General features: G+C 39.6%; 6 protein-coding genes across 7 annotated transcripts; 3 read left to right on the top strand and 3 right to left on the bottom strand.

Moving 5' to 3' along the window:
- The first annotated feature begins 8,383 nt into the window (after window positions 1–8,383).
- On the top strand, window positions 8,384–21,914 carry CEP57L1 (centrosomal protein 57 like 1). Its single transcript, XM_030945813.1, has 11 exons — window positions 8,384–8,462; window positions 10,839–10,983; window positions 12,934–13,113; window positions 13,695–13,804; window positions 14,228–14,344; window positions 14,616–14,693; window positions 16,421–16,519; window positions 17,403–17,480; window positions 17,583–17,812; window positions 19,391–19,535; window positions 21,699–21,914. The coding sequence occupies exons 2-11, from the start codon at window positions 10,842–10,844 to the stop codon at window positions 21,912–21,914; spliced, it is 1,395 nt and encodes a 464-aa protein (XP_030801673.1). The 5' UTR covers window positions 8,384–8,462; window positions 10,839–10,841.
- An 83,352-nt stretch (window positions 21,915–105,266) lies between these two features.
- Window positions 105,267–113,520, bottom strand: CD164 (CD164 molecule). Its single transcript, XM_030946071.1, has 4 exons — window positions 113,304–113,520; window positions 110,537–110,728; window positions 109,348–109,431; window positions 105,267–108,370 (listed from the first exon to the last, which is right to left on the bottom strand). The coding sequence occupies exons 1-4, from the start codon at window positions 113,398–113,400 to the stop codon at window positions 108,201–108,203; spliced, it is 543 nt and encodes a 180-aa protein (XP_030801931.1). The 5' UTR covers window positions 113,401–113,520; the 3' UTR covers window positions 105,267–108,200.
- An 18,577-nt stretch (window positions 113,521–132,097) lies between these two features.
- ZBTB24 (zinc finger and BTB domain containing 24) lies at window positions 132,098–143,821 on the bottom strand. Its single transcript, XM_030945345.1, has 7 exons — window positions 143,794–143,821; window positions 140,011–141,004; window positions 139,438–139,605; window positions 138,123–138,206; window positions 137,328–137,411; window positions 134,988–135,069; window positions 132,098–134,101 (listed from the first exon to the last, which is right to left on the bottom strand). Exons 2-7 carry the CDS (start codon window positions 140,975–140,977, stop codon window positions 133,288–133,290), a joined length of 2,199 nt encoding a protein of 732 aa, XP_030801205.1. The 5' UTR covers window positions 140,978–141,004; window positions 143,794–143,821; the 3' UTR covers window positions 132,098–133,287.
- Window positions 143,822–144,441: 620 nt separating this feature from the next.
- Window positions 144,442–206,747, bottom strand: AK9 (adenylate kinase 9). The gene is made up of 36 exons (XM_030945346.1): window positions 206,659–206,747; window positions 205,587–205,716; window positions 203,143–203,206; window positions 200,746–200,798; window positions 200,565–200,661; window positions 197,408–197,520; window positions 194,261–194,461; window positions 193,450–193,575; window positions 191,273–191,347; window positions 189,200–189,298; window positions 187,383–187,522; window positions 187,122–187,302; window positions 186,556–186,697; window positions 184,484–184,617; window positions 183,610–183,766; window positions 180,951–181,059; window positions 180,478–180,542; window positions 170,492–170,698; window positions 169,386–169,537; window positions 168,224–168,436; window positions 167,406–167,660; window positions 163,769–163,887; window positions 162,305–162,524; window positions 161,052–161,105; window positions 160,053–160,256; window positions 158,940–159,161; window positions 156,083–156,296; window positions 155,078–155,279; window positions 153,762–153,908; window positions 152,281–152,501; window positions 150,906–151,102; window positions 150,228–150,397; window positions 149,103–149,201; window positions 148,919–149,021; window positions 148,264–148,378; window positions 144,442–144,709 (listed from the first exon to the last, which is right to left on the bottom strand). Exons 2-36 carry the CDS (start codon window positions 205,701–205,703, stop codon window positions 144,507–144,509), a joined length of 5,190 nt encoding a protein of 1,729 aa, XP_030801206.1. The 5' UTR covers window positions 205,704–205,716; window positions 206,659–206,747; the 3' UTR covers window positions 144,442–144,506.
- A 463-nt stretch (window positions 206,748–207,210) lies between these two features.
- Window positions 207,211–260,167, top strand: FIG4 (FIG4 phosphoinositide 5-phosphatase). 2 transcript variants are annotated; one of them, XM_030945344.1, is made up of 24 exons: window positions 207,261–207,384; window positions 213,651–213,764; window positions 218,110–218,208; window positions 218,410–218,533; window positions 221,565–221,721; window positions 222,610–222,660; window positions 225,254–225,402; window positions 227,971–228,099; window positions 229,581–229,681; window positions 230,130–230,292; window positions 230,846–230,943; window positions 231,898–232,031; window positions 232,507–232,623; window positions 233,012–233,057; window positions 233,905–234,053; window positions 236,561–236,727; window positions 239,331–239,469; window positions 242,165–242,223; window positions 242,807–242,954; window positions 243,771–243,854; window positions 246,615–246,810; window positions 249,262–249,344; window positions 252,366–252,455; window positions 258,333–260,167. In XM_030945344.1, the coding sequence occupies exons 4-24, from the start codon at window positions 218,476–218,478 to the stop codon at window positions 258,508–258,510; spliced, it is 2,496 nt and encodes an 831-aa protein (XP_030801204.1). In that variant the 5' UTR covers window positions 207,261–207,384; window positions 213,651–213,764; window positions 218,110–218,208; window positions 218,410–218,475; the 3' UTR covers window positions 258,511–260,167. The 2 variants fall into 2 exon arrangements, with proteins under 2 accessions (XP_030801203.1, XP_030801204.1); XM_030945343.1 differs by lacking the exon at window positions 213,651–213,764 and having other exon boundaries at window positions 207,211–207,384.
- Window positions 260,168–283,281: 23,114 nt separating this feature from the next.
- Window positions 283,282–284,417, top strand: GPR6 (G protein-coupled receptor 6). The gene has a single exon (XM_030946000.1). The coding sequence runs from the start codon at window positions 283,282–283,284 to the stop codon at window positions 284,266–284,268; it is 987 nt and encodes a 328-aa protein (XP_030801860.1). The 3' UTR covers window positions 284,269–284,417.
- The last annotated feature ends 3,941 nt before the right edge of the window (window positions 284,418–288,358 follow it).

Raw genomic sequence — 288,358 nt, 5'->3', positions numbered from 1 at the left:
ATGAGGATGGCTTTATTTTTTTTCCAAACCAAATCTCTGCAGTTTTCTGATACCAGGTCAGGCTTCTTTATGCACTGTAAGACATTGTGGAAATCAAGGTCAAAGGCTACCAGTGGAATTAATCAGAGCCCAAAGTTAGGGGAATGTGTTTGTTTGATTTGCGTGTTCACGGACTGCAGTTAATATGCTTTTTTTTGATCCCTACAGAATGGATAAGAGAGAGGCAGAATTATGAAGGAAACAATCTGGCAACTCATCCAGAATTACAGCAGTTGAGTTTTCAAAATGATAAGCTGAAGAAAAACAAAATTGTGGCTGTTTTAAACCTCAGTATTTCCTTCCTTCATGATTTATCAACTTCCTTTTTTTTTTAACTAGATAAGGACTTCTATAGGCATGTACAGATGACATCCAACAGCAGAATTATTTTTGAATATACAATATCTAGTAATTGTATTTGTGTTCTTTCTAAGATATAAGATCTAAAATATATTATATTTACTTTTAAAAGTTTATTCCAGTTTCTGTATGAGAGAAAGAGTGCTTCACTCAAGAATCCATTTAGTCAAAAACTGGAAAACTAATAATAACACAGTAAAACTTGTGCAGTCTAGAAGGAACTGCTTTTTAAATTAAATTCCTTCAACTGTTTTCCTTTACACCTGGTTTTCTTAAGGCTTGCTTCATTCCAACTGCTAAATACCTAGGATGAGATGACTCTTCAAAAAGTTCACCCTCCCTTTTTAGACCTGTGTTTTGGCATGTTGCCACAATAAATGGCACTCCAGATTAAAATGTATTTTTCTTCCTCTGAGAAAACAAAATTGTGTGACTCCTGTTTTGCAAAGAGACACCAAAAAGCCAGAGGCTACTCCTCTACTGCCTTTGAACCCAGGCTCAAGTTTGGTGTCAAGTCCAAACCATTCTGTTTGGGAGCAGATGTGGCCTTTTTTTGCTTCTGAGCATGTGTTTGTACATCTAATGTATTCTGCTGTATTATGTGTTGCAGGTGTACATTTACACCACACTCTGCCACCCTGCCTCCTTAGAGGTCACAAATACAGCAGAGATGGGTAAATTAGACACCAGCTTCTTCTTAGGAGACCAAATCTTCCATGCAGAAAATCTGTGGAATAGTTTATGCTGAGGAGTGGGTTGCTTTGAGCAGAGCTGGGCTATGAACTAGAACTAGGTCAGAACTACTTAAACTCCACAGCCACTTAAGGTCCTGCTAGATGTTGCTGTCTCTCTGACTATATTAACTGTATAAATGTCACCTGAAACACTGAGGACCTGGAAAACAGTAAGGGTAAACTAAGAGTGCAGTTCTGAAAAACTCCTCTGAGCAGCCACCTGAACTCTTGTTAATCTGTTTCTGGATAGAAGTGTTTGGAACTGGCCCAAACTGAGCACCTTGCAAGCTGTCTCCTCTTTGTTCCCATTTGTGGTCTAGGAAGTAGGTGGAGCAGCTCTGAGAGGTCCTGCTGAGTGGAACCTCTCCAAGCCCAACAAGTCAGGGTCTTCTGGTGTAGGCACAGATGGCTTCAGAGCCTGGCAGAATTTGGTAGAGTGCTCACCTTCAGTACTGTAACCCAGGGATTGAAGAATTGCCTTGTAGCTCAAAGGCATTTACATCAACACCTCCTAACTACCAGGAGAGTGTCCCACGTGCTCAGAAGGATTGCAAAATGGAAGGGAAGCATTCATCACCTCACTTGGTGAATTTGTGCCCTACTGGAAAGGATGGCAAATAAGTGGCACTAGTGTGAAGCAGAAGGAAGGAGACACAGCGATCTGTAGGCACTTATTCCTGGTTTCTGATAACTTTTCCCAGGCCAGTGCTGCTTTTTTATCCAGGAACTATTTACTGCAGAAATGCATAAATTAACCCCAGGACCCTGTTTTGATGATTGAACTAGATGAGAAAGACACCTCCTGGTTTTACTCTTTGGCCTGAGCTGCCTTGTCCTTGTTCAAGCTTCACATGCTTTTTGGAGCAGGGTCATAACTTCAAACGAAAAGGTGGTGACTCCCTGTTTCCTTCCTGCTCTTCCTCCTCCCAGTCTAGCATGGTGGTCAGGGATGAGGCATGAATGCTCCCCAGGAACTCCCACTTCCTGGCCAATGCTCTCACCACTGGGTAGCAGCACAGAGAAGGTGGACACTGTTTCCTCCAGCTGCACTTTAAAAGAAAAGGAACATTGCTCATTGGGAATTTTATCTGCTGACAGCCCAGAAGGCCCTTTAAGCGCCTTTGGCAGGCTGTTAACACCGACCTTGGTGTTTTCCAGTAGTAACACAAAGAAAAATGCTGTGACCAGCAGCCACATGAACTGAAGTCACAGACCAGAAAAGCTACAGGGACTCTTTATTCATTGTTTTAAAGAACAGGTTTTGGCACTCACTGCCAGAAGAGGACTCCAAATTCTGAGTCCAAAGAAGATAAAGGTGCCAAGCACTAGGGTGGGACTTCACCCACATCTGTGTTCGTAGAGTTTCCTCACCCTGAAACAAAGCTCTTGTTAGCTCCTTACTGAGTGTGCTGCTTGCTTTGGATCTATACCTGCATTTCTTTTTCATGCAGGGAATGTAAGCCTGTCATTACCACATTCAGCCCTGAGGCTGAAAGGCTCATGTATCCTGAAACATCAGTCCCTTATTAGTCCCAACCCTCTGATTTATTAAGGTTACACAGAATGACAAGAATTGAAGTCAAGAACCTAGAGATCCACTAAATTTCCTTGCATTCAGAAACTGCATATAGTTAATCGGGAAGAAATGCCTATTAAAAACTTTATAATCAATTGAAGTTAGTTTTCTGCCTGAGACATTGCACAGGATTTTGTAGCATCTTACTCAGATTTGGTTTTTCTGTATCTCCAAAGCCATGCAAATTTAAATATACAGATTATTTGAAACAAGTAATGCCTTTGACAGTTTTAAGTTTCCCCAGGCAACTCAGGGCAGAAGCAGTGATAAAACCATTCCTACATTTTTGAATACTCATTATACCATATGATATACAAACAACTTGGCTTTATTACCTAGAATATTGTGCCTGTTCAGGATGTGCAACATGAATGTTAGAATTGCTATGATTATTCTGGGTCATGTAAACAGGTGATATTTTTAAAAACCATTCTTCAACAAAATAGGTCTTCAAAAAAAGATCGAAGAGTTACTCGAGGAGTTGCTTTCTTTTTCTGGATATTAAAAGGCAACTATTTCAGACAAAACATGATTTTGGGAATCATTTCCTGCCTGGAGTGAAATTTATCTTTTCCTTTTCCTTGCTAACTTTTTTTTTTCCTCATTCTGTTTCTTAGGCTGCCTGATGTACAAATGCAGAATGGAGTTTTTGTTCCTTGCCAGGTGCCTAGCTATCGACAGCACAGGAATATATGAAAGAAATGTAGGCGGGGTAGTTGGTAAAAAGAGACAAATCCTACGAATAATTACCCTCTTTGTGTTTCTCTGCTCATCCATGTCAAGCTTTTGTGGTTATCTGTCTAAAATCTATTTCCTACTCCATCTTCAGGCTAGGTTAAAGGATAGTGGATGAAGAGACTAACACTTTCCCTGAGAAAGTATTGGTAAAAACAGAAGTTTACTTTAAAAAGAAATTCCAAGGCAGCAGTGGGGACACAATCTGTGTGTTTCGTCTGCCTAGAGGGCAAGTTGCAACGTTCAAAACCATATTTCAGTGGTACCATTAAATATTTGAGACATAAAAGGTTAAAATTATCATGCAGTAAGAGTGTTTACTGTGAATGAGTCAACACCTGCAATAATCATCCCCTACCTTCTTACATTTCTTCACTATGATTGTCATTTCAACCCACCCTTTTATTTGCCCTGCCCTACCCTAATGTGCCTTTTCCTTTTTGCATTTGCCTTTCTAATATCTAATTATTCTGCCTGTGTGCAGATACAGTCTTTTATACTGGAGTCAGTTACCCTTGAAAACCTTCCCTTTACACAACAGCAAACCTTCCTTTTTTTTTCCAAGGGTATATAGCCAAAGCCAGTAATTTCTTCCTGCCTTCCAATCTATCAGGACACACCAAACTAAAGAAACTACATGTGGAAGACTGTGTGATGGAATCAGTGGGAAATAACAGAGGACAGAAAAATTAGCTTTTTGCATTCTTCATGTAGAGTATGAGGAGAACACCTAAAATTTCCACATCAGTCAGTATAAGGGCAAGCAGCATCTCTGGATTTTAAGTATAAAAGGAATAAACTTGATTGTTAATCTTGGGGTGGGAATGGATATTTTTACTTTGAAAAAATCCTAGCTTTTTTGTGCTAAAAGAGGGAGTAAGATAAAAGGAATACCAAATGGCAAAGGGCAAGGAACAAAGCTATAGGATCATATAAATACAATAAAGAGAGAGGAGATGAGGGACAAACCCCAAATGTAACAGAAGGTAAATGAAAGAAGAGGAACAGAACTGTGGGTGAAGTGAGGAAGTGCATTAGTGATCATTTATGGTATTTGGGTTTTATTTGATGCTCATTACAAAAAGATTATGTTTAATTACTTTGGACTGATTAAAGATATATAAATGTAATTATTTTGATGGCACTTTATTACAGGGTAAATGTTTTCATGCTAAGATAACAATTATTTCTAGGTAGGAATTTGCAGTCTTCCTCCTCTAAAGTTCAGTTATCATCTGCACATAGATGTTAAAGCAATTTACACCAACTTGATTTCCCCACCAAGGGTTGATTATGAGTGTATCATGTGCTTTTGGATGAAGGCCCAGTTGGATGAGGAATTTGGTCTGCTGTACTCATTGAAGAAAACAGCAAAACTCTAATAATATTTTGACCCAAGTTTGCATGCTTGATACACTGCCAGGTTAGAATCTATTCCCCAAAAAATTGTTAAAAAATCACAGGTTTTTTTCTCCACTAGGTTGTTTCTTTGCTTTGCTCACAAAGTACTCATGTAACTCATTCCACTTTCTTTCTTCCTCCTTTTTTTTTTTGGGTTATTTTTTTTTTTTTGTTGTTGTTTTTTTTTGTTTTTTTTTGGTTTTTTTTGTTTTGTTCTCTCTTTTCTCTGTAGCAAACAGGAACTAGAGAAATATTAGTGTGAATGCTTAGAAGTGAAATGCTGACACAGTGGAAAGTCTTAGGAGTTTTGGGCATTTGTTGGATTGTTTGTGGTTTGGGGTTTTTTTGTTAAAATGCCAGGTTTTATCCTACTTGACAATACATAGGGTGTCATGAGAAAAGAGAGACTGCCATTTCTTTTCCTTTTCTTCCAAGAATGCAAAACAGTGATTGTATGAAAGTTCTGCCTAGCATTTGGTATTCAGGAATGGATGGGCTTTGCTACAGTAGTATCAAAAGAAGAGACTGGAAATTTAACCTTTATGTATCCAGTTCTAAGACTGCCGGTGTGTATCTTGCAGTTTGTACAGCAAACTGCCTCCCTTGGATTTATTTGGCTGTGTCAGTTTTTCAAAACACTCCCAGGTTCCTTAATTTCTCTAATAAATTTTTACCCTTTGTTCTGAACTTACTTAAAGTGGAACTTGACAAAACTTAAAAAAAAAAGTTGAGATGCTTTATTGATTTGGTGAGGTTTCACTTCTTATTAGTTTTGCAGCTGCCACCATTTCATGTCTAACTCACTTATATTAGAAGAGACATGGGAGTATCAGCTGCTTAGATATGTCCTGAGCATTGCCATGTGTTTCAGGCTGATTAAAGTGGTTGTGTCAGGATGCTAGAGACTGGGTGTTCCCAAAACAACAATGCAGTTTGCCCACAACATTATTTATTTCTTTTTTTCCCTCTGTGGAAGGGCTGTTCTTTGTCTGCTGGGACTAAGGCTGAGTGTTACAGCATAGCTAGTACAGCTGACCAAGCTTTTCTCCCAGTTCTCAAAGGAAAGTGAAAGGGGAAAAAATGCACCAGTTTGGATTGTGTCACAAAAATGGCTTCTCACATAATCATTAGCCAGCAAGACTTGGCTCAAGTAGACAGTGCAGCAGCCAGAATTTTGGGAACTTCTCGGTATTGCCTGTGTTGGGGCAGTTCTTTAGAATTTCTCTTATGTCAGATAAACAATCAGTCTTTGGTTCATCTAAGATTTTGCTTTCACTTATCAAAAAAGCCACTATAAATCGTGCATGCCTGTTAGGTCAGGGCAGAAGATAGATTTGTATTTCTTTCTGAAAAATGGTTTGATCTGCTTTTTGTTTTTCCACTTTGAAGGTGTTCTGACAGCATCTTTTTCTTTGGTTCTAAAAGGTTGCCCTCACAGCAATTTGAATGAACCAGTGTCCCTGTGAGATAGCAAACATCAGAGAACTTAGTGGAAGTATCCCTTACATTATCACATTATTCATTTAGTGTGTCTTTTGGGAGACTGTTAAGCCAGCATTATTCCCTGAGTCTGCTGTTGTCTACATGTGGAAAAAGCTTTTCCGTATGCTGCTTTACAACATGAGACATAATTGTGTGTGTGGCAAAAAGTTTCTGGACTTTTCACTTGAGGAGATATTTTTTTGAAACTTTGTAATGCAGTGTTGCATTGGAGGGGAAACACACAGAGGAGGGGAGGAGGGTGATGAAGAAGCCATAAGTGGTCTTTCTATAACACTTGGGATTTCAGTTGTGTTCAGTAATTCCTTACTGTCAGTATACTTGCTTGGGCCAAACAGCAGTCAATTGATTTTTACAGCAACCCAGTCTGTACTCTGGCATTTACTGCAGGCCATATTCAGCAAAAGCAAATAGAAATGGTATAAAGGTAAATGGTATTAGTACTTGGATTACTCTGATGAAATGGGAAGTTCTCTGTTTGTCTTAAGGTACCAAACTCCAGTTTGCTTGCTCTTTTCTGAGGCATGAATGTCACATGTACAGGGATGGACCTGATGGTGGGATTGCTCCCCAGTGTACTTTGTGCAAGCTCACTCAGCCTGCGTGTGATGCTGAGCCAAGAGGCAAAAGTGGTCCTACTGGAGGGACCAGCCCTTCTCATGCTCACAACCCCAGGCCCGAGCACTCCAGCTGCAGCAAGGGAAGAGGTGGGCAGAGTATTTGCATTAAAGCAGTGCTGTCACAGAGCTAATGTGCTGTGCCTGGCATCATGCACCATGCACAGGGTTGCAACTGTGTGGCACAGAGCTCCGTGAGCCTCCTAGCACAGACCTGGAGAAAAACATAGCTGGCTTGCCCAGGCTGATAGTTAATCACAGAATATTCCAAGTTGGAAGGGACCCATGGTAAGCTCATGGGGCAACACAATTACCCCATGCTTGATGCAGCCGGTGTTGGAACCAGTTACTTTGTATTTTTCTGGGTAAAATAACATTGGGTGTCTGAGCATCCACCAACACAGGCTGTGCCATTTCCCGTTAAAAAGCCCAAAAGGCCAGGGTTGACTCCAGATACGACCTGCACAACACAAGTGCTTCGCCCTGCTCACCACAGCAGTGTAGGCTGCTGGGGTGGGAGTGAGGCATTTCTTCCTTCTTCCCCTCCCCTCTGCATGTAACTGGGGTATTTTGTCAGCCTCTGTTTAATATGCATACTTCTGTCTTGGCTCTTGCCCAAACTCAAAGGAGTGCACTGCTTTCTTCAACCAAGGGCTTGTCTAAACAACGATATTCTGGCTGCTTTAATGAGTGTTGTTCAAGTGCTAAATCCCCCTAAGCCTTGTGGAGTTACATTAGTACAAACACTGCTGTTTGGGAAGCCATATCTGCTTTAAGGCACCTCTCTAGGGCTGTGTACCAGGTGTCCATGGCAGCAGCACCGTGGAATAAGAGAGTTGTTTAAGCTTGCTGTATAAGACTTTTTAAAAAGCGAACCTGGTTGTGATGGTTTTATAGAAGCTTAAATACTTGGGGGAGAAAAAGTTGTGGTGGGACAGTTGACGTTGAAGCATACGTGAAACTACTTAATTATTTCCTGATATGTTTCTTGTTGCAGTGGGCTGGAAGTGTCCAGGATGTTTAGTGATGCCTTGCTGGTGTAGAGTGACCTGGTCCTTTTCCTGGCATGCATCTCCTTGCCTGAGGTCTGGCAGTGTTGTAGACGTTCCTCCTGTGCAGTTTGGTTGCTATAAACTCTATTTACCTGCTGAGATATTAGCACTTGTCTACACCAGAGCACTCTAGCACAGTAATTATGCTGACACAGCCTCAGAGCACTATAGCAACCATGCCCTCAGCTGCTGCACACAGCCTCAGTATCTGAGGAAGCTGTGGTAAAGCAAGGCGTCCCTAACTGTGTCTGCAGCAGAGTTTCTGCAAACACAGGTGTCTCGGTCCTCTGGTGTTTTCTTTCACACCCTTTGCTGAGCCTGTGCTCTTAGGAGCAGCTTGGGGAGCTCCCCCCTCCAGCTGGAGGGTGTTTGTTTTCACATTAAACTTGTGGACTTTTTATGCTGAAGCCCACACCGGATTAGCTGAATCACCACCACCACCAGGCAGGTGAGCTGGCCTCTTCTGTTTCACTTCCCTTTAGTTTCACTTGCAGAACTAAAGGAGTTTTATTTCCCTTTCTGCCAAATAGGTTTCCCCCATGCCCCCCCACTTTTGTATTAGCTTATCCAAAACCTCTCAAATATTCTGCTTCTTTATTCCCTCCTTTTTTCATTATTTGCTTCGGATCACTGCCCTCCTTACAAGTGTTCACAGACCCATCTCCTTGGAAACAGCAGAACTTGTTTATGAGAAAGTATTAAGGAAAGTAATGGATGTGTAGCTGTGCAGGCATGCAGGGGAGCCATGTTCCACTGGAGGATGTTGGAAAAGCGAGTCTCCACTTATGCTGACTGCCAGAAGGTTGGATGGTGTAAGCTAAAACCACCTTCTTCCTCTGCTGTTTCCAAAGTTGCCTTTTATTTACAGTGGTGGTAGGAAACTTCTTGCTTGTGCGTATGCTCATTTTTATGGACTTTTTTTTGCTAGTCTTTTTCATCACCAATGTGAAGGGGTTGAATAGCAGCAGGAAACTTTTTAAGTCTTGCTGATCTCTTATTTTCTGAAACTCCATGCTGATGCACTGTGCCATGCCAGGGCCATCTCCTCTCTTGCCCTGGCCCTGACCACCTTTGTGGCCACAGGACTTTCTCATCCATGTTTTGAGGTTTCTGCTGCTCCCTGCTTTGTGCCTTTCACTGCCATTGCCCCTTGTGCTGCTGGACATGGTTGATAGAACTGGCCAGGTATCCCATGATGGTCTTTCCCAGTCCTTAAGGACAGAGGTGAGGAGGCCCCTAACAGCTTTTGTAGCCAAAAATGTGGTGGGGTCACTAGATGGAACCTCTTCCAAGTGATGGTGGGGTACCTGGCTGTCTGCTGCTGCCCACCCAGTGCCAAGAGCTTGTGGATGTAGGATGGCAGCTTGTGAGTAGGATGGCAGCAAGGCCCCATGGAGAAGTCTTTGGAAAAGAACTGGGGGGACTAGGGGGCTGCTCTGAATAGTGTGATCTCAGGGGTGTTAGCACACAAAAGTGGTGATGGCTGGGAGGCCCTAAGTCAAGCAAGCCCTGGTGAAGAGGTGCTCATGTTGACATCTCTGTGATGACAATTTGGAGGAAGAAAGAAAAATTTCTGCTCACCCTTCAGTTTAGTGCATACCTTGAAGAGGCAATGTGGCTGGGAGATTATTTTTAATCTTAGCTGTAAGAGCTGCAAGTGCTCCTAGAAACTTTTTTTGTTATTGGAAACTTTTTCCCTTGTTTGCCACCCAGTATGAATGGCTTCTCCTGGGGTGTGCTTCATCAGCAGGCCCTAGTCTTGGTCTCTTTCTTCCTCATGTTACTAGATACCTCCTTTGGGTGATTTTCTTGGCGACTAACATCTGTAAATAGCCTTACCTAAGCAGGAAGACTGTTCCAGTTGCATGCCTTGTATTTTAAACATAAGTGATCCAACAATCATAATTGTTATATCACTGAACCTTCAAATAAGCTGCTTTTCTATTAGCTGAAGCTGTGTAGACTCTTTGCTTCTTACACTGTATCAAGTGAAATGCTTGGCACTACTTTGATAGGTCACTGTAGGATAATTTCAAACTTGCTTTAACTTCCTAGAGGTTGTATTAGCCTGAGGCACTTTCTGCACATTTCACTGTCCCATGTCTTGAGTATCAAGAAAAATTTCTATTTGACAGGGTGTGAACTGTATTCAAATGTGCTTCTCATAAAACAAAGAATGTGAAAGGGTGGAACAAAAAGGAAGTGAAGAAACAGGACTTAATACATGCACCTGATAATGGAGATAATACTGGGGATATTGCATATTAAATATCCTCCTGTTATCTCAACACTAAATGTGGAGAACTGTGTCTTTGTTATGGAATAATGGTACAATATTTACCATATGTAATTTGATTTTACATCCAAAAAGAGGGGAAGAGGAGCACTAAGGAGGCTGCAAATGGAAATAGGCTGTAAAACCTGGAATGTTTGCTCTGCAGGGAGCACTTAGAGTCAAAACATAGAAGTATGTAAAATAATTAGTAGAAAATGCTCTTGATACTTGGGTTTTTAAAGGACAAAAATCAGCATAAGTTATTAGAAAGCACCTAGAAAAATCTTGGAAAATTTTGGTCGGTCAAAGAAAGCTGTTTTTTAGTGTTATGAAAGACATTGTTTTGGAATTGCATTAAAAGACAGGATTCTTCTGGTGGGGTGTGGGTATAATTATTGTTGATGTTGTTGTTGTTATTACTACTATTATTATTATTTTGGTGTACATGATCTGGTTTGATATAGACAGAGCCAGGAACAGCCCAGTGACATACTTCTGAAAAAGAGTCTTTTAAAGAAATAATGTCATTAAATGTGTCTCTTTCTACAGGCTATGGATTCTGAATCAAAGAACAGTTTCATAGGAAGCTTTCTTCAGCCACCAGATTGGAGGCTTCCTGCAGCTTTTGTTTATATGGAATCAAAGAAGTTGGCAGCTGCTACTGCTAACAGGCCTTCTCTCCCAAATAACCAAGGTATAGCCAAAATATGTCCTTAAAACAGTCTTTTTAATTGTTCCATGTGAAATCTCTTGAGCAAACTCACCATCCTATTTGACTGAGTTCAATGACTTGCTGCAGTTATCAGTCTGACATTAAGACAGGATGTATATGTGTCCTGAGGGAGTAGTCTCCCTGAAGTCATACATCTAGAATGGAAACCTCTGCAAATCTTCTAACATCCTTGTAAACTTTGGCTTTGAAATTTGTTTAACTTAAAATTGTCAGACTTCCTCTGAAAGCAAAGGAGAATGCTTCCAACTCAGTAGAAGTAGTTCATGGCTTCAAATACAGTAAAAAAAAGATCATTAGTATGGTACAGTGACCTGAAATTGGCTTTGCATGGTGCTATTTGACTCCTTACAGCTTAAAATCACTTCTAAGGGTGGGTTTTTTTGATTGGTTTTTTTTTTTTTTTTTTTTTTTTTGTTTTTGGTTTTGGGGGTTTTTTGTTTATTTTTGTGGGTTTTTTTGTTTGTTTGGGGTTTTTTTTGGGTTTTTTTGTTTGTTTGGTTGGTTGGTTTTTTGTGTTTTTCTTTATTTTTGTTTTTTGTTTTGCATGGTATATTTCCTTGGGAGAACTTTTGAACAATTCAGACTCCCAGGAGAGTTAGCAGCATAAAAGTTAGTCCCTATGACATACAGTTGTCATGTGCCTTAATGGGTGACTGCTGGGTTTTCACCTGCAATTGAGCTCCTGCTTCTCTGGGGCTCACAAGGCAAATGGCTCAGTGGCTTAACATATCTGGAGAGCCAGGGGAATATTAAGGATACCCATACTTGGACTTACTATCATGGACAACTTTGCTACCTTGCACAGACATAACCCATGAGTGTGCATGTGATCATTGTTCTTCACCTGAAAAATCTCTGATTTCTGTAGTAATCTTACTTCATACAGAGTTTGGGCTTTTTTTGGATTACAATGATCAGTTTAGTGCTATGTAGCTAAGTGGTTAAGGAAATGTTTGGTATGACAATAGAAAGATAGAAAAGATGGTCCTACTTCATCCTTCTGCTTTCTGGTATTTGCTTTTTGGTTTGAGTTTTTGTTTGATCTTTGCTTGGTTTTTGCTGTTTTGTGTTTTTGTTTGGTTTTTGTTTGTTTGTTTGTTTTTAATAGATTTGTGATAATATGATGAAAGTTGTTACGGAGGTAGCAATATTTGATGGTATTCTTTTGATGAGAGAGTTTGGAATAGAGAAACTGTCAATTATAAAATGTCAGAAAATAAGCTTGACTTGTTGCAGGACATGTCTTAAGCTTCCACAGGTGTGTATGCTTTATGGAGAGCTAGCAGACTTTTTCTTATAGCTGAAATTGCAGCTTTTATTTTTGGTATAATTTGACACATACTGATTTGAGGCTGAAAGTAAAATCTTCCAGACTTGTTTCCATGGTTTAAAGAATCTTCAAAAACAAGATACTAGATGTTGAAACATTACCTTTTGAAACAATGAAGTATTTAGCAATGTATCCTTTGCTAAATTGTCCTTTTTATCTAATTTCTCCCCCTGTTGTGAGCATGTTTTCTCTTTTTAATCTGTCCAGACCAGTTGCCTTACACCAATACTTATGACCTCACTTGGATACCTCTGTTCTCTGCTTCTATTTAAAGAGAAGGCCTAGGGTTTATTATATTCTATTTGCCATTATTTCTTTGTGCTTGCTGTCATTTGGAGTGAAAATAGTTTTGCTTATAGGGCCAGAGCTTCATACCTCAGTTATGCAGGAAACGCATCCATTTTCTCCCATATGTGTTCTGCATATGTTAGTGTACAGCTGGGGAATATCATTAATTTTGGGAGTGATACTAGGAAGAAAATTTAGGTAGTATATTGTAATGTGAAGTGTTTTCTAATAATGATAATCATCATCAAAATAGGAACTGTTACTTAAGGTGTAGCTGTTGTGTTGTTTGCTAGCTGTAGTGGCAGCCCTGAGAGCCCTGCAAGAAAAGATCCGCTGCCGAGAGCTGGAGAAGTCACAGGCTGAAGATAAACTGTGCAGCCTCTCCAGAGCAGCTGCTCAGTACAAGAAGGTCTTAGAGCACAAATCCTATGAGAAGGATGCAGCACATCGAGAGCTGATGCAACAGAGGAAAGGTATTTCTTTGGAGTGATAAGGTGTAGCCACAGCAACACTAAGACTGTATAATCCAGGGAGTGTTTTGTTTTGAAAAACTGCTAATTAGTGCAGCCCCCTTTCATTTTTTGCTTCAGAGCTGAGGAGGGACGGGAGCTTGATAATTGTGGATAAAGTTGTGATATTTTTTACATATATCAACTGAGTATTGCATAAGCCATGAAGCAATTTTAAATACTTAGCATGTTTCAGGTGGTATGTTTAACTCCTCCAATAAGCAAGCAGCAGCTTACATAACACTGCTAACTTGAGAAAAGATAGGAGAAGATTCTCCTCTCTCAGATTCTGGTTAGGTATCTGCTGATACAAATCAAAGTAACTGCAGTGCTCATGCCTCTGGAATTCAAATTAGAGACTACCTTTGAAAAAACATTTTGATTCTCATGTCTTACATATAAAATACATTTTAACCTCATTACTTGTTCAGACTGACAAAACTGTTCTTGCCTGTTTTGAAGACAGAGAATTCCTCAATGATATTACAGTCTGGCTAAATGTGTAGCTCCCTTTGCTGTACTGAATGTCTTGTTTCTCTCTGTAGATTCAAATGCAGTACAATCCCGCTGCTCCCTGCTGGAGAAACAGCTGGATTACATGAGAAAGATGGTTTCCAGTGCAGAACTGGAAAAGAAGATGATTTTAGAACAACAGGTGAAGCCCTTCAGCATAATAACAAAGTAGTGACATAGTTCAAAAGTATCGAAATGTGCAGGACCTGAAGTTTTTTGTGGTCATTGTTTTTCCTCAGCTCTGCTCAGGCTGCTAGCAAACAGAAGCAATTTAGTGTATGGCTGATGACAACCATTCAATGAAGTGTATGAAAAGCTCCCTGGGTGGAACTCCTAATGAGCAAAGCCATGCTAATACTTGCACACTTGGTAGACAAAAAAGCTGCTGGAAGCTTAAGTCGTCTTTGTCTGCTTGGTATTTTTCATCACTTTGCAATTCAAAAAATATGGAATTTAAACTAATTAAACACCTTTATTCTAGTGTGGGGTGGTTTGGTGGGGTTTTTTTTGCTGTCTGAAACAATTTCAATCAGTCGCCAACTTCATTCTTGCTTTTTTTTTCCAGGCTCAGCTTCAGAAAGAGGAAGATCAGAACTGTTTGGAACTGCATGCAAAACTTGAAAAGCTTGAAATGCTAGAAAAAGAGTGTCTTAAACTTACTGCTGCTCAGAGAATTGCTGAAGTAAGCATGCATGGAATGACAGTCTGAAAGTTATTTGTTATCATTTTTTGGCATACTATTAATAGTACTAAGTTTTGCAAAAGTTGCCTCTGTTAAAGTATACCTGACTGAATGCCACCTCAGCTTTGTGTGCGTGAGTCTTTTTTCAGTCTGGGCTTTAAAAATTCCCATAGTCGGGTTTTATCCCCACATAACAGTTGTGAGCTCCTCCAGACTTCTGATTCAACATTCAAATTGAAGTGGGACTAATCATTTTTGCCTTCAAATTCAGGACAAGATCAAACACTTAGAAGAAAAGTTGTGTAAAGAAGAGCATCAGCATAAGCTAATACAAGATAAAACTGCTCAGGTAGACTGAAAAGATTTTATTTTATCTTCTTTTTTAGTACTGAAGAAATCTATTCCCTCTGTTCAAAATGCCCTTCTTGTTTTATTACATTTTAACTCCTTGTGTTTATTATCCAGGCAGAACTCCTGAAATACTACCTAGATCAGTTATAAGCTACATATTAGAAAGCTTGCCAGGTGTGTTGTATATCTCAATGAAGAAAGATTCTACTTGGCTTTGTATTAGTGATACAGTTAATCAGCCTCAACACTGCTCTAAGTGACCCAGGTAGAAAATTAATTTCTAGGAAATCTCTAACTGAATCAGGTTAACTTAATTTTCAGTAACTTGAAAGTGGTCACATATGAAACCATATACACCAAGTGAGGTTGGTTGTTATGTTTGTTTTCCTCCCTTTGTTAAGATCTGTAGGAATCTAATACATAGAGCTGTACTTGGAAAAACCTTAATCAGTGATATGTTGTTCATCAAATGAGATCTTGTATAATTCATTATTCTATGAAGCCATAATCAGTTTGTTGGGCCAGCATCCATCTGAGAGAGGAGTATTTGCCAAAGAGAGCAAAATTATGACACCTTTTGTTAAAGGGGCAAGGTAGTCATATTCCTCACTTTGTACATAAGCAGCAGGCGGCTTGAAAGAGAGACCAATTGTGAGGGAATTCTCTTGGGGTGAGGTGGGGGCTGCAGTGCTGAAGAGTAATATTGGAATAATGTAAGCAAAGCTGATGCCTTAATTTAATTCATCACTGCTGTCAGCTCTTATACCTCATCCAAGGATGATGGGTTTTCATCAACCCAGGAAGCTTTAAATAACATGCAAATTTGTAGCCCAGATGTCTGACCACCTCCAGAATCCAGCAGAATGATGCAGTTGAAAACTTGTAGGTTTTTTGATTTCTTGCTTAGACTGCATGCTGCTGCAGAGCAAAAGGCCTGGTACAGAGATTTTATCTTCTGAGAAACGTGATAATAATGACTCTCCCAGAGCAGATAGTCTAAACATTTGGTCAAGAAACTACTTAGATGCCATAAACTGAGTCCTAAAGTCATGTTAGTACCATCTTCCTACCCTGCAGGATGGGTTTAGGTCTGTTGGATCTGGGCTGGGAAGCACAGGGTTCACTTCCTCACTTCCTCTTTATGACAGAAAGCCAGAATATTTTCACTTTAGTGGTGGACCTACAGCATTGTTTAGCTGCAGCTGTAACACATGCCAAAACAAAGTCCTTGTCCTGTGTTTAATTGGGGATGATTATCATCCTGTTTATCATGGGCCTTGATAGCAACTTTGAACCACTGAGCAGTATGAGAATTGTCCAGCAGGTTTGACCTCAATGTAACACAGACAGGCTTAGTTCTCTTGTCCCCAGATTGTAGGAGCCAAATGTTCATATAATTTGGATTTTATGATCACATCCTCACCATGTGGCAGGATTGGCTTATCTCATTTGCTGGTTGTCACAGTGGAAAAATACAGCTGCTGCTGCAGCTGAATATGAAAATGAGGAATACTAAGACAGAGCTGCAAGATCTGCCTGATACCCTGTGTTCCTAGTAATCTGTTCAGGTTTTAAGCGTAGCTTATGCCTTCCAAGCAGGACAGTTAATAGTGCCCTTAATTGGTTCTTATCCATGCATGAATGAGAGAATTAGTTAAACCTTGGTATTTCATACTTCTAATATTACATTAAATGGCTGCTTTTTTTTTTTGCTTATTGCCACAGCTTCAAACAGGATTTGATATAAACAGAATTTTGATGTCTTCAGTAACATCTCAACATGAACCTGAAAAGGAAAATGGGAAGAACAAAAAACCTAGGAAGGTAACGTGGAAATTTTTATTAGCATGCTGTTGCTGATAGCATCTGACTTGCACAGAGACAGGAATTTGTGAAAAATGGTGATGTAAGAGGCAATTGATTTATCTGCTGCACTTTACTCCACTTCCAAAGTGACAAACAGTGCTAAATAACTCTTTTTTCCCCTCTTTTTTTTCTTTCCTTCATTAGTTAAAATGGTACTGAGGTATCACAGAATCACAGAATCACAGAATTTCTAGGTTGGAAGAGACCTTTAAGATCATCAAGTCCAACCCATCTTCTAACACCTCAACTAGATCATGGCACCAAGTGCCAGATCCAGTCTTTTTTTAAACACATCAAGGGATGGTGACTCCACCACCTCCTTGGGAAGATGATTCCAGTATTTGACCACTCTTTCTGTGAAAAACCTCCTCCTTAATTCTAGCCTGTATAGTAGGACATCACTTGAAATCCTTTCCTTATCAGCTTGACAATTACTTCTGTTAAAGTCTTGCTGCCATCCCCCATGTCCTGTCTTAGCTTCCTTTTAGTTTATCTGGCAAAATTAGTTTCCAAAGCAGTTTTAGATCAGCATCTTAAGGTCGTGTGTTTTGGGGGGATTACTGAAATCAAGAGAATTTATTTTGCAACACATGTTACAGACCAGTCAAAATTTTGCAACTGTGGTTTTGAAAACATAAGTAAACAAGGTTCAATTACTTTAATGTTAGTCTAATTGTTAAACAACATACAGGAGGAAATTTATTTTTTTAAACCAGAAGAAAACTGAGGTGATGCATTTCACTGTGTATTTACTTGAATTTTACTTCCCTAAAAAATAGTTTAAGATTGTACTCTTGAGTCAGCAGATTAGAATTTTTTGTCTTATATTTTCTTATGGCAGAGAAATCCTACAATGAAAAAAATGCAGCTTTCACCATTACATGTAAAGGCTGGTGAACTACCTTTTGTGGCTGGGAAGGTAGGTGAAAACCACTGCTGTCACTAAAGTGACATCTTTGGCTTGAGTAAGGCTGAGTAGTTGTTAATTACTTCTGTAAGCCACTGATCATCCTTCTTTAAGTCTGTCAGCTCCAGCCATTCTGTCAGTGCAAACGTACAAAGCGTGCTGCACATTATGAAGCATCGCAATCCGTGTATCTCACTGCGAGGACAAGGAGGAGCCGCAGCTGGGATTTCAGGGCACAGTGCACTTTCAAAATCTGTATCCTCTTGTTCCACATCACCCACTGCCACCAGGAGCTTTTCAGACCTTCTGTTGGCCTTTCAAGACAAGCTGGGCCAAATGAGCTTGTGAGTACCCATGGCTGGTGTTGTGAGTAAACGTGACTTCAGCGGGAGCCCTGAGAAGCAACAGGGTGCTGTAATTGAGCCTAGCCTGTTTTAGCTCTAGGACTGCTTGTTGACAGAATGACCTGAGCAGGCTTGACTAGTAGGATTTTTCTCATTCAAAAAATTCTTTCTATCTTGGTGTTTCACTGGTCTTGTTTTTCTGCTTCCATATCCTGTATTTAGAAAAGCAGCAAATGAAAAGCCTTTCTGACCTGTGCTTCTTAGACATTTTAAACATATTCTGGGATATACAGAGTAAACCAAAATTTTTCTGCTGGATAAGGCTGCAAAGGTGGTGCTGATAGTAGGCTTGCAGGATGCAGTCATTTTGGGTGGTGGAATGGGTTAATACAGCTCTGGCTTGAGCAGTCCTGTCACAACATCTCTCCTGTTCCTTTGTACTCACTGCGTGTTCTTTCCTTCCCCGTGTACCTGCCGGGTCCTTGTGCTGAGTCAGTCTGGTGCTCGTACCCTTGGCTTGTTGAGAGCAGGAGAACTTGCTGGTCCTGTAAGGGGGTTGTGAAAGAGGAATGGTCTCCTGCCAGAAAATGGGCAGGGTGTGGAAGAAGCTAACACTTCAGATGGGAGTGTATATATCTTTCTAGCCATGCAAGTAAATGTGGATTACAGCCTGTTGTGTTCTTAGGCACCTTCCCATTAATGCAGGCTTGTGGGACTGTGGGCCAAAGCTCTGTAGCTGGTCATAGCAGACATGTCAACATGATGAACTGTGGTTTGAACAGTGGAGGAAGATGTGCTGATTAAACCAGTTAGGATGTTGACGCTGATTTGAAATCCTTGATGTGGTAAAATTTAAATTGGCAAGCAATCTAATGTTCAAAAAGCAATGTCTAGCTTACTCATAGCAGTTAAGGACAGGCTTTTTTTTTTAATAGCAGCAACCAGTTGCTTCAATTAAACTGTCAAGGAGAAGCAGTTACTCAGAAGTCGGAATAGAAGCTCTGACCTTTGTAAAGGGATTATTTATCTAAGAGATGGGGTCTCTGGCTTCAACCTGTTCAGGTATCTGGGTATCAAGATCTACACAATTTCTTTTACTTAATCTGATTATTTTAATTAAGCAGCCCACTGTGCTGGAAATCTTTCTGAGTATAATATTTTAATTTGAATAATTTGTCAGAAAAATTGTAACTTGAGTGTACTAGTTTAAAAAATACTTTCATGTATTACACTAAGCTTTCAAAGTCTGCACTAAATTGTCAGGAAGTGAAAATGTTGTACTGCATAGCTGCTGTTCGCTTTCAAAAATCTCATTTTGCACACTATTACACATGTAGTTGCTATGCCTGTGGGAAGAAGGAGAAGTAAGATGGACATCAGCTGAAAATTTGGAATGAGAAAATCAGACTCACAGGAAACCTTTTCCCTTTCTCATGTTAATATATTCCAGATTAATGTGTATTGTGTGAGAGTGGAAATAATGCTAAATTTCTATACTCTGCACAAAATGGCTAGGAACTCCTGCAGGAAGAAATCCTAGACACTGTATCATTAGATTGCCATTCTTGTCTTTAATAGTGAGCATCAAGAACTTCTGAAGCAGATACAGGAGACTCAAGACTCCCAGGCTCGTGAAGACCTGGAACAGGAGCTGGATTGCCTTGTAAAACAAATGGAGATGAAAGGAAAACAAATATCCAAGCTGAAAAAGCATCAGGCTACTGTAAGAATGAAATGTAAACTCTCCAGCTACTAACATTTTTGTTGAAAGGCTGCCACAACTCTGCCTCCTGTTGCCATCAGCTAGAATGTCACTGGAATGTTTTAAGCCAAGATGTTCCAGTATGGGTGATTATAATCAGACTGCTGGCTCATATTTTTGAACCTCCAATTTCTTCATTGGATCAAGAAAAAGTGCTTACAATTGGCAGTTAGGAAGGTATGCTGGTGGGAAAGCTTCCTGCCCTGTGGCAGTTCTGCAGTACCGAGCTGGGTTGCACTGTCTGTCGCTTCGGCTCACTGTGTTAAGACAAACTGTTGAAATTTCATTTCTTTATATCCTGTCCCTCAGGGGAATGAGAAAATAGAAGCTGTAATTCCTGTACAGACTGGATTAAATGTCTTTTATATTACTGAAACATTGAAGCTTTCTTGTTAACTAGTCTGTTGACCAGAGGTTCTCCAAAATCATAGCTGGGCAAGTTTTTCAGTTTTGTTTAACCTTTAAACTGCCCTCACTCTGTCAGTATTTAGTTTAGAGCCATAGATAGCAACTTTTCATACGTGCCCATATAAAATCCCTCTTCTGTAGTTGAACAACCTAACTCTTTTGTAGCAATTTGGTTTGGGCATATGATTCAACATTCAATCCATAGTTCTGTCTGATTATTTGTGTTTTTTTAATCTCATGTTTCAAGATAAATACTCGCCTGAGAACTTTGCTTATACAGGAACAAAACAAAACTCAGCATGAAACCTTATGATAAGAGGAGGATATAGTTAATTTAAATCTGACCAGTTTTATTCATATTCATTTTTGATGGATTTTACTCACTTAAACTTTTTATTGTCCATGTAATTGCAAGCATAGAGGTGCTTTATGTCATAGCAGATGTGTCAGACTTGCATGTTAGCAGTATGGACAATGGGCATTGACTGCTGAGTCCTCACTGCCTCTCTTGGCAATGCCAGCTGTTTTTTTGATTAAACTCTTATATTGAAGACCCAACAATTATGGTGTTACTCCTTGCCTCAAAATCTTGCTGTCTTCAGGAACCTAAGACACTGGGTAACAATTGCACCTTGGTTTCTTTCTTTTGCATATCTTTATGGCCACAGTTTGCCTTTGTTTCGGGATGATGAAGAGTAGCACATACAATGTGGTGCAATCTTGTTGTCATCTTTGGCTCTTACCAGTGTGCAGATCTTCTGGCAAGTCCTCTGTGCTCTGGTACAGCCTGGTCAGAGCACACCCCTTAGGGTCCTGCTGTAAATAGTAGTGTCTGTATGATTACTGTCCATCATGCCCTGGTTATCAATACAGACCATTCCTCTAATTCCTTGGCCTGTGGGGTTTTTTTTCCTAGTGCTTTTGCACACAGACATTTCCATTTGTATTTTGTACAGACCAATCTTAATATTTCTAAGGCATATTTCTTTTTCTAGAACCTGCCATACTAAAAGTGCCATGCTAATCTCTGTTTCACAGTTAATAATATGTTCTAGAATGCAATTAAAGTTAATTATTTTTAGAAATGGACTTAAAGCCTAAATTGGCATTTGGAATGCTTCCAGCCTAATTTTATCTTTGGGAAGTGACCTTTTCATGCCAAGTGCAAGTCAAGACTCATTATTTGACATTTTAAAAAACATTCTTTAGCAATTAACCCTATTTATTCTGTTTTCCACTTTTGTTAAGGAGGCTTCAAAATAAACTGCTTAGATCCAATAACTGATAATTAACAGTACACATTTTAGAGGTTTATTGCTTGTTTGGTTTTTTTATTAGGATAGTACAATCTGAAATGAAAAGAAACTGTTGTAAATACAGATTTAGATTATTAAGAGATGATATTCTCTTAATAATGTATAGATTATCTATGTATAGATTATTATAGAGCTGTCTCAAGCAAGCATTTTTATGTTAGGTTGCAATGGGATTCAACAACCAATTGGGTGTGGATGAGGTCAGTTTTCTCTGGTGGCTTCTTTATGGGCAAGGTCAGCTTTCTGTTACAGTGAGACAACTTTACTAAGTTTAAACTTTTCTCTCTTTTTTTTGATGTCTCTTAGTCATCTCTAGTTTGAAGTTCAGTAGAAGTCCAGTCACCTCTATAGCTGTGGGTCTTTGGAGTATGTAACATGCTAATTAGTATTTTTTCCCTAGGTGCAGAAATTAAAGAGAAAAACTCAGAAATTGAAGCAAGGGGCAACTCATGTCAAACTAAAGTGTGGTGAACAAAAGGAAGCAAAGGAGATTGCAGTCACTGTAAAGGAAAATATGTCTAAACCTTGTCCTGGGCAGAAGAGCAGAAGTTCTCTTCAGCTGCTAAAAGCTGTGAGGAAACTTCAGCTATCTCTGAAAAAAGATGATGTCATCTGAGAAGAATAGTTCTGAAGTTTGTTATGTTAGAAGTTTTTGAAGTTGTCTGACATCTAGTAAATTTTTAGTTGTACAAAATACCTCTTAAAAATAAACTGGATACAGTAGACTTGTACATTCTAAACTGCCTACTCTCTAGTAGGTCAGTTTGTTCACCTTAGAATTAACTTCCATGTAGTGTAGCTGTATCTCAACTACACTTCCTTGTAATAAAGTGTTTTAACGGGCTAATGAAATGTTATTATTTGTTAACTTGTCAAATAAAATTTTATACTTTTTTTACACTTAAAATAGTATGTGATCTTTGGTGTCCTATTTCCCCAGCTGCCTAGGAGATATTTAGAGCTTGCTTTTTCAGAATGACTTGTGCTAGTGCTTCTGTATGCTTAAAGCTGCTTAAGACAAAATTCGAAGCATGGTATTTTTTCATGATGCAGATAGATTTTCTGAGATAGTTTTGTGCATTTCTGGATACTGGAATCATTGATCCTGGTAGGGATAGGGTACATAAATCTCTCTGGCTCTCTCTGTACCTTGACCTGATATTTTTGTCGACTACAGAATCCTGGGGAGAGGGTGTTATTTTGGAGCTGGAGAAGCAGGGCTCTGGTTCCCCTCTTGGGCAGAAGCTGTGGTGGAAGGCTGCAACTTTGAGTCTGTCAACCAAGTACTGGATGGGGCAGTCTTTAAACGATGGCAGCATTGAATAGTCAGTCTTCAAAATTTGTGTGCTGGCAGGGGCTGTCCAGTCACAGAAACAAATTTGTGTTTGCCCTTCTGTGAGGTGAAGTGGCTGGAGGGAAAGGGAAACAGTTGAACCTGGTCCTGCTGGTGACTGGGCATTTCTCATCTCTGCCTGCTTCAGAGAGGGACCAGGAGCTGAAAAAGCTGTTTTGCTCAGACCCAGGAGCTGGGATTTGAAAGGGAAAAAAAAAAGAAATGGATAATACATGAGGTTACATTGGCTGACTGGTTACATCACTTGTATTTCAACTCAAAAGAGTTAAATACATTTTAATAATTCTTTTCTGTTTTTTCTTTCTGAAGCTTTTATTTCTGTAATGTGTGTGTTTTCACACACCAAAGCAAAGTAGATGCATTTCAGCATTGGCTGAGAGATCCAAACCAGATACAAAGAAAGTGTATCCCAAACCAGTTTTCTTGCTTGAAGAAAGGCATAAAATTTGTTTTCAGATTGTATCTTGAGAGGGAGGGGTAGGGTAGGAGTTATGTATTTATCTATTGGCATATTCACAGTTCGAGGCAGTTGCCAGTCATGTAAAATAAGTCTTCAAAGAAACATCTGTCCGAGAATAATTGTCTAGAAGCTGCATTGGGAAGGTAAGCTTGTGCACAACTGTGGTGAAGTTCAGCTCCATGAGAATTAGGCAGATCACAGTGAATTTTGCTGGGATTGAATGCTTCATGTCTTTATGCTCCAAAAATGTTCTGGCCTGGAACTCCATAAACATACATTTGGAGAAAGCACAGTGGTCAGAGCAGGCTTCTTCACAAGAACAGTATGTTTTTGGCTTAGTAAGTGCTTACTCTATTCTTTTGCAAATCCTTGTTTTGATTTATATCCTGCATGTTTTTGTTTGTCTTCTCAGATGAAACTGTATATCTCTCTTTTTTATTCATGGCTTGGATCTAGCTCTGCAAGGCAGCAGACAAAAACACGCAGTGATCCCAAAAAAAGACTTATGAGTTATTTACTTGAGGTCTGGGTTCTTTTGCACTGAGTTATGCAAAATTGTGACAACAGGTTTTATTGGCATTTGAATCAAGGGTTGTATTTTATGGTTAGATATCCAGGAAAGCAAACAAAAGATGTAGGTCAAACAGTGTGATTAAAAATACAGACCAACAAATTGTATCCAACAATAGTTCATTTTCCTGTTGCTAATGTATGCTAGCACAGTTTAATGGCTAGTTACTTGAGCCTGCTGGAAAGACTTCGTCCTAGTTCAAAAGATGTTCAGTTTGAGCATGTGTGTTACAATCTTCTAACTAGAAAAGCTGGAGGCTGGACATAGCTATAAATCCAGTGTGTTCTGGGAATAGAAGCTGGCAAAAACACTCAGAGCTAAATAATCAGGGCAGGATCTTGCTGGGATTTGGATACTGGCTAACGTAACTAAGTGCAGATGTTTATGTGGACTGAAATACATTCCCAGAATAAGAATATTGTACAAACACATTATGATTTTATAGCAGGAAAAAAAGCCAAGGAAATGATGATAATAAAACAAGCATTCTTATTTTTGATGAAGCACGTCTCTGGTTGCCTGTACTGAAGTGACTCTACTGTGTCCCCTGCTGGGGCCTGTTGAAGCTTCTGCAAGTTGCTTGGCTTGTGGCTCTGGTGCTTACCTGAAAGTCTCCATGGGCTCCCATGTGAGTGCCAAAGTCTGTCTTAGATGAGAGGAGAAGGGAGAAGCAAGTATTTCTGAAAGTCTTACTCTGAGGGAACAGCTGAAACAGCCCAGATTAATCTTATCCCAAATGCCTGGTCATTAGTTTTACAGCCATTATCTGTGTTATTTTTATCTGAACTCCACATAGTGACATAATTTCTTTTCTCTTGGTTCCTTCTTATTTATACAGCTGAAGAACTGCCTGCTCTTTATTCTCCTTAGCAACTTTTAATTTAGCTGGCGTTTCTTCCTTTAGTTTGGACTTCCCAGCCCTGACTTTAGCTGCACCAGTGCTTTTTTTGGGGGGTTACAATTGTGTCAACTCTCCAATTTTGAGACCTGAATACACTTATAGGAGTCAGAAATGCCAGCTTTTTCCTTGTGTGTTTACCAAAGAATTATGGTAGAAATTGAATGGAATGTCAAAACATAAACTGAATTCATTTCATGTTGTATATTGTAAGCAAAACTTTAGATCTCCCAGGCAAGTCAAGTGTGTCCTTCTTAGAGTGAAGAGGAAGCAGCTTCAAACATAATGCTGCAATGTATAAACAGAGTGGTTACATAGGAGACATTCCTTGACAATGATGAGATGAAAGTTAAGGTGATGTGTCCAAGTTTGGCATTACACTTCAAGGAAGCTGTAGACTACTTGGAGAATATGTGGAGGTAAACCGAGGTGAAGAACTCTTGACTAAGATACTTGAGACAAAAAATAAAGGAACTGGATTTATGCCTCCACTCTATTTTCTCTAGGTTATAAATCTTAAGAAATATGGGACATTGCTGTAAAGGTGAAGGGAATAAAGTTCTGTTTGCATTTATGCATCAGACATATAATAGAGGGCTAAAAATCAAGCTTTCCAAAGAAAGTGTAAGCTTGTAAGCTAAACACTGACATGTAGGCTAGGAGGTTGTTGACCATCTGTAGTGGCATCCATTTTTAAAAACAGGATAAACAAATACCTTTAGGGAACAGATTTACTTTTTCCTGCCCATGAGCAATGAAAGTAGCAGATGGATTGTAAAACCCATCCTACCTCTTTAGGGCTCTGAAGTATTCCAGCAGTTTGCCATGTTTTGTTTTTGGATGAGATCCAGGGCGCCATTTTTAATGGTCGAGTTTTTCTCCTGTGGTTTTAATTTTCATGCATTCATTTTTCTCAAATAGATATGCAGTATACGCTTATTGTAAGTATATTTATCATAGAACCTTAGACTATCTCGGGATGGAAGTGGACCATAAGAACCAAAGATTCTAATTCCCTGCTCTTTGAAGGACTACCTAAAGCTAAACCAAATGGCCAAGAGTGTCATCCAGACGCTCCTTGAACTCAGGCAGATCTGGTGCCATGATAATTTCCCTGGGAGCTCAGTCCAATGACAGACCACCCTCTGGCTGAAGAGTCTTTTCCTAGTGACCAGTGTTGATACATTAGAATTAAAAACCAGTTCTCCTCCAAAAGTTTTCTCAGCTCCCTCTTCTGTGACACAGGCATACTAGGAAGGTGGCAGAATTGTGAAGGATGCTTGTCAAGGAACTCCACTGCATTATAGCTGTGCATTGTAATATGTATTTATAGGATTGACAAGTATCCAGATGGATTTTTAAAGGATTTCACAAAAAAAAAAGAGGTGGAAGACGAGAAATTGCCAAAAAGTCTTCTAATTAAATAAATTCTGCTGTTTTAATACAGTCTTTTCATATCATTAAACTTGTTTACTCATAAATTCACCATCTGGGCTGTGTTGAGCCTGACAAATATTTGGATTATACTAGCTTGTGTGTAGCATCCTGTTGAACATTTTTTTCCCTTATTGTTCTGTTGGAATCCCAAAGGATGCATCTTGTTTCAAAAAAGAAAGAGAGGGAGGTAATACTGAAGAAAGGCTTATGGGTAGGTAGATAAAATGCACAGTGGTTTACAAAAAAAACTTCTTAGATCTGCCAAGAAATTACTGAAAATTAAAATCAGAGAAAGTAATATGATTTTTGAAATCTGGGCCTGTAAAGGCAGAAATGGAGGGGTCATAATGCTGTTTTCACTGTAGTAACACAGCATGACCTTTCTTTCATCTGAGTAGTACTGTGGACCTGGTTCTGCAGCATTTATTTATGCGACAACTCCCTGTTAAATTCAATGCCTAATAATTATTTCTGTATTTACCACTTTAGAAATTTTTTTAAATTTTTTTTATTCAATGTACGCTCCTTTGCGTGTGCCAGAAGCTAATGTCCTTGTTATTGAGGCTGCTGTCATGCAGAGGGAGTTAGAGAGCTGGAAATAGCCCGGAGGAGGGAGCACACGATAATACTGCTGCTGCTGGTCCAGGTCGGGCTTCTGCTGGCTGCGAGAACCCAGGAGCTTTCCTGGCCCAGCAGGTTGCACTGTGCACATTTGAAAGTAAAACCAATATGAAATTCCTCCCTGAAAACAGGCATGAAAATGCTGGTATTTGCAGTACCATTGCACAAAATGAAAATTTTCTCTTCTATTTCTCAAAAAGATGGGAATCTATGTCAGACCAAATGGGCTGGGCCAAGGTTCTCTTAATTCCCTGAAGTTTTTTGCTGTTCTAGTATATCTATGTTGCAGGTTAGTTTTATTTTCAGCTTTTAAGTGGGTTTCAAATTTCTAGGTTCAATGATCTGAATTCTGCCATTTTCTGGTATGAACTGTTTTGGTTATTTAATACCTGTAAGACTTCCACTGGGTCAACTTAAGGGAAGTACACTTCATGAATAAGTCTAATAGCACAGTGGTCTTTGCTGGCTGATTAGCTGTTGTGTTGGTGTTACTCTCTGATGTTAATGACAATATATATGCTCTTTAATTTTCCTATTATGTCAAGATGCTATTGTTTTTGAATCTGTGATTTGCTGGTTATTTCTGATTTTATTCCAGTTTTTTGCAGACAGAATTACTCAGCTAGTCCAGAGTAAATATTTGCACATCCTACGATGGAAGAGGTTTTGTACGCATGGCAGTGTTATTAGGCAGTTTTATCCCCTTTATCAGGAGGGAACCAAACCTAGGATCTGTCATGCATACATCTAGCACAGCAGCTGTTCATGAAAAACAGTGTGTCAGCAATGGCTTTTTTCCCACCCAAATAAAAAGCTATTAACATTGAGGGTAATTTGTCTCTAGACTTTCCCTCTCAGCTGTCTACTTATGATCAGAATTAGCTGCTCAGCAAGATTCACTATTGAGACAGAAATTCCCTTTTCCCCATTGGGTTGTAAATAACATTTGTAAGCACTTAGGAAGAAAATAAACCTTTGAGATTACTTTCAGGCTAGGAGTCTTCATGCAGTAGGAATGCAATGGCTTCTAGCTAACACAGGAAGAAGATTCAGAAATGTAAAAGTAACAGTCTCTCTATTATATATGTAAGCAGAAGCAATTCAGTCACATCAAGCAGGAACACAGCAATGCAGTTCAGAGGGCTGCAAGGACTTCGGTGGCAAGGAAAAGTTCCTAACAGGAAAGAAAAATCCAGCGAATGTCATGATTCAGGAAGACTCACACCTAGTGTGATTCACACCTACAGTATGTCACCTGCACTCTCTGAAAGTAGTTTTCTCCAGGTAAGATGAGCATCCTTTGAACAGTGAAGTGTAATTATGAAGCATTTTAAAAAGTAAACAGAGGAAAATCAAATTCAATGTGAGAAATCTGTAAGTCTAGAAATAATGAGCTAGGCTGTGTATATGTGACTTTCAATGTCTTTTAGCGGATTGATTTTACCGGAAAGAAAATGTTGCAGTAATAAAAATTATTTAGGTAATTAATGAGCTCCCTGCATACAGTGTAGGTACTGTTGAGCTGCTTGGATTTGAGGAGATCTGGGATGAGAAGGAGAAAGCTTGGAGAGACTTTTTTCTGTATTATCACTGTGATGATATTTAGAGCAGGACACTATTGGGGACTGAGATATCTCAATGAGGCCTGCAGACTTGAGAAGTATTTGTTTAAGCATCACCTTTTGAAAATAGATTTGAATACTTCCTTATTTATCCAATTTCTTCAATAATTTTATTTTATCAGTGCTTTGTGACAGTGAATAAACTTCTGGAATTATATATAATTGATAGCTACAGTTTTGTCTTTTTTCTTTTGTGTTTCATTTTGTTACTAAATTTGCTACTCAGCAGTTTATGTGCTTTCTAAATTACTAAGAAAAATAATTGGCATGTTCTTAACTCCAGTTCTCCAGCATTTGCCTATTTCTCATAGAATGAATGTGATTGATGAGAGATATCCTGATGTGGTTCAAGACAATTGGGAAAAAATAAGATGTGCTTTAGACAGGAATTCAGATATTTTTAATACTGATGTGCTTCCCTGTTCAAGAGTTTTAAGAAGAAATTGTGAAGAATTATCAGCTTTACTTTAAAACCACAGTCCTACAGATAATGCATTTGTTTATATGTATTTTCTGAGAAAGGTCAGTATGGCAAACATTGCCATCCTTGGTTTGTATGCTCGAGAAATCTGGAGTGTGGCTTTTAAAGTCAGCAGGGATCCTGGAAATCTGGTGCTCAGATTCCAGAGTTTGGAGCCCTGAATCTGCAGCGGTTGCTCCTCTGGCCTTACTGTGTCTTGGACTGCAGAAACAGGCAGTTCAGAAGGATATTTGTGGGATCAACTTGATGGAGAAGCCAAGATATTGTCTCGATTATGCCAAACCCTGAAACTCATCCTTCCAATCTTCTGCAGCAATATTGTTTAAAATATTTCTGTGATGGTCTGCTTCTGGATAAACTAAGAGAAGAAGGCTCTTGTTTAAAGATTTAATGCTGAATTATCTCTAGGAATCTCTAGATTTTCAGTCTAAACTGCCTGCTTATGATCAGAATTAGCTGCTCAGCAAGATTCACTATTGGGACTGGGTATCTAGGAGTATCTGCTTGTGGTTATTCTCAAGTTCTCCTTCCATTTGAAGGAAGCGAGAGTGAGAGGTACTTAGCAAGCAAAGCAGCATTCTCGTTGCAGAGTGTTTAAAACCTAGGATGTAACCCATGCTGTTACAGAGTAGGAACACTGTGGAACTGTAGCAGTTAAAAGGATTAGAAAAGTACAACCCCTCTCTTCTGGGAACTAGGCAGGTCTATGCCTCATCCTTGCAGGTGAGGAGTGGGCTGCCCGAGGTGGAGGACTAAAAAGGAAAAGGTGCTGTGACTTGTCCTCCCTGTCTCCTTTCTCCACCAAAAAAATCTCTAGTGGATGTACCTGTGGATTGGCACAGGGGAGGAAAGCACAGTCCTTGGCCTGAGTGGGACTGTCTAACCAGTGACAATTGGCTGGGACAGTGCTGAGGAAAGTACAGCTTTACTTGGGGCAGATAAGGGGTCTGTAGCATTTAGTTAGTGGCTCTGACTGGTCTAACCGGTGGTACTGGTGCCATTTTTCACTCCTTAACCCAAAGGAGTTCCATGATGGGGAGACACAGCTGCACTGCCCCAGGAGTATGGCACTATCCTGACAGGAAGAGCAGGGTTAAATTCTTTGTCCCAAATACAGCCTTTTGAACCTGCCACATTTCTCTTATATTAGCAGGATAGGAGACATGATCCATGATCTTGGATAAAATAGACTAATAATGTACAGAGAAGAGAGCAAGACCTACAACATTACAAAGTTCACCTGAGCCACTCTGTGGAATAGACCCTTATTATTATTAAAAGTAACTCAGATGTGCTCTGGATCATTTTGATCTTCAGTAGCTGGTTATCTAATATTTGAGGAACAGTTTCATCTTACCATCGTAAGTGTCATTCATCTGCTCTCAAGATCTGAGCATCATAGATGAAACAACAGAATGATTAGACAAGACATTAAAAACAAAGCTGAAATAAAGCATGGAACAAAAACACAGATGGCCCTGTATTGATTAAACAATGAGATAAAAATCACATTACATGTAGTTCCAGTAAATCCCAAGAGTCGTACTGAATTTTAGCAATTTCTATCTTACCTGTTGGGATCATTGCACACATAAGCAATACTCACCAATACTGGATAAAGAAGAATCAGCTGATACTCATGTAGACTTTCAAAGGTCTCTGGAAAAATAGTAGCAGAAGAAGTGTTTGTTATGGTTTGGCCTAAGACAAAAAGCAAGCCACCAACCAACCAACCAAACCCCCAGTGTTAAATATACACATCAAAGAGCTGAGAAAAGGGAAGAAAATATGACAAAACTTACAGTAACACAGTAAAATATGACAAAACTTGCAGTAGTTTTAGCTCTTCAAGGATGAAGTGATACTGGTATCCTTCAAGTGATGATGGCATCCTTCAAAGTCTTGAGCAAGCCTGAGGTGATGTAAAGAAGAAGGAGAAAAGAGTTTTCTTCTAAAAATGGTTGTTATGATGCCAACAGACTCTTCAACACTGATACCAGGCCAGACTCAGCCATCCCCTGGACACCCTTGTTTCAGAAGCTGGCCATAGCAGCATTGTGCCAGAATCAGATACCAGAGGAGTGATAACCTTGAAATAGTAACATACTTGAAGTTCTCATGGCATGTGAAGATTTGGGAGGTGTGTGTGAGAGAAGAATGTTGTACATGCCTGAGCAGGACTCTGTTCAGGCAGAAGGATCTGTTAGCTGACGTCCTTTCCTAGAGGATAGGCACTCCTCCAAGGACTGTGGAGGTGCCTTGACCTGCAACAGCTGTTTGTCTCTTGGGATCTGGCAGAAGGTAATTTCTTAAAAGAAATATGAGAATAATAAAAATCCACACAACATGGGTTTCCCCTGCCATAATATTCCATTCTCTGACATCTGCTTCAGGATAAAAAACCCCAGGGAATGAAGTCATGGGGTGGATGAAAAGTAAAGGGCACTTTAGGGACAGCAGGGACAGAATTGCTTTCAGACATCTTGCACCCATGTTGCCTAAAGTGTTGATGCTCTCCAGCTGGTCTGATTATGGTTTTTTTTTTGCAGTGTCCTACCTCAAGGGAAATGGTTTCACTCTGCCCTGGGACTACAATGAAACCAAGGAGCTGAAACCTCAGTTCCACCTTCTGCTTTCTCACTCTGATATTGACTATAACCTTAAGAATCTCAAAAACTCACTGATGAGATTGGACTACCTTTCCCTGGTAAATGAAATGTACTTCCCAATGGTAAAGAAAAAAAAAGTTAAATAGGGTCTTTAAAAGAATGGAAGAAAGTCCCATTTTTTTATGAGTCAGTGTTTTGCATCATGGAAAATAAGATTGTGTTATTTTTGCTCTTGACAGGAAGCAGCAGAAAGGCTCAACTCACACCCACTAATCTCTAATAACTGCTCACATTCATATTTTCAGTATCTTGGTTCTGAGGCTGTGCCTTTGTTCTCTCAGGTCTTACTAGCATTTGCTGTACATTTTCTCGAGTTTTCCTGCCTTTGTTTGGTGTCTCACTGAGCTGTGGTCCTTCCACTAGAGGTCGCCTGCAGCACATCATCACCCAGAAACTCGCCAGCCTCCACAGTTCTCAGAATACCAGCAGGAATGAGTTTCATTTTTATTGTCATCCAAAAGGCAAAACCAAACTAAAATCTCCACTCAGTGTGCCCAGTGTCCAAAAGAGTTGTGTAGCTGTTAAACAGAAAAAACCGGACTGCTTTTAAATGCATGACTTGCCTTACAAACTGCACCTTGAATGAGCACAGGTGATCAGACGAAAAGGACAAAGGTTTGATTGCATAAACTGATCTGTAGCACTTTCCTCAAACTAGCATTTGAGCTATCAGAGATAAGCACAGGCAGACATGTTTACCCAACTAGGCAAGGATGTTCACTGCCTTCATTGTAAGCTGCCTTAGTTTGTGGTTTTAGTTTTTGAACAGGACTTTCAAAGTATACCTTCCAGGGTAATGCTATTCTTACCAAAGCCATTGATAAGATATTTACTATTAACTTTGGTTGAAAGACAGTGGTTTTGAAAATCTTGGTCTTTTATTTGGAGGTGCCAGAATTAACAGCAGGGAGTTTCATTGTATCTGCTGGAAAAGAAAAGAAACACAGAACCAGAATGTCTCCTTTGTCCTTCTACCACTCCACTTATTTTCATCTCTTTTTTCTTCTTTCTGGCTGATAATATGCAGTGTTGCTTTACTCTAGGATTTCATATCCAGCTTAGGAAATTTATATCAGTACCATCTCCTTTTGTGCTTTAAGTTCTGTAAAACTTCAGAAGCATTTTCTGCAAACAGCAGACAATGAGAACATTTCTACTTTATGATGCAGAAGTTTCTTAGTTGGAGAGCTGGGGCACTCTAGATGCTGCCAGAACTTTGGAAAAGAGAAACTACAGGATTCCTTACTTAAAGATAATAATGAGGAAATTTCCTTTTCCAGTTGTGTTAGTCCTAACTAGTCTTCAGGATGTACCAAGATACATTTCAGTGATTAAAGTCTAAAATGTTTATTTTGACAAATGGAAGGATGATTTTTTTTTTTAATTCAGGCCTTATCAAACTACAATTCTTCTGTACAGTCAAGAAGCCCTATTTATATCTGCTGAAAATACAAACTGAATGTGTTGCTTTACTATATATTGCCTCCTATATAAAAACATTTAGCAATATTCATAAGTTTTGTGGTTACTTTTATGTCAACCAGATTAATCCTAAAGTAGATCCCTGGTAGCAAAAGCTTTTAGTGGAACTGCAACAGTAAAAAAAATGTGATAAACTGATGGACCTTCCTTCTGAATCTGTAGAGGTAAAATAAGTAATTAAAGTAATTTCATTTGAAGCTATTTTAATTTATTTATTGGACACTTCCAGGGAAATTGAAATCTCTAGAGAAACGTTGCCTCAGATTTATGTATCATGTGCTTATACTTGAATTCATAAAGATCCATTACTAAGGTGCTATAGGGATATTTTCCCCCCTCCTTCCCAGTTCAGAAGTTTCAAAATGCAGCTCCAACACTTGTATAAATATTCAAAAACTCTGAAGTTCACCCGAGTCAAGTCAAAATCAGCCCTGGAATTTGTGTCAAAGGGATTGCTCAGAACAGCTCTTTTTGTTATGTGACCAAGGTTCAGACCTGTGCTCAAAGACAAGGAGAGATGCTCTAATAATAAGGTACAAGTTGGTGGGGCACAATGTGTCCCAGGGAGCGGCTACCGAGTGTCTCTATTTTAGTTCTGGCTTCCCAGGTTCTCTTGACTACGGTGAAACAATGCCATTTTGGGACATTTGGAGGATGTGCTACCTGCCACCCAGCCTCCTTGGAAAAATGGAAAAATGTCTTCAGAGATCAGGTGTCTTTTGCATCTGCAGGGAGCAGGAGGCACCTCTAACACCTCTCATTCATTTGTCCTAACAGCATTTTATTCACTGTGTGTACCCTTCAGGGCTGACCTGCACCTGCCCAGCAAGAGCTGCTCATTCACCCCTGCTGTGGATGCTTGAAGGAGATGTGGGGTATGACAGGCTGGTCAAGTGTGCTGGGGTTTTGCCACATTATCCCAGTGAAATTGGAGGAGGTCTGGTATCCTCATCTGTAAAACTGGTAAAACAGGAGCGTTCTGCCTCCAAAACAAGAGGAAAACGAATGCAGTTAAGGTGGTGAACTGCTACTATATACCTGGATCTATATCCATATCTCATCCAGTGACACTGATACAGCGTCAGAGCATGAGGTTACTGCCTCCCACCCACTGGGTGAACCTGAAGCACTATGAAAGCACTAATACCTTGTAGCTCTTCTCCCAGTTCTACATAAAATAGATACTTTCTTTGAAGCTGTGGAGGAGTTGTGCCCCTATGTGCCCTTTTCTATCAATAATCACATTCCTGACAAATGGAAAGTCCTTGGTATGCTCTTTCTTCTTTTATTACTTGTGTGGTGTCTCCAACTCATGTGAGGCTGTTTCAACCCAGAAATGTTGCTGAGTTCCTAAGTTTTCTATTCCCAAAGAACCACTGCTGCAGTCCATTCAAATACTTCTGTGCTCAGGCTTGAAGATCCCTGCTATGTAGAAAGGGGGTAGTGGGCTTGTCAAAGAGCAGCAGATGATGCTGTGGATGTGTTCAAGTTTTGGTCAAGCTTTCCTTTGGGACCCTTGTTGGCTAGTAACTGTTTAGTAGAGAAGCAGTAAAGGATCAGAAATTGTTGACTCCCAAGCAGTAAGAAAGTGAATAAAGTAAATAGTTGGGAAATTAATGGAAATGTAATTTCCATAGAGTTTGATATCTAATTTGCATTTTTATTAAAGGCTTCTAGGTCCCCTGCCCTCTCCTTTTTAATTTTTTTCTCCTGTGTTAAGCAAGGTTCCATTTGTTCAAAACAGATGACGAAGAGTCTTATGAAACTCCTGTTCTTAATATCCTTGGAATTCCTATAATGCTTTGTAGAAGTTGTATCAAGAAAATTTTATGGATACTAATAACTGCTAAAACATGACTATGTTCTTCATAGTATACTTGTGACAGAAGTGGCAATTAAAAAAACTCCTGCAAGGTGAGATGTGTGTTTTTAAAATTACTTTTGTACTATTATTAATTTTATTTAACCTAGGGTTTGGCAGTACTCTGTATATTAATATTCTCACTGGTTCCTATTTAACATTCATTATTCCTTTTGTGAGTCTCACAAAGCATTTGAGACAGGACTTGTCTTAAATTGCAGAACTCAGAAACTGGATATGTAGGCTTTACAGCTGAATTTGGCTTTACATTATTTTAACTAATGTAACAGGATGATTTTGATTATACTCTTAGAAAGATTATATGTTTATAGCCTTTAAAAAAAACAGGACAGAAATAAGTTTTCATTTATTATCCCTCTTTTCAGACCTTTTCCCCATGCCAGATACTTTACAAAGAAACCATTCTTTCAAATCTTGCTACAGCAGGTAGTTTTTCTGGAAAGCTTGGGTACAAGCCATCATCACTAACAGAAGTAAAACTGGCTTTGCTGCTCACTGAGACAATGAAAAAAAAATCTTTCTCCGTGTTTTTTCTACAGTGATTTGCTCTCCAAATACAGTATATTTGATTTTGATCATCACTCCTTAAAGATGAGGGGTAACAGGAAATGAGAGAGGTAATCCCTCCCCTCCACAAATCTTAGGCAAAAACCACTTTCACATTCCTTCCAATCTGGTGTACTTCCTCCATATGCTATAACAGGCAAATCCATTTTACATTTTCACCTTGGAGAGGGGGCAGCAGAGAACTTTCTCAAATAAAGGAGAAGCAGTCAGGAGCAGTGCTGCAGAGGCCAGATGCTCTAAATTGATCTTGACTCACTGCGGGATGGGGTCTGGTGCGCTGACTCATTAGCCTTGTGAATCTTTTGTCTGTATTCGGTGTGAGGATCCCCAGCAACATGCAGCAGCAGTGTTTGAAACACATCCTGTGTGGTCAAATTCTAACACTTCTTTTCATGCCACTGGACAGCAGAGCTATGGTCATTTCTGGGAGAAGTTCCACCAGATACTTAAGAAGGGTAGAAATTATGAATAATGGACAATTAACACACCTAGCTGGCATTTGTCAGCTTTGATAGAGGGCAGATTTCTGTTTGGACACCAGCTTTCCCCTTTTTCAAAATTCAGTCTCCCGCTACTGCTGCTAAGCAGGAGCTGCCCAGCTGCAGCATATGGTGGTGTGCCAGGGTGTCCTCTGCTCCTTGTGCTCACCAGCTCCAGTACAGTACAAGCAGTGTGAAACTGCACCTCTGTAAAAACAACATGGGCATGTGCCTGCAGCAGGGCTCAGGAGTGGATTTGGCCACGAGAAGTGTGCCCTGGTATTTACTGAAGGGCAATGGTCTTAGGGAATGGGTTAGCATGTGTGTATGGGGGGAGGGGAGGCAGGACTGCGGCATGACCTGGTTGCTAGAAGCCATGCAGCAGCTGAGCACCTGGGGAGCTGAGAGCAAATGCCTGCTTTATGCAGGGGCAGGTGGGGGAGCAAGTTCCTCCTCTAGAGGAGGAAGTGGCATCTGTGGACATTGCCTCAGAGAGGCTCAGAAGCTGCAAGAAATCCCCATGTTTTGTAGAGGGGGAGAAAAAGCCTCAATGGCCTCGCTGTGGGGGTAGTGAAGGAAAAGCAGGACCTACTTCTCTGGTATCTGGGGAAGTTACAGTATCTGTGTGGCAAGCTCTACAACTAATCCTCTGAATGTGAAGCTATCCCTTGGACACTTTTATTCCATATTTCTTTATTGTTCTTTGGACTCAGAAGCCCTTCACAGCTGCTGCATTTTGCACAGAAGGGTTACATCTCAGAATTTTTTGTATCTACAGCCCAATGTTCAATTTGGCTCACTCTACCCATGCCTGCACCAGTGGGCCCTGGTAGCAAGGTAAGAAAACACTGAAAAATCGCCTTACTTTGCTGTTTTTTGGTTTTTTTTGAAGAGGAAAGGTCTCAGCTACTGGAGCTGAGGTAGCCCTAATGCTCATGAGAAGATCTTGAGCCCATGCGCTCGGCCAGCATCAAGCATGGCAGTCATACAGGAGTAAGGGAAAGGGAACAGAAAAAGAGAGAGAGCATTTAGCCTCACACATTCCCTCTTTCCTGCTGATTAGTCTGTCCCAAGCTTGATACCAACTCTGTGTTAAAAAATACAACCACATTTTTTGTCAGGAAAATTTCCCACTTGCAAAAAATACTGCATGTCTTCCTATCTCAGGCTGACCTAGACCAGGAAATATTCAATTCCTAGACGAAAACATCAGAAAAAAACCTCCAAACATTGGGTTGACTCTGCAAGCACCATGAAAATTAATGATGAAAAGAAAGAAATAAAAAGGAAAGAAAACAGGCTTGTCCAGTGCATCTTTTGTCAAGTGCACTAAATCCACAATTGAGAAAGAGTAGCTGATTGAGGGCAATGCAAGGAATGTGACTGATTTAAATTTTAAAACAGTTTAGTCATCAAGGTTACTGAAGAACTAGAATTAGATCCTCCATAAAGAAAAAAAAATGTGCTGTCCAGGTTTCTCTCTTTTAAAATAAAACTTTAGCTGCTAGCCAAAAATGTGCCATCATTTTTTTCCTCATGCCACTCACGTTTTTCAGACAGCATTGTCTGTTGTTTTGGATTGAAAATTTTAAATGGAAACGCTTCATCCCATGCTTAGTCGATATACTTACCCTGACACAACAGAGATGCACAATTAATGCTATTGATTCAGGAAAATATATTTTAATACTATTTGACCTCATGCTGTTTTATGTAATAGAGATGGAAGGACCTAGAGTTTCTCAGATTTAAGAAATTAGACCTTTAGAGTCAATGAGAACAGGATGAGTGAGGATGATCATACTAAAACAGAGAAATTGGTTCACAGATAATCTGTAATTGCAAGGATTATGTAATGAATTCATTGCTTGACAATTTGTCATCAAGATTTGCTTGGCTTGAAGGAGTTCTTGGACAAAGCACCCATTTGTAAAGATACATTAACAGGATTTTCTGGAATCAGAAAAAACAAGGCCAAGATTAATGCTAAACCTTTAGCACACTGAAAAGAATTCCAATTTATTGCATTCCAATAATTTTGGCTAGAGAAGATATAAGAATTTTTCTCGTGTACTTGATTTTCTGAGACAATGAAATGGATAATGCTAAGTAAATCACTGTCCATAATGTCCCACAATTAATAAATACTGCATGACTCACAGTTATCTTCTCCCATACACTGATGCTAATGCCAGTTTAATTCCACTGATAGAGGTGAAGTAACTCCTGATATTTGTGAGAAAGCCTTGGAATTGATACCAAGGCAGGTGTAGCTGTTTTCTTGCTTGCTGTTCTTCTGCTATTCTTCTACTACAGTGTTGGGTGCGCTCAAAAGCAGTGAGGAAAAAATCTCAAATCAATTATTTAATTTCATTTTATAGAATGTTTGATAGAGCATTTAATATTAGCTTGTTTTGGGATTGTTGTGTATATGCCACAGTAAAACTTTCCTACAGTGTAGTTCGATGTTATTTCTTTGTTCCACACTATGATTTTACCCCATGCTGCTCCTGTGATCTGCTGGAGCCCAGAAATTAGTTTTGCTTTTATGTCTGGAGGAATGAGGATGAACTAGGAGGTCAGACATGTCACTAGGCATAACTGTGCTGAGGTTTTAGTGAAACAGATGTTCTAAATTTCTTTGGAAAATTCCCTTGTTCTGTCCCTTGGCACAGTCTTGTCTTTGAAACAGGGACAGTGCTTTCATATGGCCCAAGGACAAATCACAAAGGACTGAAAAGGAATCAAATTTTGTAAAGTTATATGCTGTGATAATTTCACTGCCAGCTAGATTATGAATTTCATCCAGTATGGAACTTCCTTCCCTTTTCTTTTTATTTTTATAAAATCTATGCAGAAAACTGTTTTTGTATATATAGTTAATAAAGCCCAAAAGAAGGAAAAGCAATTATATCAACATATTAAGAGAAGCAGTAGTGCCATCCTTTTTCATTATTCCATACTGCAGATTTCCACGACTTTCAGTCCTGTAGGCAGCGCCAGTCTTCTTTTAGACAACAGACACAGCCAAACTATTTGCTTTGCAGAGATTCAGAAATCTTCTTGAATAGTAAAAAATGTAATTATATTTTTCCCGTCAGGAAAAAGATATAGCTATACAAGCAGCTTGGAGCTGCTTGGGCTAGAAGGTGATGCAGCTACTGCCCACAGGGAGCACGTGGTGAGAAGAGCCTACTTGTCCCATCTTTTCTTATGTCCCCTGAGGAGTCTGTGAGCTAATGCTTAAAAAAATTGACACAAAATCTGCAGAGATCAGACTTATTTTTTTTTAAGAGGGTCATTCAACTGAAAATGCACCTGCTCACTTGTTCCAGCAAATGTGCCTGATGATCCTTAAGTATTTCAGGTCCATGGAGAGAAGCCTGACCATCAGTGCTGCTGGGCACCTCCTTAAAGGCTGGTTGCCTAAATCCCAGCACAGAAGATGCTGCTAAAGGAGGCACTCGGGGTTTTGGTGACCTGAGTTCCTGGCTACGTGTTCAGTACACACCAAGATGGGGTACCACCAGAGTCTTCCAAAGCATGTTCTTCACTAGGAGTACCCTATCCAGTGCTCTGGATCTCTCCACACCAGCTGTGTTCTGATCAGTTGCTGAATGATCTGAGGGATTCAGGGTAACTCATTCCTCAGAACCTATGTCTTGCCCTTAGCAACAAAAACTTGTATTTACCAGCGGTCTGTAACAAACCTGAGAAACTTCAGGCATGTAGAAGTACAATGTCAATAATGACTGCCAGATAAACATTCACCTAGATAGGTGCTGCTGGCTGTGCTTAAACTACAACCTTTTAAAGTGTGGGACTATCATACTACATAGATATTCCCAAAAATCCGAGGCATTCTGCAATTTATGGAAACATATGTTTAAGTAACTCCTAATGACTTCTAAAATGTACCACAAGATTTAGGTAGACCTTAGGACTTACTGGTTTTTAATCTTGCATGAGGGCACGTGGTCAAAGTGAGATAATTTGTACGTTTACTTCACAGATTAGAAAAAATAACTCCAAACATAATTCCTAGGGCTTATCAAACATGTTTCCAATTTTTTTTTGTGGGATACCCCAAACAGAATTGGTATCTCATCCGGATATTAGGGGTTTGATGTGAGATATATAGTATTTTGTCTTTTGAGCTGTAGAATTTCTGCTACTTAACACTCATCCCAAAATTCTCATGTAGAAAGCCTGAAGAAGCATGATAGTACACTTAAAAGGAGTTTTTTCAGCATTTTGAACTCATATTTATTTCTTATTTACTGCAAACTTGTTTGTGTGTTTTTCTCCATAGAAACATATAGAAGTAAGTACCAATGCAGAAGAACTGTAGCTATAACCAAAAAGGAAGTAGGCTTCCAGCCCCCATTTTTTGCTTGTGTAAGACTTCAAACATTCTGTCCACCCCGCCCACAGAAAATACCAAAACAAAACAACCCCCCAACCCCCCCAAAAACAACCAAAAAACCCCCAACAAAACAAACAAACAAACCAAAACAATCAAAAAACAAAATAAACAACAACAACAAAAAAAATCAAACTAACCAAACACAAAAAACTCCACACCACCTTCATCCAGAAACATGCAAAATGCTAAACTTCTTTGAAAATAAAAAAAAAAGGATGGGGGACAGACATGGAATTGGTGATATTTTAAAAGCATGTTTATTTTTATTTCTAATATGATCACATTTACCCTTTAAAAATATAATCAGTAAAATTCCTAAATGAAAGCTACTTGGCACTAGAAAATGGCATTTTTCCACTAAAGAAATGTTGAACACAGTGCTCCATCTTCAAATTTTCAAGTCAGAAAAAGTAATTAGAAAACTTTTGCTTTCCAATGGGAGGTGTCAGCTTTCCAGGGAGCAGGCACTGGGACAAAATCTCCTGAATTCTAGATAATATATATTTGTTTTCATTCCTGTTTTTTCGGTGGCAGAAGAAATGATGCAAAGATCAGTTCTGACCTTCCATGTAGGCAATCTCTGATCTGGAGATTAGATGTAAAATACTTCAGAGAGCCCTCACAATGACAGAGACATTATTGCACAGGGGCCTGTCTTTCCCCTGGACTAATACATGGTTATGGATATATACTCTTGAACTTTAACTAAAGCCTACATAAATATTTACTAATCTGATTACAGTTTATTTGGCAGTGAATTTAGAAGCAGAGGCAGCAGTATTTCCTTAACAACAGTCTCTAAAGTGTTTTGTTTGTTTTGGGTTTTTTCAATATACTGCACAGACTGTCCTTCAAGAACTGGAACAACAAGAAAGTCAATTTACTGGCAACCTACTTGAGACCTACCTAACATGTAGGTAGCATTTGCCATAAACACAAAATGTATGGCATGGTTTCTTAAATACATTATCATTTAATCAATGCTCATAATTGGAGTATCTGTGTTATGAATCCCTCCACACTGTAAGCTGTGAGCCAGTGTGATAATTCGGGAAATATTCTATCTGAAACTGAGACTGAGTCAGCATTGCACCCTCCCTAGACTGCTGGGATGATCAGAGGTGTGGGTTACACTGACAGAAGGCCCTGCAAACCAGTGAATTATATTACATTAAAACCATTTTCTGTTCCATTCTGAGATTCAGCTTGTAAGAAAGTAGGTAAGAAATACGTTGATGTGTAAGTGTTGCTTTATAACACAAAAAGGATTTATTAGGGCTCAGTAAGCCTGAGAAGAACGAGAGGAGAAAACCCAAAACCTGCAGCAAAAGAACATCACACAAATATCCAGTTACCTGCTTTGCTGCTAAGACACATAACTGGGTATTAACATCTTTTATAGGCATAAATAGTACTTAGAAGGCTTGGGTAATCTCTTTAAAATATGACTTTCAAAACAAGCACAACAGGAAGAAGTTTTCATTTCTTCTTTTGTGTGGGTTTTTTTTGTTTGTTTTTTGTTTTTTGTTTTTTGGGGTTTTTTTAGTAAAATGTCTCTAGTTTTATAGTCACATACCTCTTTTCCAAAGTGCAGTAGTCTTGACTGAGATGTTTAGGACTAAGAGCAGGAATCACCAGAAAAAAAGAGTAAAGATCTTGAAAACGGAGATATTTCAATGAATGTTCTCCATAAGGTTGTTTAAAAACACAATCTAAAACCTCTTCTATCTGCTATAGTAAAGTCAGTCCAGAATTTGCTCAGTTATTTACCTCAATCAAGTGCATTTAATTCTTCTATAAAGGGCTTTGATGTAACCTTTAGCAAACTCCGCACCCCATCATTAAGAGTTGTGAAACAGAGTATGTTCAGAAGAATAAGGAAAGAACAAAGTGCAGACAATTGTATCAGGAAAAAGGAAGGGAAATCTGACCAGGCTGATCCAACACGATGTTCAAATGAAGTGAACATTTTTCAGAGGTGCCTCATAAACTTTATAGTAAAGAATGAATTCTGATTCAGCATAGGCCAGTGCAACTGGCAAGCTGTTCTTCCCAGCACGTTTCAATTTGACTAAGATTTCAATGACTAAGGCAAATAACTTTTCCTTTTCTCTGTCCTTTCTTTGAATGGAATTGGAGACACCTGGGAAGCAGTGGACATCCTGTCAAGGCAGATGTTAGGACAGACAGTGGAAAGGGGAAGTCTGCAGTACATCGTGCATCATTATTTGGCACTGAAGGGAGAAGAAAGGTGCATTGCACACCAGGAAATAGCAAAACCAGAGGAAAACCAGGAACTTGCATTTGCTTGCTAGGTTCTTACATGGAGAACCATTAAAAAATTTGCATGGTTATACCCTTATACCAAGTGCTTGTTTATACTGGAAGATTAACTTCAGTAATTATACACAGTGATGTATGTATGTAATTCTCTTTGTGGCATTCCTGGTGAAGAAACAGAATCTTTTGAAAATGAGCACCACTTCTGCTGACAGCAGTACTGGATTCTTGCCTGGGGTGTTACCAACCTAACTAATGACTCACTGCCAAAGTAGACAATTCTCTCTTAAACATGCTGGTGTGTTTTCTAGAAAAAAATGTCATTGTTAAGCTAATCTACTGAACAAGTTCTGATGTCACGGCAATTTGGGACACCAGTCAAGGAGTGTTCCTTTTAATTAGGGCTAAAGTTCTTTTGTTGTATGAGCTTATCTTCAAATCTTGCAAGAGGAACTTAGCCAAGAAGACTTCAAAAATATGTTGACATTTTGAATATCAGAATTTAAGACTTTTTTCCAAACTTTAGCTAAATTAGAAAAAAGAAGAAAAGTTCTACCTTAGTTCAAGAGCTAATATTTTGCTTTTTAATGCCTTCTTGGTGCTTTTTGTGAATTTATATGACTGAAGGAAAAACTAGGCACAACAGAAAATTTGTAGAGTATATCTCACTCTGTGACAATATAAATGAAACCACAGTGCAGGTCTTACCTGTAAAAAAGTAATATTTTGGTGATATTTTATTTAGTTGTTTTCTGCTAGTGACAAAACACCATGTTCTGAGGCCAGATCCACTCTTAGGTCGATTACACAGAACTGAAATCTGTGCAGAGCTGGCTGCTGTTTCCTGGGTGTCTCTTTTTCATGGCACAGGTCCACAGCACTCAGTTCATGGAGTTTGCAGGGGTGGAAAACCATGACAACTCTCACACTGGTGAGGATGGATATATTCACACACAGGACCAGTGAGGGTTTTATGTAATATATGATGTGAATATAGAGGGCCGAAAGGAGATTGGGAACAGCTGCTGCTTGTGACCAGCCAGTATATTAAAAAAGATAAGATATCCACAGGTCCAAAAGACCTATGCTAGGTTTGCTCTTCTCAAGGTAGGCCAAGTCCATGACTTGAATTGTTGCTGTACTTCTGCAAGACTATGTGCTGACTGTATTTCTGGGACCTTTCTTTATCCTTCTAGTTAGTTAGGTGATGAATGTTCCACAAAGACCTAACTGAACATGTGGAATTGGTTGTCACATACTGTTAATGTCACAGTTTTGCACTTTTTCAGGGTCATAGACAACAAAGTCACTCTGGAGGGAATAATAACAGAGAAGGGGCGCTTACTGATGTAGTTCAGTAATATAATGAGCAAGCACATCTTCTAGGCACAGGCAGTTGGAAAAGAAAAATGTTAATTTTTTTCTGAATATCTTTAATTAATGTACTGAATTTCTTTTTCCACAGAACTATATTTAACTTCCTACCATTTTATTTTTTTCTCGGTTGTAAATTAAAACCCACAAATTTTTTGATGTTCCAGACTTCCTTTTTCTTAAACAGTAAGATCTGAGTAAAGTCAGACTATTACAGATTTCTAAATAAGACCAGCTGTACTTCTAGAAGGGTGAGGAGGAAGAAGCTTGGAAATCCCATGGCTGATTTTTAACTCTGCAGCTCTACACTTTTCAGACTCACTCTACTTGATTTATTATTCAAAAATAGCTCTAATTTAGATAGCAATACAACCAAGAAAACAAAAACATCCGTTCTATAAGGATTCTCACGGACTGATAGCATTGAAACATTTGTAGTGTTGTTTTTTCCTCCTTTCATAGTAATTTTCAAGTTATGAAGACTGACTTTTCTGATACTAAGCTACCTGAAAAGAATGTCTACCTCCTTGATTGACTCTCTGTCCCTATACCTCTTATTAAAATTTATTTTTGAGCAGTCTGTGCTGCTTTTCACTGATCTGAGTGGGAAGGTGAAGGGATGAAGATGATACCAACAGGATTTGGTATGTGGACAATTAAACTTCTTTTCACTTTCCTCTCCTAGTTTTCTTGTGTCTTCTCTGGCTTTATGTTTCTTGATGCGTGTCTTTTGAAGCTGAACCTCACAAAGAATATTTGTTAAATGATGATGGAAGAGATATGTTTACACCAAATGGCTGGTGAGCTTGTTCCATTCCTTGTAGAATACTCTGGAGTGCGCCAAAGCTTATGGAACTTGAAATCTTTTCCTGGACTGGGGTTCCCTGCAAGCAAAAACCACAACCCTGTGCTATAAATAAACCAAATTACCACAAGCCCTGGGACTGTAGGCATGTGGAAATCCCTGTGATACTGACATCTGCTTGTTTTCTCCTTTTTTGGTTTGTCTTAGGCAACGTAACTCGTGAGCAATTCAGTGGCAGCAAGCCAATCCTTGGCTGGGCACACGCCTCTGTGTATCAATGTGCTATGCTGCTTGACCTCTGGACCTGTGAAACTGCTCTCTTGGAAAAAAAAAGTCAGGTACAGATGATTTTTGATCTCAAAACAGTGATTTGCAATCAGTTTGCTTTGGGTTGCGTAAGATTCCCTTTCAATGTTTCCTGTTGTGCATACACATGGATGCTAGAGCCATCAGCTATATATATTCTATAAATATCACTCTATATTTACTATAATTTTTTTCTTTGTTATTTAATCTGAGAAAAAGTGCCACACTTTATTATATAGCTACAAAAACAACGAACAAACCGACACTAAAATGTGTATTAAGCAATGTGTAACCTTGTTATTCAATAGGGCTGCTGCATATCCTGAGGGCTCTCCCCTTCCTCTCTAGAAATCCAGAGATGTGGCTGTATTTTACCATGGCTCACAGAAGCATCAAGGGTTTCTGCCCAAAGACTTCAGTGTTGAAAGTGAAGACTGGACACGCTGAGAGGAATGGACCCAGAGAAGCTTGGAAGGGTGTTTCTGCCTAGGGGACTCAGCAGTCTCAAGGACAAAGACGTGAGTGTCAGGATGTGGAAAGGGGCAGATAAACCACTTCAGAAGCAAGGAGAAATGGCACTAATTGAGGTCATCTTCACACACTTGAACTGTTTTGTTCTCAGTCCTGGAACAACAGAGGGCAGCTCTCAAAATAGGAATAGTATAGGGTGTTATGGAATCTCCTGGGTACCCTTGAGGAGGCCTTAAATAGAAAACCTTTTAAAACTAAAAGTATGTAGTTTAGGAAATCTCCTAAGCCACTCTCCCATTTACATGGGTGTTACAGAGCTATATAAAAGACTGTCTAATTGCCTAGTTCACTAAGCTTCCACCCTCATCCGAACAGACTTCACTTTCCATTGCTGTATGATTATGCTACCTCTGTGAATCTACCTTTCATTTTAATCATGGCTCTTCTATACAAGGAAACTTGATTTATTTTAAAAAGAAAAAACTCCAGCTAGACACTAATGAAATCTCTACAGCAACAATACAGTAATTCTCTTCCAAAAGCATCAAAGGGTATATTCCGGAATTGCTCCCACAACCCAGCTATCTAGGCAGGATAAAATATACAGATGTGTTGTTGCTGGAGGCCTCACTTTTAGCTGAAATTTTAGCTAGCTTTCTTTCCATCTGGGACAGAGTTCATGCAGAAGAATAAGGAAACAAAAGCACTTTGTCCAGCAGCTTAGCTTAGCCAATACAAAACTCGCTATCGGTATATTGCTCAAGCACTCTCCTAGCTTCCTCAAAACAGTTCAGGTCAGGCAGGTCTAAATCAGAGAAACTGAGTGCTGAAATCCGCATTCTCAGCAACTAGGTTACCTCCTAAGCCTTTCTGCATCTTCCTTTTCCAGAATCCTTTGGTTTCAGTATGGAAAGTAACATGAATGCTTTTCTGCTTAAGTGTAATGCAAAAGAGTCAGATCTAGATCATTGCATAGTGACATTACTGGCATGTCCAGAAGGAAGCGCACTAGTTTATCTTTTCAATCTCCTAATTACCATTTGACCAAAAAGTACTACAATGTCATCTTAAGAGTTCACACATGCCGTTGTTCTTGGAACATTTCTTTTTCTGACCTAAGCTGTGGGCATTTGTAATTAAATTTTTTATTTAAAAAGAACTTAACAGCTATTCTTGGTGGAGGAGCCTAAAGAGGACTTGAGTCTTTGTACATCTTTAATTACACCTTCATTTAATTTGGAGTTTCTCCAAAAATATAAAGTAACAGTGACAGTCATTGCCAAATGTGGTAATGGAAAGTCTTGGAAGAGTCAACAGGTTTCAGGCTGAGGGAAATGGAGCTTTTCAAATATATGAAAATGGATTAGTTGTAAAAAGAAGCAGGTGTTTTTAAACCAGTTGTCAAAAGAAGCAGGTGTTTTTAAAGCAGTACACAGCCTGTTACTTTTTAAAAAGAAAAATGTGTATCATAAAAATCTTCATGTTTCAGTAGAAAAAACCCAAAAGGTAATTTTGCAAGATTTGGAAGAAATTTCTCCCATGAATGATTTATTCTGTGTTCTGTTCTTGAGCCTTCTGATGAAGCATTCAATAATATCCTGTAACATAAATGTGATGCAGGTTACTGGTGGTTTGATACAGGCAGCAACCTCCAGGTTCAGAAATCTCTCTCCCCCCAAAAAAGAATATTTGGGCAAATAAACATTTCTAAATGTGATTCTGAGTATCTTTTCAGCCTTTTAATGTTTACTTTGGGGTTTACCAGAATGCCGTGGATCCAGAGGAAAGATTCACTTTGGCCTGAGCAATGATTGACGTCATGCATGAACATCCAGGGTTTGACCTTAAGCTTCAATGTATGTGAATGCCTACGAAGATGAACATATGTGTTTGCAACTTCATCCCACTGCTGAGAGACATAGCAAACCAACAAGTAGGTTGAATTTACAAAGTAGCCATCTTCAGCAAGTAGATGAAATCCATAATGGGAAACTTTGATTAAAGCCTGCACGGATTTACAGTGTTAAGGCGAGTCAGTACTAATGTAAAAATGAAGTCCATGATATTTTGTAAATAAAAGGCCTGAAGCTCAAGAGCAGTAAGCTATAATTTCCTCATCATAAAAAAAAAAACCATTGGAAAGATTGATGAGCTTCTTACATCATGTAAAAGCCCCATCTGCTACTGTTTGAGACAACTAGAAATAATGTTTGAGAGGCATGGAAGGTAAATAAAATTATAATTTAATATTTTTCTGTAATGCAGTGGATAAGGAACTAGTCATGTTTAGAGTAAGAGAGAAGAGACTTTAAAGAGAATATAAACAAAGCTTGTACTTTGTAGTGCACTTTGAAAAATTTCAGATAGCTGGGAATTCCTGTACTAATAATTAAAGCATAGCATTTCAAATCCTTACATTTTTCTTCAGGTCTAAAAATCTGCCTCAGCTTTCTGCTATATCCTGTTACAGGATATTTCCTTTCTCTGGGCTTTGATTTCTGCAGGTTGGGAAGCTTAATTAGCCAACTTTTGTACCATGGCTTTTAGTCCACAGACAGAAGCTGGGAGTTTGGTACAAGAGGCACTTGTTGTGCTGCTCTTGCCACCAGTGCTTCCACATTACTAGCAATAAAAACAAAATGTTGCCAGCATGAATGGATCTCAAATTTTGTTCTGAAACAATATGAAAGACTCAAAATAATTTTAGTATGAATGATTCATCTAGAGTGGGTACATAGATAATTGACATGAAAACTTATATATACATAAATTTTTTTAACTTCCATTTAAATAAAGACTAATTGATTTTTGCCTTGATTTCCAGCTATATGTGAATTTTGTTGGCTAACACAGTGCTGAGTCCCTCAGTGACAGTGGTAGTGCCTCTGGAATAAGAGATTTAGGAAGGGAGGAAAAAACCTGTGCAACAGCAATTACAGCCAGAGAGCCCTGCAGACACCAAGGTCAGTGAAGAAGGAGGGGGAGGAGGTGCTCCAGGTGCCAGAGCAGAGATTCCCCCACAGCCCCTGGTGCAGACCATGGGGAGGCAGCTGTGCCCCTGCAGCCCAGGGAGGTCCCTGGTGGAGCACAGATCCACCTGCAGTCCCCTGGAGGATCCCACACCAGAGCAGGCTGAAGCCTGAAAGAGACTGGGAGCCTGTGGGAAGCCTGTGCTGGAGCAGGCTCCTGGCAGAACCTGTGGCCTCATGGAGAGAGGAGCTCACACTGAAATAAATTTGCTGGCAGGACTTGTGACCCTGCGGGGGGACCCATGCTGGAACAGCTTGAGAAGAACTGCAGGCCATGGGAAAGGACTGGGCTTGGAGAAGTTTGTGGAGAACTGTCTCCTGTGGGAGGGACCCCGTGCAGGCGAAGACCATGAGGAGTCCTGCCACTGAAGAGGAAGGAGCACCAAAGACATGTGATGAACTCATTGCAGCTCCCAGTCCCTGTCCCCTTGCCCTGCTTGTAGGGGGAGTTAATCAGGAGTGGAGTAGAGCCTAGGAAGAAGGGGTGGGAGGAAGCAGTTTAAAGATTTGGTGGTTTTTTCATTACCCTACTCTGATTTTTAATGTCGATATATTAATTTTCCCCCAGTCAGGTCTGTTTTGCCTATGCCAGTAACTGGTGAGATCTTTCCTGGTCCCTATCTCCCCCTATGAGAATGTTGTTGTATTGTCTCTCTCCTTCCCTGCTGAGGAATGGAGTGATAGAGCAGCTTCATGGACACTTGGCATCCAGTCACCACATTGATTGTAAAAAATTTAGGACCCAACACCCAAAGGTAAGACTGTTTGAAAAAATTGCAGTCTTATGGTGAATCAAGCAATAGATAAAAAGTCTCATGATGTTTAGATACCCAGAAAAAAAATAAGGAGAAAAAGTGACTCCTCCCCTGCCAGCTTTACACTGTCCTTTCATGACAATGGATTTGGTAATTGCATCTTGCAGAGTACTGGGACATTAGTATTCCTATGGGTACAGAATATTAATCAGTAATGATGGAAGTAATTACTGAGGTTAACCTCGCCTCAGGGTCACTGCATCAGAATATTGACCAGGTGATACAATTTTTGCTGCCCTTTGGCCACAGCCCCTTACCCATCTGAGTTCAGCTGCCCAGCTGGCTGTGTGTGCACTGTGATTTCACATCTGGAACCCACCCATCACCTGCAGGACAGGTCTGCCCCTCGCTCCCCATCCCGCAGCTGTGCAACACTGTGGGCCATGCAGAGCAGCCCCAGAGCAGCTGATACACACCCAGAAGCCAAAAGCTCCTTGCTTCAGGTCTCTTCTGGGTTCCTGCCCACCTTGAGCCCCTTGCCATATTCCTCTCCCCACAGACCTTGTGATGTTGTTTTGGTTATTTGAGAGTTTATTTCCAAGTGCGGGAAGTTTTAATTGGCAGGCATAATCATAGTATATATGACAATGTGGCTAATAAACCATGTCAGCTAACAAAAGAGAATTTTAAACATTTTCTGTTTTCATTAGCAAATGAGACTGCTTAGATGTGTTCCAATATAATTATGTTTATTGTGGCTTCAGTTCTATTTTCATATTTGATGTTTGATATCTGATGTGCACTAAAGCATTGCAGTTTATTCTTGCAAATGAACCCATTGCAAGGTTTCTTATGTAGAAAATTAATAAAAGACCTATTTGTTCTTTCTTTGTTTTTGTTGGTTTTAAGTTCTACTTTGAGGAACATTTCTTTAGCTGGAGTTTCACACTTCTCTTAGTTTGCACTAAACTGTACACAGTCCCCAAAGTTTTTGAGTGTGTCTACCAGGAATTTCACAGCATCTACAGACCAAAAACAGACAACAAATGAGGTAATCTAGAAAAATAAGTACTGCAGCAAATAGTTGATAAGTGGCTAACTATGGAAAACCCAGAAACTTTCTAGAGTTCTTGGATTCCAAAGGACATAAGTTCCATTTTGCTTATGTTAATATTAACTCTTTCAAGTCAAATGCCCCAGTGTGATCTTGCTAGTTCAATTACACTTCCTGGTTAAATTCTAGCTATGTGATCCTTTACTTATCTGTTGCTTAAGATTGGTGAATATACATTCTATCCACCCTTAAAACAAGATTTTTTTTCCTGCAAATTACCACAGAAAGGTAGAACTCTTGACCTCATAGTGGCAGGAAGTAGAAACAATCAGCTTAATGAGAAGGAAAATACACATGTTTAATACTGATCTGAGGTCATGGTAAATCTCCAGATTTTTTGTTTGTGTGTGTGTACAGTCTGCAAAGAAAAACAAAAGACTTGACATCAAAGCAAATATTGTTATAGTTGAAGCAAATTATTACTATAATATCTACCATTTCCTGGTATAGGACTCCAAATTTTGTTGGGTATAATTTTGATAAATGCTAATTATTGTGAATGAAATTACTGACGTTGGATGTCTCTAGCAGGTCGGGGTTTTTTTAATTAGCCAGCTTAGTTGTTGCTTGCTCCTTCTGTCCTCACTGGAAACAGGAAAGATGCTGTTCTCCTTGTAGCAGCTCTGTGAAGAAGTGTGTAAAGATGAGTTTCCTGTCCCACCCATCCAGAGTCACAGAGCTACATAAGCACATTGTAGAGAGGACAGAATAAAGTTAAACAGCTTCTGACACTAAACTTTGGGGAGCTGTCTTTCCAAACTCTTTTATTTCAGTATAGCTGTGAAGGTCTGGTGAATGGCTGGTGTTGAAATCAAAACACTTATTACTAATAACTGCATGGCTGTGTTCACATTTTCTTATGATCTGTGATTCATTGGTCACAAGTGGCAAAGTGTGAAGCCACTCAGCCATAGCAGTGGCCACATCTGCTGTGAGCCAGGTGGCCCAGTTGTACAGGCTGGGACAGGCAGAGAGAAGGAGCATCCTTCTATGCACAGAGCCAGGAGAGCTGCTCCTGACACCACTTCCACAGCACAGCAGATGATGGACCGTTGTCTTTTCAGCTTCAACATGACCAATCTGCAGATTTTGAAAATTTTTCTTTTCTGGGGTTTCTGTTCTTTTGGAGGCTTCCATCATCAGTAAAAAAAAGGGCTCCAGCTCTACAGACCATAGGTGTTTGCTGTCCCCATTTTGGGAGCATCATAGGTACACTGGTGCACGTGCTGGGACCTGCACAGTCTTTGGAGGAGGAATGGCCTCAGCTGGTAATAAGTGAACCACATTACAGAGGTATTTATACTTTAGAGAGGTATATACAGATGAAAGCCTACTGAATTTTGATTCAAAAGGTAAATATCTTGCATTAGATATAAAAAATAGATAAAATAACATTTGTTATGGATAAAATAAGCTTTGAGCAAAGCCAGGTTTATAGATTCAGTGTCTTTTACCTTCAAAGCAAAAGATAAAATGTCAGCATATTTTTAGGGGCCAGAATAGGTCAGAGTGGGCACAATTCTGGCCTTGCATGGGTGGCAAGTCAGAAACAAATCCAGTCACAATTTATTATTGATTTTTGAATGATTCTCTAAAGTATTTAAAGGCCTTTGTTATCTGTTTGTAATTATTTCTCTGTTTCCTTTTTTATTATCCCTTTGTTAGCATTTATTTGCTGAGGTATTAAGAGAAGACCCTGTGTTGGTGCAAGAAATTGCTTTGTCACTATTAGAGATGGAAGCAGAGGAAGAGAAAAAGTCAGGCAAAGGAAAACAGTTCTTTATCCTGGATTCCTTCTCCACTCTCCTGGACCTTGTCACACTCTGCCATTGCCTGATGAAGGTGGCAACAGAGAAGGCATGGTTAGCTAGGTTAGTGCTGGTTTAGCTGAGGTGATTTCAGAGAGGTGCAGTTTGTAAGGGGAAAAAATTACTTCTTTTAAATAGGTCACCTACTATAGTTGGAAAAAAAAGCAGAGAAAGGGAGAGTGCCTGCATTTTTGTTGTGGGAGCTGTTTGCCTGCATGTGGAGATGGGGAAATAGGTTTAGTTCCAAAAGTTAAGGCCATGCTGCTCCTCAAAGAGGAACTCCTTGACAGCAGAAACTCTCTCCCAGTGAAAATACCAAAATTCTGTCAAAAGGAGCAGGTGGAATTCACTAATCAAAAAACACAAAGATGCATCCTTCAGCTAGGTTTTACACACTTAAATATTTTAACAGCCTTTTGATGACAGGTAGTGCAATATAAGAAGAGGGACACAGGAAGTGCAAGTTTTGTTCACCACTAGAGGTAGGAAAATATCAAAATTGCTGTAGCTCTGCTATCTTCACAGTGATAATGAAATAAGATAGGCAAGGGAAGTCAGTGTCATTTACGGAGTTATCAGCTGGAGGAGATGACAATTTGTATGGGAAGACAAAGAAGATAAGGACTGAGGTAATGTGGAGACTACAAAGGGAAATGTTGAACTGCTGTCTTGGAGGCAGGTTATTGGTGAAAATTCTTCTTGTTTAGCTCCATACTGCTTGACACTTTTATTAATGATGTCAGTAGAAAACATAAGAAAGTGTTATTAAATCCAGGACATTGCAGTGCTGGCAGATAAAACTGATACGGAAAATAAATGGAATACCTTGCAGGAAGAACTCACAGTTCTAAGGATTAGAGCAGTAGAGAGGAGATAAGCATCAATAACACAAATCTTAAAGTTATGAATAATAATAGAAAATTCTCCTGTGGGCTTTGAGCTTATTACTTGGAAACAACAGAGGAGAAGAAAGAACTGGGTGTAGAGCCAACCATGGATTGTAAACTGCCAGCATATCACAACTGTGATGGGCAGGAAAGCCATTATTCCTTACTGTGAGTCAGGCAATGAGTTTATAGATAGAATGAAATTGATGCCTGTATGTGGCTCTGGTAAGGTCTTACCTGCATTATTATGTATAATTTGGATATTTGTGTTCAGGTAAGATCAATACAGCCTGGAATGGGGGCAAAGATGATATACTGGCATGCTGGGGCAAAATACAGGACACATTTTACAAAAGCAAGTGAAATTGATTGGCTTGTTTATCCTAGCAAAAATGAAGGCTGAGAGAAGATAAGATTTTTCTCCATAAATACACCAGAAAGATAAGCACTGAGAATGGAGGGAAGCTATTAAACTAAAGGCCAATTTTGGCAGCAGAACAAAGGGATCTAATCACTGTGAATAAATTTAATCTTGAAATTAATAGGGGATTTCTAAGAATCAGACAACTAAATTCTGGAAGGCAAAGAGCAAACAGTAGAAAACTAACGGTTTTAAAGTGGGGTTTGATTCATTTATGGAAAGGATTTGTGGGATGTGATTGCTTGCAATAGCAAAGTTGGGTGTGTAGGATAGATGACATTTCAGTCACAATTTTTTTGTCTTAACCCTTTCTCTAATTTTCCTCTTAAAAATTCAGAGTCTGTATCAAAAAGTCAGCAGCATTTCTTTTCAGCAGTTAAAAACCTCGACATCTTTAAGATATGTGAACCATGACCATTCAACTTAGTTTAGTGGAAAATCTAATTTTCTGTCACAACTCTTTTTCACTGAAAGAAGAACTTGAACTATAATCTGACACGTGGAACTTTCTTGACCAAACTAACAAACAAGTTAATCTACTTCAGCCAAAAAATTCCATGAAGCAAGGAGGTCTCTTTTTGTAGGGGGATAGAATATAAGAAAATAAATATAATGTAGAGAGTAATCTTACCCCTAAGGAGTTGCAGCTGGGCCAATTAGCAAAGATTAGGAACAGGCCTGAGTTTAACAGGCCACAGCTGTAGCCAATGAGAAGAAGAGTGCTATAAAAGAGTGGTTGGCTAGTTGAGAAGGGAACTGGAGTCAGTTGGCTGTTTTGTGAAGGAGAAAGAGTCAGTGCTCTGAGGAGCTGTCCATGAGAAACACCAAGAGGATATGAAATTTTGTGCTAAGGAGACAACAGCATGGAACTCCTGCAATAAGATGACAACATCTTTTCTTGGTTTTTGTTTCTTGTTCGTATATGCAGTTTTGTAATAAAATAGAAATTCTAGTTAAGCTGCTGCTGGTTGAGCTTTTCCTTCAATTATACACATGCATATGTACAAACACAAATATTTTCTGGTAATTAATAGAGAGTAAGCTTACACTGAAACTTTTCACTTACCTTTTTTTCATGAAACCTATAGGAACTTAGTATCATGAAAATTCTGTCTCTGTATCAGATTTCATTAATACTCACCAATTTCTGTAGAAGTCATCTAGAGCAGACAGATGGGCAGTCCAGATCACTGCCTGGCTGCATTTCTTTTGGAAGAAGACTAAGAGGACATACTTATCTGAGGGGCTTGCTTACAAATCCCTGAGAAATAGCAGTAAATTGTCATTTTCCAGTATGAGAATGGAGTGGAAAGTTATGACAGAAAGTAAGATCTCAGATGCACATATAAGATCAGTAAGCATAACATTATCTTCATTTTAGACAAGATGGTTAAGCCAGTCTAAATATTAATATAAACCTATACAGCTTATTTAATGTGGTACTTGGAGGTGATGTTTTTACATCTTCTTTTCATGTGATGAAATTCACAGTTCATTACAGTATGAACTGGTAGAGGCCTAGATTCAGACTGAAACATCAGAAAGGTTAGTGGTCTCTTTTCCTGTTATGCAATCTTAAATGTAGCTAATTTATGGATTCCTCTATCTCATAAACCAGCTTTTGTCAGACCTGTCACAATTACTGCCATTACTTGATTGTCTCTCCACTCCTGGAGTGGGAGGTCATTTGCAGTTAAAAGTACACATTTATATTGTATGTACTGTTCCTTTCAGCCCCATAGCTTCTCTTTGTTCCTCAGTGTTTCCCCACTTCACAGTTTCTCAGTATTTCTTTTCTACCATTTGATGAAAAGGGACATCCTTTGGTAGAAAACTAGAGCTGGACAGTGCAACTTTAGTCTGAATTTTGCTTCTTTTTGGTTTTGTTTGACACAGTCACCTTTTTAATATATTTTATTATTCTCTCTTTTTTCCCTTTACATGACAACAACAAGCTGATGTGTGCACTGATGGCTGTCCTGTACAGGCTCTTTATATGTCTATACTGGTTAATTGACAGCAACATTTATAATAATAACACAGAGCTGTTTGTTTCAAGATCCTAGAGTTGATTTTGGCTGTGCCTCATATGATTCTTTATTCATGCACATGGTGACTTTCATGTATTATTTTGTCTCCTCTAGTTTTCTTTCCTTTACTTTGTAGGCAGAGAATGACATCTGATTTTAAAAGATTAAGACCTATGTTTTCTAGGTCCTGTTTGTGTTTTTATCACATTCTCACAACACAGATTCTCTATGACCAGATTGTTTGACTGATAAAACACCTGATGTGATGTTAGGAGGAAGCAAGGGAGTATCTTACTCCTTTGCACTCTGTACCAAAAAGTCAAAGCCTTTTCTTCTGACATCTTCTTACACTATATGAGATGAAGCATCACAGACCAGATCAATATTTCTGTGGCCTTACATCTGAAGGAGTGCAGTGATGGATCTCTAGGGAGGGAATACTAAAAGCAGAACAGTGCCCAGCTTCTGACACTTGGTGCTTTAGAAGTTTCCTGAGCTAGTGGTTGCATCCAGACCATGTGTTTACTGTCTGCTGATGCACTGCTCTCATAATTCATTAGATGGGGGAGGTTTTGTTAGGGTTGTGTCATACTGCAGCTATCTAGAATAAATGTTTCTTACGGTTTGAAATCCCTGTTTTAATGGTAATAATGTGTATGAGCTCTACTTGTCTGTTTAAGTTTCCTCTCTGGCAGTCAGTCCTCTGCCCAGTTTTTAGTCTACAATAATGTTATTAACATCTCTGCCAAAGGTTATCCTTCTAAATAAGAACAGTTAGCCTATTTCCCTTTGTTTTCCCTTATGACATTACAGGCTTTCAACTGGCTGCCCTTTGTGAGTGCTGTCTGTGTCAACTGAATGGGCAATCCTGAGCCAAGATCAGCTATCTGGGTACAACAAGTGTTTGCTTTGTATCCATCACACCATTTCAGATGCCCAGAAATATTTTAAGTTCAATGCAGGAGTCTCACTGAAGTGAATGTGATGGAAGCAGATTTTTAGGCGTGGATTGTTTACAGCCGAAGGAAAGTTAATTTTTCAAATGCATCCATGTGGTTTTGGTTTTAGGTTATATAAGGCGCTTGCAGTGGAAGCAGGTTTGGGGGAGTTCCATTTCTCCATTAATGAATCATTCTAAAGTCAACCACAAAACATTATGAGAACATATTCCTTTTCTTGCAAAACTTCTTTGAAAACCAAAGCATCATCCTAATATCACTAAGTGAAGGACTAGAGTGATCAATTCCATTACTATTCTAAATCTAAAGGGGGAAAGAAATAAAAAGTGTTTCTGAATTTGTTACAATTTTCCTTTTATTCTCAGTTTGGCTTCTTTCTGTCATAATCCATGTTGATAAATAGTTTTGCTTATATTGCAGATATTTTCCATGTAGCTTACCAATAAGCATTCAAGAAAATGACAATCATATTGGAAAGATTCATGTCTGTACAAATGATCATAAGGCAGGAGAATGATTTAATTTGCAGAATAAGCAAAAATATGTGTATTAAGTTATGAAAGAAAATTACTTTAGTTTTCAATGGGGTTTTTTTGCATACTTAATCCTTTCCTCTTTGTACAGGTGTAGTAAAACAGTATCACAGACTGCCAGGCCATGGACATTTCTTCTTCAAAGCTTTCCACAAGGTCTCTTTCTTGCCATCAATTCAGTCATGACTTGTACTTTGCAGCATGGTGGCATGCAATTAAAAATTTACCAAGGAAAAAGAAATAGGTTTTATTTGGTATCTATTTCTTTCCCAGCCTGTTTGCACTTGGCTGCAGTCTCTAGTACTCTGTTCTACTGACTAGAACTGAGCATACAACTCAACACAAATAAACAACTAAATGCAAATGAATGAAATGTTTCCTCAGTCTCTACATTTAGTCATTTTTCAATGATAACAATGCATACAAATATAACAGAATGCCCTCCCTTACTCCTCCTTTCTTTAATTAAGCTGCTGAAGTACTACAAAACAGAGAGCAGTTTATGTAAAGTGAGCAGCAGAGGAAAAGCCTAACACATTGTTTTCCCTTTCCTTAGCTCTTGTGTCTATCTGGAATAAAGAAGATGTAATTTATCCTGGCCTGTCAAGTCATTCAGAAAAATGTTCTTTGGCAGACATTCAGCAAGGCTCCTTGTGCTATTGGCTCCAGCCTCCCCATATCCTGGACAGAAAGGTTAGCAGCATTTTCTTCCTCATACTGCCCTAGTAATAATGGGGTTTGTCAGACTTGGTCCTCAGAGTGTATCTGTTAATTCTGTTTGTAATCAGTTGGGTGGCAGTCCTGCACAATACTTGGAACAGCATCACTGATGGCTGCAGGACTGTAGTGGGTGTGTATTAGCACATGACATAAAAATAAATGGTGTCACATCAGTGATTTATTCAAAGTCTATGAGTTAGGTTAGCGATGAAGCATAGCTAAAAATACACAAGAGAGGACTGATGGAGGCTGGAGATGATTTGTGTTCAAAAGGCACCGTGGAATCTTAAAGCCTGTGGTATGCAAAACGCTAGCAATCACAACCTGACCTTGAAATGTGCATTCTTCTGCCATGGTGAAACCATGAATTCCCACTGCTTTAATTTGTCCCGTCTTCCAAAAAGAGAAGTATGATCAATGCTGTTTGCAATGGGAAATCTCCATGCCAGCTTGATGCCATAATGTTGGTTCAAAAGCTACCTTCTAGGGTTACCAACGTTGTTCTTCCTCATATATGGTTTTCCTTTTTTTTTTTTAACATCCTGTATTTAATGCATGGTGTCCAGGAGCTTCCCTTGCTTTATACATGCCAAGTTTTTGTAGGGCTCTATGCAGCATTATCTTACACAGCTGTTGTGTCTCTTCCAGAGACAGCTGCCTTACAGTGGTGAGCTAAGTGATCTCATGTGCAATATAGAATTCATAAGCAGAGAGAGATTCTTTGGGGCTTGTTGTGCCTTCTCTGTGCTTACACTGCCATCCCTTTCTATGCTCCTTTGTACACTTCCATCTCCCCTCAGCTCCCTCTTGCATCCCTGATGCATGCTGTGCTCAATCCCTCACCAGCAGGGAGTATCCTCAGCCCATTCCTGAGTGTAGGAAGTGCCCATGGTTTGCTGTCTAGCCAGGCAAGAAACACACTGTGTTTTGCAGCAGGTCTGTAGCTGTGCACGTGCTGAGTGCCTGGCCGTGATGCTGGGAACCCAGCTGGCTGCTGCCTCCTGAGAGCTGAGCAAGCCAAACAAAACAGCCAGGGATCAAACCCTCCTTGCCTTTTCCATGAGCAGGGAGTTCGCCTCACTAGCTGAATGCTGATTTTGCAAAACTGGAAGGAACTTTTTACCCTCAAGACCTCTCTTCTTATGTCAAGTGTATTTAAAATTAGTCAGAGGGTTCAAAAGTTGCTGGAGATGAACCAACCAAGGGAATGAGGCTAAACCATTTCCTCTGTGACACACCACTAGTTTTATTCTGAGTTTAAAAATGAAAAATAGATGTTATTGTGACGTTCCATTGTCTCATTTTGGGTCACTCCAAGCTGTAGTGTAAGGAGGGGAGGGAAAGACTCCACATGCACAGCAGCTGTGACTGGCAAGCTTCAGAGCATGAATTGCTGTTCCTAGAGCATTGTCCTACAGGCTGTCTTTCCTTAAATTGGAGATGATTGTAAAGGAAATTCTAGGGTCTGTACTGCCCCCAAAGACTGTCAACTGCACCAGAACAGACTCGTTCCACTACTACATGGTTTGCATCCTGTCCCAGGACAGTGATTCTGCACTATATGGTTGAGATCCACTGGCCCAAACAAATTGATACCCTGACAATCCCCCAGAAAAAAGCCTAGTGCTGTGTAGGCAGAGCTGCCTGCTCACTGCTGAGCAGGAACCTTCCCAGCACTGACATGCAGCTTTTGGCAGCACACGGCCCATGTCCCTGGGGGATGCTGCACTCTGCAGCTGCTTGCTGGGCACCCAGGCATTGAGACCAGCTGTGCAGCCTCCTTGGGCCAGCCAGGGTCTGCTTCATCCAACAGACTGCTTTCCATTCCCTCTCACAGACACGTCTCCATTTCTAATCAGATCCTGCCCTGAAGTTTTCAAGGGGAACTGAGCAAGTGGTTGAAAAGAATTGATCTTCCAAACATTTGGAGCTCGCTTACTGTCTAAATGCAGAATAGTTTCTTTGCCACAGAATGGAAGCAACTCTCTTTTTCATTTTCAGATGTCTCCTCACCTCTGTAAATCATTTAGTGGCTGATGCATCCATTCTGAATCAGTTTTTGCTGATTTACTGTCAGTGGGCATTAGCTAACTTATCACACTCACATACAGGAGAGAATCAATACAACAACAGAGGCAGTGATAAGGTGGTCATGCATCTGTTATTCGAGTAATACGTAAAAATGGAACAAATCTTGTAAAACCTCTTTACACAGGAAAAGGAGATGGATTCAGGATGTCACATGCTGTGTCTGCACTGAGGCACCTGCTGGTGCCGTGAGTGATGTGGTTGCCCACCCAAAATAGGGCAAGGTTTGTGGTGATCCCCTTCAGCCTGTGTGAAGGAAAGCTGTTTGTGTGAAAAAAAGGGAGCTGTGTGCTCTGCAGCACCTGCCAGGGTCTGGCTGGTTGATAGCCAAGACACATGGGCTGTGCCATGAGGGGCACAGGCTTAACCAGGCCAGACTCAGTAAGTCCAGTGCAGTAAGTCCTCATGCAGACCAGCCTGTCTGACAGTGGTCTAGGACCTTCAGAATGATGAAATTCCCTGTATTTGAAACCTCAGTGCTTTACTATATAGCTTTTAGCTAGAGTACTTACAGCTTTACTATATTGCCTTTGTTTATAGGCTGAACTATTTCTCAGGAAGACACTGCTCATGTCTGCCCATTTACTTCTAAGGCAATTGCTGACTCTTGATTTTTAATACGTTTTATATTCCTTGTGCTCAGAAGAATTGTTCTCTGGGCAATAAATCAATTTTCCACAACAGAGCCAAAGTGTCCTTTGGTAGACCTATATGCAAGCTGCCACTAACCCAAGTCAAGTTAGTACTTAGTTAAGAGAAGGAAGTCAATTCTCAAAAACATGGCTTTTTTTCCCTCTTTGATCTTTCTCTTTCCTCCTATACATGCAACAATAGTTCTCCTTGATCTGCAATGGAATTAGTGTGCTTTCTTAACACTCCTGGACTTCAAAGTGCCTGTGACACTTTTGAAATATGACTTAAATTATTTGGAAAGCTACCACTTGTTCCTATTTGAAAATAAGGATTAGTTTTATATAAATATGCAAAACTTTCTGAGGCTCCTTCACACCAAGAGCCAATGGGACTTATATAGGAGTTGTGAGGGGATGAGTGTAGTTTTTTGCATTTGTGGGGAGACAAACTGATTTTCCAGACAAGTAATCTAGAAAAACAATTATTTGTACGTATTTGAAAAATGTGACTATCTGTAAATATTCATATTTTATTTGCAGCTGATTGAATGTTGAGAATGTAGTTTGATTTATAAATAGGGTGCTGCCTCTAAGTCGGCTGCTGCTACAGTTTCATTACGCTGTGCTCAATGAGAAATGTTTTTCTTCGGTGACTTTCAGTAATCCCAGTGAATTATTATAGCATAAAACCAGAGTAAACAAAAACACACAGAATTTCAAATCTGCAATGGTTTAGCAGGAAGAGCTACCAGTCTTTATGACAGCAAGCGCAGAATTGATGTTCATGGTATTTTAGGAATGACATGTTAACCCTAACAAGTCAGAGCAGTTCAGCAGATGAAAGAAATTTAAAAATTTTGGGAATGAAATAGAGGATTGGCTGCTTTTATGACATTCAAGACCCGGTTTATGGGCTTTGGGCAACCTTGTTTAGTGGACAGCGTTCCTGCCCATGGCAGGGCTGTGTAATCTCTAAGGGCTCTTCCAACCAAAGCCATTCTATGGTTCTATATGACTCTGGTTTCACATTAAAACCCATGGAGAAAACTTTCTGTTAACTAAAGGGGAAAATCCAGATACCTTTCAGGAGCTTCTAAGCATCATCAAGTTTACAATTGAAAACACTGGAAAAATTTTGACAAATAATAAGTGAGCCAAAATAAGGCCATTAAATATGATTTTTCTCCTCCTGTAGAACAGAGCTTGGTCTCAATAGTTTTATGCCCACTTACTACCTCCTGGCTTTTACATGAGGTACTGTGTACTAACAGGGTACTGGCAAGACATAGACATATTTTTTAATATTATTCAGTGCTGATTAGCTGGAAATTGATCACAGAACTCTGTGTGCTAATTGAACCACGTGGTTTGAAGATACAAATAAAAGGGCATTCAATGTGTCTAGTTTGGCCCAGGCAGACCCGTGGTTCCTATTACTACCTTAATGTCAGTATGAAGAGGTTTTTTGGGGTTTTTTGGTTTGTCATTATTTCTTTCACCATATATTATTCTTGCTCCTAAACTATTTCCAGCCTAGGTGTGGGCATAAATTCTGGCTGTAGTTCTGCTGATGGGTACATAACTGCTCTGGGCTTTTGCATGTGAAGTGTCCAACAGTGGTCCTAGCTAGAGAGGGACACTTCATGAGAAAAGGCTCCTCTAATAAATATTTGTATAAATATTTTAATTTTAGAAGAAGATGTGATAGTTATTTTAAAAATAAAAAATGTAAATATACAGTTATGGCTATAGATTTTGTCTTTTGGAAATTCTTATTTATCCAGTGTCTAAAGGTGAGAACATAGATCCTGAATTAAACTACTTGTGATTCTGAATCTTGTGCTGACTGCATTACAGGTTAGGCACAGCCTTTAAGAATTTACCAGGTAGTGAAATCAAACTTCTTTTACACAACTCCCTAATGCTTATTCTGTTTTGAAAATAGCCAGCATAAATTATTGAGTTTAATGTACTCCTAAGGTTTTTGCCATCTCAGTACGCTTTGTGAGTGTACAAGGAAATATCTGCAAGCCACAGGCTCTTTTGGGGAAATACAAGTGATTTTGTGAACAAAACTGTATGAACCAGACTTCAATAAAATAATTTTAGGTGTCTACAGGGCCTGGCATACTGGTTGAAATGTTTTTTAATGTTTAACCTCCTTATGATTTTAGAGTTTCATAGTTCAGATGTTTGTAATACTGTACATAGTCTAGAGGGATTTTTAAAATTATATGAATAGAAAATGTTGCAAATGTTTTGAGTGCATGTAAGTCCTACATGTTGGTAAGAAGACAATATTGTCTCTTTATAGGGTAAAGTTCTGAAACTCAAAAGAAGAATTATTGTTGAATATTGCCATAAGTTAAGTATATCTGATATAGATGTTTACTGTATGCCTAATAAATGTTTAATATAGACCTAGTACAGCCATTTCCATACAAATGCATCACAATTTAAACCTACCTCTTGTTCTGAGGTCATCTTTTCCATGTGGATAGTATGAACTTACAGACTCTTTATTCAGAATATTTTAAATATGCTGTAAGCTGTTTTGCAAGGTGAGGAAAAGAACATTTTCAGTGGTTTAGTGGGATAACATAAAGGTAGTACAAGCCATGCTGAAGAGTAGGAAATATGCCCCTTGGTTTCTTTATGAGGAGAAAGCATTGGTGGTGGGATGGTAAGCAAGAGCACCAACACTTTTTTGGTACTTCAGCAGAAATACCAGATAAACATCATTGATATGAGTGATAAATTGTAGTGGAAATAATGTGCAGTTGATCAGAGAATGAATAAGTGGGATGTGCTATCCTGTGAATTCAGTATAACTTGTAAAACTATTTGTGAGAAAACATAAGTTCAAACAGAGTTGGGCTTGATTTTATTTTTTTAACTCTGTGTTCATATATAAATGTTCAGTATTTATTGGTTTTATTCCCAGATAAATTTATGTTTCTGAGAGCTTTTTCTTGCACACAACATCTTGAGATTGAGACTAAATGGCAATAAAGAAGAAATTAAAAACAGAAATGGGGCTTTTTCTAGTCTATTTTCACTAAGAAACAGACCACACTTGGCATAACCCCGTAGTCTAGTTTATGTGTGTCCTTTCTAGGGTGTGTAGCCTGTGGTGAAGCCACCTAGAAGTGCATGTTCCACTCTATCAAAAGGCTGGGCCAGAACATGGCATGTGGGCAGCATCCAGGTGCCATTTCACATGCCCAGGTATGGAAAGGTGCATTTGAAAGATGCAGCCTTTGGAAACACCTTGGCAAGGAGTGCTGTGAGCAGGACAGCTGCTCCAGGAAGCCGTGTTTTGCAAACAGTGTGGGTTTGTGTCACAGTGCAGGCACAGACTGCCTGCATCCCAGGTAACAGGAGGGGGGTAAGGCCACACTGAGGGGACCCCAGGCAGCTTGCAGCCTGCGGTTGGAGTACAGTTGCAGCTGATGATGCAGTGAAGTCTGACTCAGGGTCACACTGTCGAATCCCCAGTTCTGCAATTAACTCATCATCTTACTCAGCTCCTTCCTGTCTCTGCTGCCTTATTGTAACTTAAGTATCAGCAGCTACCACTAAGTGGCTACTGTGTTAATCTGTGGATTTTTCTAAAGCACTGTAAAGACGCATGTAAGATGAAAAGCATTAAATCTAAAATTTGTCTTAGTTCTTAAATTCCACCTTCACAATTTTTATCGTGCTTGTCATCACAGTACAGAGGAAGCATAGCTTGTAAATTTGGCCATAGAAGATGCCAAGAATGTCCATACAGAAAGTTCAACAAAGGTATAGCTTATCTGGGTTTATCTGACACTCTGCACAAAATTACATATTTAAACTATACTTTTCTTAGGCTGTGTCATTGTATGGGTATGCTGTGCCCAGCATGCCCTGAGAGATCAGCTCACTGGGCACCACTATGGCCTAGTGCTATATATATATATCTATCTTAGATGGTGTCCCTGTCATCAGAGAAAAACCCTGCAGCTAATGCCAGGTTTGCATTATGTTTGCAAAAGTGTTCCTGGGGGCCAGAGTCCTCAGCCAGTGCATGTTGCTAAACAAAGGTAAACACATGTCTGTAAAGAGAGTGATAGTCTGAAAGTGCCTTGAGCTGTGTATTCTGCCAGTCTTCAGGCAATTTTTGGTGGATGGAGAATGTCCACAGAGTCTCCTGCAAAAGCCAGCACACAGAGAAAGAAAATGTTGAAAATGTTCTTGCTTCTAATCCCAGCACAATGTGTATGGGAAAAGCAAACAGATAATCTCATTTTCACTTCTTTAATGATTTTCACTTCTTTAATAATTAAGCTTAGGCAGTGAGGGTTGTTCACTCTTTAAATTTTATTTATTTAAGATTTAAATGAAACCTGTTAATAAGCTGCAGACATGTGACTCGTTGGAAGTTAGGAAAGGAGAGAAAGAGCACACAGCAGCTTAGGAGATGACCCTGTATCAACTGCTCCTTTGAGAAAGCACAATTTTTTGACCATGTCACAAGGATCTCCTTCCTCAAAACTTGTGTCTAGCAAGGCATGCCCTTCTGCTGACTCCCTGTGTGACTGTTAGCACCAGCAGACAGATGGGTTTAGAATCAGCCCCCTTGCACACTGGTTTTGCTTTTGGTCATCCTGTTCCCCAGCAATAGAGAGGCTCAGCAGGAAATACAGGAAAACACGTGTTAAGGTTCAGGCATAAGTTTGTGTTGAGGCTGGAATTTGTAGTTACAAGCCCAGCAAGCTATGAAAGTTGAGAAGGTCCTTGACAGCCCGCCCCTGCTGTACCAGTTGCAGGCATGTGGAGCTTACACCAGTTTGGGGTAGCTCTTATCTGGCTGGTAGTTGCTGGAAAGTAGCCCCATCACAGGCTTATTGTACAGGGTGTTTTCCTTCCTTTATCTGCCTAGCTTTGTTGGGTGTTGTCTAAGCAGCTGTATTTTGTCTCAGACTGCCCTGAGAAGCTTTTAAGCGTTATAGTATTTTATGTATTATCATAAAAAGTTGCACACAGGCCATTCATAGCACATTTACTCTTAGATTTAGAAAGAGTTTTCTCTGAACATAATAAGAGAAGAGATAATAGTAATCCTAGAGCAGACTTAAGTTTCAAGGTCCTGCTGCCCTTACCTCAGATTGTTTCAGTCTGTGGCTTCAAGAGTCTCAGTGTCCTCCTACCCTGAACTCATTTGGGAGTTAGGACCAAGAGTGGTGGTTTGCCAAAATAACTCTTGATAACCATCCTAGTTTATCAGCAAGGACTGAATCAAACATGATTTATCTGTACCAAGGAGCTGAATTCAGCTGCAGAACATATCCACCTGCAGTTCATGCCATGCACTTCCTGCTACTCTTGACATCACAAGAATGTCAAGTGAAGAATAAAGCCATGGTGCATTTCAGGAGTATTCATCTTGGGGCAGAGAAGGCATTCCAGGTCACTGACTCTGCTAGGATGATCAAGGCAGAGATCTGCAAGTCCTAATGCTGTGCACCCTGATCAGATACTGGTTTGTGCCTCTTGAACCTGTAACTTGTTGGCAGCAAGAAAATATTTCAGTACCCTATAATATTTTGTAGATTTCTACTATTACGCTTCTTCAAGGAAATTAATGGGTAACTTAGAGATGTTACACATTGTCCTTTTGCACTTTAAAATGAAACATCCAAGAAACTGACACATCCTAGAAAATACATGTATAAATATGAATGCCATTTTATTTCTTTAATAGCACTGGTTTTTTTGTGGGTTTTTTTAAGTTGCCTGTTCTTCTCCTGCTTTGACACTTGCCTGTATCTCTCCATCAGCTTGTGGCCCAGCCACACTCACTTTCCTATCACTTGATATGCTGCTTTTCTGTGCTTCAGTTACAAAGGAAGCTGAGATCAAAATCTCACCTACTGAAGGGAGGCAGATGTGAGGATGTCCAGAGAGCAGTGAATGTGGGAACAGCTGCAGTATGGGAACTGGGGATGGATTCAGTATGGGTTTCAGGGACCTCTGCAGCGTGGGGACCACAGCAGCATGGGGACCCCAGCAGCACACCTTTCACACCTGCATTCACCTGCCCTGCACAGGCTGCCACAGAAACTGGCGCTCATGCCAGAAAGGCAGCTGTAAGTTGCTGGAGAAAAGGCTTCAATTAAGAACTGCTCCTATCCTTTCCACTCATCCGGTCTTTTAGTCATCCCTGCTTTATCAGTTATTACCAGTTAATGTTTCATTATCTGTTTTTTTAACCAAAGCCAAGAAGCACCTTGTAGACAGCAACTGCCAATTAGTTATAATGAAAGCAGAAATTTAGCTTCCAGCTTGCCTGCATTTGGAGGGCTGTAGCAGCAGTTAATTAAATTGCTTTCTTATCTTCTGAACTATTCTTGCTACATGCATTTCTGGTTGCCAGGTGCTTCTGGGGTGAGCAGGCCCTGCCTTTCCTGTCTCTCTCTCCCTTCTTCCCACTGATAATGAGCTGCAGCTAGGTGGATGGATGGATGGGGTGGATGGATTGATGGAATAAATGAGTAAATGAATGAAGAAATGAACTACTGACTGCTGACTCTGGGTGAGAAGCAGAAGATAGTTATAATGTAGCTCTTTCTGGAAATATATGTATGTATTTCCATAAGAGTAAAATTAATTGATGTTAATGGGAACTGTTTGAGAATAGCCCATCTCACTCTAGTCACCTGTATCTGAGAAGATTCCCCTGATCATCAAGAGGTGCTTCGAAGGGATGATTTGTTTTGTGTCCTGGAAGACCCTCTTTCTCTATCCAGGGACTCAGGGGAGGTGCTGACATTGCCAAAATCTGTGTTTGGTCACATGAATCCTCTTACTTTCTGAATTTTGCTGTCTTCATGTTACATAGAGTTGAGCTGCAGCAGGATGAAGGAAGGACTGTGTGGATAGTAGTCTGCTTCCACCCTTACTGGCTTACCTAGGTCATGAGTGTCTCTGAGTGAAAGGCAGAAGCACTGGGTGCAGCAGAAATTTTACCTTACAGAGGACAGGAAAGGAGTCCCACGGCACCTGCTGTCTTAAAAGTAGATGTTGGAAGCAGGATGAAAGAGGACAATGTAGAACTGTGGGTTTAGTGTAGTGGTGCCATCCTGTTCTTCCCTTCGCCCAGACTTTTCCTTTGTTCCAAGATTTGGCATATGAAACTAGGCCAAAGCTCTTTGCCATACATGTTTTAGAAGTACTAGTCACTCTGTGAGCATGACAAAACATGTGGGGGGGGGGGGCTCGGGTTTGGGGTTTTTTTTCACATAATGTGGAAAATCCATTCTATTTGGGATTAAACTGTGTTTTAGCTGTTTCTTGGGAAATGGCACTGCAAGTCTTTCATCTGTTTCTGGGTTGATCTAGATGCAGTGGGATGTTCTTTTCTCTCTGAAGAAGTCAGGTGCCACGTCATAAGAAAGTGATAAAGTGTTGGGACTTCTCGGCAAACATGGCTACAGAGAAGTGTACTACAGTGAGGTGGAGAACAGCATCTGTGACAGGCAGCTCACAGTCCCTAACCACCAAAATCAGTGAAGACACAACATCTGGACACTATATGTGCTTCTGCCCTGGGTGGAAACCCTGCTTGCCCTGCCTGCTCTCACTCTGCTGGTATCATTTATGGGTTGTGATGTAAAGCAGAGGAAATGGGGAGTGTGAATACCAACCTCACCCTGAAAAGGATCTGGTTTCCTCAGGTACGGTTTGTGCTTATCATGCTTATCATTCTTGTGCAAAAGTTAGCAGGTCACAGCTGGTTAAACAAACCCTGCCTAATCATAATTTCCGTGCTTACAACAGGGTACTTAACCTTTCATTACTCCTTTCCACCCAAATCAAAGGTCTAATTTTTTGCATTCAAATTTACTTTGTTCTTTTGTCAGTGTAAAAAGGAAAAAGGAAGACAATAAAACCCTGGAAAACTCACTTCAAAAAAACCTGAACTTAATCTCTAAGGTTAACTGATGTCTCTTATTTCAGAATGTACTAACTGCGTATTGTACTTCATCTACATGTATATGAAGACAAGAAATGGCATATTGTATATAAAAACAGGATAATGCATTTTTTCATGTAATAAATGTTTTTCTTCACATCTTCTGGCAAAAAAGCGGGCTGCCTACTAGTAACTGCACATCACATTTTAAAATAATGATGCAGATGTGTCCTGTCCCAGCCACAAAAAGCACTTTCCTGGAGGAAGAGACCCTGAATGCCCTCAGTGCAGTAGCTCACATACTTGCTTTATAAATTAGATGCTTTAAGAAAGTTTCTTCCAAATGTCATTCAAATTCAGCATGTTCTGAAGATCTAACCTTTACCTTGTACTCTACACATCATAGCTGATCCATGTTATGTCTAAAATACACTTGCTTCAAACCTGAGAGACAAATCTTATGCTCAAGTAAAAGTTTAACTAAAATAAAACCAAAAAACAGGATTTCTGGGAAGTGACAGGCACAAAGAAGCCTCAAAACACTACATACATCTAACTCTTTGCAGTAACTCCTTCTAACCCCAAACATGCTCCACTGTCTAAGTATGGGTGCACATTCCTGAACTTGTGGATAATGACTCACGCTAACAAAGTGCTGGTCATGTACAAAACACTTCAAGAGAAGGTCAGTATTTGTTAATGCTAACAGAGAATTTGTTCTAGGCACTAAGCCATCCATGGCTTTTCACATGCATTACAATATGGCTTGCAACAGGACACAGGGAAAAAACAATTACAGTCACCATCTGAATGCAGTCAGTGTGAGCCACAGATGAGGGGTTTCGATGCAGCTACAAAAGGCATGCCAAAGGAAGCACAGCACTGCTCTAACACAGCTCCCTCCACACCTTTCTCCTGGCACCAGCCAGGGCAGCCAGGTGTTTCTGGCCACATCAGCCTGAAACAAAGACTGCATTTACTGCTCTGCTTAGGGTTAGGGTTAAGAAACCCACAAAGCCTAGAGCTCCAGGGACACTGGAACCACAATAGGCATGCCAAGGGAAGCACAGCACTGCCCCAACATTGTTCCCTCCACACCTTTCTGTTTGGAAGCAGGCACAGTAAAAGGCTGCTTTTACTGCTCCACTAAGGGTTAGGGCTAAGAAACCCACAAAACGTAGAGCTCCAGAGACACTGCAACTACAAAAGGCATGCCAGGCCAGGGCTAGCACAGCACTGCCCCAACATTGTTCCCTCCACATCTTTCTGCTTGGAATCTGCCTCAACCAAAGGCTGCTTTTACTGCTCCATTTAGGGTTAGGGTTATGCTTAGGGTTAGGGCTAAGAAACCCACAAAGCCTAGAGCTCCAGGGACACTGGAACTTCAAAATGCATGCCAAGAGCAGCACAGCACTGCACCAACATTGCTCCCTCCATGCCTTTATCCTTGGCATCAGCCATGTGCTGGCCACCTCAGTCTCAGCTCATGCTCCTTTCACTGCTCCACTTAGGGTTAGTGTTATGCTTAGGTTTGGTCTTAGGGACTGATTTATGCTTTAAGAAAACAACAAAGACTAGAGCTCCAAGAATACAGGAATTTTAAAAGCAGAAGTTGCCTCTACAGATACTCATCATGTTCAATGGCCAGTGCAAGGTAAGGCAGGGACACGGAGCGCACTTCTTCTCTCAGGAGGCAGTAACTGCTATACTGAATCTCAGGAATCACCACGAGGAATCTCTTGTGTGTAGGACTGGGACATGCTGAGGCCAGGGCTGTCCCACAACTGTCCAGTTCCAGGATGATGCACAAGCTGTTCATTCCACACAGAGAAATTGTATCCCTGACTTTCAGCCTTCCTGCAACCCAGTCCTGCTCTGTCCTGGAGCTGTTCCCTCAACAGAGTTCATAAATTAATTAGAGGCAAAGACCATGGGCTCCCAGGATTGGACTGGGTATCTTCCACTCTGGTAGTAATGCATGGGAGATAGCACTGGGATACAGATACTTGGACACCAGAATGGAGCAAATCTGATACGAGCTCTTTAGGCAAACACACAATTTTTCTGTGATGGATTCAGACTTGGCAATATAAAATGCCTTGGCCTAATAAGGACATACCCAGTGACCATTGTTTCTTCCCTGACCCATTGCATGACAACAGTGTTTTTCAGTGCCTACGTGCACAGATTTCACCCTCACTGTGTTACCTTGCACTTTCATTTCCTTTCTCGAGGTTTCTGGGGACAAGGCTTTTTAAAAGTTCCATTTTCTGCTTTCAGAAGAACCTCTCTGATGGCAATCTTTCAAATTTCTATTCTTGACTGCTCAAAGTTGAGCCAAGTGGAAGGGTTAAGAAGAATTCTGCTACAATTCATCTAATGGGCTTCCCAATTTTCCATTTATTAAAGTACTGTATTTAACATTGTTTATGGAACCTGAATTACAGGGGTGGGTCATATGACTGAGAAGAATGCACTTGGAATACAGCATCAGCAAACAGGCTGAACTGATATTGAAAGAGGGGAAAAAACTACTGTATTGAAGCAGAAGGTAACCCTCAGGCCTTTAGAGAAAAGCAAAAGTACTTAGCTAATAATAAGCAAAAATAAAGAAAGGCAGAAATTAAAAAAAAAAAAAGAAAGTAAAAGAGGAGGACAGGAGGAAAATGCATGGACAAGGCAGAGACTTTTCTTATTTTTCATCTTTTCAGTCACTCTGGAATATTCTTGCATCCTTATGGCTCACAAAATTCTTTGTAGAGAAGAATTGTATTGATACTCAGTCCTCAGCTTCAGTCAGCTCTATTCTGCCTTTAATGTTGCTTCCACAGAATCAGAAAAGGTCTCAGCAAGTTAAGTGATACAACCAGATCATAAACCCTCAGCAAATGTTTGCATGCCTCTTAGCCATCCTGCAACCAGCTAGTACTTGAGTCAAGCATTTCTGCCACATTCTACTGGAAGTCACAAGGAAATGTTTTCTTTGCTTGTTATCATCTCATGAGATGTGCAATGAGACAAGACATACGACAGGCTATTGTGCAATTGCAGCGTTACACCAGGATTGTTCAGAGCGTGGCACAGGGAAAAAGGGTCTGTTTTTTGACTGAAGTGGGAACTCAAACACAGCAGAGATAGGGATAAAACTGCACAGAAGTTAAATCCTTTCTTTTATTGCTGCTTTCCTCAAGTGGATCGCATCAACACCATCTCTGCTTGGTCACTGTGAAAAGTGCTGTTACAGAAATCTGCCACTCCTTTTACTTTAAAAATTGATCCTAGCATTTGTTTTCCATCACAAACAGTTTTAACCTCTCCCCATTCTGTGACCCAAATCTTTATGCAGTTTCTGGTAGACTCAGGGGCTCCTAGGAGCCACTCCTCACAAACACATCCAGAATGGAAGTACTTGGTGAAGTACAGCCTGGAAGTACCTTTCCTCTCCTTCACTTGGTTTTAGACAGTGACCAGCCTTTTCCTCTTCCCTTGGTGCTGAGCAGCTCTTGACAAGAAAGAGCTGGTCTTCTGGTGGAGTATGGGGTCTCTGCTTTCTCCAGAAGTCTGGAGATACCAGCAGATCCTCAAAGGGCATCTGCCACTAGGGCTTCTTTTGAGACTACTCAGGGTTTATGAGACAACACTGTTCCCTTTGCTTCTTACCAGCTGGTCAGGAGAAGGTGAGGGCACAACTCAGATCTAGGTCACTTATGTTCACAGAGATTTGGTTGCAAATATTAAGAGGAGTCCTACACACAGAATTTGGGTAGGACTCCTCAGTCCCAAACAAACTGAGCCGTCAGAGATACCAGCTTGCTCTGAGCTACCAAGGCCTGACAGTCAGTGTGTTCCTCCACAGCATGGCCATGGCTGCAGGACATCCTCCAGGAGAAAGTACATCACCACCAGCTCTGCATGAGCAACTCTTCAGGCTGCACAGGCACAGCTGGGGAGGAAGGGAAGGTCTCTGAAGGTCTGCTGTCAGAGCTTCACCAGTAATAGCAAATCTTATAACTGTCAGCACACAGGCTTTTGTGTTACAAACACAAATGGGTTTCAAGTGTTTAGCACCATGGTTCTAAAACACATATGCCCATGCATAAAAATTGTCTAGCTCTATGACACTAGAAAAATGCTAGGTATAGGTTTATTATCAATAAAAATGCTCTTTTCTTCCTGAAGAAAGATCAGATGAGATGCAAATGGTTTTGGACAGAAAGGGGAGAGATTTTGTCACTTCTGTCCTTTAAACAGACAAAGACAAGAAAAAAGATAGTCCTAGTTTACTTTCCTCCTGTGTCATAGAATCATCTTGTCTTTTTGTCTTTGGACATAACTACAAGGCTACTGTCTCACTGTACTTGTATGTTGTAATTTAAATTAATTGCACTGTTGATAGTGACTGGAAAAAATCCTTCATCCATTAGGAATATCCTCCAAGGAAAATGTATGTGTGCCTAAAAAAAATACAGATGACTTTTGTAAATAAGAACAACATTCAATTAGTTATGGGAGTCCCATCTAATATGATGAGGAAAAGGCAACTCAGAGGCCGCATTGATATTTGATACGTGGTACACTGCGCTCTGACTTTGAAAGTAGGCCAGGTATGAGAAAAGAGAGAAGCATTTGTTATCAATCCTTGTGAAAAAAAAAACCCAATAAAATTAATTCCAGAATATGTGTCCTATCAAGATGCCGGACTACTGCTGCCATGGAATAGCTCCCATGTCTTTACCCAGCCACTGTCAACCATTTATTGTTGGTCCTACCTCAAGGGCAGCAGGACATCTTATTCATCAAAGCTGTCCAGATTTTGCATGCCAGTATAAATCCTGTTTCTCAGTTATGCTAAGTAGGTATCATGTGTCATTGGGCCTAAATCAAGGCAGAAAATTGTATCCCTATAAATCATTGTTTGGGAAAAGCATAATTAGAGGTGAAATCATAGTACCTAGCATTGGATACTTAGTATAATGGCACTAGAATGAAGAAACATGAAGTGAGAATGATTACTTAAAGCTGCCTATTAGCCTGGAACATACTAGTATTGCCAGAAAGACTCATCTTTACTTTCCCTAACAAGACACCAGGTTTTTTTGCCAGTGTCATTCAAGGTGCCTTTGAGCACACAGGTGTGTATTTTGGCATTATGTAACTCCATTTGATGCTATATCTGAGAAAACCACTCCACTTAAATATTTTGTACACAACCATGACAGACATGTTGATCAATCAAAACTGCTGCCAGGCAGTAAGAGAGTTCAGAAGGGTAATTAACCAAAACTGAAAGTTAGTACCAACACCAACACCTGTCATGCAGAATAATTCCATTTTGGTGACATCAGTGTGATTATATTCTGTCTCAGATTCTTATTATTCTCTATATAACCTTCTGCAGAGAAACTTTCTAGAACTCCTGATGGAGAATCAAGTTAACAAGCTGTGATCATGGGAATTTTTTGAATTAGCTGTTAGTAGTTAGGTTCTTTGCCCCATGTTAGGGAAGGAGTAAGCAGTGCAGAGGACAGTGTTCTCTGAGGAGCTCAAGGCAAATGGAGGAAGGAAGAGTGCCTCTGAGGGTAGGCTTTACTCACCCTGCAGCTTTGAGCATCCAGGAGCTGTGGGAGTCATAGCTGTGAAGCAAATGCTCTCTGAATCACAGAGTTACTCAAGAGAGGCAGCTCATGGTGCATCCTGTCTGTAACACTCTGGTAGGCTGAAACATACCCTGAGGACTAAAATGTCTCTCGGAAAAGAAATCAAAATGTTTGTATTAAAAAAGGAAGTAAGGTGACTTCAAAATTCTCCAAATGCTCTGTAACAAAAAATTACCTGCTTTTCATTTTAACCCAACATGGTGGCAACTAAGAGGGATAGTGGCAGACTTGATTACAACAAATAAACACAAATATTAGTGACCTAGATACATATTTGATAGTGTCTCTGACTGTGGACGTTTACAGCAAAACATGTCTGAGAGGAATGCTCACAGAGAGGAATGTTACTGTAGCAACTGACTGGATAATAATTCAGAAGCTCTACTGTCTCCTATTCCTTATATTAAGATAATTTCCTATATGAAGCAGGAGAGCCACTAAAGCTATCCAAAGTTTTCACAAGTGCCTGTGAAACTTTGGAAACGAAATGACAGGACTCTTGGAGTTGGAGTCCAAAGCCAGGTTTAGCAGGAGGCACTCCACACTGGTTTCCATGAGACCTAGACTCACACAGAAATGCAGGGGACATCAGTACCCAGCTAAATCATTAAAGTCCTCTTCCAATACCGTTGTACAAGTGCTTCTAAGACCCAGCTGACTCATGCTTGGATTGCGCTGTGCCGTGCAATGCCGCACATAAAGTTTTATTGCACTCCATATGCATCTTGTAAATATATTACTCAACCAAGCTTAGACATGACTTTGTCATTTCATTGCAGCCTCTTTGTCACTCTCAATCCTTGTCTACTTCAATCTCATGCTTTTTTAAAAAAGAGTCTCTGTTTGACCAGTTCTTGCAATATAAAAAGCAATCTATGCTGCAACTTTTTCTGTAGCTGCACATCCTACTTCGAAAGGCCATTCTGAGGCAAGGATCTTGTTCTTTGTTTTTGTCAAATACACACAAGTGCTTCTAAACGTGACCTGGATCTTACATCAGTTGCAGGACTAGCAAGAGAACTACAGGGGCAAATAACAGCTTCTGGGATTGAATTTGGCAGAGAAGTTCAAATGAGGTTAAATGTGATTTAGTGTCATGCTAAGCCCTGGTGTGAAGAAAATGGAAACTGCACTGGCAACAAGGAACAAGAAAGATGAGTTACCTGAGATTTGCATTTTTTCTTACTTCCTATTAACACACAACTCCTTATTTGAGGAAAACATTTCCCTCATTAATTGTCTTTGTAGTACTTTCAGCAGGGAAAAATTGAAATAAAAGCACTAGGTAGTTTTATCTCCATGCAAATCTGCAGAAAAGTCCTCAGTCTACAATTACATGCAATTCCACTGGATAGCACAAGCATGATCATACTGGGTCAGAGCAAAGGTCCATCAGCTCAGAGTCCTGCCTCCCACAGTGATCAAAAGCAGACTCGTGAGAAGATTACAAAAATCTCCAGAACAAGCATATGATGGTATTTCCCACTGAAGTTCTCACGGCCTCCTCAGGCATTTCCTCAGCCAGACATGATTGCTGAATGTTTAATCTTGGTAGATTTTTCTTCCATGAGCCCGTGCAGGCTCCCTCTGAGTCCTATGAACTTTTACCACCCGCTGCACAATGCAGCAAGAAATCCCACAGCCTAATTATAGGCTATGTGCAAGAAACACCTTGTTGTTGTTGTTGTGAGCTGGTTATCTGCTGTTCACCTCTGCACCTCAGAATGGAAAAGACCGTGAGCAAACATCCCTTGTTTATCCCCTCACCTTGACTGACAATTTTACAAGGCTCCCAGTTGTACCTCTTGTTCCACCCAGCAACCTTTCACCATCCATGTGGCTCCTTTGGGAACCTTCCAGAGTTCTCTCTACTTCCACAGGTGGGGACCAGAACAGTGTAGGCTTGTCAGCACAGATTTATCGAGTTGTGAAGTGGTGTTCTTGTTTTTATTTTTTTACCTACAGGGAATCAATTTGCTTTTCTTTTTATCACCACTGAGCTGAAATTTTGACAGACTTATCTGTTGTAATTCTGAGATTTTGGTATTGCATGGTGAATGCATTGACATTCTATGCATTGATTTGTAATGATCAAGTCAGAGGCTATAATTTTATATATTGGGATTGGTTTCTTTCCCCCAGGGGTATCATTTTACCAACACACTGAACTCTTCCTTTGAAAGAAAGTTCAACTTTTTGAAGTATGGCTTCTTGCTTTAATAATCTGTTTAATGATGCTGTTAAGCAATGCCAGCATCCTCTCACCCCTTCTTAAGGCTTTCTTCACATGTGGTATGCATTTCTTGAATGCTTCCAGTATGCCCCAAAGGGTCTCCATGCCATCTGCAAGGACTGAATTCCCCCAGCTAAGCCTTCTGATTTTTTTTGAGCAAGTATTCTCCTTTTTATGTAGTCTCTTATTTTGAAGTTGGTATAAGTAGGCAAGTTCTCTTAAGCATACTTTGCTAGAGAAGATTACAAAATTAGACACAGATCCCACAGAAAAACAAAAATATTAACTCATAAGTCAACCTCTGTGGCAGCCACCAACCTCCCTGATGTAATAAACTATGAATCAGAATATAAAGGTGATTTAATGCTCAGGGTAATAGGACAGCTATACTCAATATAATGTGTAGATTTCCCTCAGTGAGGCTTGTAAGGAACTTCAGCACTTTTAGTTAAATAAAATTAATGTTTTTAAGTGAAAGCAATATGCCTACACTTACAATGTACATATGATTATCTTGGAACAGATACCATGGACAAAATTTAAATTCATCTTTCCTACATTGTTTCTTCCTTTGTGAACAACTGAAAAAGGCACCTCTTTATCAAAAAGGTGCCAGTCCCATCCCCAACAAGTTGTAATTCCTACCATAATTGATGCCTGATTGCTGCATCAAACTGTAGAAAGACCGCTTCTCTTGAAAGGTTAACAGCCGGGATACTCTGCTGAGATCCAGTGGATTCTGGAAACTGTAAGAATTTTCTGTGTGTCTTGAAGTTCAGTCCCTGCAATCTCAAGAAGAGTAAATTTATCAGGTAAGTTGTCAGAAACTGCACATAAAAATATGTCAGTTTTGTAAACTCATTTTCCCTCCAGAGGTTTTGTATTCAGGACCTTCTCAATTTTTCATCCTCGCCTGTGATGCAGAAGAATCTGTTCAGAACCCCCTCAACATTACAAAACCAGGCTTTAAGAAAAGAGATTGTGGCAGGTAGAGAATTATGCGGATGCAGTAAAGTCAGGGATGAAAAGGCACAGTAATAGGAAGTTGCAGGCAACTCAAAAGAATGGTTCTTTCATTGGCCTTTCCCATTAAAAATTAAACATTATAAAATCCAAGCAAGGATGGTGGTAAATTCTCCTGACTATCATGTTAAGATTACGTTTGTCAGACACAAGCAGAATCATGTCCAGAGATGGCATTTTGCTTACTCCAAAGACCTAAACTAGATACTACTTGATTAGGGATGAGAGGGACAACGTTTCCAACAGTTTTTTAATGAAATACAATTTCAGCTCAATCCTGCAAGCTGCAGAATATTTTCCTACTGAGGTTCCAAAGTTTTTTATTCCCTCTAAGCTTAGGGAAAACTTCTCAAAGCAATGGGTCTCTGCAAGTCATTATCCTTACAGAAGCACCTGCTCTTACTTGGTGCTTGTAGGAAGTGCGCACACAGGGCTTGACGGCATCCCAAGACAGCCCTGGCAGAAGTGATTTAACTCAGAACTACCTGTTATAGAAACCCAATGTTCTCTCTGTCAGACTGGAGGGCCTGCCATCATTCAGGGAAGTTAAATGGTCTGATTTGGAGGAGAGGGAAATTATTCCTCAGCAGCAGCAACCAGAAAGATCTCTCGGTCATGAGCAATGGAGTAAAACTCTGCACAAAATGTGTGACAGAGAAGCAGAGCATTGCCCATATTTTCTGTTTTAAAAGTGTAGTAGCTAGGCACACATAAGATGTATTCCTCCTACATCTGGTTATGTGGTTTCTCACTGATCATTGAGCTCAGCCTTTTTGATTGTTTCAAGGCTCATTATGCAAGCTAATTTACGTGAGCTTTCTCAGTCATATACAAATGAAGTTACTGATATGCACTTGATTGCCCAATGAGCACACACCACAGAACAGGAAAGGCTTTTTGTCAGAGAAAATAAACCCACTTCAAACATCAAACATTCATAAGCACAGTAGTAAAAGCTGTAACAAGTATTTATGATTCACTGACTCCTTTCTTCCTTCCAAAATGAAAATTCAGGAAGATAAACTCAGCACTGATAATAAAAACCTTACGTAAGAAGAAAAATACATAAAGGATAAAATCTGGAGATATTAAAAGACCAAGCTGGTCTTTTATATATTTTAGGCAATTATTGAGGAATTTATTGTTTTTATCAAATTGTTGTGATAAACTTTGCATTTTGTAACAGATGCCAGGACAAAAGGAAAGCTGCGCAGAGAAACTTGTAACTCCTGTGAGCAGCACCAAATGTACAGATATACAAAGAGGGGCATTTCCTAGTGACAGCAAAACAGTCCAGACATGCAGCACTCACACCCACAGAGAAGACGGTATGCATAAAATGCCATGTTTTGAAATTCCAACTCATTATACTGTGAGAATACTCCAGGGGCTGAAGAGCAGAATGCCAAAAGAGTACTTCAGTACTTGGGATGGGATTATCTGACATGACCTTGGTTTCCTAATTATCATACATCAAGTTTAACTGGGCTCCTGCAATCTCAGGCACGTCCAAAGGGACTTTCATCTCACTCACAATGAACACATTTTGGCTGAAGGTGTCTTACTTTGTTAGAGTGTCCTGCAGAGGCGTCCAGTGACACCAGAGGTACCAAACCTGTGGTGAGATGTTACAGTTACACACCATCTCCCTGTTAACTGCTAAAGGAAAGGCAGGCAAATCCCAGTCCTGCAGTTGTTTGACTTGAATAACAAGCCAAAGCTCTTAGGGAAACCAGTCCTATCTGTCTCCTTGCAGGATGACACACACCTCAGCTGTTTCACCCCTTGGAAAGGAAAGGAAAAGACACATTTACTATAGCAACCCCAGCCTGCCATTTCAAATCTTCTGGTGAAGAGAAAGTCATCATAGGCTGATCAGATGGTTTAACAGGTGCTTGCTAAAGGTGGAAGAACAATTTTTGGACCATTTTTTCTATTCCCTGCAGGAGCAGACCTCCCAGGCCTGATGGGGGCATTGCTTTTCTGTGAGATCATGACAGATCTGTGATGCTGTGAACATGCTGTGGCAACACAACAGCCTTCCTCAAGTAAAATGCAGAAGGAAAAATAAAAAGGATGAAATTTTATCTTGACTTTATTCTCCACTTGACATCAATTTCCTCCTGTTTCCGCTTTCTCACTATCAGTATTTTACACTCTTTTGCACCTGAACCATCTGCTTAAGCACTCAGTATGGATCACTTTTCAATCCTCTTGCTCACTCCCCAGTCTGGGGTCAGAGGCTCTGGATTAAAGACACGAAAGCAGTTTGGGGAATTTCCTAATTAAGCAAAAGCCAGGACATATGAAACCACATGGTAAAACACATCCACCATTTAGGTGGGGAACTCTGAGAACAGCCTGCAGACAAGACAAAGGCACAATAAAACGTTTTAGATGACTGTCCCTAAGTAAACCCACCAAAGTAGCAAATATTTTTGCTTCTTGGGCCATTACTTCCAGAGACCAAATAAGACCTTGCTGGGATAGCACTGGGGATCCCAGAGCAAATTCAACCACTGGGTTTTGTTGAGGCTTTGGGTATCATTCCCAGCTGTCACCATTCCACCCAGTGTCACAGCTTCTGCTTGCCCAGCGTCACTGCTTGCTCTTACAACTGCTTTCTTCAGTGTTTACATTTACTCAGACACAGCCAGCATTCCCCCAGCTCCCACATGCCAGGGCCCACCAGGAGCCACATCCCTACTGTTCCCTGCGTTACATATTTCTGCAGAAATAAGTCAAGAGGTCAAAAGAGGCCTAGCCAAAAATTTCAGTGTGCACAGGGACAGGGAAAATACTATACAAACTGGTGAGCTGGAAAAAATTTAGAAACAGAAATATTTGGCTTGGTTTTGACTAACTCATATGGGACATTTAACCTAAAGGACCCTTTGTTTCCATTTACTTTCATTTCTACCTAAAAAGCAAGAGGACCAAAGGTTTGCCCCTCCCTTTGTTCCCTCTGCCTGGCAGCCCGACCCCCATGTTGCCTTTTTCCCAACTGGAAATGAAGCTCAAGATGCTTTTGGTAAGGAGGCAATGTAAGAGCAGATTTTTATTTTAATGTCTTCAGGGGCAGGTATGGAGACATGCCCACAAAAGCCCATCCTGCAGGGATAAGTACATTTTTACAGGTTGCAGGAAATTAACATAATAGATAAAAAGCACCAATTAGGAGGACAAGTGCTGATGTGATTCCCCCCCCAGGTCAAGCCCCTTCTCTGGAATCCCCCCTTTGGCATAGCTGTACTTTGTCCATGAAATGTGTCTTGAAGAGTTGTTCTCAGCTGTGGCTCCCAGGAAGAACCAAGATAGCACTGGGGCCTTGTAGCCTGTGGGGCCTGGAGCTCTGGAATTTGTTTTGTCTTTCTGCCTAGGGAAGGCCACAGACAATTACTGGGAAAACGAGTCACTAATACAATAGGCTACAGAGCAACAAATATACGTACAAAGAATAGAGAGAAAATATAAAAGGAAAAAAAGCAAAAAGCCTAAGCAGCATCACCAGGACCAACCATTATTGTCATCGTACTGCAGAAGTCCCACACCTTCTCAGTGATTTCTCATGGGCAACTCCTTGCAGCAATGACTCCTTCCTCAGAGCACAACCAACAAACTCCAACTCTCTCCTCACCTAGTTAACCCACTCTTTGTAGCATTCATCTTCTTATTGGACACAGCCGTGGCCTATTAAGGGCAGGCCTGTTCCTAATCTTTGGTGATTAGTACAGCTGCAGCTCCTCAGGTATGAGACTACCCTCTGCACTATTTTCTTACATTCTATTCCTCCACAAACCATCATGGTGAGCTGTGAAAAGCAGCAATCCCCTGCCCAGCCCCACTGTTCTCTGACACTGCTTTGGGGTTTTTGCCACACTTTAATTGATGCCCTGTGTCCACCAGGACCCCAGCTACTTCTGCTTCTGCCACCAATTTGGGGTTAGTGCTACAATTCAATTCGCAGCTCCAGGGGTCTGCTCACCTCTGCTGTTCCAGCCACTGCTCCAAGGTTCCTGCTACAGTCTCTTTAACCACCTGGAGTGCCACTGAACCCGGCTGCACCCCATGAGTTTGCAAAGGGAGTCACGCTCTTTTTCTCCCTCACGACTGAGCCGCCATGACCGCTCGGGCCGCAGCGCCCCCTGCCGGCACGGGGGAGTCACCGCGGCAGCCCTGCTCTGCCAGGAGCCAGCAGCGCCCCTGCTGGCCGTGCCCGGAACTGCACCGAAGGGGGAGCGCCTGCCCAGCCGGGAGCCAGCAGCGCCCCTGCTGGCCGTGCCTGGAACTGCACCGAAGGGGGAGCACCTGCGGCAGGCAGAGCGCTGGGGCTGGGTTTTTGGCTCTGTTTGTGCTGCTGCTGTTGTTGTTTGTTTGCCTTGTTATACACTATAGACTAGTAAAGAACTGTTATTCCTTTCCTATATGTTTAGCTGAAAGCCCCATAAATTTGTAATTGTAATAATTTGGAGGAAAGGGGGTCATATGGTCCATTTCAGGACAGTTCCCACTTTTCTTGGCAGACACCTGTCTTTTAAACCAAGACAGGAGAGAGAAATGTTGGGGTAGTGCCATGCCTTTTATAGTTCCAGTCTCCTTGAAGGTCTAAGCTTTATGGATTTTTAAACTCTAACCCTAAGTGGAGCCCTTTGCTAAGGCCAATGTGCTCAGCAGCTGGGTAGTTTCACAGAGCAAAGTGTGAAGGGAGCAACATTGGAGCAGTGCCATGCTGACCTTGGCATGCCTTCTGTAGTTCCAGTGTTCCTGGAGCTCTGGGCTGTGTGCTTTTTCAACCCTTACCCTAAGCATAACCCTAACCCTAAGTGAAGCAGTAAAAGCAGCCTTTTGCTGAGGCGGTCATTACATGGCTGGTGCCAAGGAGTACCAGCACAAGGTGTGGAGGGAACAATGCTGGGGCAGTGCTATGCTCTTTCACAGCAGGCAATCTGCTAAATGTACTGGATTCAAAAATCCTGCTGTTTCCCTCCTTCAAATCCCCGCCCATCTCCTTTCACAGATAAGAGCTCTCTAATTCCCTCTCTGTGCTGACCTTTGTGTCATGCCACCAAGTGTTTAAAATGCTGCTTGATTAAAGCCATAAACTGCAACGAGGGATGTGGCTTGCTAATGCCTCCCATTTCCAAGAGCACAGTGATTGTCTGCCTTGGCTCTCAGAAGCACTTAGCAAAGCCATCATCAGATACCAAGCAGAGCAGGGATAGGAGCTGGACAGAGCTTCTTGGTCTGTTTGATCAACAGTGGTAGACATGTTCTTACCAGTGACCAAATTTCCCTGTTTTATGTGCTTGACCCCTTTGTATCTTCCCCTCACTTTTAGTTTTGTGTTGTTATAAACTTGAAGAAATTGAACCTTGTGGTAAGGCAGGACCAGCAAAGAAGAGACGGACAATCCTGACCCACTTGTAGGTTGAGTGGGGCTGAGGCAGTGAGCTGAGAATTAACCACATTCTGCATGGATTGAGGACAGGAGCAGCAGAAGAAAATTAATCAGAAGATGACTCTAGTGACATCTGAAAGAGCCAGACAAGAGTAGCTCTCCCCCCATGTCAGGAAAATTAAGATACCCTCTGTGGGGAATATGGGAGCTCAATAAATTTTCTTGGGAAAAGTAGCCTTGCTGCATAAAGGCAGCAAAGCCTTGTCCTGTGTGTCAGTGCATTGCTCTCAGCTCCCTGCTGGAGTTTGCAGGCAGGCTGAATTGGACTGATAGAAAATTACTTCTCTACTCCTTTGTGTTGGAGTGTTAATATGTTAGGCCTAGCAGAGCAGTTTAAATGTCAGAATTTTTAGCATTTTAGGTATGTCATGTTAGTACAATTACTGCACAGATGTGGGCAATTTGAGTATTCACGGACACAGACAGTAAAACAAAGAAAAAGAGGAAATAAAAGGTATGAAAAATGTGCCCTACTGTCACTCCTGGTGGTTGTAATTAGTGTACATAAATGCTCAGTTCCAAACAAAAGCCATATTCTTTTCTCAATATTTACAGAGAACTCCAATATACAACTGTGGGCCAGGTCATTATTGACAGAACTGGTCTGTAATGAAATTGCATTTTGGCTTTGATACCAGAATGAATTTGATATTGCTGCTCAACAGAGGCTTTGCAATCTGTTTGCAATGACATTTAGTTTTTGCTGTAAACATTTTAGGAAAGCTGAGAAGCACTAAGCTATAAAGCATACCCAGTGTCAAATCCCAGGGATTACTGAAAGATTGATATTTTGTGACAGTGATACCCTCTGATGTGTGGCTTTATTCTGGATTTTTTGTTTTGTTTGTTTGTTTTGTTTTCTCCCTCTGTCCCTGCAGAGCTCTGGAAACACAGGGTAAAGCAAGAAAATGTCTCAGTTGTACGCCCCCAGATAGTTGAAACAGTTGTTCAAAGGTTGATGGATAACCACCAAGAATCAGATACAGAGGTAAATACTCTGCATTTCTAGCTAAGCAACAGCTAAATCATGTTTACAGCTTTATTTCTTAAAGCTCTTGTCAATCAGCGACCTAAAAGAGAAACACATTTCTTAAGATTATGAGCTTAGATGTAGATTATGTTGGTTTGTAATAGCAGCATTGTCAGCAAACTTATGCAGTGCCCAGCTGCCTTCTGACAGGTTTATTTCAGCTCTCAGGACTGTAATAATGTGAAGATGAGTTAGGGCTGTAGGCTTATATGCAACTGCAATGCAGGATTGCAGGACTTTATTCAGAGAGTCAATAGTGGGAACTCTTCTTCCTGAGTCATTGCTAAATCAAGGGTCAGTCATGATGTTAGGAAGCAGAATTAGTTTCTTTCAGGGAAATCTGAAAAAGAAAACATGACTACTTCTGGTAAAAAAACACAAACCACATTTTTCAGTGAGAGAAGGGATGTTGGGGCCCAGCTGCAATCCAGTCAGTTTCTATGCTAGTGATTTAATTTCTTTACTGAAAAGTCTCTTTTAGCTTTAATTGGAAAAAACAGCATTACACAGTTGCAGCTAGAAGCAGTCAAAAAAATGACAAATCTGTTTTCCGTTAGTTCAGTGAAATTGTAGGTTGGCCACAAACTTTTACATTGAATTATTTGATTTTGCTTCATTTTGGTATTGCAGAAGCACTTTATTTACAATAAAGTGACCATATTTCATTTTGATGCATGTTGTACATAGCAACTCTTGTGACTCAGGCCACCCACAGGGTTTCTTATTTTGTTTGCCTGGGTTATTTTTAAAAAAGTCATTTACAGCAGTGTTTCACTGTACTGGGCTGTGGCATCACAGCCAGAGAGTGCAGCAACTTAGAGACCCATTCCATGATTTGTGAAAATATTCTTTAGCAGCAGCATCATTTACTTTACCAAAACTAAGAAGTACATTCAGAGCATTGATTTGTGAGCAGGAGAAGGTGGTTTCTCCAGGTGGGAGGCAGTTGCTAAGTAAAAACTAAAGCCAAGCTGTCTGGCTGGGAATTTGTTGAAGGGGAGCTGGGCTGCACAAGCACAGTCACTGTGCATCTCCGTGCTTTGCTTCAGGAGCTGCACGCAGTGGAAGGAGGTGGCAGCCCAGGTGACACAGCTCTGACACAAATTGGTGATGGAGTTCCATTGAATAGCAGCACTCAGTGGTCCCAGCTGGGACAGAGTCCCACTGTACAGACACGTGGTGACAGCCTTTGAGAAGGAAGGCACAGAGGCTCTGGGGCTGTTGCTTAGTCATGCCAGAAGGACAGGCTGAAACTATCACCAACTATCTCTGGTGAAACAAAGATAACCTCAAGGCAGAGATAGTGGCCTGCTGCTCCACAGTTCATGTGCACAATGGATATTCCACTGGTAACCTTCTAACATGAACTTCTACTCCTGGGTCTCTTTTTTCACAAGGTGTTGTCCCAGAGCAGTTCAGTCCTGTGCGTTGGCTGAGGCAGAAAACAGAAGTGGGTCAGGCACTGCAGGTCAGTACAAGATGTCTGCAATATGGCTGCAGAACCAACTACTCTGGAGCTCTAAGCTGGACTTTGCAGCTTCAGTTGTGTGTTTTAGGATAGCTACTATGTGTGGGTGGAATTTTGAAAAGAAGTAAACCCAGCCAATAAATCAGAAATGCTGTCTTGTGGAATCGTGACATCCATGTCATGTGTTAGGTGACTTGGAGGCAGGGCTCCATTAACACTAACTCCACTGCTACAAGCATGTCAGCTTCTACAGAAACCTACAGTAGGGACAAGACTGCTTGGGTTTCAAGGATGTTTGAACACCTGCACTTTTAATTTCATTCCTGGGTTCCTACTCTAATCTAGCCTCATTACTGACTACATGATTTCAGTTCTTCTGTGAGATTCTTATCAGGGTTTTTTTGCTACATTATCTCATTGCTTTTCCTTTTTTTCTTTCCTCCTACATCCTTTTTGGCAACATTCCTTCTTGCCTGACTTACTGTCCTGTTCCATATGTTTGAAAAGGCTCAAGTTAGAGAGAAATGAGAAATGCATGTGAGGTTTCAGCTGGATGGAAAGATACAGGAGGAGTCATTTGGACTTCCCTGTAGCCTGTGGGCAATGGAGTCTCCCTCCACTCTTTCCACTTAGCCAGCCCACCACCACCAAATCTCTGTGTCACCTGTGTTGTACTCAAAGGAAGTGGCCCATGGTCACCAGCTGCCTAATGTCATGGCACTCTGCTTCGACCTCAGAAGAGACATCCCCCTCCCAGTTCCACTTCTCAACCTCAGAAGAGACATCCCCCTCCCAGTTCTACTTCTCACTATCCTAAAGCAATTAACAGAGGCCACTGCAGGTCTGAAGAGCAAACTCAGATGATCCAAGGAGCTGTTAGAAGCCACAAGAAATGCTCAGGCATGATCAATTAAAATGGGATGGCAGATACTTGAAAAACTAAGTATCTAAAGAACATATATAAACCCCATGGGTTGTTCTGTTATCTCCAGTAGTGTCTTAGGATTCAACAAACTTTTTGCTGATTTTGGGAAAAAAAAGCCCAAATCAGAGGAAAGCTAGTGCTGCTCTGAATAAAGACCACCAGAATTTTTAACCAGGGCTAAATCTCTTAGTAATGTTCTTTGTAATATAAAACAACAACAACAACAAACAAACAAAACCAAACAAAAACAAAGAAAATCAAGCCAAAAAACCCCAACCAACCAAACAAAAAAACCTGCAGAAAATTTCAGCAAGAACCCAGTGTAGTTATTAGCATTTACTGCTTAGGTCTGGCATGCAGAGGTGCCAGGCAACCTTGGAAGCAGACTGTGCTGTTGGCTGAGCCCACAGTCTGCAGTTGTGCTTCTTTCTTATCTGAGGTGTATAATATGCCAGGAATGACTTCTAGCTTCCCTGCATTGTGTTTATCTCCTTGAGAGTGCTGTTCAGTGGTAGGAGAATGACCAAACATTTATACCTAGCAATGACCTACCTATGTGAAATTTCAATACTGCCATTTAAATCTGTTTAAGTTCTATCACATACCTTCCTACTTGGGCTAATCTGTGTGCCCTTTCTGAGGGCAGCTTGATTGCAAAATATCAACAAATGGAACACACAATTGTTTTTATCATATATTAAATGGTCTGTCTGTACAAGCTTATCAGAAAGAGCGTATTTGTTCTGGTAAACACATTACCTCACAGCTTGCAGAAAGAAACTTGGTCACAGTTGTTCCAACTTTCTCTCTGGAGGCAGGGAAAGATGCCTGGGAAGCCAGGCTCACTGATGCAGCAGAACCAGGTACAGGATCTTCTCCAAAAATTGGATTCCCTAATCCTGCTCCCCAGTCTTTCTGCTCCTCTGTTTTCAGCACACATTTCATTCTGTCAACTCTCAAACCTACCAGTGAGGAGATCTTTCCTTCCTGATGACCAGAAACAGGCATTTTAAGATCATGTATGAAATTTACACATTTCACAGAATCCCAGAATTACAGAATGGGTAAGGTTGGAAAGAACCACAGTGGATCATCTGCTCCAATCTCCCGGCTCAAGCAGTTGTCACTTTCAAATATTGATCATGAACTTCCTGCTGCTTCCAGGGTGTCGATGTTTCTATTCAACAAACAGAGAAAAACAAAATGGATTATTTCATATCATCAAAGGATGATTTTCACCAAGCCACTCATTTAGGAAAATATTCTTGCTATAATTAAATGGGTATCACAGAGCATATTCTGAGCTCTGGACTGTTTACTCCTAGGCTGTGGTATCTGCTCATCTCTAGCTTTGCTCATTCACTTTCCCTGCTATGATAGATGGTGGGGCTGTGCCATGGGATGATTATGGAAATAACTGCTCTCAGAGCCCAGCTCAATGACTGAGAGGAAGAAAATCTTGGTCTCAAAAAGCAGGTTAGTAAAGTAAGGGATGAATATGAATCTCTAGTGCAGAATCTTTTTGTGACTTGTGTCCATCTAAAAGTACAAAATAAGAGAGGGTACTCAATCAGTGTTTCTGTTCTGCTGTATAACTCACCACAAGTGTAGCACTCACAGGAAAAAATTGCTGCTGCGTACCAGGTGGATGAATGTGTGAATCATTTGTCTCCTGCTGCTAGAAGCATCTTGTAAAAATGTCTGGTGGAAAAATAATGTACCTTCTCTGAGAGAGATGTATTCTCGATGGAGCAGGTACCACATTACAGAGAGTGATGGAAGCTCTTTTTAGTTATAGCAGAGGGAATACTTTGGATATACCTCAGCTTGTAATATTCTGCATTATTTTTCTTGGAAACTTTATGTCTGCTGCATAATTGTATTGCTCACTCTAACAATGCCTTTGTTTTCAAGTAGTGCACTGATTTCTTTGTGGCTGCATATGTTACTACTTTGCAAAAATAAGACATCCCAATGTGGTCTATGCTGGCCTGATTGGGACCACAGAGCAACTACCTGCATCAGATCCTCAGAGTTTTGATTTGATGGTACATGAGCCCATTAATGTCAATAGTGACTCTAGGAATATTGTCATTACTTTTGCAGTTCTAAGAGTGAATCCAGTTTTCACCAGAGGGCCTGATTTTTCACCATGGTGCTGATACTTCCATTAAATACATACATCCCAGGACTGCCAACAGATTGCCTGCAAATGACACAATTAAAATTCAACTTTTTTAGTGCCTGGAGGCAAGAAGGATATTACTCTGTCTTCCTGATACATTGATTCTAGGAAAATAGTAAAGAAGAGACCATCTGGTTGTAGTTGAGAGACTTTTGAAATCTTCTGAGCATCGCTTTCCCATATGTGCACACTCCATCTCTTACAGGTTTGTAATTGCAGGGCAAGTCAGATGTCTATTGCCTTAGCACTGAAGCACGGTGATTTCAAGCACAGTGCTTGAAATCAGCAGTGAAGTGAGAAGGGACCAGTCAACAGTGTGATGGGTCTGAAGGAAAAGGTTGACTCTGAAAATAATGGTAACTTGAAAGAACATTTTTCTAAAGCAAGGAAATGCATCTGTGTGTCAGTAAGCAAAGACGAGGATAATGTGCTGGTTGAGCTCACTGCTGCTGTTACTGCATTCTGCCTGGGACACGGGTTGGGTGAGGAGATCCACTAACAGACTCTGTTAATTCGTGACTTCCTGTCTTGAATCTTTGCATGTTTATGCCCCAAGTGCAAAAATGTTGGGCCCTTAGAACCTGAATAACTACATGTATTTGAATTGGATTGGGTCCTAACCTAAAAACTCTGCTTTCAAACTGTTCTGAATGAAACCACCACCATGCTTTCTACACAGGTGAACATCAGAAATGTTGGACTTGGATCTGAGGAAGTATAAATGTGAACACACATTCAGTCATAATGTCAATGCTTTCATGTACTGCCATTATCCCTTTTCTGGGCAGGGGAAAGAGACTGTGGTGTTTCAGTGACACTGATAAATGTGTTGATAGGAGTTTTATCTTCTTCTTGTGCAGGCTGGTCACATAAAAGAATGAGGGCAGAATCCTTTTCACACTAGTGGTTATTTAGAATAAAAAATATATTTAACTTTTTGTTTTGAAAAAGAGCCCCCAAAACTGATCCTCTGGGAATTATAAACTCAAGCCTGGAAAGTTATTTCCAAGCCTCAACTTCCAGATCAATTTCTTTTATAGTCAAACATATTCCTCCTCAGCAAAGTTCAATTTGTGCTGAAATTATGGTAGTAAGCTAGTGAATACAAATGAGATCAAATTGATAATGGCAATATACTTCTGTTTAAAGCAAATATGTCTGCAGCTCTCTCAAGCAGAGGAGCTTGCAAAGCAGGGTATAACTGCAGTGCCATCAGGGTGAGAAGGGTCTTCAGCACCCCAAATGTACCTGGGAGGTGAGCACAGCCAAAAATAAACAAGGAATCAGTGGAAATGGAAGAGAAGGCTGCAGGGGGACCTTGGTGTCCCCAGGCAAGGGAGGGACAGTGTGCAGATGCAGCGGACATGAAGAGTGGAGAGCTCCCATGCAGCACAGGGCTGTGTTTGAGCAGAGCCATGGGAACTCGGTGGGCTGCTGCCCACCACGGCCAGGGGTGCTTGCAGGGTGCTTAAGAAGGATCAGCAGGGAAGAAGAGGAGTGAGGATTGTGTTCTGTGCAAGGGGCTCATTCCCTGCACAAAGCTTGTGAGGGAGTGTGCAGAGGCACTGCTGACAGCCTAGGAGTCAAGGTCAGAGGAGGGAGGAATGTTAGAGAAGATTAATGACTGTGGTAGGGAACCTGTGACAGTATGCCTGGTCAAGAGAACAAATTAGATGGATTTGTCTATAGAGGGATAAGGAAAAGTGGTTTTGATTTGATTCCTTGGAGTTCATCTGGAAATGTACTGGAAGGGGAAAACAGCACTGTGAAAGCTGAGGCAGTTCCTGGGTAGCATTAGGGATAATATCTTAAGAGCAAATACTAGAGGAGCCAACTCTGGTAAATCCCTACTTCTGCTGCTCACAAACAAGGAAAACCACATGAGGCTGTATTGACTGTGAAATTATTTCAGGATCAGGAGAAAGGTTGCAAAATTATGCTGCAGACTCAGGACTTGGGACTTCAGGAGAGTGGACTGTGACTTATTTAGGGAATTGTTAGGCAGATTCCCTGAAAGACTGCCAAGAGAGGAAAAGTGCAGAAGAAAACTGGTTGATTCTTAAATAAAACTGAGATTTCATAACTAGCTACGCTGTTATGCAAGAAGACCCAGGAGTTTAGCAGAAATTTGGCCTTGCTTGCCTTAGCAAGGAGCTTCTTGAGGAACTGAAATACAAAAAGAGAGATTGCAAATAGTAGAAATGTGGGAAGGCCACAGAGCTGGAGTATTGGAGTTCAGACCCAAAGTGGTGAAATGAGGAAGGCCAAAGCCCAGCTGCAGATAAAATTAATACGGGGTACAAAGGCTAAGAAGGTAAGTGGGCACTGAATGGGAGACCTTCTCTGCAGAGCCACTTCTGCCAGGAGGGCCAGAACCTCCAGCAGTCCTCCAGAACCTCTGTAAGAGTTTTCAGCAGGAAGCCATAGAAACACAGAATGTTAAGGGGTTGGAAGGGACCTTAAACACCATCCAGTCCCAATCCCCCCTGCCATGGGCAGGGACACCTTCCACTAGACCAGGCTGCTCAAGGCCTTATCCAATCTGGCCTTGGGCACTGCCAGGGTTGGGGCATCCACAGCTTCTCTGGGCAAGTCTGTTTGGAACAGTGAAGAGGAAAACCTGGTGACTATACTTTTCATGAATCCACTAATTTTGTTTTAACTGAGGACACTGTAATTAGGGTCGACCAAGTATATGAATATAGTGTGAACCTAAATCCCCATTTGGCATAATAGTGTTCAATACCTTTAGGAGGGCTTCATTTTGGAGGGGTTCACTGCTTGCTTTCTGGGATTAAATTTCTTCAATTTTTCCCATTCACATTTCCTGTTTTCCCAGAGACGCAGTAATAGAAATTTATTGCCAAAGGCTGCACTGGTTTATACTGCAAAGTTTGAGCATTTGAAAGTTAAAAAGTGATATAGAGTTGCATGCTTTCACAATTGTGTTTACTTCCAAACCATGTTACTTCCTGGGGAAATAATCCTTTTGGGTCTTCTCTTAACAATGTCTTCTTTAGCAGGAACAGCTGCAGCTCATGCAGGATGAAAATACCAGGCTTAGCAAGCTGGTGTGTAAGCTAAAGGCTCTGAACTGTTGAAAGCAAAACCCTCAGAAGGCACAGCTCTCTGCTAAACTCAGAGATGCTGCAAAGATATTTCCTTACCATTTCATCTCTTACCATGTCTAATTTTTTGCAAAACTCGTGGTCAGGTTGGAGGGGCCCATGGAATAATGGTGAACCTATAGGAGATCTTAGGTAGAAATTCTAAACTTTTTCCCCTCTGTCTTACAGGTATAATGGTGGTCTTCAAATGGAATGAATGTGAAACAAATCTCTGACGCTTGCTTGAAGCAAGAGTTTAGGAAGTGTGTGTAGCCTATAGTATTCCTAATTCTGTCATTGACTCAGAAGATGAACTATGACACTGCATCAAAATTTATTATTTCATAACTGACCAGAAAGTATGAAAGGGAAGACAGGCAGACATGAAGTGAAAAAGAACTAGATTGTTGTTTGGGAAGTGCTGGCATTTGTCTTCTTGTTTTAATTGGTATCTGCTTAAATGAAGCAAAACACAGCATGAGGTTTATGAATCTAATGAAAGAAATACAAGATTAAGGACAAAAATTACTAAATTAAACTGAAGATAGATGGAAAGAAAAGCACATCGCTGTTGTAAATGAAGATGATTAGGATTGCACAAACAGGCTATTGATTGTTATTGTGGCTAATTAGCTGCACATGTCTAACTAAGGAAAGCAGACTGGATCATATTTGTTAACTTTAAAATGGTGAAAAAAAATGGACTTTGTGTTCTTGTCATTTTAAACCCTAATAAAATGGATAGACTTAGTTCAGCTGTATCAGGGAGATGCTAAATCATCAGAATATTTTACTAAATAGCTCAGTCAAAAAATGATTGTATTATTGCAAATTGGTGGATTTAAATAAGAAATGAGAGCCATATTCACAAGATTTAAAAGGAAAGTCTGAAACTGAGAAAAATTATTGGGAGAATTTGGCTTTTTAAGATTAGAAGCTAGCTCACCTCACTGTGGCAGAGCTTTCTGGTGTTTGACTTTGGAATGGTCACAAAGATCTAAGAACTTGTATTTCATTGTCCCCCACTCCAAGTGCAGAGGATCCTGGACCCTTCTTTTCCCAGTTCAAATGGCTGGGAGGAGAGGGCTGCTCAATCTGTGCCTGACATAGTAAGATGTATATATACACATATTTCTGTTTGTATTTAAAAGAAACAAAAAGACCTTGCCTAGAAGGAAAACAAGCTTCATCACACATATTTTTGCTTTAGAGACAATGAAGGGATAAACAGATTAGTAGAGGGACAAGTCCTTCTAATGCACGAGAGATCAAGTTTTGCATTTCTCTGAGCTTATTTGCACACAAGAATTTGAATTGCTTAAATGTAAATATAATTACAGATGTGCAGTTGTAGGAAACATCATCCTACATTTTCCCCTTTAGGGGACCCCTCTTGTCCATCCTCTTCCTGTCCCTGCTTTATAAAAGGTCCAGCTTTTGTTAGAAGATAGGAACAATTCAATCCCACTTTACTCAAAACTCTCTGAGATTTACCTTTCCAGAAACTCCTGTATAAAAGAGAGAAAATGACTGCTCTCATATTGTTTCTGTTATGAGCTTTCTATTTACAGGAAGCTCTTCAAAACAAAAAAGAGTGTCTGAATGCTGCTTTGTTTGAGAGGCAGCTCATGTCTGTGAGGAAAGCTCTTGCAAAATCTCAAGCAGACACTGTCAAGATAAAGAAATGGCTATGTAAACTGGTATCTGAATTCTCCTCTCCATCTCACTTGCTTTAATGAGCAATTTGCCTGCTGTTATTCTGTGACAGAAATGGATTAAAGACTAACTACACAATACAATTACTGGAGCTGGATCTTCATTTTATGGCATTGAAACAATGTATTTGTCTGGGGGTTCTCACCATCCCAGGCAGAGAAAACTAAGGAAAAAACTGCAGCATCTTGGAAGAAGTTTTAGTCACATACCAAAATGACACCTACAGGTGCTACATTTACATCTGTCATCAACAGTGCTGGATGTATGTTTTAGTAGTGCAAAACACCCTACTAATATTTTATTCCACAGATTTAAAAAAAAATTAAATTACAGATATTGAGGTTATTAGTCTTCTACCTAATCATTAAATTTCAAGGGAACATTCAGGACGTTACCATTAAAACCAGAATATATTAATTACATGGTTTTTTGGTTGGGTTGTTTTTTTTTTTCAATCTGAACACCTTCATGGATATATCACTATGCCAGCAAGCTGCCTTTCGCTTCTACACATGGCTGCACATGCTGAAATGCCCCATTCCTCAAAGTCAGACTGAAAAGCACACCCTTCACTTGCAATATACCTAATGCCAGGCAACATTGCTGTGTGGAAAATAAGTCTTGTCAAACCAACCTCATTTCATTCCACTGATAAAATTACCAGTTAGATAGATAAACATTATGCTAGAGATGTAATATATATTTGGAAGGGCTGTGTGGGTTAGCTGCACATAAATTTTGTATTTTAAATTTCAGTATTCACCATGTCAATAAAAATGCTAAATGGATTGAGAGCTAGATTTTTTTGACATATAAACCACAGCATTTTCATTAAATTTAGTTGGTTTCTGATGGGTTTTTACAAGGGTTGGTAGCAGAGCTATCAGTATACATTTTTGTCAGCGGCTTGGAAATAAATATAAAATTACAGATGATAAAAATAACCAATGACATATTTGGGGAGGAATGTTAGTGAATTTGATAAGGCACATACAGTGAATAATGATGTGGGCAGAGCAGGAGGACAGAATCACACAGGTAACTCAGTAACTTGGTTCTCCCTCTGAGAGGTATTTCAGTGCCTGCTTAGATGAAGAATAAGAAAGCAGGACTTGTGCAGAGCTGGGTGACTGAATCCCTGGATAGGACAGGGAATTTAGCAGACAGATGACTGGCTGTGTAGCGTGGTACTGGAAAAGATGGATGCTGCAACCTATTAGTTTACAAAAAGGGGAGCAGTGCAGATATAGTGAAAAGGAGTTTGTAGCTCTCTGTACAACACAGAAATACTGCTGTCAGAGTGTACTACATAAAACAGATGAGAAAAAAAATGAGGGAGTACAGTGAAGAATTCCAAAAATTATTTGAGGGCTGCAGGAAATGCTTTCTAGCAGAGGGCTCAATCTGTTTAGCTTATCTGAAAGAAGAGTGACATGCCTACAATCTGCAGATAATAATGTTGAGAGAGATCAGACATTAAAAAGTACTTAAGGAAAGGTGAAGCTTCAAAGTTGAGGCCAGAAAATTTGAAAAAGGGGAAATTAGAAACAATGTTTTTAAAATGTGATTAAGCAATGGCAATATGGCAATATGGAGTATCATCAAAAACAAATGCCTTTTTGGGAAACATGGATTAGCCAAACTAACTTACTCATTCCAGTACAAGGGTAATGAAGGTAAAGATGATATTCAAAATTCACATCTGGCAGATTGATTGTGCCATTCTGAGCTTATCAGTCTGTGAAACTCCAGCCTTAGTAAGGCTGAGAGAGCTCCCCAGTGAAAAATGCTTGGGCTGTGACTGCTTTAAATTCTTCATGCTCAGATTTTTCTAAGCAGCAGAGTGGAATTAATAAATTGGTTTTCTTCACCGACAAGCTGTCAATTTACTTCCAGAAGACCCACTTCATCCATCATCTTTCTAGCAGCAGTTTTTGTTGGTTTTGTTTTCTTTTGGTTCCTTAACATAAGCTTCTGGTTCTTTCCTTTCTTTCTAATTCCTTTTTTACCATTATGATGATGGAATTTACCAATAGCAAGCTTCCAACCTTGCCTGTACAGGAGGGCTTGTCCTGATATGGGTGGCTTGTGATACCATTGCATTTGATTGAAGTGCAGATTCTAACATGTAGCGATACTGTCTGTCTACAAGCTGTGTACAAACACCAACGTTTGAAAAAGCTGTGCTCATTTCCCCCCTCTTTCCTTTTTTATACATTGTTTTAAAAACAAGTTTCTCGTGCAGAACTGAGGCTGGTTGCAGAAAGCAAATTGCAACAGAATGAGGAAACTGGAAGCAAATGAACTTTTTATTTGCAATTGGATGAATCCACATGAATGTTGTTTTGAGGCTTCTCTCTCTAACAAGCAATGATATAAACACAGCATTCTGTTTCTAACTCACCCTACCCTTCCCTTGTGCTCCCCGTTTTCACAAGCAAGATTTTATTTTGGGTTTAGGTCTGAGTGGGTTTTTTAGATACTAGGATAATTCAGATTTGTTTACCAATTCATTATCTTCAGTACCAATGAAGACTATGTGGGATTGGGTCTCTTCATTCAGCTCAGCTGGGCATGACATCTGAGGATTGATCATTGGAGTTTAAAAAGAAATCAAAAAGATGGGTGTGGGAACTGGGATTAAATAATTAACTCTGAAGTGTTTCTAATTGCACGTTTTAGAAACAAAAGCTGTTGGAAGTAGTATAGAGGAAGTTGCAAACAGCCAAGAACTTCCAAGAGACAAGTAATCTGTGCAATGAAAGCTAAAAACTTGGAGAAGCTGTTTGAAGAGAAGAAAAAGAGCAGAGAGTGAAATGCCTCTTTGAGACAAGCTGAAAAACCTTCTAAAACATACTGTACTCAACAAGAATGAGGGCAAGAAAGAAAAGCAGCAGATACACTCTTAATGCTAGCAGAAAAAGGAAATATTAGCATGTCTGAAGAGATGTCTCAAGTTTTAACACTGACCACATATCTGAGTGTGTCCCTTCAAGTGTCTGAAGTTCAGAGCCATCTAAGTGTGCTGGATATGTCTTGCAGAAGGAGCCTTGGCACTGTGCTAGCCCCTGCCTGCTGGGGCCTCTAGGGTCATGGTCTTCTTCTGGTGGCATCTGGGGCATCAGGCTCAGCATGGCCAGCTGGGCAAGGGAGGGGATTGTCCCGCTCTGCTCTGCACTGGAGCAGCCTCACCTCGAGTGCTGGGGGCAGTTTTGGGGGCCACAATATGAGAATGTTGTTGAGCTGTTAGAGAGTGTCCAAAGGAAGCTACAAAGATGGAGGAGCAGCTGAGGTCACTTGGTCTGTTCAGCCCAGAGAAGAAGAGACTGCAGGGAGACCTCATTGAAGTCTACAACTTCCTCATGGGGGGAAGAGGAGCAGCAGGCACTGATGTCTTCTTTCTGGCGACCAGTGACAGGTCATGAAGGAATGGCCTGAAGTTGTGTCAGAGGAGGTTCAGGTTGGATATCAGGAAAAGGTTCTTCACCCAGAGGGTGGTTGGGCACTGGCACAGGCTGCCCAGGGAAGTGGCCACAGCACCAAGCCTGACAGAGCTCAAGAAAAGCATTTGGCAACACTCTGGGTGTGACTGTTGGAGATGGTGCTGTGCAGGGACAGAAGTTGGACTCAAGGAAACTGATGGGTCCCTTCCAACTCTGCTAATCAATATTTTATGATTCTATGATTTTCTTTCTGCTACTTATGAGGACCATCCTGTTGACCCTGGGACAGTATCCTTGCTCTAGAAAATGAGCAGTATTCTCCATATGTAAGAGGTAAACTGCCTAAGAATTTGTGAGATGCTGGTGCAGAGGGAATGGGTGTGCAGTGTCAGACAGAACATGCTGGCAGCCCTGGGGAGGCTGAGAGTGGTGTAGCTAAAGCAGCAGCTGGCTGGGTTTGGTGGATCTGGGGGATTTGGATGTGCCCCAGCCCTCTCCCATAATGGTCATTGTCATCACCAGGCTAAACAAGGAACTTTGGAGCCTCACTTGGACACCGCCTCCCTGCCAGGGCCATGTTCCTGGGTCTGCAGTGCCTGTGACATTTTCCAGGCAGGGCTTTGACACCAGTGCTGCAGAGCTGACAAACTGCTGTCATTTGGCTTTATCTACTCTGCATTGGACATGAACTCTCTGCCCTTACCTCTGTTTCACATTGTTTCACATTCTCACACATTACAACACTGTTCCCCAAATTCTGGACTACCAAATGAATGTACTGGGAAGGGAGCTGCTTTAATCCAGCCAGACCTCAAAAACGGCATTAGTTTTCATTAAACTGATGCCATTGTACTGAAGTGATGTATTGAGTCTAAATCTTAGTGCATATTTGCTAATAATTGATTTAGTGTAACTGAAATCAGATCCACTCTCAAGATTGTCTCCATGTGAAAGGCGCTATAGAGCTTTAACTGCTTCAATTTAAAAACTGTTTTGGCCAAGTAAATACAATCTCTGTGTTTAGCACAGTTGGTAGAGTAGGCTCTTGGTAGTGAAATGTGGAGTGCTTCTTTTGTAGTATAGCCTGCAGAAAAAAAAATACTGTTTGGAAACTACTTGATTACACTTTAACTAGATGAATCCATCTACGACAATTTTGCTGCCTCAAAAGCCTCCTTACCCTTGCTTTCTTGGTCTGTTGAGAAAAAAGCTAAGTGTGTCTGAATGTCTCTCCCCTAAGCTGAGCAAAATATAGTCTGTCTTCAATCTTTTCCAGCATCAAGGTGAAAGCATGAATTGTTTGTTTTCCAGAGTTAGGATGACAAATGCCATTCTGCTGGAAATAATTTCTCAGGCTTCTGGCATGTTTTCTAAACAAAATCATATGAGAGACTTTTATACAGCCACAGCAGTTGGTGCAGACACATGAGGCCACTGATTTCATAGGTGTCTACCTTTGATGAGGCCCTGAACTGTTTTGCTTTGTTTAAAAAATAACCCTTCGAGAGATCAGAGATGTCAACAGCTATATCAGCCTTTGAGGAGAGCAGAATAGAAAAGGGTAACTGCAGTGCTCATGCTTTTATTGCCACACAACAGTCCTAGCACCTATGTGGTCATTAACACCAACAAATCTCAAATATAAATTTAGTTAGCAAATTACAGTCTGTGTAAGAGGTGAGGGAAGAGGTGCTGGTTTTTTCCACACACAGTTGTCCTGCAAATGGATGTAGGGCCTTGTCTAATTAGGGTTATCTGAAGAGTACAGTGAGAAAAAGGCCTCTTTATTGTTTTTATCTTCCTCCAGCAATGCCTGAAACACAGATGTCCTCTAAACAATGAGAATGCCAATTTGCACTATTCATGCTGTACTTTGCATTCAGAGGGATTATAGGTATATTTAGCAAAGCTGTAATTATGGATTATTTCAACCAGAGAGAACTCATTCACTTGAGTGCACAAGGCAACATCTTTCCCTTTCAGTCTAGGCCCCTGCTTTGAGGCAGAGCTAGCAGATGATGAATTTTTGTTGCTGCCATTAATCCTTTTACCACCTTTAAGATACAATGTCAGTTAACCCAAGAGTGCAGTTTCAAACAGGAGACAGGTTGATGAACTGCAATGCCAAGTTGATGATCTGGAAGTGCGGTTTCCCAGAGGAATGTGACTGCAGGTAAAGACAGGTTGTGAGTTATGTGTCCCTGTCTCTGAACACCTCTTTAACCTTTGAAGGAATAGGAACTTAAGCCAAACATAAAAGAGGAGACAACATGCTCTATAATGAAAGCATTTAGGTAGAGGAGAAAGACGAAAACCAACCTTCAGGAAAAGTCAGATAACTCAAAAGCCATATCTATGCTGTCTGACACCACAGCTGCTGGAGCAGCACAACACACCCAGTTAATAACTTTAAACCATAATTTGTGTTGTCTTTTGCTTTGTAGGGATATCATGGGAAATAAAAGAAGAGCTGCATTTAGTGGGGGAGGCAACTGGGAGACAAAGGATCCCAAGTGGTAGGAAATCAGGCTTCAGTAGTGGTGCTGTTCTTGGAACAGCTTACTTAGAAACCATGTGGGGCAGTCAAACAAGACTGCATCCTTGTAATTCAGCGAGATATATGCCTATGACTGCAGGAATTTTTTAGAGGCTTTCAAGACAGCAGTGAGAGCTTGCTAGCCCTTAACTGAATTAACCTGGAATTTATACCTTTTAACAAAAATCTTTCTTCTGTTTATTTATTTCAGCTGCTTATTGTGTATCTTTAAAGGTAATGCTTATGTAATTCACATAGATTTAAAGCTTGTTTAGGGATTCCTACCCCTACCTGTCTGAAGTTTCTGCTTTTTTTCTGTGTTATTAAAATCCTACTGTCAGTCTGAATAATGCAGGCAGAAAAATTGATGGGCAATACCAAACTCCTAGTAAGTTAAGTAGAGAGAAAAAAACTCCAATGATCTTTCAAGGTCCATTTCTATCCTATAAAGAGTATAAAGTACAACAAATTTAATTACAGCTTCCTCCTGCAGGAAAATGTTAGCTGCTCCTGCTGCAGGAAACTGAGAAATGCTCATGAGCACACTGCTGAAGACAAGACACAAAGCAAATCTGGGAAAATCAAGATGGGAGATGTCTTTACTTAATGCACAAATATACTTCACTTCTCTGACTTTAGGCCAATCAAGCTCAGGGGAAAAGTTGGTGCAAAACTTGTAAGTCACATTGATGCCACTGAGCACAAGCAGAGCAGCTGTGATAGGAGATTTTTTTCTCCTGCAGTGAGTTACTATTGTTAAAGATGATGCAGAGCTGGAAAAATATTGTTAAAGATTATGCAGAGCTTGGACTTCTCTGTGCTCAACACAGGATTCCCATCAAACTCTAGACACAGAGCCTGAAATGCATTAAAACCCTGCAATGTATTGTAGCTACCTTTTCACCTGTAATATTTTTATTCTTATGTCTCATATTTAACTGATACTGTGAAATTTTGATTTCTTTCCATTTCAGAAAGGTAGAGGGAAGTTTGCCCAGCTGTTGTCCCACAGTAAAAACAGTATAAGAAGTAATTTTCCAGACAATAAGCCAATATTGAATGGCTATTTTTTAAGCATTAACACTAGTACTTCTGATAAGGTTTGCATCATGTAAAGGTTTGTCTTTACTGATAAATTGATTTGCACTGTGCTACTGACTTGACTTCAGCGCTATAGTACTTGGCCAGATCTATCTACATAGGGGTGGCAACTCTTTTGTGCAATAGCTGTGTTGTGACTATAAAGGCAAAGGTGTTTTTGAAACAGATTATGTCAACTTCAGGAATTGCCCAGGTGGACAAAGACTTCAGCCAGTTTGTAAGAATAATCTACAGATTAGAGTCTGAGCTGTGTCCTCTACGTATTTTCTCCAGTCCTTTTCCTTTCACTTTCACATCTTCCTCTTGTTGTCTTCTTGTGTTGCTGCTCTTCTTTCTGGGTTCATGTGATGTTTGTGTAGGCAGCCCTCTCAAGCAGAATGTGTGGACCCCTGATGCATCTGGCCAGCCTGGGTCCTTGTGCACTCTGCCCAGCTGCTCTCCTGCTGCTTCAGCAGAAGGACAGAGTCCCTGGGGCCTGCACCCTGAAATAATGCCAAAAACAGCTAACCACAGCTAACATCTTGGAGCATATCTGAGAAGTGTCTCAATTAACATATTAAGTGCAGGATTACAGATACACTGCAAAAACACCCTCATCTTTTTAGCTAAAGTTAGTGGGAGATGCTAACACAGGGTGAGGAGCAGTACAATCACATCACATTGCACACAGGTATTAATCAGGGCTAAATCACATCAAAGCTGACAGCGAGCAAAGCCTTTGAGTCAGTGGGCATTTTTCTTGGTAGCTGAAGGGTTGGTACTAAGGGGCTGCATCTATGTTTTTCAGAAATTAAATTGAATACTGGAATTCACTAGGGCATTTGATCTCACTGGGAACAGATCTCCACTTTTTAACAGGTCTCCATACATTTTAATCTTGGCTTTCAACAAGACCAGAAAACACACAGTTGTGGAGAAAATAGTCTCATATAATAAAGTAGATTTGTGACAGCAGGAATCTTCTGCTCCACTGAGATGTCTCTTGCTGCAGCAACGAATGCTGATACATTCATTACTATGAATTGAAAGGGCATGTGGTGAGCTGTAAAAATTGCAGAAAATTTCAGGTTTTGTGAGTAGTTGCAACTATTTGCAAAATTTTTTTTCTTACCTTCTGTCAAGATCATCCATAAATTGGTTTTTGCAGACTAAGCAATATGTTATTCAAATACACTATGCTGAATGTTCACAGCTTGGGGTTACTTCTTTTGTTTTTTTTCCCTCTACCCTAACACTCTTCTTAGAGGTCAGAAATAACAGCTTTTGCATTTACTTCAGCTCTACTTTAACTCTGCGTTAGTAACTCTTCAGGTTTTGCAGCTCAGGTACAAGCTGTCAGCATTATCAGCAATATCCTTTTAATTTTGACCCAAGGAGCAGCAATGACACAAGAGGAAACACTCAGAGACCAAAGACAGTAAGTAATGATGGCATTGATAATCACTTGATATGGTTGCAGAATGAGCAGATTTTTTGCTAGTCTGCAAGCTGTGATTTGTATACAGACCCAGACAGGTTTCATGTGGACAATAAATTAAAGCCCTGTGAACATTTATCTTCAAGAGCAAGGTGACAATATGAATCATAAGTAAATGGGAAAAAGAAGTTCCAAAAACTGACTAAGGAAAGGGAGAAGGAAGGAGGTATTTAGTTAGCAATGGTCTAAAAGGTAATTTTTTTGAGTACTGTACCATGATTAATGGAAGCTTTTATATGTTACTTATGCTTCCAGGTGCCTAGCAGATGGAAGGAGAGAACAGCACATAGGATATTACTACACCTAAATGAAAAGTCTCTTCCTACCGTCATCACGTAGCTACAGCAACAAAAGCTGGTCCAGAAGTAAACCTAAATGTATTTTATAATCATTCCAGGTCATTTTAGAAAATGCCACTGAACTGACAACATTGAAGTAAAAGAAGAAAAACTTGACACATAAATCAAAGAGAGGCAGTAATACTCCAGTGCTGTGCACATGCCCTTCAATGCGTCTGGATGCAGCGTTCAATACCAGCTCCAGTCATTCAATCTGCTAATCCATTTTAGGTACTGGGTGATACAGAACTCCCTCCTGAGCAGGAGCAGCACTTCATGTCCTCCCTTCACAGACAGTGCAGCACAGTACAGAAAGGCAAGGACATCAGTTAAAGCTGAAAGGCTTCCTTTGATTGTGGTAACCTTGGAACATGGTGGTACAAAACACAGCTAGGTGCTTACAGAAAAACATTGATGTCTGGTGTTTTTTGGGTTTTTTTGTTGTTTTTTTTTTTTTAACTGGTATCCTATTGCAACCCTTGCCTACCACATCCTGCCCAACGCAGTGCTCTCACCCCCAGAGGCTGCTGCCTGCACACTAAACCTTTCATGTCTGTTTAAAGATGACTCATCAAAAGTGCTGTCTTGACCTGCCCCAGCACCTTCTCTGCTCTCCACCTAGAAAGGGAAATAAGTGCAGCTCCTTCCACAATGCTACACTACCTAAAACAGAAAATGTTCATAAGTATATCTGCATTTATCTTGCATTGAAAAAAGCTTGCTTTTATAGCCTAGCCAATAATGGTCTCAGAGTATCTTCAGAGATGCATCAAATTGTATTGCAGCTTTTGATCAGCGACAATACTAATCTATGTGTCTTTTGGCATTATCCACATGCCTGGATGCTTGTGAACACAAACAATCAAACATTTAAGCACTATTTTTATAAGTAAATAAGACCTAAAATTAAATTCAGGCGAAATTTAACAGCATTGCATTGGTTAAACACTGATTAAAAGAACTCAAAGTTGCATTAGAAATGCTGCAGTACGTAGAGATACAGGATTCCTAGAATAGGGTTGACATCCTTCACCATTACTGAAGCAAATTTTAATTCATGCAGGCTTGCTGCTACATTGAAACAAGTAACTTTATTCCCAGAATGCTGTGGGATCAGCTATCAAATAACATCAGTTCTTTTTAAGGTATGCAATAAATGAAGGACAAGGTGAGTGATAACTATCCAAGGTCACTTGTCACTAGAGAAGCCATCAAATGTGATTTTAGCACACTCCAGAAACCAAATGCCAGTTTGGAAGTAGAGCAATAGCATCAGTATGAAGCACTTAGGTGCCACTGCAGGAAGCTCCAGTTTTCCTTCATTCCCATACAGCCTTTGCAGAACTACAGCTATATTTTTTGCAATTTCTCATCATATACAACTGAGTCATGTCAATACACCTTCCTGCTTGATACACTACCCACGTAAGCATCAAGGTCACAATGTGAAACTGAGGTTTCTTCCCCCAGAGCTGGTTATCATTTCAGTCTGTCAGCAACCACAGAACTGCAAACCCTCTGTTCTCTTGCTCAAGCATACTGATAAATTCCCTGGCATGTGGGGACTGAGGGAACTGGCAGATGAAAATGCTGTCCATCATATTTGAGAAGTCAGGGTAGTCAGGTTTAGTTCCCACTGACTGGAAAAGGGGAAATTTAAATTTTTAAAAACAAAAACAAAAAAGGAAGGCCCAAGGCCCACAGGCTGGTCAGTGTCACCTTGGTGCCTGGCAAGAAGATGGAGCAAACCCTCTTGGAATCTGTGCTAAGGCACATGGAAAATAAAGAGGCAATTGGTGACAACCAACACAGCCTCATTAAGGGCAAATCTGGTGGCTTTCCACAATAGGGTTTACATCATTGGTGGGTGAAGGAAGAGTGACAGACATCACTTACCTTGACCTGCTCAAAGTATTTGACATTGTCCTGCATGACATCCTTGTCTCTGAACTGGACAGACATGGATTTGACAGACCCCTGGGTGGATAAGGAATTGGCTGGATGGCCACACCCAGAGCTGCAGTCAATGGCTCCATGTCCAAGGGGAGAGCAGTGATGAGAGGTGTCCTCAGGGCTCGGTATTGGGAGCAGCACTTTGTCTAACATCCTTGCTGGTGACAGACATTGGGATCAAGTGCACCCTCACCAAATTTGCCAATGACACCAGGCTGTGTGGTGCAGTGGACATACTGGAGGGAAGGGATGTCATCCAGAGGGACCTTGGCAGGCTCAAGAGGTGGGACTGTGCAAACCTTGTAACATTCAACAAGGCCAAGTGCAAGGTCCTGTGTCTGGGTCAGTAAAATCACAAAAATACAGGCTGGGCAGGGAATGGACTGAGAGCAGCCCTGAGCAGAAGGACTTGGATGTTTTGGTCAATGACAAGCCCAACCTGAGCTGGCAATGTGCACTCACATCCTTGAACAACAACTGTGTCCTGGGGTGCATCAAGGCAAGTGTGATCAGCAGGTCATGGAAGGTGATTCCTGCTCTCCACCCTGCTCCTGTGAGAATCCACCTCGAGTACTGCATCCATCAGGAGTGACTCTAGAGGTTGCCCAGAGCAGCTGTAGATACCCCATCCCTGGATATGTTTAAGCTTCATTCAACCTGGCCTTGCAGGTCTAGTGGAAAGTGCTTCTGCCCAGGGCAAGGGAGTTGAAACTAGATGATCCCCAAATTCCCTGCCAATAGCAAGCACTCCATGGTTCTGTGCAATCAGAAAAGAAATAAGGCTCAGAGCAGTACCTTTGTAATGAAAGTTCTAACAGTCTCTGTGCAAACACAGACAGCAGCCCCTCTTCCACCTGACATCCAGTATTACAAACTTTGCTCAGAAAGAGCAGTATTAAGCCTCACAGGTTGTTACAGGTGTAACACTTAATGCACACACTGCTCCTCTTTGGCTTTAAGCAAAAAACAAGAATTAAGCTAACATGGAAAAACATGACCTAAATGAAAATTCTTTTTGAGATAATTCCAAATCTGAATCAGTACTGTTAAATACAAAGTTAATACTGTTTTTAGGGGAACTAACTCTTCAAACCTTGCATTCTTCCTCTTTCCCTTAGTATTTCTCAATTGCCATGGGAAACAGCTCATCTCCCAGTCACCAAGCAGATATTCCTCTTGGGGATTGCTCACATTAAAGAAAATTCACAGGTAAAATTCCATTCAACAGATTTTATTTATCAATTTGGTTTTGCAATTACAACTGCTTCAGTTTTCTTCCACTGAAGACAAGATACAAACTTTTACAGCAACACTTGCAGAGAACATTCTTAAGGTAACAGCTTGATATTTGCACAAATTGGCTTCAAGAAAAAGCCAGCTAACTTGAAGAGTCACTAAGATTCAGTGCCTAAAACTGATTTAGGGGCAAATACAACTACAGATCTATGAGCTACCTTCCACTTCAAAACACAAAGCCAAGAAAAACTGCAAGTTGTTACTTCAGATTTTTTGCTGGTACACAGCACACATCAGCTGATACTGCATTTCACAAAGGAGTAATTACTTTCAACAGTGAGGCAGCCAAGTACATGGTGAAGATGTATAACCCAGCCTCCCCTCCCCACAAACAACTAAAAGGGAAACAATCAAGCCACAACTCTGAACTGTGGAATTACACCTTGCAGGCAAGGCTAGTGAGCAAGAGGTGTGTAGTGCAGGCCTTCCAGAACGTGACTAAATTGATACAGCACAAACTTGAGTTTTTCAGATAGGCATTTGTAAATGCCAGAGATCCTGGGCTTCCTAAAGTCTTGGAAAATAGCAATTGCTGGCACCACAACAAATTTAGTAACTAAGGCAAGGTATCCCTTCTACCCTTTAAAACAAAATTTGAGGCAAACAAGTAAGCAATTTTAAGGCACTTTAAACATTATTTTTAGTTTGCTTTACCAGCATACTTTATCAGCAACCTAAATCAGGATTAGCAAAGCTCATAAATAAGCATTTCAGCAACATTTCACAGAGCAATCTCTTTGTGGCAATGTTTTCCATGCTCTGAAGTGTTCTGTAGGACTTTTCTGCAAGTTTTCCAAAAGAGCCCTTTGAGGCCAAAAGTTGTACACTAGGTGTAGTTTGCCTTGCTGAGCTGAAGGCAAACTGTCATATTTCAAAAGAGTATTTTGTTCACTTCAAAGCACAGAATACAAGCTCATGGATTTTTTTTAACAAATAAATGTAGTAAAATAGCTCTTAGATAGGGAAAGGACAGATTTAAGCGATTTCACAATAAGGCCAAGGATATATGATCTAGCTCACACACATACTGTTGCTGAAAACTGGCTGCTCACTGCTGTTTTCATAAACCTGAGCTGATTGTCTTATTTTTGTTTAGAAAACCAAAAGCTAATGAACTCAAAGATACAGTACTGGTGAGTAACCTCTGCACTTTGTAGCAATTTGAGTTTTCTATGCAGCACAATAGAAACAATGCCATTCAAACTAGAAGAACACAAGAAAGCAACACTGTACACCAAGTTTCCAACTGAAATGCACTTAATTTGCTTCATAATTCAAGTCCCACTGCCATGACTATTATCTTCTATCAAAGCTATTTTTGTATTGGGTGCCAAATTCCAGTCAAGTCAGAGCTAGTAAGACAGTACTACAGATTATCCCAAACTGATGATCAGGGGATATCATCAGAAGCTATGCATTATGTGCTACCTCCACTACTTGATTTTATCTCTACTTCTATTTTTCCTGTGGGTTTGTTTTCACAGGTGCTCAAGTCAGTCTGCATTGGAGATGACGTACCTTTGATACTCAGATCACATGGCTGACCCAGCCAAGAGAGAAAAAAAACCCCAAAAACCTGAACTATTTGGCTGAATAGATTTCCTTAACCAGTTCACTGCAAGGTGATGCAAACCTGAAGCCAGCAAGGGGAGAAGGGACAGAAAAAAGCTGTAGCCTGTGGTCCCAGGATTACAGCAATCCTGACTAGGATCAAATCAGCAGATCCTCTGAATGACCCTTAACTGCTCCCTCAGCAAGCAGACATACAGGAGGGCAATAAAGGAAAACAACAACAACTCAAGCTCCTGAAATTAATTGCAACTAGTTTTAAGAACCGTTTGAATAACAAAAACATCAGGATTTCCCAAACATCAGTATTTCAAGTATAAATGTGAGCTGTTGCCTTTTTATACAGGGAGTGAACTGAATTATATCACTGGTTTTATGGTTGGTCTTTGCAGGCCAGAACAAAAGGTAAACAAGCCAAAGCTTCGGTCCGTAGCTGAACATTGCTGTACCGTACTCCTCACTCTAAAACAAAATCACTAAGGGACAGTTATTCTAGGGAAAGTTTTCTTTAAACTGGAATGCTCAAGTCACATGTATTCTATATTCCTATGTAAAGTAAATACTTAGAAGTTTTATTTATCTTTGATATAGCTGGGACATGCTTACAGCCTACTGAAATTTAGTCTTTTAAGGCACTAATATTTATTTTCCCATTAGAGGGATTATTCCTACATCCACCCTCAACATTAATTGGAAATGGCATAGGAATTCTGTTTGGAATGAAGTATTTTATGAGGCAACTTTTATTCTTGTGTAAAAAAAAAAGAGTTATGCTATTCTGTTAAGACATTATCTAATTCTACATTTTTGTCCATCTTTCTAGCAACACACTCTAAGAGCCATAAGCTACTACAAATGCTATTTCACTCCCTGAAATCAGTCACTGATAATTCACATCTTGATAAAACTGAAGGGATACTGTATCAGTTGTTTATATTAGCCTTCAGAATAAGTAATTTTAAGATTGTCTACTGGACAGTGTTGCCACTGAATAAGAATCTCTGAACATTCTACATTTGGCATATCAAGAAAAGTCCCACATCAGCAGCCACTAAAGGAAAATAAAACAGCCATTAGAACCCATGCAGCATATTGCAAGTAATCCTGTTGAAGAGATTCATATCACTTCTTGCCAAGTATAATGTTGCAAAAATATTCATTTGAAGTCTTCTTTTAGAGATTTAAAGGATATTATGAACTGCTGTCTTCCACGAGCAACAGAAAATATTTTGGTTCAGTGAACTACAGGTGTTGGGCTACTAGTCCATTACCAAGGGGCAGGTCCTAAAGCGTGTGGTAATTTCGGTCTTTAGATCTGCAGAATTTGTACAGAAAGAAAATAACAGCCTGCAGACCCAGAACAAGGACAATTCCACCTATGAAACTTGCAGCATCAAACGTAGATTTGCGTGGAACAGGTACAGGAGCCACAGTAGTAACAGTAGTATTTGAACCTGTTAAACACCAAATTAGAAACTGTAAGTGCACAATGCTCACAACAGTTCTACAGATTTTAGTGCTGGATTCCTTGTATTAGGATTACTCAAAAAATCCAAACACCAATAAGAAAACAAAAAATAATCAAAAGTGAAGCCTGAATTTAGATTACTGGTACTGAAATTCTGATTAAACGCTGTTTGTACAAGGCTAGAGCTATTTATAGACAAACTGCTCTGGACCTCAAAACTGAGCAATACCCAGCTGGACTTTATTTGTACTTCAAAAAGCCAAAGCCTCCCTCCTCTACATAGAATATATTATTGATATGCCCACATTCAAGACATATTTTCCAGTCTGGAAAACTGGAGCTCTTTGCTCCAGTTTTTTGGGGTTTTTTGCTTAAATTTAACACAAATTGTTATCTTCCATCTACTGTACTTTACCCCAAGAGTTAGGCTTAAAAACCAGCTGAAGTCACAAATACAAAGCTGGAAATAACAGCCATCTGCTGATGGGTAGTTTTAAAGAGTTTTGCTTTGTGAGACTTTTTCATGAAATACTTAGGACTGACTTGGAAATAAAATACTTCAGCTTATTCCCATCACTGTAGCAAAATTTCATTTAACAAAAACAAAAAAAACCCCATCCCATTATTATGCTGCAGAAACAAAGTATGACCTCCCAAAGACAGGGGAGTTAACAAGGGACTTTCAACCACAATACTCAAGTCATCCAGCTGATCTCATTTGACCAACGCGTTTCTCACTTTTTACATCTCACCAATTAGCTCTATTTCTCAGGCTGTATAACCTTGCTACTTGCATACATCACCTTAACAAAATTAGACTTGCCATAAAGTTAGAAGTGACAACACCAGACACACCAATACTACTTTAATGGTGTCACTTGGTGAGTCTTTCAAAATAATGCTTAGAAAGTGACACTGATTTCTGAGTAATTAACACTTTAATTATGGCAGTTGTAGCGTTACCTGCAGCAGTGGATGTGGTGGTGGTGGCTGAAGTCACGGTAGTTTTAGGCAGAGGAGCATGAGTAGTTGCATTGGTGACGTTGGCTGTTTGAGAGAAGACAGTACATACTCATCATCAACTCCAAAGCAAAGTTTGCAAGCACTGATGTTCCTATACAAATGATTTTTCCTGTTTTGCTTTAACAAGGATAACCTTTGCCCTCAGTCTGTATCCCACACAATTTAGGTGGCAAACTGCATGGCATTAAGCCAAGGTTCTGCAACAAGGATTATTTTCAAACTTGCATACTACTGTTACCCAAATACTTCAAGGTTCTCCACAGATCAGTGATTCTTTGTTCGGACAAAATGACTTTTTCTTCAAGCACTCATATAAATGCTGGTATTTGAACAAGAATCAAGAGATCTGTTTCAAGACAACTGAGAATCTGTATCAAGGCAAAGGACTTCCATTAAACTTTCATTAGAATCAGTTAGTATTAAATGTACTAAAAAAGTACCTAATTTAATACCTCTAGACAGGAGATACACACTCTTTCTTCTCCTGTCCTCAAAACACTTAAGTGCGAATGCCATCGCTGGAATAAAACCACTCACTGAAAACGAAACTGTCTCCTAAAAACTTTCATAATCAAACCATGTAAGCTGGGTCTCTGACCTCTTCCCCTCCCCTAAAGATTAGTATTACTAAAAATTAATCACTATTCCACTAGGTGCCCAGGACAAGTGTCAACATCCATGGGTTATTCAAAGCTAATCACCCTACTATACATTAGGCTGTTCTGAGCCTAATCAAGTACCAACTTGTTACCTCCCAGCTCCCTTGATTAGCAAGTTTTTAAAGATTAGGTGACTTTTTTAAAAGGAATTTCACCATAGTGATGGCAGAGAAATTTTTGAAAAAACAAACAACCGAAAAAACCCTAAACTCCTAAGAATTCATAATTAGTGGCAATTACTAATCCAACCGCCACTGAGCCAATTTTTAACAGAGAAAATGCTTCCTGCCAACATAACTAAGAGTTTTCTAAAATTCACTTCTTCCAAACATTGGAACCTTTTATGCATTCTGCACATCAGATTTTTAGTAGCCAAGCTACTACAGTGAACTTTGGAAGAAGCCCGTCTTTCCTGTTATTCACCAGTTCCTAGTTTCCTGCCGCTCTTGAGTTCAGTGCTTCTGTATTACCTATAGGAGTATGAGGTGTGGTGGCAGAACTGGCTGTGGTAGCATTGGAAGACGCCGTGGTCACATTGGAAGATGCTGTGGTGGCATTGGAAGACGCGGTGGTGGCATTGGTGGGTGTTACAGTGACATTGGAAGTAGGTGTTACAGTGACATTGGCCGCAGTAACACTGGTAGGAGGAGAAACTGTGGAAGCTATGAAAAAATAAAGTTACATTAGAGATAGTATTGAACTAAAAAACAACCCAACAAAAACATCATCAGTAGGCATAGCTTTAGGAATTTCATACAGCACTGAGTTCTGCTGTAGTTTGAGTTTGAAATTACAAAGCTTTTGAATCCACCATACTAACGTCAAAAGTTGCATGAGTGAATACATGAAAAATCTTGTCACAAGCAGCCCAATCAAGCCAGTGTTCAACTGGCAACTCAAGATTCCTCAAAGCAAACCAGAGTGAGAAGAACCCTATTGTCCAAGAAGAAACTGTGCATGCTTTACACAGGAGAGCACCAGGTATAGTGCACTGCTTCCCAGTCTCACTGAGACTGAACCTGAGTTTTAGGTAAAGCAGCCAGCTACAAATGCAGTAGAAAGCAATCAAAGTATGGGAAATAAAGACAAGAACTTGGAGAAATGCATGTACACATGCATAAAAAGGAGAGCAGAAAAAAAGTCAATCTATTTGTATTTTGATCGCAGCAGAAGCCAGCAATCTAACCAGTCCAACTGCTTTTTTACGTCAATCTCAGGCCAAACATTGTTACCTTCAAAACACAACACATCCACTAACTGGATCAAGTAAGAGCTTCTCGTAATCTACAGCTTTACTCCATTAGTTTTAATTGAGACTTACTCATACAGACATCATACTCCGCAAACCCACATACAACCCACAACTCCTTCTGTTGCATGCTCTCCAGCACATTTCACATCATATCCACCCACTCCAGGCACCTAGGGGTGACCTTTCACTTTTCTCCATGAAAGGAATGCTGCTATCCACAGATCTCTGGCAGGCAGCATGCTCATTTACCTCTCAAATAACAATTACAAGTACATTAACTAACTTCAGTATTCTGACAACCTGAAGTAAGGCCATGTGGATTTGGGCTTTCTTTTGGTTATGGCTCTACTATCAGGTCAGAAAGGCTGGCACATCTCCTTTCACATAAGATATGAAAAGAACTTTGTGGGTTTGCATCTGCACTTTGTGAGGTGTGCAAGAGCTGCCCCATTCCCTTCAGGAAGGCAGCACTCAAAGCGCTTCAAGAGCTTTATGACTGCTTCTTGGTAACAGATTTCAGGGGGGAAAAATCAATCAATTATGATGGACATGCATCTGAGGAACGATCGCAGCACACACAATGGCCTCTGACAAGTGAATAACCTTCACTTTTGTAGCTTCCTCACTGGTATGTGGAATATTTAGCACAGCACATCTCTTAAGACAGGAAGACATTAGCAGAGCCAACTTATACCAGGTACACTAGGACTTCTAACTTAGTTTCAAGAACAGCCTTCCCAGACTAACATGGGGAGGGATCAGATTTGCAAGAGTAAAGGATGAGGAGATGTTTTATCAATGAGCTGTTAACTTCAGAATCCGTGGCAAGGCCTCAGTCATTGCCTCAATGACACCTCCTGCTGTGAAAGGCTCTGTGGGGTCTTTTATATGGGATAACAGCAAGTTCCCCAACTCTGCCCGTCAGCAGACGCCTGCTCTTCACTGAAGGAAAAAAAAAAAGAAAAAAGACTCTGATACCACGAACTCAGCTTTTCAGCCTAGCCAAGATGACGTTTGCTCCCAAGATAAACCCGCTGTACTGGCTCTCGCACAGGGTAAATTCGGATACTCCCCTTACACTGGAGGAGAAAACCAGGAACCACGGGAGGGGTCTGTCCTGCCGGCCCAACAGTGCCCTCTCCCGTCGCAGCGGAGCGATTTTGTTACAGCAATTTTGTACTAGCCCCCGGCGGAGCAGTCCCGAGCAGCCCGGGCTGCCGCTCCCACAGGGTGTCTCGCATCCCGCCGGCGGGGCAGGGCTGGCGGAGATCCCTCCGGGCTGGGGGAGATCCCTCCGGGCTGGAGCGGCGGTGACCGGGCAGCGTCACCCTCAGCTGCAGCCACGGAACGCGGTCAGGGAACGCTGAAGCGCCCCCAGACAACTTTTTGTTTTGCCTTTTTTGCTGCCGTCCCCGCGTTTTGGGGCTCGCGTCACATTTCGCGGCTCTCGGCCCCGCACACACTTTGGCACACAGCCTACAGGGCCCGAGCTGTGGGCAAACCCGCGGGACGAGTAACGGGGCTCATACCACGATGAGGAACACGCGGCAGCAGGGCCAGAACCACACGGCCGCACCAAGGCACCCCCGCTCCCTGGCCCCTTCCGAGGGTGCGCGAAGCACCCGCGCACGGTTCCCCGGCACCGGCTCCCTCCTCCAAGGGGGAATAACACAGGATAACGGGTCCCAGACCGGCACGAGCAGGAGAGCGGCTCAAAAGCTCGGCGGGCTGCGGCCGCGGCGCCCAGGAAGCGGCGGCGGCGGCCGAGCGAGCGCCGGGGGAGCGCAGGGCGGCTCCCGGGGGATCCCGGGGCTCCGCGGCTCTTCCGCCCTCAGAGGGTCCGGCAGCAGGCGCGCACCGACGGACAGCCCCGCCGTGCTCGGTGCGCGGAGCCCGCCTCGCTGCCCACAGCGCCGGGCACGGGGCGGGGCTGCCCCGTCAGCAGCTCCCGGAGGAAAGGAGGGGGGAGGGCGCGGATCACTCACTCTCGTTCGCCGTTGCGATCGCGGCCAGCCCGCAGAGGCAGCACGCCACGGAAAGGACGGCGAGCGGGAACGTAAATGTCGTAAGTGTCCGGCCCATGGTGGCGATGCGGTGAAACGAGGGGGCTGCGGCTCCCGCTCCTGCTCGCACTTCCCTTCCCTGCCCCGCTCCGCTCCCGCTGCCGCCGCGCGCCACCGCCCCGCGCCGTCTCACGTCACGGGAGCGCCCCGAGCTGGCCCCGCCCCCCGCCCGCGGCGGCGCTGTGGTTCCGCCCGCCTTCCTCCTGCCCCCCCCCCCCTCCGGCGGGTAATGGAACGGTCCGCGGCGCGGCAGCGCGTCTCTTCTCCCCCACGTGACCTCGCCGCGCCCCCGGGAGGGAGCTTTTCCCGCGCGTCACGTGCCTTACGTCACCGCAGTGGTCCCGCCCCCTTGCCGCTGGGCTCGCTCATTGGCTGGGGCGAGGCGGGGGGCGGGGCAGGGGCGCGCGGGCTGGCTTTTCCCGCGCGAAGGCGGCGGGGCCGTGCTGGTTTGCCGGTGTCGCATGCGGGGGTCGCGCCGGGCCCAGGGGAAAGAGATGCTCCCGCCGGCCCGCACCAGCTGCCCTGGCCACGGGCCACAGCTGTTGTCCCGTCCCCACACTGCTCCCCCATTTCTACCGTGACAAAACAGCGAGTTGTACTTAAATTGTACTTAAATGGTAGTAAAAATGAATCGCACGTGAACCGTAGCAATCTGCACTTTGCAGTAGCAAAGTGTTGTCCAGCGGTGCTCCCGGCAGCACTAGTGCCATCACACGTGGAAGCTGCAAAGTGGGAGTTTGTGTAGGTCCAGGATAAAATGGTTGCAGTATTAGAAGGGAAGTGTGGCACAAATTGTAATCCATAGCTTTACGGCTGCGCTGTAGAGAGCACCTGGAGAAGGCTCCTTGGTCATCCCACCTCTTCTTTTTGTGAACTTGGCAGTGTCAGGTTTGCCGTTGAACTCGAAGGATGTATCCAACCTAAGTGACTTTAAGAATCAGTGATTCCCCCCAAAACACTGGGTAGAGTTCCTCCTATGCCTATCACATTTTCTCTGTCCTTTGTTTCTCCCTAAGGCAGCTTGAGTCAATATATATTATCATCAGTGGACCCTCTGCAAATAAAAGTTTATTTGTATAAATCTGCCTCAGCATTTTGTGTAGTGCCAACACAGGTGAATGTTGGGAAACCAAGGCAAACATTTATGTGTGCTTCTATTCAAGGAGAGCTAAGCTAGAGCTATAAAGCAAATTTTATTATGGTCTAGGTCGAAGGACAAACGGAAGAAAAGAGTTATAATCAGGACAATTCCCTCTTAGTTCTTCTAAGTGTGAGCTGGACTTTGGCAGTAAAGAGGAAACTGCCAAATAAATCCCTAGCTTAATCTTCCCGTTTTACTTTCTTGAAGGTGTTCTATTGCCATGAGACCAATACAAATGCAGAAGTTTTAAGTCAAGCTACCTGTCATGGTTACTGTGTTAGCTATGGAGGGGCCTGTAGGGCTGCTGGTAATACATAATTTCGTACAGAGCTTTCTGACAAGGTTCTGTGCTGTCATACATTGTGGTGCTTTCTGCTAGCAGGCAGGATGGCTAATGCTTTGCCTTCCTGCAAAGAAGCCTGAGGGAGAAAACTTAAAAAAGAAAAGTCTGCAAAGACACAAAAGAGAATCAATTTTGTGATACTTTAGTTATCTCTCATTCTCCATTTTCACTGGAGTGGTAGTGTAAAATAATTTAGTTATTTCTACAGTATGATGAAAGTTTCTGGCCTTTTAATAAGAAATACTTTTCACATGGATTATTAAAATATGATATTTCTGTTCTACTTTGAATAAACAGCATAAGTTGAGGAGCAGCAGAAGTAAAAATTGCGATGTAACCAAAATTGCAGGGAGCATGGAATAAGGGAGTTTTCTATGGATTCCACTCATCCCTCCCGGCCATACCTGCAGAGATTTTGATGTCCTTCTGGGACAAGGGTCTTCTGCTCAGATCAGGGCTTGATTCAGAGAGTGTATTGGGATTTCACTAGACACGTGGTATTATTTGAACTCAGGTTTTCTTTTTTGCAGGTCTTGTGGGTTATAATGTTAACTATATCTTCAGCAGTTATCAGTGTTTTATGAGGGATTGCAGTGGCAGTTCTGTTGATGTGCTGGACACATGAAGTGTACTGGTTTCTGCAATCTGCTTTCCATCAGGAGTGCATACTAAAAATCTCTTCTTTTGTGAAAGTAATAGGACAGTTAAGTTAAATAAGATAGAATACAAGACTCTAATCAGCGTTTATGTGTATGGAAAAAGTGGGAGAAAATGAAGTACATTGAAAAATAGAACTAAGACTACTAGCAGGGGCAAGAATATCTCCATAAGCGAGTGAAAACATGTTTATCATTCTGGGGGCTGGTGGGAATCCAGGGAAAAGATAAATGTGGTTTGTCTGTTTTTTCTTATAGTCAGCATCTTGGGACTTTGTTGCAGCATACAGTCAGCAGGATCATGGCAGTCTGGGTTGCTGTTGTTGGATTTAAAACACCACATTCATCACTGGATTCAGTTCTCATTGCACTGTTATATACTTAGTGGTTAGTAAGGCATTTACCTCTGTTTTGAATCTATAAGGAATTCCAAGCACTGCATTACTGGAAAATTATGTAAAATCCTTGACAAAATGGGCAAAACCTAAGAGTCTGCAGATGCCCATTTTAGGGAAGCACATTTGAAACATAGCAAATGCCCAGCATTTGGAGCAGATTGTGTTGTATCAATTGGTGCTTGGCAAGATGTGATAATGGATTGAAGAAATTCCACAGGCGTATAGAGCAGTTTGGGATGACAGCAGTAAATGAAAAACAAAATTTAGTAGATAAACTGAAGGGAATATATATTTCCTTCATTTTGTAAACATTGGTTCTCATTTCCATGCTGTCATTTCAAGTGCATGGAAAGAGAAGTGCATATGAAATGTAAATACATGGTCAGTGTTTTAGCGGGGGAAACACAGCATCTAAGGAGGTTTTGAGGTCTTTGTTCCAATTGCATAATGATGCATTACTGTATCCTGGTGCCGTTCACCAGAACGGTGAATTGTTCAGAAATAATGCATTGACTCCTGTGCCCAGAGCTTTGTAACCTCTGTTTGTCCTTGCATCCCGAGGCAGGCATGGCGGTAAATCCCTCTGTAGGGGTGTGTCCAGCCAGGGCTGGATACAGCCCCAGGCACATCCAGGGTGGTGCATGCCCTGCTGCATGGCATCAGGGGTGTATTTAAGGTGTCTGCGTGTCTGTCCCCAGCAAGAATTCTGAGTGAGGACATTGGCACCTGCACTGTACCAGCTGCTTGCCTGAGGCAGGCAAGGTGGAGCTGTGTTTGGTACACAAGAATTCTTTGTTACAGGTACTCACTCAGCCCCACCAGGTGGGGTGGAAAGGCTGTTTTTAACATAAGGAACAAATAAAATAATAGAGTGGTTAGTGATAATAAAATAATGTTAAAAATATTTTCTTAAGTCTTTTAGAGGTAGAGATACAGGCTGATGCTTTTAGCCTAAGGTAAACCAGAGACATGACATGAGAAGAAAAATAGAAGGCAACAGGTAGGGGTAAGATAGAGTGGAAAGAATAAACCTTTCACCTGTGCAGCTGCAGCCAACCAGAGAATGAAGACAGGCTGATTTAGGTGACCAAAGGAAAATAAGGCTAATGTTTAGATGGAGTTCTTGCAGCAATACATCCATTTACTGTATTTTTAATGTGCATTTTTTTAGTTGGTGATAGTGTGATACAGTGGTGGGCTTTGGCCTGTGTCAGGGCAGGAGCATATTCCCTGGGAGTTTAGCTGTGTCCTTAAGGCTGGCTGATAAAAATGCCTTGGTCAACATGGGAGGTTTTCAAGTGAAGGAACTTCAGGAGAGTCTCCACAACTTTTTCTCAGTAGTTTTTGTTCTGAGGCTCTTGTGTCTGGCCCCTGCTGAGATGTAACACCTGTGGGCTGCCTGTGCCTGGCCTTGGGTCCCACTCACCTGATGGCCTGGACCAATGCTTCTTCCCACACAGCGACTGAGATACAGGCACAATTGAGCTCTGTTGGTCTGGCCACCCATTACTGCCTCTTAACGTCCTAAATCTTATCAGAATTACAGTATCAAGATTTTTTTCTATGAAGTTTGTGAAGTCATTCCACTTACGCATTTTCTTTGTGCAATAGCTGTACTATATCATTCTGATCCATTTGATGTGCTGCATAGTTGATACTATCAGTAAAATTCTTTCAAAACCAGTCCCTCTGAGTACCTTTTCTTCCTCCCTGGAACTGATGGCCAGAAAATTCCCTGGAATTTTTTGTCTGACTTATAGATGGGGGTCACTAATCCACTTCACAGTGAATTAGTGAAGGGTATCCCAAGCATTAAAGTATGTGAAGGGCAATAGCAGAGAGCTGTAGCCACGATAGTCTAAAGAGGAAGGTGAGATTGGTCTGTAGGAAGATGAAATATGTTGTCAGAGGTCTGTCTGATGCCATGAAAATGAACATATACTTCAGAGATCCCAGGGCTTCCCCAGATCCGTGTGGAGTACCCACACAGCTGAGGAGCCACACTAACAATTTCTGCTGGCTTTAGCAGCCCTCCTGGATCAGATTCAGAAACCCTCTGGCCTCAGATTAGGTAAACTACCTTGTAGATAATGACTTTGGCCTCCAACTTTTGTCTCATCAGTGCTTGAATAAGTACGGGGCATGATTGGAGCCGACTGTCTGTGCTGTATTAACACAATGTCCTTGTGCTTTTAACACATACACCTGTGTAAAGAAAACTGGTGTGTAGTCTGAGGGCTTCTTTCATCACTTTTCATTTAAAGCAGTGTCTAAGAGAGTGTTTTGCTGGAGTAAGAAGCTCATAAACTTAAAAGAAAACCCAATAAAGCACAGCTTGAAAGATCCCAGTTTTTCTTACAGTGGTGACACATTACATAAATGAAACACTGTGTAATCTGGTAAGATAATAGTTTTCTCAGAATGTGTGTTGCTGCCAGCTGTTCTTTATAGAAGGGAGTTTTTTAATATGGTTGCTGGGAAGGGAACTTCTCCAAACCCAGCAGCTGACGATGAAAGTCTTTACCTCCCCATTTGCCAACTGCCCTTGAATTTCCTGACTTTGTGGCGACCCTATGGCTTGCCTCTGGACTTGCATGTCCTCTGGATGCTTGTGTGTGCTATTTCTCTGGTATGGCACTCTGAGAGGCAGTCACTATTCCTAGTGACTTGATCAGAGATGTAAGTTGTAGCAGAAAATATGTAATGAAACATCATTTTGGGTTAAGATGAATATTCCATTTCTGTTTCATTGTTCATAGCCTTGGACTCCAACTTGCAGGCACTGGGGAACCAGGCTTGAAAAACACACTTGTTTCTTTAGGTGACCTCTTAATACAGGATGAAAGATTTAACCATGCTTTTTTCTGGCAGAGTGTCCTGCCATGACCAATGCAAATACAGTAATTATGGCTTGCCTGAAGAATTGTTTTGCCTGAAATTCAAAATATTTCCTGGTTTTACCCTTCTCTTCTCGTTATAACTTTTTTCATGTGGTGTAACTTCATCCAGTTGTCCCCTGCCCAGTTCCCATGCATTGTTGTCCTAGATCCTGTCTGCATGACATCCAGCTGGACATCCAGCCATCATCCTTGTCACCAGGTCTGTGACTTTTGGCACAGCATCAGCTTTCTGGTACTTGAGGTGATGAGGCATTTGCCTGCCCTCAGAGTTACAGTGAACATTGTCCACTGCCAGAGAATGAGTTTCTGGGCTCTGACATCTGCTCAGATGAGGTCATTTGGACTCAAATCACATGCTGTGTTCTGCTTTGATCTCTTGTGGAACACTGGAGACACTGGGGTGGCAGCCACAGAGCAGACTTGCCGGAGGTGACCAAACCAACAGCAAATAAAAAAATCAATTAACTGGCCTCCTAACATTGTCCTTGATAGTCTTCAGAACTAAAATTGCTTTCCTGAACTTTAAAGATCTGAATATAATTTAAAATCCTTGCAAGAAATAAGAGCCACTAACCTCTGTCTCAATACTGAGTATGCGAAACCATATCTTTTCATAGAAGTAGTCTCTGTTAGTTACAAAAAGTAATTTGTTAGGAAATGTGGGGTTTTATGAAGAAAATATCACAGTCTATTTTAATATTTAACCCAGAACTATGAAGTGAAAAAAATTACTCTCAAGGCAGATTGATTTGAAATGTTCCTACAGAAGATTTAATTCCTATATAATAGTCTGTGTATAGATTACAGAATGCTTTAGAAAATGGAAGGATGAAATGTGTTACAGGCTTCTTGGCTAACTGCAGATATACAAAAGTATTTTAGGTTAAATAATCTTCTTGTTTTGCATCATCACTAAAGAAAAACCTAAATTCCCTTGCTAAAATTAACACGATCTTCATCCTCAGAGCCTCTGGAGATCACTCTGGGTCTATGCCCTCTTCAGGCATTCAGTTAAACATTTGCTGATTTGCTAAATTTGCTCCCTTTTAGCAAGTAAACTTAAGGTCATTACTTTTCATGAAATCCGTGGACTTAAGCTCGGACAAAATCAGGTCTCTCCAAATACTTCCCTAATTCAGCCTTCCCCATCTTACCCTGGTGCTGTTCTGTGAGATTTAGCAGCTCATGCAGTGAGCCCAGGAGCAAAGGTCACTCACTCAGCACAGCACTCTTGGCAGAGCTGGGAATAGGGGTGGGAGAGCTGCACTGTGATGGTGTCCGGGTTGCCCGGCACAGCAGGGCTGGTTTAGCCTTGTGTTTGCATCCCAGCTCTTTTCTTTGAACCTCCAGTGCACTCGGTTATGGCCTCTCCTTCCAGCCTGCATTTTGATCTTCAACACACCTTCTCCCCTGGAGCCATCCATGCACCAGCTCTGCACTGTGTGTCAGAGAGATCTTGCATGCGAACAATCACTGACACTGGCAGTCATTTAGGATTCTATATTTACATCCAAACGTAACCTTAACAGTATTGCAATAACTTTATAAAAGTATAAAAATAAAAAATATTTTCCTCTGTTTCACTGGCAGTAGTCACTTTCTTTTTAATTGAGACCATCTGCTATAAATAATTACTTAAATCTTCTGCCTGCTTTAGCATTTCCTGGTTTTAGCCTCATGCAGCCAACCTGATTTCAAGGACATTACTTTTAGTTTACATAGTCAGAGCAGGATCAAATATTTGGCCTTCACTGAGGCCGCAGTCCTACAAACATATTTTTTCTTCTTTTTTGTCTGACATGTCATTTTATCATATCAGTGCTTGTAACTATATAATCATATTAATACTATTTCCCATAAATTTTAGATGCGCTGAGATATGTTCATAGGTCTTTTTCTCTTCCCCTGCAAAAATACTTAAAACACCTTGTGAACATTTCTTTTTAAGCCAAAAAAAAAAACGTTTCCAAGCCATTCACATGAGCAAGATGACATGGTTTTATTTTTGCTGTAAGTGAAAGTCATCATGGTCTGTGAAAAGCTGAGTGGGAAATAATGCTCTGCCTTACAGCAGGCAGTGTCCTTGATCACTTGCCTACAGGAAGGAGAGAGTGCCCATGGGATCCCTCTCCATCCAAAGCCAAGCTCTGCAGCCTCTGTTTTGTGTGGGGCCATTAAAACCCAGGCACCTGTTTCCTACTGACAGGCTACGCTCACTACACTCTTTAGAAAGTTCATCTTCACAATGAGTGCTGTCAGTTTTTGACTAAGTAGCCTCCAGTTGGCATTTTAGGAGAGGTGAAAATACTATGGCTTTATGCAGCTACATTTATTTAAAGAAGTAAGTGCTGTTCCATGTGCCCCAGCTAGAAATGGCCAGTACTTTTGAGATGTAGTCAGGAGACACTGTGAGAAGTGACAGAAGTGATTCCCTGTGAAATATCCTTCATTTCCTTCCTTCACAGCACTAATCTGAATCCTGAAAACAGTCCAGCATTTTGCAATCTGTGTGATTTTCAGGCTGTCCTTCTCCCACGCTGTGGGAGGACAAGCTGTGCCTCCTGCAGGCGCCGGCATGGCGATGGATGCCAGCAGAGCTCCAGAAAGCTTTGTACTGTATCCCATCCTGCCCCACCCCATCCAGAAGAGTGGTACCAAGCAAGGAGGATGCTGCAGGCATCCCTTGTCCAAGTGGGGACATCAGAAAATCTGAACAAAGCAGAGCCTGGAAAGTACCTGGCTGTCCTTGTTGTACCTTGTCTGTGTCCTTGTTGTACCTTGGCTGTCCTTGTTGTACACTGTGGGTTCTTTTTGCTTCCTCAGCTTTAGGAGGGCCTGGCTATAAGATCATGGATCCTACGCCTTTCAGATTGCACAGAGCCGGTGGCAAGGAAGCAACTTGAACTGAGTGTTGCTGGTTATGAACATATCCAGCTTTTGGTTTGTTCTCTGTAGGTTTGAAAGTTGTGCTATTTTGCTGCTGTTAAAGATGCTGTCTTTCTGTGTGGTGTGGTAACATGGAAACTACCTGTGAATTGTTCTCTCTGTGGTAATACTTAAATATTTTGTTCTCTTCCATCAAGCAAACTGCTCAAAGCAATATTCTTGTTTATTACGTTCCTGAAAATCTAAAAATTTTAACAGGCTAGTCCTTTATGTTAATCTACTGAGAACAAACCTCTAGTATGCAATTGCTAAAACAATGTTTTTCAGCTTGTGGGGGCAGAGCAGAGCCTGGAGGTTTTGTGAAACACCTCCCTGTCTGTCAGGGCCCACCTTGAGCTGACACTGAGCTCTACAGCCACAAGTTTGTAACCTTTGCTCCTGGAGATGCCCTGGCAGCTTCCTTGGTTTTGCCATAGGGTTTTCTAGCTTGAGTAACATATTTCTTGTCTAGGTAGGGCGCTGGCTGGAAGGTGATGTGAAACTGTGAGCTGTTCCTATGGTGACTCTTGTTGGCCATCCCGAGGATTTGTTTTCCTTTGTGATGGATGGAGAACCTTTCATCCAGGGAAAGAGTTGGGGGATGAACGGCTGTAGTTGTGGTGCTCCCTTGGCTGCTATTCACTGTACAAGTCCCTTTTACCAGCTCCCTCAAGCTCCCTTTCCTTTTCACTCTCACCTTTTTCCTTTCCCTTCCCCTTTTCAGAGGTTTCACTGAGTCTTATGGCAGGAAAGTCTGGTTTAAATCCATCTTTTAGCCAGTAAAGTAGATAATGAAAATGTCCCCATAAAAAAACACTCTGGATCCCTGTTGTTGGTCTGTAATGACTCTCACTAGAGTAGCTCAAGATACTGATCATGGCAATTCCCTATGGCTGCTTGTGATTATTGCCACTGTACAGATGGGAAGGTAGGAGGCAGAAAGGGTGCTCCAAACACAGGCTCAGCTCTGCCTCCCCTCATGACACTGCCAGTGGCAGAGGACAAGGCTGCTGTGAGCACAGTCAGGGCTGTGAGGGTGGGACATGGCTGGCTGGGGTGGGATACACAGCTTCTCCCATCCCTTGGCAACTTGCACAGGAGGGTGAGCAGGATACTTCTTTATCTAAATAAAATGACAGAGCTGAATAAATGGAGAGCAGATACTGAGTGAAGGATGCCAGGGTGCTCCTAGAGTAGAAGTTTTTTTCCAGGGTGAGGAGAAGCAGGCGATGGGAGTGAGAGCTGTGAGGAGGTGAAGAGGATCCTCCACTCTGGCTGGGAAAGGATTAATGAGAGAGAGAAGAAATGACTCTCAAGAGTGATGGCTGGGGAGAAGCAAGCATTAGGTGTGATTGGGCTTGGGGGATTATGGCAAGGACTTGACTTTCTTTTCTGTGGAGAGGAGCCAGCTTTGGGGTGGGGAGCAGAGGGTCCAGTGATCTTGTCATCCTCCATCACCATCTGACCTGATCACACTGAGCAGTCAAGAACCCCATCAAGCTCTCAAATAAGCTTTAAGGAAAGTGAAGAAATATTTAGATTTTATTTTTCTGTTTTTTTTTTTTTTTAATTCTTGTTAGCTTGTTTGAGATCCTTTCTCAGAAACTGATTGGTAAAAATGGTAGTTAAATTTTAACTGAACAGTTACTCTGCCTTATGGCTTGCAAAATTACTTCAGCAGACTAATTTTGGAGTGGGATGTTTTGTCCTTTGACACAATGCTCCCGTACGAGTGGTTCTGTGTAATTGCCTCAGTCCTCTCATCTCATTACAGTGAAAGGAGGTTGTGTCCCATTAATTCCAGCAGAGGCTGGTTGCAGTGCCCAGACACATGCCAAGCACAGAGTCTCCCAGAGCATTACCGGCTCACAGAGGCATTGCTCACCCTTTCCAGATATCAAAGTTATTTGTCCTCTGCCCTCAGGGTAAAGTAGATTTGCGGGAAGTATCAGGAAAGCAATCTAAAAAAATAGAAAGGCATCCCCAAGGGAACACCTTTCTTAAGAGTGGAAAGCAACTTTTAATTAAAGAGGGGGAGAGCAAGAAGTAGCAATCTCCTCCTTTAATGCATCAACACATGGACTATATGCAGTATGTGCAATATGGGTAAAAAAACTCTTGCAGGGACACATTTAAGGCTGACTGATTCCAAATGAAATCCACTTTAAAATTACTGTAGCAGTTTTTCTCTCATGACATGGCAGCTTCTTTCCTGAGTAGCACAGGGAAAACACAAGCTCTGCCTGGGGGATGATGATGGAGCTGGAGTCAAACCGCGCATGTGCCATGGCTCCCCTGTGTTCAGAGCTGCCTGGGTACATGCAAACTTTTTTCTACCTGATGTGTAAATCAAGTAAATCTACGGGTCATAATAAATGACAATTTCTACCCAAACAGAAGGTGCAAAAGGTGCAAGATGGGCTCTAGCACAAATACATTGGATAACATTGCTGGAAAAGAGGACTTGTAAAATTTTAAGTCCTTGGTGCCATCCACCTTGGAAACAATTCAACAGCCAGTCCTTTTTTTTCCAATACCAGCTTATGTTATGTTCTTGGAGATTTGTATGCCCTAGGAGCTGGGGCTTGCTCCTGTTCCAGGAGCCCCAGCATCAAAAAAAGTGACTTTTGCCTTTTTCTTTCCACTCCAGGAAGCTCATAGCATTTAGTGCCTGAAATCCCACACACCAGGCTTCCACCTCCAGCAGCTTTCCTGCTTGCCAGTGCTACTGCATTTTGCTCCATCCAATCTGGGACCTTGAGGTGGGAGCAGATTCTCCTCACAGGCAGACTCAGCATCTTGGGAAAGAAACTTTTCAGCTGCACTTAGCATTTCTGATCTCAGTGCTGGCTGCTGCCCAGCCTGCTCAAATGGTTTGCACCATTGCCAGTGGGAAAGCTTTTATATAAAGGAACATAAATAATTTTTAAAAGTGCTTTAACTGTCATAAAGTGTCTTAATGGGTAGCATTTAAACAGAAAATCCTAAATGCCTATGTCAATTATATGAGTTGTTTTTCTTAAATATCAGAAGTTAGAATGTTCTTTTTTATTTACATTTTATTACTCGATGCCAGTACAAGGGAACATTTTCTGTTAAATTTAGGTCATGTTTATAATTTCTCGACTTTCAGGGTTTTATATGAGATTCAGAACTCCCCTTCCACTCACAGAGTTGAGGCTGCTGGCAGCAATGCCTAATGCTTGCCCAAGCCTGAGAAGCTGCCTGAGGTCCAGGAAATCTAGAGTTAAAGCTGACTTACTTCAGCTCCTTTAAAGGCATTTAAACAGGTGGAAGGTGTGCCTGGAGATCTGTAGCTAATCTTCTTCTGCATTTCTAGGTTCCTGTCCACAAAGGTATTTGAAGTTTGAAGTAGGAAGTGGGTGACCATCAGTCGTCATTTAGGCAAGGACAAGGGGCTGGTGGAGCTGAGCCTCAGGCAGGGAACATAAGAGGACTGAGACAAGGTTACAGATCAAAAAGTGTTTTCACTAAAGCAGTCTTGCTAATAGAAGCAGATTATAATTCAGACTGAAAACCAAACCTTTTTGCTTTAGGGAGATGAAAAGCAGTTCCTAGGTTGTTATGTGAATAAGATCAGATCAACAACTTGATTTTTGTGGAAATTCACCATTTGCACAGTCAGATAGCTGGGGAGACATATCTTCAAAAGTAGGACCATAAACTGACTCTCCTTCATCTCCCTTTCCAGGTATCTGCAGGGTAAATAAAAGTAATTATCAGAGACCATGGCTATCACAGGCATTTGTCACAGGCTTGTCAGTGAGCAGCTCAGCTGAGGTCAGAGACGTGGGTTGCCCATCAGCCTGGGGGGAACAACTGCTTCCATCTCTGTTTCACTACTGAAATTTTGACAGACCTTTGGGCAGAGCCCTGCTTCCATTCCAGAAGACAGTCTCTCTATGAATTATTTCCTGCAGTGTGTTTAATTGCTGCTGCTCTGAGAAGGTCCAGCATCTCCTGCTGGGAGAGCTATGGCAGTGGCAGCGCTGAGCCATGGAAGCTGTGCCCCAAAGGACATCTGTCAGAGGGAGTAAGGTTAGAAGAAAGAAGGATGAAAATGCACCTGTGATTTTATGGTAAGTTAAGGCCACTAACTTGTCTAAGAAAGGAGAATTGATAAGAGTGAAATTTCTGTTCAGCTGAATGAGGCACTAAGGAAAACTGATCTTTTTTTAATTTTTTAAATAAGTCTGGTTTTACTACATTGTTTAGACATTGTCCAGTTATCATTAGTCCTCTACAGTAGCAAACTTGATATTAGATTGCTTTTATGGACTACATGGATATTATTCATTTGCTTCAAGTCCACACTACTCCCTGTGGCTTCCAAACTTGTGCTGGGGCTGAAACCCAAGGGGTCACCTCTGCCATAAACTTGGTCACATGGAAAACCAGGTGCTGGAGCAGCCCCACCACCATCACTGCCACAGGCATCCATCATGGGCCCGTCGTAGTCTGGCCACCATGAGTCTGAGTCTGTCAACAGGGCCCAGTTCCACGGCAACATCAGACACCAGCCCACACCCTACCCTGCACTTCTAAGCACTTCCCAAGCCTAATGTAAGCAGATTTCAACTCTGTGGGAGGTTAGAAAATGCTCAAATTTCTGTTTTCCCCTGAAGGAAGGAAAACCAGGTTACACAGAAAGCATGTGGCAGAGTAGAGGACTGAAGCCAGCTCTTTCCAGAGCTCTTGATGGATGCTGTCAGTAATACTTAAAGGATGAAGAGAGTCTTGCTAATAGCAATTGCCCAGCAAAAAGTGGTAAGTAAAAGCAAACATGAGAGAACTGCTTCCCCCCTCCACTCCCAGCCTCCAGTGAGCCTCTGCTCAAAGATTTCCTAGTATCTCTCTCTGTTTAATTCCCCCTGGCAGCTCCTTTCCATTTGAATTTCCTTGCTTTTCAGGAAAATGTGAAAGTCTGGCATCCACAAATTTCTGTGGCAATGAGATTTACAGCTTAATTACACCCTGTGTAAAGTGTGTGCCTCCTTTTGACGCAGAAACTCCTACCCAGAGCTGCATTTGCTGGGCACTGCTGAGCCATCATTCCCGCCAGCAGCGCATGCACGGAGCCGTTCCAGAGGGGTCGCGGCTCCCGCAGCAAAGCTTTGTGCCAGCGCGGCAGCTTTGCTCTCTTCTGCCTCGTGCAGCATGTGCAAAAGCTGCTTTGTGGGACAGCTGCAGGTTCAGCTCGGGCTTCTGTCAGCACAGCGAGGTCAGGTCACTTTTCATCTCTGAGCACCGTGAACTTTCATGTGTCAGAGTCCAGTTGCAGATGAGACAGTTGTGATTTTCATGCAGAACAAACCTATGTTAAATTAAAAAAAATCCAAACCAACTCATTTCTCATTTTAATAACAGTGCGCACTTTTCCCCCAACTGTATATCCCACTGGCTTTAGAAAGTGAGACATTTTTACATAACCACAGTGTGAGAACCAAAAAGCCTCTGAGCTAAATGTTGCTGAATTACAGTGTCTATAAAAAACCCAGACTGAGAAAGAAATCACAGGTTGCAGATGGGCCTCCTCCAGGTAGCCCTGAAGTCTCTCTGGTCTGGCTCATTGGTAGTTTCCTACAGTGATTCATTAGGGCAATGCTTTTTTAAGAGTTCTGTTGGGATTTGCAGCAGTGCAGAGACTGAAGAAGATCAGATTCTCAGTGTTTAGCTACCACAGCTGCTCCCTTGTCTGAAAGATCCATGCACAAGGTATTATTATTTCATGTGATGATGTTCTCCTGCTGAAAAAATGCAGAAAAAGGAGGCAGACAAAACAGTTTGGACAAGGAGACATGTTAAAATGGTAAGACAAGGCAGTTTTAGTTCACAGCCAGGTCCTGGATGGCAGCAGATGAGCTGAGGTATGACAGTAGGTAACTGCAAGCAGCACATGCAAATACAGGGATGTTTTGTGGGCTGTGACTGAGTGATGCAAAGGAAAGCCCTTTCCTTGCTCCTCTCAAAGGTCGGCAGCACAGCTGCTGGAGCCTCTGTAGGCTGTAAGCTAAGCAGAATCTAATTTTGGTAGCCAGACCATATGGCTTTTGCTACAGCCAAAAAAAGTCTATAGCAGCCTTATGTAAAGTCCAGAGCAGAAGCAGCATACGCAGAGTCAAATATAAAATCAGCTTCAGAAAATACTGTCTTGGCTATCTATTTTTCCCTACATCCATATTTTTAGATTGGTACAGATTAATACAACTGAAGTTTATTGGGCTTTTTGAAACATCTCTTTTCTCCTTTTTGCAGCACAACATTGAAGGATTAAACCCAGAGCAATCCACTACATCTAATTTTTAAAAAATCCCGAGATTGATGTCTTCATTTTGTCAACGTGCTTGAATTTACACACAAGAAATTCTGTTATTGAAATTTAATTTTGCACATACATACGACTGGCTCCCATTAATCCTTTTTCTTTGAAAAAATTACTTTTTTTTTTAACTGATAATTTCTCAACATTCTTACTGTCATTGTAGGCAAGAAAGGGAATTAACTATAAACATAATAGTCACCTGACAGTCAAAGTCAAAAAAAAAAGCAATGATTAGCCTAACAAGCGTAACAGGACTGTTTTCCTGAAAATTTATATTGGGTTTCTTTTATAAAAAGAGCATGCCAAGAACCACCAATTACTTGTTGTCTCAATCTACTCTGCTTTTTATTTCTCCACTTCTTTTCTCATCACTTGGTGATTCAGGTGCATTAAATTCTATTCAACAGGCTGCCAATTATGAAAATGACATGTATTAAAATCCTGAACAGGGTGACTAATATTAATTTTAGACTCTATTTATTACCTCTTTATGACAACATGATATTGTTCTGCAGGCCTGTTTGTAGTACTCAGATGAGGATAAATGTTCTGTGGGAGGCAAACGTTAATGTGAATTAGCTGGTGCTGTGCTGCACTCAGTTCAGAGAGGAAAAGAATTACCACAAAGGAAAACATGGAAGGCACACGATGTTGTGCAGCACCTTTAAACAATGATCCTGAAAGCCTTTCAAAGGTTGTGCAGCAATGCTCTTGGAAACTTGGAGTCCTTTGAAGAATGCACACATACCCTGACACAAGACCCAAGAGTTTTGCTTCTGTGTGATTCTTAGAGGCTTTTCTTGGTCCAAACTTCTCCACCTGGTGCAGCTGCAGCTGTTTCAGTTCCTTCCAGTCCAAAATAGCATCTGAAAAAAACCTAAGAAACAGAAGAGAAAGCAGACAAAATTAATGAAAAAAAAATTATACATATGCACACACACATGTATTTGAGAGACCCCTACATGATGGTACTAAAGCAGAGCTGCTAGGGGTCACTGAGAGACATCTTGGTGAAGGGCAAGTAAAATCACTGAATCACAGAATGGGTCAGGTTGGAAGGGGCCACAGTGGTCATCTGGTCCAACCTCCCTGCTCAAGCAGGGTCATCCCAGAGCACAGGGCACAGGATTGTGTCCAGGCAGCTCTCCCTCCAGTGAGGGAGACTCCACAACTTCACTGGGCAATGTGTTGTAGTACATTCAGTTACTCACACACAGAAATTCTTCCTCATGTCAGAAAAATTTGCAGGTCAGGGTAGAAGTTTGCTAACTAAAGCAAAAGTCTGCTTCCTGCTATTCCAAAGATACTTTCAATTAGGTAGGATTAAAATATTAGCCACAAATGACCAGTAAGCGTACTACAGTGAGATGCTGAGAATATGCCTGGATGAGTTTTTCCATTTGGAAAAATTGCTCGGGACAGATATGATCAATAGTCCCTCTGTTGTGGAAAAGCATTTATTGTTCACAGTGTTTTACAGAGGATCTGAAAAGGGATAGAACATAGAGAACTGCTTTAGCTCATGGGACTGCAACTCTACAAGAAGCAGACTAATTAGTCTCTAATGACTAAGTAAAATAGGTCCTGACATCATAGCTCTGGAGAGTAGGCATTACTTCTTCCTTCTCTGCTCTTAGGAAGAACCTGCAGCGCAGAAGGACTGGGAAAAAGGCCTGCAGGGATGGACTTCTGCCCATGTGAAGATAAGCATGGCCAGGAAGGAGCCTTGGCACGCCTGCTGTGCAAACCGGCCTCCTCCCAGGCACTCCCAGCTCAGACTCAGCTTCTCTGGGAGAACCATACTTACAGGATACTGGCAGGGACACAGTCTGCTCAGAGTTGGAAGACATGGGGAGACAGGAAACGTACCCAGCTGCTGTGCTCACACAGGCACAGGGTTGGTGATTAGGAATGAATCCCATACTAGCTTCCACAGTTAAGGTGAAGTGGGAAAAGACTGAAAAACTCCACATCCAAGCATACCAGGATAGGTATTAGCAAACACCAACCATGACCTTCACCATGATGACTAACCAGCTACAACACTGAAATGAGTCTTTCACAAACAAAGAAATGCAAGCAAAACTCTTTCCTCAACAACTAGCAAGATCAATGCCAGGCTCAATATCCTTAATTTTAACCTGTGAATAGGCATTCAGCTGGAAAGAGTTTGTGATGAGGTAGAGTCCTCTCCTTTCCTCTTAGATGCTAAGAGAAAATTACTATACAATCCCTATTAGCACTTTCTTTTCCTATTGGCAGGGTAATTTGCTTTTACAGCCCATATGAAATAAATACTCTGATATTAATTTATCAAAACCCAAGATGCTGGACTGGAAAGCCAAGCAGGGGAATTACACACATAACAGGCAAATACAGGCTCCAGAGTGTGTTTGCTTTACCTCTCGGGGATTTGTTTCAACTTGCACCTGGAGAACCAACCAAAATCTTCAGAAAAAGCCAAAATCTGATAAACTTGCATTTGGAAAAAAAAAAAAAGTGAGATCCTATTAGAGTTCAACTACACTGGGTAACTTACAAATTGAGCAGAGGTAACACACAATGGTGTTAAATGCTTACAAACCCAGATCTTTCTGTAGTCCTCTTACTGCCCTGCATTTACGTCTAAAACCTTAATCTCATTTTAACATAGAAAGCAGCGAGACGGATTTGTTAGGATTAGTCTATGTGAGAAAAAGAGAAGTTAAGGCGTTTACTGGCTAAGGAGTAAAGATATTTAGAGAGCTGTTCTGAAACATAGTTTCTAAGGGATACATTTTTTTTTCCTAAATCATTATTAGTGGCAGCTGGACTGAAAAACAAGGCTGAAGTGGTTTCCTTTCTAATTCAAAGCAATCCTAGACTTCAGCTGAAGCCTTAAAAATGCACACACAGAAAAAGGATTAATTTTCATCTTTTAACAGAAAGGCATTCACTAGAAAGAAAGCAAATGGTGTCCAAAAAGCAACATTTGTTGATATGAGAAGCCACGCCAGCTTCTTGAGTGCAAGCTACAATATGTGCTGACAGCTTAAGCAATGCAGGGTGCAAGATTAGTCATTGCCCTGCTATTCACAGCAGCTTGTTTCTTCACTGGTAATCTGCAGAAAAGCAAAATAGAATTCCAAACACCAAACTTCAAGTTCTTTAGTTACAGGGAAAGCACTGAGAAATCAGTATATGGAAGTGTCTCGTGTTTAACTGCAGCATGGAACTGAACCCTGCAAGGATAACTGCATAATGAACAAAACAAAGTTCAAAGAAGAAAAGTATTGAACAGTTCCTTGACTGGTAGCCTCAGAATTTAGCTTGTAACCTGTTTTTAAGCATTTCAGGATTTGTAAATATATGGCTGACAATGAATTCTGTGCAGGTTCCTGAAAACTTATGACCAGACAGTAGTCTGGCTGCACTGTACAATATTTTAGATAAAAGCAGAAGTTTTAGGATTAAACTGCCAGAATATTTACTGTAAGCTTATACAATTAATCAGCAACATTGTCATAAGTGTTGTAACAGGCTTTACTGTAATTATTTATCTGCTCTTACAACATCTAGACTTCAGGCTTCTCAGGCAGAACTGCAGAATATGCTGGTTCACTTTGGTGGCAGAATGGATGCCAATTTTATTTCTCCATTCTGAGAGGAAAGGTGAAAAGCCTAAATACCTTTGCATTGATTTATTCCCACTGTCTACCCTTATCATGATCCATTTATATAAAAGTGATACAGTACTTTGACCACATGGAGATACTTAGCAAACTTCTGCAGCATGCAGTCAGGAGCAGGCCATGTAGTCTGGACTTGGAACAAAAAAATATAAAAAATGTGGGTAATTTTGCTTTTAAATTCACCATGTTTTTTAGAATTTTTTGTTTGTTGTAACATAAACATTCATGTAAATCACAATTGAGTATGTTCTTTTAAGTAACTGTGGCGTTTTATCTGGATTTTAACACTCCAGTGCAAAGGTGTTACCAGTAGTCAAACCTGAAAACAGAAAGCATGTATTTTGGCAAGGCATTTTATTACCATGTTAAATCTTTTTTGTTAGCAGTCAGTCATTGAAAACAATCTGTACATATCTAATTTAGTCAACAAAAATAGCTGTACAACTTTAAGTGATGTGCCCCATTTATGTAACTTGTTAAGCTCTGAAGTGATGCTCTTCATTGTTTGAATCCTCACATAAACAATTGCCAGTCTTAACATATATTAAAGTAAGATTATGTTCTTCTCTCAAAAGTACAAAAAATAACACTTTAAATATACAGTGCCTCCTAAGCTTAGACAGAATCCTGTCAGGAAGAGGGTTTTGCACTTCAAGAGACAGTACTTTCAACATCAAGAGCTCTTCAAAGTGCTTGGCAGAGTGTGTGAACACTATCCCCACTTGCTAGATGATGAAATAAGGCACAGAGGTCAACTACCTTGCCCACAGTCACACAGAGAGTGAGTGGCAGAACTAACAGAACAGAATCTGTGGGGTTTCAGTTCTCCAGTGTAACCATCACATCTCATTGCCACTGTTCAAGTGCAATGGCTTAAATGTTTCTGAGGAGAAAGATGTGTACAGCACACAGTGAACAGGAGGGAAGATTCAGGGCTAGTTAAAGGCTGCAAACAGTTTCAACCCAAACCAAATGAATTTGGTAGTCAATAACTCATAATGCACTTCAGGGAATGATTACATAGAGAATTATATATTAACCTGCAGAGAGAAAGCTCATTAAACTTAAGAAATATGGTGTTAGCTTTGCAAAAAGTACTGGTTGTCTTAAGCTTAACAGTAGCTCAGGTATAACGTTAAGTTTGTCAGAGAAGTGGTACTTTGTGATCCACAGATGTCCTAAACATTGTTCTCCTACCAGCCAGGTGATCTTCTCTGGAGAGTCACTCAGAAATGCAAATAAGGGCTAAATATCTCCTCAGAAGGCAGAGATGTGAATGAGGCACAAAACCCCACATTAATTGCTTGTGAGATACTTGTGAGGACTAAGTATGGTAAAGAAATACCAATCCAGAAAAACAAAGTAGTCTAAAATAAACATGGTTAAGGAAATTGAGTCACTCATCCAAAATCACCAAGAAATGCATCTTTGGATAGCTTATGTTGCAAAAAAACCACGTGTGACACATGTAATCCCTGCTGGGATGAGAAGCGTTCTCTGGCCTAGCCCTCTGCTGACAAACAAGCATTTCAGAAAGCCTGTTCCTGGATAGGATGCTCATGAGATGACTCATTTACTGACAGAGGCTGCTGATGGGATTCAGAAACAAGTACACTTTGATTCTGTTCTTCACTGACTTGATGGGAAGGACCTGTGTCGTGGTTAGAGTGAGACTGCTGACTTGATTCCTGAGCCAGCTGCACGTGCTGAGCTGGATGTGAAGATCCCGCCAAGTGGATTTGTTCATTTTGTCCTTGATGAGCATGGAGATGTTCTAGCGCTTCCTTGGAAAGAGTGATGACATGCATTTGTTCAGGTTGGGCAGCCTCTATTTGGTTTGCAATCACATTGATACTTTGAATTTGTTCTGCTTGCTCCTGCTGAGCTGAAAGCAACAAGTTTTGCAGCTGCTGCGGTGGCTGCGCCAGGAGTGCGAGGTTGGCAGCCTGCTCTGTGGTCATGCTGGGGGCATTTTCTGCAGTCACAATACTGATGCCTTGATTGTGGCTGGGCATGAAGTTGATGTTGTGTACTGCATCCGTAACCAGCAGCTGAATTTCCTGCCCTCCCGAGGTGGCAAGTTGGTACTGCTGCAGCTGGAGAATGTTTCTCACTTCTTCCGGATGAGCGTTTGTGCTCGGGGCGGCGCTGCCTTCCTGAAACTGCTTTTCCTTGCTGTGAATTTTCAAATGAGACTTCAGGTTGTCCAGACGAGCAAACTGCAAACTACATTCTGGGCAGGCAAAAGGCTTTTTGCCTGTGTGTAAGATACAATGTCTTCTCTTAGCACTGGAATCAGAGAAGGATTTTCCACATATATCACAAGAATATGGCTTTTCTCCCCTGCAAAAGGAAAGAACTTGATCTCATGAAAATATTCACTTTGACAATGCTGCTTTCTGAAACTTATTCTGTAATGAAATACTTAAATGATTACATTGTTTTTCTAAATTGTAAGTACTTAAAGGGTAGTGTTAAAAACATCCTCTATTTGATCTCCTGATTATCTCTGTTTGACTTCAAACTGTACAATCAGTATATACTCCAGAGCTACAGAGATAACTGCCTTCCTCTCATAAAAACCGAGGTACAAGCTCCATGCTGCTAGACCTTGACAAGAATGCAACAACTTTGCACAATTCTAAGCACTGACCATTTTAAGAACATTAATTAACAGTGTGGACTTAAAACCAAAAAGAAGTTTCCAAATCCTAACTTGCTGCCTGTGTCAAAAGGACAAGAAATTTTACTGGAAATGTTTTCTTAGACAACAGTTCTCCAGTGATGTAAAATCTAACATGTCTTTATGCAATGCACTGCACTGACAGGGGGAAAAGACACCTAATGCTGTAAAGAGACAGGATAGCTCACAGGGCAACAGGACAATGCTCCAACAACCTTGATACACCATGGCTACTTTCTGCTCTCAAACAAAACCTACAGTAAAATTTTCACAAAAATAGTATAGCAGTAAGTACACTGTCAGTGAACAGACACAAAACACTAAAGAAGACTCTAACAGTATCTTGGTGCATAAGCATTTAGGACTTCAGTACTTTCCACTACCATTTTTTTCCTTACATAGACTAAGCAAAGATGTCACGTTCTTAACAATCATTCAAAATGCAAACAAGTCCTGACCATTCTATAGTTAAACATGCACTACTTCTAGTTATAAGACTAGAAGTTACATTTTAAAAGAATGTAATGAAAATAAGACATACTTTACCTGTGAATTCTAATGTGAGTCTGAAGTGAACTTTTAGCTGTAAATGATTTGCCACAAATCTCACAAGTGAAGGGCTTCTCACCTATCAAAAAAATGTGACTTCCTTTTTGAAATAGCACTTTTCATCAATTCATTAAAGACATTCTGTATTTTACCATATACAGTATCAAGTGTGCACTGATGGCTCCTCACGCTTCTGCCATGGTTCAGCAGATATCCAAAACTGAATTAATTCACTAGTCAAAATGAGGGTATAACATTTTAAATGTACACCTCTAGCATTTCTCTCCTTTGAAGATGAAGAATTAGGTGATCCAAGCCCCCAAAGCAACAAAAAGCTGTACCTATGGCACAGATGTGTGTGTTCCACGAGGAAGAGAAACACTCTGAAAAAGGCTGTCCCTGAACCCTGGCATTAATGCCACGTTCATGTGCAGCACCATCCACGTGAGTAAGCCCAAACTTCCAAAGCTGGAAAATTAATCCATTATCTTAACAACTTGCCTGGCTCTCTATAAGGCTCCATCACACTAGGTCTATGATAGCCTGGAAACACCAGTTAGAAAAAAATTAAATTATCGTGAGTTAAACAAAATATGAGTTTGTTTGGGGATTTTTTGTTTATTTGTTGGGGTTTGTTTTAGTGCATTTGGAATTCTGATGATAATTGAGTAGAAGCAGAGAGGCCACATTAAATTATAAGAAAGTTCATAAGAAACAGATACTACCCAACCAAAGCAAATCCTAATTCACACCATGACAAATCCTTGTAGCACTGAGGCTCTTTAAGACACCAGACACAAGAATCCAGATCACCACTGTGGTAATTCACACCATCAAAGCACACCAAACCCAGGGATTGGGCAGCAGCCAGTTTCCAAGGAAGCTTCCCATTTAGCACAGAACTGCAATGCTTACCAGCTTTCATGTGGCTTTGGAGGGCATGGATAAAGGATGAGAGAACAAGAAACATTTGTCAGAAGGGACCTCTGGTCACCCAGTCCCAGCTTGCTACTGAAAACAGGAGTAACTTCCCAAGTAGACTGTATTATTACAACACAGTGTTACCAAACTGCTGCCAAAGTAGAACAGTTGTATCTATGTGAACCCCTGTCCCCCAAATGCCTTGGAATTGTACTTGGCTTTTGGGATGGGACAGGTGAATTTTTATTTCTATATAATTAATACTGGTATCTTGCCTGTCTTTTCTAGTAGCAAAATATACTGCAAGCCATTTTATGCTAAAAATCAGCTTAGCTCATATATTTTTGCAACTTACCTTGCTAGTAAGCTTACTCTTCTCACTTCCCACCCCAAACTCATTTCCCACCACATTTAGAGAGCTGTATCAACTTCAGATACAAAACTCTTGTGTGTGTCAACACTGGGTTCTCAATACAAAATTATGTAACTATCACATGCTAGCACTATTCTGGATAACCAAAAGCTCCCAGAAGCAAAAGTTTTGACCTTAGCATATCCCAGAAAATTTAAATCTTTTTCACTTAGAAAAGAGAAGGAAATGAATGAAATAAAGTATGCTTGAGAATGAGTTATGTATTACAACTGCAAGCAACACACTTAAGAATAATTTGATTTTGTGAGGAAACAATTGCCACCGTTTCTAGTTACTTTAAAAGACAAAATTATTCACATGTCACCTTATGAACTTACGCTTCAAAGGGAAGTATTTTATGAAGTTTATGCCTTGCTATTATGAGAGGATAGATCAACATTTTTATCTCTGTTATCCACTGATTCATTACCAGCCTGCCCTCTAAATCTCTTAAAACATCCTCTGACGCACTTGCATTAAATCATCCCTCCCAGCCCATCTCCTCTCAACATCTGTTTTATTACGGCACTGTAAAAGTTAAATGGAAATAATTATTTTCCTGGTCACAGCACTTTTCATAAGCACCCATCCCTCACAGACAGAGGTGTCCAATTCATTTAGGACACACACTTTCTGTTGCTTATCAGCTCACTGCAATCCTGGTACATGCTGCATACAACTCTCCCAACAAACTGAATTCTCAGTCCAGGATTCTATCACAGGAAAGCTAACTGACATTTTCTGCAGCAGGTTTTATAAAATTGGGGAAAAAAGCTCTCTTCCTGTAATAGGCACTGCTTCTGTGCTGCTGTAACACAACTTTTTTTGTGCTCCTGCATTCTTGATGTCAAATCTCTTCATTAGCAACACAGGCATCATTATGCACAAGTAGAGCAGAAGTTCATGCCACAGAGACAAGTGTAATTTGCTTAACATCTTTTTGTCCCTGTAACTTCAAGAAAAAACAAACCACAAACCCCACAAAACCCAAGGTACAACATTACCTGTATGTGTTCTTAGATGTTTCTTTAGCTGAGCTGCATCCATGAATTTGCGACGACACTGGTTACATTCCGGCAGTGAACGGCCTTGTCGCAATAACAAAAAAAGTGTCAGTGCATAAGTGATCCCCTGTATCTCTTCAGTGATCTTTGTTAAAGCACTTTCCTGTAAAATAACCACTCTGCTATAATATAGAGATAAAACAAGAGGTGATTCACTGCCTCCTCCCTATCTCAACAGTCACACTTCTATTTCTCAATTTAGTATTACCACAGGAAAAGAGGGGACTGACACCTGCTCCTGCCCAAAACCACCTTCACTTGAAGCTTTGTAAATTCTGATTTTTTCCACCACTTCCTCTGTATGTAGCTCCATCCCATTCCAGAAGTGAGAAGAACACTTCCTAAAGCTTGTATGCCTTTACTAGTCCAAAGCAGTGGGCAACTACAATGCAATTTGCACACCAGGCAGCAGACACAATTGTTTATACAATTCGTAGCTTCTATATAGCATGGACAGCAGGGCTAAAATAATCAAGTTGTATGTCAAATACAGTGTAACTAATTTTTAATCATCACAAGAACCCTTCTCAACTAAACACTTTCCTACACATCACATTTACTATACACCATTATGTCTTTTTCACCCTATTCACTGTTACACCTGTCCAACATAGGACACATCAAGGTAGCAGAGACTAAACACATCACTGAGGAAGAACTTTCAGCCTAAGTCAATCTTAGGAGGACAAATCAGCACGGACTGTAAGCCAGGTCCTCCACTCAAACTTGTTATACCTGTGTGTAGTCGATAGTGGCTCTTGAGCTGTCTCTTTTGGCTGAAGTACTTCCCACACTGATCACAGGTAAAAGCCTTCTGCCCTGTAGAGAAAATCACCCATTAAAATGTAAGCCACGTCCGAAGCAAGTGTAAGGAAATAAACAAAATAGAAAAGTCAGCTGTGAGGAGCCAATTCAGTTTTGATTTGCCTCAACAATGCTTGTCAGAGGCACGTGGGAGAGGGGCTGCATTATGTGCCATGTCCAGGAAGCACCTAGGAAAAGATGGAGGAAAGTTTTGTCTCTGGGGAGACTTTTCCTGGCAATCAGTTCATGTGTGGCATGGGACAGGCAGTCAGCAGGGGAACACCAAAGACACTGTACCCCAGAGACACTCTCCAGTCAGATGGCAAAAGGTCTCTGCCAATGGACTGCACTGGGACATTGGACTGGGCCAATGCTCTCCTGTCAGCAGGTGGACTTTGGGAGGAGCCGGGGCATGAAATGTAACTGTGTCACAAGCCCCAGCGCTTTTCAAACTTGCTTTTTGGGTTGGGCTTTTGGCTTGGGACTTTTTTCAGACTGTGCTTTTGCTTTTGAGGCTTGGTGATTTGAGGGGCTTTTTGAAACTTGCTTTTGATTTGGCTTTTTAAAGACTTTTTGAGTCTTATGCTTTTTGCCCTGGCCCCAGTCTGCCTTTTGGCTCTCTTGCCCTCGCTGGCTCTTGCTCACCCTCGTGTCTGTGCTGCCTCCCTGTGTCCCTGACCAATGCCCTGCCTGCTTTGTCCCAGTGTCCCTGCATCCAACCCTGCCCACCTCCCAGCCAGCCCACTGCTGTGATCCTTGCCACAGCTGTGTCCAGGGTTCTGGTCCAGGGCTCCAGGACCTCCTGCCTGAGCACTCCTCACCTCATGTCCAGCTGCCTGTCACCAGAGAAGCTGTGCCCAGGCAGGCAGCGTGCACACCCCCCACTTCATGGACATGGATGGCACTCCCCGACCTCCAGTGGTAAAGCCCTCTTTTTCTTTCTGTCTCTCCTCTCTTTCATCCCATCCCTTTCCCATTTTTCTTCCTCTTGCTCTGTCTTTTCTAGCTTTCTTAATAGGATAACTTATTTTCATTTTGTTTTTTCATTACCAATAAAAGGTTCTCAGATACAAAGTTTGTCCCATTTGACAATATTTTGTTCCTGACTATCCATTTTTAAAAGAACTCCTTGCAGTTTCCCTCAGTGGAATGTGACACTAGCACACACAAGAGGGATCAGAGGTACCTTTTTTAAAGAAAGGCAAATTCTTGCAGCAGAGAGCTACATCTGCCTTGAAGTATTTACCTGAATGTAGGCTCATGTGCTCCAGAAGAGAATGCTTTGTTGTCAGAGCCTTACTGCAAATGGTGCACGTGTACGGCCGTTCCCCGGTGTGCATCCGCTCATGGACTTGAAGAGAATGCTTCTGGGAAAAGCCTTTGCCACACTCACTGCATTTAAAAGGGCGCTCCCCTGAAAGCAAAAGATGACATTTTTAGGCATAGGTGCATAATTTCTCACTAGATATTCTAAGCTGATAGTGAGATGCACTGCAATGGTGTAGCTACTGAAAAAATTAGTCTTGATTAGTGGTGAAGAGGCAAGCTTCACACAGGAATAAAATAATTCTTTAGCTATTGCCATATAATTCAGTGCTTAAACAATGAAATTATTAATTACACTGAAATCTAGGTGAGACATAAAGGTTCTGAGATCTGCTGACAAGAATAAAACAGCAAATACAGAGCACACCGTAATTTGGACCAGCACACTATTCTGGATATTCTTGCTGTAGTCAACAACCAACACCTCAATAGTCACTTGCATTTTGCAACATCCCTTAACCTAACCCAAAAGCAGCAGTCTGTGAAGGCCTACCTGTATGGCTTCGCTGGTGAATAGCCAAGAAGTGATTGTACTTAAATACTTTGCCACAGTCTTTACAGCGAGCCTCAGAACCCACACGCTTTCTTTTTCCATCAGTTCTCTTTGCCAGTCCTTTCTCATCCTCATCCCCAAGAAGTTTATAATCCCTTAGTTTGATTGATCTCCTTATTCTACGTTTGCTGTAACGGCTCTGAGTGCTCTGTATTCCTTCAGCTTTGGGATCGTAGTTTTCATCTTTCTCAGCGGAAAGATCAACAGCAGCCTCTGAGTCACAAGCAGGTTCAGTTTCTTCTCCATCCTTCCTCACTGAAGCCTGTTCACTGGCAACTGTTTCTTCTACTTCAGTGTCTTTTTTCATATAATTTTGCTCATTTTGCATGGAGTTGTTCTCTCTCAGCTGCCCATCTTCGGTGGAATTTGCTCCTGATTCTTCCTCTTCTTCTTGGACAATCTTGATTTTCCTTGGTCGTCCCCGTTTTCGCTTTGGTGGATCATCATTCTTCCTGTCACTTGCAACAACAGAGGCTACACTTTCAGCTGGAGCTGGCAATGCACTACCTGGGCTGCGGCTTTCCAGGTAGTCTGTACAGGCCCAGACCAGGTCAGTTACTTTCAGCAGCTGTGCAGTAGCCAGGATTTGTTCTGTGCTTTTCTCACTGGCACAGAGGCAACCAGTGTAAATAAATTCTAGCAGAACTCCAAAGGTGTCTGCAACCATTCCCTCCAACATGTAAATTGACTGCCCTATTTCACCCTCATTTACAAACATCATTGAGAAGTATTCACTGCTGGCAGCCAGCAAAGCTTTATGGGCTCTAAACTGCACATTCTCCACTATCAGAGTAATGTCACAAAGAAAATCCTTTTTCCTTTGTTCCTCAAAATTAGCTAGAATGGTATCTTTGTGAGCTTTGGAGTGGATGATCAGTTTCTCAGAAGGATCAGTTGTTTTTGCCATTTTAATTATGAATATTACAGGAGATGCCTAGAAAAACAGAATAGCTTTAGTAAAAAATTATTTTAACAGTCGACATTATAAGACCCAAGTATCATTTGTTATACCAGTAACAGAGTTCAAGAGTTTCTGAAGCAATTCTGAATCCTCTGAGCTTTTGAAAAATCAACACTACTGCTGATATGGAATTTCTTCAAAAAGTATTTTAAAATCCTATGAAAAGGCTACAGATAGTTTTTTAGATCAGAATCACCGCCTATTTTTTTTTATCTCTGATGTACTGTGAACCCTGTATTATCTAAAAAAATTTGCTACCCTAGCTTCTGAAACTAAAACAATCAGACAGAAACAATTCCCTGGTCACAGCTCCTTAGTACAGCACTGGCTTTGCATGGCAAGGCTTTGATAGCGGGGCAGTTACAGGGGTGGCTTCGGTGAGAAGCTGTCAGTAGCTTCCCCAATGTCTTACAGAACCAACACCAGCTGGCTCCAAGATGGACCCACTGCTGGCCAAGGCTAAGCCCATCAGGTGATGGTGGTATCACTTCTGGGATAACAGATTTAATAGGGGGGAAAGAAACGTGCACAACTGCAGCTGGAAAGAGAGCGAGAATCTATGCAAACAACAACCCTGCAGACACCAAGGTCAGTGGAGAAGGAGGAGGTGCTCCAGGTTCCAGAGCAGAGATTCCCCCTACAGCCCTTGGTGCAGACCATGGGGAGGCAGCTGTGCCCCTGCAGCCCAGGGAGGTCCATGGTAGAGCACAGATCCACCTGCATTCCCTGGAGGATCCCATACTAGAGCAGGCTGATGCCTGAAAGAGGCTGGAAGCCTATGCTGGAGAAGGCTCCTGACAGGACCTATGGCCTCATGGAGAGAGGAGCCCACACTGGGTCACTGCTGGCAGAACTTGTGACCCCATGGAGAACCCAGGCAGGAGCAGACTGCTCCTGAAGAGTGCACCTGTGGAAGGGATCCAAACTGGAGCATTTTGTGAAGAACCGCAGCCCATGGGAAGGACTCAGGCTAAAAAGTAGTTCATGGAAGAAGGACTGTCTCCTGTGGGAGAGACCCCACACTGGAGCAGGTGAAGAGTGTGAGGAGTCAAAGGAGAATCAAAGACAGCATGCAATGAACTGACTGCAGCCCCCATTCTCCATCCCCCTGCACTGCTGGAGGGAGGAGGTAGAGAAAACTGGGACTAAGCTGAGCCTGGAAACATGGGAGAGGTGAGGTTTAAAGATTTGGGTTTATTTCTCATTATCCGACAGTGATCTCATTGACAATAAAGTAATTTCCTCAAGTCAAGTCTGTTTTGCCTGTGCTGAAAACTGGTGAGTGATCTCACTCTGCTCTTATCTCAACCCATGAGGTTCTATTATATCCTTTGTTCCCAGTTCCCCTGAGGAGGGGAGTGATGGAGCGGCTCTAGTGGGCACTGGTGTCCAGCCAGCACCAACCCACCACATTGGAAACAAAAAGGTCAACTGCAGTTTGATCAGTGCAGTTTACTCAGGGACAAGGTAGGAAATCCTGTAATAAATGATGCCATGGTTTATTTGAGGTATTAGGGCATGGGTTGGACTAGGTGATCTTAAAGGTCTCTTCCAACCTAGTGATTCTGTGATAAAAATTCATTGGTATCAATGTGGCAAGACTTCATGACCTCTTTTACCCCCCATCTATCCTTCTGAAAATTTTTAACACTTTCACTTTTTTAACACTTCAATACTTTTAACTTTACTAAGCCTCAGCCTAAGAAGGTAGGCAATACAAACACAGAAACAGCAGTTTTGAAGGGTTCTGTCTAATATAGGGCTCATTAAGGTATCTATTAATGATCAATTTGACTTGCTAGGCTTTTTCAACAGTAAATTTGCAAAAATTAATAGTAAACAAAAAAATCCATCCATTTCAAAAGAATCAACCAAATATTATGGAAGAGATATACCCAAAATGTCCCATTGACAAAGCTCAGCTAAAGATAATAGAAGTGTCACATTAAACACATATAAATTTACATATTTGGATTTAGTTAGTGCAACAGTTTCAATGACCTAAACATATGCTCCATGAAACAGCAGACACTACCTACAGATGATACCTAAATGCTACTGAGATGGTGAAAATGGGATTCTTTAGCCCTAATCAGCTACCGAATAGTTCACGACAGAGTCAAATTGTTTTATCCGGGAGCTTTAATTTCCGAAGCATGTGAGCCCGATGTTTGTCGCTGGAGCACCTTAAAGCAAAGCTGCAGGTGTGACCCAACCTGCCTTATCGTGCAATATAAGAATTCCTGGACGGCTGCTGCCAACTCTGCCTGCAGGCATCCCCTAACATCCACACGTGTTCCAGACAAGGTAGTGGGTGTTTTGTGAGTTCTGATCGCATGAAGGACGTCGATGTTTAACCAGGAGGGGACAGCATTAGTATTTTGACTGCAAAATCCAAACCACGCAACTTCCCTAAAACCCCCTCACCATTACAGAGTGAGGCTGTGCTCCGGCAGAAGGCCCCATGCTGCCGCCAGTGCTTTCGGATACACGCTCCGCTCCAGCCGTGGAAGGACTCAGGAGCCCCCGGGAGGTGACCCTGGGGGGCAGCGCACGGTCCGGGGCTGGGCCTCGGCACGGCCAAGGGCACCGTGCGGGTCGCCGTCCCCGCGCACCGTGTGAGCCCTTCGGGCCGCCCCTCAAGGGAAGGCCGCGCGTCCCTCGTGGGACGGGAGAAGGGAGCGGGCGCTGCCCCGCGAGAGCCGCGGGCCCGGAGTACCCGGCCCGATGCCTCCCGCCCTGCCCCGGCACTCGGCACTCACCGCTCGCCGCCGCCGCCGCCGCTGCACTTCCGGGCCGGGGCTGGCACCGCGCCTGCGCTGCCGCAATGAGCGCAACACGGGCGGGACTTGGGCACGGAATCACAGAGCAGCCAGGGTGGGAAGCGGCCCGCATGGATCATCTGGTTCCAGCCCCCGGCCCTGCCCAGGACAGCCCCGAAAACCACACCGTGTACCAGAGAGCGTTGCTAAATGCTTTTCTCGAACTCTGTCAGGCTTGGTGCTGTGACCACTTCCATGGGGAGCTTGTTCCAGTGCCCAACCACCCTCTGGGTGAAAACCCGTTTCCTAATATTTAAACTAATCCTCCCCTGGCACAACTTCAGGCCATTCCCTCGTGTCCTGCCACTGTGCACCACAGAGAAGAGATCAGTGGCTACCCCTCCTCTTCCACACACAAGGACATTGTAGACTGCCATGAAGTGTCCCCTCAGTCTCCTCTAGGCTGAACAGACTAAGTGACCTCAGCTGCTCAACATATGGCTTCCCCTCAAGGGCGTTCACTATTGTCATAGCCTTCCTTTGGATGCTCTCTAGTAGGTTGATATCTCTCAACTTCAGACAAAAGATTTTATTTCTAAGATTTCATGGTTATAAAAACTGGCCTGAGAACGTGTGACGTTCGCATACCATGTGGCAGCCATGCTGGTGCCTGATGGCAACATTCCATGTGTTAATCAGTGGAAATACAGGGTTCACACAAAAGTGGGGTGGGTGCCTTTCAGAGAAAAAAAAGTCTGCAGTCTGTCATCAAAGCCACGGGGTCGATCTCTTGGCTCCTTATAGGGCCCCCTCATGGCAGTCCCCAGGTAGGGGATGAGTTGGCAGTGCTCCACGAACTGCAGCAGCTTCTTCCTGTACATCTGCCGCACCGGCTCTGAGCTCCGGGGGTTGTGTGCTGCAAGAATTTAAGCAGCATGTTAGTGTCTCCTATAAACTTTGTGGAATTATATTACAGAAATTTTCAAAGGGACCAAGTCTACCTCTGTTAGCATCACCCATGTACAGATAAACGTCTTGACTGTTGGTGCCAAGCCAAAAAGATCAAGTCTGGTATTTCAGAAAGTTCCTGATTCCAAACAGCCATGACAATCAAAAGGATCAGGCTTTTCTAAAAGAAGACACAACAAACATGCCTAGCTGCTGTCAACTTCTCATTTCTCAGACTGTGAGATAGTGGTGAAACTCCAGGCAGTGACAAATTTGGGTAGTGTGGCACACAATCCAAAGTGGCACATCCTGAGGATAGCCCAGGTGAGGAATGGCTCACGCTGGGCCACTGTGTCCTTGGCACAGGTGTTCTATGACCTAAATGCTTTGCCTATAAGGTGGGCTACCTTATACATACAAGGAAGTCAGGTTTGATAAGCAGGACTGTGACCAACATGGCTTCATGAGAGAAAAGTCCTGCTTATCAAACCTGATTTCCTTGTATGACAAGGTAATAATCCACCTAGTTGACCAAGGAACACCAGTTGATGTAATCTTTTTTAATTTCAGTAAAGCTTTCAATACTTTCTTTTATCCTTCCGGACAAAATGTCAGGCACACAGCTGGATAAACACATCGTGCCATGGGTGAGCAACTGGCTCACCAGATGAAGGATTATAGGGAATGGGGTGACATCAGACTGGTGACCTGTCACTGATGGGTTTCCCACAGGCCTCTACCCTCAGCCCTGTGCTCTTCAACATCTTCATAAATGACTTGGATGCAGGACTGGAAAGGATATTAAGCAAGGTCACAGATGATAAAAAACTGGTAGGAGCTGTTGACTCCTTCCAGAGTAGGGAGGCCCAGCAGAGAGACCTCAACAAATCAGAGGATTGGGCAATCACCACCCATATGAATTTCAATGAGGGAAAGTGCTGGATTCTGCACCTGGGATGGATACATGGACAGACTGGGCAATGAGAGGCTGGAAAGCAGTGCTGTGGAAAGGGACCTGGGGGTCCTGGTCGATGGCAAGTGGAACATGAGTCAGCGGTGCCCTGGCAGCCAGGAGGGCCAGTGGTGTCCTGGGGGCATCAGGCTCAGCATGGCCAGCTGGGCAAGGGAGGGGATTGTCCCACTCTGCTCTGCACTGGGGCAGCCTCACCTCCTGTGCTGGGGCAGTTTTGGGCACCACAATATAAGAAAGGCATTAAACTATCAGAGTGTCCAAAGGACACAACAGAGACAATGAAGGGCCTTGAGGTGAAGCATATGAGGAGTGGCTGAAGTCACTTGGTCTGTTCAGCCTGGAGGAGACTGAGGGGAAACCTCATTGCAGTCTTCAACATCCTCCTGAGGGGAAGAGGAGCAGCAGGCACTGATCCCTTCTCTGTGGTGCCCAGCGACAGGGCCTGAGGGAATGGCCTGAAGTTGTGCCAGGAGAGGTTTAGGTTGGATATCAGGAAAGGGTTCTTCACTGGGTTAAGTGGTTTGGTACTGGCATGGACTCCTCAGGGAAATGGTGACAGTACCAAGCCTTACAGCATTCAAGAAGCATTTGGATAATGCTCTTCAGAACATTGGATCTTGGGGATGGTCTTGGGGATGGTACAGTGCCAGGAGTTGGATTCAATGATCGCTGTGGTCTCTTCCAACTCAGCATATTCTGTGATTCTGTGAGTCTGTGAAGAGCTGACCAGTAGTTTAGAGGAGGAAGGAAGGTTTCTCTCTGCCCTCAGCCGTATTTTGGCATCCACTAGTACTGAGTGCCAGTCCTCAGAGAACAGTTTATTATTTTAATTATTACCCCAATGCAAAGGGGAAGGAATGAGCCAAATCACAACCTTTTTTTTTTCTTATGGACAGTATTTTATATCTCCTTACAAAAACTGGACAGCATGAAGAAATATGCTATAAGACAACTCAGCCCACTAGCTTTAAACTGTAGACAGCTACATTTAACAGTTTCTGAGAGATTTTTCAAGCATAGCTCTGAATACAGCCCTTACATTGAGTCTAGTCTACTCAATCTCTCTAGTGATATAGAGTTTACTACTCTCTTTCCAGGAGTAAATAAATCTCTCTGCATTTTTGGTTGATCACCTGTACCTTCTCAGATACTGACAGCAATCCAGTGTTGTGATAAAAAGCTGAAGGAGCTTTAGTTCCTCAGCAGGAACTAAACTCCTGCTTCTTGTCTCCTATTTAAATGTGAGATTAGAGAATTATGTTAATTGAAGATGAGAAGGTCTAACTTCACATAGAAATAGGATGAACTAAATTTTCAGGGGGCCACAACTTAAGGTGCTTTGATCATTTTTTTTTATCAAGAATGGCATAACTACTCTGAAGGGATGCACAATAATAAGTAATTCTGTATTTGCAACTAATCACAAAATCAAAGGATGGGTCAGGCTGGAAGGGACCACATTGGGTCATCTGGGACAACCTCCCTGCTCAGGCAGGGTCATCCCAGAGCACACGGCACAGGATTGTGTTCAGATGGCTCTTGAATATTTCCCCTGATGAAGACTGCACAACTTCTCTGGGAAATCTGTTCCAGTGTTTGGTCACTAGCACATGAAGGAAGTTCTTCCTCACATTCAAGTGATTTGTCAGTGTACAGGAATGCTATATCTTAAAGCTGGAAGCAGTCCTACCCAGTGCTAGAAGAAGATAACTTGTTTTCCTGGATTCCTATGGTCAAACTGTTTGGCACTGCATGAGAAGAAGATATTTCTGCACTTGCATAACCCTTCTGGTTCATCATCCACTCCTAATAATGATTTAATGTTGCAATATATGAGCAAAACATTCCTAGCATGGGCATCCTTATGTTAGCAAAGCCATGCTAACAATAGAATGAAAACAGCCTTTGTGAATGAAGCAAACTACAGTATAAAAGCAGTTTGGTGGCTTAGGAATTGTACATTTATGCAGGGGCTTAACCATGTGCTGGCCCTGTTCAATGGTCTTCCTTCAAAAAGCTGTGCTAGCAAAAACAAAAATCTGTGACAGTTCAAGAAAATTCTGGAGGGCTCTGGAAACTACATGAGGAAACACATGATGTGAAAAAATAATTAAGCTCTGAAAAAATAATTGAGCTTTGAAAAAATAATTAAGATTGGTATTATCTAAAAGAATAAGTAAAAATGTAAAATACAAAAGGCCAGGTGAAGTTCACCCAGTGAACAGGTTAGCTTATAAATTACAAAAGTGGAGGGTTGAAAGAAATGTCATTCTTGCTCCAGAAATCTCCAGCAGTAGTAGAAACCAGTCCAAAGCTATAGCAGAGCTGCAAACAAGGACATTGAAATTGAGAAAGTTGGCAGTAGTTAAGCTGACTGCAAACTATTAAAGATTATTACGTGCAACTGATATCTCTGGCTGAAAAAAAACCAAACAGAAATTCTAAAAAAAAAGCAAATATGAACACAAATTGTCTATCTATATTGTATCAGAGGACTTATGTCATTTATACAATTAGTTATTTTTATAGCATGCTATTTTATACACTACCTTTCAGATGGAAGGAGACAAAAAGCAGAGCAGTTTCTTTCACACTTAGGAATGGAAACTTTGGCTTAAGGCTGCCAACTTCATGCAGAGCTTTTATTAGAGAAGTTGCAACTCCCTAAAGAAAGAAAATAGGTTTAAAAGACCATTACAGAAATCTCGAGCAATGCCTTATCCTGTTGTAACGCAGATCTAACAATACAGGATGATATCCTAAGTTGGTGAATAGTAGAAGACAACAAATCAGCATAAAATAGGGAGGGCTGTGACCATGAATCATTTTTTTATTTATTCATGTGTCCAAGTGTATCAAACTACTCTTAAATTTTTCCAAGTAAGTTTGTGTCTATGCTGGTGTTAAAAGTCAAACCAAAATGTGCTCTTACAAGATATGATAAACAACTAAGTCAGAAAATCTATCATCATATAATACTGCAGCTTATTATCCCTCTCTGACGGTCTTGTATTTTTTCCATTAAAACTCCAAACATCTGTTATTTTAAAGCTTGAAAAAAAAGATTCTCAATTGTAATTAAAACATTTTCAATAAATATAAGACTCAAATGCATTAAAAAAACAAAACAAAAACAAAACCAACTGAGTGGGATATGCTATATATCACAAAATCATGTCTTAAAATAGAAAAACAAAAACTGGCCTGTTCAAGGTATCCAGGCAAAGGAAGTGTAGTTAGTAGCATTGGATCTTTTTTTGGAGGGAGTTTATGGGGAAGCTTCAGATTCCCATACTTCTCTGGTAACCTAACCAGATATAAAGTAAGCACTTTTAAGATGTATGAACAGTGACGTGATTGAAGGTTAAAATGCAGTTAGTGTATTTACCTCATAAATTTCTGAAGCTTTTCTTCACTTTCAAAAATATATACCTTGTCTTGGTATTTTGCTGCATACTCGATGTTGCCAGGCACCAAAGCTTCATATCTGAAGAGATGGAGCAAGAATAATTCATTCATAGAAAACATAAAACATAATTTGTGTGGAGTAAATTCATGAGCTACCGCTAGCCTTCTGGTAATTTAGCAAGTGTAGCAACTACAAAAAAAATAGCAACTGGATAATCCAAGTTTCCACTATGTGATGGACAGTTACAAGGTTAAAAATCTCATAGAGTCTCTGTGGGGGAATAGAATAAGAAAATAAAGATAATGCAGAAGGTAATCTCACCCCTGAGGAGTTGCAGCTGTACTAATTACCAGAGATTAGGAACAGGCCTGCCCTTAACAGGCCACAGCTGTGTCCAATGAGAATGAGTGCTATGAAAGAGTGGGTTAGCAGGTTGAGAAGTGAGTTAGCATTTGTTGGCTTGGAGGTTGTTAGAGTTTGTGAAGAAGGAGTCAGTGCTGTGAGGAGCTGCTCATAAGAAATCACCAAGAATGTATGGAACCTTTGCAATAAGATGACAAGTCTCTGCCTCAAAATCTGCTTATTAAGGAACTTTTTATACTGCTTCTTTAGAGCTCCTCTATTTAAAACGCCAATCATATTTGTTCAGGAGATTAAAAAGGGATAACACAGAATTGGCTATTATGGTTTTCCTCTGATCATAAATTCTTGCATACTGAGGAAATCTGTATCGCTTTATGGTAGAGCTTTATGGATCTCTACAAAAATTATAATAGGTAGTTTTGCATCTACTAGGGATTTATGAGATTTTTTTTAACCTTTGAAGGGTTATGATAGAGAGAATTCAAACTATATCTGTCTATCTTCATCATGAAAGACACCAAGACGACACAGATTCTTGTAGAATCTGTAGCTGTGTAAGTTTTAAAAGATGATTTTTATCTTGATTTCCAAAGCCACAGGTGTAATGTAGAGAATTGTAATTGCTTTTCCTGTCCAAACCCTGAACAACATTAAAAAGCACTTTGAAACTATTTCCTCATTAATGCATTAATATAGGACACACATTCTGTAATTCAGATTATGAAAACTCTAGTGACATACCTCTGTTTTCCATCTAGGTAAGTGACTGGGCAGTATCCCTGCATTTCAGGCTTTACAGGGAATAAGGCCTTCACTTCTGCTGCAGTCAATTTCTTTGGTAGCATATGTGGGGGTGGCAGAGGGTGAGATGCCAGTGATGATACATAAACCTCAGGTTTGCACAAGAATTTCTGTAGGGAAAAAAGTTTTTATAATGAAAGAAGCACTGTAGGACTGCTACTCAAACTCCAGAGGAGTGGCTCACACAGTTTAGATACCTATTTCTTCTACAATGCAACAGTGTGTTGGCATTGCTGTTGCTCTTGGGTAATTTATTTTCCAACCTACTCTCAGCTGTAGTCACTATTCACCCACCATCCATCTCTACTGCTGTCATAAGCCACTTTCTAACCCAGTCTCTCCACAACAGATAAGGAAAGGAGGAAGTTACTGTTTTCAAATGAATGTTTGATCTGTGGCAATTTGTAAGACGAGCTTTAGTTTAATAGTGTCTGTGCTGTATTTTGTCTGCCTAGACATTTGATAGCAGAAGTAAGCAGAACAAAAGCTTGAATGCTAACAACAGTAGTCTAATTAAAGTTGCGTATTACCTATTTCTGTATGGAATCAAAGAATCTAAGCAACACTGTTCTCTCTTCCCATAATCCCCTCCTTTTGACCTGCTTTTCTGATACGCACTTCCAGTTCTTCCTGTGAAGCCATTCTGTAATAGCGCCCCTGAAATTCTGCAGCAAACTCCAGTGAGGGGCTTACAGAGCAGTCAACCAGTTCACCTTTCTCTGCAAGGCTGACAGGACAGTACTGTCCACACTCCCCCAGCTGCCCCTGAAGTTCCTGGGGAGTGATACATAAACCAGCAATGCTGGCTGCTTTTCCTGTTAATGAAAGCAATTAATGAAAATGTTTAATTTATGAGAGACATAGAAACATCAAACAATTCTACTCAGGAAGGCTACAGTCTAGAAAGTAATAATTTGAAATTTATGTGAGATAATGAGAACTAAAACAGCAATTTGATAATAAAATGAAGTTGTAACTCGTTTTACCAATTAATTTTAATAACATTTTTTAGCATGTAAGAAATACAATAATTATTAATGGTGTGGGATACTCTGCATGCTCAGCTTATTAGTCTGTTCTTCTTTTTTATGATTTGTTTCACTCCTTTGTGTCACTAAGGGACATTTCAGCTATTATCTTATGTCTTTACATTGGTGAAAATGAGTACAAGGTGTGATGAAAGCTCCCCCTTTATTCATCCATATCTTGCAAATGCTACAGTCTATCTGGAGGAAATACATTCAAAATAGTTAATAAAATGTCATCTTGAAACCAAATTACTTAAAAATCATGCTTTTTCAAGCTTGATGTGTAAAAGTTAAGTGTGTCTTAATATTTTTGATTATGACTCCAATCTTTAAGATGGGTGCAGCCACAGAGCTGTAAAAATTAAACCCAAAAGGTGGATAAAGATAAGGAAGTATATTTGCCCTTCAGAGGAATTCTAGTTAAATAGTACAGACATGTTTAAAAGGCATATTTAATCCTGACCAGTGCTGACAAACAAAAAGTCAAATGGGAACTCTGTCATTTTAGAATAAAGTGGTCTTCTTCCTAAAGCACAGAAATTAACTCAGATGGCATACTTAAGCTTATTTCTAGATTTTAAATTAACATCTTCTCTATCCCTTCCTCTTCCTTCACTAACACTAAAGTGAAGGTGCAAGTTAGAGTTCCCCTTGTAACTTTGGGGGTATTCTTTGTGATTTACCACCCAGTGATGCCAGATCTACTACAGACCAAGGGTTCTGACTTCCTTTAGCAGACTTCTGTTACCCTGTTCTTGGAAGGATGGCCTCAGACTGCCCTGTAGTTGGCTTTGCCTTCACTCTTTTCAAGAGATCTCTTCAAGATCTCTGCAGATGAGATTGAAGAATTTGAGGGTATGTGGCCAAGAATTAGCCTCATCCACAGAAAGGTGAAGTTGTCATGTACATAGTACATTGCACCTTTTTAAAGAAACAAATATTCTGGGAAACTGTTTTTCTTTTACCTTCTTTTCTTCTTTCCAGGTATATCTGGATTTGTTTAACAACCAACTGAACTTTCTGCAGAACGGTCTTCCAGACTCTCCATTTGCTATGATTGGCATCAATCACACACCAGTTCTGATGTTCCTTCATATAATAAGTTCTAATATCATCAATGTGCTGTTTATAGCAGGAATTTTTAATAGCTAGAATCTGTGGGCTGTCATGTTCAGGATAAGGAGGTCTAAAGACAATGAAAAATAACAGTGATTTAAATCTGAGGATTAAATAATTTCATTGAATTTCAGGTGTAAATTCTAGAATTCACTGTAAGTTCTTTTTACAAAATTTTGCTTGACATTGTAGAACATATTTGAGAAATACAAATTTCTTTTTAAGATTACCACCAGCTACATTGAAAAGCAGTGTGCTTATGATCAGACAGTACTGTTCAAAAAATGAAGAACAAAACTTTTTCTATTTATGTCCTGAATACAACTCAATTATTTTGCAAAGGATTTGGAAGGTATCAACACATATTACCTGACATACACTACAAATACACCATTAAATGGTACCCTGATATTGCACACTAGATTTGTACTTAAGCCTATGAAATATAATTAGTTTGGTATTTAAAATTAAGTTTAAAGTAAATACTTTCAAAAACACATCTTTGATTAAATTTTTTTGCAATGAAAATTGTCTTCAGTCTTTTAGTAAACAATTTAACATTGTGCTGATTACTTGATAAAAAGAAAGAGACAAAAAGAAAAGGACAAAATGAAAGAGTCATGCAGTAATGCTCCAAGCTATCTGGAACTTCTTAGAAACACTTCCTCTAATGAGAAACAGGTTCTCACACAATTTAATTTTAAGGTGAATGTTCTGTTCTTTTTCATTCTCTGTCTGCTTATAAACTACTTACTGTTCTTCCTCAAAAACAACCAATGGCTCTTTAAACAGAATATTTATCTTCTCAGAAGAACAAAGAAGGGAATGAACTGAATTGAAAGGCTTAGAAGTCCTGAATTCTATACTCTACTAAATATGCATTAGTTTCATATTTTTAAAAGAACTCTGATGAAGTTTTTAAAAGTGAGATTATTAGATGAAGTATCAATATATTTTATAATAATAATTTATGAAAAATAAATTTCAGCAGCAGAGACAAGTGGTAACATTTCTCATGTACAGTTGCATTAAACCACTTAAACTAAGCAGTGGGTGCACAGCATTGCACATTTGTAATCTCAGTCACGCAATTGAAGGATCCGGCCAGAGCCTTCAAACACCTTACATCCTTACTATTTCTGCTCTATGGAAATCAAAGCATTAGAAAGGAGAGGAACTGGTTCCCATGTTTTTCATATATGGAGTTCAGAGACAGCTGAGTTATGCTCCAGGTTAGACACAACCTCTGAGTATAGCACTGAGGAACATAAATAGAGATATTACAATATTGTGTAGAAAATAAAAAAAATCTATCAGGGAGTATCACTACCGGTTTGATCTTTCCTTATCCAGCAGTGCTCTTCTGAACACTTCCTTTGTATCCATATCTAGTTCAAAGATTTTCACTGGAATTATCCTAGTTGATTCCAAGAGATTTACGTGTGCTCTTGTTAGAGGATATCCATCCATTACAACTCTGCACACAAACAGAAACAGAAAAATAGTTTTGAAGAAACTCACTTAGAAGTGAGTTTCCAATCAACCAGTAAGTCTATGTATATTTCTAGTACATTTCCCATGGAGACAAAAGTCTACACCCATGCCACGAAGTTATCACTGCTCTCACTTGACAGGCACATTCCTCACTCCTAAGAATTTACAACCAAATTTTAAAAAATCAAGTAGGCAGAAGAAGAAATAGTAATGAGAAAAGGAAATGTACAAAGGGCAAAAGGTAAGTGGATGGCTGGGACTTATAAAAATGGTGTACTTTAATATTCTGACACATCAATCATTCAGAAACATCATTTTAACTATGAGAAGTCTCCATGTGGATTGGGAGTAGCCATTTTTTTAAGTGGTAAGTAAAATTATTTACTACAGTGTTTGAAGAGTTTTTATAAACATATTGAAGAAGAAATGCTTTTCACATATTAGAAAACACTGGAACAAAATATACTGAAACAATATTCCAGGATTTAATGTCAAAGAGAAGCTGAAAGAATTCTGATCTCAAGCACAAATAATTTTCAGAGATTATTGCAGAATTATCTTCCTCTGCAAGTTCTCCTTTTTGAGGAGAGAAGTTGAATTTTATGAAATACTGATGATAAAGCTTTTTAAGTCTGCCCAGTTTCAAAGGTGTTGCAGTGGGGGAGAAAGAGCCTAGGATTACATATGAATGAGGTGAAAAGACTCGCTGGTTTCAGTTCCTCCTTAATAACTTCAGTTGTTAAGAAAACAAACAAAAAAAAACCCTGAGTACTGAAACAGCCTGCACGATCAAAGAGAATCAGGTGTGTCCAAGTTGGTTCTGGGGATGGTGTAAGAGACCAAATGGTAGTTCTCAAAGGATAGTAGAAGATACTGGCTTATTGACTGAAAAAAAAAGTAACTGTCATAAAGCATATTACTTTGATGTACTGGAATATAGTTACTTGGAAATTGCAGGAAATTCTGCTTCAGTCTCATTTCCCAGAGCAATTGTAAAAAAAAAAAATCTCCTTTTGTACAGATTTTTTTTTAGTGCAGAAACCACTGATGTGTTTTAGTGAAATTGTTCTGCAGCAGTAACATGGAAATCCATGCCTATGAGGAGACTGACATGTCTTGGAGAAACCCCCAAAACCCCAAGAAAACTCTTACCCAGTGGGATTATCCATGTGATTTAGCAGAGCCACATTTAGAGCCTGGATGGCCAATTCATCAGGCACGGTGAGTCCTTGGAGAAGGTGGGACTGTACCTTAAGTGCCAGCTCGCTCTCTGGCTGGCTGTTTAGCACAAAGCGAATGGCATCTCCTAGGGACAGGCGCAGGAACCCATAAGCACTTGCAAGTCTCTGGGCAACTGCAAAATATTTCCATTTCAAGTCACAACTTCGAAGGTAAGTAACACCACAATCTGGCATATGCACAGGGCATGCTAACACTATTCAATTTAGAACAAATCTCAGCAGATATAGTCAATATTATTAGAGTGTGTTAGAAAATACGCCTCCATTGCTGTTCCTCTTACAAAACAGCCCATCAGCTACCTCATTTATCCAGGAAATGGGAAATATGCTAAAATTTCATCCTAAATATGAGATCATTTGAACCTTTTTTCTTCCTAACATCCTATTCTAATCAATAACTATAGTTTAAAATTAATGTCCTCCTCCCTCCTCCAGTAAAAAGCATAAATGTGTGGATTGACAGAGTCACGGAGGAGGAAAAGGATGGAAATATTGGGCAATTTTTAATCTAGAAATTTCAAAACAGACTGAGGAGTGGGGAGTTTGGGGTCTTCATCCTTGATCCTAGGACTATTTCTCCATTTTACATTAGCTTATATTGACTCAAAAAAGTAAGAAACAATTATAAAATAATAATAAACAATACAAAGGGTATAAATAGCATAAGTCCAGTTTTTCTAAATACAAATCCAGGTCGCTAACATCTTAAGGATCTGGGATAAAATTCAGATGAACAATGCATAACTATCAGACTGTCAAATGAGACACCACAGAATGTTACTAAAAGAATCTGTGCCCAGCAAGAAAAGCAGGAAGACCAACAATATTAATGATTTATGCTTTTTTAATAGCAGTAAGGACAGATACAGCTTCAGTCATTAAAAAATGAGTGTTTTAAATAGATAACTGCTCATACCTGTAGTCTTTCCAGACTTTGGAAGTCCCACAATTGCAATCTTTACTGGCACAGATTGCTTAGGTTTTGGCTGACAAATATATTTGATGGGATTTGTCATAAATGTTTCTTTATTTTCTTTACTTGAAAAGAAATAAATATATTGTCGATGGATTACTGGAAAGACTGTGCTTTCATCCCTTTGCTGTGGCTTGATCACATCTCCTTGGCTTAACTGTGTAATATATAAAATGAGAATCAGTTAATTAGGTTTGACAAAACCTTTTCTTCCTTCATCCCAGAGAAGTGGCTTTATAGGCAGATAGAGGAGTACCAACCATATGACACAAACCATCAAAGCATTCTAAAATTCACATATATGGACATAATATTTTGCTCAAATCTGAGAAACTTCTGTACCTACACTTCTTGTTCAAAAAGATGAAAGAAACATTGAAGACAGAAAAGTATACTTGCTATTTCCAGTAGGTGGTACCATAACACTTTATGTCTGTCAAGATAGTGTAGTCAAAGATTAACATAATAGTTTTTTTTAATTTTCAAAGAACAAAGAGAATAATTTTATTCCTCAGTGAATTAAACTCACCTGCCTGCCAATAGAAAATACACTGAGAATATTGTATTCACCAGAAGTCATATACAAATAAAGAAAATGTAAAAAGATATCAATAGTTACATTATGGTCAAGTGAAAAACCACAAGATAAGTTGAAAAAGTAATTGGAAAAATACATGCACTTCTGATGAAATCTTTTCAAACACATCAGACAGTCCACTAAAAAGTCTGCAGTGTTGATGGATCATTGACATGTAAGAGATGCAACTGGCAGAAATAGTCATTGAAGTAATACCAGATTAATTCCTTGCACTACTCTTCTCTATGGAAAAACTTTCATCCCTGTTGCAGCCCTTCTTAGAAGAACTGTCTTAAAGTGTCAATAAAAGATGCTTTAAAACAAAATAGAGAAAAGCAGTATGTAGAAAAATTGCCCAGACGGCATTCACCTTACTATTCTAAGGGGACTCAGGAATGTAATTCTGAATAATGTGTAACATTGACCTTTCTTCAACAAAGGAAGGAAGATGGGAAAAAATAGCATTTTAAAAAAAGTTTTCCTCCAGCATACAACCTGACAAAAATAGTCCAGTAAATCTGACTCTGTACTGAGCAAACTGAAATACACTAAGGAAAAAACCACACAAGTTACATGCATACATATCAAATAATGGAGAAGAGCCAACTCAGCTTCTTGTCAAGGAAAATCATACATCACAAATCTATTACTATTCTTTGAAGGAGTCAGTAAGGTTGGTCTGGTTATTACTGCTAGAGCTGGGGCTGTTCTACTGTGTAGCATTGTCCTGCCAGACTCTTCTCATACCCTTAGGCTCCTATTCCTGGATGAAGTCATTTCAGGGTGCTTGCTCTCAATTTATGGGATTTCATGAGTCTGTTCTACTGCATATCTGCTTCCATCCCTCACTCAGCTCATAATATTTATTCTCTGCTTATCTAATCAGTTGCATAACTACTTCCCCTCCCCCCCAAATTTAATCTCAAAGTAACTGGAACATACTCAATCTGCCTTTCTACTCCAAAACTTCCAGTCTGTAATAAATTTTAAAATTTCTATTATTATCCTAAAATGCCCTCAAAGTGATCCTATTTCCTTTTCATTTTTATCAGCTTGTACAATTTCACTGTCAGCACACCACTCTTATTTTACCCAATAACGTCCTATGACCTCTTTCTTCTAACTGAATTGTACTTTTTGGTTGGTAAAAAACACTGTATAGAACAAAGGAATGAAGTGGAGAAATGGAATACAAAAATCTGGTGAAACCTGACAGAACAAAGTGCAAGGAGTAGGGTGTAGAGATTAATTACAATTAAACACATAAACTGTGGTTCAGTAGTGGGAAATGATGTAAATGTAGACATATCTACTTCTATTAGTGTGTACCTAGATTATTAGATGCAGCCATGAAAAAGAATGAAGATTCTGATCCTAAGGTTAAAGAGAGACAAATGTGATCTGGAACAGGTGAAAACTCAACATGACACTATACAAAAGGGAATAAAATGGTTTCATTAATTGGCATAGTAAAATGAAAGCCAAAGTATGTTTCCTTCAGGGGCTTTGTGCTTTCTGTATGTTGTTCACTGGACTTTTTTTCAACTAATCTTCCTTTTAAATTTTTATTTACTCACAATCCAATCAGCTTTTATTTCTACCATTAAACCAAAAGAATTACCTGAGAACATTTCATTTCCTACCTTGGGGATAGTGATAAGTACTTTCTGACCTCAATTTTCCAGATCTCTAGTAAAATAGCATGGAAATAGATTTGTTGCTCTTCAAAAATTTTAAATTTTGACAAGAAAGAATTATTGCTAATGAATTAAGCACATCAAACATTTTTTGCCGCTACTGGGTTTGGTGGTCAGTTGTGTGTGTGGCTTCTTACAAATTCATATTCCAAATCCTTTCCATTTGTTCTCACTACTATTGTAAAGTTTAAAGACCTTCTGTGTTGTCCTGTGTATTGTTAAGTTAGGCATTTCTTTCTGATTCAATGCCACCTTTAATCATGTCACCAATGACAGTGTAACAAATTCTACTAAATGCTTTTCAGCCTTAAATTAGCTGCAATACTGAAAAGACCAACACCTTTTATTATTACGGCTTGCTGTATTTTCTGTATATTCAGTCATGTAATTTTGATTCAGTAATGTAATTTTCATTAAATATTTCTGGTATTAGTTGCTACTGTCTGATAACATCTTGTTAATGTGAAATGTATTTTTAAAGAGTGTCAACTCTTGAAAACATTCTTCAGCCATTTAAGAACATTACCTTGACTGGATCCCACTGACCAAAAGAGCTTCGTAATTTATATGAGTAAACTAGCATCTTCTGTGCAAGTGGCAAACTTATTGGGTAACATTTCTCAAAAATGCTCCTGCGGTTTTCCACTAGGGGTTTCAGCTTTTTGTATATTTGGTAGCACACAACACGAGGCTTCCGTCCTCCATTGATCTCAACTGGCGGTATTTGTAACTTTTCAACCAGTTCTTCCTGGTTAAGAAAACAAAATGAAATATTAGAATCATAAATGCAATCAGATTTTTAATAAAGACTGATGGCAAGATTTTCTGTGAACTATCAAGGATTTCCTAAGCACGTTCTCAGTCAACATAGATCAGCAAAGTTTGGTGGGAATTGGTCTTCCTGCCCACTGAAGTTTAAACTTCTATATTAGGTGTCACACTGCTACAATATTGTATTATCTAGTTTTGAAAACCTTCTTTCTGGTCAGTGGATAGAACTTCCTTTAAATCGTGATTAGCTTCTTCCTGAAGTGAAGTACTTCGTAGATAATAAACAAATGTTACTGATCTACCTACTGCCTTAGATGTGGCATTAGCGTTGCAGATATCTGGTGTTAGATCAGGTTACCTTGCCAAAGGCAATTGCACTGATTTCAAGAAAATTATGTCACTAGGTGTGGGAATGATGCCAAACACCTGGTATCTTAACCAAGATTAGATTTGGATTTTTTCTTTACATTTGGTTTCATCACCAACAACTAGGATCTGCATTAAAAAATAGAGGTGTCTAATAAGAGTTTTGCCTCAAAACTTATTTTGAAATACTGCTCATACATTCATAACTGTTTAGGTTGGTTGCCTGTGTCAACTGACCTATCAAAAATGAAATGACACCAAGACTGAATAGGTCTACCCAAAAGCTTCCTTTCTTTTTTCCCTCTACTATATTAGTAGTATAAATTATATGCTCTTTAAAGTTTATACCTTCTCAGTACAGTCTTCATCTTGTTCACATACTTAGATAATGAGTACAGCAGCAGTTATTTAGGCACTATAATTTTTAAATGTGAAAAATAATTATGGAAATTCTTCTTCATGTGATCATATATTTTAACACAATAAGCAGTGGTATCAGTACCTGCACACTTTGTAATCCTTCTAATTCTGATTCAAACCTCTCTGAAATCTCATTTTGCATGCGCTCAACAGCTTCTTCTTCATTTTCTTCTTCTTCTGGTTCTTCCTCTTCTTCTTCTTCTAAAAACTCTTCTGCAAGTATAGCTTCAATATCTTCATCCTCCTCCTCTGCAGCAGCTTCGTCATTATCCTTATCTGCTAAAGCCTATAAAGAGAAAATATTTTGTTGTTTCATGTCTATGATACAGATATTTTGAAGGAACATATGGTATTCTTGTCCCTTTTTAAATTAAAAAAAGCCATTGATTCAACTAAACCTCATTTTGGGACATCCTTTATCATATGCAAAAAATCTAGTAAATTCTAGAATCTTATTTCAGAAGAAAATACAGCAGTATTGCATAGTGCATACAGTGATGCATCATATCAGTTCCAAGAGTACTTTAAAAACCTGAAGAGCTACACTGCAGTTTTGATGAGTGTTTTTTCATACATGGTATTGTAGTTTGACAGGACTTTGTTACAAACAAGCATGTTTGATGAACGTGTAGCTGACAGAATATCATGAGCAGTCAAGCAGTACATTAATGCGTTTATAAATATATTATGTAATTGACTTTGGGCAGAAATCCTAGTACAGTCCTATTCTGGATTAACCATACATTTGATAGTGTACTTAAAGGCACATGCCTAATTTCAATTAGTGGTGCTACTCTTATGCTTATAAATGAGATACTTTAAACACATTCATAAGTATTTTCCTGAATTGAAGCATATATGGAGAATTCTTTTAAAATAGTCTTTAGTCTTCATGAATCCATAGTTTTTAAAGCAATTTAAACATAACATAAAATTATTTTTGAAAGCTGAAGTTTCTGGCAGTCTATCATAATTTTACTTTTCTACATTGTCCTGAACTCTGTGACTAAAAGCTCTAGAAAATTCTATGGTATGAATGCAAATGCTTCTATTTAAAAACTGTCTTATTAGGTTTTCTTACCTCCTGCTTCTTTTTCTGTTGCTCTGCTAGAAGTTCTTCCCTTCTTCTGGCAATCTTCTCATTCTGTTAGTGAAAAGAAGATGTAAAAAGACTGATGATACTTCCTAATAAAAACTCCCCTCTGAAAATTGGTAATGTAATCTATAATTAACACTTTTCTTTCCACCTGAAATTTTGTTTCAGTTGGTTCTAATGTTAAAAAATACTACCTAGAGTTTGAAATGTTGCAGACCAGATATAACTCTCTACTAGGCAATCATGTAAGCATATTTTCCAAAAAATAATATGGCAACTTCTGAGATTGATATTAGAGGAATAAAAAAGACTGTGATTCTTATCACATTGAAAATATAGTAATAGGTTTATTGGTAAACTACAGAGTTTCTAAATTTATAGGTGGTTTCTATAGGTGGTTTTCACACATTTGGCAAAGGGGTGACTGAGTATGGTGGTAAATGTGTGGTGGTCCCCTTTGACTGTTTAGAGATATTAATGGTATTGTATGTCTTGTCCCAAATTCTGTTGTCCTAACTTACTGTGTGTCAGCTGCTCTGTAGTAATTATGCTCAGACCTTTTCTGATATTATATGTGAAGTATTCCTCACTTTTACACAAAATGAGGAACCTTGAAAATATTACATGTGCCGGTTGTAAATGTCTGCATAGAGGCTTCAGGTTACCTCAACCAATCTGTAACCTGTTCAACAGTAGGCACAGCTTCATTAGAATGGGACACAGAGCAGCTGCAACAGCACTGAGAATGTGACTGAGAGTTACTGCATTCCTGTGCAGAGCATCAGAGTTGGGAACACAGACACACTGCCCACACGGTAGTGAAGTCAGCCTGTGGGAGGTGCTGATAACTCAACAGCACATGCTCAGGGAATCTGGGATGCAGCAATACTACAGTGCATCAACTGTCTGATTTTTTTATTGCCATATTCACTCCCTCCATCGACTTGCCTTTTTTCCTGGACATTCCAGGACTGCCATTTATCTTGCAGCACAGCTGCTTTTTTTGGGCTTTGAGATGTCCAAACTCTGCATGCATTCATTGCACAGAAGAGGAAAGGAGCCCTAAATTATTTTTGGTTCCTACAGTAAGCCTAGGAATGCTGTGAATGTGTAGCACTTTTTCTCCTGGCTCCAATACCTGTGTGCTCTTCACAGCTTTGGGAGTTTCAGAATCTGTGTTCAGACCTCTCCTGTAGAAGCAACAACAACAACAAAATAACATAGGGCTGAAAACTTACCCTTATTTTTGCTTTTAGTTCCTTCAGCTTCTTTTTATATTCCTTTTTTTTAAGCTGTTTTTCTTTCCATTTTTTCAGACGTGGAGGAAAAAGACGGTTAAGAATGTCACCTTCTTCTACTTGAATATAAATTGCAACATCAGGACAGAGTCCTCGTTCTGACAAATAGCTGGCTTCATCTAAAGTACGAGGGAAGCCATCCAGTATAAAGCCTGTGGACCTAATTGGAAAATAAGATATTTATTATTACACACTGTAGTTCGAAGTGCAACACAAAAAACATGTAATTATTTTGGAAAAACCCACAAACCCTCCCATATTAAATGCATATATTAGGAGCAAAATTTTAAAAATACTTTTAAAACTACTTTCAGCTAGTTTCTTTTGACAATGTAAAACTGTTATTTCGTTGTGTATTTTAATTAGTGTATTTACAAATTAATTTCTTCTGAGGTTTTAATGTGCAATGCTTAAATATTTTTAAAGAACTTAAAAACCCAAAACTAATTGTGTCCTCAGACTTGCTTATGTGACTCTAAAAACAATACATCTTAGGCACTGGTCTCAAAAAAGAGAAGGTGCCCCAAACACTTTTCTGGTAACAACTCTCAAGGAAAGCTTGTACCTGAAAATTTATGTTTCTTCTGTAGTATGAGAAATTGACCATTGAGCATGATTTATATTTCTCTTCCTGCATATGTTAAAAACAAGTCAGTTATACCTGGAAAGCTCTATGGCTTACTGGAGCTCTTACAGTTTTGAATTAGACGAGTAGTTAGGTAAGGATGAGTGTTGTGTTGATAAGAAGCTAATATTCACATCTATTACTTTAGGCTTTAACAGGATACATTGTAAAATTGCAGAAAACCAAAGAAGCTAGAAGAAGTGGAAGTGGAGGAAAGAAAAGTAGCCCTGGATGCTGTGGGGAAGAAGAATACAACATAGTATAGTTTAGTGGTGTAATATATTGTGATGTGACACAATACACTGTCATTTAATACAATGTAATATTATAACATTATGCATAATGCTGGGTAATTTTTTGTCTTGGTGCATTCCTTTTTTCCTAGAACTCATCTCCCTGTTTTTACAGGTTCTCTGTGTAGAGAACCATTGTCCCATATCTGTAGTCAGGACAAAAATTATATAAAAATAGAAAAGATTTGTTTTCATATCTATCCTGTAAGACCATGAAAACTATCCAGCTATTCAGGAGATTTAATCCAATTCAGGTGTGCCAAGTACTTTTGTCCAATCCTGTGTGCAGCATATGAAACATGATATTACTGTCAAAATATTAATTAAAATAGTACAACAAAACCACGACTGACGGGTAGGTCATTACTTATAAAAAGTACAAAAGAATTGAAATAATCTCTGTGATAGTTATTTACAATTGTGGACACAATGGATGATATACTTCCTAAAATTAATTAAAGAAAGAGAGAATTTAATTACAGTTACCGGAATGGCTCTTTCTTCCACCAGTCAGGAACAATCTTATCAAGGACTTCTGGAGGCAGCTCTCTATTATCCGTTAGATTTGCTTTGATTGCCCGTTCCTCATCAGTTAATTCCACTTCCTTTATGTAAAGAAAATCCACCAAAAATGGATGAAATGAAAAAAACCCCAAAAACCAAAATCAATCAACCAACCAAAACCAGAAAAAAGTATCTACTGGACATATTTATTGTTTTTTGCTAAGTAGGGTACTGTCTTCATTTGACTTAAACTAGCAGAAACAAACTCATTAAATCATACTACTTTATACATTTTAGGCAATCCCCTAAAATTAGGGCAATTGCTGCTGTATGAGTTTTAATGAAACCTAAAATCAAGCACAACTGTTAAGTATTTAATTATACACATGCTCAACTCAGAGGAATAGAAACTGAAATGAGCATAGTTTCTCCTAATTGCCTACAAGCTCTTTTCCACTTGGCTATACATGTTCCCATGCTGGAAGACTACCTGCACTACATCAGAATGTTTTTTCACTTTTTGAAAGCAACTATTATATTTGGATGGATTAAAAAAAATATGTTGAAGAAGGATATGTAAGGTTATTGAGTATAGGCAGAAGAACAGATACCAGACAGATAGCATTGTTCTATACAACAGTAATAGTATTAATGACTAGTCAAATGCAGAGTATTCAAATGCCAAATCAAACTACTCAATTATTGTGGAAAACTATTAGGGTTTTTTCCCAGAATACATAACTCTGTGAGATTGATATGGTTGAGGATGCATTTCTCATAGAATGGCTTCCTGTCACAGACTGTGGTAAAAAATATTGAAAACATGGTATAGTTAGTTTTCATAATCAGTTTACACAATTAATATATCAAGAATCAAAATGTGTCTGTTATCAAAAGGCCATAGCTGAATAAGAATTCCTATACCTGACATCTATTCTGATAATGTAGCCAAAAGAACTTGAGAATATGCTGGAAGTAACAGCTCTAATGTAGTGTGTATGAATAATAGCTTCTCTAGTGCCTGACACAGTACATATATTTAAAGATGTTTGTATGACAGAAGATGCCTAAGTAGACAAAGTGGTAGCCAGATTTGCCACACAGAGGCATCTTGAGAGAAATGTGTGAAGTGGGAGGAAACAATAAAACATATAAAAATGTATCACTGACATTACCACTGCTAAAGAGAGGTAGGAATGGTGTTTGCATGAGATAAAAGAGAAGAAGCACAAGATGTATATTCCAGGTAGAAAAAAGAGAACACCCCACAGAGCAGTGATTTGAAGGACAAGGTTTTCCCCCCAGACCTGTCAATGATGTGGCACTAAAACAACCAGGATGATATCTTCCCAGACTGCATGGTATATTTTTGTTTGCCTTTAGTGGTTTGCTTTGAACATTATAGCCGACTTTAAGCTTTGACAGATAAACTTCTACTGTCTTGTGCCAAAGTGAAAGAGAATGATACAATGAAATTTAATGAAATTTGGCAGAATTGAAGGGTCAGTGAAAAATAAGATAGTCAGACAGTCCAGTGGCATTCATATTCAGAGAAATGCCTGGGAACTCTACAACCTTGGAAATTATCCTCTAGAGTTTTGTGCAGGGACCAATGATTTCTAAACTGAACTGAAATTGTAAGAGCTGTGCTTAGGTCACAGCATCAGATTAAGCACTTTAAAAGAAATATGAGAAAAAAAGAAACTAATTTGAAGATTGTTTCCCAGCAGATATAAAGATGACAAGGAAAAAATAATAACAGAAATGCCTTGGCGTAAGACATGTATTTATGCCAAAAAAATAAAACTGAGTGAGAGCCAGCTATAACCATCAGTGCCAGGAACACTTGCCATATTTTTGGCTGTGATGATCGAGATGTAAAAGAAACTGACTTTTCAAAAGAACCCCCTCTTTGATTTTGATGAAAACCTGGATTTTTGTTCTGACATCCATGATTTTCATCTGTACTCTATCTGTGCTGAAGCATTTGCTTCCAATATTACCTGCCCTTGTATTATTTCATCAGAACACTACCTTCCACGTTATCAGGGACCTGCTCCACTTCTCAAGATAGTAGAGTGGCCTTTAATGTACCTTTGGCAGCTCTTTCAGCACCTGCAAGTGCACCCCATTGACCTGTATATGTCCAGTTTACATAAATGATCCAAAATTTGATCCTATTCTCTTTTTGAGTGGTACCATTTTTTACCCAGGCCTTCCTGTTAGACACAGAACCCTCTAGGCCACAGATTAAACTGTACTTGCAAAGACCACATTTCAGTGTCAGACTCATATTTTCTAGATCTTTTACTGCTGTAAAAGAGCACAAATAAAATTAAATTCAGAACCCTTGTTATTTTCCACTAGCACTGGGTGCTCATCTTCCTAATACTGTGCCTGAGTGTTGTTTCTGTATGCCTCCTCCTCTGTATCCTGCTGCCTCTCCTGCCTCCATCCTTAAATCCTGTAGTATGAAGTGTCTGAAGATCTTTGATGACCAGTAACTTGAGGGAACTTGGCAGATATCAGGAGCACACACTAAAAAAAAAGGCTCTTAAAATGTGATGTAGAAACACATTTCTTCCTGAATCTTTGAGTGTTGGATAAATCCTTATTTTTGTTGGGTGAGAGATAGATTTTCAGTTTTTTACTACACTTTTTTGAAAGATTCATGTGCTGTGTACCTGTGGTGAGACTTCTCCACATAACGAATGGCTTTTATTATATCCATTGCTATCTAAAGAATATATTTGCATTAAAACTTTGTAGATTTTTTCTCCCAACAGATTGCTGCCTAATAAAAGAAAATACTCTCCCAAATAAACAGCTTTGTTAAAATTTCTCCTTCAGGGAAATTGCATCCTATAAGAGATAGAGTTTAGAATGTGCATTGAGAAGGATTTTAAGCCAGTAGTCAATCTGATTAAGAAAAAGCACCAATTTTCTGAAAATTATAATTCATTAATTATTCTACTAGTATCATGAACATATAGCTATTTGAAACAGTTTTTCAGCTAAGCTACAAGGCATATTTTATGCTACCCAAGAGTTGCTTTATTTTTCTGGCTTGAAACTGCTGCCAATAGGCAATGAAACACTAAAATCCAAGTTAAGAAACCTATTGCATTAAAAAAATACTAGCTTACCCTGTTACTAATGATGAATATTTCTGATTTTTTTATGAGGGATGATCAGATCAAAGGGTTGGTAGAGGCATTCTATTCTTTTGCTCCAAGAGAATGCAAAGAGCACAGTTGGGGAACATTTTTTAAGTCCTGTGCAACTGGAACACATGCATTTGACTGAATCTGCATATTATAAACACTTAAAGGAAGCCATGCCTTCCCATTATTATTCTGACCTTGACCTTTTTATTCCCCTCAGTTGATCTTCCATTAGACATTTAGCATCTATCTCTAATATTTAGAAAAAACCTGTATATAACTCTTGAAAATGTTTTGAGGAGTGCTTGTGATATTTATAAAATGTTGTCATGAAATATTTTTTCAAAATTTCATCGAGTATTTAATTTAACATAATGTTACAATTTTATAGGAAATTCCTATTTTGGCCAGAAAATGGTTATTTTGCGTATGAATGTATAAAATATTATTAATACCTGTTTGGTTATTTCTGTTTCATTTATAGTTATGGTCTGAGAGAAGTCTTCCAGTTCCTCTACTATTTTATTGTCATCTTCATGATCTTCATCAAAAAAGGGCCCAACTTTCCTTTTAGTTTTGGGTAAAATCAATTCCTGTAGATATTCTTCAAATTGAATATGGAAAATGCCTAATTTATCTGTTAGCTCTCGTGCACAAGTAGTTTTACCAGCTCCATGAACCCCAAGTAACCACACCCGTAATGGAGGAGCCTATAGGAAAAAAACAGAATATTCAGTAACATTTTGGAGCGTACACTGCACCCACTCCCTACTGTTTTTCACTTCAAAAATATCATAATTAAAGAATCCATCAAAAACAGTTACATAATTTCGTATTTTAATGTTCCCAGATTTTCTGTTGCTGTTCTAACTAAACTACCTGCTCTCTGGAAACACCAAACAAATCTACTACCCTACTATCAGCAGGTAGAAATGAAACTTCATTAGACAAGTCTGGTAAATCTGCTGTTCTTTTACCCTTTTTCAAGTTACAAAAAACCCACAAAGCTGCCAATATGTGTCATTTTTTAAACCCATTTTAAGATTATTGCAAGCCTTTTTAATCTTCCTCTCTTTTCTGCTGCATTTGCATCATTAATTCAAATTTACAATAAAATCACTAGGGAAGTCATGGGTTTTATTTGCTTCAAGGACTTGACTAATATATTGTTACTTAGAAAAAAATCAGCCATAATAAACAAATCTAAATGGGAATGTAAAGTAGTTATTTTAATCTGCTATTATGTGCTTTAAATAATTTTTAAGACTCTCACTTGTAGTGGTTCATTGTGAGCCACATACTCCTCAGGGTTCTTCAAAAATTCATCTCTGTACTCAGAAGTTGAAAAGTAATAAATCTTTTCTTTATATTTAGCTGCATGTTCCTGGAGTCCAGGGTAGAGGACAAAGTTCTCTTTCAGACTGACCGGACAAAAGTGTTTTGTGTCTCCCATATGCCTTTTCTTTTGCTTAATTTTTTCTTCATCCTGAAAAGATGAAAATTTTAAAGAACTCTTAGAAATCAGGAGTTTACTTAGATTAAATAGATCAGATTAAATAATGCCAAATATATTAAGTGACGATTGAATTAGGATGGTATTCTCAAAACAGTTTGCATGCTGAAAATAAGTCTATGAAAATACAAACTTTTTTGACTCTGAGTCAGAAAACAAATTGTCTAAGAGAATTATTGAGAAAATAATTAAATTTAAAATATCATGAATATCATAGCCATTGAGGACCAGAATTAGGGTAGAAGTATCTATGATAAAATCTTTTCCTACTGTGTTCTTGAAACCGATCTGTTTAAATGTAGACCTCTTCAGAAAATACAGTGAGAGCTGGTGTAATGAAGTCAGATTATTTATCCAGTAAAGTTAATTTCTAAAAAATATATCAATACTGCTCTCAGTCTGTGGATATCCTGTACTGTTAAATTTGGGGATGGGAATATTCCAATATAGGATGAAAATAGAAAGGCAAAGCTAGACCTCTAATTTCATTGAAGTGGGTGTGTGAAAATTATCAATAGCTGAAATGGAATGGGACTGTGCATCTTCAAATGGAACGGGACTCTGCATCTTCTGATGTTTACATGATGGCTCATGGAATCATTGTTAGCTGACAGAAATTACAGTTCAATTTGTTTCTTTAATAAAAACCCCTCCTTCCCATCTGGCAAAAGTAGGTACAGTCATTCTCTCTATTAGCATGGGGGTATTTGAGCTTCTTGCTGTAATAAAACTACTATTGGCCTCAACACAGAAATGTAGGGAAAGTGTTCTTGAAGCACATACTTTTGATCCAGTTGAAGCCTTCTTACAGAATAAATATTTATTCTGTAAGAAGGCTTCAGCTAGATAAAAAAAAAATCAGGATCAAGCAAAATCTCTCTTCTCTGAGCTTATGTTCCAACTCAAAATAAAGCATGCTTACTTCTTCCTCTTCTTCCCCTTCTTCCTCTTCTTCCTCTTCCTCTTCTTCACCTTCCTCTTCCACTTCCTCATTTTCCGCTTCAGCAGCCAGATCTTGTTCTTCCTCCCCTAAGTCTTCATCAGATAATTCCCAGCCATAATATTTAAAAGGTTCTGAAAAGGTTAGAGGTTTTTTTCTGTTTCAATACTTATCCTTTGGCCATACCAGAATATATTCTCTTTGTCCTTGAAAGAAAGTGCATACATGGAAGAAAATATTGCCAACTGTATCTTGCATTTCTTCTACTCACAGAACAAAATGTTCTCCCCAGATGTGGAAATTAGTATATTGCCTCCTCCAAAAATGGAAATTCTACAGGTTGTTTTTGGTTGAAGTAAATGGTATTTTCAATGGGAACTTGTATTGCAAAAGTATTATACAAACACATGCAGATAGTACCATTACTGTTTACAACATTTTTTTTTCCCTGTTACTTGTTGGGAAGAATCATCGCTCAAACTTCAGTTTATTATAGAGCCAGAACAATAGATGTTTTGGTTAATAAAACACTTGATTTGTAGTGATAGTAGGAAAAATGTAGTATTATTTATCCAGTGCTCAAAATCCTGCAAGACCACACAAATGAAGAAATGTCATTTGCCAAAGAAATATTAATTTTAAAATAATTAATGTAAAACTCAGTTTTGAAATACAGTCTATGCAGGTGGTTAGATTAGATTATTACACACCCCGAAAAGTCTCACTAACCCAATGAATATTACGCATTAGTGAACCTTCACTATCTGTCCATTTCTCAAACCAGTATCCTGGCATACATAGACAGAACAAGTAACTGTGGAAATGCACTTTCAGAATGTTTAGCAAGCTATTATGCACCTATTTGCATAGCCATATTATATATATATTTCAAATATATATATTTTCCCCACTCTTAGATGTCTGAAAGGCTGCTATTATGCTTTTCAGCTGACTCAGGGAACACAGTATGACCCTTTTCATATTAGCAATATCAAACTGAGTACAACCTACTCCCTAATTTGCTTGAGCTATCCAAAATCCCTCTTGATAGTTGAAGTGATAATAATTACATAAACAGTATTACTTACTTTCCATAACCTGCACGGTTTGATTAAGCAGACTTTCTGGTGTTTGCTCAGCAATCTCTAAAATAACCACCTGAACTTGAGATGATGTCTTGATTTCTGATTCCAGTTTTTCCCAATCATTCATGAAAAGGTCAATCTTCATTTTAATTGTTTTCATTTCTTCTGTATCTGGAAAACCATCCTCTGCAAACTCAGGTTGCATGATTTCTGAAAATCAAATAATGTAAAATAGGCAATCCTCCTCTAAAATTTTTTACATTTAAAAACTATCATTCTTCTTTAGGACTATTTTTATATTGCTCAAATATGGTGATATACTTTTAAATGCTTCTTCCTCCCCATAATTATGAATTATTATATTAGTAGTTTACAAAGACACTTTGTAAACTCATAGTTTAATTATGTTGATACTCTATACACTTAGGCTTCTCTGGGAAAATAAATGAGGTCAAATTGCTGAACTATATTTGCATATGGTTATTTAAATCAGCACTCAAAATAAATATGACTCTTTCTGCAAAGAAATACAATACAGAATATATTAATCTAAAATTATGATTCAATGATGAACAGCTTTTGACAGACTCTCCATATAGTCATGGCTCATGCCAGTATGGGAAAAATTTGAATGAACTAATAAATGAAAATAAAGGAAAAAATATTATCATTACTTCCCTCTGTAAATACTGGAACTGGGAAACTCTCACAGGAAATTCTGTCTTTAAGGAAGCCATGTCTGCATATAGTCACTTGTTTAGTAATTAAGAGAGAGAGAGAGAATACTTTAATCTCTTAAGGAACATGCAGAAATTTGTAGTGTCTGTTTAAGATCAGTCCAAGCACGTTTCCTAACACTGTCTCACAGAAAGCCGACAGAAGTTAAAGATTGAAAGGATGCATTATTATAAATAGGAAAATCACAGGTACTACACAATGTAAACATGACAAAACCACGCCAAATGTGTTGCCATACTCTGTGAGCAAATAAATAAGGGGTTAGTTCCTTCCACCACAATTTCTTGCTGAAGAAGACAGATGGAATTAAGAACTTGATATTGACAGCTGATGTTGAATTTAAAACTTGATACTGACAACAGATATGGAATTAAAAACTTGATATTGACACATTAAAAAAGGTTCCAATTAGGAGCTAGATAGGGCTGCAATTACTATCCATTCATACATTGTTAGACCCTGAAAGTCCTGAGATGAAGTCCTATCTCAGCTAAAAGATGATACCCAAGTGCCTATATGACACCATAAAGACCTCGTCACTGGCAGCAGCCATATGGTGGTGTTGCTGCTGTTCCCATTCTCTGCACTCATATAATTTTCAACTCTGATTGTCTTTTTTTCTTGTAATTTTTGTTTTGTGTTCTGTTAATAAGTGATGTCAGTTAACAGACAGAAAAGCAGTTGAGAGCAGTGAGTTAAATGATCTGATATTACTCTAAGTTTGCTGGGACTTAGGGCATATGCTGTGTTTTTTTCTTGCCAGAAATGAAGATGCAAGAAAAAATTTTATCAGTGAATGGAATGATTTTCTATTTCACCAAAATTTTCCCCTTCTCTTGTTGTTCCTGTCTTGTTTTTAGTTTGAAAGAGCATGAACAGATTTTGACACAAGTAACAACATTATCAGCCTATTCCAATGAAATTCAACAGATTTTTTACATAAAAAGGACCGTTGCTACTGTTCTTCCTTATGTAACTTCCTACATGAACAAAGCAGAAGTATTACTAAAATGAAAGTCTTTTGTAATGCCTTGTATGTAAAAAGCTTTGACTACTTTCTCAAAAATACAAAACCTCAAAACATTAAAACCCCAGTGCTTTATGGTCACCCTCAGGAATCAAGCAGGCCAATGCTCACTCTGTCAAATTACAGCCCTGTAACATTCATTTGGAGTTTGTCCCAATCTGAAAAATCCAAACAATTTTTCTAGTTTATGAAGGGTTACATTGCCCTGTTACAATTTTCTTCATTAAGAAAACATATTTCCTCAGAGAACCAAGTATCTCTGAATTTCCTCTTGTGGACTGTTGAAGAAATTTGCAAGTGACAGATTTATTTTCAAAATTAGAGCCAAAAGGCAAAAAGTGTATAATGTAGCTGGGCTTCAGTGATTAGGCAGATTAGGTACCAGTAAGATTTGGCAGGAAACAGATTGAAACGTAATGATCAGAGTAAAGATGCTGCCTAATTTTTGTGTAATATTCTACTAACTAAAGCATCACCTCAAAGTGCCAATATCAGCTGGGATGTGTAAGTGCCTTCAGAACAAGGACCATATCTCAAACCCCCTATTTTGAAATTCCTTCATGGCCCACTAAGGTTGGTCCCTTGCAAGTTTGCTACTTGTGCCTATTTCTACAACCCTTTTGTCCCTACATGAAATCAGGCACTTTAGAGGTAGTGTGGGAGTGTTGGGCACTGGAATGTCTACATCTTATTAAGGATATGTATCACAATGTGTGGCTCTCTAGAAATACGTTAAATTTCTACATACTTATATGCTTTTAATAATTATATTCTTCTACTTTTACATTGAAACTTTTATTCTCTCAATAGCACCATTTACCTCAACTATATCCCTGATTAACTGAGGTTTGAAGCAAGTTGGGCTCTCCATAGCAATTCATGCGCTGGCTCAGGGACCTGAGGACATCCCTAGGCCTGGCTGTCCCTGCCCAGCCCCTGGGGCTCCCCCCACCTGCCCAGAGCCAGGCACCCCTTGTAAGCCCTCAGGGCTGTCATCCCCTACTCCAGCAATACCGTTGCACAGCCAAGGTAAACTGCAAAACTATTAGCAAAGAAGCATTTTGACAAGTATTTTTGTGATCTTTTATAACAACCATTATTTAATACATCTCCCCCCATTATTTTAGTTTTGAACAACACAACTATTAGACTGATACCTTAGTGGCTAACCTCTCTCTTATTTGATTATTAGTCTAAACATAAACCAAAGTGCAAAAGGGCATATCAGCAAACAGAAACACCTGGCAGATTTCAAATAGTTTGATCTTGAATTAGAAATAATTTTTTCCCTTGAAAAGGCTTACAAACATTTGCATTTTACTAAACTAGACATTCATTCTATATATGCCATTATATATACCCTGCAATGACATTTTTGCCTCTTACCATGATTCTAAATAGTAACATAAATATACCTTTTTATGTACATTAAAAGATGTTGTGCAAATGGTCCTATGAATTATATTGCATTCTGCAGTGATATATTCCAAAAGAGACAGATTTAGCCAGATAAAACCTGCTTACATTTGGGCAACTCTAATGCAGTATGTAATGATGAGTCCCTTAGGAACACATATTTTAAAAAAAGAAGGAAAGGATACATTAATAAGTGGGTTACACTAACTGCTGCTTGCACATATTATCCCTGGCACTGTCACCCTGCAGAAATCACATGCGCTGCCCTGTGAACCACAGCCCTATCCACAGCAGTAACACATGGAAGACGGGATGAGGGCTGCCTGGATCTGGCTTTCAAAAGATCATCTTATGGTCCAGCCATTTAAAAACCTCTCAGTTTTCAGCAGGTCATGACACTTTGGAAGTATACAAGCAGAACAAGAGATTGAAATGAACATTTGGCATCATCTGAGACAGAATATTGAACATGGCAATGAATCCACTTAATAGAGTAGTTCCCATGACCTTTATCTCAGATGCATTTACAATTCATGTTACCTCTCCTAACAGGCCATATATTAGCAAATGATGGGTCAGCATGTGTTCCAGCTTTGTTTTGCTACTTTAGACACATAATTCCAACAGAATACCTGTATCCAGAAGGTTTTGGTGCTTAAGAAAACATATCCAGCAGCTATTATTGCATACTTTCAGAACTCTTAAATAGATAACCCAGGTCTAAGTGAACTGGAGAAACTTTCCCCTGGAAAGAGGGGAGAAGTAACAAAAGATAAAAAGTTTACCTTCCCAGTGAAAACAGACAGACCAAAAATCAGACAACCCTCATTTGGTTTTGGTTCAGGTATTTGAACCTTATTATGACAAAAATGTTGTCTCCCTGACATTTAGTTTGTCTCACCAGGGACCAAGTAAGGCAGCTGTACCTTTGCCATTAGATATAAATACAATAACTCTGCTTGGCGAGGTTATTTACGGTGAGAAGATATTTTTTGAAATATTAAAAACATAGTCAAGAAAAATATCTGAAAAAACAGCAGTGGTTTGAAAATAAATTATATAAAAATGCAAACAACTTTCTCTCTAAGGAGGTGGCCTTCTACCTAACAGTACTGTTCTTAATTTTCTTATCACAATGGCGATAGGAAACAATCTTCCCCAGCCTTAAATCTTGGGCTTTTGTAGGGAATGCCTATACGCCAATTTCTCATATTCTTTTGCTCTGCATGTTCTGTGCTTTTACTGAGCATCGTTACCATAGAGACAAACAATCCTTGAAGGCTTTCTGCCCCCACATTCTCTAAGTGAATTGCTGGGGAAAGAGAGCCTTTAATATCTTAGTATCTATGACTTTTTCTTTCCTTGGTCCATATGCAACATCAAAAAATATTAAAAAGTTCTTCTTTTCTCCTCATTGAAACACTGCCAAAGCTGACACAGACACACCAGAAGCCAGCATGTCTTCTTCATTAGAGCTTAACTAGCAAAATAAACAGAAAGGCAAAATATACCATAACAGTGACACTTTTCATTTCTTGGAACTGATCTGTATATCATTATGAATGTATTTTCTGTTGTCTTTTTGAAACCGACTGTAGTTCGTTTATACAGACTTTTCATTTCTTAATTATAAATATACACTACCAAATAATCTTCAGCATGTTACAGTGAAATGCGCTCAACAGACAAACTTATATTGTATGTACTGATTTTTTAATTGGAAAGACAATTTTGGTTTACAGATAAAGTTGATTCTTTTTAATGCATAAAAATATGTATATTTAACAACTTTCTATTAAAATAAAATGATTTCTATTTGATTTATTTCTGGTTTGTTCTTTAAAATATTCTAAAAATTCTAGCAGATAAAAGCTAAAATGAATATTTTAAAAACTAAAGCTGACCATCTCCACTAAAGATGAGTTGCCTTCAAAGTGTGGAGAGAAAGCTGTTACAAGATTTCATATATCTTTTCATTAGCTTATGGTTCTATTTCATTTACAAGACTGGTACTGGATAGGGTCAAGGAGGACAGATGGACAGACATTAAGTGAAGTAAATTAAGAAGATGTCCTTTCTCTTTTCATGTTCAGAAATTGACAAGAGCTTCCAGAAAGACTGATAGCTCTAATAATAGGCTTTTGTTCTTTTTTCTTCTGCAAAACATTGTTGTTCTCCACCAATATTCCTTAGTCTTTATTTATCTGAATGAGAGACTAAAAAAATTTAAGAACTGAAGATATTTGGGATTTAATTGAGGAAGCTCTTCTTAACCTTTCTGGTTTTCAAATTTTGAAATTTCTCTGCCTAAAATGCTGGGATTACAGGTATTAAAATGCAATTATCACATCTGATTTATAAATGACAGCAGAAGGTGGCTTTGAAGATCATGCAGCTTTGCTCAAACACTGAACAAACTGTGAAGGTGATACCACTAGAGCTTGCTTTGAAGTTTGCAGCACAAGTAATTTGCAATCTCTCATCTCCAGTTTAATAAACTGTCCTTGTCCAAACTCTCTCTGAAAAGCCTCCAGTTAAAGGCAGGGGAAGGCACAAATCAGGATGCAAGTCAGTCAAGAAAAACAAAAGAAATATCTTTAGACGCTGTAGGACTGAGCACACATTGTCTGCCTGGTAAATGTTATAATTATAATTGATTCCAAAAAGTATTTCTCTTCAAAGACTAAATAGGAAATGCACTAACATGAACAGGTTTAATTATTTTTTGCTGTTGTTGTTTCAAATATCTTACTGAATTTAACATGATGATAAAAATAAAAAAAGCAAGAAAATAGAATAAAAGCCCAAGAGAAGGGTATTGATTCAACCCTTCGCCATCTGTAATGAGAAAGGTGATCAATATTAAAGAGCTGGGATTCAATATTAAAGAGTATATAACTAATAATGATCTTAAAGGCTGTGAAAGCACAAGCATGAGAGGTGACATCTGGAATTATGAGCCCAGCTGCCAATTTATTTTTGCCAAGAACTTCTGCCCAAATAGCAAGAGCAACAGAAGAGACATCAGTGAAAATGGAGTTGTACAAACACACCAGCCTGAGCTACTGAGGCATAAGCATGTGTGCTCCAGTTGAGTTTGCTATAGAAAGGAAGTAATCTCTGGCAGAAATGTGGCAGGAAAAGAATATGCCAAGTATTACTTTAGGAAGATCGGAGTGAACCCACAGATCTGCCTGAAGTTGAGAACTCCTCTACAACAGCTGAAATATAGTCTCATGAATTGATATAGCTGTCTCCTAGTATAAATACAGTCATACTCATGCAAAGCTTCTGCAAAAATGCTTAAATAAAGAAATTCCTGAAAAAAACCCCTCAGAATAATTGTGTCAAAGGACATGAAAAAAAAATATGAGGCTATAATTTTCAGTGAGACATTACAAGTGTTACCACATAAATTGATTTCTATATCTTTAGCAGACATTTCAGCATTGAACTTAGATTCTTAACTCACTTAAATACATTTGTAAGATTTACATGAAGTCTCCTTCTCCAGTTACTTTTGCTCTCATTAAGACATGTAAGTAGCTTGTTCATCACTAGAACCATTTTTTCCTTTTAAACACAGAAAATATTGTAAACTTGAATATGTTCAGTGCTGAAGCAATCCCAGATTCCACTGACATTATAAAAATTGTGATTATTAAAACGTGCATCTATTTATATAGAACAGAATTGAACTGTTTCAGTTGGAAGGAATCTACAATCATCTAGTGCTCATCAACTGAGCAATTCAGGGCTGACCTAAAGTTAAAGCATGTTATTAGTGGCATTTCCTAAATGTTTCTTAAATGGTTTGGGGCACCAGTCACATCTCTAGAAATCCTGTTCTGGTGTTTTACCACCTTCTCAGTGAAGAAACACTTCCTGATGCCCAATCTAAGCCTCTCCTGATGCAGCTTTGAGCCATTCCCATAGGATGCCATATATGAGAGACTGAAAGAGTATGATTTGGGCTCTGGAGTATTTTTCTTAGCTATCTTTTTTATATTCTAACTGCTATGTACTATAAAAACCCAACAAACTGGGAACATGTGAACATTTATCTATATTGCTGTAAAGACGTCACATGGGACAAAAGTTGCAGTCAATGTGCTGATGGCACTACATGTGAAATAAAACTATGTCAGGCTAAGAGCAGCATGACTGAAGTGTTTTGGTCAGTGTTTGATTACTGAAATAAAATGTAGGTGTAGGAAAACATGATTTTCTCTGAACAAGGAGTTAACATGTCTTAAGACCACATGACATTATTACTTCTATAATCATTAAATGTTGTTTTGATGTACTCAGATCAACGTTAACTAGATATTCCAAACTACTATGAAATAACTTTGTTATTTGAGATGAGGATGACATAGTATCTTTGTAGAAGCCCTTATATTTAATACTATAGGATTTATTCACTTTGGAGAAAAGCTATGTGTTTTATTAAAACTATAAAAAGTTAGAATGTGGATTTTTAAAAAGCTTAATGCAATTTAAAGAACCCTAGAAAGCTACAGTATTTTTTTTCACAGAGTAGGTGAAATGTTACTTCATTAAAATTTAAAAGTATGCTATCTTATTCAGTCTATCTTATACTACCTTTACAACTTAGGCCTTGTTAAATATATATGTAAAATAAATGCCAGACTAGATCAGGAAAGAGAACGTATGTGAGACATACTGGTAATACAGAATTAAGCAGGGCCATAGTAATTTTGTATAGAAACCAGTATGTTGTGTTTGAAAGAAAAATGGCAATAGCAGTCTAGATTCTTGATGAGAAAAAATGAAAGTGGGAATTCCTCTGCAAGCCTTGGGTGATAATTCAGGTTATGAATGGGAAATCTTGAGACTGTATAGTAAAGAAAGAAAATACTCCAAAGTCCCCAGTCTAGTTCTTAATATAGAGACAGATATTTATGCATAGTAATTCATTGTGACAGCTGATCCAAATCAGACAGAAACATTCTTCTAAGAAGCTAGGCAGTGATTAGAAGGCTAAGAGGGAAGTAAAACTCTGCAGCTTTTTGGACTATTGAGGTTCAAACCATTGAAACTATGTGGGAATGTGCCCTTTGTTGACATAGTGACTAAATTATCTTTTGTCTCTTTAAAAAGAAAAAAAGCCTAGAAGTTCTCTTCTCAATTAGGCAAAAAGACACCTCATAGGGCTTTGGGGACTTTACTTCAAACTTAAGGATAGCTAATTGGATAGAAGCTAAAAAGTCCTGCCTAAGTAATTTACTAGAAAAAGAAGAGAACAAAGGAACTAATTGCTTTTGTTAGGTGTACCTCTAACTCAGGTTTTTTCTGTAAAGAACTTTGTTATTTTGCCTTTTATTAAAACTTTTCTGTTTCCAACACTGCCACAGAAGCCATCCTGTTAATTTTATGCCATCTGAGGCAGCTGAGCCATCTCAAGTGTGATATAGGTTTCCGAGAGCTCCTAAGACCTAGCTCAAAGAGACCATAATATCACAACTAACTGGAGCTAACTCTAAGTCTCAATCCAACTGACACAATCTGAGGTGTAAAAATCCAGCCTATTTGTGACAGCTGGTCTGCTGCCAAAATCTCACTCCTTACAGATTATTCACTTCTGCCCAGGATAATTATATTTTCTCTGCTGGAAACTAAGTAAAACACAATTCTGATATAAAGTAGGATCTTTACAGGAAACAAAAAAAAAAAAAAAGTGATTCTGTCAATATAGAAAGCAATAAAGTAAGAACATCTTTATCCAAAATGTTTTATTTAGGTTGTTACCAGAGGGTCAACCTCTTGTAATACACAGAATTCCATTAGTTTTTATGGTGTTATGTTGTTAAAGACCAATGTCCACAAGCACAAAGGAGGGGAGAAACAATGACAGATAGGTGAACCTCCAAAACTTAATCACAACAAATACAACCGCAACTTGACACCCCTCAGGGCCATTATATGATGATGATGAAGGCATTGTCTGGGTGTGAAATCTACTGAGATGGGTCACCCTGAGAAGCTCTCTGGCTGACGTGCATTACTGCCTACAGGGCATGAGATTCATTTGGGGATGCCTAGGGAAAAGCAGTTTGGGATTGTGGGAGATTTATAATATCAGGAAGCTTTTCTGAGAAGGCAAGGAGAAGGAAGGATCAAAGTGGATTGGATCCACTAGCATGGATAATAGAGTAAGAGGATGACAGGGAATGGGAATACATGCTCAGACTCATTGCATGGTCCTGGGGCCACAGAGCTGCTACAGCCTCACCTCTGCTTCTGGATTCAATTCATAATGTGTGTTGCTATCAGATTGAGCAATTCCCAATGCATGTTAAGAAAGACACTGATGAACTGATTTCCATTCCCTTTTAATTACTTCAGGTTGAGCTTACTGAAGGAAGACCAGAAAATCAGACAATGCTGTGATTTTCTCATTAACTATTGACTAAGTTCCAGCAATGCTTTGTAACTTTTAAAAAGCTACAGATCTTTTGATGAGTAGTTTCAAGTTTCAAGTTAATAACCCACTTAGAAAAGTTACTAGAGGAGATAGAATCCCATTGTTTGGATTTATTGAAAACTGCAACAGTGCTGGCTGATTTAATGGAAACCATGTCTATTCTGTAACATCCATGAGGAATGATGTTCCTCATGGATGTTACAGAATAGAGAAAGAAATGTGTGAAGAGAGTACCAGTGAAGAGAGTAACAAAAAGTCATTTTTCTAGATGCTGAATGTAAAAAAGGAAATCAAAACTGGAAAATCAAACCACTAAGTGATTGAAACATATAATTAGATCAGAAGTCAAATGATACATACCTTTCTCCTCAGCAGCAGCTGGAGACTGATCTTTCTCTGATGTCAGTGTTTCTTCCATTTCTCCGCTGTAAAGAAAAGTTTATTTATCTTAAGACCATTACAAATATTACTAAAGCAAGTTGCAGATATATTAAATGTAAAGATGTGGAAATATAATTTTGGTTGTAAAAAATAAAAATCATATGTATTTTATTATCTAAAATTTTCTTGTCTCATTGCATTAAAAGGTTGGACTAATGAAAGGCTAATGAAAAAGCATTTAAAAAGAGATTTTACTGTCACCATATGTATTGATATAAATGAAATATTCCTCAAAGACAACAGATATTGGATTATTTCCTGTATATGATAACTAGTCTTAGTGTACTGCTTTACTTAATTTGTGTGATAAATGCACTGATATCTTTAACACAAAGTGAGGCTAGAATTTTCTTGTGCTCATTTTATACATTCAGATATTTGGAATATTTTACCTTGCATCATCTTCTTTCTTTTCTAATGCTTCATGTGTTGGTCTTTCCAAACTCTTAGAATTATTTTCATTCCTACTTGCTAGGTATGCTCTGCGCAGTATACAGGCTCCTGCAGCACAATTGCATGACAGTAATGACTTTAATGCATCTGTATAAAACTAAAGTCATTCTCTTAGGAATATCAATTAATAAATTGTTGACAGATTTCTTTTAAAGTCAACAAAAAGTGTATATACCACTGAAATGTTATGACGCTGTTGATTTATACAATTTTAGAGCTTTTTTCAATTTAAAGCACCTAAAAAACTGAATCTGGAATATTGGAAGGTTATGAAGGCTATAAAAGGAGACAAAACTGAAATGATTCATCTTATACTTTCATATATCATGTGTTACTCTGCCATTTATTTTATTTGCAAGTGTACAAAGAATGCTATGAAGAAACAAATGAAAAACATTAAAATAAAAATATAAATAATGTGCATACCTCTATTACTGCAGCTGTTTAGCAGAAATAAGAGTATGCTGTTCCTACTAGGAACTCCACTGATTTATTTACTTTGACAAATAGATTTATATATGACAAATAGGTTTATTTACTTTGACAAAGATTTATATATGTCTGTGTGCTGAAACCTGTTTTCATCAGTGGACTTATGACAGTTTAGACTAGGTCAGTGAACAGATTACAAAATAATGACTCAAATGCTGTGAAAATGTAAACTTCACAACTACATAATTATTCAAATGACAGAAACAAGTGGGAATCAAGTAAAGAGTCAACACAATTGTGCAAATAAAAAGAATAAAGTGAAACAAAATAGCTAAATTCAAGGAAATGTATCCATAAGCAAAAAGCTACATTTTCAGCCAAATTTTTATACTACCAAGAGTATAAAATAGGTTATTCATATTAGAGCAAGTAATTCAGAGCGAGGTTTTGAGAACTAGTGGAAATGGCAGAGGTGTATATAGCAGGAAGGAAGCACATAATAGGCAGGCTCTAGAGAGGCCTTAATTTGAAAGCCTCTGCTATGAATTCCCAAATTCTTCCCTTCAGAAAACAAAAAATAAAGAAGAAAATATATTTTTTAAAAAAGGAGTAGTTACTGACCAGAAAAGAGACAACCTTTTCTCCTATCCAACTAATTCACTAATTTGTTAAATTCTGAGAAGTGAAGAGAAATTTAATATAATTCTGAAAGCATCTCTCCCACCTCACTGCTCTCCCTGCAGCTCAGGCTAGAGATAGACTCCTGATGTTTATTATTTAGCACACAGTATTGACATTTCATTACCATATGCCAACTATAGGAAGGACATGCTTTTTGTGGTTGTATGAAACGACAATGCACTATGTCCCAGAAACAAGGTTCATGAACATTTCAATAAGCTTGGAATGGCTGGGAAGCAAAGATGAGGCATGGAGAAGCAATTTGCCTCTAGGTTCTTTCCAAAAATGTCTGAGATGAAGTCTTGAATGAGTGCTTCTGCAAATACAGTTTTCTGACAAACACTGGATCTAGAGCTTTCTCATAGAAATGTTCAGCCAGTATTTAGTCTCTGTATGTTCTCAGGCCACTCTGAAACACTTTTAGTTACAAAATTTCACAAAGCTGTGTGACTAAGTTGTTTAGGTACTATTCCTGAGTTGTGAGGATGATTTGCTGATCAGTTGACATACTTCTGAAAATTTGGGGTTTTTAAAATAAGAAATCTGTTCTGAGTAAACTGTGTAACCTTGTTTTTCTCTGGTTGATTTTTATATTCAGGGACAAGGGTTTGAAGATCTCTGGACTGATTCCAGTGCTGGGCACTTAATGAGTTGTCTTGAACTATATGTGAATAGACCCATCATGCCTTTCTTCAATGGAAGTTTCTGCCACTGAAAGATTTTTTGATAATGGACTGGGTTGAACAGGTAATGATCAAACATTGCCAATGATCAATTAAACTTGCGGTGTGGTATGAATCAAGCAAATATGATCTATGAAGACACAACCTGACAAACTCTTAACAGTACATGAATGTGTTCAGTTATTGATGTTTGGCGCCAATCTTCCTTTTGGCTGGAAATAATAAAGTAAAAATCCCTTACTCTGAATCCATGGATACGAAGCCACTGTATCTGTCTGGGTAGGAAGTTACTGGGGTTTATTTTTGATCCCAGAATGGAGAACAGGGTACCCCTGCATACAAGTATTTCCCCCCTTGCCTCTTCTCTCAAGCTGAGAAATTTTGTACCTCTAACCTGATTTTGCAAATGGGCAAACCAAGGCAGAGAAATTTGACCAAGAGCCACATTGCAAGATGGTGGCCAGCCAGCCAAGAATAGAAAAATCTGATGCTACAAGAGTCTACTGGTATTTCCTGCTGGTTGTAAATAGGAGAAAAATGAAAACTGATTTAAAACAGGAGAAATCTTCTTTGCTGTTATAGCAAAGTATTCCTGGTTTAAATTCTGTGTAATTCCCTAACTCCAAATTGTAAGAAATTGTGGTACTCTTGTTGATTCACTGGATGATTCATTCTCCAGACCCTGAAGCTTTATAAATGGGACATAACTACTAGTTTTTCTCACAAGCATGTTTTATATACAGATATTAACACAGAAAAAAAGAAAGAAAGTATAAAGTTGCATTAGGGTGCATTTACTAACCATCTTTTTGTGTATCCTGCAGACAGACAATAGTGTCAGGTAGAAGTCCTTTCTCTAATAAGGCTGACCAGTGGTCTTCTGACAGAGGGTAGTTATCCACTACCCACCCTCCTCTTTCTGAAGCACCAGGAAACCTGTCTTTGTTAGTCTTCATAAGCTGTTAGAAAATGTCACATTCAGGAATATAAAAAGACTTAAATGAGCTGCACAAAAAAGACAGCACAATACAAAATTACTTTGTAAATGCTATGATTTTTCCTTATTGTCATTTCAGGTCAATAAAAAGTAAGACATTTATAACTTTGTATGTCTGAATGAAATGAAAAACATTTTAAACAAGAAGAGATTGTAATAGTGATTTTTTAAGCTTGCCTATAAAGACTTTACACTCCAGTTTCAATAGTTACATACCATTGAACAAATTCAAAACATTTAAAGATTCTTGTATAGATCTTCATAAACAATTCTTTTCAAACTCTTACATCTGGTGTTCAGTTCTTTAATAGTTACTACAAATATAAGAACAGAGCAAGCAGACAATGATCTGTCAGATAATTCTCCCAGCCGTTAACAATTTGTAGCTCAGGTAATTTGAAAGACAGAAATAATTTCTCTATGAGCGTGTGAATATATATACACATGCACACACATATTTTTACTATATATAAAGGACAATAAAAGAGTCCTCATTAGATTTGTCTTTCATTATCTTCCTCAGTGTCTCCTCAATCCTATGTAAGCTTTTGGGCTATGTGATATAAATGAAACTGATCTCTCAAATGGGAAAACTAAGAACATATATGGATAATGCATAAACTGTTAGAAGTTCCTCTTGGGAAAAAAGTACTTTGCTACATACTACTTGCAGTCTCACCCCTGCAACAGCTTCCTCCAGTGCTTCAGCGTACATTTGAGATAACATTGTATCTTCAGAGAATGACACACTTTTCATGGCTCCTTCTACCATGGCTTGAACTTCTGGGTGGTCAGCAGTTATCTCTGGTATTCCTAACACCATAGATTTTTTAAATGAACTTCACAGAGAAATTTGAAATCAGGACTTAAATAAAGCATTATATCATAACTTCAGCACAGCATACATTTTTAAGCAATACACAATTGCTCTGAGAAAGAAACAAACACCAGTTCTGAATGCAGATGTAGAGTGTGGCTCATAAACTAAGATCTTGGTTTGCTCTCTCAGTATCAAAACCACAACATTTTTAACTGTACAGTATTTTCCATCTCTAAGCTAAATATTGTTTCAATATAAACAGAATGACATTTCTGTACCAGAATAATCAGGCATTTAGAGCACACTAGAATTTCCATTTATTTGATTTCCCTTTGGTTCCTAAATCAAAAGGTTTACCAAACTAGTTTTTCAATCAAAACAAATTTTAGATCAAGGCAGTGTATTTTAAACAATAAAGTAGCCTGCATTCCCTATGATGCGCAAAACATTAATATTTTTCCACATTTTCTTATTAATTGCTGGCACAACAACTATAATTATTTTAAAGCTTTATAAGGAATACTCACAGTTAACTTGCAATTAATTTGATAAAATTTGGTGAAGAACTGTTTTACCCAAGTGAAGTATCTACCATGAGTGTAATTTGGAAAAAATGCCTTATTTAGTTTCTGTATTTATGTCAAGATTTTTCAATGATTGTATTGATACTTTTTACATGCACAAATGTACACATTTATCAGCTTATTTTTGCCAAGTTACAAGGTGCCTACAAAACGAGCAGCATCTTAGTAATTTCCTTTAAGTGCAATACAACAATTTCCATTCTGCAAAAAAATGCAGCCCAAACCCAAATATCTCCTTATCTCTTAAAAAATTCTGAAACAATCTTATGCTACAAAAAGATATGCAAGGGAAAATACATCCTCTGTTTGTACTTCAGTTTTGCAATAAAATTTTTAATTAGGATTAATTTCTCATTAATTCTAATAGGATTAACATCCCTGTCCTCAAAAGTATTTACATTGTCAGGAATAACATCCCTGTCCTCAAAAGTATTTACATAGTCAGGAATCTAGAATGCAACACTGTTTAACTGTTTCAATTTTAGTGTCACAGCTCATCATTATTCTTACAGCAATGCCAATGATTTTTTATCACTGTCAGCACCAGTTTTGCAGCACTAGATGAATACACCAACCTCTTGTTAGATGTATCTACCCATGTAAAAGTCAAACACAATTCCTTGCTTAGATGAATAAGGCAAAATGGCCCCATTGTCCATTGGAACCCTAACTGGAGCTAACCATAAAAAGGCAATTCTAATTCAATGGAGTATTTTCATCTCAAAAGAAATAATTTTGAAAAGTCTCCACTGAACTTCCTTGGAAAAAATACAAACTTTGCTTAAAAGATACTAAAATAACATATCAATTTCACCTTTGCAATATATTTATTGAATTTGCCAAACTGCAGAAAACTAGGCAGCTTAAGAGTCTAAATGTGACCAGAGCTGGAGTGACTTATGAACGTGCCATCTGTGGCAGCATAATTGGAAGGCTGCTCCAAAGTGAAAAATCTGTATATTGTGTATTCACATTAGTCCAGCTGATAAGCTGCTTTCTGGATGAGAATTTCATTTTTGCAGAGATTTAACTTGTCAGAAAGTCATTAAAATTGAATGTTTTCAACCAGCGTCAGTCAGAACCAATTTCTTCTTTCAGCTCAGAGTTCAGAAAACTCTTTTTGACATGGCCCTCAAATTCAAAGGATTTTAATATATATCTATACATAACAACCACCGAATTTTACTAAGTTATTCCCTTCACTGCATGTTCTTTTAGTTCATATTTAATGCCCAGCAATCATAACAACTTCTGCAACTTTTTCAAGTGAAAGTGACAACAACTCCTTCAGTTAAATAACGTAAAGCAAATAAGATAGCTTCAAAGACCACAGAACAGCTTATTCACCTGATTCTTCTGATTGTTCTTCTGATTCCAATCTATTTTTCACTGCTGCTATAGCCTTTTCTACTGCATCCTTTCGCAATTCCTCACTTTTTTTTTCTCTTGATTCTTTATATTGTTGAATGAGTATGTCCATATCAAGGACCTAGTGAAATCATTTGAAAAAATACAAATATCACAGAAGACAAATATAGCATCTGATCCAACGTTTATAGAATAAAACGATTTTAGAAAAGCTCTGCAGATTTCAGAAAAAATTACATGCAATTCAAGTGCAGGGTTGGGGTTTTTTGGAAAAAGAAATTATTTTCAATTTGCATTTATATTTAATTATCTTAGATACAAAAGTTATTTACAGTATCCTAATACTAAGACAACTGCAATGTAAGAGGGCATATAAAAATATTCTTGACCTGTAGCTACTTTTATAAAAAAAACGAATTTCACTAAAATCCTATGTTTCCTCTGTAATCCTCTGTAATGTGAATGTTAATAACAAGACAAGAACGTGCTTAACTGATTGCCAAGCCCAGCTGATACCCTGCTACCTAAGACATTTATGAACCTACCTTTCCTTTATAATTGTGTGCAATTTCATTACAAATAGTTGTTCTTCCAGAGAATGGAGGACCAAATACGAACACTTTACAAGGAGGAACTGGCATTGGAGGTAAGAGGTAAGGACGTGGATTCAACACAAATTTGTTCAATGCCTCTTGGCATGACAGTACGTACATTTTACCTAGAAAACTTAAAACAGAAGAGAAGGTAGTAGATATAGACATCTAATAAAATAGATACGAAAATTAAGAGTGTCAAATTCCACTAACCTGACAGCAAATTCTGGGTTTCCCATTACAATGTCCCCTTCCTTTAGAGCCACGGGACACACTTGTCCCCACCTGCTCCTACGCCATCGGTATCTGGGTGCTATCAGCTTGTAAGACGACAGAGCCCGGAGAAGTTCATCCTGTTCATTAAAATAGCAATAAATGCAAGTGTAATTTTTGCCTGAAGTTACATATGCCTTTTTATTAGACTTTTTTGAAACCTTTTGATGGAAAATAAGCAAACTTAAAAAGAAAATGGCTACGATTTCTTCTAAAGGGTTTGAAAAAAGGACCATTATCTGTGTCAGGGAATAGCAAGATTAAAATATCTATTTTAGCCATGCAGAAATATAACATGATAGGAATAAGTTTAATAGCCTTTTTATAGAATGTGAATAGTGAGTGAATCCTAAAGTCATGGTGACTCTAAATTCAGAATAGTATGGACAAGTGCTAGCTATGAGGAGCTGCAGAAGAACTTTAAGAACCAACAAAGGAAGGCATTAAAATATCACTTTTACACAGAAAGCTATGGATTTTCACTGACTGTCACTACTCAGAAATATATCCCTCTGTGAAAGCATTTTTTCAATGCCCAAGAGCAATCAGGAAACCAACGTGAATGTTAGGAATGTTGGGCACAAAGAGAATAGATGATAAACGTTTGTGTTTAAATTGTTTAAATATTGCCCTTCTCTTTACTGCAATGTGTCTCCCGCTGCCCTAATCTCAGAAAGGACATAGCAAAATTGGATAAGTTTCATAAAAAGGTAATATAATTGATCAATCCCACAACAAGCTTTTTGTGTAAGAAAGAATAAAATTATACAGACTGGAATTCTTCAGTATAGCTACGTAAGAGCAGGATAGAAATCTGAACTCATGAGTTATTAGAGGGCAGATGTAGAAAACCAAACTATTCACTGACTTCTGCATACTGGAGGACACTGAGCTAAAAGGCTGCAGGTTCAACACAAAGGGAAGCAATTCTGTGCATAATGTTCACTCACGATGAAGAACTCTTTGCCCTGAATACTGTGGTTACTCAAAGCTTACACACAAGTTAAAACACACAAACTAACTAAATAATAAATATTGATGACTTCTGACACAGAAAGTCTTTCACTTGTGAATTTGTTAAGAACTGAGAAAACAGAAAAGTGAAGGGAGGGGTATTTCTCTGAAAATGTGGGGTCCCCCCATTACACTTCCATTCATATATTCAAAGTTTTGTTTCAGAAATAGGAAAGATGATTGAACTAAATGTAGGTTAAACTTCTGGCTTTCAGGTTTATTTGGAAGGGACACAAATTATAATTGCCATGATTCAGCAAAATTCAGCAGTAACTTGTCATGTTTCTAATTAATTACAGGAAAATAGAACAAATGTAATCTCAGTTAGGGAGAATGTTGCTATATTTGGATTAGCGTGTTGATTCTTATTCATGAAAAGAGTACTCTGAGCTAAGAGTCAGTTGCTGAGATTGTTATCCTCTGGCTAAAGTTTCTTTATTTCCTTGGAAGGAATTAATTTTTCCTCTATTAATAAAACAAACATTCTGTTCAAAGTTTTATTATAATTATTACGTGGTTTTTTGGGAATCACAGGGTTTTTTTATTTTCATACTTTTTAGGTGGACTTCAGTCCCAGAATGACTTTGAATTCTCATTTCTGAAAGGCCAATGCTTACAGAATGCTCTTACTGCATCGTAAAACAAGCTGGTTGTTGTGAAACAAAGATGCTGTAATATAAGCTTAGAGCAGAAAAGTAATTCTAGTTATTACAGTGAGTCACGCTTTAGAAAAGCACACTTACGCTCTGCTTTCCCTCTAGTGTTTCTTCTTCTTCACTTTGGAGTCTGATTACAGGAGCTGCATTTTGAACTTCCATAGACTCAAGTCGGCCTACCACTGTCTGGAAAGAAAATAAGTCTTGATTTAGTACCAATCAGTGTGGGAATCGGAAAAACAGAAACTTCCACAGACACTGAAGGATTTGATCTGCAGCCTTAGAAGAAGATAAGATTGGTGTAAAAATACAATACACAGATATTAAGCAGAAAAATAATAAACTTGTATTTCTATAGTTGTAGGTGAGAATATGCCTTAAGTAAGTGAGAAACTGTACTGAAAAGATGGTGAAGGGTTTATAATGTAAGGGTGTGGTTGTACAGAGTAAGCTAAGAGTTTAGAAGTTATAATAGAAGCACACATATATAATATGTGTGCCTGTGAGTTAGAAGTCCATTGGATACAAGTATCAGCAGCGCAGCAGAAGTAAGTGAAGGTGATAGGTTAGAAAAGCAAAATAAATCCTGTGGCAACTGTCTATTGGTTTATAAATTATATATTGCCTTATAACAAATAAACTTGTGACTACTCTCGAGCTATGGCCAAATGCTTGCTCCTCTAAAATCGATATTTATCTGAGCAATAAATTGTTCTTAGCTTGAAAATAGTCCCATCCCTTCACTTCTAGCAGCAACAATGATAAATCAGAAGTGCTTTTGTCTTCAGAAGGGCCCCTAAAATCTATTTAAAATTGTAACTTATTATTTATATAATGGCTACGTAAAAACCAAGGCCCAGTTTTTAACTCAGACTCGTGCTAGTTATTGAGCTGAGTTTTAAGACACTATTTGGTAGATACAGGCAGTGCAAAAGGCCAAATCACAACTTTTCTGTCTCCTCATTATGCTGTGAATCCCAAGCCTACTAAAGGACAAGACTGTGAAGGTTCCCCCAAGGCAGGGCAAGTACTCAGAGGAGCTCCAACTCGAAAAAGAGGCAAATCTCTTTGGGCACAGATCAGGTACACTCAGAAGCAATACAACTTTGGGTAGTTTATTTTGAAAACTATTTAAACCAAATGTATACCAATGAGAATCAGATGATATTTAAGTTTATTTGAATAGTTTCCTGAATGTAATATTGATTGAATGCAAATATTTCTGAAATGAAAAAACAAATTCTGTCACATTTGGGCTAGTTTTATTATAGGCCTTTGCCTTACTTGTAGGTAAAATGGTTGGAATCATAACTTGATTGCATTTAATGTAAATTTTGTGTAGCAACATTCACAATTTCCTCATTTGTGATCCATTTGTATGTTCTAATGTTGCAAAATGACTGCCTTTTTTTTTCCCATAGGGCCATTCTTGGTAGAGTTAAGCATACACTGAAATAATTAGCTTAGAGAATTCTAATAATACAATTTGTTTCAAACAGAGGAGAAAATGCAGAAGTTTACTTCCTACCTTGTCAAAAACAATCTCCTACTCAATTTTCAATCCCATACTTTAGGTTCTGATTTGAAGCAACTTTTAGTTATGAGGCAGAGAATAAGATTATTTATCTTCAAAATTTATCATTGTAGGTTTTTTAACAGGAAGGCCAAGTTGCACTGTTGCAAGCTAAAATTCTAGACACAAGCACTCAGCAGAATTCTTACAAGAATCAAGGGTCTTCTATTACATTGCAAAACAATATCAAAATTAATAAAAATTATATTACATTATGCAAAATATATTTTAGACACAAGTATCAAATAAACCAGTTTTGTAAACATATCATACCAAAAACGTTTTAATTTCTCATTATAATTTACATTAATACAGATCAGAAAAAGCACTGAAACCAGATGGACGTAATACAAAAGTTTGTAGCCTGCCTGAAAATATTCTCATGCAACATATATGTAAGCCTGGGAGCAGAGCAATGAATCTTACAATAGATGAAGGAAAGTAAGTATTTCAAAAGTCACGTTTTCTAATAGTAAATGAATGCCCTTTAAACACAACTTAAAATTTTGCCATCAGGAAAATAATCCACAGAATTCAGAAATTATTTTTTAGTGGAGGTTAACTTAGCTGGTGCATAGTTTACTTACCTCCAAGACATGATCTGGTTCCTGACTTCCATCCACTTCAATAAGATATCGACAATCCTGGTAAGCCAACAATCCCTGTTAAAGAACATGCCAGTCAATTGGGTATAGTTAACCAGATAATGATACTGAGGCTCATTCTCTACCTATACATACAAAGGTTGGACTCCTGGGCACTTCAGCAAAATCAAGATTCATTGTATTAATGGTTTATAAAATCCTCTGGAGATTAACTTTTATGTGATGACAGATAAATACAGAGATAATTCCAGAACAGGAGTTACAATGGCTTCAGAAGATAGCTTAGATGTCTTAGCTCAAGTGCAAGAGAGCTAAAAAATATCAAGATACAGTAACATTTTGTGTATGAATTCAACTTTTAATTGTCTAACTACCTTAATTCTTTGCTATAAAATGAAGACAATCTCAATTAATACATTTCTCAGAAACGCCAGTCATGAGTCCAATGTTTTAATTTTGGTCCTGACTCCCAATTCTTTAGAATTTGAACCATATATTTTACTTTTCTTGTTTGAAATATTCACACTATAAATAATGTCTTAGACTAAAAAACTAGCCCATGTCGGTTGTTAATGCCTGTCTCTGAGGACTCAGAACGCTCACGCCATTCCTGACAAATGATGGTCTATCCTCAAGCTTAAAATGTCCTATTGAAGGTGACTTTACACCTTTGCAGGTAATCTGTTTCAGTTCTTCACTACATTTATGGTCAGAGCTCATTTCCTAGCTCATTTCATCTAGTCTGTCTTCTGTACTGTAAATTAAATCATCTGCTCTGTCTTTGGTCAAAATAGATAATAACTAATTAATTATTTCTACTACTCCTCCAAAGAGAGGATAATAGCTTTTATTTCTCTTATATACAATGGTCTTACAGTCTTACTGGTACATTCATATTATTTGAGTTTAAACAACAGCATTTCATTTACTGACTTTGTTTTGACTAACTAAAACCCCACAGATGGCAGATTGTCTGAAGTACTGAGGTTTAGCCAATTATTTCACATGTTGCAGTTGTTCATTAGGTTTCATTCCTCACTGCAGCATTTCACATTTATTTCAGGTCATTTTAATCCCAACAATTTATCAAGACATCCAAGTATGTCCTCCAAATTTCGTTCTACCTATTTTCCTATCAGTGCAAATTGCACACCTTATAAGCCTTTTGTTTCAATTTCAATTTCATCATCTCAAACACTGCCTGGGCCAATTGATAAAACCCTGTGTTCTTTCTGTTAGTAGACCACTAAGCATCTTCCCCCATGTATTCATCGCTAGTGAACCCTAAGTGAACCCTACCAACTAGTGGAATGTGTTGAAACTATTGAAGTGTGGTATACATCATAAAGTAATTTAATCTAAACAACTTTCCATTAGCTCACTTATAAGAAATCCACATGAGATTAATGTGTAATGATTAAAGATACCACATTTTTTGTTTTCCCTTTCACAGCAGTAAAAAGTTTGTTACTCTAGCTAAGACCATTACACCACTTTTACACAATTTTATCTATTTCCCTAATCCATAGGGAAATTCAAAGGTATAAACAGTAATTGTCAAGTGGGCATCAAACATGAAGATTTTGCAGTTGCTTGTACTAAGAGATTAAAAACAACAACAAAAAAACCAAAACAAAATAAAAAACATACAGTAATTCCACTTTCCTGAACACAACAGGGAAAGAAACTGTCATAGCTTCAGAAATTAAGTAAGTGGTAAAAAAACTAATGGGCTAATTACTGTGTATATAAATCTGCAGGCAATGAAGCGGGTCAGAAAGGGAATCTATTGGAGTGAAGAAAATGGATGCAGATTATTTATGGGATTGCATTCTGGAATGGACTCTGGTAATGGTGATGAAACAATGGAGCCTTCAAATATTTCACTTACTAGATTTAGAAAGCATTTGTGGTGGCAGGTATGGTTTCACTTTTAGAAGTCAAAGTTGATTACTTTATCTTGACTGCAGAGTAAAAACAACACCTACAGATGACAACTTTGTATCACTGATTTCAGAATAAATTTCAGAATTTGGGGATACCTTGTAGCATGACCACCTCAATACAACAAATCTCAAACTAAAAAAACACTGAAAACAGTGCAAGATATTTTAAAAATCTTTTGTTATGCATAATGATATTACTTTGCTTTATCTTACTTCTAAATGAGGACGTATTATATCCTTGTATATTCCAATTCTTTTCTCTGCATTTTCAAGAAAATCTTCAGGCCTCTGCACTAGTTGATGAAAAGGTTCTTTTTTCTTACGTGGACCTTTTCCAGTCTGCAAAACAAAATTTCAAGACACAGAAATAATGTATTAAAATAATTTTTGTCTTTACTCAAAATTTTTAAAAGTAGCTTTGGAGAGTATTGCAATGTGTATTAGTCCAGTGACTGCTGACCATGATCCTATTCTGATGAAGTGTTATTTCTATGAATGGAGAGCAGTGTACTTAGAACTTGGGTTGGTAATTCTCTGGTCCCAGTTATAAAAATTTAACCTGAATTCAAATCTAATACCTTCCTAAAAAAAAGGAAAATCCATTTGTAGTAGTGTAACACCAAAACCAGAAAACAAGTTAGTGTCCTGCAAATATTAGTAAAAAGTTGCTACAAAAAATTAAGAATTCTTTTAATTTGTCTAGATCAAGGAAAAGGCAGTGTAGAGCCATCCTTCTCCTCCTGATACATTTCTAACTTATGGCAAGAAACAGATCAGTGAATTTTGAGTCAAAGACTGAGCCCAGGTTAAGCTACACAATGATCAATATTTGCTGTCATTAAAACCTACTATTTAACTGTTACCCCACATCTCTTCAAGCAGGACAGAAATTGAATTAAGATTAATTTTGAGCAAAATAAATTCATAAGATAGTACAGTGATATTTTAGAAGATCAGATTTTTTTCTGCTTTGTCTAAAGTACAATGTAATATTTTGCACTGTTTAGAAATTAGCAATATTTACCTCATCTTCTTCTCCTTCTTCTTCTTCATCCTGCTCTTCTTCTTCTTCTTCTTCTTCTTCTTCTTCTTCTTCATCCTGATCTTTCTCTTTCTTACGCTTGTCAGCAACTTTAGGATCCCACTGGCTCCTCCGATATATCACCCCTGAATCAGGGTTTATCCTTTGTCCTGATATTCTTTGGCGTAACTCATGATCTGGACACTAGCAAGGAAAAATTAAAAGGAAATTGTGTTTATTGTACTGCTATAACATCTTTTTCTTGGAGAGACAAAATTTCTCTAAATTGGTCTACTAGTAACAGTATTTCATTATTGCCACAGTGATGTAGTTTGACCGGAAGTAGGTTTTCTGAGAATGGAGTGGTCAGGCCAATGATGTTCAGATGTGAATATTGGCATCTGGTTTGGCCACTGAGGTATTGGACACGCCTCTGAGAACACAGGGGTTAAGAGCAGGGCTCTCCCCTGGGAGCGGTCTCCCCCCCCCCGTCCCAGCTGCTGCCGGCTGGGCGGGGGGAGGGGAGAAGCCATGCGGCCGAGTGAGGTAGGGCCTTGGACAGAGAGGGGAGGTGAAGAGGCCCTTGCAGGATGGAAGGGTGGAAGAGTCAAAGAGCAGCAAGAGGTATCAGGCAGCCCCCCCTCCAGAGAGAGAGAGACGCCAAGAGGTATTGGGCAGTCCCCCCCCTCCCCGGGAGATCGGTAGATGGGAGAGAGAAAGCCGGCGCTCGGTGCTTGGGACTGTGGCCTTGAAGTTGGTATCAGCCTGTGGAGAAGGAGGGGCGGGGCGGGGAGGGGCGGGGGGGAAGGGGGTGGTGCAGCGGAGAAGGAGCCTGGCCACGTGTAGGAGCTTTTAACCCTTTTTGGACAATGAAGACCTTGCAGAGCATTGACCTTTCCTTGAGCGGAGATGGAGGGGAGGATAAAGAGGAATGGGCAAGTGATCGAAGTCTGAGCAGTGAGTGAGGCTGGAAGAGTAGAGAAGAACCCTCGGTGGGAGAGATGATGGAGTAGCTTGTTGCTGGACTCTTTTTGTATAGCCATGGACAGAACCATGCTTCCTTGTGATACAGAGACTACATTCGGGGGGGCAATGCCTCAGAACCAAGAGGGTTCAGGGTGGAGACCCCTCGGCCCCAGGGGGTGGAAAAATATGGGGGGGACAGGTGTCCCAAAGGTGAGACTGTGCCCTTTTTGGAACTGGACAAAGCATCCTTAAAAAGGACAACCGGGGAAGCAGCTCTGGTCCCTGTTCAGTGGTGAGAGCACTGGACAAGAAAGGAAGGGGTCACCATGGTACAAGAAGGACTCCTCTCCTCTTGATGAACTGAAGACTGATTGATTATTTGAAGGTTTTGGTGATAGACTGAGAGTTGGGAATTTGGGAGATGTATTGTATTGGAAATGTGGGGGGAGGAGGAAATGTTTTTTTGAGGTTTTCATTTCCATGTGTGTGTGTGTGTCCTTTTCTCTTGTAGTTTAGTTAATAAACTTCTTTTTTCCCTCTATTCCTAAGTAGGAGCCTGCTTTGCTTATTCCTGGTCACATCTCACAGCCGACACCAGGAAGAAAGTATTTTCATGGGGGCACTGGCATTGTGCCAGGGTCAAACCATGAGACACAGTTATCTAGACTCTCCCTTCTTCCTTTGTTTTTGATCTAATGAAAATAGTTACAATTCTGACATATCTGTGAAAACAGCTTCAATCCTCTGAAATCAAAAGCAAAGTTATTTATTTGACTTTGGGGCAAGGATTTTTAATGTGTATTTTGTTTCAGTCCTTTTCCCAGAGGCCACAGTGTTACTATATGAAGTCAAGAATTTAATTTTTCTTTCTGGTTTAGTTAGTATCTTCTATTTGTATTGTTGCATGTGAATCTATACAACACATTCTCAACAACGGGGATTTCTCACTACATAGCATTAAAACAAAGACTGACTTTCTGAAAAAATCAAATCTGCCCCAAAAGCAGGACAAGAATATGTTGATGTTTTAGGATCTTTTGGAGACTACAGAAAAAAGGTCTGAAGTAGGCATTCACCAACTTTCATTATGCATGTTCAAGCAAATTAAGTCTTAAGAGTATGGGATTAAAACAAACACTGAGTTAAATCTGCAAAGTGATAGAGTTGGTCCATACCCAGAGGCTTAGCATCTGAAAAAACACATAGATGTGCCAACTAGAATCAAAATCCCAGGAAGAATGGAGCACACCACCAGAGGCTGACTATTCAGAACCCATTCTGCACTTTCAAAGTAGAGGACAAAACGAATCTAGTTGATACTAAATAAAACGCTGCTAGAGGAAGGGCCTGAAAGTGTGTTCATGACTATACATACAGTTATTTTTTTCAGATGGAGTCTGGCACAGTTCAGTGTGGGCCAGCTAGAACCCTCCCCAGTGAACAGCTGGGCACAATCTGGAGAGTGGCACAGGCCTCGGGCCTTTCCCTGTGGGCAGTTTTGGGCACTGCCACCCCATTCTGACTAACAAGACAGCTTAGCAATGTTTGGCCAAAGCAGCTGGCTTGAGGTCTGAAGAGATCCTCTTGCCTTGTTTTGCTTACTAATGTGGACATAGCAAGCAACTCCATTCTTTTAAGTTACATTGAGAAAGTCCTCTAAATCCCACACTAACAATGGTTTATGTTTCTCTGGTTATATCAGAGTAATTTTGTAAAATATCTGGTATGTCACATCACCACTCATGAAAAAATTGAGATTTGTAAACAAGACGAATTAATAATTAAGCAGTTTCACAATTAGTGACTGAAAACTAAAACTATTTTCTAACTACTTTTTAACTTCCGTATGTGAGAAGTTTCTTCCTGCATTACAAAAGTGGCAAATTACATGTGTCCAAAATTCCATCATAATCATGTAATTCAAAGATTCCCTTTCTTGAAAATCTCTATCTTCCAGTTGGTGGAGGTGCAAAACCTGTAACTGCTGCTAAAGTTCTAGGACATCAATGCTTATAATGGAACAAACCAGCGAAACTCTATTCCAATATAAAGAGAAGAATTTATCATTCCTCAATAAATTCTGTACTCAAGTATACAGAGGAAAATATTATATTTGGCATGCATAACATATGAGTCTACTAATAATTAGGAAAAACACTAGGAAGTTACTGAAGATGACATTACCTTAATGGTAATCAGGAAATCCGGTTTTAATTTTAGATTCCTTATTTTCTCTATTTGTTGTGGAATAGTCATGTATTCCTCCGAGAGGGAAGGAAATCCAGTAAGAACATAACCTGCCAAATACATTTAATTGGACATATTTTAAGAGGGTTTGTCAATTATAGAGCTATTTATACTCATCTCCTTTAAACAATGCATGTAGTGGTACAATTTTAAACCACATACATGACACAACACTACTGTGCACCCATGTCTGCTTCAGATGAAATACAGACAAAAAAAGTGTATTGTTTTCAGCTTTATGGAGTACTCTCAACATATGTTAACTCAATTAGAAACATGTAGACATTAAAGAGTACACTTAGACCACCTGCTTTATGTGCCTAGCTCGGACATTTTAGTGCCTAAAAAGTAACAAGCTTTCAGTGACCAGTTTTGCCATTAAAAGGCTTTACAGATGTGGGATTCACATTCTCTGAACAGAGAGAGAGATAATTCTCTCTCTCAGGTTTTTTCCTGGAGAAGCACAGAGGGAAAACAATTTTTATCTCTGCTTGCTTCTCCTGGTGTTTTGCACTTGTGGAATGCGCTGGGAAGATTGTTTACCTGAAGGAATTTTGTAATTGTTTATGTTAATTAGCCCATCAGGTCCAAGCTGTGTGGACTGTTGGTCTGCAGACAGTCATGAGTTTTTTTAGTTAGTAGTAAGTATGATATAGTATAATATAGTATAGTATAGTATTTCTCTTTAATATAGTTGTAATGTACTATGGTATAGTTTTAATAAAGCGAGTGTTCAGCATTCCAAAAAAAAAAAACCCAAAAAACCCAAACCATATATAAAAGGCACTGCAAAGAGTAGCCACTCTATGATTTAAAGCAATTAAACTAGGAGTCTAAGCTTTTTACACAATCTTTAAATGTTTTGCCTTCTAATGAAAGGAGTCTGAACCACTCTCCTGCCTCTCAAGCAGAGGCACTATGCACACAGTATGCACATGGATCATGTGGCAAGCATCTGGTCACTCAGGACTCCCAATGCTCAGTCCTGTTTGGCAAACAGACATTAGCTTGACATGACAAGAAGAGTGGTAATAATATGTTTTCCTAGTATTACAGTGCTCAGCCCCACAGATGAACTTGAGGCTTCAAGTTCCTAGGAAAGTACTCTAACTGCTGATGGCTGTATGTGTGCAGTAAGAACTACTGAATAGCAACAAAATCAATATTCATGAGGCCAGGATGAGAGACTAAACAAAAGTCAAGCAGATGTTTTTAGCCAAATAATGAGAATATTCCCTTAGAGAAATGGTGCACACTTAGAATTTCATGTGATAACATTTAAATGCAAGTCTGGGCAGCACAAAAATGTGGCAGCAGTCTTTGCAAGAGGTGTTAGGAGTGAAGACTCCTACTTCTATGTAAGCTACTATCCATAGATGCAAGAGAAGAAGAAGACAAGCAAGGGATAGCAAAATATATAGTTATTCCTCTAGGAAATTAAAATCTTGGATTCTAAACTGTTGATACCTTTAGAGAATTCTAACCAGTAGTGAGGTGAGAAGAATGTGCACAGCCTCTGCTTATCAACACATCCCAGATAACAACAGCCAATGCGAGGGAAATGGAAGTGTAATGTGGATAACCATTCTTGGAGAGAGTGTTTGCCCCCAAATCAATAATGTGAGGAGGCTAAAAATCATTAAGTATACCTAAAGCAACTATCAACTACATCAAAAGTAACCAGAGGATTACCAAGAAGCTTTTGAGACACATTTATTGTGTATACTGTTTAAAAACTTGCATTTTACAAACACCAAAAGTAAAAACCCCAACCTTTCATACAACAGTTTCTAAAGTCTTGAATGAATAATTTAAAGTGAATTGACCGATTAGTTCCTGCTGAAAACCTACTTAAGCTTCCCAAGAATTCATTAAGATAGTAGTTGATAAACAAAAAGTTACTAGAAATACTAAAACAAAAACTGGTTTTGGAGGTCAGTTCTAGTTGGTAGGAAAAATAGTGAGGATGTTGGTTATTCTATTCCTTGCTACTTTGGGGCATGTGTAATGCAGAAGGTGTCATGGCTACAAGAACCAAACTTTATTCAACTTTACAATCACCTTTACAGTCTCCAGGACCTCTACAAACATCTTCAGACTGACTCCAATACCACAGAAGCCTCTTCATGCCTCTACCAAAGTCCTCACACACATATTAAGAGACTGGCATTTCTGCTGCTACCTCTTCCAGCAGTTTTTTTGTGTCCTTTTTTAAAAATGTCTTCCCTATTTCTTTTTTATGCTGTTTTAAAAGCCTGGTTTCACCAGGTAAGACTGTATATTTTGCAAAACTGTTGAGTCATGTACAAGAAGAGAAATAAAACCCATTGCAACTGAAAGCTTCAGAAGCAGGCTAGTTTTTAGAGCAGTAGAAACTAACGTTGGCACTACACCTGTCTCTCTCCTATAATGGAAATTTCAAATGAAAGTCAAACCAAGAAAAAGAAACTACATTTCTTTTTTACCTCCTTTCCTCTTGGCAGTACATCTGTTTCCTCATCAGGGAAGCAGATTCAGACACTAGCAAGATCTGCAGCACTTGTCCTGACAGGCTCAATTAACAAAATCTTTCCTCAAATAGAAGAATTATAGCCACTACCACTACTATTCTCATCCATCCTACTCTGTGTGACAAAATGCAAAGGGAATAAACAATTCTGTAAGAGGAAAAAAAGCCAAAATACTTTGCACTTTCAGTAATCTGTTTTCCTTCTTTTACATTGTTTAAAATGTTTAAAATGTTTTTGCTGATGGATTTTTGTTGTGTTGTTGTTACAGAAGTATTAAAGAATAAAATATCTGTATTTTAAATCTTATCCTGAACAGATAATATTGTCAAATAAGAGTCATATCAACACTTAAAATTTTGGGAAAATTATTTTCTCAAAATCAACACAACACAGGACCATTATGACACTTTCTGATCTCCCATACTGGTAAATTAATCTCTAAACACACTTTCAGTTTATTGATATTCCACAACCTGAAGAGCATGAGAAAAAGCTAGAATTATATTAGAGCACCAATAGATGTAAAATGGATGTAAAATTATAAGTAGCATATTCTAAGAAGTTTAGGCTATAAATATACTTACCATAATGAGCAACTTCTGGTGACTCAATCATTTGCAGAATCATTTTTGTCACCAGTTCCTCAGGAATACTTTGCCCTTCACAAAGCAATTTTTGACACTAGGGTAAAATGCAAAACATAGTCTTTTATAGTAAGTGTTTGTTAAAAATGTGACAAAACTTACTAGAAGATTAGACCTTTACCTGAAGTCCATATTCTGATCTTTGTTGAATATTCGTTTTAATTACTTCTGAGGCTAAGGAAGCATATCAAACATAAGAGAAATAATTAATACAAAATATTTTCTAAACAGACTTGTACCTGCAGATATACATGTACATACATATGTACACACACAGGAGGATGTATGTGTGCTCCAAGCAACCAGACTATTTTGAATGAAAAGCCATTATACTTAGGGCCATTATTACACTTTGCCCATCCAGAACCTGGTGCCTTATGGCAAGGACTGGGTAGGTGTTTCTTCCTACAATTTAACCCTGTATATACTACACAAAAATGCACAACAGCAGTTTTGCAGGATTATTTGAACTACTTATTTAAATTCAATCAGTCTTACTGTCTTCTAATCCAGAGATGACTATTTGAGCTCAATCACTCTTTAAATTTAAAAACCAAGATTTTGAAGAACTCTTTAGACACACAAAATCATCTACTTTAAGAAAAGTGACATCCATTGAATTCAAAGACTGCCCTATGTCTCTGTGGATAGTGACATCATACTAGAATGACCCTTGAAGTCTTTCACATTTCTGTATGAATTAAATAATCAGACATTTTATAAAAGTTTTCAAGAATGACTCTTATAGCTACATTATATATTACTAATAAACCAGGCCACGGAAAGGTCCTGAAGCCAGGAGACCCATGCCTATATAGCCCTAAACTTTCTTCTCAAAACACAGTGGCTGTTTTCCAGCTGCTCCTACTCGGTTGCACATCCTACCTTTCATACTATGGATAGGTGTTCGGGAGAACAGTATTTGCCATAGGCCAAAACTGAGACAGGGAGCGTACTAATTAACAATACAGGCAACTGAAAATCAGCAATTTGTGTGCACCCTGGCCCTGTTTTATTTATGAGTATTGACCAATTCACTGGATAAATGAATAGAAAGTATTGTATCATTAACAAGATTGCAAACACCTTTCCTATTCAATAATTTTCTGTCGGTTTATTTTTAACCCAGCACAGGACAGATGTTGATACTACGGAGCAAGTTCAGCAGGGGACACCAAAACCATCAGAAGAATGAACAGCCTAGGAGAGGCCAAAAGAACTGATGTTGTCCAGCCTGGAGGAAACCAGACAGTTCTTACAGCTATCTAAAACTACTTACTGGGAGGTCAAAAAGACACACCCATGGTCACCACAGAGTGCAGTTAGGACAGGAGGCAACAGACATGAATACGAACATTAGAAATTGGAATGGGGTCAATTAGGAAGCCATTTTTCATAAAGAAGGCAGTCAAACATTGCAAAGTGTTTCTCTGGGAGGAGGCGGAGTCTCCATCCTTGGAGATATTCCAGATTGAACTGAGCTGCCCTTTCTAGTTGACCCCGCTTTGAGAGGAATGTTTGACTGTCACCTCTGGAGTCCTTTCTGAATGAAATTATTCATGTTTATGTATGCTGAATTTATTTGTTTCTTCCTTTTTTGATGTAGAAAATGAAAAAAATTTACTAGCACAAGTAAGTGTGTACACACGTCTGCGTTCACTAGCTAAAAAAAGATTAAAAGAAATATCATGAACAAAATAAGAGAAGAGTAATTCCCTGAATTAGAAATAAGTCTTAAAAGCACAGTAACTGAGATTTAGATTGGTTGCTAAGAAAAACTTTCTAATGGCAGAGAGTGTTACAGAGAGAGACTGCCTAGACATTTTTTAAAACAAATTTGATGAACATTTGTCAGTACTGATTTAAATACATTCAAACAGAACGGACTGGCTTAAGTAAATTCCTTAAGAAGTACATTAATTAAGAAGTGTCTTCTGATTTTGGCCTGATCTATGTCTTGGACCAGGTATTAATTTTTTTTCTTGCTATACAATACTATGATATAAATATTCTATATATATATATATATCTAAGCCAAAAAAGCTCTTCATTAAAAGTGATTTTTATCATGTTACACTTCTAAATCTTCAAAAGTAAAGGCACTTCATTTGATAAATAACTCTGTTTCCTGGAGTACACCCCCTTGTATTGGACACTGCACAAATAGAAAGGAAAGTCTCCTGTTTTTTCATGGTCTGCACTGGAAAATGTCTGTACTCTTTGGAGTTGAATGAATTGCCTCCGTGTAAACAAAAAGGGTCACAGGAACCCCCTTACAGGATTGGGAATAGAATTTATGATTAAAAAAAAAAACCCACAGTGATTTTTCTAAGCCTTTCAATACCTGAAAAACCATGAACAGTAATTTTATTTCTGGTAAAAAGATTACTTGGTCTTACCAGAAGTGTTTGCTGCAATCAGAAACATGTCCTTTGAGTTACAGGGAACAGTGAGGCTATTCTAACCCAAAAGCTATTGTGGAGCCAAAGCAATGTTCCAAATATAGCATTGTGTTTACCTTCTACGAAAATGCAGTTCCATCTCTGTGCTAGTTTGCTAGCTAATGTTTTCTTTCCAGAACCCTTAAAATGAAAAATACACTTTTAAAAGAAAGACAGAACAAAACCAAACATATAAGACAATGAAGAATATATTTTCACATAATAAAAACAATGAAAATGTACCATTGGGATTAGGGCCTCTGAGTTATGCATTGGGAAAACATAAAACACTCTTTTTAATATCATCCTCTACTTCATATTGCCTAGCATTGCTAATATGCTGCTACTTGTAGCTAATTATCTCCAAAGTCATTATAGTGAGTTTGTTTCTGAGTACTCTGTCTAAAACTCAGCTATGATTTGACCACAGATTCCTATGAGAAACTCCTTAGGACTAAAATTTATTATCTTCAGCTTCAACGCAAATTATGATGGAAACCTACTCAACCCTTTCTGAGTAAGATACATCGGGATAATATTTTTTTACTAAAACAACAAATGCTTGAAAGCTGCCCTTGTTAGTCCAAAAATCTGGTTAGATATTGAGAAAATCTTTATTATTTACATGAATCCAGAGGAAAACCAACATAAGTGAGAGCTACAAGGCTTCCAAGAGTGATTAACTGAATGGGATTTTGCAAAACTCACTATCTTCCACCCTTGGGATTGTGCCTTTTTTAGAGGGGCATACAAGAAGATCTGTTTTGACAGGACAATTTTTTTCCTTGATAAATTTCATGATAAAAAATAGCAAAACCCAACAAATAAATTACATTCCCAGTTAAGAGTGTATCAACAAACACTCCAGCCTACTCATACCTTACATCTTACAGGTGTGATGAGAATATATGTATTTGGCTTTGCTTTAATGGCACTATGTTTTTAATTTAAAAGATGTATCTTAAATAGGATAGGTACTCTGCACATCAGTCAGATATATAAAAGATATAACCATAAAAATAAACTATTTCATTCCCTGCTTTCCTGATAAGGTCTGTACAATTTCAATACCTTGTTATATTGATGTCAAGCATCTACGGAAGGTAATGGTTGAGAATATGAGAAATTTTTGTACTGTCTTTCAATGAGCATTTTATGGAGGTTTGGTCTATGAAACATAAAGTTACCTTTCTCATGTAATGTTAAAATTTTGATGTTAATTTAAAACTAGATGAGTTAGTTCACTGTACTTTTCTGTTGAGCTGAGTGCACTCTTACAAGTGCATAAGACACATTATAAGGCAAACTTGTATCAAAAAAATGAACTCTCTTCAGTAAACTGAGGCAATAATGCAAACTCACATTTGGGGAAAAAAAAAGAAATCTGAAATTTTTCCAAGTTAAGGAGGCCACAAACTAGTTGAGAAAAAGACAAACCTTGACTTATAGTTAAAAGGTAGTACAGATCCTTTTATCAGGACACCTCAGTGGATTTTGAATGTTTCCAAATATATAGGACAGAATTTTTCCAAGTTTTGATATTAAGATCTGTAATATCTCATTGCACGTCTGTAAGTCAGTACATTACCCTGAAGGTTATTTTACACCAATTTATATTTTAATATATCAAGTTTATTAAAAAATAAAACATTTTAATAGCATTGTTCTGGCTTTGGCTGGGGTAGAGTTAACTTTCTTCAAAGCAGCTAGTGTGGGGCTGTGCTTTGGATTTGTGCTGAAAGGAAGTGTTGATAATACAGAGGTGTTTCTGTTACTGCTGAGTAGGGCTTACAGAGAGCCAAGGCCTTTCCTGCTTCCCACACTGCCACACTGGTGAGGAAAATGAGGATGGATGGAAGCTGGGAGGGAACACAGCTGGGACAGATGACTGACTGACACACAAGGATATTCCAAAGCACAGGGTGTCATGCTCAGCATATAAAGCTGGGGAAGAGAAGGAAAGGGAAGTATTTTTGGAGTGATAGCATTTGTCTTCCCAAGTCACCACAAAGCATGATGGAGTCCTGCTTTCCTGGGGATGGCTGAACATCTGCCTACCCCTAGGAAGTGGTAAATTAATTCCTTGTTTTGATTTGCTCATGTGCATAGCTTTTGTCAACCCATGCATTTTATCCCTTTCACCTTTCTGATTCTCTGTCCCACCCACCAGGGTGAGTGAGCGAGCAAAAGGCTGTGTGGGGTTTGCTTGCTGGCTTGGGTTAAACCACCACAAAAATAAAAATAATCCAGTTGCCAATGTCAAAAGAGAAGAAACATTTTGAGCAATGTGTAACTTTTAAGTACAGTAATAACATTTTTAATCACAATTGACTGAAGGCAAAAATTTGTCTCATTAAATGAGACCAGAATTTTTACCATCCTCTGCAGGAATTGAAGAGTGGCAAAATCCAAAAAGCAGGTATTTGACCCTTTTGGTAGCACTGGTAAACTAATGTTTTGAAAGGAAAAGTAAAATTGTTATCAGAATATCTGACAAAAACCCTTCTATCAGACATCTTACTGGCTTTCCAAAGACAATTAAGCAAGTGGGCTTGGACAACAGAAAACATCTTTCAGCTTCATCTTCATCAAAGATGTCTGTAAATGGCTGAGCTTGTTCTTTCTCTTGTGAAGCCATGTGTTTTCTAAGGCTGGAAAGAAAAAAAAATTGTTACAAAGTACAGTAGTTACGTTTGTGAAAAATTACCTTAAAACGGAAGTGAATTACAAGGTAAATGGATTTATAAAAGAGAAAGCTTTTATAAGAAGAAAAAGCATTTACAGAACACACACAATGCACCCATCAAATGAGAGAAAATCCACTTATGAAAAACAAAGGACTGTTGGATCAATCCCTGATCACAAGCTGTTGATGACTTCTTCATGAGTCTCATATTGGTTGTCGCTCTTTTTTGGTTGTTTTCTTGATTTTTCTTTCCTGCTCCAATTACCACACAATTGTGACTTCTCTCTGGTCCCTGAAATGGGCCATGGGCCTGCCAAGGTTTTGTGCTTCAGACACAGAAGGGCCCTCTCATGATCAAAGGAACTACTCTCTGTGTCCACACACGAAGGTACACAAACAAGACTCTGTGGAATTAAATCAAAGTTCTTGATCTCTTCCACCATGCTCTTCACAAATCCCAGCTCCTCCAAGAATGCAGGCAGTAGCAAGTCCAGTGCTGCACAACAAATTAAAACCTAAACAAATTTCTAATTAAGATAAATTGGAGGAAGATTTGTGCGGACCTTTCAAACAAAATGGAGGCCAAAACCTGAGGAGCTTGCTTAAATTTGTTTGAAAAAGGCAAAACGAAACCCCACTGTCTTTAGAGGGCCACTTCAGTGTCACAGCCCCAGCAAAACCCACATGCAACCACCCAGCCCAACACAACTCCCTATCAGTTTTAAACTAAATTTAAAAATTCAACTAAAAAAATCTACTTCAGGATGAGAATCTGAAAAAGTTTGTCTTGAAACACCAAAGCCAAATGTTCAGACACTCTTGCATTAAACATTTTAATATTAAAAAAAAAAGAAAAAAAAAAGCCATACACGCGAACCAGCTCCCCATTGCCCCGACAGAAACTCACCGGCCGAGCTTTACCTGCCGTTCCCAGCAGCCTCGCTCCCTCCCTTCCAAACCTTCACAAGGGCCAATTTCGTAATTCACGAAAACCACCACAACCAAAGTAAAGAATCAAACCAGACACACACACCCCCTTCTACACACACCCAGGACCATGTCCCGGCAGGAGACCCCCTCCCGGTGGGAGCCCCGTCGTGCGCGCCCCCGCGGCCGCCACCGCCCTGCGCGCCCCCGCTGCCCGGGCAACGGCCGCGTCCCGCCCCCTGCGGGAGGGAGCGGCAGAGGCCCCGCCCCACACGGGGCGTGGGCGGGGCTGCGGAGCTGTTCCTGGTGCTGACCGTGCTCACCCCGAGGGGAGCGGTTCCCGGCGGGAGCAGTGAGTGCGGATGCAGTGCTGCCGCTGCCGCCTCGCCTGCCCCGGTGCCCCGCCGCAGCCGCCGCGCCCGGAGCCGCCGTTGCCGAGAGGCCGCGCGTGACGCGGCTCCGCGACGCAGGCGCGCTCTCGCGGCCCCCCGTGGGCGCGCCTGCGCGTTGACGCGCCGGCACTTCCGGGTTCGCTCGGTGCCGGCGGTCGTTCCCCGCTCAGCCTGGAGTGTTCCTCCCCCGGCTCCGGCTGTTCCCGGCGTGTTCCCGGGCGGCCCCCGCCGCTCTCGCCCCCGCCATGCCGGTGGCGGCCGCCGCCCCCCTGATCAGTTCCGTGCAGAAGCTGGTGCTGTACGAGACCAGGGCTGTAAGTAGCGTCCCCCGCGCCGCCGCCGCAGGTCCCGGGGCTGCGGCCGCCGCACAGCACGAAGGAGATGTCCCGCCCTCCCCCCCTCTCTCCCCCGGGGGTCTTGGCTCGGCCCTGCCCGGAGCTGCTGCCTCGGCTGGGTTGCAGCTTGTCAAAAACTACTCCTTAACTTTCTCTTCCTGTGTTGGGGTCTGGTTCTTTTTGGTCACACGCTCAAAGCATCCCAAGAATTGAGAAGAATAAGGTTTTAAAGTTTCTGTTTTCGCTGTGTCTCCGCCTCGTGCCTGTAGCGGAGCAGTGGCCTCTGAGGGGCCGGGCAGCGCAGGGCCCTGCGGTGGGGGCGCTGCCGAGGGGGAAACGAAGGTTGGGCCCCTGCTTGTTGTGTCCTGTGGCTGCTGTCACACTGCCAGGGGAACAGGGCTCCCCCCAGTTAAAACTGGACAGCTGAAGGTGTCCGGAATTAATACTTGAGTTAAGAATGACTGAATTAGTTACCACCTTCACCGGTCTGCTTGCTGTTTATGACACACTTAAATCCTCACTGTCTGAATGACTGGTGAAACAGTTCCAAAGTTTTCAGTCTGACCTCTGGAAGTAAGCACATGAAGATTTTCAGAATTCCTTACGTCCTGTCTTAGAAACTATAGGCGTGTGTTGTTCACAGTACTTTTTTGTCACGGGCAAAGTGGATTGGATTGGTAATTGCTGCTTTAGCCATGTGATGAGCACAGTTGGAGTCAGAAGCCAATTCTTGGTGTAAATACCACGTGTGTTTGCCGTTCCTTAGTTCCCAATCAAATTTCTTTGTGTTTCATAGTATGTTGGTTTCTTCACTTAAGGTAGTTTTTAAAAGGTTTATGTACCATGGCTCTAAATGCAAGTTAGGTCTAGTTTCAAGTGCAGATGTTACCTGTACTGATAACAGAAAGATAATTTATACACTGAAGCCCCTTGGAAACTTCCCAAAATGTCACAGATGCAAGAATGATCTCAGTATAAATAGAGATCTGACTTCCAGCTTTGCTTCAGTCAGAAGAGATTTGTGCTTTTGTTGTAATTCCCCACTGAACAGCCTATGAAACAGAGACAGATTAAAACTATGCTGAGTTATTTTTACACATAGATTTTAAAAATAAAGCTTACACTCCAGAAAGTCATTCCAAAGTGTTACTTTTTACCTATGCCTAAATGAATTTTGAAACCTACCTTATATATCTTTCTCATTGTTGCTGGTAAAGGCTATTTTTTGTTCTATTTTCAGCTAAATTATTGTTATGTGTGAGTGGGGCACTGGGCAAATGTGATTTCTGAATCGGGTCCTGTATTACTCACTTCAGTTGTTCTTGGCTCACAACTCATGCTACATCTCAGTTAGCTGAGATTTGGCTTCCAGTGACTGGCATGTGTGGATACCTGGCCTGCTTCTCTCTCTTGCTGAGAGACAACGTGCTGTGAGCAGGGCAAATATTGTGCTTTGGAGTTCTGTCAGCTATCTGCCACTCTCTGGGCCTCTCCAGCTGATGCTGTTATTTCTGGAGCCACAGTCTTTTACATGTGGCCAGGGGTAGCTCTGCCTGAATGGATGGGTTTGTTGTCCATGCTGTGCTTTGTTCAGAATTCAGTGAGGGGCAGATCCAGCAGTCCTGATCGCTCTAGGAGGCAAGATGGTTTTCATCAGCTGTGAAAGGCAATGGTTTGGGGATGAGCATGTGCTGTTTGAAATATCTCAGCTGAGCAAGGGCATTTCAAGCTGTTACTTCAGTAACTTCTTATGAGTGATGAAAATGGAACTTTTTCCCTGTGTAAGGTTTTGTTCTTACTTTTAAAAAGTACTAATTGAAGCACTTTGTGTTTTGATATTCAAATTCTAGTGATTTTTTTTCCAAAGAAAAAATGCAGTATGAGTCATTTTGGTGTGATTATTTGAAAAGACTTGCTGCACTTAATAAATGCCTGGACTGAGGGATGTTAGAAGGGACTTCCAGAGACCACCAAGTCAAGCCCCCTGCTCAAAGCAACTTCAGCAAGCATATTGCTCAGGGTTATGGGCAGCTGAGTTTTGAATACCTTCAAATATATTGATTTTACAGCCTCTGCAGACCTTTTGCAAGAGTTTGTCTCTCTTACCTAGACTTTCCTGTTACATGGTTTTAGACAGCAGCAAGATACTGCCAAAGCTTTCAGAAGGCTGAACAAACATAAGCCCAGTTCTCTCAGCACACCATGTGCTCTGTCATGTGGATCATCTGGAGAGCTCTCTGCTGGAATCACTCTGCTATATCAATGTCTGTCTTGTACTGGGGAGCCCAAAATTGGGCTTGTGGTTTGATCAGTCGCTGTTACAGCTCATTCAGTGTCATGTTGTGCTGCTGACAAACTTCTCCCCAAGGTATCCTTCATGCCATCTCCTTTGCATAAGATCTCACAATCATGGAGTTGCCAGCTGTGACAGTCACTTGTACAGCATAAGCATCATCCAAAAATAAGAATGAACAGCTTTCTCCTGTTTCAGGTGCTTTTCTGGTTTCCCTAAGGCCATAGACTTGCTAGATCCAGCATGTGGGATTTGGAGTTGTGTCAGATACAGGCTAACATGAGACTATATCCTAAGATTTCTGGTGCAAAGAAGGAATTATTTAAGTTGTCAGCAGTGGGAGAAGCAATGATTTTTACTCTGGTCATTGAGCTTATTCCTGCAAAATCCCTCTGTGTTAAAGCAGGAAGAGATAAAATGGATAAGGAAGTGGAAAAAGTGGAAATGGTTTACAGAGAGTTTCTTTATTTGGGTTTCTTTTTAGATAAAAATACAATAGTATTATTGAAGTCAAAGGGGATAGGCTCTGGTAGTGTTATTGGAGTCAAATGAGAGACTGCAGGAGGTGAGAACTGAATTCATGGCGTCAATTGAATTAACAGAGAGCAAAGTTCTATATTTTCTATTAATGTTTATATTTAGGGTAGTTGCTGAAACCTACCTTTCCAGCTGATGCTTTGGGTCAATAAATGCCATGGAGATGTTAACTGTAGCTCCTGCTTGTCCTAAGAAGTTGAAAGCTTGTTTCAAAGTAGTCAGAAAGATGAACTGAAGGTTTTATTCCAATCAATGCCAATTATCTTTCCTTTTATACATATATTGATCACTGAAATGCACACCAGAGGGCACTAAAGATATTTGAGCTCTATGACTAATAAAAAACAAAAGATATTTTCCTCTCCTCTTGAGGAGAAAATGGAACTTTTGTGTTTTCCCCAGATGAAGCCCACCTGAAAGCTGTAGGTTAGTTCAATGAAATTATCATTCCCCTGAGGCAATGTGACATTGAACAAGACAATTTGTGTTCTCTCTATAAAGTCATATCACTCGCCTATCTTTCAGGGTATTATGTGGCTTAATTAATAATATTTGATTCTAGTCAGGTTCTTTTACAGTCTTCATCTCCACAATATCCAAATGACTCGCACAAGCTTATTAAGTAAAGTGACTGGCATAATTACCTGTAGATATTTCTGCCCTTTATTCACCAGAGAAAACTATGGGCATTTGTTTTATTTTAAGTGTTGTTTATTCTAATATTAACAGTGTGAAGATTTTTGTATTAAAAACTCCAAAGGTTGCATATTTAATGTTGAAGTTAATCTGTGGTTAATTTGGAGAAACTTCACTATAGAATATGATTTCACAGAAAAAGCTATAGAATTTTTACTGAATTATGAAGTGCACTGATTTATATAGATGGGTATCTGACACATACAAAAATGTTGAAAGTAGTGAACAGCCTCCTGGGCAACCATTAGCTATCGTAATTTTCTGTCTGGAAGTGGCTTTGAAGTGTGTTCTTTCTGGAACAGTTTCATTAGCAGAAGACAGCTCCTTTCCTTTCAGCTGACTCTCCTATTCCCTGTGTACTGGCATTCCAGGAGTGATGGTGATGTGGCAGAGCAGAGCATGGAATTGGGACGAGAGGAGGAATTTTGTACAGCTCAAGAAGACACTTTCTGTCTTAACTGTCTTGCCATACTGCTGGATTTATGGCTATAAAATAGAGAAAGTTGATCTACTGGTGTATGTGGGCTCTGAGAGCATTTATGAACAGAGCAGATAGCTGGTGGCATAGCAGTGATGAGAACACCACAAGCTTTGAAGGTTATGTGCTATTCAGGCAGAGCAAAACTAAAGTTCAAAAGTGGATGCATCCCACTTGATGTGAAAGAGGTACCTATAAATGTCTGCCTAAGTTCTGGCAACATGGGTTTTATGTCTTTTGTCCTGTGTTGTCCTGGATGTCATTATATGATCACTACAGCAACAGGAGAGAGATACATATATGGATTTGGTTTTGGTATGAATCCACCTATCTGGATAGGAGGCTTGTGAATAAATGATCACAAATTGGTGTATTTAAAGGTTATGATTTTATGGAAAAAAAAGTATTAATTTTAATGTAACAAAGGATGAATAAAAATAGGCACTTTCTACTACAGATTTTATTACTAAAACTGAGTTTGTTATGGCCCTAAAAACTAAATAAATATTATCCTCTGTTTAAAGTAGAAATTTACTTTGAGTATGAATGTACTGAGCAAGAGGTGAAGAGAAAGTGAGTAACAAGAATAAGGTTATGAAAAAGGGATCAATCAGTGTTTAGGTAAAAATAAACATACTAACCAGTGAAATGACTCTGAATATTTTCAAGTTGCTCAAATCAAGGGTAGTGCTGTGACTGGAATATGACAAATGGAATATTTAATCCATTCTGAAGTCCTGCATATAGGAAAGTAATTGCAAATTCAGGCAAATGACATGAAACACAGTCTAGACTTAGGAAGATACTGTCAGATTAACCTGGTTGTATTGCACATTTTAATCTAAAAATTAGATAGCCTTATGTATTTAAATCAAATCCTCTATTGAGATGCAATGCCACAAGGAAAATCTCTATTATGGAAGGAAGAAGCTTAGAAGAGAAATTAGTAGATAAATTAGTGTGGAATGAATGAGGAATCATCTGATAGGGATGATTTTTTTCAAGTAATGTTTTTAGGACTGATGTACTTAAGCATTTTCATTAATGTTATTAGCTCAAAACAGGGACCAGATCTGATTAGTCTTTTAAGGTATTGTAAACAATTAGGATAATCAGAGCACAATAAAGCAAGAAATTATGATTATGATCCTCAGGAGTAGATAAAAGGAATCATTTTAAGTATAATGGTGTACTATAAAAGTTCATGCCCCTTACAATAGATTACACACCAATGAAAGTTTACTGAGAGTTTATCAATCCAGAAGCAGTAGAGGAGAAGGAGGATCTGGGTGTTTTATCTGAAGGAGCGAGAGGGTTGAGCTGCTAATAAATTACAGCTCTGAAAAAGAGAGATGTGGTTATTTGTGATATGGTCATTAATGAAAAATACTAATGTATCTCTAGAATAAAATCTTGTATGGTATGTTGTGTAGATCTACAGTCCATATTCATCGAAGAAACAAGAATTCACCCACGAATAGGTCCATTGAAGGTCTGGTGAGGTAACATACATGGGAGCAATGTCTTGAGAGGAGTAAAGGGACAGCAAGACTTCCTTAGTCTGTTGAAGTGACTGCTGAATAGGCATCCAGTTACTTATTTTTCTGAAAGCATTCCAGCAGAAGAGATGCTAAAGAGCAAATAGGTATTCCTCTAAAGAAAAACGTATAGATAGATAATTAATAGATTTAGCTGAGAATTAGAAGGGAGAATCTGGAGGAATCCTCAATGGAGTAGCAAGAGAAAAGTCCTGTTTGGGGCCAAAAAGCTTTGGTTGCCTTGGGACAAAAGGGATTCACAGAATTCTGTGGCTTGTACAATGCAGAATGAATACTTATTCCAACATGCCCAGGCAGTGGTGCTTGGCAGCATACGTTCTTAAAATTTCTCCTGTTGAAGGATCTTCTTTTGAAGAGTTTCAACAGATTATGGGAAGCAGACGGCTTTGCTTTTCCAGGTACCACTCTTTATGCCTTATCATGTTTTCCTTTCTTTGTGTCATTCTGCCAGTTTCTATGAGAGATGAAAGACAGACACTTCCAGAATTATTCTAGGTCCTGTACAAAGAAAGAGCAGAGTGGAGTTTTTACATTGAGGGGTAATTATACTATGATTCTATTTTAACTGTCAGTAAACTACATACCTTCTCCCCAGGTCAAGTCTGTTTTGCCAGTAATGGTAAATGTTAGGCACTCTTTCTGTCCTGACCCATCACCTTTTCCATCTTATTTTCTGTGCCAGTCCTGTTGAGGAAGGGGAGTGAGAGAGCAGCTGGATAGGGATCTGGAAGATGGCCATGGTGAACCCGCTTCTCTCTGGGCTTTGTGGTTTTAGACACATCCATGGTCTCAACAGGTATTGTTTGCAAGCTTTTTGTCTAAAATCTTAAGTGTTTTCTTAATGCTATTTGAATATTTGAAAATTGGCTGTATTAGTGCACTGCCTATTTTTCAACTTGTGTATTTTTGCCCTTTTTTCCCTGTGGATTAAGCTCAATCCTCAGCTTTTTAACTGAGGATTGAAAAAGTTTTTTGCTGTGCTAGCATTTCTTAATCATAATTAGTCTATACAAAGAAGTAAATCATAGTTATAGGCTCAGAGTTCTAAGAAGTAATCTTAAAGAAAAAAAGTAAGCAGAATGTTTGATTTCAGAACTATTATCCTACCATTAAAAAACAACAAATTTCAGTAAGTTTTTTTTTTTTTTTACTCCTTTTAGAAGAAGCTGTTTTGCTTGCTTTGGCTGAATCAAAACATTGATAAAAGATGGTGTAAAGCCTTTCAATTAGATTGCTTTGGTTAAAACTCAGTCCCGGGTGGAAATGACTAATGCTGTTCTATCTTGTGGTTGCTTAGTGATAATTGTGCAATAAATTAAGCTTCAGTCCAGCTCTTGTAGCTGCCTGGTGTGTTGCCATAGTTGGTAAAGTGTGCTTGTTAACAAATTTCAGCAAAGGCCAGGGGCACAGTAAACCTGGAAGCAGCATGGGTCACCTCAGGTATGGTTGGAGGGATCGGGCTAGAGCAGGGTGAGGGAGCCAGCAGTTTCTGCTGCAGTTCTGTTCTCTGAAAAAGTACTTTGTTGGTCAAGGTTGCCTGTTTATCTAAATGCACTGGGGCTGTGCTGTGGAGTGGAATTGTTTGAGACACTTGGGAAATGCTTTAAATTATTCAGTTCAACTTAGTAATAAACAGAATGAAGTAATAAGGATAAATACTCCAGAAAGGTTTCTGTAGCTTTTGCTCTTTTTTTATTGTAACAATTTCTGTTAGTCAAAAGAGTTGTAAACACTACAGAACATTTTAGCTTTGATTAACTTTACAATTATAGCCATAGAAATTTATTTGCTGTTACATGCTCAGTGTTGTGTTGATTTGGTATTTTTCTTTATGATTTCCTAGTATTCATGTGATGGGAAATATAATTGCAGCGCATGTCACTGGTACGGTGTTACAGTGTGAAGCAATGTCCTGTCTTAGCTTTCCCACTTCCTCCCAGGTGTAGTAATACCTTCCTCCTTCCCCTCTCCCTGCCTCCTGCTGAGAGCTGTCCATCAATCTCAGAAGGTCAGCAAGGCCTTCGTCTGATAGGTGAAGTTCAAAAGATGCCCCTCAGCCCTGGTGACAATTGGGTCATCCAAGTGTCATTTGTCTCCTGAGCCCCCTCCTACGTGGTTGGTAGCTCACCTACCCCTTCCCCTCCCCCTTGCCCTGAGCTTAAAAAGACACAGGACCACGCTCTCTTCATTTGGTTGGAGTTGTCGCTACATTCAGAGGCCTGCGTGCCCAGGAATAAACTCTGGATTATGACCCCCTAGCCGGATCTGTCTCCTTTTTCCTCTTTGCCTCGCCTAAAGCTTCTTCATCAGAGGTCGAGCCTGAGTTCTGTTGCCTGGACTTTTTCCAAGAGCCTAGCTGCAGCATACAGCTAACCAAAGGTGTCTCTGGGGTGAAACACCACGGCTGCCGCCTTTGGTCAAGCAGCGAGGGCCAGACAAGCCCAGGCACATTTCACTATTCCAATAGTACGGTTTTATTTGTGCTCTGTGTCATTCAGTAAGACAGACTTATTTATTCATTAGATGCATAAATTAGGCCAGCAGAAACAGCTAATGCTGAAGTGTCTTTGTTGGGTATTTTTTGCATCATTAGTTTTCATACAATCCTTGTTTTTCTTTCAGATCTTGAGGGTTGAATATGAGTGGGCATATCAGGCTGTTTTTCAAGTAATTCTGAGGTTGTTAGCCAGTTCTGAAAACTTCCCAAGCAGAGGTCTAATTTTGGGTTCCTAGTTTTGAACTCTAACCCATATTGAAAAGTTTTTGCAGATGTTTCCTTTATTACTTCCACAAGAATATCCTCTGACATGCAGTGGGTAACATGCCCATTTGCTAAAGATAAATTTCTCATTGCCTGCCTTACTTTAGGTCCATTGATGCTCAGGTTTGATGCTGCTCTCAAGTGGCCTTCCTTAATACATTACACAGTCTGGCTCTCCAGCTTAAACTCCTTAAATTAGTCTTTAAACGACTTCAGAGAGCCTGTTAAGTACCATTCATTATGGTGGTTGCTTCCATGGTCTGCAGGTACAATTACTCCTCATCTAATCTGTTCTAAGCAGCAGCAGCAGCAGCACCTAACGCTGGCCCTGTAGCTGTGCAGAGCCCTCTATTGCAGCTGCCAAGGTGATGTAAGTGATGCATTCCTCATAGCACTTCTTTGTTTTATTAGTTAATTAAAATTATACTGGAGAGGTATCCAGCTGAACTTTCTTAGAAATAGCAGTTGCAACTCTGTATCCATCTCTCTCTCACTCTCTCTCTCCCCCTCCCCGTGTGTCATGTGTGTTCCACTTTTAAATGTGCTCTATGGTCCAAACTGCCATTAGGAAAGCATCTTAGAGTTTTGCTCTTCTATTAATATTCAGTATTATTTGTTGGTAATCATAGGTGTCACTTTGGGAAGAAATTGCACTCATTTAGTGAGCTGGACAAAGTGGGCCATCACTGTGCTGTACTGCAGTATTATGGAATACTTAAAATTGTTTACCTTTAATTAACTAACAGTTTTCTACAAATGAAGAAGCTGCACTCCTGAAATGCATACTAACTTATCATCTGAGTATTACAAATGATTATATTCCCCTCTGCCCTTTCACTTTTGCTGCAAAAGTAAAAGATGGTATAATGGCATGGTCAAAGCAAGTGTGTGTCTTGGTGGTTTGGTGTTTCTTGCTGATGATGTGTGATAGCAGCAGAAGAGCTGTACCATTTGGTGCCATGCACTGTCCTTGTCATTTCCCTGCTGGGAAGCAAGAGCTTGGCATTAAGGGATCCCCTCAGAGGCTGGGGAACCTGGGCTGTGCACTGCAGGATATCAGTGCTGGAAAAAACCTGTAGGAAACGCTTTCCTGTGCCAAAGTGCTGCCTCAAAGGCTTCAATGAGGGAGTGTTGTGATGGTAGATGAATTTGGACGGCCTTCTTACTGTCATTTGGGAGTAAACAGCAAAACTTACCACTCAGTTACCACAGTAATGGCAGTGTAAAAGGTGGAGCCAGAAGTTGGTGGTGTTTCCTTTTATGGCTTTTAAACTTAAGTAATTTTTTTCCTGTTTAGAGCTTACTGAATATCTATATGCTTTTGTGAATTCAAGGAGACTGAAGAGGTCTTTAAGTTCTTTTTTCAACTTAAATATTTTGAGAGTAAAGATGTTTCTTAATGTCTAATTGGTATAAATTATGAAATTGTGAGATCTATATGAATATGATTATTGATTTCTTTTCCCACATCTTAAATCCATGTGACTCTTAAAGGCTGACTGCATAAATGCACGTGAATTTGCCATGCTTTCCTACTAGGTTGAGCATTATTAATGAGTTCCACCTTGCTGTGATAGCACCACACTGATTAAATGAATTAGAAAAAATGAGAGCTACTTTTAGCAAGTCAGTCCTGCAACCTGTGCTTATTGTTAATTCTTCTAAATGTAGAAATTAATTTATAGTTTAATCTCCTTACATAAAAGATGGACATACTATATGTTTATCTATGTTTATTCTTTCATATTTTAAATGTGAATTGAAGCTGATTTTTTTTAAACAGTAGAATTATCAACCAGAAAATTTTATTTTTGTGGAATAACATTGTGGAGAAGAATATAATAGCAAATATAAATAAAAATAGAAGAAAACTTGCATTACTGAAGTACTTACAATTTTGCAGTGTTTAGTATGGATCAGGAAAGACTAGGTGACAGAAATAGCAAAGGAGTACAATATAGCAACAGAAGTTTTAGATAATGAAAATTGAAAAACTCATGTATAAGCTTCTGTTAAATTTTACAGAGCAAGTGAAAACACAGTAATGGCTGGGGTAGGGTTGTACCTGGTGTAAGGTACAGTTTATCTTCTCTAAACAGGGTTTAACCTTTGGTTTTAATTTTTTTTCCTGCTTGTAAAAAGGAGAGAAAGAGGTCTTTTAAGTTGTAGAGGAGGGTTGTATACAAATATGCCTCCTAAGACATGAGTCTAAAACAGTTATTAACAGTCCATATGGAATATTGCATATTTAATGTTAGTAGTAGTGGATCTAGTCTATGTAAAATGTAAATAGCATTGCTGATGTCTTAAGATACACTGGGTTTTGCTACTTTATATTGTATAATATTCTGACTTGTTTTCTTGGTTTTCTTTTGTGTAGAGGTATTTTCTGGTTGGAAGTAATCCTGCAGAAACCAAATACCGCGTTTTGAAAATAGATCGCACTGAACCAAAGGATTTGGTTGTAATTGATGATAAGGTAAGTGCCTCTGTATTTTGTTGCTGGGTTGTTTCAAATAATACTGGTTACTTGTTGGAAGCACTGAAATGGGAAACGAAGAATGTAGAGTAGGCCTTTGGTTTATTGTATATTTCACTGATTAAGCAAATTTTTTATTCTCTGACATGAAATAATATTTAACTACCAAAACAGTAACTTCTGTGTCTTTTTCTTTTAAAGCATGTTTATACACAACAAGAGGTGAGGGAACTTCTGGGTCGTTTAGACCTGGGGAACAGAACCAAGATGGGGCAGAAGGGCTCTTCTGGGTTATCTCGAGCTGTCTCTGCTTTTGGTATAGTAGGTAAGTGTTTTGATTGATTTTATACAATCTTTTGTTTTCCTGGGAGGTGAGGCTTATTGTGTGACGTTGTATATCTTTCTGTCTCTCCTGATTTTATTTATTTATGAAACTAAAGGGGATTTAGAAATTTGTCGTGCTCAAAGATAAGTAAGTTTCTGTCTATGTTTTGAAAACAGGTCGTCAGTACAGGAGAGAAAGTTGTGCTGTAATCAGTCTTTTCTTTGTCACTATGGGACAGATCTAGGAAATAGCCAAACTATAGAAACTTGGTTGAAGATCTTAGCAAACTCAGCTGATCCTAGAATACAAATCCTGTGGAACATGGCTCCTGAATTCCAGAGCTCACAGAATGCTTTTTAAAAAGAAAATGAAAATCAACATTCTTTATTAGGCTATATTTCTCTACCACACACTATTCAGAACGATAACTTTTCAGTTTGGTTTACTTTTTGCAGTGACATATTTAAAGATTTCTTTTTCATGTTTGAACAAGCATAACTGACTGGTATGTCAGCTGAATTTTAAAATGCTGCTCAGCTGTCCATAGTCCTCAAGCATTGCTTCAAGGATTTAATAACTTCTAACTACTTCTGAAAGTCACTACTTTCCTGCCTAATGTCTGATACTGTGGTCAGTACATTGATGGCTGATGTCTCTAAAATAAATGTTAATATGTGCTGTGACAGCCCTCAAGAATACTTTGTGGTTATTTAGAGTCAATATATACCTGGACATCTAAAGCCAAAGCTGCAGAGAAAGTGGAGAATGCAATTATTTTAAAAGATGCTTCCAAATTTTGCAGTCAAAACATAATAAAATACTTTCTAATCCAAAGTGGATTAGATAATAAATAATAAAATACTATTCTAATCCAAAGTGGCAAATTAAGCAAACTTTATTCTTCATTCCTTTTGCCTTTGAAGCATTTTGGAACTCATCAGTGCATCCAGCTTTTCAGAAACTCCTCAGATGGTGTTTATGTTTCTTACTGATTTAAGAGTATTCATAATATGGATAAACCTAAAGGAGCTTCTAACTACCTTGCAGCACTGGGTTTGGGGTTTTTTGCACAAGCCATCAGTGCTTACTGTCTAAATATTTGATGAATATTTGGTTGAAAAGTGGTTACAATCAGTTAAAATTTTGCATCCCAATTGTATGCCTGTTTATATGTACTGCTCATAACAGGAGTGTTTCTGTTCTGTAGCTGCACAAATGTATTGGTTAACAGATATGGTATATGTATTTCTAGATGACTCTTTAGAAGTAACAGACTCTCTTAACAGATGATATACTTCCAAATTACGTGATTCAGACCATATCCGTATAAACATGTAATTCTGAAGGAATGCAACTGGTTGTTTATTTCTGCCTCCTTGCTCAGGTCAGAAGAACAGGGCTATTTTTCCTAAAATTGTAGAGACCAGCTTTGTTCTGTCCTCTAGTTATTTCATTAACCAGATGCAGTACATTCAGTGCACTCAGAATGGGGCTGCTGATAGACTGAGTTCTGGTTTACTGTGTAGTGTTTAAAAGTGGAAATTGCTTTTAAAGGGAGGGAACCAGGCCAGGGAGAAAGGCTCAGTTCCTTGTCAGACTTTTCTGTAATGTCTGGTGAAATTCAAAGGACAGAGACTGTTCACATAAGTGATTTTAATACATGGAGGATACAGGAGGAACTGTGACTACTATTTAACAACTGAAATTCAATAGTCTGCTTCAAATGGAAGGTTTGTTTCTTACTGTCAGCAGGGCCTCCTGTCTTTGTGCAGGTGAGAGCATTTTTCCAAGGGGGGCTAATAAGGTGGAAGAAAAGATTGCAGTTCATTCGATCACGTTGCAGCATCCAGCAGTGACAGGGAGGAAAATGTGTGCTCTCCTCATCCTTCTTCTTTACTTTGTACTGCAAAGCTAAAAGAACTGAGTGTAAATACAAATAAAACTATGAATTGTGAGGGTCCATTTGTATCATGTCATCATCTTCATCATCATCATCATCACCTCCCGCCCCAATTTAATTTATTGGTTTATAGTACCAATAAATAGTAGTGAGTGAGTTTCAAGCTCTCAGCAACTTACCAGAGCAGCTACATCCAATATCTAATTAATGTAATTTACTACTAATTAAAGCATATTACTGCTGTATTATATTGTATTAGTACCACATTTGAGTTCAGGGGTTTTTATGTATTTCTATTTTTTATTTGAATTTCTACATTTGTGTTATATTTAAAGGTTTGTTACATTTTTTCCCAATCATATATAATAGAAGTATCCAAAGGAGGCACTCCATGAAGAAGCATGGCTATGCCCTGCAGGGGATGAGGGTGGATGCTTCAGAAGCCATCTTTTTATAGGCAATAAAGCTGGACACTACCTGTTCTACCTTCTTAGCCTTCTGTGTTTCAGCAGGGTGAAGTGTTGATATCTGAGAGAGGAAACAGGAAAAAAAGGAGTACCCTTGATACTCTGAATAGCTGATTTGGGGGAGATGCTGCTCTAGTCAAGGAATTCAGTTCCAGGAATTCAGTTAAGGAGAGAGAGCACAAAGATGTTTTACCCACAACTCCTTTTGCTGTTCTGTGTCCCTCCCCAGCAGAGAGTACATGAACCTGAAAAGAAAATTGGAGTCTGGGAGTCTTCCTTGCCCTGGAAAATTAACCTTTAGTATCTGAAGTAAATAGAGTGTGCCTCACTCTGAACAATAAGAGTCTTGTCAAAAGCAAATACAAGGATGTTAAGTAGACAGAAACATAGTCCAAATTTTGGATGTCCTAACTCTGCTACCTAGTATTAAAAATACCCACAGTGGGAGGGGAAATAAGAAAAAATGATGTATTTGATTGATTAATGGGAGTGAATTTTAAGTCTCTGTGTGTGTGTGTGTATATATATATATATGCATATAACATTCAGGAACAAATAAAAATTCTTTGAAGTCTTGAGACAATTCTGATACTGTTTTGCTAAATATGTTTTATCAAATGAACACAAATATGCAACTAAAAGCATTGTAATACTGTTTTAACAGGTTTTGTGAGGTTTTTGGAAGGATATTACATTGTGTTAATAACAAAAAGAAGAAAAATGGCAGATATTGGAGGTCATGCAATATATAAAATAGAAGATACAAATATGATCTACATTCCAAATGACTCTGTAAGAGTCAGTCATCCTGATGAGGCCAGGTAAATGATGCTGGTAATTAGCGGATACTTCTTGAATATTTTCTAAACAATGTTGAACTGCACCTGGGAACTTCAGTCATGGATTTTTTGTAATAGTATGTCATTCAAGCCATTTTATCTTGTTGGTTGGAAAATAGGCTACAAGTTCTGTGGTGTCTAACCCAGAGAGTAAATCCAACTGTCATAGTTTTCTAGAGTTTATTGTCCACATCTCCATGTCACAGCTAAGTTTAGCAAATCTGCAGCGTGATGTGTCAAATATAAGCATTGTTCCTGCAAGGGCAATGTAATGCTAATATTGGTTTGTACAATTTGGGGCACTGTTCTTTATTTAGTAGCTTTTGCATGATGTTAATCTCACCTGAAGAGATCTTTTGTGCCCTTCAAGAGGTGCTGAATAGATTATTAAATGATTCTGTGCTGTCAGCATCTTGTGAATGTTGCAGTTGTAAAGGGTGGTGAAAAGATTCACTGGTAAGTTTAACAGCTTCTTTATTTGAGAGTAATGGAAAATTTTTATTTCTTTTGTAGTATTTATGAGAGTTTTCTTTTTTAAGAAACTTTTTAAAGAAACTTTTTAAAGAAAAATATTATGTGCATAAGTGGAAAGTAGAACCACAACTTTACAACTGTATAAAGAAACAGAGTATGTGGATGAGTAGATATTAGTTTTGTTTTCTTTAAAAACAGGGTATTTTATTTATTTCATCCGTATGCTGACGTTCTAGTTTGATTACCTGTCAAAACAATTACAGTAAGATAGGAAGGGAACATAGGGCAAAAATCTATATTTATGTGTAATTTCTTTTCTGTGATCGTCTGAATGACATCTTATAGTCTGTCTTGTTAAAATAATAATTTTTCCTCCAACTTGAATGATTTTGATAGGTATCTGAGAATCTTTCAAAATGTGGACCTTTCTAGCAACTTCTATTTTAGGTAGGTATTAATTACTATTCCTTTAAAAAAATGTACACTTATACTTGCTAGAAGATTATAGGTTTTTTTTTTGATACCCAAGACTTTTAGGTTGATATTCTGGAGAGGTAAGACACATGATCATGCTGCTTGTCCATTTTCATCTGTGTATTTTGAACTTGCTTTCTCCTTTAATCAGTTGGCTAGGCATTTAGTCTCCATTAGCTTAAGAAATATAGAACTATTAATGGCATGGAAAAAACTAGACACTGAAACTACTGTTTCCATTGACTGTTTACCCTTGCCAGATTATGCAGAAGTTCTTTCGTTGGAAAAGTATTATGTTTCAGGGGGGTTGCTTGTCTTGTTATTTATTTTTTATTGATCCCATTTTCCATAAATATAACTTTGCCTTGACTCAGGAGCAAAGGTAGAGAAATAGGTCCTCATTTAAGATACACCCTAGGCAGAGTATGTCTTTCATAAGGCTTTTTAGGCATTGCAGTTCTCTTGTTTATTGTTTCATGAATGCCATACCTAAGACAAGTTTCTGTGTCCCAAATACTATTAAGTGAGATTTTTGGGACAGCACAAAAATGGGAGAAATGTGGTGGTACACCTGGCAGTAGTGGAAGAAGACTTGAAGACTTTAAAAAAAAACAAACAAAAAACCCCCAAAAACCCAAAAACATCCCTCTTGCAATCACAAAAAGGTGTGTCAGTGTAGAAGATGCTTCCTCTTGGAAAATGAAGGTTTTTCCAGCTGGATCTGTGAAGATAAAACCTACCCAAGTTTTATGTGTGTTTCATGCTTTGGCATGTGTAAAACTTTCATGCCAAAGCATGAAACACATGCTTTTTCAGTGTAAAACCTGAGTTTTTCTTCCATGCATTGTCTCCCAGCCCTAATTCTGTACAACTTCCCCCCACTAACTCCTTTTCTTAGAGATGACAAATTTGTACTATTTCTGTAGTTTTACATAGATGGGAAAGGAGAATATTCCTATGTGATGCTAATAAACACATTTATCATAAAATGAATCAGAATGGTTTGGGCTGGAAGGGACCTTACAGATCATCCAGTTTCAACCCTACTGCACTCACAGTACAGAATTTCCTCCTAAATCGCTCCAGCTTTAGTTTAAAACCCTTCCCCCTTGTCTAATCACCATCTGCCCATGTAAAAAGTTGCTCTTCCTCCTTTTTTATAAGCCCTCTTAAAGTAATGGAAGGGCATTGGGAGGTCCTCCTAAAGAATTATTTTCTCCAAGCTGAAACTGTCGAATTAAGATAAACTACATATATAAAATCTTGTAGAGAAAAATGAGTAAGTGAATGACTTATACAAAACTATCTTTTTGGTACAAATCCTGTGCGGCATAATGAAAACTTTCCTACTGGCAGATAATTTACTGTTTATGTTTTATTTTTCATTAAAAGAATTTTTTCATAAAATGTTTTTGTGCTCTGTGTTTAAACTGCATATTTAGCCTGATTTTCACTTTCAAAAGGAGAAACATGGGATGATACTAGTATTCTTTCTTATTGTTTAGAATCTTTTCAATCTATCAGCTTCATTTAAATTGTTCTTGGCTGAAAGCATAACACATTTTTCGGCATGATTTTTATATAAATCCTGAAGAAAATTAGAAATCAATTATAAGAAGTCATTTGGTCTAAAGGGAGAGTGGGGGAAACAGCCTGAACATGTCTCTTACTGGGATAATGTTTAAAGGTTTTGTTATATGCAAACAAAGCATGTTACAAATTTTTTTTCCCTAACAGATGGGTTTGGACATTATTATGGAAATATGTGGATGCATGGGTTACACTTAGGGATAAATCTAAATGACTTTAAATAATTTTTTAGGTCTTTAATGAATATCTAGAACTTACATGAGGACCAGTAATCGCTGATGCTGTCTTAGACTAAAATGGAAATACATGAGTATTTGTGATTTTAACGGTAGTGTACCTCTGGTTTCTCCTGTGGAAGAAGCCTAGTAGTTTAAAAATTTAGCCATTAGTATAGAGTGTTAGTAAAAGAGACATGAGGTGGAAAATTTGTAACTATTATGGAACTAATTAAAGAAACCCTTTTGATTATTCAGCAGCCAGTACCTTAACATGCATCTGTGCTGCAATCATAAATCTGGGGACAGATACGATTTTTGTGGACCAGTTTTTTGGCTGTTTTGAGTTCAGGTAGCAGTTAGACAGTAGCAGCAGTTAAATCTCAGAAAAATTAGGTTGTCAATGTATATAGATGTTGCTGATGGAATAGCTTTTTTAAAACTTCTGGAATGCTTCTTGGGACATGGTGAATTAAGTTTCTTGATATGCTTTGTTCAAAAGATATGTTTAGTTTTCAGTTAAAATAAGAATATAAACATTTTTCAGTTTTTGTAAACTGTAAACAGTTTCTGTGTTTGTAAAGCTTCTTTTGGAAATCATTTGTATAATTTGCCATTATAGAATCAGAATCTGTGTTTCTTGTTCAGAAGTCTTTTCTGTAAAATAGTACTGTGTTAAATGTAAGTACAGATGGAAAGGAAGGGCTTCCAGAAAATTCCTCTGCATCTACAATTATTAATAAATGTTAATTGTCTATCAGTTACAGCTATGATCTGTCTCACTCCCTTCAGTATAATCTTACTGTCCTGAGAATGCCACTTGAGATATTAAAAACTGAAACAAGCCAGACCCGACAAGAGAGTTTTGATATATTTGAAGATGAAGGACTTTCAGCACAGGGGGGAAGTGGTAAGAAAACACATCTAATTAAACTGATGTTTTTGGTAATGAGTGCATTTAAATTATGTTCCACTTAGGTTTACTTTTGAGAAGCGTTCATGTCTTCTATTGTTGGTCAGTATTGTCCTAACAATTGTGAGTTAATGAAGGATTTTGTGACGTGCCAAATACATTTCAATGTGAACAATGTGATTTCTAGAGGTGTGTAGTCATTGTTTTAAGTTACATTGCAACTGGGGAAGATGACTGAGCATGCTGACATTTTCCAGGAATTGATTACTCAACTGACTTCTGAGTCTCCCAACAGGAATGAGTTACAGGGAGAGTGGGAAGCAATAACTGATTAAGTACCAATACATTTTTTTGGTTTTATGTTGGAGAATACTGACAACAGAGGAACTGTATGAAGTTAGCATGTAAGAAAAATTACTCATTTCGGTTGGAAAGTTCAGCCTTCAGTTTGGATATAACGTATTGTCTTGGTTTGGAAAGACGGGAGTCTGTTAAGGAAGGCAGGAGCCTCCCCTGAAATGGAGAATGTAAATCCTCCCCACCCCTCCAAATTGATAATTTTAAATTAAGGGGCTCTCAGGCAAAGATATGGGAGCAGGAAATAACAGTTCTTTAATAGGGAAAGAAAAAAATAAAATAAAATAAAACAATGCAGTCCACTAGAACAACACTGACAGAGTTAGAACCCAACCTGACACCCTGTCGGCCAGGGTGTTGGTGGTAGTCCGATTGAAAATGTGGCTGCAGTCCTCCTGAAGTATCAGGTGTGGTTCTGTTGGAGCAAGGGGAATCTGTAGAGAAGGATGTAGTCTTCCTCTGGAGATCCAGTGGAGGAAGAGGCAGCTGCTGTTCCTGTAGGGAATCCTGTGGAGGAAAAGACGTGCTGGAGTTTCAGAATCTCAGAGTATATCGGGGTAGCAGTGCTTGGCTCCTCCCTCTGGGCAGAGCATCTCACAATGGGATGTTATAGTTCTTATAATTCATGCACTGATATTCAATAGCCTGTTATCAGCAGAGGTCCCCTCCCGAGGAAGGTGTGAATGTGGTCACTCAAAGAGAGAGATAAGGCAAACTGCTCACTTGACAAGGTAATCAGCCATACAGATGGTAATGGAAAACATCTTGCATGCAATCTTCAACACGTATTCATAAGAGTATAAAGATGAGCAGCCAGAGAGAAAAACTATTTTCTCTCCCTTTTTCTTCATGCGCAAACAAACACAGAGTAAGTTTCTCCTGAAACTCTTAATATTGGATTTTATTCTGTTGAATGAAACCCCCATGGCCCCCAAGAAAAAGATATTAGTAACATGGTCATATATATCAAGATACCAGCAACTGGTTATCAAATACTACAATATCAGAAAGGACCATAAGGACTGAAGAGAGCAATAATTCCACTTCTGCAAAGACCCTAATCTGGAGGATCCCTCAGGAATCCTTACAATGGCACCATCTCTTCTATGTCATTTTACAAATAATCAGAAGTGAAGATGCCCTAACCTTGACCCCATCAGCACTGTGTGCTACTCGCCTATATAATCATAGAATATATGTAACAAATAGCCACCTGTCATTAAAAAATAGATTCTCACCAAAGTAATGCCACTAGTAGTAAGAAAGAGGAAAAATTGCTGGCTAAGTGCTTGTGACCAGCTTCTGCTGGCTGTCTAAACTCTTTCATGAAAATATTTTGGTTACATCAGTTTTCCCTGAGCTTACAGTAAGTTGGGTCTTGGTGGCAATAATTTGTTCAACAGCTGTATTTTCACGTGCAGTCTGTAAGAACTCCTTTTTCCTCCAGCAGAACATTTGACTGCTCTAGTTGTCTGCTATAATTGGCATTCATACTGCTACAATATAATTCATCCTGTCAGAAACTTCATTTGAAAAAAGTGTGAAAAAATATAGGCTATAGAATTCTTGTCCTCTTCTTCTAAGTTTCAGATTCATTCAATTCCCTCTACCACCTTTCAATGACAGTTGTCATCTTGGTCATGATATTTGAAACAGAAGAAGACTCTGATTCCAGATATATCAGAAACAGAATTTTAATTTGTAGGTCTACAATAGTTGTGTTTATTGGTATTAGTGCAAATTAGGAAAACTCTGTTGAATTGTGTGAAAAAGGATTGACGTTCATGATCTTCCAGAACCTAGTAGGTAATTAGAGGTGACCCAGAATTGAGAAGCTTATAAAGTTCTCCTGTATGGAGGAATTCAACTGGAATTCACAGCTTTATTTCCCATGTTATCAAATCCCTTGATGGTACTTTGTAGACATCTCTTTTCAATACTGAAGTATATCAGCAATTTCTGCATGAAGGCACTCAATCACAACAGTGACTGGCAACTCTAGAAAAACTGCAAATCCTGATAAAGGCTGGATAAAACTTCAGCCTGTGCCTGGAATGATCTGTGTTCAGCAAACCTCAAGGATGCAAGTAAATGCTACACTGAGTTGCAGTCAAGGGAAAATCAAAACAAAGATCCAGTGTCCTGGATTTTAAAGCAGGTGTGCTTGTTTCTTAATCGCTAATGCATTTTCACTGTAACAACTTCTAGGTGTATTTGGGATTTGCAGTAAGCCTTACAAGAAGTACGTGTGGAATGCCAAGCTGCTGGAAGCGGTAGAAAGTGCTGTTCATCGCGACTGGCTTCTGTATATTATTCACGGATTCTGTGGGCAATCAAGTATCCTTCTACTGTCGTAATGAATTTTGGTTTATCAATTTTGAAAAAACCCAGTTTGAACATTGAATTATTTCTTTGTCATATAAATACCATTCAATTTTATACTTATTGTTTAGCTTTTATTTCCATGACTTTCTAAGTAAGAATTATTGTTATTGTAAGAGGATCTTAACTCAGGTGGACAGCATTTTCAGTGAGGCTCTGTTAATAAGTGTGGGGTTTAGTAGTAAAGAACTTGAGAGGATTTTTAGGCTCAGATGTATTTTTTTGCAAATGTTTGAGGAAAGGGAGAAAAGCTAAGCAGAACTGAATTGCTGACTGATCTGGTTTCAGCTGTGTTTAAACCATGACATTGCCATAGAAATACTCTCCTACAAATCTTCTCTAAAACATTTTTAGTTACTGAGATTTGCAGAAATTCTTGTATTTACTGTCTTTCTGTTGAAGACAATGATGGAACTTCGGCCCTGCTGTGTGAAGAGCACTAGGATGTGTGAAAGTCTCGACTATATACTATTTTAAATGCTTAAAAGGTTTTATGTACATTGTAGCAGGAGGAGCAAAAGTCCAAGTGCATACCACAGTCCAAAGAAATGTCAGGTTATGTGTTAAGAATTTAGTGTATTACAAGGATACTCTTGTTTTATTCACCAACACTATCATGTTAGCTTAAAATTTCTAGGGAAGCAAAAACATTAGTGATGTCTGCAAAATTTAATTTTGCTTTTTTATGATTATAAGACTGTTGATCATTGACTTACTCCTCAGAAAAAAGCTAGATCTGTTTTTATATACCACTGTTTCATTTGTGGTCTTACTTAATCGAAGCCGGATCTGACCACCAACATTATGCCTGCAGCTGCAGGAGTGAGCAGATATCTTCTTAACTCTTTCTTGTGCCTCCCTAACACTGAGGAAGCAATGATAGTCGCACCAGGCTCTGATTCTGTTTGGTTTTAGTAAAATGGAAAAAGACTGTAAAAAAGCCACCACTGCATGCATAGCATGTTTGCCTCTGGCTTTCAGTTATTGTTACTCAAGTGGTTGAAAATTTGTATATTTTTCCAAACAAATAATTAGAGGGCAACTAATACACTTCATCTGAAAATGAAGCTCCCAGGTTTTAATCCCAGTATTCACAAAAGCAGTATTTGCAGTGCTAGTGTATCTTGTATCTATTTCACCTCCATTGTCATTTCATAAAATATAAATGCTGCTTCTCTTCTGTAGGTTCTGAAAAGTGGGTGTTGTATTGCAATGTAGATTTGCTTTTCAAAGTTCTTAAAAGAGATTGTTGGAAAGGGCAATGTTCTCTTCCAGCTGCAAAATAAGTCTGGAAGTGATACTCATCACTGTTAGGGTGATTTTAGCGAATCAGATATATCAGTTTGATACACTTTTGTTTGAACTTATTTTTGTGGGCATAAAGTAAGTGAACAAAAAATTGCATGTGACATGTAAACCTTAACTTCTCTTTCAAGAACTGTTAATATATGGCCGCCCTATATATGTCACTCTGATAGCCAGAAGATCAAGCAAATTTGCTGGAACACGTTTTCTGAAACGAGGAGCAAACTGTGAGGTAAATCAAATATGATTTTAGGGGTTGTTTCCTCCTGCCCCTCCCCAGTATGAAAGCTTGAATTTGACTGGCTGAAGAGCTGAAATGGTTTGAAGGGTTGTTAGGGATTTGGCTATAAATTATGCTATTAGATTATATTATCACAGCTATCATTACATTTTTTGTTGGCATAATGAAATTGTTCCTAAAATAATAAATTTAATTGTTCTAAATTGGCACTTGTTTTGATTTTTTACACTTAATGTTATTTCCTGAACTGAGGGAAAAAATTAAAAAATAGTAATATTCATTAGGGAGAAATGGGAATTTAACCTTCAGTGTTGTTCTCACCACTGCGGTTCAGTGTCTCACAGTTTAATTGTGCTCTGTTTGTAATGATCAATTCTCTGTACTGCATGCAGCTTTGAATGTCATGTCTACATCATATGTGTATTTCTGTTTGGTTTAGGGAGATGTTGCTAATGAAGTGGAAACTGAACAAATACTTTATGATGCTTCAGTTATGTCATTTTCTGCGGGGAGTTATTCTTCCTATGTTCAGGTTCGAGGGTCTGTCCCTCTATACTGGTCTCAAGATATTTCAACTATGATGCCTAAGCCACCCATAACACGTGTGTACAAATTATTCTTTGTAATAGATTATGATTAGTGCTGTGTCCTAAAGGAACATCTGAGCGAATAAGTGAAAACTGAATTTGCAAAAATGAGCAAATTGTCTGTTCACTTGTGCTTTGTGAAGCCATAATTCAACGTAAAAAATTATGGAAAAAATCTCCATCTTAGACTTCACATTCAGAAATTAAATAGGAAATGTTTCTGTTTGAAGATGTGAGCTTTCTTTGTATTATTTTGTGTGTGAAGTTAGCTACATTTATCTTAGTATTGTGGATAAAATATTAAACCTGTTGAAAATGGTGGAAAATGTCTGGGCTGAGATTAATGGGGCCAGAATAATTGTTCTGTAAAAGCATTTCATGAAAATTTAAGAAGCTGCCTGCAATTCAGCAAAGGGAATATTTTTTTAACAGCTTTTGCATGAAAAGAGGGGAAAGTATTTAACTGTGTCATTACTACCTGAAAATTAATGCATCTGTTGTGTAGAGTACTATTAAGGGAAAATTCTACAGCTCACTTCTTATCGTCTTCAATTTATGTTTGTTTCAGTGGACCAAGCAGATCCTTATGCACATGTTGCTGCTCTTCACTTTGACCAAATGCTTCAGAGATTTGGCTCTCCTATTATTATATTGAATCTTGTGAAGGTACAATATTTTGAATATGCTCTATGTGTTTGATTTTTAATATTTCTTTCTGTACACTTTAATGCTTTAACATTTTTAATGTTTCTTTCTGTAGAGTCACTGCGTAATTTTGGTTATGTTCTAAAACTAATATTAGCTTACAAGTGAAATATTTTTTCATAAATCTCATCCTACCGGATATAGTACATAACTCTGCTTCCACTACAGCCCTTCAAAAACAAAATTTCCCATGTTTAGAGATTTCTTGCAGTAATCTTTCACTGTTCTTTTCAAGTTTTTGCTATTACCTATTAGATCTAAGTCCAAATAAATTTATCACTAAATTTAATTTAGCACTCATAACTACTGAAATAGTATGGTTCCATCTAAAGCAAGGTTAGAACTAGATGACCTTAAGGTCTGTTCTAACCCAAACCATTCTGTGGTTCTATGAAAACAAATGTTATATTCAGGCAATGGCAACACAACTCTAATTTTCAAAAATTATTGCAAGACTGGGAGATGGGAGCTGTTGTTTGCCATCTCCTGCCAGTAATGGAGAAGAATTTCCCTTTGTCCTTCTATATTCCACAACTGAATGGGATGCTTCCCTTTTTGCCTGTGTTTTTGCTTCTCTTTTGGGGTTCTCCATTTCATCTACATTGCCACTTTTATTTCTGTGTTTTCTTCTTTATGCTTACAGCATACCATTTTTCAGCCAATGATTATGTACAGTTGAAACAGGTGACTTTTACTTCTAATACAAAATGATTGTTAAAAACTAGAGTATTCAGATTTTTCTATCTTTTCTGTTCTTATTTTAATGGTACTAATTATGAAGAACTGCCTGCTGACGTTACAGCTTGCACTTTTGATTTCCATTATATATGCATACATGTATGTGTGCATGTGTATGGATTATATACGTTTGTTAATGAAAATTTTGATGTTAAATTCCTTTTCTTTTTGCCAAAGGAACGTGAAAAAAGAAAGCACGAAAGGATTCTCAGTGAAGAACTTGTTGCTGCTGTGACATATCTCAACCAGTTCTTACCCCCAGAGCATGCAATTATATATATTCCCTGGGATATGGCCAAATACACTAAAAGGTAGAAATAGTCTTTTCTGTACTACTGCTTGTAGCTGAAATGCACATATTAGCAAATGTTACTGAACATAAAGTAAATATTACTGATCAAAACAGCAACTTCCAAACAAAACAAGGAAATGTGGTTCAGGATGATCATACATCCTTTTCTGCCTCATTCATATTTTTGAATCACAGAAAGCTTGGTAGAAAAAAATCTATGTGATGTAAAAATCAAGGTGTTTTAGGTTTTTTATGTCTTCTGCTTCTAGTTTATATAATGTTTATATCAAAAAGAAGCAAAATTGCTTAGATACAGTCAGTCTTTCTCTCCTGTAGAATCTAAGAGAACTATAAGCATAATTACTGTTGAATGAATAAAGCTGTGATATGGGCCTGTTTTTAAATCATTTTTGTTATGGAAAAACTTTTTATGTAGTGAGATTTTTTTAAATATTAATGTATCTTGACTGTCCCTTTTTTCTCCCTCTCCTCAGCAAACTATGCAATGTCCTTGACAGACTGAACGTGATTGCAGAAAGTGTAGTGAAGAAGACTGGATTTTTTGTAAATCGACCTGATTCTTACTGCAGTATCTTGCGTCCAGATGAAAAGTACCTATAATTTATTTGATGCATAATGAGTAGCACCTATTCCTTTGAAAGCTGTTTGGAATTTCTATGTTTATTAATATATTTGTTATTTTAAGACTGACTAATTTGGAAATTACCAAGTGACTTCTTTTGAGGCATACTAATAAGATAATTGTCATCTAAATGTTACTGAGTCTGTTGTTAACCAGTGGATTTTATGGTTTTATAAATACAAAATATAAAACTTTTTTTAAAAATCGAAACTGTATTTGCCTAAACTGCTGCAGATGAAGTCTCAAGTCCCTGAAAATCCAGAAGTAACTATTTGTCACTGAGCAGATCAATACACGATATGATCTATTATTTTATGAAATCATTTGAAAGTAATTCTGTTTTGTTTCTTTTTCAGGTGGAATGAACTGGGAGGTTGTGTTGTTTCCACTGGTCGCTTGCAGGTACTAAAATATACTTCTTTAGTTCATAGTGATGTAGGTCAGCACTTCCAAAGAACAGTGAATCATTTCACTTAAATGCCTGATTGGTGACTCACAGACTGCTCTTAAATTGATATTTATAGTACATATTATTATGGCTGTCCTTCTAGAAATCTAATTGAGAATTAGGGCCTTAAGTTCTTGCGTGGTAGCCCAAAACCTTGTGGTGTTGGAATTGTATCTTTGCTGGACTTAGTCTAAGAAATGCTTGTATTTTAAATTAGTTTCCATTACTGTTTAGTCTGTAGTGTTACCAGTGCAGTGAAAGTTAAACCAGCAGCATTTTAGCGAACTGTGTCATAAAATCTTCTACAGAAGAAGTGAGGAATAAGCACATACTTAATCCTGGTAATATATTCATACACATGAACATGGGTTACTGACATTTTCACCAGTGCTGAATATTCTGTGCATTGTTACAGTTTCCAGCACTAAAGGAAAGTAAAACTAGAAACATGTCTTCCTTTAAGGTCAGAAAAGTACTGTCTAAACTGCAAACCATACCATATCAAATTTATACCTGAATGTTAGGGTTACATACTCTAACATTCAAGTATACACAGGGCATATTCTTAAGATTTGACTTGCCACTCATAATTTTGTGTTTCTTTTAAGTTAGAGAGCATGTGACCATTCCTGTACTAGCTGATCACTGGGATATATTTGTTGAGGGCGGATAAGCAGTAGAGCAGATACAATTTGACATAATTTGAGATTTGATAAGACTTAGCTAGTAGCAAAAAAGTAATAATCACGAGTGTAGTAATTTGTTGATTAAGATAAATCTTTATTTGGATTGCTTCACCAGACTGGAGTCCTCCGAACCAACTGTGTGGACTGTTTAGATCGCACTAACACAGCCCAGTTTATGGTGGGGAAATGTGCTTTGGCCTACCAGTTGTATTCATTGGGATTGATTGATAAACCAAATTTACAATTTGATACAGATGCTGTAAGGTAAGATAGATTAAAACAGTGTGTCGTAGTTTTAATTTTTAATTTTGAGTCAAGAGATTATGGAGAATTATGTCCATGTAGAAGAAGCATACAGTTATTTCTGCTGGAATGATTTCATATTTGTCCATGTTTAAAACATCTTTCATACTGGAAATCATGAGAAAATCCTGTCATGCTGAAAGTTTGATCTTCTGGAAAAGTATGTTAATCAGTCTTATGATATAACTGCTTGACTTCATTCTCTTTTTATGTGCCTAAAATTAAAGAGGTGTGTTTTCCCTTGAAATAAATTTAAGAAAACCTCTACCCCAGTCTTTTACACTTGTTTCAATTGCTTGAGGCAAAATGCTGACTGAGAGTGAAAACCAAAGTAAATACATACGGTAAATACATACTTTCATGGAGAATGCCAAACTGGTAATTGTATATAAGCGCATCTTACCTTGCTATTTCCTACTTTTTCTTTTGGAAGATTTCATGTTTTTTGATTTATTGAAGAAAAGTTTTTCAGCAAAATTGTTCTTTCAGATCAAGTGTCAATGGTATTTATACAAGCATCCTCAAATTCTTTATGAAACCCAGCATTTGTATTGAAATGCTTTGGGGTTAAGGGTAAACTAAGCTGCTTAACTTGTAGACCTGCTTCAGAAATTAATGTAGGGGTCTTTAAGGTGCTGTGCTTTTATTCATTTAAGCTGTTGTTGTGACTGTGAAACTTATGGTTTTGTTGCTGATTTTAGCTAGTGGTTTGATAGTTTTAAAGCATGGAGACCTAGCTTGTATTCAGAAACCACAAGTAGTTGGGCTTCAGTCCCCTTCACTTGAGATATATCTTCAGCTACTCCTCTTTTTTTCCCATGAGCCGCTATGTGCTGCACACACCACCTCACCTGCAGCATGTTGGGTCACTCTGCAGGTGGGTGCCTCCTGGCCTCTGCCTGGTGGCCAGGGAGAGCACCCACTGGTGACTTCCTGGGTGTGCTGGCTGTGCTTCTGATGCACCACGTCCCAGCTGCTGGGAGCTTTACCTCTGGGAATAAATAATTCCTGCTGCCAATACCAGTTGCTGTGCAGCCTCCTGGGAGTACTGGTCAAACAAAACCAAACTAACCCACCAAACCCAAAGAAACAAATGAGATTCTCATACATGGTATTGTGCTCTCTGAACAATGTCTGTGGAGGCAAGTGGGCTTGGGATTATTTCTTTGGGGGTTTTTTTGTCTATTGTTTTGGGGTTTTTCTTTTGTTTTTTTTTTAAAGTTATCAGATGTTTTCTTCTAATTGATCTTTTTGTACTTGACCTTGGACAGAAGATTTGCTGGACAGCTATTTAGTTTTTACAGAAATGGATTTGCTGCTCAGTTAAGTGTTCTTCATCCCACTCCTTTCCAGGAGAACTTCAGTCAGATGGTTGCTAGGTTACATATGCAATACTGTCCCTTTTGTTGGAAACTTTATTAGGGGAATGCTTTTGTTGTCTTGTTCTGGTGCTTTTTAAAAAAATTAATTATTTTGTTGTTTGTTTCTATCTTCCTTTTCACTCCCCAAGGACTTCTTTGCTCTGCAGGTATTACATGTAGATGCCTGAGTTACATTGTCTTCCTATACTGATTTGAAACACATTCCAAGGTTTAATGATTGGGTTTGCTTTTTTGTTTTGGGGAGGGGTCGGGGCTTGTTTTGTTCTAGTTTGGGGGTTTTTTGCCTCTTAACTAAACTGCCAGTCTTTTTTAGCAAAATATCATTCTTGTCATTGTCTTGCTCAAGCAAAGCCATAGTCTCCATTTCTGAGAAGCACTTTCCAGTCTCTTATGTTTTAGACTGAGCATCATCTCCTTAAGATAACCTCTTTTTGCCTTGTTTTTGTGATTGATAGGAAGCTTGTTTAATTTTTGCTATTTGAGCTAGTCCCAGTTTGGATAGTGTGAACTTCTTGATGCCAGAGGACTTTTTAGCCAGCTCTCCTTGTTCAAGTCAATTCTTAGCCAATTCTTTTTGCTTCCTGCTTACATCAAGATTTTCCAGCTCCAGCAAATGTTACCTGACAGCCATACACTTTCCTTACAAGTCATGTTTATTCATTTTGTACCTTTGAGTCATCTGTAACTGCAGAGAATTTTGGAAGGTTATGCTAACTTCATTCCTGGTGTACTTAACAGAAATTACAGCCTTGAGATATTGATATGTTCTGTCCCTTTTAGTGTATTAAACATATCTTGCTTAGTGAAGATCTATTGTTTATTTTCTCCCCATTAAGTAGTAGGACATCTTCCTCAATCTACAGAACTGCATACTCTGTGTGAACCTCTTATTTTATATTAAAAAGTAATGAAAATCTCAAAGTCTAAACCTTCTTAGTAATTGTTGTGTCTGAATAAAATTTCCACGTATTTATCTGAATAAAGGCAAAGAAATTGTATTGCACTTACAGAAAGACTTTATTATATTTTCTCCTTTAAAATTTTGTTCAGAAGTTTCATAGATGGCACATTTTGCTTTTCCTTCAGATTATTTGAAGAATTATATGAAGATCATGGGGACACACTTTCTCTGCAGTATGGAGGCTCTCAGCTTGTCCACAGAGTAAAAACTTACAGAAAGATTGCTCCATGGACTCAGCATTCCAAAGATATTATGCAAACACTCTCAAGATACTACAGTAATGCTTTCTCAGGTAAATTAAGTGCTTTCTTTCCAGCCATTGTTTACAAAACATGTTAATCATGATGTTTCAGTAGTCTACACTATGACCTTATGGCAGGGTTCCTCTATACTATAATTTCCAAATAATTTAGTAACATCTCACATAGGTATTCTGATTTGATGGTATACTTATTTATCCTGTGTTGTAGCATGCAGCCTTTTATTTAGAAAATGCACAGATGTAGCACTGCATCTGTCAGTGACATTTGTAGATCAGTGTAATTGTTTTGTGTAAATAGGAGCTACAAACTATTAAATCTGTGGTAGAGAAGACAAAATTAAATTCAAAAACCAAGTAAAGAAGCTTGTTTTCTTCAGTTAAATAAGCTGTATAATATTAACTTATTCTTTTATTAGCTCATGTCACTCATTAGTTGAACTCTGAGTGTTCTACTTTCTTCTGGGCAACGTTGCTAAGGGAAAACTTCTTTGAAAAATGCTGAGCCTTATATTATGAAAAATTAAAAAAAAAACACCCGTGGTGTGTTTAGAAGTCTTGCAAAAGATCTAAAAGAATGATCAAAGGACAGTCTAAGACATGTCAAAAGTGCAAAGACTGAGTGCTACCATGTTTTAAATATTCTGTCAGTCCTCTATTACTCTTTCTCACAAAAGTTGCATAGCCAGGGGTGGAAGTACCTTTTTTCCTTTGTCTTAGCAGAGTGCAATTATTTAGAGACTGTGAACTTTAAAACAGTGAGCTGGACAATGGCTAGAAATACTTCAGTAATCTGTTTTCTTCGGCTGAAATTATTGCTTTTGTGTGTATAACAATGTTGAGAGAACACCATTCAGAGTAACTTTTCCGAATGTAAACCACGTAATTTGTGTATCATATTTGTCCAAACTGAATGGGAAATGGAGAACTTGTTTATTTCAGTGATGTGGTCTCCTATTGTTTGCATTGCCAATGAAGTCTGGCTTCATTGATTCTTTTGAGCCAAAGGTAGCACACTTGCCGTGTCACCTATACTGTGACATAGAAGATGGAACAGATCTCTGAGCTGTTTATGCCAGCCACTGAAATGGTTAAGGAGAAACCTGAACAACGTTCTAGGTTCACATTTGGGCTTGTGGTCTGCTTGCAAGTATAGTCATGATATGCATGTCTTCTAGTAATAAAAGAATTTGTTCTAAAAAAGATGTTACAAAAAGAAGAAGAAATTTAGAAATAAATAAAGTCCATATTGTAATCTCAATGAACTTGTGGGAAAGTACACAAACAAACATTAGTCTTTACTGAAGTCAATACTGCCTTTGAGTGAAATTTTCTTAAAGCTGCTGCACACTTTCCCCAATTTACTTAGGATTTTGGTATTTGATCCCATTTGAGTCAAATATTTTTGGTGCTCTATGCTTTCCGTGTGTTTGAAGATGACATTGTTGAATTGTAGCATTCAGTGTCGTATTTACTCTGTTGCATTTTTAGTATGGAGTTTTAAAATATCTGTTTCATTGAAATTTAAAGGTTCATTGTCCAACACTGCCTCTTTAGATGGCAGCAGCTTGCTTGTTTAAGAGAGATCATTTTATTCTTTAAGTTTTCTGAGAAAGCTAAGAAAAAGGAAACAGTTGTAGAACAGTTTAGTTTAGTTTGATTTGCTGTACTGCATTTATTATTGTTGCTATTAATCATATATCCTTTAAAATACAAATAAAAGTCTGATGGCTAGCTAGTTCATGAGTCAGCATTTCCTTGTGTTTCTGATCCCAGAAACATTTTTTTAATGCTTGTGTATTTTATGTACCTGAATTAAACAGGCTCAGAAAATTTTAGTGATTTGCTTGGGGTCATACAGTATATAAGATTCAGAGCAGGATTGAAAGAGGCCTACTATCCCAGCTTCCTAAATAAATCTCTTAGCCACACATTACTGCTTGTCTATCATTCAAAATACATGAATCTAAAAATAATCTAGTCTTATAAGAGTGTTTTTATCTGTTGACCTCAATGCTCTTAGGGTAATTACTACTAATTAAGCTGTATGGATGAGAAAAAGTAAGACACGTATCAAGTGATAATTTGGTGGAACTTAGAATATGACAAGCTAAATTGATTACTTAAACCAACAGGAAACAAGTCCAAATTAATAAAAGGTGTTTGAGAAATTTAATAATTTTACTGTGTATTGGCAAGAAAATTCCAAATTCATAATTTGTATGTTTTGTTGGAAACTTAGTTTGTATGAATATTCATTTCATCAAGTAATTTTTCAGTTATTTAGGCTGCAGTAAATTCACTAAGGTATGTCAGATTTCTTGAAACATGCCCTAATCCATGCATGTGCTTCATGCACACATGTGAGAGACAGAGTTGCAGTTTCTGACTTCTGCCAAGCCTGAGCTCCTGAGGGAGAAGCCAAGGGAAGAGGCAGCATTGGTACAGCCCCACGTGCTCTGCAGTGTAGCAGCTGTGCTGTAAATGAAGTTCCATGGTGCTGCTTGAAGCCCAGAGGGCCCTGCAGCAGTCATAGCACGCACACACTCAGTCTTTGAGGAGCAAAGAGAAGCAATGTCTGAATGGGCTTGAGCTGTGCAGTGCTCCTGCTATTAAGTGTGCCTCTTGTCTTACAGATGCGGACAGGCAGGATTCTATCAATCTCTTTCTGGGAGTGTTCAAGCCTGCAGAAGGAAAGCCACATCTCTGGGAACTTCCCACTGATTTTTATTTGCATCACAAGAACACCCTCAGTCTGTCACAGACCAGGCAAAGGTATTTTGCTGTTTCATTTTTTGTTTTATTTGGTATTGCTCTAATACGTTGTAAAAAATACACATTGCTAATCAAATAATTAGGTCAGCCTGTGAAAAACTTGCTAAGTGTTTTTTATGTTTATACAAAAGCTTAAAAAACACCTTCAAAAGATTACCAAAAAATGTTGAATGTTGGTGTTTCAAAGGATTTGTTCAGTATGTTTATTTCCTGTGGTACTTAAAAATAAGTTTCATTTCATATAAAACTTGATCCTTCAGTGTAAAATGCTTCTGTGTTGTACTGAAGTACAGTTACTACAGTTTAATTAATATATAGGCGCATTCTTCATTTTCAAATCTATTAATGGTTGAATTTGAGATTATATGATAAGGATAACATTTATTTTTCTATGCACTGCACTTAGTCTGCAGCTGTGCATACCAAGAAACCCTTGATTTTCTACCTTCCTTTCAGCCTATGTCTAGCCTGTTTTAAGACTATTTTTCTTCATTTGCATTCCACTGTAGTTGTACGGTAATAAACAGAAGTAATAAAGTATAAAATTTTAAAGTAATTCAATTGCTTCATAGAGGGAAATGATTTTTTGAAGACTATGAATACTGTGCTTTTAAGAAAAATCCATTTTAACAAAACGGACAATACTCAACTTGTCAACTAAACAATCTCTTAGGATTTTGGCTGGTTTTATCTTTATTTATTTTGTGAGCTGTAAAGCCCTTTAGTACAAATGGCAGATCTGAAAACCTGCATTTAGATTTTTGTCTGGGCAAAACTGCAAGTGTTTAACCGGTGTGATCAGCCCCTGTTGGCTGCTTATTCTGTTAACCTGTCGCAGCAGCTGGCACATGATATGGCTCTTTCTGAATTTCTGTCCTCTTGTATTGTCTCCTGAGACTTCTTTTAAGGGTAGCTTATATGAGCCATAAAACCAAGTGCTATTTCAGGCATACATTAAACATGCAATATTAATTTTCTCAACTACTCATTCTGAACATTATTGTATGTCTAAAATTAATTCAGCTGATATATTGCAAATATGCAAATGTTCTTGTCTCCCTTTCATCTGTTACTCTGTTAAAACAGGCCATCTCTTATTTGTCACACATACTGTTCTCAAGTGAGGTGGAATATTAAAAAGAAATATTGGTACTCTTCATTTGCTTGTTAATTATTTTTTACCTTTCATTCAAACCAGAATTTCTTCTGAGCAGTTATAATGTATAACAAGGTGTTTCATTATGTGAATAAAATGACACCTTCCTGTAGGTGTAGTAGGTGAAATAAATCTGTGAAAAAACTCCTCTAAGTAATTTTTTGTTTCTACCAAACATTTTGACAAGTTCTTTGTGTAACTTCTCCCTGCCTGTCTATGTAGTCCCTCTTTTAGGTTCCTTGGGCACAGCAGCAAAAGAAATAACAACACTTGTAATGAAATCAAGGGTATAGGAGAAGGAAGATCATGTTTCCTGTCATTGAAACTTCTTTGACTGTTTGTGCTTTTCCTATATTGTAATTGCCTCCTTATCAGGAGGAAGATATTTAATAAGGTTCATATCTTACTTCTATATAATTAATGAGTCACGTGAAAGTAATATGGAAAAGGAGACTTTGTGTTGCCATGTTACTTATCATTTATGCAAGCAACAAAACTGGGTGTGTCTGCATCATTTCTGAAGGCACTGGAGAAAATTGCTTACTAGCATGGTACTTTGAGAAGAGGCAGGACCATTAGGCATAACTCATTCCTTATCGTCTAGAATATACACAGTTCTTGGAACTGAAGTGTGTTTTCCTGCCTGTCCTGTACCATCTCCTAAATCCCACTAACAAGCCTATCCCTGGCCATGGGAATACGCCCATTGTGTCTGCTGCAGATGGCTACATTGACAGGAGTAGGAGATAACCACATTAATACTGATTACAGCCCTCACAGTATTGTGAATACACAAGTACTTGAAATAAAAATCAATGAAGACAATTGCGTTTTCATTCCATGTAGTAGAAGAAACTATCAGACTAAATCAGAGAAGAAATTAAAGTATATTTGAGAAGAGACAATAAAAATGTGTAAACATGAATGAAAGATAAAACATGCTTTATTTTATGAATGTTGCTTGACTTCCTTTGTTGTTTTACAGAAATCCTGAATAAACTTCCAGCAGGGCTTGAATTTTGCTGTTAGATATGCCAACAGCTCTCAGACTTATGACAGCTGTTACATCAAAATGTATTTCTTTGTATAGAAGTCAGCTGCTTTGACTGTCATCCGATCTTATTATCATTGACCTTCACTTCTTCATACATTTTTCTTAAATTTTGGGATCTGAATAACATCTGCGAGGGGATGCCTTTCCCCACTCCTCCCATGCTCCAACGACCAGAACAAGAGAAATACATAAATACTTTTGATATGTACAAAGACATTAATACATTAATTTTCAGTGCTGTAGAGGTAGGCACCTGAAATTTATTTTTAAATGAAACAAAACCACTCTTCTATTCATACCTGTATTGAGTTTTGTGTGTTTAAATTTCTTGATTTAAGAGCAAAGTAGTTGGACAGGGGCCTGTTGAAATCCTCCCTCCAATTCAGCAATGTTTCCTGAAGTGACCCTGTGTGGATGGGTGATGGATAGGCTGGGTATGAGATCCAATCTCCTGTATCAATTGTGCTTCTGTTTTTCCTGTACAGCTATACTTACTGGTGGACCACAGGTGTGCTAAAGCATTTACCTCTTCCTTTTGATGAAGGTAGGACCTATATGTACTCCTTGCCTTGCAGAGTATCTTGAAAAAGAAGTTTTAGTCACAAATGTTTTTTAATTTAAATCCTAAATCTGAAAAAAGAGTGTTTCCATAATGGTTTCTTAAATGCTTCTCCACCCCCTCCCTCCTCCAAGGAGATTTGATTTTTCAATTGCAGGTTGCAAGAGCTACCTAACTGGCTAAAACTTGATCTTCATATGTGTGAGCCAGGGCACACCTAATTATTTTTTTCTTGCCTATTAGCATATATTTATAGTGTGTGCTGGTGGTCCTATTCCTGTCACAGCTGACACAGTATAGCTGGTGTGCCTTGTTTCTCTGGGGTGCTGTGGAGCATATTTTATTAGAAATTGTCATCATGAAGTTAAATCAAATTACAGTGGTTGATAATGCATATTTATTAAAGATGTGCAATGCATCTTCTTCATGTCATATTTCCTTGTCTCAGACGGGATATGACTGTAGGAAAAAATTGCCTGGTATGGTGGCTAGGTGAGCAGGCTACTGTTTGATTAGATTTTTGCAAGAGTCAGTAATTGCTAGTAAAAATGTTTTTTTTCCCCCTCAGTGACATGTGCTGAAAACAGACGCAAGTTGACAGTGAAGAAATTCCACAAATATGAAGAGGAAATTGATATCCACAATGAGTTTTTTAGGCCATATGAGTTGAGCAGTTTTGATGAGACCTTCTGCTTGGCAATGACCAATTCTACAAGGTATATTGGGATGGTTTGTGACTCTAAATCCTTGAATGGAAGTTGATTTGGTGTGAATTAAATATGCATTTGATTTATTAGGTTAAATACATGTCATTTCAAATTTAGCAAATTTGAAACTAAATCACAATGCTACATGGAACTGTTACTCTAAAAAAATCTGTAAAAATAGCAATTAGATTTCCAATTATTTTTTGTTATGGAGTGCCTAGTGTCTGGGCATTTGATGCCTGAGAGATGAACTTTTCTCTCTTGATTCAGATCACAGAAGCTACTTTCAAAACAATTGTTTTCTCATTGTTCTGCTCTCATTTTGCAGTTGTTTTCTTCAGTTCATCTGGTTCTCACAGCTGGTCAGATATTTTGGTTTTTTTTTTTTTTTTGTTGGCAGCAGTCATCTGGATATTCAAAGCATAATCTGAATCATGGTTTGGCTAAAGATTTCCAGGCAGATTATTTTTCATGTACCTGTTTGACCCAGTTTGTATGTTGGCAGCATTTTGAAAGCAATGTATGAAGCCCTGAGTTATCAGGCCTCTTCAGCATAGGGATGGAGCACAGTGCTTTAGCATCTTTGGCAAGTGGTGATACTTGCAGATGTTTTATGGAACTAAATAATGCAATTGAAAGCTTTTTAAATACCTAGGTTATATGTACATCAACTTGAAATTATAAAGTTAGAACTTGATATCTCATTATGATGATTCTTTTTCTTTAGTTCCTAGGTAGTTGTTAGAGGTGGTTCTTCCAGAAAAATAAAAAAAAATTATGTGTTGCACTTTGTTCATAAACACTTTTTCCTTTCTATTTTGGCAGAGATTTTATGCCTAAGAATGTGGGAATTGATCCAAGTCCATTCACTGTTCGTAAACCTGATGAAACTGGAAAATCTGTGTTGGGGTAAGTCTGAAATCAGAAATTTTGTTCTGGTTTAATAGTAGTGAAATTGTAATTAAAATATATAAACCCTTATGTATGTGTCTGTGAAGAATATTCAGTGTTACGTGGGAAATAAAAAATTCATTGGTGTTGTACTGCAGAATTGTACACTTTGAAAATCACATCTAATTTAAGATTTTTGTTTGACACTAGGAATTCTTAATTCAACTTGTTTAATATTTTCTGGTTTTTCTGATTTCTCAAAGTGAAATTCATGAGAAGATTTTATCAATAATATACAGAAGTTATTAAAATTTGATCATCTCTTCATCGTAGTGTCAATGCTATTCTCTATTGGAGTTGACAACGGTGCATATTTTCTTGTTGTCTTTTAAAAAATTATTAATTTTTTATAAATAGTGCATATTCTGAAACAGCAATAAATGCCAATTTCAGCATAGTATTTGATAAAATATGTTATTAAAATATTCATGGATAAAATTATATAAAAGAATTCAGCAACAGTTGCTGGAACAAATGAATGCCTCATTTAGCTGCTTTTGCATCCTGGACCTGCTTTGTTACTCCCTTTGTTCCACTGCTGTGTCCCACAAGGGCTGTGCAGAATCTTCCTGAATTCATTCTCTCTTTGGTAGCTCATATTAAGGAAACCTTTTGTCAGTAGTTGCTGTGCTGTCACAGCATTATAAGTTCCTCTGAAAACTTGCTGTTTTGTTAAACACTAGAACATTGGACTCTCATGTGCTCTTGTCCTGAGAGTCTCGTTGTAAATAAATGTTGAGAGTAGACTATGCTTATCACCAGTAGAACCTCATTTTGTGCTACTCATTCCCTGGGAATAAACAGGAAGACTGTTCAATGTTACACAGTTTATCTCTGCTAAGAATTTGAGTTTATGAGTATTTTGAGGATAAGCTTTATACTTCCGCTTTAGTAAAATGTCAGATTTTGGACTAATTTGTCTCCAGGTGCTCCATTAAATAGTTGACCATTATATAATTTTCTCAAGTGTTTCTATTCAAGCTCTTTGCTGTGATTTTTAGGGGTTTATGTGGGACAGAGAATCCACATTCCAGGATTCCAGCTCCATCAAAGCCACATTCCAGGACTCTCTGTGTATCCCTTATAAGGCTTCCCCTTCACTGACTGTGTCGTAGGGTAAAACATGGCTTCACTCTTGCACCTCACCCATATTTAGCCTTGCAAAAGGTGGTACCTTTGCCTTGCTCATTTGTCATCATCTTTTGATCTAAGACATTTCTGAAGGAAATTTGGTCATCTCTTTGTCTGTAGGCATTCAGGTCCCAAGGACACTTAGATCTTGGCTGGGTGTACATGTTGGGAGTGGGGTGAGGATAACACTCTTACCAGTTTGGCCACTTGCTCCATTCCTCAGCTTTCAGAAAGGACTGCTTTTCTTGTGACCTTCACCTCATCTAGAAAAGTAGGGAGAAATCCCTTTATTTTCCCTAAAAAGAATGCTTATGTCTTCATAACTCTGTACATTTCAGTCAGAGGAAATGTCAGGTTCTGTTGAGTCAGAAATCAAATTCGCCCATGGTGCTATTTTCCCCAAGGCATTTGTTCCAGCTCTAAGATTTTTTTTTGATACAATAATCTCTTTGGGGGTGGGATATGCTCTCAGATCAGAACCTATGAAGGACTCTCCTATTTGTTTATGCATGTTCCTTGAGCATATGAAGTGTAGCTAATTCAGTACAGGGATAAACTGCTATTTGAGTTTCACTTCAAGAGGCAGCCTCTGTAACAGTCATAGTGTGCTCCACTAGGGCTCAAGTGATGCTGATGAGAGCACTAGACCTGCATCTCCAAATAGCATTTGCATCAATCTATGAGCTCTTTTCACAGGCTTTAGCATGCTGCTGTCTTCCTTTAGAATGAGACACAATGTCTGCCAGTGATACACGGGACAGTCACTGCAGCAAGGAAGAGATGTTCCTTCCCTATTTCCAGGGATTTGTCTATAAACTGTCTATTCATTAGTTAATGTTTATTCATTAACTGCCTTCCCTGAAAAATTGTGACAGTGTCTGAGAGGAAGTTGCTACTGAATACTCTTCTGTGGCCAGTAGGAGAGGATGCAGAGCACATAAGTCTGATATGGTTTCTGATGGGCAAAGTAATGTGCACCTTTCAGAGTGCGTACAGTTAAATCCAGTGTTAGCCTGCTTACATAGAGATGCTGTGTCTTGAAGGCTTCTTAAAAATAAGGCACCTCTTTATATTCACTAGAATTTCTTGAGTGAGAAATACATACTACATCCAGAAATGTTGCTGATTAAAGAATTAAATTGAGGGGAGTGGTATGGAAAATAAAGGAAAAAACATTAACATTAACTCTTAACATTACTGTTAAGAGTTGGAACCAAGATTAAGGAAGCTATTGGAGTGGATATTGTTATTAATCAGAAAGTGAAACTTTTTCCAAGATCAAACCCAAAGATGTGATGTCTCAATTAATTTTATTCTTTTTTATTTATTCAGTTGTGGGGAGGGATTTAAGTAAAGAATCAGAGAATTGGTGGAGAAAAGCTGAGAGAATCCTTTGGGCTTTCTTGAAATGCTCTGGAATAAGAAGAGATTGAAGAGGACAATCAGAGATTTTAAAAGATGAGCAAAAAGTTGCACCAGAAGTTAAAACTTATTTCCCTGGAAAGATTTTAACCAAGATTAGGAATTCTAAATATTCATTGCTAATATCTTGCTGATTTCATGAATACACACTGCCTTTCCTAATAGGAACAAAAATAATAGAGAAGAAACTGTGCTGCAGCGTAAAACAGCTGCTAGTGCTCCTCCACCCCCAAGTGAGGAAGCAGTGTCAAGTAGTTCTGAAGATGATTCTGGGACAGATAAAGAAGATGAAGGTGCTGTTTCCCAACGTTCAACTCCAGTAAAGGTGACTGATACAGGAGACAATACAAAAATCACAGAGGTAAGAAATTACTGTTAGGCAAGAAAGCTTAAAATTCACATTCCCTTTAAAAAAGCATTATAGAACAGTCAGAAGTAAAGCACTGAGAAATTTAGTGACAAAGGTCTCCAGTGTAATTTTTTTGTGTAGATATTAGCATAACTGCACTGCAAGTGTTTTTTAACCTTTTCTGTTCTTCTTGTTGTGCAATAGTGAAACACAAAGGAAAATAACATTAAAAAAAGAAAACTACTGTCAGAAACCTATGGCATTTGGAAGGTATTTGGGTCATTACATTGTTTAAAATGCACCTGTATTAGTGTGTTAATTCAGAGCAGAAGTGCATATCTGATTGTCTGTTACTGTGCTCTGGCACACATCATTAGGTGGCCTTGGAGCATGCAAATGATTCCTTTTCTCCAGGAATGTACTTGATCTACCTACTTAATCAACATTTAGTCCATGGGAGTTAAATTCCCTGAAAGACATGTAGTATGAAGCTGAGGTCCTGAGAACCACCTCTTGGAATTACAAGGCAATTCCTTTTGGACAATGCCACTTGCTTAGGTCGATTAACTGTAAATTAATGTTAATTCCATCTAAGTCTCAACCTGATTTATGTGAACACTTTTAAATTGCTGTCCCATAATTATGTGCTCTGGCATTAAAAAAAAAGAATTAACTAACTTCAAAAATGTGCATGATAATGTTACCACACAGGTCCTATGCTATTACTGTTACTAAGGTTGCAGATAATGGCAGTGAATAAAATAGTGAAATAAATTGCGTTTGCCCAGTCAGGTGGAAAGAATGTATATTTGCAGCTGTGGGCTGTTAATCTTTTTTTGGTAGCATAACTCCCATTTTGTTGGAATCCCTTGGGTGCTAATTTAATGAAAATACTGAGTTGTATAAAGAATTATAGAAGTATCTATTTTATTAGTTCATGTAATAGTTCTTCAAATTCTTTCTTGTAGATATCCATTTTGGATACCATTGAAAGTATCGTAGCAAAAGGTTATGCTAATGTATACTGTAGAAATTTGGAAAATACTTATGTTGTCTAGCAGGGTTGGTTTTTTTTAAAGCCACAGGTAATTTAAATGGTTATAGGATTGTGCATGTTATCACTTCTGAAGAAAATTGAGTATTTATGACCTTAGAATAAAATGTAGTGCCTGATAGGCAACAGACAATTGCGCCGCCTTTTTTTTTTTTGCCTCAATTCAAATTTTGATTCCATTCAGTCTTTAGCCTAGGGTTGTGTGTTCTCAGATAATGGATTTTCAGCCTTCAATAGTGCAATAGTGTCTTCTTCCTGAGCCAGTACAAGCACATTTATTTATTTGTATTTATACAAGATATTTTATCTAAAAGTTTTCCATTATCTCTGAATAACAGAGTACCTGTTCTCCAGTAAATCAGATTGTTTATAGGTTTTTTTTAACAAAAATCCAACTTGAAATTTTATTCTTGATTCCTACTATTGCATAATTTATCTCACATCAGTTTTTCCCTCTTGTTTTGAACACACTTCAGCACTCAGACCTAAGATATCTTTTTTAGATTTTTAAGATGCTTAAATGAAAGGTGTATGTAAACACAAAGTGTGATTTGAAACATTGAATTTCAATGGCTTAAAAATTGGGTGAGCTATTCTGACTTTTTAGTAATGATAAGAAGAAATATATTCCATTTTATTAGCACCTTTTCATGCACTGAATTTTAGCCATAATTTACATTGTTAATTCATGCCATTCCTTATTATCTGGGGAACTCAAAAAACTGGTCCCTTTCTGTTCATATCTCTGAGAAGTTTATAAAAATGCATTTATTCTTCTGATCTGGACATACCTTCTGAAGTTCTTTGACTTTGAATCATTTTGAACTAAGAGGAAATTGTCTTTATATTTGACTCACGTGTCTTGTCAGAAAACTCCCCTCAGTTTAGCACTGAATCAGTAGACACAGTTAGTGAGCTATTGCATATGCACTGATTCCTTGTTATAGTTGACTGACATGGTTGCATAATGTATAAAATAAAAATAGTTCTGTTCAACCTGAGGTTTCTAATTATTGCAGAATTGACAGCAGGAAATGTGAAAGCAAATGTGGGAGCATGTTTTGAACGAATATGTTTTATTCTATATTAAGTTTCAATAGAACAGAATTTAATAACTACACCATTATGTTCTATTAATATAATTTAGTCTCCTAATATGTCGTTTTACCTGATGATACCTTTCAAGAATTCTTTACTTGTTGAGTAAATGTGTTGATTAATATTTTGAATAAATAATTTTCTTTTAAAAATATGTATAAGCTATGATTGCTGTGGATGTGAGAAACCTTTTTGGTTTTGTCTGAACTTCTGAAATGATATTTTGGCTGGTAAGGAAGTTCTTTCTTAAGAGCAATCTTTCTTTGGATGTTGTTAGAGTATTCTTCATCTGAATCTTTCTTATGTTCCAGAATGTAGTGCAAGCAACAAAAGATGTGTATGGAGTCAATCTTTCAGATGTCCCTTCAGAAGATGATCTTTCAATATATGCAAGGTGAGATAAATTTCCAGTGGTAATTGGTAAAGGATAATTTGGGCTAGTTAAAGCAGTTTGTCAAGGTGCTTCCTTTGATTAAACTTACTTAAATGAGCAATTTGCCTATATATGCTAACTCTTTCAAAATCAAACTGTTTTCAGCTGTCTGTGTCAATTCTGATTTCAGTGGAAGCTATGCATATGTCTCTGAAAGCAAAATTTGGAGTTTAAATCAAATGAAAGATGCTTCAAAAGAAATACCTGTCACTTAATATAATCCTAGAAATTCATAAGTAAATTCATAGGAATTCCATATTCCATTGATAAATAAATTCCGCAGAATTTGCTTATCAATGGAACCAAGAGTGGAACCAAGAATGGTTCCATGGCTGTAAGCTTTGTAATCTGTGGAGTTTGCATTTTTCAAGTGTTGAATTACTCCAATTCAAATCAGTCATAATGAAATAGCTTATTCTGTAAAAATGCATATAAAATAATAAAAGTTGTCTTTTTATTTAACACAATGTCATGTAAGAAATCTACACTTCATCTCAGGAAAGCACTGTGTATGTATTGAAGTAAATACTTGTGAGACATGGATTGACATGGCCTTGTGTGCATTTTTTTTTATTCTCTAATGTGTAATAGCAGTAGCTACCTTGTTATATTTGAAACATTTTCAATTTTTAAGGGAAATTTTAATTCGCTGTGATATGTAATTTGGTGATATGTGGCATTTCATCCTGACTTAGTTTCTTAATCTACTCAAAGCATTTTTTCTTTATATTTAAAATTATTTTTCTCCTGCTTTTTCTTTAGGTGTAGCTATTTCTCTTGCATTCTTTTGTTCTTTAAAATTCCCATTTCTACCTATTTCCTGCAAGCAGAGTCATTTGAAGATCCTACACTTCAACAGGGTTAAGGGGGGTGTTTCTCATTATAGCTGAAATTTTTACCTTAATCTATGCCTCTACCTCTGTTTCTTTTTTATTTTAACCCTAGAAGATGGATGCAAATTTGACAACTATCCTTTGATACAGCAGGTAGTTTTTGTGGTTCAGAAAATGGCCCAGTGTAGCTGGTATCTACTGTGAGTCTCTCTGTACAGATTAACAATTCTGTGTTAACATCCAGAATTGCAGATACTTCCAGCTTTATAATTTCTTCAGACTGGACTAATGTTCAGTCTATTGCTAATGTAAAACTATAAACCCCTTGGAGGCTTTGAAGCTCCCTATTTATATCCTTTTTAAGAAAAAAACAAAACAAACCTTGCATTTATTTAATTTCCTTTGAGCAATGCTGGTTTTAAAAATAGAAAAAATTACGAATTCTTTATCTCTTTCAGCTAACAAGGCATGGTGCTATTTCTGGTCTGGTGTGCTGATTTATATAATAAAGGATGTCAGTAAAATCTATACTTTGCAAAATGTACATCGCTTGAGAATAGCAGCAATTTCTTTCACAGTATGATGACAGTTCTCACATCAAGCCTTTTTCTGTTACTGTAATAAGGGAAGTGGGGATGTAAGATCCTGACTTCGCTTGACATCACTGGACATGTTACATGTTTTTTTCATTATGAGGATGAGGGTCTCACAGATTCAAAGTAATTCAGGTTAAGTTGCTTTATGTCAACTGATCTGTATTAAGACTATTTGCAAATGCAAATTAAAAGTAATTCAGATCTATTCAGCCTGATTTCACTGATGGCTGAGATAATTCTTATCAAAACACAGAAGACCAGATTGGTTGAATTTGGAAGGGACAGGAAGTCCCTCCAGTAATTTGAGGTTATATGCTGCAGATCAACTGTGTGTGGTATCTTCCTGACCTCAGGAAACTTGCTTGTGTGCATTTAGGTCTTGTAATTTTCAAAATGTTGAATAATTTGAAGCATTAATTAAAATACTTATGCAATTGATTTGCCTTTGGTTTTTTTTTAAGTTGGTTTCAACAGCAGGCTCCTGCAGTAGAAGATCTTAATAATTTTGATTTGCACTTAAAATTCTCTTATTTAGTAATGTAAGTATTTATTCCTTTAACAAAGTGATGTTGCTTGTCTCTGAGGCATTTGTTTCTACAGTATAGAATCTGAATGGAGCAGAAAGAAAAACTGCAATAAGTTGCTTAGGTACATGTTGTTCATTTGACTTCTGTACACTCTTCCATGCTATTGGTTTTGCACTGGTAATAGTTGCTTGTTAAAATGTAGTAAATATTCCTGAAGTAGACCTGTAAGACTTCTTAAGCTAAATGGAAGCTCACTGTTAAGAAAAACTCTGCCTCAGAAAATTAAACTAGTAAATCACAACTGACATTTACTTGTCTTTTCAGTGGCACAGCTGTGTTGGAGAGTGATCAAATTGAGTTCAAGATAGCTACATATATTTACATTTGAAACTGTCTGACTTTTCCTCCTATTCTGGGTGACTAAGATTAGTGATAAACTACTTTTCAGAAGATTTTGTTCCACTTCATTGCCAAGAAAAAGAAAAAAAAAAAAAAAAAGACAGTATTTTCCATTGGCAGTGTCTTCCAGCAAATATTTGGAGATGGAGAAATTGTCCCAAAAGGTTATGGTTGTAAATAAGAGATCTGGACTAACAGCATTTCAGATGAATAAACTAGATTGAATTCAACAGAGGACTGACTTAAATCTGAAACTTGAGAGACTTTGTGTCTTTTGCTGATTTTTCCATAGGCTATTTCTCTGACTGATTGCTTTGAGAAAGATATAGGAAGTTGACTGTAGAGGGCTGCCTGTTTCTTAGGGGAGGCCTGTTTCTTCCTGTGACATACTGAGTGACACCAATTGATAAGCAGATCTTATTTCAAAGGAGGTTCTGAGTTCATGCATGCACCCTCTATGAACTTTAAAAAATCTCTCTTGTTCACTGGAGAAGTACATCATGATCAGTGATTTACATAGTATGACTCAAAATCTCATTTCTTAGTGTCATTTTCTTTGTTTGATGATTTTTGTGGAATAATTCTTTTATTTCTTTGATTTATTCTTCTATCTACTACTTTTCACAGGTTTGTTCAGCTGGGACAAAGTCAGCATAAACAAGACAAGGGCAGCCAGCAATTTTGTTCAAAACACCCCTTGGATAAGGTTATAAATTTGTAAGTAATCTTTCTCTTTTTTCCTTTTAGCCTGATTTTGCTTTTTTCATTAGATATGAAAAGTGATCAGGTAAATTTGATGTTAAATTGCTTCAGAGTCACACTTCCATTTTCTTTACTGCATAAGAGGTTTCAATGCATAGCATGAAGAACTGGGTTTTTGATTTTTTGAGGGTTTGGGTTTTTTGGGGGTTTAGTTTTTGTTTGTATTCTTTTGGGGAGTCTTGTTTTTTATTTTTTTAGTTTTTGTAGTATCAAGGGGTTTCTATTTAAAAGTCTTAGCAAGCCTGAATTAACAGAAAGTGCTGAATCTACTGAATTTAGAGGGCAATTTCTTGTTGCTTACTCCACTAGAGAACATTCAAAGTTGCATTTGAATCTTCTTAGTCCTAGTGTATAAAAAGGGTCGTGGTATTATCCAAATGTCATACTAATGTTGAACCAGGTCTTACAATTTCGATGATCAAGTACTACCCTCCCAATTGACATCTTCCTGTAGTGTAGGCAGCTTAAATTTTCACCAAGGCAAGACAGAATTTTATTTACTTCTGTCCCTGGGGTACACAATCCTTTATCCAACAGCATGGACACTTCTTAGAACTGCAAGAGATTTTCTGCAATCCTTTGGTTTACAGAAGCCTCAACTTTGTTTCCTGCACTGCCTCTTGTCCACCCCTCTGTGGTGGTGAAGTGAGGAAACCTTAAACACAGCATTTATACCTAAGTAGGGACAGAGACTGGGTGAGTCTCAGTTAGGCTGAGAAAGAATGATGTGAAACTGATGTAATGCTGTGTATGAGACAATACTGTCTAATAGCAGTGTTTAGTCACTTGGTATTACCTACATTTAAAGTGATGATTTACCACATTTGTAGGTAAATGAGCCTGTAGTTTTATAATAAAGCATGCATAATGGGTATTAAAGTAGTAAATTAGATTGGCAAACTGTAAAACTGTTTTTCAATATGAGGGAGCAAGCCTGAATGTTTTAAATGGACATGTTTATTAAGAAAATATTTTGTAAGAGGAAGAATAATTTTGCTATGAATGAAGGCAATTTCTTTTTTGTAATTGCAAAATCTTCCAGCATGTAAGACAGTGTAGGAGATAATAATTCCTTTCTTACCCCTTTAAATGTAATTTTTTTTTTCCCAATGCTGAGCTGCTGTAAAATGAACACATTAAAGAGAGTCTCTACACAGAATTCTGGTGGGTTTGGGATAGTCAGATTTTTCTCTATTCCCAAATGTAATTTCCATGTGTTTCTGAATAGTAGAAGTGTGAAAGTCGTAGGGCACACAAATCTGTGCCTCCTGTCACTCCTCCTCTTGAAGTCCTGTAGATCATCTCTCCTTGCCAGTTCTGCCAAACATGTTCCTCTATGCAGATGAGAGAGGAAATAGAGTATCTTAGAGCTGGTGATTTCTTTTTTATTACAGTATATCCCTAGACTGCTTAAAAACTTTCTTTGGGCTTTGTTCTGTAACTTATTAAAAATGTTTAAATACTGTTAGGATGGTGACAGATTGTTCTTTAGTTAAAGTCACAAATGTAGCCATGCTTAAAAGGCACGTTGTTCAACTCTGAAACAAGGAAGCTTTCTCTTACTGAGTTTGAATTGCTGCTCCGAATCAGGAATTTCCTTGGAAAATACTTATTTTTGAAAAATATAATAGCATGAACATAAGTGTACTCAAGATTAGGGAGAGAGGGAGGGTTTTCAGTAAGGGCAGCTGAGGCACAGCTTGCACTTGTTTCTCAAGGAGCTCTTGAAGAAATTAAAAAATTATACTAACTTTTATTAATTTGATGTTAGATGCCTTTTAAATTGAAAAATAAATCTGACTAATTTAATTCTCAAGTGGTCGCTTCATATATGATACAAATGCAATCAAACCCTAGTTCTTTTCATAGTAAAATTAGGTACTCTGTCTAAAACTTTGGGTTCATATCAGCAGTGAGATGTAATTTAAGTTTAGGTTAGTTGTCTTTTCCACACTTCTCAAGAAAATCTTTTTTAATAGCCCCACATTTCACAATTTTAAACACTTGACCATTTTAATTAAATACATGAAGCCATTACAAAAGAAGAATTCTTTTTTATTTTTATAATGGCACTGCAGTGATATTTCTGAATTCAAATATGAATTGTGTAAATACTGAAGAGAAGGTTCTGTCTTGAATTTAGAAACTATTAAGTATAGACTAGAAATAAAAAATGGGAACTTGAATGGGGACCAAAGTGATGCAGTGAAATAATACCGAAGTTGAGTGGAGGATGTGGAAGGATTTTGAAGTTCTTCTTTTTGTTCTTAGAAATTCCATGAAAGAAAAAATGATGGAATTTTACTTAGAGCTAAATAGAGCTAAACAGAGCTGGACTACTTTTAGCACAATCTATTATAATGTGTATGGAGACAGACTCTAAGTACTGTAGTGTAATTACTGTTGGCTGACACAGTGCACCTGTTCCTCATTCCCTAATTCCCTACTATTCATTCTGGTATGATATAAATAATACTGTTGTAAAAATATACTCTCAAAACCTTTTCAAATGTACTTCATACATTTATCTAGGAGTACAGGAAACTTTATTCCCTCCTGAAAAGAGAATTGAGTGTTTTGATTCCCTGTAGCACAAAAGAAGAGTGTGGGCATGCTTAAACATCCTCCTCCCAAGAGTGGCTGGTGCATACATCAGGGTCCAAGCTGTGCTTCAGGTCAGGTTGTAGAATGCTTTGGGTTAGAAGGATTCTTAAAGACCATCCAGTTCTCCAACCCCCTGCCATGAGTAGGGAGTTTCCACTAGACCAGGTTGCTCAGAGCCCCATCCAGCCTGGCCTTGAACACTGCCAAGGATGGGGCAAACACAACTTCCCTGGGTGACCTGTTCTGCTGTGTTCCGTGGGTTTCTGGGCTTATACGAATCCAATCCGGCCAGCACGAATCCAAGCCCAGCACGGAACCAGCATAGACGAAGGACAAAAGACAAGGAGCGCTCTTCCTCCGCGTGGGTGTAGGTATCCGTTTATTAGCTTGAGACAGGACATGAGATGGTACAGCCACCCAGGTGAAGAAAGAGACCCCAGACCGCCTGCTATGGGGTTTTGTCCAGGGGAGAGGGGGCGGGGAAAGAGGACCGTGGCCAATGGGATGCCAATGGGGAGGGACCACCCATGGGACAGCCACCGAACCAGGTGTAGGAGGGAACACCCAGATGCAATGCAACACTGTTCCAGTGCCTCCCTGCCCTCACAGTGAAGGATTTCCTCCTACTGCTTAAGTTTAACCTGTCTTCTTTCAGTTTAAAGCCATTCCCCCTTGGGCCATCACTTCATGCCCTTTAAAAAAGTCCCTCTGCAGCTCTCTTGCAGCCCCCTTTAGGCACTGGAAGGTGAGACAAGGTCTCCCTGGAGCCTCCTCATCTCTGTGCTGAACAACCCCAACTCTGTCAGTCTGTCTTCATAGGAGAGGTACTCTAGCCCTCTGATCATCTTCATGGATGTTTGCTTAGGATTCAAACAAGGTGAAAAAGTAGATTTTGTTTACTTTTTTGGGTATACAGAGACTTGAGGAGAACTAATTAATGTTGAAACAAATGCAGTGGCTTTCTGGTGACTGCTATGTGTCTGAGAGCTAATCTACATCACCATGAACTTTTCCTTGGAAATATGGAACTTCTTCATTGTAACTGACGGTTTTAACTGTATCTTTTACTGTGGACACAGTGATACTCTTGGTGAAACCATAACACCAGGAAGCCTGCTCATAAGTGGGATGAAAATAATTGAAAATTGCATGTCAGGGGTGCTGTCCTTCATGACATAAAGCTTATGTTCCTGTCTACAGAATTTTCACTGGGAGGCCATAAAGCTACGGGTGTCTAGGGAAACCTGATAGCCAAGTCATAAATAACATGCTCTCCTTCATGACTATTGTAAGATATTAAACTTATTAAGTAAAATAGATTTTTACATGAATATGTTAGAGAAATAACTTAATTAAATGACTGGATAATACAAGCACTCTACAAATAGTTACAGCTTAATACAGGGTTATTAATCAAAGTTGGCACTCATGAACATGTGGTTCTTTCAATATATTTTTATCATATTGATGCAAGTAGGAGGAAAATTGAGATTTGGTTATTAAATGCTCAAAATTAAATGGACTTTGCTGCCCAGCTTCCATTGTACCTAAGGAAAGAATTTTGAGTCATTAGTGCTTCAGAAATGTCGTATCTTTAGAAACCAATCAATAAATAGAGAAGGCATCAATTTAGTGTAATGGCTCTGTTTTGTTTTTTACTTAATTGCCCATTTGCTAGTGGACCAGACAGACCAGTTATATTTATTAAGTGACACCTTTGTTGTTAGATAGTGACACTGATAAGTTAGTACGGTGTGCTAGTGTCTAATGCCATTGCTAGAGTCTCAGCATGGATGCTTTACACTGGTTGAGTAAGTACTGCAGAAACTATGGATGCTTTGAAAAACAATCTACTTTTAAAGCATCTAGGCTAAGGTTTTTTACCAGTTCTGAAAACACCCACTTTAAATAAATTAGAAGTGATAATAAGAAGAAACTATCACATTGTTGAGGAAAAAAAAAGTTTTAGAGTATGCAGCCAAACTCTGTAGGGGACTAGTGATTTTATTGTCTCAAGTTGAATACTATGCTTGTATAAGTAATTCTATCATTGCAATCAAAGAATAATCAAATGAATGTATGGCTATGCAAAGTTGAAATACAAAATTGAAAAGTATTACTTTAATCTGGAAGCCTTTTTGCTTTATATACCATATTCCAGTTGTACTGGAATATAGGCGCAGTATACCCTACGTGACACGCTGCAGTAATTTTTTAAGACTAATGAGCTGTCACGTGATGAAACATCCAAAATACAATATATTTTACTAAAATAAAAGGCTGTAAAATGAGGGAACAAGAGGTTTTTGACAGTTTTAATGGAGATCCTCATTTAGAAACAGTGTCAAACATTAGTTTGTGCCCATAATGCAAGAAGGAGTTTATTAGGGCATTTTATTTATAGAAGGGCTTTCCCTTTGCTCAAATGTTCTAGTTCTTACTTGTTTTTTCACCTTCAGAAGAAGATATTCTATGCATAAAAATAACTTTCTTGTCTCTTGAAAAAGCACACAGGTAGTGAGTCATGACTGTGGCTTCTGTAGAATATGGCAATGATGCTAATATCTGAATCTTCATTGCATTTGGGCAGGTTGATGTTTGCTTTATGAAATAGTGAGCTTTGACAGTAAGTTGCCACTTTACTTTCTTCCCTGAGAAGCTTTGAGCCCAAAAATATGCCTATTAGGATTCAAATATGTTATTTGTTGGATGAAGAAGATTTTAAAAATATTTTCATAAAATATCTGAGTGCTGTTGCTTATAATAAATTGTCTGCTTCCTGATAATTAGATGGAAGTTTCTTACCTAATTAATCCTTTCTCTGCGTTGGCTCAGAGTATAATCACTTGTCATAATTGCTACTAAGTGGAAGCTCAATGAAGTCTTTCTTTTATCTGCTGTCGTGCATGGCACAGATCTACTTTAGCTGGGGTACTTACTGACCGTAGCAGATCTGAGGAAGGATGAAGAAATGAGGGCAGGGCAAAGGGAAGTGAGAAGGTATTCTGTAATGGGATTAATGACAACTTACCTAATTACCCTACTTGCAAAGCTGGGTCTTACCAGGTCTGCAGTAGTGATAAAAATCTAGGTAAATGAATTATCTACTGGGAACTTGCCCTCTCATTGACTCTTCTGTATATTTCAAGGAAAATAAATACTCCTCTCTCTGTGTGGAAAATTTTTACCTAAAGCTCCAAATATTCTGCATGTTTGTTTTTTTTCCAGAATACCCATCTCCTCCTTTTCTCAAGACAATATTTACGAAGTCCAGCCTCCAAGAGCTGATAGGAAATCAATAGAGATTTTCCATGCACACATTCAGGCTGGAAGAGGAAACATGCAGCCCCTGGGAAGAGATGACTTCCTCATGTACAGAGAGTACATTCGAAACAGATACATGTAAATCCAAGCTGGATTCTCCTGCCAAATCCACTGGACTGATAAGTCACAAAAATAATTTTAGAAAGGAAATCTAGTTTTGTTCTTTTGCAGTAATGAATTTGTTACTAACTTTTCTATTTATTGTTCTTTACTGTTATCCATTTATGTATTGTGCTTTAGGGGGAAAGGTGGGTTAATATCTGATTTAAAAGGTTATTAAATATCTTTTTAGCTGAAAGTGTGTCTTAAGACACTAAGTGAATAATCAGAGCACCCAGAGTCACTAGAGAGTATGTAGCAATTTGTGGCAAAGAAAATATGGCATCTTTAACTTTTTTATATTAATTTCTTACATTGTTATGTTTGCTAATAAAACTGAAGTGATTTGTACACAAGAATCAGAAGAGAATAGTTTTCTTCCTCTTTCTTCCCTGACAGAAGACAGTCTTCTTTTACAGCAGAATATTTCTTGCGGTTTTTAGCAAAGTGCTAGAATGACTGCTTGCAGTTTTCTGCTTTCTTAGGCAAAAGTGAAAAATATATGGCTTATGTCAAAATCAAAATTTGCATCAACACCAATAAACTTTGTAACCCTAATATGTGTCAAAACTAATGTCACTGGTGCTGGTAGCTGCAGAATCTGTGCCACATGCTGCAGGGTGAAGATGGCCTGTGACTAATTATCACAGGTTTCTAGTACAAGTCTGAGGAGAACCCCATAATGACTGCATCAGCAAATGAGGGAATGCTCTTCACATTACTGGGTTTGGACACCTGGAGAGTGCCAGACTATCCTGTCACTTTTCTGTATGACATGCATTATCCTTTTGAAGCATACCCTTCCCATCCCTGTGTTTGTGCTCCTGTGAGATGCCTTGAGGTTCAAGCCTGGAGCCTCCAGGGAAAGTGACTGGATCAGCTGGAGTGATCATGCAAGAGGAAGCAGGAGCTGGGTTAGGCAAGACTGAACATCATGTCCTGTGCTGGGTAAGAGGTAAAGAGGGAGCAAATGTCTAAATAGGTTCTTTTCGGCTTGTGAACAAAATATTTTTCAAATTAAAATAAAAAGGAAGGGAGGAAGCCTGCTATTTGTAATTGCAAGCAAAAATTCCCAACACTCTGTAGCCCTTTGCCTTGAGGAATACTGACAGTATCAGCAGCATTCTTGACAGAACATTTTGTTCCACAGGCTTGTACAGACCATGTTTCAGAATTTTCTGGAATAGCAGAATAACTGCTTTAGGGATGCAGCCAACTGCATGTAACAGATGTAGAGAACATGTTTGTGTTCACAGTAAATTGCCTTTCAGGCAGCTACTGTAGATTTGTGGCTGCTCACTGCAAACATGTTTGCATATCTTTGAATATTTAATGCACTGAGTTGCACCTCTGTCAGTAATTCAATATAAGAAAAGACGCAGTGGGTAAAGGGAAAAAAAGATTTCTTGTGATACAAGTTTGTGTGTCTCAGGGAAAGACTTGCATGCAGTCAATGAGAGCATGGTACTTTGAGTTACCAAAGCATTTTAGTGTCCATTCTCTTTTGCTAATTGTTTTGAGCCAAATGGTTGTATTTTAGGAGATGCAAGAGTGAATTGTTACTTTAGATTATACTTCATTACAATTGTCAATGTTTTTTTCCTCTGGAAAAATAAAATACACTGAATTCTTTTGCCCAATATGAAAATAATTAGAAGGAATAAATGCTTGCTTTGAAAATAAGTAGAGCTGGAGTTCATGTCTTAGTGAGACAAGCACACACTTTCCTTACTGCACTTAAACTGTTGCAAGGAATGGTTTCTAGACTGTCAAAGACCTTACTTTTGTTGTTGATAGATACTGGTAATTCATAAAAGTTACCCTTGACAGTGCACCACTTACCCACAGATAACTCAGAAGATGAAACTCCCTTTTCAGCAACAAATGATGTTGTTGCAAAATTTAGGGATAGTAATGAATCTGTAGCTCTAGAAGAAAATATGTTCAGCCCTCAGCAGTTCAGACACTCCTCAAAGAAAAGGATTAAAGGAGATTGCTTTACAGATCTGAGAGCTGAAGGACAGCTCAGTGATAGCTTGTGTGATCTACCATCAGTGTGCTCTTAGCAGCTGTTCAGAATGCTTCCAAGTGCCAATGTCAATTTTCAATAGGATTGTTTAAAGAAAAAAAAGAGTCCAATGCACAAAGCAGGACTCCCAGCTTAACCCTGAGTAAACTCAACAGTCTGAGTGGATCTGCTGCCTAATGCACATAAATGATTATTTAAAATAGGAGTACACTCAATAACCCATCTAACAAATTCAGCTGGATAAAGGACACCCAAGATGCTGCCTCTGCATCCATCTACTTTATCCCATTCTTGTGATAATAAGGTTCAGTTCTCAAAAGTGTTAGAAGTTCTCAATAGATTTGAGATATATTTTCCCTTTCAGAAGCAAAAGAAAAAGTGTGTAAAATAAGAATAAACATGAAAAGAGTGGGCTGTGTTGGTTCTGAAGAGTAACATGGTGTTCTTCTTCACTCTTTAAACCATATGGACAAAAGAAATATTTGAGAAATATGTTGATTTTTCCTCCACAATATGTTTAGGTTGTTTCAGTGTGTTTAAAGGTTACATTGCAATACTATCCCAAAATGTACACCTGGAAAATAATGATTTTTCGTTCTTTTCCTGTGGAATCAGGAAGCACAGATATCAAATTAGGACTGATTTGGTCATTTCTGTGCCAATGGATTTTGATGCCAGTCCAACAGCTTAAGCTTTGTGCTGTGACTGCAGTTGCAGTTCTTTTCCACAATTTTCATTGGTAGTTTCCCCTCCTTGTGAGTCCTGTGTCCACTTGCAAAACCCACTGACTTTGTTCTCTTCCTCTCATTTTCCAGAGGGACTTATCTGTGGTCCTGAAACAGGACCTTTCAATGTTCACACAGCTGCCAGGAGGAAGAAGCAAAAGATCTGAGTGTAATTCTGGGGTGACACTTGTGGTAGCTCTTTGTTTTGTTACTGACTTTCTGAGATTTTTCTGCATCATCCAGGAAGGTTCTCTTGGCTTTCACAGGCTTCACTTGTATGAACTCCAAAGCATATGTCCTGTCAAATAGTCATGTTGTACAGTCAGAGGAAATACCAGCTTCACTCAGGAGATCATTTCATTCTCCATAGTGGTTTCACCCTATCAGTAATTACATGAACAAGTCCAGTTCACTGAGGGTAAAACTGAGGTATGTACACAGGAGTGTTCCATTTGCTGGTGTAGATTCAATCCAAGTGATTGCCTAGAGGCTGATAGGGAGAAACACATTGTGCTTGGCTTCCAGATACCTCCCTCAGTCTTGTATATATTTAAAAACCTAATTAAAGTTGTCACTTTTGGTGGTGATTCAGAAGTAATGTGAAACTGGTGCATAAAGTTACAAACTATTAATAATAAAACATCATACATTGAAATTACAACCCTTGCAAATATTGATAATCAGTAGTCCCCTCTGGAGTTCTTGAATCTACCTGCTACAAAAAAAACATTGCAGCTGCTGATCTGTCCACTGGAACCAATCAAGAGAGTGCTGAGAAAAGGCATGAAAAATGATGTTTAGCATAATATATTAAATAGTGTTTCGTTAAATAATAACCTATGTATTGCTTCTCCAGAAAGACATGCTCTTTGCATGACCCAAGGTTTGACTAGAAGATTTATATTCCTTTTTTTAAAATACATTCATCTTTGTAGCATAGAGAGATAGTGTAGTCAAGGTAGGACAGCCAAGAGCATGGTATGAACCATCTCTGATGCTCCATTTGCATTTCCCCATTCTAGGTGAGTTGTGCTGCCAGCACTAAAGCCCAGTCTGGTTTTCAGTCATTGCAATAGCCACCTCTCATTTCCAGAGAGATTCAGATGTGGCCCTAAAATAGGTCTGTTAATTTTGTATTCCCTGACAGCTGAGGTACTGTTTCCTTTTTTTTTTTTTTCATAGGGGTTATCTTCTGTTTATTTGCCTTCTTTTTCTTCTGATTTTTTGGTAGTGTGTTTGATTTTTTCAGCATCTATGGTTCAGAATCCTTTTTCTCACATGTAACTATGCCACAAGTTGTAGTTTTCCCACTATATCCATCTCCTCCTTTTGGAGTTTTCACTTCTTGAAGCAAAACTCTGTAGTTGTAATACACTGTCTTGCTTGTTTTATTACTGATGTATTCCGAGTTGCCATCAATGAGACAATGTAACTTTTGTTAACTTGACTGATTTTCTACCTTCTTCCCTGGAAATACAATGTGGATTATGCAAAGAGGAGAAAATAAAAGAAGAAACTAAAGAAAGTGGTAAGATTTTGGCTCTCAATCAAACTTAAACCGTGCATGGAGACATTCTCCACAGGCCAGAACTTCCTCAATAACTTCTCCCACAATAAAATTAAATACCCTGTGCCACCCTCTTCCTGGGTTTTCCCCAGATCAGACTATTGGATAATTGACTCAGATGCTCACAAGTCTAAGCTATAAAACCTGATGCTGGTTTGAGGTTCTATACTATATTTTGAGGGATTTTTTTCAATTTTTCTCCTCCACAGCTTGCAAGGGTATTTTGTAGGCTCATGAACTCCCTTCTTAGCAAGAGAGGGATCACTCAGTAAAACTTTTCCTAAGAGAGGCGGGATTTTAAGAAAGAGACCAGTTACCTGGTAGAAAATCCTTTTCCCCAGATGCTCTGATAACCTTTCTGCAGTAAGTCCTACGGGAGGTGTTTAGGTGTTTGTCCTTCTGGTCTCCCTTCTTTCCACATAAATCACCGTCCTTTACAGTGGGCTTGATACCAGGAGTGAGCAAGAGCTGAAATGTATCTCAGTGAGGCAAGGGGAAAGAAAAAAGGGCAAATTAGGGAAGAGCTGGAGCTGTCTGGGTGAAAAGAGAGGGTTGGACACCAGTGAGGTCTATTTGAATAAGCAAGCTGATGCACAGGGAAGAGTGGATTGGCAGGGAGGCTGCCGTTCAGTTGCTAGGAAGTGCAGAAGAGCTGTGCACGCACCTGGGCACAGGCAGAGCACTCTCTCACGTTGCTGGCCGGGTGGGCAGGTTGAGGCTGCGGAGCCAGAGCTCCCGGAGTCACAGAGCCCAGCTCGGTGTGAGAGCACAGCCCAACATGCCCAGGGACACGTGGAGCAGGGGGCTTGTGCTACAGTGGCAGGGAGGAGGCTGGGGCACAGCACGTGGAAAACAAGCGGCAAGCCTGCCATTGAGACATAGCCCATATCCACATGAGCCCTGATGAGAGTCACAGCAGTCATTTGGAAGACACATGTGCTAAGCCTGATTTGAATTTCCAAAGGTCACATTTCTCATTCTCTGTGCACCAGGATTCTCATTAACAAGTGTCCCCAGCTGGCCCTGTGCAATGTCCTCAGGACATGCTGTTGTAACCAAGTCATGCACACAAGGCTTCCCCCAAGGCTTCAGTCTCATCTCACTGCTTTCCTCTTCTGGGGTGTGGTAGGAGAGGGGGCTGTGTCCTGGACACACTTCATAGGGGATCAGATTTTGACCTAGCAGGCACATCCTGCTAAGTGTTGTACAAAACCTATGGAGCAGCGCTCTGGAGGTGTAGGCTGGTTTGTAGCACCATCTGATTGAATTCCCCCTTACCTGGTGGCAGTGGCATCAAAGCCAGGTAGGCTGTAAACAGAGAGGAGGGCTTCCAGTCAGATCACCTCTCCTGGGGGACAAGAAGTTACCCCTCTGCAGGAGTTTATTCCTCCCCATTGTGCCTCCTTGGGGGTACATACAAAAATGGCTTAGCCAAAACACCTGCACTTGAAAAACTAAAATTAGAGGAGTCCCTCAGTAGCCTTTATAAAACCTGGCAGAGCTGTGAGATAAGTAAACATCTACATTATAGGGTCCCTTACAAAAGGATTTTATGGCTTTAGCCTCTGTCTCATCTGCTCCAGACACAGCTAGGTACTCCTCTGGTACAGTGCTTCTCTAAAACAAGGGCGTGTGCCACCTCAGGGCTTCCCTGTGTTGTCAAGGGTAGGCAGGACTTCTGACTCACCAGCCAGGCCAGAGAACAGGCTGCTCAGGGTTAGAGAAGCTTGTCAATCATCACTGGCTTTGAACAAAAGAGGATTTTGTCTGTCTCCATTGCTGTGACCTCTCTGCCTATGTCAGGAGCCTCATGCAGGGACCAGCTTTCCTCAACTCCCCCCAGGACTCACAAAGCTTAGCTCTGCTTCTCCTCTGCCTGCTGACAGCATGTTCTCCATCTGCTGCCTTGGCTTGAATCTCTGATGAACATTATGTTATGGAATGTCTTCTCCAGTAACATTTATACCATTAGGGACTCCACAGAATTATCCACTTCCCACTCAATAAATGCTTTCCCGTCAAATGCTGGTTTCGGATAGTGCTTGCACTGCAGCCTGCTGAGCAAAAACCATTTGGGGAAGTTTCTGAGAGAGCTTCACTCTGCCTGAAGCTCAGGAAAGTGTCATTTACCTGAAGATGAATTACCTGCCTTTTTGGTCAGAAGTAATTGGTCACAATTTGGAAACTTCACTCATCTGCCATATGAATACTACCTGACTCTCATCTACCTCATGTATTCTGCTTTTGGATGTTCAGTATTAAGTCTTTGGATGTTCAGGACTAAGACCCCAGATCACTGAACCTGTTGGTCTGTTTTAATCATCACCCCTGATCTCACCCATTTATTAGATGTTGGTGAATTATTATACTCCTATTCATTAATGCAGAGCATACAGTGGTAGCACAAATACTGCATTGGTTAGTTGTTTTTGCAGATGTCCCCTTTAGATTTCTTTTCTTACAACTTAAATACACGGGATTTGGCCTGTTTTCATTCTGCATATCGTTGCCACTGTTGATTTTATTGATCCTTCTGCACATCTTCAGTAGCATGGGTCTGAGCACAGGGTCACAATTCCTGCTCTGAGCAATCACAAAACATCTCTTCACCTTCCAGGTCTACAGTTGCAAATGTGAAGCAGAAAAGTTTAGTCAAGGATGTGTTTCTTGCTAATTCTTCTTCTAGGCATAAGTTTGTTCCTTCATTGATTTTTCTGGACTGCACATTTGGGCTGATTCGGAACTAGATGTCTCTGATTATATCCCCTGATATTTTCCTTCTTTTAATTTTTTTTCTTTTTCAGTGATTTGGCTATTAGCTGTGCTTGTAGAAATAGAGGTTGCAGTTCATAAAGGCAGCTAAAATCCTTTCCATGCTTTCAACAGTTTGTCACTGACTGAAATTGCAGCAAGGTCCAAGTGTTGAGGGTGCGGTCCCAAAATACCCTTCTAGGGCCACTTCATCACTTCCTTATGAGGAGAGGCTATTCAGAAAAACCCTGAGGAGACATAAGCACCAAGTGTCTCTTTCCCCCCCTTTATCAAAGGCTTGCCTCTCACAATTGTCTCGGTTCTCTCCTGTTGCCCCCTGAAATCTCCAACAGCTCTTCACCGCTGTGCTCATGCAGGGAGCTGCAGACAGGAAAACATTTCCAGACCCTGCCTGTATTCTCAAGGATTGGAACATGTTCCAGGCTGAGCATCTCTGCACAGCTGTGTGTCAGCACACAGGGACAGGCAACAGAGATGGGCCAGCTTGTGTTTGGTCACAGCAGGAAAGGGGAGGCATTTTGAAAGAGCATCACTTTTCCCACAGAATTCCCCAAAGCTGAACTGTTTATTTTCTGTTACAGCATAAGTTTTTCAGTGCAAAATAAAAATATCATTAAAGCACTGTCAATATTACAAAGTGTTTGGTACAGTATGAATTTTTTCAAAGGAACTGTTTACATTGAGCTGATTATTAGCTTACTCTGTAAATCCCCTGAAAAATATTTACCCTCAGTGTAAGTGCTGTAGCTCAGGGAAGGATACAGTTGCACTCCTCATAAGCATAACATGTTTTTCAGCTTCTAATTATGGAGCAATCACAGCACCCCTATAAGGAAATTAATGGCTTTGATATTTGTATGTAATTAATATTTCTCTATTTCTCAGTTCCTTTTTTGTTACTGACTAAAAAAAAAATTGCCAATGCCTTTCAGAGCTGTGATTTTAGAACATTCATTTGCACTCAGCTTAGGGTCATTTTGCATATTGTCTTGTTTTTAACTCAACAACTGCAGGAGCAGGAGCACAAGCAGGAAGTTTCCAGTTCTCATCTATGCCGAGAACTGCTCCCAGTGTTCTTTATTCTCAGCCTTACCCTACCTCAAGGGGCTGTAGTGCAGACTCATGCCAGCCACTTGCTCTTTGAATCCTGACTCCGAGACTGTAAACATCCTCTTTGCTGACAGGCTGCTTCTTGCCAACATGGTTGTTAAGCTTCCTCACACTCACACTCCCTTCTTCACTCCCTCTTTCCCTTTTCCCTCCTCTGCTTTGTAGTTTGTTCATGCTGGCATGCTGCACTCCATGGTCTCCCTTTCAGACAGTCTTCCAATAACCTCAAGGGGGGTTTGGAGACTTCCTACTTGCTTTAGTGTGCCTAAAAACTGTTGCTCTCTCTTCAGGCTGGGCAGAACATTCTTCATTTCAAATGCCACCAACACAAAGGGAGGTTGCAGCTACAAAGGCTGCGATGGAGTTTTAACTCTGGAAACCCAATGGCAGAAGGAAAGTGCACACATTGCTTGGTCTCTGCCTCATCAGGAAAAACTCACCTGTAAGGGCACTGATATCTAGTAGCAAGTCTTTCTCACGTGGAGCTTTGTGGGAATACTGCTTTGAGTTCTGTGGGAATATCATCAGGCTTAAAATGTAAAAACATTCCTAGAACTTAAGCATAAAAACTTTCTAAAACCTGTGATACATGGGTAGAATTAGGCCATACTGTATATGCACAGTATTTTCCTCACTCTTTACAGCAGCACTATGTTTAACAGCAGTGAAGTTACAGTTTAACCAGGGACATCATTCCAGTGACGCCCTGAAGATTCTGCAGACTATAGGTGCCTTTTGCTGGCAGTAAAAGTAGTTTTCAACCTATATTAGGCAAGAATAACTGAAAGACTGCATTACAAAGCCTATCTTTCATTTACTTAGTTTCCTAGGAAATGCAAGCAATAAAATCAATTTCCATCAGAAAGGTATTTTTAGAAGAAGTGCCTCTTCCCTGGCCAGACTCACAGCTCTCCAGTCATTGTTTTCTGTGCACTTTGCTTTCCCACTTTGTTCTTCTTCTCTTCCTACCTTGCCATCTGAAAATTATTTCTGTGCTCATCTGGGCAGAGCACAGTGGCTACATACCAAAGCCTCCATTCCTAGGTGGGGATGTAGGCAGGGAAGAAAGTCCATGTGGGAACCAGAAGGAAGCAAAAGCAATTGCCCAGAGTCCTGGTGCTGTGTCTGTGGGCACTGCCTTTCATGGCAGGGAAAGAAAGCCTCATCTTCTCCCTCAATTGACAATTGACAATTTTGTTGACTTTCAGACTGTAATTTTGAGAGTCTGTTCAGGTGGTCCACGGCCAGCACTAAGTCAGTGGGTCCATGGCCCTGGTCTTTATTGCTTCAGACCACACAGCAACCAACAGTGCTGCAAGGTGTGACCTTCTGCACCAACTAAACACAAGGGGAGTGTGAAATATATGTTTCCCTGACATCCTCTGACACAGGAGCCCCAAGTCTAGGGATTTTTTTGTTTTTCAGATTCCAGCAGGAGTGTGGTATAATTGTTTTCCCCTTCCTTTTTTCACCATGGCTTCTTCTCATCTGCCTGGTGTTAACAACTCACTTGCTTTCACTCACATATTTACACTTGTTTGTCCTAACATCTCCCTGCTGTTCTCCATCTCCCTGTCCAAGCAGTGCTGGCCTTGTGTGCCTGGGATATGCTGCTGGGGAAGGCAGATTCTGGGATACACTGAAGTGTTCCTGTCCTTAACTCATGAGCTCTTTGCTGTGTTCATTCTCCCCTGTCCACCTGAGGTGATAGAGTGGGCTTTGGTGGGCAACTGGTGTCCAGGCAGAGTCAAGAACCACTGTGGGAAATGTCAGTAGAACCCAGGAGAAACAGCCCAGGTTAAGGATGAATCATCAAGAGTTAATGACAGAAATTGCATCTATTTTTAAGATTGCACGATAGGAAAAGACTGACCTGCATTTGGTTTGAATTTGAAGTGGTTTGGCTTACTTTTCACTTATTTTGAGCTGAAAATGTGCTTATTTTAGAGTATTTATCCTGGAGAATCTGTGACACTTTATCCATCCCCCATTGTACACAGTGCATATAGGCGTTAAATTACCAGAGCATACAACCTGTCACAGTCCTTGTGCATCTTCCTCTGAAATGTATCCCAGGATTGTGCAGATTTATGAAACACTCAGAGGCACATGCATCTAGGCTGTGGTTGTGTTTCCAGCTGTCTTCTCAGCAACAGCGTACGTGACAGTGACATCTATTATTCTTCCCTGACAATTTCCAGTATCCTGATTGTGGTTGCTATGCCTTTGCTGAATTTCACTCTTTGGGCTGAAATTTTTTATGGCAGGACAGCAAGAAATTCAAGAGCTGCTGTTGTTTTCATGTTGTTGTTTCAACATATGTTACTATCTGCCACGAGGAAGACAGGGTCCACCCTTTATATATATATTAGATATATAATATCATACACATATTAGATATTGTATTTATGCTGTACTACAATACACTATCCTGTGCTGTGCTGTAACAAATACGTTTTTTAATATGTTTTTATAATTATAATCCAAACTACGTAAAATCTTGTTTGCCCTAGCACTTTAGGAGAGGAGCCAGATGGGCAGCCTTTCAATGGGAGAGTTCTGTTTGTTCATTTGGGCGAGTCCTGCATCATTGCTGGAAAAGGAAAGAAAAGCCATTTTAAGATCTCCCTCGTGTCATGTAGCCTTGATTTGGATCCTGAGGGCTCTGTACTATGGGTATTTTTGTCAATTGCTGCCTAAATACCTACAAACAAGCATGCCCTTAAGTGCTCTGTTGATGGGAGGCCAGGGCACTTGGCAGCCTCCTGGGCTGAGCCCTCTCCCTCTCCTGCCTGCAAGGCACAGAAAGAACTCAGCTATGTCCTTCAGTCACAAGTATTTTAAAATATTGAAGAGAGGGGAGAGAATGAAACCAAACCAGCAATGGGAACACCTTAAAGGGGGACTCCTGTCTCCTTTATCCTCCTCTGACCACCTTTATGTCCTAGCAATTATGCTGATTTCAGCACAATAGGCTGCTCTTTGACCCAAATCCAGCAGACTGGGGCCATGGCTGAAATCAGTGTACACACTCACAAACTGACTGAAAGTAACCTGAAGATGACTACAGAGAAGGCCAAAATCCATCTGAACTCCAAAGATCCACACCATGGTCCTGATGGCAGGCCAGTGAGTAGATATTTTTCTTCATACACTTCTTTGGATCCTGTTCAAATGGCAGAAGGGAATTTGGCTATTTTGACCATTAGAAGAAATGTCCAGGCCACACAACAGCTGCATTTGGCATGGCTTGGGTTCCCTGAACACCATGCATGTATTTCTGGGGGTGATTTTCCACATAAAGAGGCAGGAGCACTGCCAGGTGCAGACCTCAAAGGCACTTAATGCAATGTACAGTGTGCAGTGAGAGCTTCAAACAATGGAAGCATCAAAGAGAACCTCTGCAGCTGCTGCTGACTGCAGCAAATAGATCAAAGGACAATATCATGAGGATTCTCCTTATTTTTTCTTTCTTAACAGGGGATCAAGAAACTGATCAAAATTTCACCTGCATTGAAGTGATGGACTAGACCACAAAAGACTGATATTATTCCAAGCTGACTGTGTGAATTGCTTTTGAAGCCCAGTTCTTAAAGCACTTCCCTGGCACTGTAAGAGGAGGGGGTGCACTGGCATCCCTGGAAACGAGGCAGGGTTACCCCTGAAGGGCTGTTGAGGGAGGTGCTGTCAGCACTGCCACAGCAGGGAGGGACTAACAGGCTTGCACCTATCTAATAGAAGGGAAAAGATGACCAGGATCAGCATTTAATAAGTTTATTCAGCATTTTTTGAACTCGGCTGCCCTATTGATGCTTTTTCTTTTAATACCATAGGCTTGGAAATAATAGCCTTTATTTAAGTGCTTATATTGAGCCATATCAGCACTGCATGTTCCAGCATTAAGGCTTTGAAAGGGATATTTGATATGAGATGATTATTTGCTAAGCCATCAGGTTCAAAACTAGATTTTTTGGAAATAGGCATGACCAGAGCTGTTTTTTAAAAGTGACCTGCAAACAGCTTTTTAAAACTCAGCAGCTTTGCCTTTTCACAGTATGCTGCCTCATATTCACCAGCAATTGAGTTTATTTCTGAGTAGTGATGTCCTCAATTCTTGATGTTCAGCAACTTAATTTTCTGGGTTTTTCAGGTGCCCTGCCTTTGACTTTGTGAGACTCAAACATGTTTAGGAAGTGATAATATCATAAACTATATCATGTTGGTTGCAGTTCAGTCTTCCTTTTGAATTTTGTATATGCTAGCATTCAAGTACTCCAAAGGAGTATTTTGTGTGTTTTGGTGCTAAAAATAAATGTCTGTGTAATGAAAGGCATTGTATTTAGCATTAAATTAATGCTAACAGTAATTAAAATGCATTCCTTAATTCTTTAGCTTGGATTTTTGGTGACTCACCCAGTGCCTTTCACTCTGTATCTGGATATTTTTGGAGCACGGATAAATTCCAAGTATGAAATCTCAGTTTAGGCAGGACAAAAAGCATAACAGCAGGTGGGGGAAGTGACCAAAATAAAGGCAAATTTATATTCACTGCTTTGATGAAGAGGGTTCCTTCTTTTCTGCCTCGGTATCTTGAGTCCCTGCCCTCAGGAGATGAGGGTGTTGCAGCCATAGCTGGGGCAGGCTGGTTTTTCACGTGTTCTTGAGTGAGGATATGCAGCTCCCCTCCTGGTGCAGCCAGTGCTGCACTACTCAGTGACCATGTCATGCAGCAGGACTAAAACCCACTGAGAAACCTGCCCTGGGATAGCCACAACCCAAAAGCTCTCTTCCACCTCTGTACCTCCGTGTAACTGCTGGGATGGGGGTATCCATGGTGCTGACCTGTAAAACTGATGAACTTGTGTCTGCTTCTGTGTTTAAAAAATGCATAAGGCCATTATTTCCACTCACCCAGAACAAGCAAATAGTTTATTTACCCTTCTGAATCTGTAATGTCAGGCTTGAAGTTTTAAAACCATAAGTGGTTTAGAAGTTTGGAGTCCACACCTTCACAGTGTGATCAAGGTGGTGGTACCTGTGTGGGGCCTACAGGTACAGCAGTTATTTTATGAAGTTCCTTCAGTGTCCAAAAAAATGGACAATATGATCTGAAATAACTTTGATTTCTTAAGCAGCAAAACTTTCATATCTTGCTTTTCTGCAGAGCTTTGCAAATGGCTGAGGTGTGATCTGTGGAAACTTGGTAGTACAAAGAAGCCAGGGGAGGTCTGGGAGCAGGCAATGGGAGAGCATGGATGGAGGTTTGCTGTTTCTTGCCATCTACTGCCCAGGTGGAAATCAAGCTATTCCCATGCCAGAATTTCAGTCAATGCTTTGAAAGTGCAGGGGCAGCAGAGCACAGGTTCCCCTGTCACCACAGTGAGGGTGGTGGGGGAGAGCCTGTGCCTCCTGTCACTCTTTCTCTCCTCTGATAAGAACAAGGGCAATGAGGGTCATGAGGAAAGGACTAAATCCCTGCACAGGGGTGCACTGGTTGTCCATCTGCAACAGGCTGTAGAGAAGCAGCTCCTGCATTTGGAGAGGTCCCAATGGGGTAAAAAGCCATGTGCCCAAGCAAACAGAAGGTTTTCTGTGCCAGTCACCGTTGCATCACATTCCTCTCTTTGCTCATCAACTATCCTCAGCTGTTCACTTCCAGCATTTTTTAAAAGTCCATGGTGCTGCCCAGGAAAGGAATAAAAATGAAGTTGTGTGTTAGAAATGGAGGCATCTAGTGCAGCCCAGGAGAGCAGCATTGGACTGGCAACTCTGATAACATCCAGGTCCATACAAGAGGCAGGCATCCTCACAATTACAGATTAAATCAATTAAGTCACTTATTGGTTAGAGTAACAAAATTGTGGCTTAACAGTGAGCATTGTTAGAGGAAAGTGAGCTATAACCAACAAAGAAAACACCTTTAGAAGGTTATCAGTGCACAAAAAAAGGCTTGTGCTTACTTTTGACACTGCACATGAACTCCAGCAAAAAGGACATCATTACAAATCCACTAAGTGAGGCTTCCCTGGAAATCAGCTTCCTGTCTTTTTCAACCCAGACCTGGAATCTTCCCCCACTCACAGAGCAGGTCAGCAGCTGGTCATGCCATGGGGATGTGTGTGAACACAGAACTGGCTCCTCTCTAAAGTTACATTGGATACTTTCAGATAAATTAACAAAGATTAATTTTTTTCACCTTGAGAAGACAAATTTATTTAGAGTGTTGTCTGATCTTGATGATCTACAAAATATCTTTAACTAGAGATAACTCTAACCCTTTGGGCATTTAAAAATAAATATTTCTATGCCTTTAGATAATAAACACAAGCAAAAGCCATATTAGCATTCTAAATGTCAAAAAGCAAGCATCACTTTTGGAGAGCTTTTACAAAGTAACTGGGTTTTACATCTTTTGACTCCCACGAGGAATTCACAACAAGGTTTTCTGAAATACTTAGTTTAAATACCAAAGTTACTAAACAGTTGAAAATGGTATCTGAGCATAAATGGTGTTGTCCTTTCCCTCAATTAATAGATTTTTGTGAGATACCTTAATGTAAGGTGCCAGTGTTTTGAAATGCAAAGGGGAGTGATGCTGTCTCTGAAGTTTATTTGGCTAATGTGTAACTGCAAATAGCAGAAGGTCAATAAACAAGAAAAGCTTCAGGGCTTACGGAAATCACTGACTCATGTTTGATGATACAGAGGTTGCCCAAAAGCCCCTGGGTCTGGGATGAAGCAGGCAAAACACGGTGAAGTTCTGTGTGCAGCATCCTCCCACAGTGCAAAGGAAATTTGGATGGGACAGAAATGTTGCCACAAATCCACTCCTGTGCAGGGAGCACACAGGGAGAGGGGCTCTGCCTCCCTTCTGGTACCACCTGCCTGGTGGTGAGGCTCTGAGGGGTGGACAATGAAGGAGGGGTCTTCCAGCCTCCCCTGGTGGCATCCCCACTCCCAGCAGTATCACTGCTATGAGGTTGGACCCCGTTGTTGTGGGGCTGTGCTGCTGAATTGTTTTTGGCTGGTCAGTCAGCTTTTGGGTTTGTGTCTGTAAAGTGAAAAATCAGGATCTTGCAATCACTCTGGACCTCACATAGTGGATTGACTTCTCATGGGAATCTTCTGAAGAGGACTCTCTCATTCTCTTTCTCTCTGTATGCATGGCATGCAGGTGTGTGTGCATGCATGTAAATAAGGCCTAATAATGTCATTAAATTAATTCCTCCTGTTGCTATGGGAACACACACTATTGACTGAAGAGTGTGCAGCAGAAGTAGGTGCTATGGCTAATATCAGAGCAGACCTTTGGATTTATCCTCTAAAACTTTGGGGTTTTGTCCCAAAGCAGACTGCGAAAAAATTTGTCCGGAGCTCCTGAGGCTGGGAAGTGCAAATTAGGAACTGTCGATCTTTTCCCAGCTTGCAAATGAGCCAATCTTCACACCTAATATTAGCAAGCCCCACCTGGCACATCACCTGTGCCTGGGGCTGGTTCCCAAGGAGATGAGCAAGGGGCTGCCAGGGCGGCAGGAGCAGGCAGCGCTCAGCATCAGCTCCTCCAACTCCTCCCAGCAATCCTTTGGCCTGAGGGATAAAAATCAGATCCACCCGAGGAGCAAAAGCTTGCAGGGCAGCTAAGGATCCCAAAATCACACTCCTTCATGACAGGCAGGGTTTTCCCCTGAACTGGCTGTGCTTTCAGATCAGAGTCTCCTCACTGCATGGCAAAGGGGCACCAAGCCAATGGGCAGGAATTTGAAGGTGTCATGGTACCGAAGGTGGTGAGGAACCCTCTGCTTTGACCGCACCACACTGCCAGGTTACTAGAAAATAGCAACAGCAACTGTAATAATAGTTAGGAGACATCAGTGAAGGCACAAGCTTTGATTCCCCTCTACAGCCACTTCTGCAATCTGACAGCCAAAACACAGTCAGTTTTTGACCCAATACATCTTGTTAATACCACATCACAAAAGTCCCTAGTGTCACACAGTACCAAATCACTCACTTTGGAGAAATCCAAGTGTATTTTTCTCCATAGAGGTGTTGGTTCCATCCCATAAAGGTGTCTGATCCCATAACAGAGGGAAAGAAAAGCTATCTAGAGTGGTGTGTCTTCCAAGAAGCCATGCTAACAACATTACTTAGGTTTCCAGTGTATGATTCTTTGCTGCTAAAGCTGTCTGCACCTTTTTTTTTTTAACCAGGATGTCTTCTCCCCAACAAAATATGGAGGGCCTTTTTGGGTTTGGGTTTTCAGTTTAGTTGTTTGTTGGGTTTTTTGGTTGGTTTTTTTTTGAGTTTTACCAACATTTCTGAAACTGCATTTGCAGGAGCTCCCTTAGAATGATCTGAATGATATCCAGTTGGCATCAACGTTTCCACCATAAAACTCACAGTCCCAGGCACCACATCACACTTTGGAAAACTGGCCACTTTTAAAGCCCTGAATATACATCTGAGTGCTTGCTGCTGCATTCTGTTTGCACAACATAAATGTCAACACAGCCTGACCAGAGGTACCTAGGCAACAGCTAATTTTGAGGTCAGTGATTAACTCTTCTTTGTCAGAGTGTAATTTACCGTCAAATTATCTCTAGCTGAATATAGCATTTCTGGATTAAAAAAAGGTCCTCTTGCTATTTTAAGACACTGAGAGCCTTTATTAATGGTGGCAAGTAATGATTGCTGCATTTTCTCCTTTTCCAAATACAGATGTTCATGAGAGGAGCAGTCTCCTAGGGACAGTGGCCCCTACTCCACTATTCCCAAGAAGAGGAACTGAAGGCTGAGCTCAGCCACTGCACGCCATGCTGCAGTGTTTGTGGCCATAGAAGGGAGCAATAAATTTTTATTTTCCATGGCACATATACACACTTTCTTGATTAGATAAAAAGTGGATGCTACCAATTACCACATACATCAACAGTGAAATATTGGTGCTCATCTTGGGCTTTGCTCTTTCCCTCCCTACACAGAGCACATTGCTACCTTCAGCTCTTCAAAATCCCTCATTTCTTCATTAACCTCTAGCTAGGGACCCAGCCTATAATTTTGAGTTTAAAGCTCTCCATATCCTACTACTGTATTTCAAACCCATATTTCTACCTCATAAGGCTTTTTGGAAATAACAGTGAAAAACCTGATATATTAGAAGGTCCTTCTAGTGCTCATGTCAAGATGCAGGCCCTTCTGCAGGGATTACAGAGGTGAAACAATCAATCATCCTTCTGCCTGGAAAACTACTCATTTGTGATCTACATCAGCATGAGCATTTGTGTGGAAGACTCCAGAGCTATGGACATCACACCACTGGGTCCCTACATTTGGTGCTGCTAAGCTGAGCATGAGCTCCCCTGTGGAATGAGGAGGAGAGCAAGTTGGATGTATTGCTTTGTCTATGGATTTTTCCCAGCCTTTCACAGCCTTGGGAGATGTAAACATCCCTGCCCCTATGTTCTGCCCTGTAAGCACCCTGCAATAATAATAACTTCAACCTTGCCAGCTCTACCTTTTGTTTTACTATTGTAAAGCTGACATCACCAGGGGAAAAAAAAACCTACCAAAAAAAAAGTTTCCTGAGAATTTGTAATTCTCTGTTACTGACACATCTAAATATTCATCAATTTGTTTCTTGCTGGCAGGCACCCAGGCTGTTGAGCAGTAACTGGCTTGTTTTAGACTTGCTTTAATTCATTCTCTTAGAGGAAATATCTTCTCTAAGGTTTGCCAAGCTGACAAGTAAAGAAATATGAAACTATAATTGTATCTGGAAGACTCATATAAAATACGTGAAGAAAAAAACTTTAAAATAACAAGGGTTTACATATGTAGATGCCATTGGTTTACACCTGAGCTATTAGTGTCTCTGGGTAATATCTAATTTGATATATAATATATTTGGCTGGGATGTATGGATTTGTGCCTGTGATTTCAAATTCCCAGGCCAAGCACCACAGGACAGCATTCCCACTGGCAGGCAGGGACTTTGCTTTCTCCCCATACCGTGTCCCACTGCTGAAGGTACAGCCTTCCTCTCTGAAGAATGCTGAAAGCAGCAGCTCTTTGCCCTCTTTCCTGCCATTAACAGAACAGAGCCCACCTGTTCTACTATGTCTTTTTAGGATGCAATCTTCTCAGATGCCTGGGATTTCTTGCAGCTTAGTGACTCAAGGCCACCCAGTGTTTCTTGGCTTCCACCTTGTAATTAGGGAAATTAGTTGAGCCCTAGAAGAAATTGCCTATGGAGATCAGACCAGCTCTATCATTGAAATTTTAAGGACAATTTTAAGGGGTTTTTTTTTGAGGGCAAATTGGAAAACCAGCTACAGGGGATAGCTTGAGTACAGTTCATTTCGTACTGAGGTTGTGTGGAGATGTACCAGAGCAAGCACAGGAAAGAAAGCCTGACTACAGCCTCAAAAGGTAAGTGAAGCTGGAGATTTGCTCCTGCTTCAAAACCAATGTTTCTGTATTACATGCAGTGCCTACTTTATATGGTTGTTGGCCCGAATTTTAGGTGGGGCATAATTCATTCCTGTGGGAGATGTGGGGCAGAGAATCAGAATTCTCCTACCATTTCCACAGGGACTTGTTCACTCATTACATGAGTATCTAAGGGGCTGTGTCTGGGCAAATGTTTTCTCCTAGATTTTATAGAAATGCCCTGCTTGGGTCTCTACAAACAACGACATGAGTACCGATTTTTGGAAAGCGTTCTGAAGCAGATCCTTCTTGAGCAGAAGTGCAGAACTGCTATCTCAGCCTGTCCCTCTGGTCAGACCCAGGGTTGAGCTTATTCTGTTCTCCAGTTGGACCCTATTCTGAGCTCTATCTGCTCAACAGATCCTCAGCATTGGGATTCCTGGCTTACAAATAGATTTTTTTCCCATTTTGGGGAGGCACGTACATTACTATTGTTCCCCAAGCCCTTTATAGGGACTGGCCCGCAGAGCCACATCTGAGCGGCAGGCAGGGAAATTACCCATGGGTGAGGATGGAGCTGTCTTCTTACAATTTCTAATAAAGCAATTTCAGAGAGGAAGATGGGCATAGTGCTTTTTCCACAATGAAATTTATTTTTAGCTGGCATTCTAGCATCTGGAAGAATTGTTCTCAAATTCACTATTAACTTTAATGAAAAATATCTATCTACACCCTCCTGTGTAGCCACTGTTCATCAACTTATAGGATCACATGGAACAACAGAAACCAGTGTTTTTAGTTATTTTAGCGAAATAAATTTGCAGTTTCTTTTCACAAAGCTGCAAAACAACATTTGTTAGGTGAACTCTGGACTCCCTCTTTTAGATGTATAATTTAAAGGCCAGTTTGAAGCCTTTCAAAAACTTTGCCAAAAAGGCTTTGAAAAAGTTTAAAATAATAAGAACAATAAAAGACCTTGTTCCATTGCACTTGATGACACATCTAGTGATGAATGACCTTTGTTGCTGCTGCTTTCTTTCCATCAACAGAACAAGCAGGGCAAGGAAGGAAAGGTTGCAAAATATGTGTATTTAGCTTCAGCTGACTCATCAATAATCTCTAGAAATAAATAGAGTGGACCAGAGGCTAACTTTTCCAATAAGGGTAAGCAGTTAGCATACAAACCCATGTGCAGCTCTTTCCACATCCAAAGTTGCTGGCCTAAGTTCCTCCTTTGGAAGATAAGCCAGCTCCTCTGGCTCAGCCTGGCTGGCTGCTGGCAGTAGGCTGATAGATGTGGAGATTGCTAAGCACATGTTGATAGCTGTCACAGTATCTGTGCCCTTTCTAAATCATGATATGGAAACTCAAGCTTTCGAAAAAGCTTCTTGATAAACAAACATCTCTGGGTGGTGAGCACTCAGAAAAGGCATCTCTGTCTGACTAAGCTCAAGAGGTCAAAACTGCATCCAAAACTCATCCTGTCTGCAGTGGGGTGGGAGAAGGAGGAGAAATCAAAGTCTGGAACCTTGCCACCGTCAGCCAAGGGCACAACCAGCAGCTGCTGAAACTGTGAGTGGGGCAGGGTCAGGGGAGGTTGGGTAGGAATTCTACCTCAAAATGAAAATTTCAACCTAAGGTTCAGCCTGAATCCCTTCCGGATGACTGGTATTTGTTACATTATTGAGGGCAGATTTTCACCTGCTTATGTGAAGTTTGTCCCTGTACTTTCTGGTAGTGATTCAGATTCAAATAAGATGCAGTATCATTTTCAAAATCACCCATAAAATCCATCAGAGAAACGCAACCTTTTAAATGTAACAGAGTAAACCAGGATTTTCAACCCAAGCATGAGCTACAAAAAGTGTGATAGCTGTTTGCTTGCATTTATGCAGACCCATGTAGCCTTTTCTGTAAGTGAAACAGATTTTACAGACATGCAGACTCTTTTCTGGAATGTATTTTATGAGGGGCACAGCAGCCAAGCAGCAGGAAACCTTTCATAAAGGAGTGGTGGCACCATGAGTGCTCTGTCAAGAAGCACAGTCAAGGTCCATGTGGGAGACACGATGTGTGGTGGAGAAATGGGATTGTGGAGGATGAGACTGAAATCCTAAATGGTGTTTGAACCCCTCTGAGGTTTATGTCACCAGTGGGCTTTGCAATGTGCCATGTTTTTAGGTGGATACCTGCCCAAGTATGAAGGATCAAGCAGAGGGTGTCAGTAAAAATCTAGAAATTGGTGTCACCAGGTGACTCAGCTGAGTTCACCAAGTCAGGAAAATTATAAACTTGAAGTGCCTAAATGGATTGCTAAGGGCTTAAAACATCTTTTCACACCAGCTGCATAGACATCTCTGAAATGCCAGTGCTGGTTAGCTCACCATCTGTGTTATCCCCCCTCTCTCCCCCTCCTCCTGCCATTATTTTAAGACTTCTTTATGTTTGCCAGAAGAAAAATGTCTCTTCAATATTTTCAGCGTGTTATTGGAAAGATAAATTTTGAAGAGAATTTTTTTGTTGGTTCCAACTCTTGCTATGTAAAGCACATTTAATAATACTTAACATTTACTCAGCCTACTTATTAATCATTAAAAATACCAGCTAGCAAAATAATCCATAGTTAACTGAAATTAAGTAATCACATATTAAAATTACACGACAATACTGCTCAGCTCTCAGAACAGATGGAGAATTCAAGCAGAGAGGTTTTTAAAACATTTGTTTCAGCAACTTTTTTATTTTGTTGCTGCTTAATCTTCAGAAACTCACTAAGATAATTACTGAGTTATATCATACACGATGCTTAGGTATGCACTGCTGGAACATAGCTTTTTATATTTATACTCTCCTGTGAGATCTGCAGATCCAGCCTCATCTTGGAGGGCAAGATGAAAACATCTTGATGACAATGCAAAAGGTCTGACCAGACTTTTCTCTCTGCTGTCCTTATGGTGCTGTGGGAACTGTGGTGGCTTTTAGGCACCAGCTTTGTATCTACTCTTTGAGTCCTCTTTTTTCCACACAACCAGTTAAAACTAAGAGCAATCCAGATGGCTCACATTTTGTTGGAATGACTGATGCAAGAATCTCTACTAAGAAGATAAAAGGCCTTTAATGACAGCTCTGGAAATACAAACAGCTCCCAAGGAGGTGTAACCATATTAATAAGCATGGATTTGGTCCCTAACCCTGCCAATTGATGCTTGGCAACATGAGGAAGATGAGGAAGATGCACGGCACTGCACCCTGGGCTCTGTAAGAGCCTGATGGGGACTGTAAGAGCATCCTTCTCTTGAAAGGGTAAAAGTCCAGGGAAATGAGGGAACTAAAGAGCTGAAAGAACTCAGAAAAAACCTGACACAAGGAGCAAAGACAAGCTGGACATGTGCATCTCCTGTTCAGAGACACACTACAGTGGCTGAGCAATTCTTTCTCAGAGTGAAATACATGACCACAGGCACAGGGTGTGAGACTAGCCCGCTCTCAGGCTAAAAGCTCTTCCCCCATCTCACTCCGAGATCCTAACACTCTCACAAGGTTCCGCCACACATGAAATTACTTCTGCCTTGGCAGCATGGGCTCTTAATGTTTTAAGGAAAACTGTTTAAAATCCATAATATAAAAAAAAAAATACACTGCCCTATGATATATATGCTATTGCAGCCAAGACCTGCCACATAGTTGTTTCCCAGCCGTAACAGGCTGGTCAATGATGTGACAAATTGGCCCCAAACCAAGACTTTCCACACCACATCTCATTACTGAAAACCAGAAAAATTACACTTCTCTTTCTGCTTTATAGATGCCATAAAATTACTGCAGATCTTACAGCTTCATAGTGGACCCCAGCTGGTTTGTGTTTGCAAACCTGACTTGCTAAGTTTGAATGGCAGCATTTTTAATCAATTTTGAAAGATGTTTGGAATAATTTATTCTGTCACAGTCATTTTAATTAATGTTGAAATTAACCACCTCTGTTTGAGAGGTAGACTGGAGGATTTCCTCTGGGCAAATACAGAATTTTACTTTACCTCATATTTTACCTTGCCTTCTGTTGCCTTGCTCTGTAGCAGCTCTTTCCACACTGGGATTCTTGTGATTTCAATATTAATCTTAATCCAAGTTTACATTGGCCATGCCATTTCTGCAGCTGGCAGAGGGTATAGGGTAACTGCTGAGTTCTAAACTATAGCAGGGGTACTTGACCAAGTGTTTGAGTTGAGGAGACTTGCAAACCCTTCTTAACTCCACTTGAAAATGCTATTACTGCAGTTGTAATGCCTGGATGGGTAAGGGAAAACATAGAAAAAGATGGCAGGACACCCCACAGAGATTGTGGAGACAAGTTGTAGTGAAGAAAATTACTAAATAAAAATGAAAAATTTTTACAGCTGAGGGTGAAGCAGAGCTGCAGGTTGCCCAGAGAGGCTGTACAGTCTTCTTCCTTGGGGATAATCAGACTTGACTGAATGAGAGACCCTGAGGAAATTCTTTGCACAGTTGATGCTGTCCCTGCTCTGAGCAGGTGGTGGGACAGGAGAGATGTCCCAGACCTGACCTCCACTGGTCCCTTCCAAATTAAGCTTTTCTGAGATCTGTGTTTCAGAATTCCTGGGGAGCAATGGCTTCAGTTGTTTACAGAGGTACAGAGTGTCCACAGCTTGTCTTGATGATAGTGTTTAGCCTGCAGGAGGATATTGACAGGAGTGGATGTAATGAGTGCTGACACTAATTCTTTTGAATGTGCCCACCTTTTACCATGGCACAGCCTGCATGCTTCCTTTGTTTGGACTGTTCAAGACAGTAAACACATTTTCTTCTAATGTATTTTTCAAAATTGTGTCTAGATGGTTTACATGCTGTTCTCATAACTGAGAGGTTATTTTATTTCCACATTCTTTTGATTGTCAGTCACAGAACGAACGCAGTGTCCTAGACTGAGGTGGGGACACCTTTTGGCTTGTCCCCTAGGAAAGCTGTGTGGCTGCAAAGGGAAGCTAGCCACTGCCCACATTTGTTTGATACTGGTTCTGACAGCAATGGGCACAAGAACATTATCCGTTGACCATATCAATATGTATAAATATTTTAAAGGAAGGTGTCATGAGGATGGTGCCAGGCCCTTTTTGGTGGTGCCCAGTGGCAGGATGAGGAAGAACTTCTTTACACGGAGGGTGGCAGACCACTGAAACAAGCTGCCCGGGGAGGCTGTGGAGTCTCCCTCTCTGGAGACATTCAAAACACGTTCCTGTGGAACATATGGACACGTTCCTGTGTCACGGGCTCTGCATTGAGCCTGCCTTGGCAGGGGGGTTGCATTGCGTGTTCTCCAGAGATCCCTTCCAGCCCTGGTGATTCTGTGATTCTGCCTCATCTATTCATGCTTTAGAGAGGAAACGTGCAGGCTGCTGCTTGGTTGTGAGGCACAAAGGGTGAGACAAGGAGAGAGCTGATATCTGCTATGCCCGTGGGATTGACTCTTCTGTGGTTTGACCGTATCATTTTGGGGGCCTCAGAAAACGGCGCGGATGCTTTCGGAGGCGAACAGACTGTCAGCCCCAGAGCATGCACTGTTCAGAGAGCGCAGCTGTGAAAGGGGTTTCCACAGCTGTTTCGAGCGCTCCTCGGGCACACTTCCATCCGCCGGAGCACGGAGGTCCCGCTGGGCTCGCAGCCCTCACAGCAAGCGCTGCACGGACGGCACCCACCGCGGGAGAACCGGCTGCGGAGCGGGGGGAAAAGCAGCGGGAGAACCGGCTCCTTTTGTGTGTGTCTGTGTGCCCACTTCTCCCTCCCGTTGCTCCCTGCCCCGAAGCCGGGCGGGGACACCGGGCCGTCCTGCCCCCGCTGCCTGGGCAGCACGGCGGCCCCGCCGCCCTCCGGCCCGGGCTGCCCCTGCCGGGCCGGGCCCGCCCCTGACGTGAGCGCGGGGCGGGGCGCGGGGTGGCCGGGCCGGCGGGAAACTTCTGCGCCTTCAGCACCACAGACAGGGCGGGCGCGGTGCCGCCGCCCGGCATGCGCGCCCCGCCGCCCCACAGCCACCGCTCCGCCGCCCCGGCTGCCCTCGTCCCACCGCCGCACCGCCGCGGTCCCCGCACAGCCCGGGCCGCCCCGGCGGCCATGGAGGCGGCGGCAGCCCTGAACGAGAGCGCAGCGGCGGCCCCGCGGCTGCCGGCCGGCGGCGGCAACTCCTCGCTGGAGCTCTCGTCGCGGCCCCCCGCGCCCGCCGCCCTCAACCCCTGGGATGTGATGCTCTGCGTGTCCGGCACCGCCATCGCCTGCGAGAACGCCCTGGTTGTTGCCATCATCTGCTACTCGCCCGCCCTGCGCACCCCCATGTTCGTGCTGGTGGGCAGCCTGGCCACGGCTGACCTGCTGGCCGGCCTCGGCCTTATCCTCAACTTCGTTTTCCAGTACGTGATTCCCTCGGAGACGGTCAGCCTGCTGACGGTGGGCTTCCTCGTCGCCTCCTTCGCCGCCTCCGTGAGTAGCTTGCTGGCCATCACGGTCGATCGCTACCTCTCCCTCTACAATGCCCTCACTTACTACTCGGAGAGGACGGTGCTCTGCATCCACACCATGCTGGCCGGTGCCTGGGGGGTCTCCCTCTGCCTGGGGCTGCTGCCCGTCCTGGGCTGGAACTGCCTCCACGACCGCACCTCCTGCAGCGTCGTCAGACCCTTGACCAAGAGTAACGTGACGCTGCTGTCTGCCTCTTTCTTTCTCATTTTCCTCATCATGCTCCATCTCTACATCGAGATCTGCAAGATCGTCTGCAGGCATGCCCACCAGATAGCTCTCCAGCAGCACTTTCTGACTGCCTCGCACTATGTCACCACCAAAAAAGGGGTCTCTACCCTGGCTATCATCCTTGGGACCTTCGGAGCCAGCTGGCTGCCTTTTGCCATCTACTGTGTGGTGGGGGATCCTGACTACCCCTCTGTGTACACGTACGCCACGCTCCTGCCTGCTACCTACAACTCCATGATCAACCCCATCATTTATGCCTACAGAAACCAGGAAATCCAGAGGTCCATGTGGGTGCTCTTCTGTGGCTGCTTTCAGGCTAAAGTGTCCTTTCGCTCCCGGTCCCCCAGCGATGTCTGAGTGACTTTTCTCTGTCAAGCTGCACCCAGTGACAGTCTACCCAGTGAACTATTACAGTGCCTGTTCTAAACTTCAAACTACGTCGTGAAGTCGTTGGAAACATGCTTAAGTATTAGCACTTTATACATATTTGTATTTCGGAGAGCGGTTTGGGGTATGGAGTTTCGGGTTCCCTGAAAAAAAGAAAAAAACAACAATGTGGTTGTATATAGATTTGCACATCACATTTGTGAAGTGAAGACATTCCGGTACTGCTTGACTATAGCACCTTATTTCTAGCTGCTGACCTGCCAAAACAGTGTTGCCTTTCTGAAGGGCAGAGGGAAAGAAAGTTGTGTTCGTGTCGTATTTCTAAGTGTGTGTGCTGGGGGAGGGAAGGGGGTGGGGATGTATGTATGTGATGTGTGTGTCTATCTAGACTTTGCTGCACAACATTGATAAATTATAACATTTTGTATACAAATAAAAATATTTAAAATGTAATATGACCTGTGTGCTTAGATGCATTTAGAAAGAAGAGAGATGGCAAATTTGCCAGTTGAGCAAAGTCCCTTTGTTTACTTTTGAAGGTTCCCCATGTAGTTCTGCCTAAAGAGATCATCATTCACTATGGAGATGAAATACTGGACCAAGAAAGGCACCTTCCTGCTTGTTTGTTTGTTCTCTTCTTTAGTCTGGCAAAGAGTAACAAAGAGCATAAACTCTTTTTTTTTTACTTCCAACAACCAAAGAAACAAATAGCCTAGTCAAATAGGTTGCTTGTTACAGTTATTCACCAGGTTCCCAGTAGCTTTAATTTTCAAGTTATAAATTAGCCCTTTACAGTAATAACCCATTTAAAAATTGTTAGACTGTGGGGAAAAGCATTCTCTAAGCTGGGCTCTTTTTTCCTGATTTAGTCTAATGCCAAAAGGGAAAAAAGGAAAAGAGAAAAAAAGGCACAGTATTCTTTGTTAAAAGCCTGTAAAATGCCACAATATGTGGACTTTCCTTATCATCCACAGTTCTGAGGGGAATCTGAATTGTTTCTCTGCCTCCTTGTTCTTGGACTGCATGCTGTAGGAAAATCATTTAAGTGCATCTTTGCTGTCTGCCTGTCTCAGAGCAGTATACAGTCTTCTGACAATCCCTTGGCTTAGTGGCTTCAGAGAGTCCATCAGAGCTCAATGTTGTTCAGAGTTGGGAACACTCCTTCACTCAGGTTCAAATCCACCAGTGACTGATTTATTCAGAACAGCAGCACGTGCAGCAGAGCACTGTTGCTGTTCATTTACTTATAATTATGCTACACTTACATCTTGGTTATGTTATAGTTTGTCACTATGTTTCTGTTTGTATTTAAGGGCTGAAACAGATTCCTTTTACATGCATGGTACCATATATGAAGTTTGGACTAGTGCTTTTCCCAGTTTATGACTGGCAATGGATCAAACTTCTGCCTGCTGGAGCAGTTGGGTCCACAAGGATCCAACAAGCCTCAGAGAGGCTGTGAGTCAGTAATGCTGTATTATGTGCAAGTATAATGAAACCCAGCATCATTTCACTGATAACACAAAGATATTTCATTTAAAAGAAAAATTGGTATTCCAGGCTGCTAGTTCCACTATTTTTATCAATTCTAATAATCACAAATCTGACATTGTAATTGATGACTACATTCAGGCATGCAGTTCTTCAGGGAACTGTTGCAGAGGTGTTACAAATATAATTCAAACTAGATTTTATTATAGGTCAAAATACTGCTCAAATTAAGAGCTCTCAAGTTGCTGGTAAAAAAGATGTTTTTACCCCTTTTTAAGGCCACATCTCATATGCTATGTCTAAGCCAGCAAATAAAGGAGGCCTGTGGCTGGGTGGCACACAGAGTGCTCAAGCTCTCTTCCTCTTGCAAAGCCAGGGACCGAACTGCTGGCTGGAGCATCCTCACTGTGCTCTGAGCTCACCCTGCAGAGACTCAGCCAAAGGTGCTGCAACACCCACAACAGGAACTGCTGAGGGAAAGGACCAGCGACTGTCTCAGACAGGTGAAATGTGGCAAAGCTTTCTGTTAAAACTAGAAAATGTGCCACCTCTACACTTTAACCTTGTACATCTTTGTCATTCCTGTGCTAACTGGAACAAAACCACGGGAGAGGGTTGCTCAGTGCAGATCCTCACACCCTGGCACCGACCCTGCACCCAGGTGTGAGATGTTGTGTAGGACCTGAGCAGGTTTCTGGGAGCCTTGTACAGGCTCTGTAGACCCCTAGGAGAAACTTCTTGTCATTACTTTTAGTCCTTAGGGGGCACAATCTGCCACAGGTCGCCTCTAATGCAACCTCCCTCCTTTAACCCTGTCTGACATGGGGGGATTTTCACCATGAATTCATTGCACAGTGATATTCTGTATAAAAATTAGATAAAGAACTTTATAGAATCCTACTTCAGTAATGAACTGCTTAATCAAAGAGTGTAAACGACTTAGGTGAGTTACTCTTCCAATTTTTGTTCAATGTTGCTTTAAATGAGACTTTGTTTCTTTTTTTTCTGTTATATGATCACATTTTCAGTTACTACTTTCCCCAATGATTCACTGTGTCTAAAAAATTAAGCTGGATCCCTCCTGTTAAAAATGTGACACTTTCAAAGTGTTTCCCCAAGCATTCTTCTCTTCCAGGAAGAAAATTTGGATTACAGTGATCTCAGACATTCATTTTCCTGAGACATTACAGATGTTTTTTCTATATGCCAGATTCAGAAAGATATGCTGAGTCATAATTTCCAGGAAAAACTAATGTAAAAGAGGAGAGAGTATTTTGATACATTGTGGTTAGCCCTGACAGTGGAGTTGATAACAACCCACTTGCAGTAAAATGCAGCTTTAATTTTCCAAGTGAATCCACATCTGCAGGAACACCTGGGTGGAATAACATAAAGGAGGCTACCTAATCCCTTCTCTCCCCAAACAACATCCCATTTCGGATGATGGAGGAAGTCCAGGAGTTGTGTATAGCATGACACCTGTATTTTCCTTTCTGAGCTTTTTCTTGAAACAGCTGACATTTATTGGAGAAAATGGTGTTACATTTGCAGTATCTGGACCCACAAACTCCTCCTTTTATCAGATGATGGCACTTTGACCTTGATAATGAAATTATTTGGGGGAACAAAAACTCCTGGAGCCCCATTTTCAGTCACTGGTCAGGGCAGAGCTGTGACTCCCCCATATCCTCAGTGGAAGCCAGCCCAGGGGACAATCATGTGTCTGCTCAAGGAGAACTGTGTCTGATCTGCTATTTCCAAAAGTCCATGGGCAACTTTGCCTGCATACCGACCAGGGCTGCAATGGCAATTGCAATTACTATTTCCTTGTCCCTACGGGCCCATGAGCTCAAAGCTTTTTATGTTCTCATGTCAACGGTGCAGTCTGTGAGGAGAGAAAACACACACTGAGTGAGGTGCAAGCATGAGACCCAGTGTTTGGTTGTGGTGTATTCTTTGTAGTCTGTTTTGGAAATAGAAATGAGATTTCCTGCTTTACCACTCTTAAAAAAGCTTTGCCTTATTCTGATCTAAATACAATAATGACAGACATGGTCTAAAGAGCTCCTAGCCTGTTCCCACTGAAAACAGTGATACTCTATTGCACTTCTTCAGCCAAGATAATGGCAGTGTCTCATTACAAAAAAGTTACCATTTTGAGATGGGCCTCAGCTCCAATCTTCATTAGAAACTAATGGTTCATTACCAACCTTGAACATCACACTGGACTTGCTATGCCTTGCAAGACCAAATCCCAATTATTTGGCTTGCTTGAAGTGCCTCCCACTGTGATGAGCTCCCTTGTTTCAGCAGGAGCAATTACAGAATGAAGAGCACAGCTCTGGTGAGGAGGACCTGGTTGGGAGCCCGTAGGGGCTGAAGCCCCACACACTGCTTGATTTTCTGTGGGGCTTCTGCCTAAATCCACAGTAAAACAGTGGAAAAGAGACTGACTCTGCAGGCTGCTTTGTATGAGTCACTGTATATTAAAAAGCCAGCTGGATTCAAAATCACAGGTCAAACAAACCCTCTTTATTTAGCTAAGCAAACAAAAGGACAAAACACTTTT

Source organism: Camarhynchus parvulus, chromosome 3 (assembly GCF_901933205.1).
Source record: "Camarhynchus parvulus chromosome 3, STF_HiC, whole genome shotgun sequence".
In the NCBI taxonomy this organism is placed as follows: domain Eukaryota; kingdom Metazoa; phylum Chordata; class Aves; order Passeriformes; family Thraupidae; genus Camarhynchus; species Camarhynchus parvulus.
This window is presented reverse-complemented; position numbering and strand designations above follow the sequence as displayed.

Coding starts and splice junctions, on each gene's coding strand:
- CEP57L1 (XM_030945813.1), top strand. CDS start 10,842: ATGGATTCTGAATCAAAGAACAGTTTCATAGGAAGCTTTCTTCAGCCA. Junction 13,114..13,694: donor GCTGATGCAACAGAGGAAAG/GTATTTCTTTGG, acceptor TTCTCTCTGTAG/ATTCAAATGCAGTACAATCC. Junction 16,520..17,402: donor AGAACAAAAAACCTAGGAAG/GTAACGTGGAAA, acceptor TTCTTATGGCAG/AGAAATCCTACAATGAAAAA.
- CD164 (XM_030946071.1), bottom strand. CDS start 113,400: ATGGGCCGGACACTTACGACATTTACGTTCCCGCTCGCCGTCCTTTCC. Junction 110,729..113,303: donor GATCGCAACGGCGAACGAGA/GTGAGTGATCCG, acceptor ATTTTTTCATAG/CTTCCACAGTTTCTCCTCCT. Junction 108,371..109,347: donor CACCACATCCACTGCTGCAG/GTAACGCTACAA, acceptor GGTGTTTAACAG/GTTCAAATACTACTGTTACT.
- ZBTB24 (XM_030945345.1), bottom strand. CDS start 140,977: ATGGCAAAAACAACTGATCCTTCTGAGAAACTGATCATCCACTCCAAA. Junction 138,207..139,437: donor GCACATGAGCCTACATTCAG/GTAAATACTTCA, acceptor TTTTCTCTACAG/GGCAGAAGGCTTTTACCTGT. Junction 137,412..138,122: donor CCACTATCGACTACACACAG/GTATAACAAGTT, acceptor TATTGCGACAAG/GCCGTTCACTGCCGGAATGT.
- AK9 (XM_030945346.1), bottom strand. CDS start 205,703: ATGGCTTCACAAGAGAAAGAACAAGCTCAGCCATTTACAGACATCTTT. Junction 181,060..183,609: donor GCAGGATACACAAAAAGATG/GTTAGTAAATGC, acceptor ATTGTGCTGCAG/GAGCCTGTATACTGCGCAGA. Junction 180,543..180,950: donor AAGAAAGAAGATGATGCAAG/GTAAAATATTCC, acceptor TTTTCTTTACAG/CGGAGAAATGGAAGAAACAC.
- FIG4 (XM_030945343.1), top strand. CDS start 207,316: ATGCCGGTGGCGGCCGCCGCCCCCCTGATCAGTTCCGTGCAGAAGCTG. Junction 230,293..230,845: donor GCCTAAGCCACCCATAACAC/GTGTGTACAAAT, acceptor TGTTTGTTTCAG/TGGACCAAGCAGATCCTTAT. Junction 233,058..233,904: donor TTTCCACTGGTCGCTTGCAG/GTACTAAAATAT, acceptor TTGCTTCACCAG/ACTGGAGTCCTCCGAACCAA.
- GPR6 (XM_030946000.1), top strand. CDS start 283,282: ATGGAGGCGGCGGCAGCCCTGAACGAGAGCGCAGCGGCGGCCCCGCGG.